At 41.8% G+C, this 288,358-nt stretch overlaps 11 protein-coding genes and 1 long non-coding RNA gene across 22 annotated transcripts in view; 5 read left to right on the top strand and 7 right to left on the bottom strand.

Annotated features, from left to right (window-relative positions):
- Positions 1–23,869: 23,869 nt before the first annotated feature.
- Positions 23,870–42,475, top strand: LOC138981085 (esterase OVCA2-like). Of its 3 annotated transcripts, none has more exons than XM_070353917.1 (8): positions 23,870–24,005; positions 30,258–30,280; positions 34,415–34,485; positions 35,528–35,602; positions 36,014–36,132; positions 37,760–37,841; positions 41,069–41,203; positions 42,286–42,475. In XM_070353917.1, the coding sequence occupies exons 1-8, from the start codon at positions 23,973–23,975 to the stop codon at positions 42,432–42,434; spliced, it is 687 nt and encodes a 228-aa protein (XP_070210018.1). In that variant the 5' UTR covers positions 23,870–23,972; the 3' UTR covers positions 42,435–42,475. The 3 variants fall into 3 exon arrangements, with proteins under 3 accessions (XP_070210018.1, XP_070210017.1, XP_070210019.1); XM_070353916.1 differs by having other exon boundaries at positions 23,881–24,005; positions 30,258–30,341; XM_070353918.1 differs by lacking the exon at positions 34,415–34,485 and having other exon boundaries at positions 23,881–24,005.
- A 5,186-nt stretch (positions 42,476–47,661) lies between these two features.
- Positions 47,662–58,793, bottom strand: LOC138981084 (sex-determining protein fem-1-like). 3 transcript variants are annotated; one of them, XM_070353915.1, is made up of 9 exons: positions 58,633–58,793; positions 57,492–57,641; positions 56,620–56,690; positions 56,215–56,319; positions 55,389–55,440; positions 53,043–53,156; positions 51,574–51,675; positions 50,883–50,945; positions 47,662–48,198 (listed from the first exon to the last, which is right to left on the bottom strand). In XM_070353915.1, exons 1-9 carry the CDS (start codon positions 58,661–58,663, stop codon positions 48,029–48,031), a joined length of 858 nt encoding a protein of 285 aa, XP_070210016.1. In that variant the 5' UTR covers positions 58,664–58,793; the 3' UTR covers positions 47,662–48,028. The 3 variants fall into 3 exon arrangements, with proteins under 3 accessions (XP_070210016.1, XP_070210014.1, XP_070210015.1); XM_070353913.1 differs by lacking the exon at positions 58,633–58,793 and adding an exon at positions 58,023–58,203; XM_070353914.1 differs by lacking the exons at positions 50,883–50,945; positions 58,633–58,793 and adding an exon at positions 58,023–58,212.
- A 6,152-nt stretch (positions 58,794–64,945) lies between these two features.
- Positions 64,946–78,329, bottom strand: LOC138981088 (N(G),N(G)-dimethylarginine dimethylaminohydrolase 1-like). Of its 2 annotated transcripts, none has more exons than XM_070353920.1 (6): positions 77,909–78,329; positions 74,653–75,223; positions 73,945–74,044; positions 72,266–72,459; positions 70,426–70,557; positions 64,946–69,217 (listed from the first exon to the last, which is right to left on the bottom strand). In XM_070353920.1, the coding sequence occupies exons 2-6, from the start codon at positions 75,043–75,045 to the stop codon at positions 69,110–69,112; spliced, it is 927 nt and encodes a 308-aa protein (XP_070210021.1). In that variant the 5' UTR covers positions 75,046–75,223; positions 77,909–78,329; the 3' UTR covers positions 64,946–69,109. The 2 variants fall into 2 exon arrangements, with proteins under 2 accessions (XP_070210021.1, XP_070210023.1); XM_070353922.1 differs by lacking the exon at positions 77,909–78,329 and adding an exon at positions 76,490–76,699.
- A 1,542-nt stretch (positions 78,330–79,871) lies between these two features.
- LOC138981083 (HEAT repeat-containing protein 4-like) lies at positions 79,872–108,703 on the top strand. Of its 2 annotated transcripts, XM_070353911.1 has the most exons (17): positions 79,872–80,442; positions 82,205–82,860; positions 83,139–83,278; positions 84,564–84,599; positions 88,687–88,830; positions 89,536–89,756; positions 91,007–91,121; positions 92,066–92,268; positions 92,601–92,714; positions 93,132–93,326; positions 95,033–95,137; positions 98,724–98,907; positions 99,187–99,372; positions 100,201–100,390; positions 103,423–103,618; positions 104,924–105,022; positions 105,680–108,703. In XM_070353911.1, exons 1-17 carry the CDS (start codon positions 80,146–80,148, stop codon positions 106,823–106,825), a joined length of 4,227 nt encoding a protein of 1,408 aa, XP_070210012.1. In that variant the 5' UTR covers positions 79,872–80,145; the 3' UTR covers positions 106,826–108,703. The 2 variants fall into 2 exon arrangements, with proteins under 2 accessions (XP_070210012.1, XP_070210013.1); XM_070353912.1 differs by lacking the exon at positions 104,924–105,022 and having other exon boundaries at positions 79,873–80,442.
- Positions 108,704–115,305: 6,602 nt separating this feature from the next.
- LOC138981082 (dual specificity protein phosphatase 19-like) lies at positions 115,306–126,190 on the bottom strand. Its single transcript, XM_070353910.1, has 3 exons — positions 126,048–126,190; positions 124,817–125,406; positions 115,306–122,431 (listed from the first exon to the last, which is right to left on the bottom strand). The coding sequence occupies exons 2-3, from the start codon at positions 125,298–125,300 to the stop codon at positions 122,028–122,030; spliced, it is 888 nt and encodes a 295-aa protein (XP_070210011.1). The 5' UTR covers positions 125,301–125,406; positions 126,048–126,190; the 3' UTR covers positions 115,306–122,027.
- A 15-nt stretch (positions 126,191–126,205) lies between these two features.
- Positions 126,206–142,329, top strand: LOC138981081 (F-box/LRR-repeat protein 18-like). Of its 2 annotated transcripts, XM_070353907.1 has the most exons (13): positions 126,207–126,398; positions 129,260–129,596; positions 130,394–130,543; positions 131,148–131,405; positions 131,805–131,963; positions 133,353–133,518; positions 133,688–133,839; positions 134,775–134,926; positions 135,541–135,629; positions 136,822–136,975; positions 139,168–139,303; positions 140,677–140,759; positions 142,055–142,329. In XM_070353907.1, the coding sequence occupies exons 1-13, from the start codon at positions 126,241–126,243 to the stop codon at positions 142,215–142,217; spliced, it is 2,157 nt and encodes a 718-aa protein (XP_070210008.1). In that variant the 5' UTR covers positions 126,207–126,240; the 3' UTR covers positions 142,218–142,329. The 2 variants fall into 2 exon arrangements, with proteins under 2 accessions (XP_070210010.1, XP_070210008.1); XM_070353909.1 differs by lacking the exon at positions 139,168–139,303 and having other exon boundaries at positions 126,206–126,398; positions 142,055–142,194.
- A 1,117-nt stretch (positions 142,330–143,446) lies between these two features.
- LOC138981079 (nicotinamide/nicotinic acid mononucleotide adenylyltransferase 3-like) lies at positions 143,447–213,552 on the bottom strand. Of its 2 annotated transcripts, none has more exons than XM_070353905.1 (10): positions 213,393–213,552; positions 208,427–208,515; positions 206,398–206,465; positions 197,239–197,384; positions 181,639–181,763; positions 179,850–179,951; positions 163,923–163,981; positions 159,709–159,804; positions 152,383–152,629; positions 143,447–145,988 (listed from the first exon to the last, which is right to left on the bottom strand). In XM_070353905.1, the coding sequence occupies exons 1-10, from the start codon at positions 213,499–213,501 to the stop codon at positions 145,947–145,949; spliced, it is 1,083 nt and encodes a 360-aa protein (XP_070210006.1). In that variant the 5' UTR covers positions 213,502–213,552; the 3' UTR covers positions 143,447–145,946. The 2 variants fall into 2 exon arrangements, with proteins under 2 accessions (XP_070210006.1, XP_070210007.1); XM_070353906.1 differs by lacking the exon at positions 152,383–152,629 and adding an exon at positions 207,155–207,181 and having other exon boundaries at positions 213,393–213,551.
- LOC138981080 (uncharacterized) lies at positions 168,856–171,980 on the top strand. Its single transcript, XR_011460550.1, has 3 exons — positions 168,856–169,355; positions 170,267–170,386; positions 171,723–171,980. It is a non-coding gene; the product is annotated as an uncharacterized lncRNA (long non-coding RNA).
- A 5,164-nt stretch (positions 213,553–218,716) lies between the features above and the next one.
- Positions 218,717–259,730, bottom strand: LOC138981077 (nucleolar protein 14-like). The gene is made up of 21 exons (XM_070353904.1): positions 259,444–259,730; positions 258,861–258,995; positions 245,885–246,026; positions 245,259–245,371; positions 244,718–244,810; positions 244,009–244,098; positions 243,198–243,266; positions 242,544–242,626; positions 241,795–242,134; positions 241,118–241,172; positions 238,884–239,014; positions 232,044–232,268; positions 231,419–231,520; positions 225,301–225,363; positions 224,854–224,944; positions 224,534–224,603; positions 224,177–224,257; positions 222,720–222,864; positions 221,022–221,143; positions 220,148–220,303; positions 218,717–218,863 (listed from the first exon to the last, which is right to left on the bottom strand). Exons 1-21 carry the CDS (start codon positions 259,633–259,635, stop codon positions 218,746–218,748), a joined length of 2,616 nt encoding a protein of 871 aa, XP_070210005.1. The 5' UTR covers positions 259,636–259,730; the 3' UTR covers positions 218,717–218,745.
- A 4,222-nt stretch (positions 259,731–263,952) lies between these two features.
- On the bottom strand, positions 263,953–269,004 carry LOC138981076 (E3 ubiquitin-protein ligase TM129-like). The gene is made up of 5 exons (XM_070353903.1): positions 268,701–269,004; positions 267,432–267,695; positions 266,646–266,853; positions 265,817–265,976; positions 263,953–265,417 (listed from the first exon to the last, which is right to left on the bottom strand). Exons 1-5 carry the CDS (start codon positions 268,912–268,914, stop codon positions 265,133–265,135), a joined length of 1,131 nt encoding a protein of 376 aa, XP_070210004.1. The 5' UTR covers positions 268,915–269,004; the 3' UTR covers positions 263,953–265,132.
- A 470-nt stretch (positions 269,005–269,474) lies between these two features.
- Positions 269,475–282,396, top strand: LOC138981075 (histone-lysine N-trimethyltransferase SMYD5-like). 2 transcript variants are annotated; one of them, XM_070353901.1, is made up of 12 exons: positions 269,475–269,589; positions 273,364–273,612; positions 274,579–274,700; positions 275,234–275,303; positions 275,530–275,634; positions 276,187–276,249; positions 276,853–276,923; positions 279,018–279,124; positions 279,794–279,850; positions 280,325–280,419; positions 281,889–281,959; positions 282,210–282,396. In XM_070353901.1, exons 1-12 carry the CDS (start codon positions 269,536–269,538, stop codon positions 282,325–282,327), a joined length of 1,182 nt encoding a protein of 393 aa, XP_070210002.1. In that variant the 5' UTR covers positions 269,475–269,535; the 3' UTR covers positions 282,328–282,396. The 2 variants fall into 2 exon arrangements, with proteins under 2 accessions (XP_070210002.1, XP_070210003.1); XM_070353902.1 differs by lacking the exon at positions 275,530–275,634.
- A 279-nt stretch (positions 282,397–282,675) lies between these two features.
- Positions 282,676–288,358, bottom strand: part of LOC138983265 (uncharacterized) — a 9,596-nt gene continuing 3,913 nt past the window's right edge. For both annotated transcript variants that reach the window (XM_070356693.1, XM_070356694.1), the window contains exon 3: positions 282,676–282,789. In XM_070356693.1, coding sequence (XP_070212794.1) covers positions 282,782–282,789 — 8 coding nt within the window. In that variant the 3' untranslated portion in view covers positions 282,676–282,781. The remainder of the gene's footprint in view (positions 282,790–288,358) is intronic.

The raw sequence follows: 288,358 nt of genomic DNA, 5'->3' as shown, positions 1-288,358 counted from the left end.
CACTGATTGATAGACTACTGCCTCCCCCCGACAATTAATGATTAAACTGAGATGAAGACAGTGTCTCCGTTTCAAAATGGTCGTAAAAAAAGTGCCCGGATGCCCGACTTTCAGCGACGACAAAGAGAAGACTCCGCGTACTCAATCAGTGCGAGATAAAGACAGCAAAGTGAGTTATATAAGCGGCAGGGCACGGTTAAGCCTTCATAACAAGGTAACGGAATAAAAATGAAAATATCATCGATCAACGCCTGTTAAACTTTGTGCTGCGGAAGGGCTTCAAACGTTGTTGTTCGTCCACCCTTCCCATGGGTTATTATGGCTCCGACCGCAGTGATCCCGTTGTTGGAAAAGTCGAAATGTGACGAACTTGTCGCACTGGAAAGGTTTCAATAAAAACGGCGCTGGGCAATATCCCTGCTTCCCCTCAGTGTTAACTACATGCATTTTATGGCTTTTGTGTTACTGGAAAAAGGCGAACGGCCTCTTTGATCTGTGAACACTTCTGCCTTGCAAGGTGACGCAGAGACTGAGAGCCGTGACCTCATTATTGATGCACACTGCATACTACTCCGTCACGAGTGACGACGGTCGGAAGGCAAAACAAGCCCAGCCCCTCTCCCTCAGTTATAAAATTAGCACTGAATCATGGACACAAGTCTTTCTTCTGTTTATTTTTCAAATACTATCACAACCAGGTTACACTGGTAAAAAAAACCCACCTAATATTCAAAAGCGAATGTGTGCGGGCATGCCTCCTTTTTACGGTTCGGGCATTTTGCCCATCACCAAGTAGGGGAAGGATGGCGAAGGCGGTGGGGTGGCCTTAGCTTAAAACAAAAAATCATCGAAATCAAATGGAACACAAGCGCTTGTCCGCGTACATGTACAACCGAGGTTTACTGGTGTGTCCAATGTCAGCCGCGCCTCTCAGCAACGTGTGATGGAAAGGGAACAAACAATGTTATGTGCGTCACACACATGCATTTCAAATGCACTGATATGTCTACAAAAGCACTGATTTTATCTCTAAAGGGCTGATAATCGCAGGCGAATTATATATATGCAGTAAAAAAAAATTTTGAACTTCTCTTCGAAATTTGTCCATGTCCATTGTCAAGCAAGTGGAGGGCACACTACCATCTACATGTATCTAACATTTCTCCTAAATCACACCATCTGGTGAAACTGCCTGTTGTGTTGACCACTTTGCTGATTTGAGCATCCTCTTATCTTATCTCCACTGATCTTATCTCCAAAAGTGCCGGTAAGTGCAGGCGAAGATATACATTCAATACAAAGCTTTGAACTTCATTCCGGACTAACCGGTAAGATAACGCCAATTGTTCCACGTTGTCGATCAACTTGAATGCCCGAAATGAAACCATCTGGCGCTACCGTGTGTCGTGTATATCAATCTGATCAGCGAACGACAAGAAGAATCTCATCACTTTCAGCATCCATTTTCTTATCTTAGCTGATCTTAAAGGCACAGTAAGCCTCCCGTAAACCATCACAGATACTGTCAGGCTTTTACACACAGTACAAACACCCTTCCATTTGAACGAGCGAGCAATTTTTAAAGAATTAATTTTGCGCCGATTGCTCAGAGACAATCGGACCGTGGTGCGTTTTGGCGCTAGACCTAACTTTTAAAATCTAAATAATAAATTGACAGCTTGTTACACAAACATTCTTAAATCATAAAAGAATTCTTTTTTCATCAAGACAAGATCAGTACAATTCGAAGTTTTGAAAGTTTGAAAAAAGAAAAGACCGTGGTCGTGGTTCTCGTAGCAGACGACGGTTTATCAGTCAAAAGCCATCGCTAGAGTTCTTGTGAACCACAGCCGTTTGTTTCGTGCATAGTCAGAGGTACATAATAACGTGCTATTGCAGATAAGCTCACATCGAGTCGCATTCAAATTACTAACTGACGACTACATTGTGAAAAAGGGAAACTGGATCACACGGGTTCACGATGGCTCAGGGGTAAGATAAACCACGCAAAAATAAATTCTTTGAAAATTGCTCGCTCTTTACGGAGGGCACCTAGGATGTTCTCAAGCGGTGAGTGTTTAAATGAAAGGGTGTTTGTACTGTGTGTAAAAGCCGGACAGTATCTGTGATGGTTTACGGGAGGCTTACTGTGCCTTTAACTCCAAACGAAAGTCCTGATAATGGTGGGGGTTTTCCAAAGCTTGAAGCGATGTGAAGAAATATAGTAGCATCTCTAATCCAGAAAAAAACGGATGCAAAATTCGCCTAAAGAATAAAAGGGAAATCGATGCCGGCTCTATACAAAAACACTTCGTGAAACAGACTACCAAAATGGCAATCTATTGGAACAATATCTTTCTCGTTCACTCGGCAACACTTCTGCTAGACCACAATGGCTTCAATCGGTTTCAAAAGAAACATTAACCCACACACGCGATTGTTCTGCAAGAAAACAATTGATGAGAAAATGTATTTCTTTTTCTTAGTACTACTTTCACTGTCGGTTAACGACCTCAAAGACCTTGTTTAAACGTAACTGTGCCAACACAATGTTCTGTTTTCAAAGTAATATCACTGGTTCATCACTCAGCATTTTTTTCTCAGATTTTAGCCATCGGTAACACATTGTAAAAATTATAATAAAATACATGAACACGAAAATAGAATAAACAGAAATGGGGTAAAAAGCCTCAAAATGTTTGACGTTTTATTGTTCAAAATTCCTTTTAATGAACAAAACCACTCCGGAAGTCAGGGAACGGGTCAACTGGGAACGATCAATATCAATACTTGTCACCTTCCTGTTTTTAACTCCAACAGCGAACGAAGCAGACTCCTTGACTTTCGCGAGTCCAATTGTTTTCACGGGAAGTACTGTGCCTTGAACGATCACTCGAACACGATTCTTTAATAGATAAGGCACTTTGATGACGCCTCTGAGACAATCAATGTCTTCAACTGGTTCTTGATTGTCTCAGAGGCGTCATAAAAGTGGCGCAGTGGTTAGCGCATCGCACGAATGCGATTGTGAGGGTGTCCAGGTGTCTGACCAACACTGGTTGACTCAGAAAGCGCAAAATATAAGTCTGGCGGCGGAACGAAGTTGAGGGGTGGATGTTGCAGTGAGTGCTGGGACGGGGCGGCGTGAGAGCATACTGGGAGAAGGAACAAGCGTCGGGACAAGCAAGAGAAGAGAGGATGAAAACAATAAAAAGAGAAACAAAATATTTTTTTAAAAATATTTAAAAATAGCATTAACCCCTTCACTGCCACAGTATAACAGCATTTTGGTATTGCCAGGGCAAAATTTCGCTTTCTTCGGTAGGTTCACTAATCTGTTCACTGCTCGATCATTTATTGAGATATCTCTTAGATCTTTGGCATGTGTTTTGCTTATACCGTTGGCTATTATAGGATAACATGATCATTGGACTTTGTGATTGTTATAGTAAAAATTGATATAATGACCATTTTTGTCAAAAAGTACAGTTTCCGGACTTACACACACACACACATTGCAGCACGTAAAACCACATAAAACACTGCTAAAACTGGTGTCAAACATCAGGTACTCACATTACAGCCCATAAAAGTATTCTTCTGTGTGGTAATCCATAAATCACTTCTTGTAGAGCTTCCAGAACACTGTATCGCTTGAAAACAGGTCTACGAGTTGAGGTCCGACTTTCGGCCGCCATTGTGAATGCTATAGATCGGTTCTATATTTATAACACAGTTTTCAACACGTGGTAGTAACTTATCCAAACGGTCTAAGGGAAAGAACTGTGTTTAGAACCCCTACAAGTACTTGGACAGTGGTTACCTCACATTTAGTTTTCAGAAATGTCCTGAAATGTTGTTGACACAAATCCCACGTACGAGATACGGTTATGGGCGTAGGACAAACCGAAAATGACGACGTATTACATACGGGGTGGGCAGTGAAGGGGTTAATAAGTCACCTTTGTGCGCCCTCGACTTAGAGGTAAAAAAAGTCAAACAGGTAAAAATCCACTCGTGCAAAGACACGAGTGTAATGTGGGAGTTTCAGCCCGTGAACGCAGAAGAAGAAGAATAAGTCTGCGTGTGTAAAACAAAAAGAAAAAAAAACCAAGGAGAGATAGCATGAGAACAAAATACCATGCTGAAACTGCGACAAGGCAGAAAATACATGGACAATTCATGGCACAATGTTGCTTTCTTTTTGTCGCATGGTAGTAACCATCCCAACCCCCCTCTTCCCCTCACTCACCCCCCTACCCCTGGTGCGCGTGCGATACAATACCACCCCCCCCCCCCCTGCGCCCCCCTCCCCTCACACACACACACCTCCTCCCACCCCGTCTCCCGACACAGTAGTCTGAACACTTCTGCCCCTCCCCACCTCCATTGCTACCACCCCGTGTAAACCTTCTTTAAGATAGACGCCCACAAATAGTGCTCCTGATTAAACGCCGGGCGTGTAATAAACAAAACAGGTGAGCCAACAACAAGTAATGTAAATGAGCATCTAATCTCCTGCGTCATGGTTCTTGGAACAAATATCTAGGAGCTCTGCTAGCACCCGGGCGAAGCCGGGTCCTGACTACTAGTATATATATATTTATCCTACATACGTGAGAGAGACACTCGTGAGATAATAATCGTCCAAATCACACGTGTGTATATCATGTAAATGAGGTCATGTCAAGCAAGTCTGGCAGGGACCTGTTTTTCCACTGCTTATGATGCCAAAGTCACCGAGACAAACGTCATTATAGAAAATAAAATTGCGCTCGCTAATTACCCTCGATGAATTTTTAGAACTAACACGTCACGCCACACTTTCAGAGTGACGGTTCTGTACTTTGACGAAATAGATTGCACGAGGCTTTAGAAGAGATCGAGGTTCCAAAACAAGCGTCTTCAAGTTAGCTGCCTCGACTGCAAGACTTTTCAGTCAAATACACGTAAGTACAGTATGTAGGATAAACAGAATAGGGGAAGGGCTCCTAATATGGACCGGCTCCTAATATGGACCACCTTCTGTTCTGACAAACTAACGGCGCTAGAGCGCTCAAAAAAGTTGTATTCGCTGTATTCACCCTCTCTGGATAACTTGCACATGTCAAAACAGTTGCAGAAACAGAAATCTCAAAACCGTTAGGCTTTTTCTCTTTTTTTCACTTTTGGCAGCGTTCACTCTAAATTTGCCGCCTAAAACGGACTCGTTTCTGTCCACAGCCAAAGCTTTTATCACACAAAAATTGCTATATATGACAGCTAAAACCGTATTTGTTACATTTTAGCAGTGTTGACCCCGAGTTTCTACTGCAAACAAAAAATAATAGCAAAATCTCAAAGTATGTGCGAGTCCCCTAATATGGACCACCTTCAACAAATCGAAGAAAATAACAGCTAAATTCATTCAAAAGCTTGCTGGAAATAACATATAACTAACCCTCGAGATGACGTTATCAAAAGTAAAAGCCTGGACAGATGTGTGGTGCTGCACATGGCTGCTGAGACGAGAATTGTACTTTTAAGGCACTGACTATCATGCTCGGGGCCCAGTAGCTCAGTTAGGAGCTGCTGAGACGAGAATTGTACTTTTAAGGCACTGACTATCATGCTCGGGGCCCAGTAGCTCAGTTAGGAGCTGCTGAGACGAGGATTGTACTTTTAAGGCACTGATTATCATGCTCGGGGCCCAGTAGCTCAGTTAGGAGAGTACTTGACTTGTGATCCTTGGGTCACGGATTCGAATCCAAGCCTGAACGGACACGGGTCAAATTTATGTGAAGACTCAGAGACGGTATCCATGTCCCAGCTCTGTGTAACCACAGTGGCACGTAAGAGACCTCGGGCATTCTGCCATAAGTGCTGGTGTTTTCACCTAAACACGCAAACACCTGGGTAGTGCGACTCTTGTTGCTTCTAGTTTTCCGCTGGGAGGAAGCGACACGATTGTCTAAGCAATTGGACGATTATGTAATGGAAATAGAAACGAAATAAAATTGAGACACTAAACGTTTAGCTTCAGATTAACACACAGGTTAGTGGGATTGGGCTTCACAACTGAGGGCTAAATAAAACAAAAGCACACACATAAATTTTAAAAAGTACTCACCATGGACTGACTGTCTCTGGAGACGTTGAAGTGGGACGTCTGGCGGTCCCAATCCTCGGGCGAGGAGGAGGTGGCCATCAGGGGTACTTCATCCGTCCACTCGGGGTATCAGTTGGCCAAGGCTTGTAAAGGCAGAGTACTATTCCTCCCAGCTGGACGTTTTCCCTTTCTCTTGATCCTGTCCTCACTTCTGACAAGGACAGTGACTTTTTTCTTCAGACGTTTTTCTTTCTCTCCCCTTCTTGCATGGTTACCACCTTTTTTGACCGTGGATCCAGATCTACTTCACCTTCTCTTCTTTTCCTGATATTTTGATAATTCAACAGACATCTTCTTTCGTGAGTGACGAAGTCATACGCATCAACATCTAGTAGTTTCTTACAACTGTTCTTTGGCTCTTCCGAAGAAGACTCCTGCTGTAGACCTCCTTTTTGTCCCGATCACGTCACGATTGAACCCGGCATCTATTTCTCCCTTTGTCTCTACTCTGTGTCTTCTTCCCAACAGGTCGCACATAGGCTGCCACGGTGTGCGCCCTGGAAAACAAAAATCGACATGTTTCTTTAGATTAGCTGAGTCTCAGACAAGGGGAAGAGAGGATGAGATCGAAAATCCACAACTGTCTTGACAGGAAATAAGTCTGTGCGCAAAGAGCATAATTGTAAAGTTATGATGTTGCGCTATATAAATGCTCATTTACTATTATTATCATTATTATTATTATGTCTGTTCACACAAGCTACAGAAAATCTTGAATTGATTCAGCGCACCAAACACTACTACCTACGATGCGTATCTGACAATACTGACAAGCAGCGATGGTTTGTATCCAGAGCAACAAGACCACGGTTTACGATATGAAGCAAACATAATGATTGAAATAAGAAAAAGAAAGGTTGACAACCAGGTGAGTGAGGCCTCAGTCCATAAAGATGAAACAGAAGAGGATATGCTTCCCTCGGACCGGCAAAAGAACCTTGTCTGTCCACAACCCACCAAACATACCTGTACCGGTTAACATTCCGTTTAATAATTTTTTCGTAACAATATATATTTTTTAAACATATCTCGCCTTCTTTATCATAACTCTCATCTTCTGATTGTTATATTGTTTGTTCATTCTAAAGACAGCTAAAGTCGAGATGCTTGTGAATGTGTTGCATTGCATTTCATTAAACATTCCATTCATTTTTAAGTATCTCTATTTTTGAGTCGTGTTTTGAGGGGGTGACAGGGTGACCCTTTTTTTTTTAAAGTGAGCTAGGGGTCGCACTAATAATAACAACTTTGCAAAATAGCTCACGTGGTCACAGATTACCTACAGACAGGAAGTAGATGATCCGTTGCATGAGAATGTCCCTTTAAACGAAGAATAATTATCTACCGAACGGAAAGGCGATCAAGCTCCCCTGGGGACATAGCTCTCACGTTTGATCATCGGTCCCTGTCTAACCTTCGGCTACTAGTCTGATTACATGCTTCGAGACTATTTCCACGGATGAACTCAATAGGCCACTTCAGCCAAAACCAGAAGGTCGGGAACAGAAATGTCAGATAAAATAAGTTGCTTTTGAGCGAGATGCAAGAGATGCAGTTTGTCAAACGAGCGACTGAATGTACATGTATATCTGTAATCTTTCAAACTTGTAACATACAAGGTGTGTCAACTGATTCCGTTCATACACAGGATGTTTCCGTTCGTACGCAGGATGTTTCCGTTCATACAGCCTCATTTTCGGCACTTGCTTGGAGAAAAAACGTGGCGGTAAGTCGTGTGGGCAGCGCGCTTTTGTGATATTGCAAGAATAAGGTAGCTAATTGGTTGGGCTATGTGTACGATAAGTACCAAGGTGCTAGTAATCCTCATAACACACGCGGGCCGAACGTGGCAGAATTGCCTGATATTTTAACAATTTCTTGTTTTTCTCGCTCTATTATCGAATCTGACCCCTGATTTGCACATGATCACCAAAACCATTGCCTGTTACGACATTTCGCTTGAACAGAAGTTTATAGAAACCCATGGCTTTTGTACAATCACTTGTCTTTTGAAACATGCAGATTCCGTTCATACACCATGTTTCTGTTTGTACAAAAATGCATGTTTCCGTTCGTACGAACAGCGTTTCCGTTCGTACACATTCGTTAGGTCAGAGTGAAACAGGCCCCCACTACAAGTTCTGTGTGTTCCAATGGTCGTCAGATAGCACAAGGTACGAATGCGTGTGATATTGGACCTATGTGAGCCATAAGATGAATTGAATTTGCAAAAAAAAAACAGTTTTGTGTCCGTTCGTACTGATTTTGACGACAAAATGTGTCCGTTCGTACCACTTTCATTAAATTGTTTCCGGTCGTACGCGTTTTATGACGTTCGTGATTTTGGTAGAAAGCTCGAGCAATTAGCATTTTAATACCCCTAATTTGGCTGATGCATTACTCATAATTCATGTTGTTCATGAGTGCAACCAACAACACGCGACTGTGGCTTTCCTGGTGCAATACCATCCCTGTTTAAAATCTTACTGAAGAGCTAACATTTTGATAAGTGTGTCTTCGTCCAGTTTCCTTACAAAATGTAATTTCAAAGATCTGAACTTATGTGAGAGAGAGAGAGAGAGAGAGAGAGAGAGAGAGAGAGAGAGAGAGAGAGAGAGAGAGAGAGAGAGAAGTCGGAAATTTTATTTGTTAGGTCTCCGGCCCATAACAAGACTGGTGACACATAATACAAGCGAACAATGTTTAAAAGAAGCAGAAAAAGCAGAAAAAGCAACATTCTGGACCTGCATCTTGCAACTGTGCATTTTCCAGAGAATCAGTGCGAAATCGTAGAGCTTTGTAAATATACGTTGCTAATTGTCTTACCACTTGGCCATTTGTAGAGGATAGTAATTGGCACATTCTAAACATGGATGGGTTCCGATAATACTTTGAGGCTATTAATTCAACTCTGATCTCATTATATGCGGGAAAAACAAGTAAGGGTGACATACCAAATCTGAAACGTGCTAACATTCTCCTCAAATGAACATTTCTTATCTGATAGAAATAACTACTCATACACAAGGACTGCTTAAATAACAAATAAACATTATAAAACACGTGTGATTCAAGGGAACTATGCCAATCCTGTCTAAAGCAATCGACAAGTCTTTGGCGAAATTCTCTTACAAACGTGGAAATATCACCAACCACTTGTGCTTCCTACACTTCACCAAATCCATACTTGTACAAAACATTACGAACGTTACAATCCCATGTCGTGTAATTTTGACTTTGTATAGACAATGACATATTATACACTTTCTTGGGGTACCTGTTGCCATCCATTCGAGTTAATCGAAGCCAAAACTTCATACACTTTATGTGCGTTACCACAAACAGAGGATAACGTCCTGTTTCACCGAAAACTATATGCCTTGGTGACTTCGAATGGACACCGACAAACTTTTTAATGGCAGACAAATGTACTCTTTCAACAATTTGTTGATCAGCAGAGAGTCCCCAGACCTCCGAACCGTACGTCAAGATCGGTTGTATTTGACTGTCAAACAGTTTAAAAAAAACGTATCAGGAGAATATTCCCAAATACTCCATAGAAGTTTGAGGATAGCTGATACTCCCTTTCTTGCGCGATCAGCAAGGTCGTTTAGAGTGTGGAAAAAAGAGATTCTTGTGGACAAATAAACTCCTAAATATTTATACATGTTTACAACTTTCACTTCACTATCACCAAAGAACCATTTTTCTCGTAATGCCAAATCGCCACCGTTTCTAAACACAACTATGTTCGATTTAGCCATATTTACGACTACCTCAAGCTTCTTTGAGGTGGTCAATAAAACATTTAGCTGGTTTTGCAAACCGATGACACTATCAGAGATTAAAACCACATCATCCGCAAACAACAAAATCAATAATTCGACTAAATCCGGTGACAATTCTTCTTCTTCTTCTTCTGCGTTCGTGGGCTGAAACTCCCACGTACACTCGTGTTTTTGCACGAGTGGAATTTTACGTGTATGACCGTTTTTACCCCGCCATTAAGGCAGCCATACGCCGTTTTCGGAGGAAGCATGCTGGGTATTTTTGTGTTTCTATAACCCACCGAACTCTGACATGGATTACAGGATCTTTTCCGTGCGCACTTGGTCTTGTGCTTGCGTGTACACACGAAGGGGGATAAGCCACTAGCAGGTCTGCACATAAGTTGACCTGGGAGATCGGAAAAATCTCCACACTTAACCCACCAGGCGGCCGCGGCCGGGATTCGAACCCTCGACCTTCCGATTAAGAGGCCGACGTCTTACCACCCCGCCACAGCGCCCGTCCCGGTGACAATTGAATACCGTGTCTTCCATTTGCCATAATGTCTTTCGTTAATTCGGTAATAAACAATGAGAACAAAATCGGTGAGCAGTTTTCACCCTGTTTTAGGCCGACTGGACACATGAATACATCTGAAAGTTCACCTCCTGCTCGAACACACGTTGTCACTGTCGTATACATACTTTTAAGGGCAAAAACAATCTTTCCACACATGCCATTCTGATCCAGTACTTTGCACAGTTTCTCCATGTGAACAGAGTCAAACGCTTTCCGAAAATCTACAAAGGCTGCATACAGTTTTCTATGTCTCAACAACTGTTTCTGTACAATTCCAAAGAGAGACAGAGAGAGACAGAGAGAGACAGAGAGAGAGAGACAGAGAGAGAGAGAGAGACAGAGAGAGAGACAGAGAGAGAGAGAGAGACAGAGAGAGACAGAGAGAGAGAGACAGAGAGAGAGAGACAGACAGAGAGAGAGAGAGAGAGAGAGAGAGAGAGAGAGAGAGAGAGAGGGAGAGAGAGAGAGAGAGTAGTCACCGACAGAGAGGGGAAGGTAAAAGAAATAAAAGATATATATCTTAACTTTTCATTTGGGGTATTTTGCAGGGAATTCCTGTTCGAGTTTATAAACCGAGTCAAGGGTTGAAAGTAGCATGAGTTCAAATCACACTCCAAAACCAAATGAGCAATGCTGAGGTCGGATTGACAGGTGCATTTAATCTCTAAACATTGGTAGTTCTCAGCTTCTGTCCTTTCCTGAGACACCGAAACATTGGTCATTGGCCGCGTTATAAACAGCTCATTGGTTGCAGATTGTTCATATGACACAAATAAATTGTATTCCAAATAATTTGATATTTTATTTGTCAAATTTAGTTTTGAAAATGATGAGTTTTGCATGAGTATTTGTTCGAGCAAGACATAGTTTGTGGCCAATCCGAAATCGGAAATTCTCGTTCTTCCTCTCCTATTAGTTCAGATGTTTCAAAACCCAGACGTTCGCGTTGACGTACACGTTCACATTAATTTGAAAACGTCTTTGAAAACAACTGAAACCAATTTTTTTTTAATCTTCTGACTAGTGTACACACCAATGCTTTGAAAAAGCAGCCATGCTTCGAGAATAAAGGTCCCAAGTCTCACTAGCACATTTCTTCGACGTCAAGTGTAAGTTGAGACGCGCATCATCATGTGAAACCTTTAATTTGTTTTTGTTTTCCCTTGCCTGGGTGGGTAAAGGCGTGTAAAGCTAATATCTTCCGTTTAACTACCGTTGGGAACGTACTGTTTTGCACACACCCTATGCCTCACAATTCCAAGCTACTATTAACCAAACTTGAGCTCAATTGAACCCAGAGTACGAGAGATACACGTCTAATCTGTAGACAGACAAACAAACACACATACAAACAAAGAGACAGAGTGAAACATAAGCCCCTTTATTACATAAAGTCGGCTTAAAAATGTTCAAGACCGCCCGGGACAGTTTTGTTTTAATGTCAAAACCGTTACCGAATGTGATGTCTGCTGCCTGATGATATTCAAGTTTCAACGTAAGACCCTTATTGTGGTTAAATTGTGTCGACGATGTCTAATATTTTCATCCCCGTACCACCTCCCCCCACCCCCATGCTCATTGGAGCTCAATGTTCACCGACGCATTCATACACATTTTCCACAGCGCATTAAAAACTAAAAACCGACAGTTATTTCCGAATATGGACTGTTTCTGATTGTATAGATCTTTCATCTCGTTCCAACGTCATCTATGAATCCCATCATTTCTCCCCCATGCAGAGGCAGAGGCGGAGATGAATCAACCCTTATACTATTACAAGTTAAATATGGATGACCGGCACGGTTGGCCTAGTGGTAAGGCGTCCGCCCCGTGATCGGGAGGTCGTGGATTCGAACCCCGGCCGGGTCATACCTAAGACTTTAAAATTGGCAATCTAGTGGCTGCTCCGCCTGGCGTCTGGCATTATGGGGTTAGTGCTAGGACTGGTTGGTCCGGTGTCAGAATAATGTGACTGGGTGAGACATGAAGTTTGTGTGCTGCGACTTCTGTCTTGTGTGTGGCGCACGTTATATGTCAAAGCAGCACCGCCCTGATATGGCCCTTCGTGGTCGGCTGGGCGTTAAACAAACAAACAAACAAACAAACAAATATGGATGTTGTCCACAGACAGCGACCTGAAACGACCTCATTTCGTTTTGTAATCGACTCACGTTTTTCCAAAGGAGGAAATTGAGATGTCGTTATCAGCGTCTGTTACTGGAGATCGTTCTTACAGCGGCGTCCGAGTTGAGACGGAAGTGTCCCATCTATCTGGGTTGATAATCGGGGATTAATGTAGAATTGTATCCTCTTAGTCAGGTTTGAGGCACAAAGTGTACGAGGAAAAAACATTCTCTCTCAAGGGTGGAAGTAAAATGTCTGCCAGACTCAACAAATAGATTAGGCAGCCCATGATCACTGTTGTGATTGTAGTTGAAGTTTTATCGGATTTGTTGTTGGCTATGTTGTTGAAGACGTATAATTATGTTCTCGAATTTAAGTTGATGTTGTTGTTGTCGTCGTCGTAGATGAAATCAAGGTTGTAACGTGTCAAATCAATCGTGTTCCACCTACAGTTTATCAGTGTAAAGCTGTTGTTGTTGACATTGTAGTTGTTCTTGGTTTTCGAGTTGTTGTCTGTGTTATTGTCGTCGTTGTAGTTGTTACCCAGTCGGATAAAAACTCAAGCCTGAGTCTTTTTATATTTAGTCAAGTTTTGACTAAATATTTTAACATCGAGGGGGAATCGAAACGAGGGTCGTGGTGTATGTGCGTGTGTGCGTGTGTGCGTGTGTGTGTGTGTGTGTGTGTGTAGAGCGATTCAGACTAAACTACTGGACCGATCTTTATGAAATTTGACATGAGAGTTCCTGGGTATGAAATCCCCATACGTTTTTTTTCATTTTCTTGATAAATGTCTTTGATGACGTCATATCCGGCTTTTCGTGAAAGTTGAGGCGGCACTGTCACGCCCTCATTTTTCAACCAAATTGGTTGAAATTTTGGTCAAGTAATCTTCGACGAAGCCCGGACTTCGGTATTGCATTTCAGCTTGGTGGCTTAAAAATTAATTAATGACTTTGGTCATTAAAAATTTGAAAATTGTAAAAAAAAAATAAAAATTTATAAAACGATCCAAATTTACGTTTATCTTATTCTCCATCATTTGCTGATTCCAAAAACATATAAATATGTTATATTCGGATTAAAAACAAGCTCTGAAAATTAAATATATAAAAATTATTATCAAAATTAAATTGTCCAAATCAATTTAAAAACACCTTCATCTTATTCCTTGTCGGTTCCTGATTCCAAAAACATATAGATATGATATGTTTGGATTAAAAACACGCTCAGAAAGTTAAAACAAAGAGAGGTACAGAAAAGCGTGCTATCCTTCTTAGCGCAACTACTACCCCGCTCTTCTTGTCAATTTCACTGCCTTTGCCATGAGCGGTGGACTGACGATGCTACGAGTATACGGTCTTGCTGAAAAATGGCATTGCGTTCAGTTTCATTCTGTGAGTTCGACAGCTACTTGACTAAATATTGTATTTTCGCCTTACGCGACTTGTTTTTTTTGCAACTCCGAACATTCGGCAGCAGCACAATCTCTCGGCATGATGTCGGGAGCACGCGCGCATCCACAGCTGCAGCAAAGACGCACACCGAGCGTTGCTACTTTCACTTCTGGCGACGTCACAGCCAAGGGCTTGCCGCCGCGGGGAATTTGAAGGCTCGCGTAGCAGACGAATTTGGTCGCTTTTTGAGCATGCATTTTGTGTTAAATTAGACTGATGCAACACAAAACCTGAGATTTACTGATCGGATTTTGCATCTGTAGATGCTTACCTATATATCATTAAATCAACCCCAACTGCTTTATCTGACCTTAAAAAGAGCCTGTTATGGTCCTTTAAACTTAAGCTGCGGGCGAAGTTGTTTGTTTGTTTGTTGCTATTTTACGTTTGCAAACAAGTTAAACGGCAATTTTCCGAACATTTGAATGAACCAACAACGTGTAGAGAATAGCAATACCCAGGAACAAAGGAAAATATGATTTACAAACAAAGTTTGAAAACAAAATCTACAAACAATAGTGTGTGTGTGTGTGTGTGTGTGTGTGTGTGTGTGTGTGTGTGTGTGTGTGTGTGTGTGTGTGTGTGTGTGTGCGTACGTGCGTGCGTGAGTCCGTGCGCGCGTGTGCGTGCGTGTATGTGTTACATCCCAGCCTCAACCCTTTCACAATGGCACATTCATGGCACTGTTTCAGTCAATCAGCTGCCTTGCGGCAACATTACTGATTGTTTTGAATGCAGCAGCTGCAACGACCCACCCGTTTCATTTCGCTGGCGATGAACAACACAAAACACACACAAACAAGGAAAACAAGCATATTACATAAACAATAATTATGGAAGTCTCAAGGCACAACCTGGTCTGGTTTTAAACTGGGGATCACAGTCACGCCACCGCAGGCCTGTTCCCGTGGTGAAAAAAGAGTAGGTTACCGCAGCGGGCGCATTGTGCATAAATATAAACTTTTATGTCGCTTTTATGTCGTCGCTTGTGCCTTAGCGCATGAAACGACTGCAACTGAGAGAGAGAGATATTGAGAATGCGAGAGAGAAAGAGAGACAGACAGAGACAGAGAGAGAGAGAGACCCAGAGAGAGAGAGAGACTCAGAGAGAGAGAGAGACTCAGAGAGAGAGAGACTCAGAGAGAGAGAGACTCACAGAGAGAGAGAACGAGACTCACAGAGAGAGAGAGAGAGAGAGAGAGAGAGAGAGAGACTCTGAGAGAGAGAGAGAGAGAGACTCTGAGAGAGAGAGAGAGAGACTCTGAGAGAGAGAGGGAGAATGAGAGAGACTGAGGGAGAGAGAGAGAGAGAACGAGACTCGGATAACGAGACTCGGATAGAGAGACTCAGAGAGACTCTGAGAGAGAGAGAGACTGGGAGAGACTCAGAGAGAGAGACTCAGCGAAAGAGAGAGAGACTGAGAGAAAACGGAATACGGAAAACACGCCGGACAAATAGCTACAGGGTGTTTTGCAGTCATAACACAAAAGCTACGGTCCTCATGAAGTAGGTCTACAAATATCAAATAGGAAAAAGAGGAATATATGAGGTACATGTTAGACACCCACTTTAGTTACATGTATCATGCATTTTAGGAAGCTGTTTCTATACCTACTACCCTTCTTCGTGTTATGAGGACCGTAGCTGTAATGTTATGACTACTAAACACGCTGCAGCTATTTCAGTATCCGGCGTGGAAAACGGAAAGTTTATTGGAATTAGTCTAAGGGCCCCTTCAAATGAGAATGAGAGAGAGAGAGAGAGAGAGAGAGAGAGAGAGAGAGAGAGAGAGAGAGAATGAGAAAGAGAGAGAATGAGAGAGACAGAGAGAGAGAGAGAGAGACAGAGAGAGAGAGAGAGAGAGAGAGAGAGAGAGAGAGAGAGAGAGAGAGAGAGAGAGAGAGAGAGAGAGAGAGGGAGAGAGAGAGAATAGCGCAGAAGCTGCACAAACAAGTATGGTGACCCACTTCCTTACTGAGGCGTAACGCATACATATTACCAGTGAAGTGTTTTCTGTCAGCATTGGTGGGATTTGACGAACCGTGTCAAACGTGGTATGAACCACACGTACCACAGGCACAGGCGTATATATGTTACAGTAAATTCTCGAAACTAGGAAATTTGCGAAATCCCTGAACATTTCAGTAAATTTCCTGTTTCACTCAGGGATTTCACAAATTTGAAATTTCCTAAAAATTCTAGGAAATTTGCGAATTTCCTGAAATGAGCATGCCATTTTTTCACAAATTTACTGAACAGTGAAAAACGTTTCAGTAAATTTGTAAAATTCTTTAAAAAAATTAAACAAGTCGCGTAAGGCGAAAATACAACATTTAGTCAAGCTGTCGAACTCACAGAATGAAAAAGAACGCAATGCAATTTTTCAGCAAGACCGTATACTCGTAGCATCGTAAGTCCACCGCTCGTGGCAAAGGCAGTGAAATTGACAAGAAGAGCGGGGTAGTAGTTGCGCTGAGAAGGATAGCACGCTTTTCTGTACCTCTCTTCGTTTTAACTTTCTGAGCGTGTTTTTAATCCAAACATATCATAACTATATGTTTTTGGAATCAGGAACCGACAAGGAATAAGATGAAAGTGTTTTTAAATTGATTTCGAAAATTTAATTTTGATCATAATTTTTATATTTTTAATTTTCAGAGCTTGTTTTTAATCCAAATATAACATATTTATGTTTTTGGAATCAGAAAATGATGAAGAATAAGATGAACGTAAATTTGGATCGTTTTATATAAAAAAAAAAAATTTCATTTTCATTTCATTTCATTTCATTTTCATTACTTTATTGTCCCATCGCTGGGAAATTCGGGTCGCTTCCTCCCAGTGGAAAGCTAGCAGCAACGGAGTCGCGCTACCCAGGTGTCTGCGTGTTTAGGTGTATTCAGCCACCAGTGCACTTATGGCAGAATGACCAAGGTCTTTTACGTGCCATTGTGATGACACGGGGGTGGGACATGGCTTCCGTCTCTCGGTCTGCACATAATGTTGACCCGTGTCCGTCCCGGCCCGAATTCGAACCTGCGACCTTCCGATCACAAGTCCAGTGCTCTACCAACTGAGCTTCAGATTTTTAATGACCAAAGTCATTAATTAATTTTTAAGCCACCAAGCTGAAATGCAATACCGAAGTCCGGCCTTCGTCGAAGATTGCTTGGCCAAAATTTCAATCAATTTGATTGAAAAATGAGGGTGTGACTGTGCCGCCTCAACTTTTACAAAAAGCCGGATATGACGTCATCAAAGGTATTTATCGAAAAAAAAGGTCCGGGGATATCATTCCCAGGAACTCTCATGTAAAATTTCATAAAGATCGGTCCAGTAGTTTGGTCTGAATCGCTCTACACACACACACGCACAGACAGACAGACACACACACACACTGACACACACACACACACACACATACACCACGACCCTCGTCTCGATTCCCCCTCTATGTTAAAACATTTAGTCAAAACTTGACTAAATGTAAAAAAGAGTCCGTTTTCTTTATTTTATTATATTTTACATTTGTGATTATGATAGATTTGCTGTTTGAAAAAAAAAATTTGATTTGAGCCGAACATCTTCAATTTTTGGGTCCGACACACTACCAACCCGCCACGCCAGCCACATGAATGGAAAGTGAAAAGAAATCATAAGAAGTTTGTGGTGTTGCAACCCCGCAGAAACACACATACACACACATAGTGGCGTGCGCGCACATACACGGATAAGGCCCGGCGCTCACCTTTGTATTGCGGCATGCATGGCTGGCGCTGGTGTCCCCGTCGCTGTGTGACAGTAATACCCCGGTCACACAGAGACGCCGCTTCTACTCCGTTGTAAAATTGTCGGAGAGCGTGGCCAATCGTGGGCCAAACGTGGGAGGATCTCCATGAGCGTGGTTTGGTCGGGGTGGGATCTGCTAGGTCGCGAACCTGCACGCTCTCCCTACGCTTATTTTGAACTGCACAAAACAAGCGTAGCCGGGTCTGGGCGCAGTACAGTCGTGATGTAGATTTTTGTTATGGCCCCCGGTCACACAGCGCTGCGTCCTTACCACGACCATGCCGATCACTCCGATCTGAAAAAGTTATCAAGTCGGGGCTCGCCGTCAAAATCCAGCACATGGCGAATAACAAAAAAACTACATCACGACTGTACTGCGCCCAGACCCGGCTACGCTTGTTTTGTGCAGTTCAAAATAAGCGTATAGAGAGCGTGCAGCTTCGTGACCTAGCAGATCCCACCCCGACCAAACCACGCTCATGGAGATCCTGCGATTGGCCACGCTCTCGGACACTTTTCCGTCGTAGCAGAAGCGGCGTCTATATTATGTGACTAGGGTATGAGTGCCATGTGCTGGGTTTTGACGGCGATATGCCCCGATTTGATAACTTTTTCAGATCGGCGTGATCGTGGTAAGGACGCAGCGCTGTGTGACCGGGCCCTAACCCAGAGAGCTATGCAAGGGTGCATCTGAGAACATTTTCCAAACACTGAAAATGGGGTCCGTGGCGCACAGGGGCAACCAACGCCTTTCACGTCCCGACAACTTGATTCATAGTTTCAAATGGACGTTAAATGGAAGCAGCGAGGCATTCTGTAAAAGCCTACTGTTAAAGTTTGCGAATCAATCAACAACAAAAAATCATAATTCTAAGATATATATATTTATCCCATGACCTGCCTCTTAATTTGTCTCTGTTAGCTGTAGAGGGGATTATTCTGGATAATCCATCACAACCATATGGATTATCCTTCACAACCGAGTCTCGATCTCACCTGTCATTGGTCATTGTCTTTGATCTCAGAGCACATTTGAATAATTTAGAGGTCATCTGCATATTTATCGTTAACTCGGGGACTACTTTTTTCAGCAAAACGATTGAGATATTCTGCAGTATAAAAGTCGAACTGACGTTTGGCTAACGATCTACAAACATTATCATTGAAGAAATAAAGAAAACAACAAAGAATGTACATAGGCTAATCTGTTTGGGTGAATAGAGCTGAGTGAAGATTATGAGGTGTCCGACGCGATTATCTGCCTGGCCAGTTAAGACTTCGAAGCACGTTTCCTTATCTCTTTGGGGTAGGCCGATACCTTGGGTAGGAGGGACAGGCCCGGGGAGCCTGCAGGTGTTGTTATGTAATATGCCGCCTGACTGACCTCTGGTCTAGTGGGGAGGTTTCAAGGAGGTGTCATTTCTTTTGATACGGGTGGTTGAAGGCGTGCCGTCTGGGACTGTGAGGTCCTTGTCTATTTAACCCCTCCCCCCCCCCCACTTTCTTGTCATTAGCAAATAAAACGTGATATCATCCTAGAAGGTTGTGTTACTAATAGTTACTAGGATTATGATTGGATGTCTGTCTTCTTCTCAAGCTAAAGTTGGTTTTACTTTGGACATGCCATGTGTGAAAGAGAACTTTGAGACACAGAGAGAATGGACATGTTTTGTAGTTTGCTCCACTAACTGAGGAGATGTAGTCAACTTGGTATGTTGTGGCTTGTGGCTTCGGTTGGGTCGGCGGAGAGGAGGTGGGAAGAGAGACGCAGGAATAAAGTACGCCTTGCCAGTATTTGCTGCTGTTGTTACATTTGTGATGGACAAGATAGAGAGAAATTAAGACGTGTATGTGTCCATGCAAGTCAGAGTTAGTCCAGAGAGAGTCCTCAACACATCAAACAGAAACATGATCAGCTATTCAATGTGTATGTGTCCATGCAAGTCAGAGTTAGTCCAGAGAGAGTCCTTAACACATCAAACAGAAACACGATCAGCTATTCAATGTGTATGTGTCCATGCAAGTCAGAGTTAGTCCAGAGAGAGTCCTCAACACATCAAAGAGAAACATAATCAGCTATTTACTTTGTATGTGTCCATGCAAGTCAGAGTTAGTCCACAGAGAGTCCTCAACACATCAAAGAGAAACATAATCAGCTATTTAATTTGTATGTGTCCATGCAAGTCAGAGTCAGTCCAGAGAGAGTCCTTAACACATCAAAGAGAAACATAATCAGCTATTTAATGTGTATGTGTCCATGCAAGTCAGAGTCAGTCCAGAGAGAGTCCTTAACACATCAAAGAGAAACATGATCAGCTATTCAATCAGAGTTTTCTGAACCTTCCACAAATGGCTGAAAGAAAATATAGATCTGTTTAACGGAACCTTCCACAAATGGCTGAAAGAAAAGATCTGTTTAACGGAACCTTCCACAAATGGCTGAAAGAAAAGATCTGTTTAACGGAACCTTCCACAAATGGCTGAAAGAAAAGATCTGTTTAACGGAACCTTCCACAAATGGCTGAAAGAAAAGATCTGTTTAACGGAACCTTCCACAAATGGCTGAAAGAAAAGATCTGTTTAACGGAACCTTCCACAAATGGCTGAAAGAAAAGATCTGTTAAACGGAACCTTCCAAAAATGGCTGAAAGAAAAGATCTGTTTAACGGAACCTTTCACTAATGGCTGAAAGAAAAGATCTGTTTAACGGAACCTTCCACAAATGGCTGAAAGAAAAGATCTGTTTAACGGAACCTTCCACAAATGGCTGAAAGAAAAGATCTGTTTAACGGAACCTTCCACAAATGGCTGAAAGAAAAGATCTGTTTAACGGAACCTTCTACATATATGCACAACCACTATTTCCGAACATCGTATACTCAGGAAGGCCTCCAAAGAAGCATTGATGATGAATCAAACTCAACCTGACCTAGGACTGTAGGAGAGGAAGGTCCTTCACAAAGGTTTATAACGCTGTGCAGTGAACTCCGAAAAGAAACTGCAACGTCGACTCCCCTTCCAACCCCCAGGAACTTAAACCACAAAAATTGCTACATGCAACATCACCACGATGTACAAAGCAGGGTGGACCATCCAGGTAGCACAGGAGATGAGGAACTACAACATCTCTCTCCTTGGACTGTGTGAGGCAAGCTGGCTACAGGCACCAAGGCAGGCGACGAACATCTGGAGAGATGCAGCATGCTGCTAAACTCTTGACACACAGAGGAGGGTGCCCACACAGCCCACACCCTGATTGTGTGGCCCGCATATATATATTCATGCTAAAATAAAACTGAACGTCGACACATGGCATGCTCAAGAACTCACATGTAATGCATATATTTGAAGTTCAACTTTTTATGTTCACCCCAGAGAACTGTGTGCCGGGTTGGCTTATTGGTAGAGAGCCCACTGACCCGGCGGTCACAGGTTCGAATCGCGTAACTGGCAAGAATGTGCATACCTTTAAAAAAAAAATCCAACCTCTTTATTTTTTTAACTCGTTATTCTTGTATTTTATTCAGCTGTCCCACAATCCCGTTTTCTATTTTTATTCCGGAATACCCCACTTCCATTTGTAGAGAAGGTCAAAGGGCATATATGTATCACCTTGGTCGACTGAAGGTAATGGTGGTTGGGGGCTTGTAAGTTCATTTGCTTGTGATATATATCAGGTAGATGTACTCCGTAAATTTGCATAGGAACAGATCTGCAAGATCTGGCAAAGTGTTCTCGTCTTCGAAATTCAGCCAAGTGTAGGTTATTATTGTCCATTCTATACGGAAAATTGCAGGCGATCAGTCTAAAAATCAGTATTGACGGTATATATATATGATAAGGCAAATTTACTTCATGATGCATCCGGGGATCCGCTTTTTTCAAGTTTAGTGGGAGTTTGTACCATGAGTTTTCAGGCCCCAGTGCGTGTAGTACGCAGGGATGCACAGTTTGAGGAGCCTGCTACGTTCAACAAGAGAAAACATGTGATTTCAGAACACAATCACAATTTCGTAAAGAGCTGACGGTAGGTTGCATTAAACATGATAAGCTTGAACAAAAATTACTAACACTGAAGCCAATGGGGACTCAACATTCAACCAAATCTTCAGGGAAAAAAGAAATTCTGTCTTTGTCATGTAAAGGAAGGACAACAGAAACAAGTTGTGTGAAGCAAAATTTATACATTTAGTCAAGCTGTCAAAACTTACAGAATTATACTGAACGCATAGCATTTCACGAAAAAAAGATTATCCGTTTGTTTGTTTCGTTCATGGGCTGAAACTCCCACGGCTTTTACGTGTATGACCGTTTTTACCCCGTCATTCAGGCAGCCATACGCCGCTTTCAGTGGAAGCATGCTGGGTATTTTCGTATTTCTATAACCCACCGAACTCTGACATGGATTACAGGATCTTTTTCGTGCGCACTTGGTCTTGTGCTTGCGTGTACACACGGGGGTGTTCGGACACCGAGGAGAGTCTGCACACAAAGTTGACTCTGAGAAATAAATCTCTCGCCGAACGTGGGAACGAACTCACGCTGACAGCGGCCAACTGGATACAAATCCAGCGCGCTACCGACTGAGCTACATCCCCGCCCTAGATTATCCGTGACCAAGACAAAAAGCGCTGACATTCACGCAAAACGTAGCGGCCCTCATTTGCTTAAAATGACAACAAACCAGATGTGTGTTTCTTTTAGGCGAGACTTGCTCGCGGCGATCGCTCGAAGAGCTCGGCCTAGGTTGAGAGATCAAGAGTGCATGTGGAAAGTTTTGATGGCAAGCTACGCAAGAACCAAACACCATTTGAGATTTTTAATGACCAAATTCATTGATTCATTATCAAGCTTACACGCTGAAATGCATTTTCAAAGTCCGGGCTTCGTCGAAGTTTGCTTGACCGAAGTTTCAATCAATTTGATCAACAAATGAGGGCGTGACAGTCCGTGCCACCTCAATCTCGATGACACCACAACACACCTGAGAACAGCCAACGCCTTCTCCACGGCAATTGGCAAATCAGGGGCGTTCTGAGTACTAGTATCTGTTTTTTAACCCTGTTTTTAAAATAACTCCCACAGTTGTGATGATGGCAAAAATTGGCCCCTGCAACTTATTGACTCCAGATGCCAGAACTTTCACAAAAAGCCCGACATAACCTCATCAAACATTTATCGAAAAAAAGGTCTGGGGATATTATAGTATTTATACCCAGGAACTCTCATGTGAAATTTAATGAAGATCGGAAGTTTTCTCGGACTCGCTCTACACACACAGTCTATGTTAAAACATTTAGTCAGAACTTGACTAAATGTATAAAAGGTCATAAGTACAAGTTAGTGGAAAGAAAGGTGTATTATATTCACACACACACACACACAATGATACAGTACATTCTCTCATTCTCTCTCTTTCTCTCTAACCTATCTGCGTCTCTAGGGTGCATGTAGCATGAATCAGGCATGACTTCTCACAGGCATGACTTCTTACAGGCATGTCCAATACTTCATTTTGAAGTTATATTTAGTTAGTTTAGATGGTCTTTTCAGGGGTGTTCGGAGTTTTCGGGGGTTTTCGGAGAAAATAAGTACCCTCTCCACATCACTGCAAACACACAAACATGACAACACAAGCTCCTTTTCGTTCCAAAATAAAGTAAAGACTTACCGTCAGGTATGAACACAAGCTCGCGTGATACGTAACTGTTACTCCAACACGACACATCAGACATAATAGTGTCCTACCCCCCGAGTCAACAAACACGGTCCTTGGTCCCAATGTGAATGTTCCTTGCACACAGTACCCGTTCTGATTTTTCTCTCAGAAAACAACGACTACTTTGACTTTGGTTTTAGCACAGCGTAGTCATTTTACAAAACTAAAACAGCGAATTGACGTCAATACATGAATCGGCCTACAAAATGGGTCCAAACAGTTACGCATCAACGAACTCAGGAAAAACAAGCCACCTTGAGTCAAGACTAGTGAAACTTAGTACTCTCCCTTGAACGGTGTCGTCTATTAACCCAAACATCTGAGGCTGTAAATCTGACACGCTCTGTACGTTGTTTCATGTGCGCAGGCGAACAGACGTGTGTGAGGTATGGCGGAATCAAATCTCCAGAATCAGCTAAAGGTATTGACACCTGAACGGACAATCTGTTTAATCTGTCTCTCTGATTAGGCGCACTATTATCCATGTGTGCGCGTAAGTGTACAAACGCGCGGTGTGTATCAGTGACAATCACTGTATGTGTGTCACTGTGTGTGTGTGTGTGTGTCCCCTGTCTTTTGTGTGTAAGGGGGCATTATCATTCCTTATCATTATGCTGACTAAGTGACTGACATTAAGTGTTTTCGTCCAGAGTGATAGTGATATATACAAACTATAAAGAATATGATGGGAAATGTGCAAAAGACTGGCATTATGGGCCTGTGACTGAGCCCGGCCCGACTAAACTACGCGCCAGCACGCGCTAGCACGCGCCAGCACGCGCTACCTTGAACCATAGCACTTATATACTTTATTTTTATATTTCTAGTTAGTTCATCGTCCATTCTCACATAATACAAAATTTCAAACTTCAATGATGAAAAATACGGAAGTTATGACGAGTTTAAGGAGAGCTGATGCACTAAGTACTCTCAAATCCGACGATTTCCGCCATTGACTAAACAGCAAGCTACCACTTTGAAGTAGACGCTACCCGGTGATCCATAACACTTACATAATTTATTTTTATAGTCTATATAGTTAATTGTCCATTCTTACATAATACAAAATTTCAAGCTTGAGTGTTGAACATTTCAGTAGTTATGACGGGGTTTAAGCGAGCTAATGCGCTACTCTCAAATCCGACAAAATCCGGCAGTGACTAAAACTGCGCGCTACCAATTTTAAGTGGACGCTACTGAGATTCATAGCTGTTATATAATTTATCTGTATGTTTCTAGTCATTCCATCGTCAGTTCTTACATTATACAAAATTTCAAACTTCAGTGATAAAATTTACGATAGCTAAGACGCGTTATAGGAGAGCTATCCTAAGGCCGTGGCTCCATGTCCGACAATGTCGGATACGGAGTCATTCGTTCCAACACAGTCAGTCGGATGCGGAGCCAGTCATTCCTCTGTGTGTGTGTGTGTGTGTGTGTGTGTGTGTGTGTGTGTGTGTGTGTGTGTGTGTGTGTGTGTGTGTGTGTGTGAACGCTACCCGTTTGGCTGCTTATTCTGATTCGCAGCTAACCCCCCTGGGACCGTTCCCCTACCCGCTCGGTTGGGGATGGAAGCCCCGACGATACACCCCATGTCACCCATAGTGGACACGAGGTGCAAATGAGCATATCGCCATGTTCCGAGTTAAGCATGTCAAAGTTAAAATTAAATGACATTCTGCACTTTGCAGCACAGAACAATAGACATGTTCATTACTTCACAGGGCAAAGAAACAACATACTTTTCAGCATGTATTTATTTGGACAAACTTGAAGTCTTGCGTCCTCGGCACAGGATGAACAAGCCCTTTTAAGCCGAATGTTGTTGATATGCTACCGTTCTAGTAAAATTAATTAAAAAAATGATTAAAAAATAAATTAAAATAAGTTGTATAGCATGACAAAACAATCAAAAAGTGCAGGAACAGTTGTTTGTTTGTTAGCAAGCTTTACTTCCCTTTATCTTGGTGTAGATGTAAAGAAGAGTGACTAGGATACGATTTCGATGAGTTGCAGGTTAAAAATCCTCTTTGTGAGGACGGCACTTACATACAGTGCATCGTTCGATGAAGGGTTAAGAACGAGACGTACAAAGAAACCCACGAAGATAACACCGAAGACATACACACAGTCGGCACAGTAGGCTAGACCAGAAGAGAGAGAGGAGATGTGTTTGTGTGTGTGTGTGGGGGGGGGGGGGGGGTGGGGTGGGGTGTGGTTGTTGTTATTTGTGAGAGATGGTGAAAGAATAAAGTAACATAAATGATACAGGTCAAGACAGTGCCTGCTTCAAAGTGGTTGTGCATTTGGTATGCATTAATGTATGTATTCAGTCAATCAGTGTCGAAGTTTTGTCATAACTTCCGTAATTTTCATCATTGAAAATTGACATTTTGTATTATGTGAGAATGGACGATGATCTAACAAGAAATATAAAAATAAAGTATATAAGTGCTATGGATCACACACACACACACACACACACAGAGGAATGACTGGCTCCGCATCCGACTGACTGTGTTGGCGAACGAATGACTCCGTATCCGACATTGTTTTTTTATCACCGAAGTTTGAAATTTTGTATAATGTAAGAACTGACGATGGAATGACTAGAAACATACAGATAAATCATATAACAGCTATGAATCTCAGTAGCGTCCACTTAAAATTGGTAGCGCGCAGTTTTAGTCACTGCCGGATTTGAGAGTAGCGCATTAGCTCGCTTAAAACCCGTCATAACTACTGAAATGTTCAACACTCAAGCTTGAAATTTTGTATTATGTAAGAATGGACAATTAACTATATAGACTATAAAAATAAATTATGTAAGTGTTATGGATCACCGGGTAGCGTCTACTTCAAAGTGGCAGCTTGCTGTTTAGTCAATGGCGGAAATCGTCGGATTTGAGAGTAGTGCATTAGCTCTCCTTAACCTTTGCCGGATGCCGCTTTTGACTACACACTCCCGACGATGCGGGTTTGTCTGAACCCATACATTTGAAAGAGGGTTTTTACCGTTTATTCCTCTAACGACGATGCGGGTTTGTCTGAACCCATACATTTGAAAGAGGGTTTTTACCGTTTATTTCTCTAACGACGGGGTGGGTTCAGGGAAACCCACAGCGCTACTTCAGTGGGTGCATCGAGTTTCTCCCTTCACCGACCTCTTGCAGGGGAGGGAGAGGGGGAGGGAGAGACTGAGAGAGACTGAGAGACTGAGAGAGACTGAGAGACTAAGAAAGAGAGAGAGAGAGAGACTAAGAAAGAGAGAGAGAGAGAGACTAAGAAAGAGAGAGAGAGAGACTAAGAAAGAGAGAGAGAGACTAAGAGAGAGAGAGAGAGAGACTAAAAAAGAGAGAGAGACTAAGAAAGAGAGAGAGAGACTAAGAAAGAGAGAGAGAGTTTAAGAAAGAGAGAGAGAGACTAAGAAAGAGAGAGAGAGAGACTAAGAAAGAGAGAGAGAGAGAGAGAGACTAAGAAAGAGAGAGAGAGACTAATAAAGAGAGAGAGAGACTAAGAAAGAGAGAGAGACTAAGAAAGAGAGAGAGAGAGACTAAGAAAGAGAGAGAGAGACTAAGAAAGAGAGAGAGAGACTAAGAAAGAGAGAGAGACTGAGAGAGAGACTAAGAAAGAGAGAGAGACTAAGAAAGAGAGAGAGAGACTAAGAAAGAGAGAGAGACTAAGAAAGAGAGAGAGAGACTAAGAAAGAGAGAGAGACTAAGAAAGAGAGAGAGAGAGACTAAGAAAGATAGAGAGAGAGAGACAAATAAAGAGAGAGAGAGAGACTAAGAAAGAGAGAGAGAGACTAAGAGAGAGAACGAACGAACGAACGAACGAACCAACTTTATTTTTCGAGGGTAATGGAGTAGATACAGCAAAGATCTTTTTTCATCCAGCCCTCGCCCAAGAGGGAATTAACTAACCAGTGCATAATATTAAAGCAGAAGAAGAAGCAAAGCAAAAACATAAAAACATGGTTATTAAATCAGACAAAGAGGAAAAAAAAAGAAAAAAAAATGTTCATAGCATACATGGTCATTGGTAATGGTATACATTAAAACACACACTTTGACACACACGGTCACATGCACACAGACACACACAGACATACATGCACATACAGACACACACGCACACAGACACACGCACACACACATACACACACACACACACACACACACACACGCACGCACGCACGCACACACACACACACACACACACACACACACACACACACACACACACACACACACACACATGTACACATTGTACACATAATCATAAAAAATAAAAATAAACTTAACTGAAATGAAATGATTATACTAGTAGATCTTCATGTACTTATCAAACAGCAGTACCTGATCGAGGCATTAAGTGCCACACGACGATGAAAGCATATACAAAAAAGTATGTCTTCTAAAACTGGCAACAGAAAGTGGCTGTCTGAGAGAGACTGGTAAACCATTCCACAGAAATGGACCTGAATATGCCAGACTAGTTTTATACAAGTCAATTCTAGGGAGGGGAACATTTAGTTTCTTCGTGCGGCTTGATGAAGTCTCAGTTAATAATATTCTTTTAGTTAAATAGTCTGGTACACGTCCAAGAACTATTTTATGCATAAACCTTGCCTTGTTAAACGCTAGTCTGGATGAAAGTGGAAGAATTTCAGCTTTTTTGTAGTCATGATTAGAGAGGGTGCTGTTTTTCAGCAGAACAACTTTTACTCCGCGTCTGTGCAAAGATTTTAGGGGTCTTAAAGCTGCATCACTTGCAGAATCCCAAAGGGTTGATGCATAGTCTATTCCAGACTGCACATGCGCTTGAAAAAATGTTCTGCGCGCATCAAAATTTAGAAAATGTTTAATCTTTGCAGACTGATGAACTTTTTTTGCTGTAGATTTACATAAGTTACTTACATGAGGGCCCCATGTTAGATTGTTGTCAATAGAGAGAGAGAGAGAGACTAAGAAAGAGAGAGAGAGTGACTAAGAAAGAGAGAGAGAGACTAAGAAAGAGAGAGACAAAGAAAGAGAGAGAGAGACTAAGAAAGAGAGAGAGAGAGAGAGACCAAGAAAGATAGAGAGAGAGAGAGAGACTAAGAAAGAGAGAGAGAGAGAGACTAAGAAAGAGAGAGAGAGAGAGAGACTAAGAAAGAAAGAGAGAGACTAAGAAAGAGAGAGAGACCAAGAAAGAGAGAGAAAGAGAGACTAAGAAAGAGAGAGAGACTAAGAGAGAGAGAGAGAGAGACTAAGAAAGAGAGAGAGAGAGACTAGAGAGAGAGAGAGAGAGAGAGAGAGACTAAGAAAGAGAGAGAGAGAGACAAAGAAAGAGAGAGAGAAACTAAGAAAGAGAGAGAGAGGGAGACTAAGAAAGAGAGAGAGAGAGAGACTAAGAAAGAGAAAGAGACTAAGAAAGAGAGAGAGAGACTAAGAAAGAGAGAGAGAGACTAAGAAAGAGAGAGAGAGAGACTAAGAAAGAGAGAGAGAGACTAAGAAAGAGAGAGAGAGACTAGTAAGAAAGAGAGAGAGAGAGAGACTAAGAAAGAGCTAGAGAGAGAGAGAGAGACTAAGAAAGAGAGAGAGAGACAAAGAGAGAGAGAGAGACTAAGAAAGAGAGAGAGAGAGAGACTAAGAAAGAGAGAGAAAGACTAAGAAAGAGAGAGAGAGAGAGACTAAGAAAGAGAGACAGAGAGAGAGACTAAGAGAGAGAGACTAAGAGAGAGAGACAGAGAGACAGAGACAGAGAGACAGAGACAGACAGTCAGATAGACAGACAGTCAGATACACGGATAGACAGATAGACGGATAGACAGACAGACAAACAGACAGAGCAACTGACAACAGACAGACAGACAGAGAGACAGACAGTCTCTTGGAGACAAACAGGCAGACAGACACTGTTCCGCCGCTTTGGTAATTATGGGTGTAGCAGAACCCGCGCCGTCGGCAGAGGGATAGTTACAATCACTACTACTCTTTAAAAGTATGGGTTTGTGTGAACCCGCGCCATCGGTAGTGTTTATGTAAATTATCATAATCAATTAATTTTAATGTTTTGTCATGTACACACTAAAAATTTGCAGACAGAGAGCAAATTAGGTGTGTGAGAGATACTTAAAATTTCAAAACGATACCTTTAATGGTTCCAGAGTTACAATGATTTTAGTGTGTCTCTGGGTACAGGTGAACCCAGGAAGCACGGCAAAGGTTAAACTCGTCATAACTTCCGTATTTTTCATCATTGAAGTTTGAAATTTTGTATTATGTGAGAATGGACGATGAACTAACTAGAAATATAAAAATAAAGTATATAAGTGCTATGGTTCAAGGTAGCGCGTGCTGGCGCGTGCTAGCGTGTGCTGGCGCGTAGTTTAGTCGGACCCACTGAGCCTGTGTATGTGTCATTACAAACGTGCATGTATGTGTAGGCCTGTATGTGTGTGTTTGCACGCGTGTGTATGTGTGTAAGCCTGTGTGTGTAGCCTCTGTGTGTGTGTAGGCGTGTGTGAGTGTGTGTAGGCTTGTATATATTATATATGTGTGTGTGTTTATATAGCTGTGTCTGTGTCCATGTCTGTGTGTACAACTACACCTGTGTGTGTGTGTGTGTGTGTTTGTTCTCCAGAGTTCAGCATCATGTTTTAAATGGTATGTTTCATCTTTTCACCCAGATACTCTGCATTCATGGATACAGGTGAGGACAACTGCAATGTCTTGGGGTTGTTATGCGGACAAAACCAACGGACACAAGAAGGGTGAGGTGCAACGGTTTATTCGGTGACCACATGGCAGGCTCTCTGTACGGAAGTATCAGTGCGCATGACTGATCCAAACATTGAACCTCGATAGTACATAGGTACCGTAGATACAATGAACTGGTCAAAGGGAGACAACAGAATGCTAGTCACATGTGTGCTTTCCTGTTTAAGAAGCATATATAATATATGTTATGGACTCGAATATATGTAAGCTTGAGGGCTGCTTAATGACAATATGTATACTCCACTATATATGGGACATTTCTCAGCTATACTGATACAAAATGTACTTTAGAATGAGGTACACACACTGACACACAGACATATACACACACACACACACACAAACACACACATACACACACGCACACTGGGTGAATGTCTGATCAGTCAGTACCTGATGAGAACATTTCTGGAAAATCGACTCACTTGGCACATGCACAGAAGTTGTTTTATAATGCAAAATTGTGTTACTTGCTGAAGGTGTAGAAATAAACAAAACTTGTATCAGGATTTTTAAAACAACCCTCAGATAATATATGTTTTGTACATTTTTACATTTAGTCAAGTTTTGACTAAATGTTTTAACGTAGAGGGGGGAATCGAGACGAGGGTCGTGGTGTATGTGCGTGCGTGTGTGTGTGTGTGTGTGTGTCTGTCTGTCTGTCTGTCTGTCTGTGTGTGTGTGTAGAGCGATTCAGACTAAACTACTGGACCGATCTTTATGAAATTTGACATGAGAGTTCCTGGGTATGAAATCCCCGAACGTTTTTTTCATTTTTTTGATAAATGTCTTTGATGACGTCATATCCGGCTTTTCGTGAAAGTTGAGGTGGCACTGTCACGCCCTCATTTTTCAACCAAATTGGTTGAAATTTTGGTCAAGTAATCTTCGACGAAGCCCGGACGTCGGTATTGCATTTCAGCTTGGTGGCTTAAAAATTAATTAATGACTTTGGTCATTAAAAATCTGAAAATTGTAAAAAAAAAATATAAATTTATAAAACGATCCAAATTTACGTTCATCTTATTCTCCATCATTTTCTGATACCAAAAACATATAAATATGTTATATTTGGATTAAAAACAAGCTCTGAAAATTAAAAATATAAAAATTATTATCAATTTTTTTTTCCTCCAAATCAATTTAAAAACACTTTCATCTTATTCCTTGTCGGTTCCTGATTCCAAAAACATATAGATATGATATGTTTGGATTAACAACACGCTCAGAAAGTTAAAACAAAGAGCTATCCTTCTTAGCGCAACTACTACCCTGCTCTTCTTGTCAATTTCACTGCCTTTGCCATGAGCGGTGGACTGACGATGCTACGAGTATACGGTCTTGCTGAAAAATGGCATTGCGTTCAGTTTCATTCTGTGAGTTCGACAGCTACTTGACTAAATGTTGTATTTTCGCCTTACGCGACTTGTTCATGATTTTAACTGCTCAACTGTCATCAGTAAGATGTCATTCTCAGACACTGGCAAAAGTTACATTGTAAAAGTGACCGGCATGCACTCTTAACCTTGGCCAGTCGTCGTGGGTCCAAGTGGACCCAGAAGGGTGTTTAATTGCAAATATCTCTTAAACCAGTTGGAATTTTTTAAAGAGCTTTTAAGAATGCCTCAGACACCTAAAAAGCTCATGTCCTAAAAGATAATTAAATTTCAGCGAGAAGTAATTAAACAAGAAGAGCAAACGCTCGATCGAGTCACTTTCGCAGTTCTGAATATTATATGAGGCATCAGATGGACAGGAAGAAATTGCTATTCACAACACAATGAGTCACGTTCACATAAAATTTGAGCCCGGTCACTTTTATAGTTTCCGAGAAAAGCCCAACGTTAAGTTGTGTGTTGCCGAACAGAAAAGGCTAGTTATCTCCCTTGTTTTTCTGATAACGTTCGTAAAAGGCTACAGATGTAAATACTTTGATGTAAAGAATAATCCTACAAAGTTTCAATCACATCCGATGAACTTTGTCAAAGATATAAAATGTCTAATTTTTCCTTTGACGCTGACCTGTGACCTTGAAAAAGGTCAAAGGTCAACAAAACCATCGTTAAAGTGTAGAGGTCATTGGAGGTCACGACTAAACAAAATATGAGCCCGATCGCTTTGATAGTTTCCGAGAAAAGTCCAACGTTAAGGTGGTGTCTACGGCCGGCCGGCCGGCCGGACAGACTAACACTGACCGATTACATAGAGTCACTTTTTCTCAAGTGACTCAAAAAAACAAAGGTCAAATTTAGACTACACACGGAAGACATCGTGGGGCCGTGCGGACCCATGTTTCTCAAACTGAAGGAACTTACATAAAAACTAGGGAGAGAAGTCACAAACCTTCAGGTATTGGCTCTAAACATCATTTTCTACGATCTGTTTAATTTTGGAGTTAATAAGCAAGTCGCGTGGAGCGAAATTAATACATAACAATGTGGGTCCACACGGTCCCATGATGTCTACAGAAGGGTAATCACGTTTTTCCCTTTTTGAGAAGCTTAATTAGTAATAATTAAATTAATAATTTAATTTAATGACTTCTCTCGGAAATTTAACCAAGGCGTCTACGGAAGGGGATGCACGTTTTTGCTTCTTTGGAAAGCATGGGTCTACGGAAGGGTATGCATATTTTTCCTTCTTTGAGAAGCATGGGTCCGCACGGCCCTACGATGTCTTCCGTGTGTAGTCGATAACCCGGTCAGGCGAAGGTTAAATATCTTCTTTCTTTTTACATTTAGTCAAGTTTTGACTAAATGTTTTAAAGGCATACTAACGCACTCCCGTGTTTACAAAGTGTAGTTTGCCCACAATCGATGTCAAACGCACCATAAGACCATATAATGACGATACGTCACCATGCGCGGACCATAATACATGCATTACAGCTTGTTCTAGCCTCTGAAAAAGTGAGGATGTCAACAAAGCCGCAGTGTTCTCTCCCTTGCATCAACGTTACATGTGTTGCCAAATCTATAAATAGGACGATCCAGATCAAAATGAAAATTCAAATATCTCAACATTTAAGGGGTCCTAGACCACAATATTTTGCAGGGAACTTAATTTAGTCTGTCTCCAGCTGTTGGTAAAGCAATTAGCGTGTATAGTCATCGAGTACATATGGCTTTAACATAGAGGGGGGAATCGAGACGAGGGTCGTGGTGTGTGTGTGTGTGTGTGTGTCTGTCTGTCTGTGTGTGTGTGTGTGTAGAGCGATTCAGACTAAACTACTGGGCCGATCTTTATGAAATTTGACATGAGAGTTCCTGGGTATGATATCCTCAGACGGTTTTTTTCATTTTTTTGATAAATGTCTTTGATGACGTCATATCCGGCTTTTCGTGAAAGTTGAGGCGGCACTGTCACGCCCTCATTTTTCAACCAAATTGGTTGAAATTTTGGTCAAGTAATCTTCGACGAAGCCCGGACTTCGGTATTGCATTTCAGCTTGGTGGCTTAAAAATTAATTGATGACTTTGGTCATTAAAAATCTGAAAATTGTAAAAAAAATATTTTTTTTATAAAACGATCCAAATTTACGTTCAGCTTATTCTCCATCATTTGCTGATTCCAAAAACATATAAATATGTTATATTTGGATTAACAACAAGCTCTGAAAATTAAATATATAAAAATTATTATCAAATTTTTTTTTTCGAAATCAATTTAAAAACACTTTCATCTTATTCCTTGTCGGTTCCTGATTCCAAAAACATATAGATATGATATGTTTGGATTAAAAACACGCTCAGAAAGTTAAAACGAAGAGAGGTACAGAAAAGCGTGCTATCCTTCTCAGCGCAACGAATACCCCGCTCTTCTTGTCAATTCCACTGGCACTGCCTTTGCCACGGGCGGTGGAGTGACGATGCTACGAGTATACGGTCTTGCTGCGTTGCGTTGCGTTCAGTTTCATTCTGTGAGTTCGACAGCTACTTGACTAAATGTTGTATTTTCGCCTTACGCGACTTGTTTGTTTTACATACATTGACACTGCTATTGTTTTCAACTATCATTTTAGACAGAAATGTTTTTATTTTATTTAAAAAGGGAAATTCTTTTGCAGACAGAACGCTCAAGCTTTCAGAGAGAAAACTGGAGCTTTCCGGAAGATCCTGAAGAAAAAGGCAGAGCTAGGTATGGCAACAGCTTGCTCTGAAAACTTCCTTCCAGGATCTCTGATTTCCCGCAAGCACAAATATATTTTAAGACATCTTTAAACATATTTCAATTTGATGTTTACCCCCCGCGGGTTAGGGGGAAGAATTTACCCGATGCTCCCCAGCATGTCGTAAGAGGCGACTAACGGATTCTGTTTCTCCTTTTACCCTTGTTAAGTGTTTCTTGTATAGAATATAGTCAATGTTTGTAAAGATTTTAGTCAAGCAGTATGTAAGAAATGTTAAGTCCTTTGTACTGGAAACTTGCATTCTCCCAGTAAGGTCATATATTGTACTAGCCGTTGCAAGCCCCTGGAGCAATTTTTTTATTAGTGCTTTTGTGAACAAGAAACAATTAACAGGTGGCTCTATCCCATCCCCCCCCTTTCCCCGTCGCGATATAACCTTGAACGGTTGAAAACGACGTTAAACACCAAGTAAAGAAAGAAATTTGATGTTTAGGACTAGTAACATAGCAATGGAATACAAGACTTTGTTCTTGATCTTCCTGTCTATTTCCGTACATACACCAATAGCCAATTATTTTTAAATTTGTTTTTATAGACTAAGATTTGCTCAGAAATATTATTTGTATGTTTTGTTTCTTCATAATTGCTTGTGGCTGTTCTCTTCAAAGTAACTTCATCTCTGCCAAATTTCATATTTATATGAATAGTTTTTCTGTGACTGGCCGGTACTGGATAATACTAACAAGTAGATCCCACTACTCTTGAAAATAAAGAGCTCTCTCTCTCTCTCTCTCTCTCTCTCTCTCTCTCTCTCTCTCTCTCTCTCTCTCTCTCTCTGTCTCTCTCTTGCATGTGAGCTTGTGTGCACCCACACGCACCACTACTATAAAAATAATAAAAGCTCTTTCCCCCTATGTATGTCTCTTTTTTTTTTTTTTAATCATTTGTGCTTTGGAAAAATTAAGGCACAGATTCAGAGACCCAAATAAAATTATGATAGAGTTGTCTATTTTACACCTGAGTAATATGTTATTTTGTGTTTGAAATCAGAGTTCATCTCAGCACCTAACAGAGTCCCACCATTGGAAACCACAGGAGAAGATGCAGAACTTGCAAATGAAGGCGGTGAATATTTTCTCTCTTTTTTCTTTTTAAAAAAATGTTGTTAGTATATTTTAACATTTCTTCAGTCGTTATTGACAAAGCATGATATGTATTTGTATCTTTGTCTCTGCTTTCTTATCATTATGTGAAAAAAGACTTCTTTTAATGTTTATCAGAGCTTGATTATAGAAAGAACAAACAGTGGTCCCTCTGTTTTAAAGCCTCTAAAATATGTATAAAATATGTGGACATAAGTAAAAGGAAAAAGTTCAAATAGGTACGTTAACAGACTTGTCGAGGTAATCTGAGAAAACAAGGTGTACATGTATCATAAGAGGAAGTCATTGAAATAGGCAAATCTACTTGTATTTTGATCTGCAATTCTTGTGAGATGTTTGACAATACATGTATTCTTTGTTTCTGTATGTGTAGACTCCATGGGCTGGTGGTTCTCGAGGCAAGATGACTGTTACCATGCACAAGAGTTGTCAGACTGCTGTAAGGGTTATGACCAGTCGCTTAAGCTTGTTCAGGAGACTATCAAAGAAAAGGTACGCTTACTTATTGACATTTGAGATGACTCTCATTCCGAGTTATGTTGTGCAGTGTAGGTATATTCTTTGACCATCCAGACAATTGTAAAATTTCTAGCTTATCTGAAAATCCATACTTCTTTGCTAAATATTTCTGATCTGGCTGTCACAAACAACTAGATTATGTATTGTGGGACTAACATGACTACTGCATTATCTATATCATTTTCATTGTCATATCATGGACTTCTTGCCGGCACGGTTGGCCTAGTGGTCAGGCGTCCGCCCCGTGATCGGGAGGTCGTGGGTTCGAACCCCGGCCGGGTCATACCTAAGACTTTAAAATTGGCAATCTAGTGGCTGCTCCGCCTGGCGTCTGGCATTATGGGGTTAGTGCTAGGACTGGTTGGTCCGGTGTCAGAATAATGTGACTGGGTGAGACATGAAGCCTGTGCCAGACCTGTTTACCCTTACGATTTTGGCGTAATTTATTACGATTTTCTGCAAAAAATACGCCATTCCGCTATCCGTGTCAAGACTACGATTTTCATAAATAAAAAATGTTAAAAAAAATAAAATAAAAAATTTTTTTTTTATTTTTTTTTAATTATTTTTTTTTAATCAATTCACATGTTTGGCATTGTTTTTTTCAATGGTAAAATGGGGTGAAAAAGCACAGGACTGACCAGAGATCATGTCTGTCCGACGAGACGCTGGAGAGCCTTATTCTAGTGGTGAAGTCTCGCCCTCACTCATTCGGCAAGCGCAAGTACAGTAGAGAAGCGCTTGACACACTGAAAAAGGCCTACTACGAGCAAAAGAAAAAGAATCAGTGATGCATGTGCTTTTGATGGGATCTTCTTTGAAATTATGATGACTACAAAAACTGACTGATGTGTTTTGTTTGTAAATGATGGATATATGTGCATGATTGCGTTTCGCAGACACAGTTGTCATGTGCCGCGGCGTTGTAATTGGCGACGAATGCTGGATGATTACTATTTTTGTGCCAGGATTACTATTTTTGGGGCTGAGCATTACTCCAAAACACTTATGGGGGTAAACAGGTCTGCTGTGCTGCGACTTCTGTCTTGTGTGTGGCGCACGTTATATGTCAAAGCAGCACCGCCCTGATATGGCCCTTCGTGGTCGGCTGGGCGTTAAGCAAACAAACAAACAAATCATGGACTTCTTGAATTGCTTTTGCATTTTGTTTCTCTCTGTCACTTGAATACATGTATAATATATATCATAATGTTCTTTTATATGATAGAAATAACAACACTGTCAGTCTTCAAACTCCCACATAACAAAATTGTGACAGGATTCACGTGAAAACAAAACCTCTTTCACCAAACCTATTCTATGGTGGAATTAAAACAAGGGAAGTAATTTCAGCAATCTTTGTTTTTCAACTCCTGTTTTGAGTGTTGTTAACGCGATTCCATTATAAATTCCGTTTTGCCGTTTTTTGTGTGAAGTGGGTTGCTCTTGCTAAATTTCAGCATTAATTTTTTTTAACGCATTTTCATGCATCTTTATTCATTATTATGACCATGACTTTGAGTAAGAAGCTGGCAAAATGACAGTTGAGTGAAGGTTCTCCTTCTCTTGCGAGTCAAATAGGAACACTTGTTTATTTCAGGGTCCATTTGATGGTGTGTTAGGCTTCAGCCAAGGTGCTGCCATGGTCTCATTGCTCTTAGGAGTTCAAGAGCAACAGTCAGGTGCAATTTACACACTCTCAATCAATTTTTACTTGAGTGATATGCAGTTTTCAAATTTTAAGTCTGGATTGCGCCCATAGATGGTGAAATGCAAACTCTGTCTGTCTCTTTCTCTCTTGTTCTCTCTCTCTCTCTCTCTCTCTCTCTCTCTCTCTCTCTCTCTCTCTCTCTCTCTTTCTGTGTGACGCTGTGTATAATATGCTAGTGCTGCTGCATATGCGCGGAAGATACAAATCTTCATTCTTGGAAAAAATCTTTCTAAGCAGCTCCCAGTGTTCATGGTTTTATTTTGTTGAGCATGCAGTCATGACAAGTAGGCCAAATATATATTTTAAACCAAATTAACCTTTGCCGGATGCCGCTTTTGACTACACACTCCCGACGATGCGGGTTTGTCTGAACCCATACATTTGAAAGAGGGTTTTTACCGTTTATTCCTCTAACGACGATGCGGGTTTGTCTGAACCCATACATTTGAAAGAGGGTTTTTATCGTTTATTTCTCTAACGACGGGGTGGGTTCAGGGAAACCCACAGCGCTACTTCAGTGGTTGCATCGAGTTTCTCCCTTCACCGACCTCTTGCAGGGGAGGGAGAGAGGGAGGGAGAGGGGGAGGGAGAGACTGAGAGAGACTGAGAGACTAAGAAAGAGAGAGAGAGAGAGAGAGAGACTAAGAAAGAGAGAGAGAGAGACTAAGAAAGAGAGAGAGAGAGAGACTAAGAAAGAGAGAGAGAGACTAAGAAAGAGAGAGAGAGAGAGAGACTAAGAAAGAGAGAGAGAGTCTAAGAAAGAGAGTGAGAGACTAAGAAAGAGAGAGAGAGAGACTAAGAAAGAGAGAGAGGGAGACTAAGAAAGAGAGAGAGAGAGACTAAGAAAGAGAGAGAGACTAAGACAGAGAGAGAGAGAGAGACTAAGAAAGAGAGAGAGACTAAGAAAGAGAGAGAGACTAAGAAAGAGAGAGAGACTAAGAAAGAGAGAGAGACTAAGAAAGAGAGAGAGAGAGACTAAGAAAGAGAGAGAGAGAGATACTAAGAAAGAGAGAGAGAGAGACTAAGAAAGATAGAGAGAGAGAGACAAATAAAGAGAGAGAGAGAGACAAATAAAGAGAGAGAGAGACTAAGAAAGAGAGAGAGAGAGAGAGAGAGACTAAGAAATAGAGAGAGAGAGACTAAGAAAGAGAGAGAGAGAGAGACTAAGAAAGAGAGAGAGGGAGACTAAGAAAGAGAGAGAGACTAAGAAAGAGAGAGAGAGAGAGACAAAGAAAGAGAGAGAGAGACTAAGAAAGAGAGAGAGAGACTAAGAAAGAGAGAGAGAGACTAAGAAAGAGAGAGACTAAGAAAGAGAGAGAGAGAGAGACTAAAAAAGAGAGAGAGAGACTAAGAAAGAGAGAGAGAGACTAAGAGAGAGAAAGAGAGACTAAGAAAGAGAGAGAGACTAAGAGAGAGAGAGAGAGAGAGAGTAAGAAAGAGAGAGAGAGAGACTAAGAGAGAGAGAGAGAGAAACTAAGAGAGAGAGAGAGAGAGAGAGAGACTAAGAAAGAGAGAGACTAAAAAAGAGAGAGAGAGACTAAAAAAGAGAGAGAGAGACTAAGAAAGAGAGAGAGAGAGAGACTAAGGGAGAGAAAGAGAGACTAAGAAAGAGAGACTAAAAGAGAGAGAGACTAAGAAAGAGAGAGAGACTAAGAGAGAGAGAGAGAGAGACTAATAAAGAGAGAGAGAGACTAAGAAAGAAAGAGAGACTAAGAAAGAGAGAGAGAGAGAGACTAAGAAAGAGAGAGAGAGAGACTAAGAAAGAGAGAGAGAGAGAGAGAGAGACTAAGAAAGAGAGAGAGAGAGACTAAGAAAGAGCTAGAGAGAGAGAGAGACTAAGAAAGAGAGAGAGAGAGACTAAGAAAGAGAGAGAGAGACTAAGAAAGAGAGAGAGACTAAAAAAGAGAGAGAGAGACTAAGAAAGAGAGAGAGAGAGAGACTAAGAAAGAGAGAGAGAAAGAGAGACTAAGAAAGAGAGAGAGACTAAGAGAGAGAGAGACTAAGAAAGAGAGAGAGAGAGACTAAGAGAGAGAGAGAGAGACTAAGAAAGAGAGAGAGAGAGACTAAGAAAGAGAGAGAGAGAGACTAAGAAAGAGAGACAGAGAGAGAGACTAAGAAAGAGAGAGAGAGAGACTAAGGGAGAGAAAGAGAGACTAAGAAAGAGAGAGAGAGAGACTAAGAAAGAGAGAGAGAGAGAGAGAGACTAAGAAAGAGAGACAGAGAGAGAGACTAAGAGAGAGAGACAGAGAGAGAGACTAAGGGAGAGAGACAGAGAGAGAGAGACAGACAGACAGACAGACAGAGACAGAGTGAGACAGAGACAGAGAACGAACGAACGAACGAACGAACTTTATTACTCAAGGATGGAGATTTTAGGCTCACGCCTAGTCTTACAATCTGTCCCTGCTAAACTAAGACATAAAGATAAAGACAATAAAAGGACAATTGTCAATCGCAATCATACAGTATTACTAACTACAACATTACCTATACGACTACATAATGCATAATAGAACATTGAAATGTACATGTATGTCAAGATAATACAAAGGAAAAGAAAATTCGACTCGCACACACACGCGCGCCGCATGCCTGCAGAGAGACAGAGACAGACAGTCAGATAGACAGAGAGACGGATAGACGGATAGACAGACAGACAGACAGACAGAGCAACTGACAACAGACATACAGACAGAGAGATACGGACAGACAAACAGAGAGACAGACAGTCTCTTGGAGACAAACAGGCAGACAGACACTGTTCCGCCGCTTTGGTAATTATGGGTGTAGCAGAACCCGCGCCGTCGGCAGAGGGATAGTTACAATCACTACTACTCTTTAAAAGTATGGGTATGTGTGAACCCGCGCCATCGGTAGTGTTTATGTAAATTATCATAATCAATTAATTCTGATGTTTTGTCATGTACACACTAAAAATTTGCAGACAGAGAGCAAATTAGGTGTGTGAGAGATACTTAAAATTTCAAAACGATACCTTTAATGGTTCCAGAGTTACAATGATTTTAGTGTGTCTCTGGGTACAGGTGAACCCAGGAAGCACGGCAAAGGTTAAGGGCTTTGTAATGATCGCACAGTTATTTTTGTTCAATTCTGAGGACAGCAAAAAATTGTGCTACTTTTAATAACTTTATTCACAACTCCCCTGAAGCTACAATGTTTTCGATATTTCAATTACAGAAAAGTGGTTTGACTTTGCTATCCTGGTGGCCGGGTTCAAAAGCAGGTCATCTCCTCATGATGTGCTGTACTCCAAGAAAATCTCTATACCAACGCTACATGTCTTTGGAGATACAGACAAAGTGATACCAAAAGGTAAATAAAAGAAAGTATATTAATTTGAAATTTTGCCCTGAAACTTTGTGATGAGGGTGAGGGCAGAGAACAGTGTTTCAGACCTAAAGAGAAAATGCACACATACACACACACACACACACACACACATTAATATATAGTTGCAGTGAATGCCCATATAATTATCTGTGTGTGCTGTTTGCTTGTTCGTTTCTCTTTAGCCTTGTGTCTAAGTTTAATTCATTTTCAGGGATGGCCTAATCACCTGCCCTATCACCAGGGGCAAGTACCCCCAAAAAAACTGCTGGTCTAGAAGTAACCGTCTGGTAGCTCGCACGGCTGGCCAGTAAAAATTATGGCTAAATGCCAAACGACTTTTGGTTGTACTATCCAGTTTCAAAGCCATATAAATACTCCACATGCAGAAAATTCTGTCGTCTGCAAAAACAGTGCCATGTTCTAGTGACTCGAGAAAGAGGATCCTATCTTGGATGCGCTCGGCATTTCAACACACTGCTGCCGGCCTGTTTCTACTTTTGCTACTGATTCCAAACCCGCATAATTTATATCAGTCATAAATAACTCACATAAAAGGCAACAAGAATTGTTTGGAACAGCATTGCTCAAGTTGGAAAATATCAACTCATGCAAAACATAGATTGTTCACATTTTGCATGCAAAACATAGATTGTTCACATTTTGCACCCTTCCTCAAAAAAAGTGCTAAAAAGCCCTGCAAGATGCCAGATTGGGATGCCTATTCATCACTGACCGGCCACTGCCCAGGTGTTGATCGTATCACAGCTTTTTGTGTGTATATATATAAATAAATCTGACAGTCATTCATACTATTACTAACAGTAATTTTTTGCTGTGGTATGTATTTACGAGGCCAGTAAAATTTCTTGCGAGCTTTATGTAGTGACTTTCTTGAAGTGACTTAAAGAGTATGATTTTTTAGATTTGGTCATCTCTGATTTTGTTGGTGTTGCTGCAGTCATATAAGTCTCTACAGTGTTGTTTCAGTTTGTGTGTTGTTGTTTTTTAAACTCCAAGGTGAAACAGACTTAGCGTTAATTCCGGGTTGGAAATACTTGTTTCAGAAATGAGCGAAGATCTGCTTCAGTACTTTGAAGATCCTGTGGTTGTTCAGCATCCGGGGGGTCACTTTGTCCCGGCAGCTGGACCACAGAAGAAAGTGTACCTGGAGTTTTTTGACAAGATGTTGAAAAAGAAAGCTCAAGTGTCTTGACCATGATTATTTTTGTAGCTAAACTGCAAGTACAAATCTTCAGGTTCACCATCGCCTAACAGGCTTGAGGTGACGTGCTCTGCGTGTTTTGGTTAATTATAGTGTCAATTAACCTTGATCGCTTTTTATGTTGTGATTTTTGTCTTCGTCATGTTGAGACCTACAGAGTGGTACCAGTTTTGGCATCTTTGGATGCTGGGCTGGAGAGATATCTCCATGTTTCTGATCGGACTATCCCTTCTCTCTACACTGCTGTCAACTAAGGATTCGCTCACGGCTATCGTCAACACGGCTGATACTAAGCAAGAGTACAAGCGCACCGCTCCGGTGCACAGTGTTGTGACTACAGCTGTGCGACCTTGTGTCAAGTACAGCCGAGCAGAACTCCTGTGTTTACAGGGAAAGCCTGTGTATATGTCCCCGGGATTTTCACAACATCTGTCAGATTTACAACTTCTACGCACCCCACCCTGTCCTTTTCAGCGAAAAAAAGGTAAACGTCGCCCGTACCGCGGTGGTCGCCGCAAACAACGAGGTAAGACTATTCCAGTGGTTATCTCCCCTGTCGTGGACACACCAACACTGTCTGACCGCCCAACTCGCGGTGTGATCACAAGCAACCTCGTTCAAGTGCATACCTCTTCCATTGTTCCTTTATCGTACTCTCACAACCACCCTGGCATAAACGCTTTCCATGTAAATGCTCGTTCCTGCAGGCCGAAAACACACATCATTCGTGACCTAATTATTGACGATCACATTGATCTTGCAATTATCACGGAGTCTTGGCTGTGCGAGAAAGGTGATGAGGCTACTATCAAAGACATGACCCCTTCCACTCATACGACTCAGTCCTTTCCTAGAACGGACAGAAGAGGGGGCGGGATATGTATCATTCACGCCACTCACCTTACCAACAACCTGTTTTTCAAGCGACTACAGTTTCTCTCTTTCGAAGCTGTTGAAATGCACTACTCCCATCAACAGTCATCTTTGTTTTTTGTATGCATCTACCGTCCTCCCCCCAGCAAAAAGAACGGTTTGAAAGACACGGATTTCTTGAACGAACTCCCAGACCTTCTTGAAATGTACCACACAAAGAAACACTTGTTTGTTGGTGATTTTAATTGTCACTTCGACGCACAGGCAAACAGTTCAGTGAACCGAGTAAAGACATTTCTGAAGGACTATAGTCTTGTTCAGCTGATCAATGAACCCACACATACAGATGGTCACACTCTTGACTGGCTTGTTGTGCGTGAGGCCGACAATCCAACAAGCTCATTTTCTGTGAGAGACTGTCAGATATCCGACCACTCAGCTCTTTTCTTCAACATCAGCATTCAGAAGCCCAAGCCTGCAGTAAGAACGGTCACGTCACGAAACCTGAAGAAGATGAACGTGGACAAGTTCAGGGAAGACGTGAGGGTGTTTGCTGCCTCCACTGCTGCCGACACGCCAGACACAGACCTCTTGATGGTCTTCAACACCTGTCTACGTCAGCTGATGGACAGCCACGCCCCCCTTGTCACCAGGCAAGTCACTGATCGTCCCTCAGCCCCATGGATGTCCGAAGATATAAAGGACCACAAACGGCTCGTACGCAAGTGGGAGAGGTTATGGAGAACGTCAGGCCTGACAGTTCACCGTCAGATTTATCGTCAACAGCTTGACGACATCAAAGCTCTCCACACCAGTGCCAAGCAGGAATACTATACATCCCGCCTCGCTGAGTGCAAAGACACCAAGGCTCTGTTTTCTGTAACAGATGAGCTATTCGCGAAGAAGAAAGCCACTGCCCTCCCTAAATTGATTCCCCCATCAGAACTCCCCGAGACTTTCAGCAATTTCTTTGACCAGAAGATCTCTGACATTCGCAAAGGTCTCGACTCATCCAAAACACAAATGTCCTTCGCCGCATTTTCAGGGACCCCCCTTACACGGTTTAGCCCTGTTTCTGAGAAGTTTGTTTTTGAACTTATTTCAAAATGTGCTCCAAAATCCTGCACACTTGACCCCATTCCCACGTCACTCATGAAAACTTGCCTGGATTTCCTTGTTCCTGTTGTAACGAGAATCTTAAACCTTTCTCTTCAGTCTGGGTCTGTGCCTGCACAGTTTAAAGAGGCAGTCATAACACCACTTCTAAAAAAGCCAGGCCTTGACACGGAGTGCTTAAAGAACTATAGACCCATTTCAAACTTACCCTTTCTGACCAAGCTGTTAGAAAAGTGTGTGCTAGCGCAGCTCCAAGAACATCTGCTGAGTAATGATCTTTTGGACGTCCATCAGTCCGCATACAAGAAAAATCATAGCACAGAAACCGCTCTTCTTTACGTAACTGACAAGCTGCTGACCAGTGCTGACAACAAGGAAGTGTCTGTGCTCGCACTCTTGGACCTCTCGGCGGCATTTGACACCATCGACCACGACGTCCTCCTAAAGAGACTACAGTTCACGTTTGGAATTGCCGACAAAGCCTTCCAGTGGTTCGTGTCATATCTCTCTGAACGCTTTCAAAGAGTACAAATAGGTCAAAAAGAATCATCCCCTGTTCCCCTGAAGCATGGAGTACCTCAGGGCTCTGTTCTAGGCCCGGTTCTGTTTACACTATATACACAGGACCTATCTGACGTCATCTCGAGGCATGGCTGCGAACACCACAAGTATGCCGACGACACCCAAATAGAGGATTCTGCTCCCCCCAGTGATTTTCCAAAAGTGGTTAAAAACACTGAGCGCTGCATTGAGTCAGTTAAAGACTGGATGATAGACAATAAACTCAAGCTGAATGACTCAAAAACTGAGGTGATGCTGTCAGGCTCAAGGCATGCTTTAAATCAGATTGACTGTACTTCCCTGACAATAGGCGACACTCAGATTGTTTCCCAAACCGCTGTTAAGGACCTAGGCGTGTACCTGGACTCTGCTCTGACAATGCAAAAACACATTAGTTTTGTTTGTAAATGTGCCTTTTTTGAGTTGCGCAAGATTTCCTCTGTCAGATCATTCCTGACACTCCAAGCCACTGTTCAACTTGTCTCCTCTCTGATCCTGAGTCGACTTGACTACTGCAACTCATTGCTTGCCGGCCTCCCCACTGAAGAACTTGATCGCTTACAGAGAGTCCAGAACAGTGCTGCAAGGCTCATTCTGCAGAAGTCTAAGAAAGACCATGTCACTCCCCTACTTACCACCCTTCACTGGCTTCCTATGAAGTACAGAATCGAGTACAAGCTCGCCCTGTTAGGGTACCGCTGTTTTGAGAAATCACTCCCCCCCTATTTGTCCCATTCCCTCAGTATCTACGAGCCATCCCGTTCTCTCAGATCCTCCTCTGAAAAACTCCTTCGCATCCCCAAAACCAGGACCAAGACCTTTGGTGAAAGAACCTTTAGGTACCAGATTCCGACCGTCTGGAACTCGCTTCCAAGTTCTATCCGTGACTCCAGCAGCCTTTCCTCCTTCAAAACCCAACTCAAAACATACCTGTTTCGTAAAGCCTTTGCTTAGCCTGAGTAGACTCTCCACAACTCTATTCTGTTTTGGAACTCTCTACCCTGTATGTGCTTTATGGTCTCTTTGTCAATGGTATCTTTGTGTGTGCGCGTGCGTGCGTGCGTGTGTGCGTGTGTGTGTGTGTGTGTGTGTGTGTGTGTGTGTGTGTGTGTACTTTTAACATTGTACGCTAAGTTTTGCTTAGTGCTTGGGTTCTTGGTGTTATGTCTCAGTTAAATGTATGCTTTGTATGCTTGTTGATTTGTGCTAGTTTATTCTATAATGAATTTGTAAAGCGCCTGGAGCCAATTGATGGGACTCGCGCTATAGAAAAGTTATTTATTATTATTATTATTATTATTGAAAGGTATTTATGCAGAGAAAAAACAACAGTTTGGGAGTTTGAACAAAATGTGTGTACGATAATCACCACTCTCACATTTGTTTGTCCCGGGGGCCCAAGAGGAACAGATTTATTTAGGGCCTTTTAAATAATACAAGTATCAAACTGTGCATAAAAAATAGTGTCAATTTGAATTATTAAAAAGTTATTTATTGACAGAGCTATAGATCCGAGATGTACAGCTCTGAAAACAAGGGGCTGAACATTCACCAAAAACAAATGAGGATGTCCCAGTTGAGAGTGGCGTAAAACTATTTGCCGATGTGCAAGTGTCGGGGTGTTTTGATATCCACTTTGTCGTTTTCTCTCTTTGTGTTACTGTGTTGTTGTTGTTATTATGTCACTATATAGTACTCAGTTATGCTCTTGCTGGTAAATAAAAGGCTATGGCTTTACAAAATGGGCGGTTTCAAAAGACTTTGTGTGTGCTGTATATCTGGTTTGCCGAACTTGAGCTGAAGCTTTTTCTGGGAATAATTGAGAAAGCTACAGTATGGAGTGTTCCGTTTGCATTGCACATCACATTTCTATTTTTGAAGCAGCAAATGCCCTTGGAAGATCACCAGGAAAGTTAATGAGTTGTCTCTCTTTGGCTCAGTGAAGGGCATTTACTGATTTAGATATCAAGTTCACTTTATGAAGTGCACTGTTCATAATCATTTTAAAGAGAGATAGCAGAACTGCTTGATTTTATTGTTGCTTGCACTTAGCTGCGTTTTGCATGGCAGATTTCAAACTTGAACAGAGTATGAATTGGATCATGCAGTGAAAATCGGACAAAACTTTTGTACTTCAAAATCCTTGGTCTTTTGCTATTCCTTCTTCTTTTTAATTGAGGGAACGTGTTGTTTGGATGAAGATTCAACCTCAATGACAATGTGATTGATAACAATGTGAAATTATGCTTTGAAATATTCAAAAAAGAACAATGTTTGGACTGAATATCAAACAAACAGGAAATGTTATGTTCGAGTAATAACAACACACGTTTATTGTGTTACATTGGAGTAAAAACATCACAGTTTCATTTTAAATGTGCAACCAGTGCTTGTTGATAATTTTATAGGAGAAATACAAATGAAAATATATGTTTTCTACTAGAGAAACTGCACTAGCATCACAATCAGAGAGGTTTAAAACACATCAATATAAGAACTCTGAATTTACTCCTCAACTATTAAACCGAACAGGGAAAGAAATCACAGTTATTTAAAGTGAACGTTATTACTATCAACACAGAACTAGAAAACACAGCACCCTCTCTCTCTCTCTCTCTCTCTCTCTCTCTCTCTCTCTCTCTCTCTCTCTCTCTCTCTCTCTCTCTCTCTCTCTCTCTCTCTCTCTCTCTCTCTCTCTCTCTCTTTACCATTGCACTTTTTTGTTAAAGTACCGTAATTAGTGTAACTCTAGATCTTCCAAATAAATTCAGTTCCGGACATGTTCAAAACTTATAAGAGGAAAACAAAAACTCTAGAACATTCTACTAGTACTACATGTACTGTCATTGTCAATGGAAAAACAACACAGAAACAAACTTTGAGAATTTTCCTCACCATCCATTTTCGACATGAACATGAAGCGCTTATACTATTGCCAGAACACCCAAAAACAAAGTGGTCGCAAGATCAGTGTGTTTCCTAGCATACCAGAACAGTACAGTGCACACCTAGCATCCAATTCCATACTCCGTCTTCTATGTGAACACATTTCTAAGTTTGGTACGCCTGGAAGAAACAAGCATAAGTTTGCGCTGCGGACTCTGAAGACCCATCTTGATGTGCAATGGTGTGTGTGGCTCCACCACATCCCATACGTATGGATTTGGAACCTTCAGCTTCAGCAAACTGGCTGCCTCAATGTGTCCTGAAACCAAGGTCCTCATATATACAGTGTCACAGTTGGAACAAGCTTTGCTGGTAAGTAGCATATTGCCATTTGCAATCAACACCTAGCTAGTAACTAAGGTGGGCCCCCCCATCCCCGTTTAAGGAGCTCCACCCCCCCTTTTAAGCGCTTTTGTTAATTCTTTGTTAAGATTTTTGTGTTGATACGTTCTACAAATTGACCTCCATTTCAAGACTCCTTCACTTTCAAGACCTCATTTTCTCAGAAAGTTTGAAGTCTTAAAAAGGGGGTTCCCCTGCACATAAATTATAGAAAGTTTGAAGTCTTAAAAAGGGGGTTCCCCTGCACATAAATTATAGAAAGTTTGAAGTCTTAAAAAGGGGGTTCCCCTGCACATAAATTATAGAAAGTTTGAAGTCTTAAAAAGGGGGTTCCCCTGCACATAAATTATAGAAAGTTTGAAGTCTTAAAAAGGGGGTTCCCCTGCACATAAATTATAGAAAGACGTGTATCATTCCTTGCATGCACAAACTGCTTACCACAAAGCACATCCAGTGCCCAAACAATTGACTGAATCAATTAATAATAATAATAATAATAATAAATGAGCATTTATATAGCGCAACAGCATAACTTTACAATTATGCTCTTTGCGCTTGACACATTTAAAATTAAAACACAGTTATACAAGCATTTACATCTAGATTCATAGTCAGCAACGCTTAATTAAAAGCATTCACCATCAAACATACATTACAAAAGATTCTTCCACTAACTAAGTAATAAAAATTTGAATAAAATAGGTAGTGAAAACAAGGAAATACCAGCTGAATACAACATGTTATCAACAATACTGAAAACAGCCCTAGATGTTTATATACATTATCACCAAAACAACAAATGCACTACATGTAGCCTACTGATGGACTGAGAAAACAAAATCAGGGGTTGTATTTCTTGAAGAGGTGCGTTTTAAGTGCTCGTTTGAATGCTTGGGGTGACTGAGAGTGGCGGATGTGAAAGGGGAGAGAATTCCATTGTGTGGGTGCGCAGAAAGTAAAAGTGCGTTGTCCATAGGTTTTGGTTTTGGTGTGTGGAATGGTGAGGATGCGACAGTCAGAAGAGGCACGGAGTTGTCTTGCTGGAGAATAGACGGTGAGGAGTTCAGAGAAGTAAGCAGGAGACGAGCCAGAAAAGAAGTTAAAGCAGAGGGTGGACAGTTTGTAGTCAATGCGGGCTTGAATAGGTAACCAGTGCAGTGTGTGAAGAAGTGGTGTTGCGTGATCTCGTTTTCGTGCTTTCAGAATGAGGCGTGCTGCCGAGTTTTGGACTTTTTGTAGTTTATGCAGGAGGTAGTCTACAGAGGACAGCCAGAGAGAAGAGAGTTGCAGTAGTCAAGTTTAGAAAGAACAAAGGCACAGACAAGAGTGTTAGTTGTTTGAGAGGAGAGTGTGTGGCGAATGGTGCTGATCTTACGAAGCTCAAAATAAGCTGCTCTACAGACTAAAGATATATGTTTGTTAAGGGTCATGTCAGATGAAAGGGTGAATCCAAGGTTTCTAGCTGATGGTGAGAAAAGAATGTCGGTGTTGCCTATTTGAACAGAAACAGGTTGGGGAGAGGGAAATGTAGTGTTCTTCTTTTTGCACAGTAAGACTTCAGTCTTATCATCATTCAGCTTAAGTTTGTTATCGACCATCCAAGATTTAACATCCGTGATGCATGTCTGAATGGTCTGAATTGGATATTTTATGAGCTATTGTACAACACAAGCAAAAACATGCAGAAACAAAGAACAACAGATCAAATGAACAAGCAAATGATTGAACATACATCGGCTGAACGCACGACTAACAAAATACATGTATGCCAGTGATGTAATAATAATCGACTCTGAAAATCTCTCTCTCTCTCTCGCTCTCGCTTTATGAATTACACAAATATGTTCTTTATTATATGTATTATGTGGAATTTATGTTGCGATTTTCCATCATCATCATCAACATCATCATCATTATCATCATCACTTGATCATCATCATCATCATTTACACCATATAATCATTATTAGCATTAGTGTAAACGTTGATATCGTGTGAATTTTACCGTCGATCACTTTACATGTGTAACCTCAATTAACATGTTGTATGTTTCGCTTTCGATTTGTATGTTGCTTACTTTGTTATTTTGTTGTTTATGTTTATTTGCTTGTTTGCTTACTTGTCGATTGTTTGCTGGTTCGTTCGTTTACTTTGTTTATTTGTCATGTTGCTTTACTTGTTTATCATTTATTAGACATTTGCATTAGAAGTAAGGACCGGTTGTAAGAAAAGGCGTCGCCTTAAACCTCTATCCTTGAAAAATAAAGTTCCATCATCATCATCATCATCATCATCACTCTCTCTCTCTCTCTCTCTCTCTCTCTCTCTCTCTCTCTCTCTCTCTCTCTCTCTCTCTCTCTCTCTCTCTCTCTCTCTCTCTCTCTCTCTCTCTGTCTCTCTCTCTGTCTCTCTCTCTCTCTCATGTGTGTGTGTGTGTGTGTGCATATCTAAGAATGCATGCATGCGCATGTCTGTGTAACATGTGTGGGAGTGTTTCAGCAGTTATGTGTCAGGTTTTTTCTCTCGTTTATTTCGTGTTTCGTTAGAGATGTGAAAAGAATCAAAGCAGAAAAGAAACGGATTTTTCATTATAACTTTTTACCTGCACAAACTGCGCTGTCAATGGGAAAAACACCAGCGTTGTTGGCGATATAGGGATCAGCGCCTAAATTTAAAAATACATGTATGTCATGTTAGTATTTTGGATGGAAAATAGCTCCCCCCCCCCCCCCCCCCCCCCCCTCTCTTTCTCTCTTCTGTGCACGGGTGATACTGTTTTTACTGTAAAGCATTTACTGAGCATCAAATGGATGTCACACATATATATGCAGCTTTCTAACCTAGCTAATATGACCCTATCATAACCATATCACTACCGGCACGGTTGGCCTAGTGGTAAGGCGTCCGCCCCGTGATCGGGAGGTCGTGGGTTCGAACCCCGGCCGGGTCATACCTAAGACTTTAAAATTGGCAATCTAGTGGCTGCTCCGCCTGGCGTCTGGCATTATGGGGTTAGTGCTAGGACTGGTTGGTCCGGTGTCAGAATAATGTGACTGGGTGAGACGTGAAGCCTGTGCTGCGACTTCTGTCTTGTGTGTGGCGCACGTTATATGTCAAAGCAGCACCGCCCTGATATGGCCCTTTGTGGTCGGCTGGGCATTAAGCAAACAAACAAACAAACCATATCACTGTCAGGCAACATGTTGGTTTTCTGGATTTGTTGTTGTTATCACCCCGCCCCTTATGAATGGGTAAAACTTGCCCAAATAAGGCAACCCGTTTTGTGTTCTTACCTTCAAGTAACAAATACTGGATGACTCTGATGTTCCCCATGCTGGCAGCCCTATGTAATGGAGTGTATCCTCGTCTGTTCTGCTTGTTAACGTTGCAGCCTGAAACAAAACAAAAAATAGATTGTCGATCAGAGCATAAAATTGCTATGAACTTCGATCAACTGATAAAATAATTATGGGCTATTTAGGAGCTGATTAGAATCTTGGAGGGATGTAATAGGGGTAAGGGCCGGGATCAGTCGCTCCTTCGGTTTAATGAGTTGAGACGACATGTTCAATTTAAATTAATAGAAAAATAAAGCTTCATTTTACACCGACCAGTACAAAGTACACGCACATGTATGCATGTATCCCGACTCCGATTCAACCTCTCTCCATCATGGCTATAATGTGTTCCATCTAGGCATACTAGCTTTTTTTATTTACATGATTTAGTGCAAATATTTCACCTCCATCAATCAATCAATCAATATGAGGCTTATATCGCGCGTATTCCGTGGGTACAGTTCTAAGCGCAGGGATTTATTTTATTTTTTTAATTATATATTCAAGGCGCAGGGATTTATTTATGCCGTGTGAGATGGATTTTTTTTTACACAATACATCACGCATTCACATCAGCCAGCAGATCGCAGCCATTTCGGCGCATATCCTACTTTTTCACGGCCTATTATTCCAAGTCACACGGGTATTTTGGTGGACATTTTTAAATCTTTGCCTATACAATTTTGCCAGGAAAGACCCTTTTGTCAATCGTGGGATCTTTAACATGCACACCCTAATGTAGTGTACATGAAGGGACCTCGGTTTTTCGTCTCATCCGAAAGACTAGCACTTGAACCCACCACCTAGGTTAGGAAAGGGGGGAGAAAATTGCTAACGCCCTGACCCAGGGTCGAACTCGCAACCTCTCGCTTCCGAGCGCAAGTGCGTTACCACTCGGCCACCCATCTGAGTTCTGATTATCATCCATGGCTAAAATGTACGTATCTAGGCATAATGGTTTTTTTATGATCTATAGTTTTAAGTCTCACCAATGGATGATTGAGTAAACAACCGTTTCAGTAAAAAGTTGTTATCTCTCTCTCTCCCCTCTCAGTCGATCACTTGATATTTGTTTGCTTATCGTAGTACTTTACGATAAGTCGTTTTGTGTTCAGAATCATGTAACTTCTTTGTAGCTGTCTTCCACCGCTGGCGCCTGACCGACTACCCCGCCGGCCGCGCCTCCCTCATGGTCCTTCAATCTCTCTCTCTCTCTCTCTCTCTCTCTCTCTCTCTCTCTCTCTCTCTCTCTCTCTCTCTCTCTCTCTCTCTCTCTCTCTCTCTCTCTCTCTCTCTCTCTCTCTCTCTCTCTCTCTCTCATCCGACCCTTTCACATTCAGTCCCCACAACCTATCACCCTCCTTAAACACAGAATTATCATCAAGTATCATTTTCAGCCCGAGACAACCGTCAACACATTCCTGCTTTGATGAGAGATCGAAGGGCATCAGTGCTGGGCTCAGCAGAGTGCAGAACAGCGTAGGTGGCCAGATACAAGGCTGAGTCCCCCTCTCTTGTTTCTGTATGCACGTTGGCTCCTGTTTTTAAACAGACACAAGAAATAAGACCTGTATGCACGCACGTGCACACCCGGAAGAGCACGACACTCAAACACACGTGTGTACATGTAGAGGAAGGTTCCTAATATGGACCACTTTTTGTTTCTTGCTGATAACAATACAATACAATACAATACAATACAATAAACTTTATTAATCTCTAAAAGAGAAATTGCATTGCTGAGCTTTTGTGTCCGTAATAAAACATACATAAAACATTCAAAAATAAACATTTGTTCTTTGTCATTCATACATTCTTGTGTTCTTATACATTTCTTCAATTCATGCATCATTATTCTATCATAATTATGTACATACATTTATTCTCTTTTAACAGTCTGTCTTCAAACGCATCTCAGAGAGGAAGGCTAGAGATTTGTGTTGTGCCATAGGTAAAATCATGTGCTTGCGCCCTTGCGCCTAATAAGGACCAGTGAAGAGGCCTTCACGAATCACTGTAAAAAAAAACCTATACCCCCTATACTTCTAAGAATCTTTTGTAATGTATGTTTGATGGTATATGCTTTTAATTAAGCGTTGTTGACTATGAATGTAGATGTAAATGCTTGTATAACTGTGTTTTAATTTTAAATGTGTCAAGCGCAAAGAGCATAATTGTAAAGTTATGATGTTGCGCTATATAAATGCTCATTTATTATTATATTATTATTATTATTATTACTTCAAAACAACAGGATACAACTTAGTGTGCAAGTCAGACTAATTTAAATATGCTTTAGATTTATCTGTTTCGGGTTGATGAGAACGTTATTTGAAGCACAACAGGAAACAGAAGCTTATCAAAAACAGAGTGAAAATAAATTCAATGAAGACTATTTGATATGATTATATTTTTTAAATCTAGAGGGCTAGTTATACGTTATTTTCAGCAAGCTTCTTAATGAATTAATGAAAATAGCCTTTAGCTTTTATTTTCTTCGATTTGTTGAAGGTGGTCCATATTAGGTAACACACACGTACTTTGCGATTTTGCTATTATTTTTTTTTTTGCAGTAGAAACTTGTGGTCGACACTGCTAAAATATAACAAATACAGTCTTAGCTGTCATATAAGGCAATTTTTGTGTGATAACAGCTTTGTCTGTGGACAGAAACGAGTCCGTTTTAGGCGTAAATTTAGAGTGAACGTTGCCAAAAGCAAAAATGAGAAAAAGCCTAATGGTTTTGAGGTTTGTGTTTCTGTAACTGTTTTGACATGTGCAAGTTATCCAGAGAGGGTGAATACAGCGAATGAAATTGTTTTGAGCGTTCTAGCGCCGTAAGTTTGTCAGAACATAAGGTGATCCATATTAGGCAGTGGTCCATATTAGGCAAGTCTTTCCCAAATCAAGCGGGGGAGGGGGTAAGGCGGTGCTGTGGCTCACCTTCGATCTTAAGCTCCATCATCCTGTGCTTACCCCCCGCGGGTTAGGGGGAGTCCCATATTGGTTGGGACGAGAAAGAATTTACCCGATGCTCCCCAGAAGAGGCGACTAACGGATTCTGTTTCTCCTTTTACCCTTGTTAAGTGTTTCTTGTATAGAATATAGTCAATTTTTGTAAAGATTTTAGTCAAGCAGTATGTAAGAAATGTTAGGTCGAGTCCTTTGTACTGGAAACTTGCATTCTCCCAGTAAGGTAAATATTGTACTACGTTGCAAGCCCCTGGAGCAAATTTTTGATTAGTGCTTTTGTGAACAAGAAACAATTGACAAGTGGCTCTATCCCATCTCCCCCCTTCCCCCGTCGCGATATAACCTTCGTGGTTGAAAACGACGTAAAACACCAAATAAAGAAAGAATCCTGTGCTTCAGTTTTTTTTTAGTTTCCCTCGTGGTATGGGGTCGGCCTGCTATTGCGCGGGGCCGCTATTGCGCGGGGCCGCTATTGCGCGAATCTTTAGGTTAGGGTTAGGGTTAGGGTTAGATTCGTGCAATAGCGGCCCCGCGCAATAGCGGCCCAGCCCCCGTGGTATTACTCATACAGGTCTACAAGGCGTGGCTGGACTTTCTTTGTCTTTTTAAGATTGTTTTCCTTCTTCCACACAAAAGACATTCCACACCCACCCACCCCCCCCCCCCCCCCCCCCCCCTTTCCCACACACCCCCAAACAAACACAGAAAGGGACGGGGGGTAGCGCCCCAACGGCACCCCCGGTTCCACCGCCCTTGTCGATAGTATTCAATCCCTGATTCAGCTCATGAATACTAACCCGCCTTCAACATGTGCTCGATAAGGTTCGGCACACCACTCAGGCAAGCACACTGGAAAAAAAAGAAGAATTAATTAAACGATCTCAGTTTCCGAATGACGAAACATTATTATCTAAGTTAGCGATGATAGTACTGACCTGTTCTGACGCGATTTTAGCAGTGTGTATGAGAAAATCAATCACGACTTATCACTTGTAGTATTTCATTTATACACTGTTTTTAATAGTTAAAAGAGAATCGAACAAGCCATTCAAATAATAGAGGGTTTCGAGAGCTTTGATGCACCAGTCACACAATCACATGCACACTGAGAGAAGAGATCAATGAACATGTTGAATGACATAATCATCTGAAAGCAGATCTCGAGGTGAATAGTTCTCAGTCACTTGTGTCTGAAAGGGATATTGGCAATACCAGCCGTAGTTATGTTCCAAACATTAAAAAAATATGGCTGAAAAACGTATGGCTTACGATATACGCTACCACATGACATTTGTACTCTTTTCTTTTTAAGTCCAGTGAGATTCGAACAAGCTCAGATATCAAGCAGCAGTTTGAATGAAAAAGACTACGGACATAACAACAGCATGGGGAGACATTTTATGAGAAGTATTAGGTTACCTGAGATTGCGGATTCGATGATTATTTTCCTAGCCACAGAAAATTATCTTTCAACATTTCTCTGCCTGCGCAATCTTAATATTCTTAAAGTTTACTCCGCCTTTCAAAAGCGTTTAAGAACACACACAGATGTTTCTCTCACACTTCAGAACTAAACACTTTCAGTCTTCGAAATCCTGTTACTCACAGCCTCTGTTTACTTACCAAGAAGAACGTGAGTCCCGAAGGCGACACTTTTTCATTGAAATCGAGTTCCCGTTTCTTCAGCTGTTCAATGATCGTCTCAGTGCAGCCTGGAAGGTATGCTTTCTAAATATGGAAAGGCAAGAAGGAAATAAACATGACCCATCAAACAAATCTACCATTTCCAAAACAAACCTTTCTAAACCTCACCTCCCTGGACTGGGGAAATGGTCTTACGCCGAGAATTCCTTCCTTCAACCTTCACATTCAATGTGACAACTGTTTTACGTTGTATGAAGATGTGTGCGTGCATCGGGCTCCGATTGTTTATATGTCAGTGTGTGTGTGTGTTCGTGTTCGTGTGTGTGTTTGTCCGTCCGTCTGAACAAACATCCGTGCATTGCGCGTGTGTGGTGTCTGCTTTACCTTCATGAGTTGTAGCAGTTTTTGTTTCGAAATGTTGCTGTCCGCTTCGTTTCGTCTTGTAATTCTTCTGCCTGTGAACACAGACAGGCATACAGATACGAATGCTTGTAAAAGCTAATAGTAACTATATATGTACGATAAACTCCACCACACAAACGCATAGCAAATTCCACATACTACTCTTCAGTTTTGTGAAAGTTTACTTCGTTGGTACTGAAATCCAAGCATGCATGTTTCAGACTGTGCCTTGGTAGATAAGATTACATTATCCTGAAGTTTATTTAGTAAGGGAATGTGGACCGAGTTTTTGTTTCATCATGTGCTGATCCGATAATTCGAATGTTTTCTGGTGAAGAAGAAGTGTATAACAGAGTTACAATGTTATTTTCTCAGAACAGGAGGTGCATGTTCATGTTAGGAACAGGTCCAAATAATAATAATGGGCCCTTCATCTATATTTGAAATGCTACATGCTCTGCAGCTCACGAAGGTCTAAAACAAGAAATAGTAAGAGGAAGGACAGCGTCCACGAAGAACAACCTGTAACGATCAAATCGGTATTATTAATTAAACAGGACATGAAAGAAACACGCACACACACACACACACACACACACACACACACACACACACACACACACACACACACACAGAGTGAGAGCCTGAGAGAGAGACAATGACAATTGAATTCTTTATTTTATGAGGGTTACAGAATAAGCATAGGTATGCTTTTTTTGCATCTGGTCCTCGCCCTAAAGAGGGACTTATCTACTATTAAAACTACAACTAAAAACTCAATACATTAATACATAAAAAAAGTTTTAGCCAGAGAGAGAGCGAGAGCATATAGACTGACTGTCTTGTTGACTTACAAATACTCCAAAAACCCGTTGCAGTAAGAAAGCACACAGCTCCAGCAGCCACAAAAACTGAAAGTTCCTTGACGTTGGCCAACTTCGCTACATCAAACACCTCCGACAGTTCGATCGCAGTGACCTTTTCTTTGACTAATGATACAGCATCTTCAAACAAATAAGAAATAACTTGGTGTTAAATAAAAGCACGTGAATGACTGCAGTGGCAACTGACATGTCTCCGTGCTACAGCACAGAAACAGATAATTTTACTGGTACTTGCATAGGCCTACTCAGAGATCATAGAGAAATTACATGAAACTACAACACACAATGTTACAAATTGATTCTGTCAGCAGATTGTGTAAATTCATTTTTATCAGACATAAGAGTTCCCTCTGCCATACTAGCTGATTACTGAACCTGACCGTGTGAAAAGAAATCGGTGCCAGACGTGACACTGATACCGTATACATTGGTACTATATATATATACTATCGAACGAAGACATGTATTACATTGATAGTAGATCGAGTATCTATACTTTACCTTGATAGCTTATCAAAGAACTTGTATTCACAAAATGCTGCAAGATTTCAAAGGTAGAGGCGCTAAAGCTAGAAACCGTAACATTTGCAAAGGGTGACATTGCTGCAGCAGACGACACCGTTTTGTGTCGCCTACATCATCAATGAAATAAATATTGCTGCAAAGTTTACAGTTACCACATTTTCCTGCCTTACACTTCCTTTTGTTCATTAATCATCATTTCAAGACTGAACATTTAATAGCGTTTTGTTTACATATGAAGATATTCATACTAGTAATTATGAATTTTGAAAATGTTGTAAGCGATTTTCAAAGTATTTCGCGGAATCTTTTTTGGATAAGTGCTTGCACAGGCACTTGTTTCTAATCGATGTATCGTGCTACAGTCTCTCACATCGATATCATGATATATACAGAGGAATTCGTCCTGATTCTCTACTGAGTCACTCTTTCAGTAGCGCATTACGCATGTATTATGCGGAGCTCGGTAACACTAGACCGCAAAGCCATCGGGGTTCTTTAGCCGTGTTGGATCCTCGATGACTGAGGACGTTTTTCGATCGCGATCGCACCCATAGATCCTGTTTAGCTACAATATCTCTGGTCGTACCATATTCTGTCATATATCCATCCACTTTCATCTTGATAGACTTGTCTGCCGGTCAGCCTGGAAAGTTATAAAAACATGCGAACAATTCAGAGACCATCCCACCGCTGAACAATGTTCTCTCTCTCTCTTTCTCTCTCTCTCTCTCCGTTTAGTTATGCACTTTATTTCCAGGATGTTGTGCAATACGAATAAATGCGAATAATTACGTGCATATATACTTTAATGTGTGGCATCTCGGTTTGCATTCGCGCACCGGCAGTGCGTGTCTCACGTCACTGTTTGTGTGTGCGTACCTGTTTGTCAGTCTGGCTGTCTGTAGGCTACAGTGTACTGTACTGGATGTGTAGCCTATGTCTGTGAGCCAAGTTGTGTGTAAGGGGGACGGGGTTGGGTGGGTCGACAGACAGACAGACAGACAGACAGACAGACTGAATCAATGACTCATACCATCATCAGACAGCAAGCAGCTCAAATAGTAACAGGCCCATCTCTATAAACCTAAACGGCGGTTACCGACCGCATAACGCTTGAAGTGTGTACGCAGAGCGGGAATCGGCAAAAAGACTGCACTTCACATTAGCTTAGCCAACAAAAGACTTAAAAGGAACGACATATTAGCTCCCGTCAAGTACCTTCTTCACACAAAAGATATCCTTGGTCCGATTCTGCCTTTATACATTTAGGCCTAGCCTACTGTACGCTCAGTGCATCGTATAGTGCATTGGCATGCGTCTCTATCCCGTTAAATTGATTTAAATGAGGGCTTGGCAAACATCAGCTTGTCCGGACATCGACACGCCAAGTAGTTTTGTTCAAATAAATTTGAGATGGTGGCATGTGAAATGGGTGTTCTCGTCGTTTGAGATGCTGACTTGCGTTCATTTTTCTCTCTCCTTTTTTTGTGATGAGGGTGCATGCATACGGAAAGATAAAACTGAACTTGCCCCACTTTTTGTTAAACACTTATTCTAACATACTTTCCCTGACCTTGAACTTTTAACTTTTTCAGGCTACAGTTTCACACATAATTATGAGCGTGAACGTAGGCCTGTACACTTTTACCTGTGGTATTTTTTTCGCTCGGTCAGTACCCATTTTCTTCCTAGTTGAGAAAGATTAAAGGCACATTCTTTGTGAACAGTTCGGTTCACCGTCTCAGATCTGGCCGCCATGCTTTTATAGGATGATATTAAGACAACTTGCGTGGTCACATACAAAAAATGAACAGCCTAGACTGATGCTCTGTCTGCAGAGGGGGAATCCGTTTTTTATGAATTAAGTTTGTAAATGCAACCAGTGGCTTTAAAGAAAGTCATTAAAACAAATCCCTCTGTGCACAGTGAGCCATCCAGACTGTTGGTGTATGGTGTGTGACAATGGCCACTGGAGTGGAGGGCTGGTCTTATCCCTGCTGTTGGTGTATGGTGTGTGACAATGGCCACTGGAGGGCTGGTCTTATCCCTGCTGTTGGTGTATGGTATGTGACAATGGCCACTGGAGGGCTGGTCTTATCCCTGCTGTTGGTGTATGGTATGTGACAATGGCCACTCAAGTGGAGGGCTGGTCTTATCCCTGCTGTTGGTGTATGGTATGTGACAATGGCCACTGGAGGGCTGGTCTTATCCCTGCTGTTGGTGTATGGTATGTGACAATGGCCACTGGAGGGCTGGTCTTATCCCTGCTGTTGGTGTATGATATGTGACAATGGCCACTGGAGGGCTGGTCTTATCCCTGCTGTTGGTGTATGGTATGTGACAATTGCCACTCAAGTGGAGGGCTGGTCTTATCCTTGCTGTTGGTGTATGGTATGTGACAATGGCCACTGGAGGGCTGGTCTTATCCCTGCTGTTGGTGTATGGTATGTGACAATGGCCACTGGAGGGCTGGTCTTATCCCTGATGTTGGTGTATGGTGTGTGACAATGGCCACTGGAGGGCTGGTCTTATCCCTGATGTTGGTGTATGGTATGTGACAATGGCCACTCTAGTGGAGGGCTGGTCTTATCCCTGCTGTTGGTGTATGGTATGTGACAATGGCCACTGGAGGGCTGGTCTTATCCCTGCTGTTGGTGTATGGTATGTGACAATGGCCACTCAAGTGGAGGGCTGGTCTTATCCCTGCTGTTGGTGTATGGTATGTGACAATGGCCACTGGAGGGCTGGTCTTGTTCCTGCTGTTGGTGTATGGTATGTGACAATGGCCACTGGAGGGCTGGTCTTATCCCTGCTGTTGGTGTATGGTATGTGACAATGGCCACTGGAGGGCTGGTCTTATCCCTGCTGTTGGTGTATGGTATGTGACAATGGCCACTGGAGGGCTGGTCTTATCCCTGCTGTTGGTGTATGGCATGTGACAATGGCCACTGGAGGGCTGGTCTTATCCCTGCTGTTGGTGTATGGTATGTGACAATGGCCACTCAAGTGGAGGGCTGGTCTTATCCCTGCTGTTGGTGTATGGTATGTGACAATGGCCACTCAAGTGGAGGGCTGGTCTTATCCCTGCTGTTGGTGTATGGTATGTGACAATGGCCACTCAAGTGGAGGGCTGGTCTTGTCCCTGCTGTTGGTACAATACAATACAATACAATACAATACAATAACTTTATTAATCTCTAAAAGAGAAATTACATTGCTGAGCGTTTGTGTCCGTAATAATAACATACATAAAACATTCAAAATAAACATTTGTTCTTTGTCCTGAGAAAATATAGTACATTGGTTATCACATAAGAAAGTATATTAAAAATAAATTAACATGCTGGTGTATGGTATGTGACAATGGCCACTCAAGTGGAGGGCTGGTCTTATCCCTGCTGTTGGTGTATGGTATGTGACAATGGCCACTCAAGTGGAGGGCTGGTCTTGTCCCTGCTGTTGGTGTATGGTATGTGACAATGGCCACTGGAGGGCTGGTCTTATCCCTGCTGTTGGTGTATGGCATGTGACAATGGCCACTGGAGGGCTGGTCTTATCCCTGCTGTTGGTGTATGGTACGGCATAAAAGCGCTTTGAACTTCGGATAAGGCGCTATATAAATAAAGAGAATTAAAAAAAAAATTAATTAATTATGTGACAATGGCCACTCAAGTGGAGGGCTGGTCTTATCCCTGCTGTTGGTGTATGGTATGTGACAATGGCCACTCAAGTGGAGGGCTGGTCTTGTCCCTGCTGTTGGTGTATGGTATGTGACAATGGCCACTGGAGGGCTGGTCTTATCCCTGCTGTTGGTGTATGGTATGTGACAATGGCCACTGGAGGGCTGGTCTTATCCCTGATGTTGGTGTATGGTGTGTGACAATGGCCACTGGAGGGCTGAGGTCTTATCCCTGATGTTGGTGTATGGTATGTGACAATGGCCACTCTAGTGGAGGGCTGGTCTTATCCCTGCTGTTGGTGTATGGTATGTGACAATGGCCACTGGAGGGCTGGTCTTATCCCTGCTGTTGGTGTATGGTATGTGACAATGGCCACTCAAGTGGAGGGCTGGTCTTATCCCTGCTGTTGGTGTATGGTATGTGACAATGGCCACTCAAGTGGAGGGCTGGTCTTGTCCCTGCTGTTGGTGTATGGTATGTGACAATGGCCACTCAAGTGGAGGGCTGGTCTTATCCCTGCTGTTGGTGTATGGTATGTGACAATGGCCACTCAAGTGGAGGGCTGGTCTTGTCCCTGCTGTTGGTGTATGGTATGTGACAATGGCCACTCAAGTGGAGGGCTGGTCTTGTCCCTGCTGTTGGTGTATGGTATGTGACAATGGCCACTCAAGTGGAGGGCTGGTCTTGTCCCTGCTGTTGGTGTATGGTATGTGACAATGGCCACTCAAGTGGAGGGCTGGTCTTGTCCCTGCTGTTGGTGTATGGTATGTGACAATGGCCACTCAAGTGGAGGGCTGGTCTTGTCCCTGCTGTTGGTGTATGGTATGTGACAATGGCCACTCAAGTGGAGGGCTGGTCTTGTCCCTATGACTGGCCACATCTGAGATGGTGACCCCAACTGTTCCTTCGTGGAGTGTGCCTTTCATTTCTTCTTTAAGCTTCCCCCCCCCCCCCCCCGCCCTTTTGGTTCGTTCTTCACACACAGTAAAATATGCTTCAGAAACTTGTGACATTTTACAATGTAAGCTCTTCCTCACTGGATCAAGTTGAGCTCAGTGTTTTCCAAACATGCCTTTTATAAATGCACCACCTTACATGACATTTTCACATCTGTTTACATCAAAGCTCTTGAGGCACTTCACTGATGGTACAGTTCTCCTGTCTTCAGCAAGCATCAAGAGTACGAGTGCTTCAGACATTGCCTAGAGTACATACCCACGGGTAGGAACTCCCACGTTGGGTACGCCCATTGATTCCGTTGTGGACTTTCCACACTAGGCTATTCCTGTGGCGGCAACGTGAGAATATTTTAGCGTCAAGTTCGGGGAAACTGTCTCAGTTATGTGGAGTTTTTTTTTAACGGTGACTTAAACCTTAACCCGTTCCTAACCCTGAATCTTTTTTTACAAACCCGCCTAACGCTAACCCATGTAAGGAACTTAGGAACTGACCAAGTACGTGCTATTGGTCGTTTATGTTGTGTTCAGACTTATATAAAATATCTATAGAAGCTTACACGGTTTTCTGTGTCAAGGGCAAGTGATTAGCGTACGTGCGTGTGTGTGTGTGTGTGTGTTTGAATGTGTGTTGTGTGTGTGTGTGTGTGTGTGCGTGTGTGTGTGTGTGCGTGTGCGTGTGCACGCGCGCGCGTCTGTCTGTTTCTGTGCCTACACTGAGCACACTTTCTTTCCTCTGCTTCACATCCCAGCCAAAAACCCGAGTTGAGACTCAGTGAACACATATTTCCATACATAAAATTTTGTTTGTAAAGGGATGGGATTGGAATAACAACGACGATGATCATTTGGCAATGACGAAAAGCAAAGAACCTCAAGATTGATAATAAGGAAGAGGAGAAAATAGATTTTTCTGCAGCAGTTTAGATGTATTTCTCAAGCATCTACATTTGCGTGTGACCCCTTCTTTCACTTTACAACAAAAGAAGCTGAATGCTCGTCCATATTTTGATGTAGGCTACTTGCACATACTTGAAACATTATATTTAACCTTGAACACACCTGCACAGCATTTCAAAAATTCACAGACATTACTTTTATTTCCAGTGCGTGGGAAAATCGCCCACCCATCCTAGTCGCCTATATATCCTCCACATGCATTTAATCTATTCCCACAGCCAACCTGACCTGTATAAAAAATAGCACTTTTATATGTTTTTTTTTTATGGTTGTGGAACACGCATCTATGTAACTTGTACATATGTCCATACAGACAATCGTCAGATTGTTTCGAAGTAAGAGGTGTTTTGAGACTCCCAAAGTACCACACAAGAAATATGGACATGAATACACCTTAAAATTCTAATTTCTGTGTCTCTATTTTGTGGCTTACAACTTTTGTCATTTTAACTACATGTACTGTATACTTGAAAAAAAAAGATTGATTGACTCACAGCAGGCAATTCTTATCTGCAGGGGTCAGTACTTGTAGTAAATAGTAAGAGCTTAATCACTGTACTTTTTGGCATGACATTTATTATACTGTTAGTGTTACAAGATATATCTTTACTGTCCATGTTGTTATATTCCCAAGTCAGTCATTGTTACAGTGCTAAGCCAAGGGGAGCCAGTCCCTTTGAGACGTGCTCTTTGATTTATTGTTTGACGGGCGCAGTGGCGTGGTGGTAAGACGTCGGCCTCCTAATCGGGAGGTCGTGAGTTCGAATCCCGATCGCTGCCGCCTGGTGGGTTAAGAGTGGAGATTTTTCCGATCTCCCAGGTCAACTTATGTGCAGACCTGGTAGTGACTTAACCCCCTTCGTGTGTACACGCAAGCACAAGACCAAGTGCGCACCGAAAAGATCCTGTAATCCATGTCGGAGTTCGGTGGGTTATGGAAACACGAAAATACCCAGCATGCCTACCCAACGAAAGCGGAGTGAGCTGATTATGCTCTCAGAGTATAGTGTGGGGAACCCAAATGGGCAAACGAGCTCACACGTAACCAGACAATTCTGGAACGCTGAAGAAGAAGAAGAAGATTTATTGTTTGTTTGCTTCAGTTGTTCACTGCCAACTAGCTGTTATTAATATTTATCACACAAAAAAAGACAAGAACATGTTGAAATCTCAGAAATTATACAAATCTTAGTTTTAAGGCCTGATACAATAACTATGAATGTTTAGAGAGACCAACTTTAAGTTGGTAGATTAATAGACTAGAATAACACACACACACACATGCACATACACACACAACATGTAATTTAGACTAGCACCACTCTATGTAGTAGTTTTATTTACTGAATGTCATAAAACTGCACAAAACAACAGAGAAGAAAGTCACACTCATAAGGATATAAATGAGAGTCTTACTCAAAATTGTTGTACTAATGATTTAAGAAATCACATTTAAGAAATCGCTTGAGTCCTATCTCATTGGCAGGACTCAGGCTGTGCTTGTCGATGGCCAGATGTCTGCTCCAGCCCCACTTTCTTTCGGCGTTCCTCAAGGTTCAGTACTCGGTCCCATCCTTTTCATCATGTACACTAAGCCCCTCTCCACACTGATTCAAAACCATTCTGTTTTAAATCAGTCTTTTGCTGATGACACCCAGCTGTATAAACCCATGCAGTCCCCCTGCAGAGACACATTCCGCCATCCAGACCATTCAGACATGCATCACTGATGTTAAATCTTGGATGGTCGATAACAAACTCAAGCTGAATGATGATAAGACTGAAGTCTTACTGTGCAAAAAGAAGAACACTGCATTTCCCTCTCCCCAACCTGTTTCTGTTCAAATAGGCAATACCGACATTCTTTTCTCACTATCAGCTAGAAACCTTGGATTCACCCTTTCATCTGACATGACCCTTAACAAACATATATCTTTAGTCTGTAGAGCAGCTTATTTTGAGCTTCGTAAGATCAGCACCATTCGCCACACACTCTCCTCTCAAACACCTAACACTCTTGTCTGTGCCTTTGTTCTTTCTAAACTTGACTACTGCAACTCTCTTCTCTCTGGCTGTCCTCTGTACCTCCTGCATAAATTACAAAAAGTCCAAAACTCAGCAGCACGCCTCATTCTCAAAGCACGAAAACGAGATCACGCAACACCACTTCTTCACACACTGCACTGGTTACCTATTCAAGCCCGCATTGACTACAAACTGTCCACCCTCTGCTTTAACTTCTTTTCTGGCTCGTCTCCTGCTTACTTCTCTGAACTCCTCACCGTCTATTCTCCAGCAAGACAACTCCGTGCCTCTTCTGACTGTCGCATCCTTACCATTCCACACACCAAAACCAAAACATACGGACAACGCACTTTTACTTTCTGCGCATCCACACAGTGGAATTCTCTCCCCTTTCACATCCGCCACTCTCAGTCACACCAAGCATTCAAACGAGCACTTAAAACGCACCTCTTGAAGAAATACAACCCCTGATTTTGTTTTCTCAGTCCATCAGTAGGCTACATGTAGTGTATTTGTTGTTTTAGTGATAATGTATATATAACAACTAGGACTGTTTTCAGCATTGTTGATAACATGTTCTGTTCAGCTGGTATTTTCCTTGTTTTTTACTACCTATTTTATTCATGTTTTTATTACTCAGTTAGTGGAAGAATCTTTTGCAATGTATGTTTGATGGTGTATGCTTTTAATTAAGCGTTGTTGACTATGAATGTAGATGTAAATGCTTGTATAACTGTGTTTTAATTTTAAATGTGTCAAGCGCAAAGAGCATAATTGTAAAGTTATGATGTTGCGCTATATAAATGCTCATTTATTATTATTATCATTATTATTTTCCAGAATAAGAGATGTAAAAAAAGCCTTGTATGTGCTCATACTTTCCAAATGCAAACTGTACTTAAACAAGTATAATGAAATTACTGTAGCTCAGTATTCAAGATATGTGAAAGGTAACTTTGAACAAGCCAAATAATTACACTCCATGACTTCTGAAGTGCAAACAAAATCAAAAGTTTCATAAACTATGATATAATCCAGAAAGTAACCCAAACTAGCAGATAATGTTTAGGAGCATAAAAGTATTAACAAACATTAACTATGCATAACAGTTTTCAGCGAGAACAGGAGGCCAAAAAAACCCAACAGGGTCTTTGAAAACTAAATTGTGACCCTCCACCACGAAATGAGTCGCATGTCACCTCGCGCGGTTCTGCGCTAGGCTTAATGTAAGTCCGGGGAGTGTCTGGTAACAGTGTGAGGGTCACCTTAGTCACAGGCTTATAACTCAAACAGTTTTCGCTCTTTTCTAAAACGGTTTTCACCACTGGATAGAGCATAAACAACTCTTAAGGAAAATGTAAAAATATGAAAATCATGCAAAGGTGACATGCGACTCATTCCGTGGTGGAGGGTCACAATTATCTACTTCAGGCTGTCAGAGACTTACAATAGCTTTCTTCCATGTATATATAATGTACCCATGATTCCTATAACAAACATTGTACATTATAATTTTGAGATACATATTCCAATAAATCTTAAGCAAATCTTCCTGAATTCTAAAATCTTTGTTCACATGTACAATTCAATATTTATTCTAATGGCTATTACGAATTGTTCCATACACTTAGCAACCAAAGTATATATTGACGTCGTCACCGAATTTTGGCATAACTCATTTGAAACAGCTTATCAGCAGAAAGCCCAAACTGATTACATCATTATGAAATAGTGTTTACATTTGTACGTGGTATGGATAGAAAAATAAAAGCTAGAATGTTAAATCATGTGTTGTGCAGTTTATTTGAGAGAATATTTCTCATGGACCAAGAGAATGATTTACTTAGCACAATAACATCAAAATCGCCAAGAATCGAGTTACTCCAAAATTCCAGGACGACGACGATATAAAAACACACACTACCACTAATGCATGTGCACAAAACTTAATGGTCATGCATCCCGCCCCCAAACCCAACATTTGCTCTCTTTCTCTCTCCTAAAATTCTACCTCTCAAACACACATCAATCAACCTATTTAATCCATCAAATGAGCAGGAATCTAAAGAAAGAAAGGTTACTTTCAAAACAGAATAAAAATCACAATATTTTAACTATCTTACAAAAAACAAGAATGATAGGTAGGAAAAAGGTAGCAGAAGAAGTCAGTTGAATAGAGGATAAAGCGTCATAGAGACAGCAAGATGTATAAGAAGAATTTGTAACAAATGCTTAAAATTAATGGTAGTACATGTACATGTATCATTACTGACTAAAACCACAGAATTGTACATTGCAGATACAAACTGAGGATCTGGTTTAAAATCCATTCAAACATTTTTTTTTCTCATACAGGCAATATATCAACAACAATATCAGCCAGTCATATTAAACGCAAACCAGAAGTAACAAGTCGCGTAAAGCGAAAATACAATATTTAGTCAAGTAGCTGTCGAACTCACAGAATGAAACTGAACGCAATGCCATTTTTCAGCAAGACCGTATACTCGTAGCATCGTCAGTCCACCGCTCATGGCAAAGGCAGTGAAATTGACAAGAAGAGCGGGGTAGTAGTTGCGCTAAGAAGGATAGCACGCTTTTCTGTACCTCTCTTCGTTTTAACTTTCTGAGCGTGTTTTTAATCCAAACATATCATATCTATATGTTTTTGGAATCAGGAACCGACAAGGAATAAAATGAAAGTGTTTTTAAATTGATTTGGACAATTTAATTTTGATAATAATTTTTATATATTTAATTTTCAGAGCTTGTTTTTAATCCGAATATAACATATTTATATGTTTTTGGAATCAGCAAATAATGGAGAATAAGATAAACGTAAATTTGGATCGTTTTATACATTTTTATTTTTTTTTACAATTTTCAGATTTTTAATGACCAAAGTCATCAATTAATTTTTAAGCCACCAAGCTGAAATGCAATACCGAAGTCCGGGCTTCGTCGAAGATTACTTGACCAAAATTTCAACCAATTTGGTTGAAAAATGAGGGCGTGACAGTGCCGCCTCAACTTTCACGAAAAGCCGGATATGACGTCATCAAAGACATTTATCAAAAAAATGAAAAAAACGTTCGGGGATTTCATACCCAGGAACTCTCATGTCAAATTTCATAAAGATCGGTCCAGTAGTTTAGTCTGAATCGCTCTACACACACACACACACACACACACACACAGACACACAGACACACGCACATACACCACGACCCTCGTTTCGATTCCCCCTCGATGTTAAAATATTTAGTCAAAACTTGACTAAATATAAAAACATACACGTATACATGTACCTAAACACTATTTTTCCTCTGTAAATTTATACATTTTCAATCAAAAGTCACTGTTTGCTAATTTGTTTCAACACTTGGTTTTTTCCTTCTTTTTTTTTACATTATAACAAAAGGCACAGGTTCTGCCATAAAAGTTATGGCACCTGAAGAAGTAAAGAGCAGCAAGACAAGCACCCATCTGCTTTGTAGAATTCACCAAACTCTACTGGGATTGTAGGAATCTGTAGTTCTGTAGTTAGCACCTGAAATCAAGCAGGGACGCTCAATGCACACATCCACCCTCAACAAATGCAAGCAATTCAAAGCATTCTTGCTGTGTTTATGCAATCAAACCAGCTGTCCTGGCAATTATGACCCCCTACCCATTGCTAACACCATACAAGATCTACGACAATTAGTTTTTTCCCCCCTATAATTCACCTTTCCACATCAACCCTCTTTCTTTAAAGATCACTTTTAGTTGGGGCGGGGATGTAGTTCAGTCGGTAGCGCGCTGGATTTGTATCCAGTTGGCCGCTGTCAGCGTGAGTTCGTCCCCATGTTCGGTGAGAGATTTATTTCTCAGAGTCAACTTTGTGTGCAGACTCTCCTCGGTGTCCGAACACCCCCCGTGTGTACACGCAAGCACAAGACCAAGTGCGCACGAAAAAGATCCTGTAATCCATGTCAGAGTTCGGTGGGTTATAGAAACACGAAAATACCCAGCATGTTTCCTCCGAAAGCGGCGTATGGCTGCCTAAATGGCGGGGTAAAAACGGTCATACACGTAAAAGCCGTGGGAGTTTCAGCCCATGAACGAACAAACAAACAAACAAACCCTTGGCTGGTCGCTACAGACAGGTTTGACTCTACAACTATTTCTGTCATTCTGAAAGTCAAACCAAACTGAACCCAAACAAACGGAAGATGCACCCAATCATTCAGAGACAAATACACATTTGTATGCACTTTCCACTCCTTGCATCACATCACATTCACGCTGCTGCTGATACTGTTCTCAGTTACTTATTTCCTGCAAGAAATAAACACAGCCTGAAGTGTCACTGCATTGGGGGAACAAATCTGGTATTAAGGCCAAGAAAAAAAGGGAAATGTTTCCAGTTCCCCGACCGACCCTATTTTTAACTCCCGATCCTATAACTTTTTAAGAACCTTCAAAAAATAATAATTAAACATAACAAAACTTGATTTTGCAGACTTTCCAAGGAAAGTTACTTTTCTCTGACATCCAGGGGACAAAGATCGCACAATTTCTGGCCCCCAAAAAGCCTCATGCACCTGTGTAAATAAAAAAAATTAAAAAAATGTTTTTAAAAAAATTAAAAAATTAAAATAATTACCTAACCTAAGGACCTTTATTTTGTTGGCCTTGTCGTCAGAAACATTTACTTTATTTTTGGGGGCCTAATGTAGAAAAGTTCCGCTTCAAGCATTAAAAAAGAGTTCTCACCTTAAAATCTGAAGATCCGATTTCACTTTCCGGTTTGATCAGCGCATTCCCATTTATGAACACAACATTTGCAGACTGATCGTGTGAGAGTTGAATGTATTTGTACTGCCCTTTCGCTTTGGACTTCAGGAGCTGTAGGATAAAAAATACTAGAACAAATACATTTCAGTAAAGTGTCGAACCGTTCTCTCTCTCTCCCCCTCTCTCTACCCCTCTTTATCTTTCTCTCTCTCTTTCACACACATGCACATGCAAATATACATGCATACACACATGCATACACATACACACACACACAAACACACAGGACAAAATCAGTCACTTGTCCTTTTGTGAACACTTTCAGCATGGCATAAAAACATCCACACAAACCAGCAAAAAACACAGCAGGCTGTTTCTTAGTCTAGAATTTTTGAGTAAACTGACTGTAATTGTACAGTGGAACCCCCCTTTTAAGACCCCTCAATTTAAAACTCCCTCCTTTTTAAGACCTTGTTTTTTCAGACTGTCTGTTCAGAACCTCTGTAAAATTACCCCCATTTTAAGACTCCCTCCTTTTTAAGACCTTGTCTTTTCAGACTTTCTGTTCATAACCTCTGTAAAATTACCCCCAATTTAAAACTCCCTCCTTTTTAAGACCTTGTTTTTTCAGACTTTCTGTTCATAACCTCTGTAAAATTACCCCCAATCTAAAACTCCCTCCTTTTTAAGACCTTGTTTTTTCAGACTTTCTGTTCATAACCTCTGTAAAATTACCCCCAATCTAAAACTCCCTCCTTTTTAAGACCTTGTTTTTTCAGACTTTCTGTTCATAACCTCTGTAAAATTACCCCCAATCTAAAACTCCCTCCTTTTTAAGACCTTGTTTTTTCAGACTGTCTGTTCATAACCTCTGTAAAATGACCCCCAATCTAAGACTCCCTCTTTTTTAATTTTAAGACCTGATTTTTCTCAGATTTTTGGAGGTCTCAAAATGGGGGTTCCACTGTACTAATAAGAACTGTTTGTTCAGCAAAACGTTCACCACAGGTTCCCCTACTGCATACTATTGTGCCAATGTACGCACATCACGTCGAAGTTAGCCTATGGGGTAGAGGATTAACAAAAAGATACCTGACAGATGGATGTAGAAAAAAGACCAGAATATAACAGCGCAACTCAGAGTCTCAGTGTCCCTGTTTTGCCCTCTGTGGGTGATTATACAGACCACAAAAAACAGGTCTTAAAAGTAAGGAAATCTTAAAATGGGGGTTAATTTACAGATGTTGTAAACAGAAAATCTGCACAAGGTTTTACAAGGGGAGCAGTCTTAAAGCTGGTAGTCTTAATTAAAGCTGGTAGTCTTAAAGCTGGTAGTCTTTAGTCTTAAAGCTGGTAGTCTTAAAGCTGGTAGTCTTAAAATCGGGATCTGGATAGACGGGCGCAGTGGCGGGGTGGTAAGACGTCGGCCTCTTAATCGGAAGGTCGTGAGTTTGAATCCCGGCCACGGCCGCCTGGTGGGTTAAGGGTGGAGATTTTTCCGATCTCTCAGGTCAACTTATGTGCAGACCTGCTAGTGCCTTATCCCCCTTCGTGTGTACACGCAAGCACAAGACCAAGTGCGCACGGAAAAGATCCTGTAATCCATGTCAGAGTTCGGTGGGTTATAGAAACACGAAAAATGCCCAGCATGCTTCCCTCGAAATCGGCGTATGCTGCCAGAATGGCGGGGCAAAAACGGTCATACACGTAAAAACCCACTCATGCCAAAAAACATGAGTGAACGTGGGGGTTCCAGCCCATAAACGAAAAAGAAGAAGGATATGGATAGTAAAAGTACATGTACTTTATTTCTCAGTACCTTCAAAACTTCCTGGCTTGGTTCACTGCCTCCAACAGTGATAACACCCTCACGCGCCAGGGTTGCCACACTCTTTAAGTGCAGCATGCCACAAATGGGGATTGAGGTGACAGGAAACTCTGGAAAGACTCGCTGCAGGCTCTCTGTCGCTGCTCTGTTGCTGCGTTCACTCTCACCAACCAGGATTTCTTGACCTACCAAAAATTAAAAATTAAAAAATAATTGACTTCTATGATAGAGGCCTCAACAAGCGGACCAGAAAAATCTGGATAAACTGCATTTTTGCTTGTAAATTATGTGTTGTAAAATTCACAACTCAAACCAATTTTATCCGCACTACCCCTGTACAAACAGGTACTTACATTTTCCCCTGAAACTGGAGTTTGATTTACCTTTTGAATTAAGTCTCATCAAAATAACACTCATGGTTTAAAAAGTAGGCAACCAAGTACATGTACATAATAAAATGAATCATATTTCAGAATGTGTGTTTAAGTCACACTCCTTCCTGTGAAGAGTGAGTTTGTCATCTCTTTTAACATCCTAACTGCTTCCTGTGAAGGGTGAGAAGTTCTTTCTTTCTTTATTTGGTGTTTAACGTCGTTTTCAACCACGAAGGTTATATCGCGACGGGCAAAGGGGGGAGATGGGATAGAGCCACTTGTCAATTGTTTCTTGTTCACAAAAGCACTAATCAAAAATTTGCTCCAGGGGCTTGCAACGTAGTACTATGTATTACCTTACTGGGAGAATGCAAGTTTCCAGTACAAAGGACTTAACATTTCTTACATACTGCTTGACTAAAATCTTTACAAAAATTGACTATATTCTATACAAGAAACACTTAACAAGGGTAAAAAGAGAAACAGAATCCGTACAGTCGCCTCTTACGACATGCTGGGGAGCATCGGGTAAATTCTTCCCCCTAACCCGCGGGGGGTGGGTGAGAAGTTCTTTGATGAATTAATTTCATAGATTGCCACTAAATTAAGAAATGTACTCATAAAATATTGCCACTTTGCACAGAAAGCAGCCAGGCTGTTGATATTTAGTATAGACAGGGACCTGTATTAGATCTAATATAGGTCTATGGTATAGATTTAGTATAGACAGGGACCTGTATTAGATCTAATATAGGTCTATGGTATAGATTTAGTATAGACAGAGACCTGTATTAGATCTAATATAGGTCTATGGTATAGATTTCCAACTGGAGGTAAGGTCTTTTCCCATGTAACAGCCTCGCCACATATGAGATGGTGAGTCGAATGGCTTACAGTTACACCAGAAGCACTGCATGTGCCTTTGGAAAATGTACAGTTGAACCTGTCTAAAATGACCACCCAAGGGACTGATCAAAAGTTGACGTTAAAGACATAGGTGGTCAATATGTCTGTGAATTATTTATGGAATCTGGGGTCCTTCGGAGAAGTCGTAGTGGGCAAGTGGTCACTTTCAAGGGCAGGTACGACTGTATAACAATAAAGCATAATAATAGTCTCATCCCCTGTACGACTGTATAACAATAAAGCATAATAATAGTCTCATCCCCTGTACGACTGTATAACAATAAAGCATAATAATAGTCTCATCCCCTGTACGACTGTATAACAATAAAGCATAATAATAGTCTCATCCCCTATCAGAAAAAGATATAAGAAGCAAAAAGTGGTGTTGACCTGTAAAAATGATGTCACCACCATCCAGCATAGCAGAGGGATCATCAAGCTCCTGCGTCTTGATGCCAAGATTTTCAAGGGCCTCTTTTATTGCTTGTACCTTCATTAAAATAAAGACTGATTGGTAATGAATGGGAGTTACACATACAAGTGAAAAAGTGTCACATACATACTGTGGAATCCAGTGCATAACTTTCAGAATTAAGTTCTTACTTGCTTAACCTTTTCAGGTGTTTCATCTTACCTTTTCTAATGCAGAATGGTTTGTATTGTTATTATGAATGAGACTGCTGTCTTGACTAAGAAACATCTGCCAACAGGATCAGATGAAAATGAACATTTTCATTTTTCATTATAGAATTGGATTTTTTTATTTTTTTTTAGGTGTACCATTTATAATAAACTCGAACTCATTTTCTGGGGGAAGAGCTACATGAACATGCAGCTACAATGCAGTTGAACCAATCCTTTCAGAACCTCAATTTCAGCCTTTCTCCTTTTTATAAGTCCCTGTTTTCTCATAATTTCCATTTATAATTGTTGTAAATTTATCTCCATATTTAAACACACTCTTGTGGGTTTTTTTTTACTCCAAAACTTTTAGTAATCTTCAAATACGGTTTTATTCATATTTACATTACAGTTACTTTCTGGGGCTTAAGGAAAATATAAATATGTATGCAACTTGTAAACATTATTATCAGTCACCTCTCCTCTTCGACTTGGGTGGCCGGGGCGTGTGAGACACGCCTTTTGTCCGATAACCAGGGCAGCATCCTCCACAAATAAACAGTCTGGGTAGCGTTCATCTGCTGGGAGTGTTATCACCTTCAGCCCACACCTTTTCAAAACGTCAATGTAGTTCTTCATCTGCTCAAGGGCGCGCGACAACACTATTTGCTCAGATGTGTCCATCTTGAGTGAATGCTCCACAAAACTCTTGGGGATTCCTCGCGTGATGGCGTGAGTATAGTTAAACAGAGACCGTGTTGATGTAGCATAACTGAGTGTTTTGGAATGCACTGTCGCACTGGAGAAATGCTTCAATGATAAGCCCAAAGGTCCAGATGCTGTGATTCTCAAAAGCTGTAGCACATGCATCTTGTTGCTTTGAATGTGTTTGAATCTTCTTAAAGGTTTTTTTTTCTCAGACGCAGACACTATCTAAGCTTGACCTATGGCAGTGGATAGGTTCACACACTGAAGTACATTATCACAGGTTTGGTTCAACGAGATACACTACGTTTTTTGTGCACTTCAGGTTTTTAGAGGTGTTCTCCTGCAAAAGAACAAATGTTCAAATCAGCATGATCATACTTCTGTGTGGCATTTAGGTTAATTTTCACCTTTGACACCCCCCCCCCTCCCCCCCCCCCAAAAAAAAAAAAAATCCCAACAGATGAAAAAAACAAAACCTGTGCTGATCTCTGAACAGAGAAGAGCAAATAAAAATAACTTAAATATATTGACAACAGGGGCGGACGAGGGGGGGGGGCACAGGGGGCACGTGCCCCCCCCCCAAAAAATAATAAATTGGAAAGCTGATTCTATGACCATTTCTAAGTTCAAATGGCACCAGATGGCACCATTTTGCTTCTTTGGGCCAAAATTTTTTCCGGGGGGGCATGCCCCCGGACCCCCCTAGCAAATTCGGGCGCTTCGCGCCCATCACATTCACTTTCGATTCAAAGTGCCCCCCCCTTACAAAGCAACTGATCCGCCCCTGGACAAATTATGCAAACAAGCAATTAAACAAAGGAAAGCTATGCAATGTTACACATATATATATATAGTAGACAGCAGATTTGTTAACCGCTGGATTGAAAAATAAGCACCAGAACACCATTAACATATATGTTAGGTTAATGAGAAAAATAAAATGGCAAACAAAACTCAGGTGATGTTTCCCATGCCCAGTGTATTATAAGTAGTGTTGTTGGACCTGCATTGCAAATAAGCATACGTAAGGTGTTCTTAGAGTCCTTGGACACAAGCTCCTGGCAATGCCTCATGATATTTACGAAGACGTATGCATACTGCAATCTTTCATCGGCAATTGACACATATTTTCAAGTATCTCAAAGTTTCCTCTGCAAAGAAAACAGCTCTTAAAGAACACTAACCGTCTATGTTTACTTGCCTGTCATGGAGCTAAAAAAAAGGGAGTTTACAACAATGATGAATAACCATCTCTGAAAGGATTTTTATGTTTCTCACACCTATTGCATATTGTGGGAAGTTTTGGGGAAGAACGCTCCTTCCAAAACTTGACTTGACTTGATCAGTGGTTGAGGCCTGAGAGGGTTAACCTTTGTTCACCGTTTCAATAGAACTGCAAAAATAGCTGGATCAAAAGGGGGCAATGAATGATCGATCGAACGGCGGTAAAAAATAACGGAGTGGCTAACGGCACGATATCGGATATAAAGCAAATTCGAGGGCTTAGATACTAGCGAAACGATATCGTACGCGAAGCAACTGTGAGAGCTTGGATGCTAGCTACCTTCAAGTATGTGCACGGCATGTACGAAGCGGACAGACCCACCTTGAGCCCATCAGCAGTAGAGATACTAGAGGCCACTCTCTGAAACTCGGCAAAGAACACTGTAGACTGAATGTACGAAGCAATTACTTCTCCCAGCGAGTAGTGAACACCTGGAACAGTTTGCCTGAAGAGGCAGTAACAGCGCCATCAGTCAACAGCTTTAAGACCAGGATAGACAATTTCTGGCGCCACAGTACTTCTATACAACCCTACCTGCCTCGTTTAGATTGTAGAACAGCCCGCCACGCATGCTACAGTCTATTAATAGGACCTATGTAAAGGCTACCTACCTCATAGTAAACTTCAAGTTCAAGTTCAAGTTCAAGTGTGTGTGTGTGTGTAAGATCTGCGGATCAATAACACCAGCAAAAACAATAATTGACCTCTAAACAATAAAATACACACCCATCATATTAGCATTGAGAATTATCCGAATGCGGATATGGGAGCTAGATCTTCCTGTTACAGGGGCGGCGGAGCGTCAAAATCATTGGGGGGGGGGGGGGGGGGGCCAGGGTTTTTATGATTTTTTTCAGTTGCCAGGAAAAAGTTGATGGGGGGGGGGGGCTGGAGTAATACGGACAATGTTGTCAGCCGGGTATGGAAACTTTTCGGCCCTTAAAGTCTGACAATGTTGATGAGCAGGGGAGCTAGGGTGTACCGTGTAAACTTTACATATTTTTTTTTAGGCAATATATAGAGTTATGTACGAGTATATAGAGTTAGAGCCCACTTTTTACTGGGGGTATAATAATAATAATAATAATAATAATAATAATGTTATCTTATAGCGGGATAAACCAGAGTTTTAAGGCTACGGTCTCACCCAGCTTTACAAATCCGCACACACACAAAATAATAAATAAACTAAAATATATACATATATATATATATATATATATATATATATAACTTATAACAGATATAAAAATCAAACATACACATATCGCGGGATTCACCAAGACACCATGTGAAGTACGTCATACATGACGCCATAATTATTGTTACTAAAGTGACGTGACCGCTGAGGATGTATGACGTACACTACACTCTTCGAGTGCCTGGTTATCGATCGTAGGATACAAGTTCAAGCTTATTCAGTCTCATCATTCAGTTTTGTTAAAACTTTAGCCTTCCTGTAGCCAAGTTTGTTCGTGTCGTTAGCATATTTGCTGGTTGAAGACCAAGCGAAACGATATCGTGCCGCTAGCATATTTGCTTGTTGAAGACCAAGCCAAACGATATCGTGCCGTTAGCAGCCTAACCAAACGATATCGTGCCGCTAGCATATTTGCTAGCTAAACGATATCGTGCCGTTAGCAGCGGCCAAAAAATAACTAGTCTATGTCACTGTACACAACACATGCTCAAGCGTAAGTTATTTCTCTTTTTTAATAAAGATGCATGGTAATAACCTACCACAATGTCAATGTTCTCAAAAGACAGCTACATCCTGAGAAACTGAATCCTGTGCTGAAACTCACACTGACCCGTTACAAACATTGCACCTTGTTCACTTAACTTGACTGTTCAAGTGACGATAAAATACGATGACTGGAGATTTTTATACCTCCAGTCAACTATGCCACACGTCCTGCCAATGCTGGGAAACAGCACTGTAAGTGTACTCGAGCCACTTCAGTAGCAGACGATGCGTCTTGACACACATATACTTGACTCCCAAAAAAACCCAAAACATTTAAAAAAAACACACATCTAAAATGACTAAATCTAACTTCAAATTGAAGTTTTTGACATGTATATTAGAAGTCATGCCTGATTCATGCTATTTGCACCCTTATTTTTGTGTTTTGAGCCGGATTTTTGACAAAGTAGTGGCAGCCGAGTACCTTTGACGGGTCTGACTAATTACTACGCGACCGCACGCAACCACACGCGACCTTGCACTACCTTGCGCGACCTCAAACTGAAGGATGTACATGTAATATTTTCCCCGAGTACGCTAGTACTTGGGCTCAGCAGTGTGTGTGTGTGTCTTTCTCCACTTAACAGCTTATTGCTGGGAAACTACTGGGCGCAGTTCGTTCAAAAGTTGATACACTAACTTGATAATAGGTCCGATTGATCGTATTAAAACTTCATAATGTTACCTGGGACCTAAATGCGAAATAAACCACAAAAACGACTTGGCGGTGGGACAAATTCAGACGGAGCAACAGCCAGCCATTGAGCTGATAGAACAGCCAAACGCGTCACACAGTGACGAAAATTATAGCGTCGTAAAAAGCATGCGTATCGCATGCGAGACGATTTGCCAGGCTTTGCGCGTTGTGTGTTTGAATAATTTGATTTTTTGTGTACCCCATTTTCTACCAAGCGTTGGTTGCTCGGTCACGACTGCGGTGGTTTAGAGGTCGCGATTTTGCGTTTTGATTCTTTTCATATTAATTTGTATTTTTTCTTATGGTTTCCTTTGTTTACATATGTTTCAGTCTTTTACCTTCACTTTACATTAAAGAATTTGGTAAAACTACCTGGGGCGTGATAAATGCAAGAATCCGCGAGCCAGGACAGTAAAAAAACTTCGTGGGCCACCAGTTCACCAGTTATCAAGAGGGTCGGCAGTATATTTTTCACTGTGATCAAATAAAAGAGAAAGGCCAGTCACCACGCACATCCTCGGCTCGCATGCAATGTAGTTATATAGCAAAGGGAATGCCTGTAATTCACACAGAGCAATCATGACTTGGTCTTAAACGTGCACAAGACAAAACTTTCATACTGGGGGAGCGAGCCAGTCTGAAGAGTACTCTGGTCCAGCGCGAGCGTTTTTTATTATATATATATAGTATCTTCACAACATTATCTGACTTTATACCAAGTTTTAAGTCAAAGAAATTAAAAATAAGCATCGTGCTTCAGCGTCCGACCATGTTCGCATTGATTTAAGAACGCAGGCTCAATGCGAACATGGTCGGACGCAGATATCCGATGCTTGCACTTTTGCTCGCTAGCTCTTCGAAAATACATCATAACTTCCTTATGATTTTATATCTCTAATTTAAAACTTAGTACAAAGTATGATAATGTTGTGAAGATACTATATATATATGAGGTTGATCTTAAATCAATGCGAACATGGTCGGACGCTGAACCACGATGATTTCACTTTCGCTCGATAGCTCGTCGCAAAATACATTATAACTCCTTTATTTTTAATTTCTTTGACTTAAAACTTGGTATAAAGTTATATAATGTTGTGAAGATACTATATATATAAAATATTACATGTATATACTTTAGTTTGAGGGTCGCGCAAGGTCGCGTGTGGTCGCGTGCGGTCGCGTAGTAATTAGTCAGACCGCCTTTGACCTATGCGAAAAGTTGTGGAGATTACCGCCCCTGACTTGCATGGTGGCGTTGTACGCCTAGCAACTTAATGCGACAAAATGGCCGTTCACGAGAAGGCTGACTGAGGGATTTACGAATCATATCTGTTGCTGCATGCAACGAATGTACACAGATAACCTGAATAGATTTTGTTCGTTTGAAAAATAAACGTTGGATTTCACAGTAATTTGTCATTGTCGTCACCAAACTGTGACAGTGGCTGCTTTGAAGAAGAGTAAGAATGAGGAAGATGTGCTGTGTTATTGACTGAAAAGAATTTTGAAAACTAGTTACTTGCAGTTAAAATGGTGGCTAAAGGAAAGGAACAACAGCCAATGTCGCGGCAAGTTTCAAACATGCAAACTCTCTTCCCATGTGCATCAGGGGTGACCATGCCTCTACTAGGTGCACAAGGTGCAGAGATGCGTAAACACCTGCGCAAACCTGCAACAACTAAACTAGCTTTGAAACCAGCCCCAGTGGATGACACACCTGTGGAGAAACGGTACCTGAAGAAAATCAGCACTGACATAAAGTTTGACGAAGATGTGGTCAAGGACAGATGTTTCTTCATGATGCCTTATGACAGCAAGTATCTGTTGGTAGGTACATTTACTTTTTTCACCTAGCATTAGCTAACCCTATTTCTTTTAGACAATCAGTGTTGTTCCGAGCCTCATACCACAATAGGTTAATTGGACCAGGATTGAATGTATGTGTGACAATGTGTACTCTCCCGTCACCAAAGTTATTTTAAAGCAAAACGCTGGGGTGTTTTCATGAGCAGGCGGCTAGCTATGACAGCGAGCCTAAACAGCCTGTCAGTCAGCCGCTGCGGGCGGTGGGTTCCCTAGTTCAGTTTGGAGATCATATGGTTTTTGATTGGTTGACTGTTTGAATGAGTGTGCACGCGCGAGAGGCAGAATGATAGCGTGAGCTTGATGAGTACCCGGTGTGTTTTCGAAGTGTTAGGACGTGTCAATGAGCGTATCTTGGATTGTGATGTTCCAGTTGTAGTTGAACGATGTTTGTGTTTCTGTTATAATCAAGGCAAGGAGTGTAGTTTGGGCCATTATAACCGTATTTTGGCGAAGGATTGATTCGAGGATTGTTGAAGGGACTGTGTGTGTGAGAGAAACGTTTAGAGTTGGTTGTACATCAGCGAAGTAACTTTCGACCAGGATCGTGTTTCAAGTTCCGACGAGTTGTGTGCGACTGTATATTGAGGAAAGAACTACAACTGCTTCTGGTATATATTAAAATAAAAGTCACGTTACTACAACCCCTGACTTGGCGTCTCTATGTGAATGCTTCCTGACCTAGCACCCCGCACCCATCCTTCTCCACCTCTCACCCCACCACATATGTATAGGTTTTCTTCTTCTTCTTCTGCGTTCGTGGGCTGAAACTCCCACGTACACTCGTGTTTTTTGCACGAGTGGAATTTTACGTGTATGACCGTTTTTTACCCCGCCATTTAGGCAGCCATACGCCGTTTTCGGAGGAAGCATGCTGGGTATTTTCGTGTTTCTATAACCCACCGAACTCTGACATGGATTACAGGATCTTTTTCGTGCGCACTTGGTCTTGTGCTTGCGTGTACACACGGGGGTGTTTGGACACTGAGGAGAGTCTGCACACAAAGTTGACTCTGAGAAATAAATCTCTCGCCGAACGTGGGGACAAACTCATGCTGACAGCGGCCAACTGGATACAAATCCAGCGCGCTACCGACTGAGCTACATCCCCGCCCATGTATAGGTCTAAATGTCCTGTCACATTTAGTGAGAAAGTTGATGGTCATAAGACTTCCTACATGTCAAAACTTTCTGAACGTTGACCGGCCAGGGGTCAGAACAATGCGTCAGATCAAAAAAAGTGTGGGATAGTGACCAAAGACCAAGGCCTGGGATCAACACTGGACGATGATTGAACTTTAACAGTATAACTAGCCAAACCAGTATCCATTTTGTTTTTTTGGCGTTAACGTTTGTTAATTGTTAAAAGTCTGTTTGATATATTTACTCCTGATCCAAATTAGCTTGACTTGTTTGCATATATATTTATATGCTTCATAAGGTGTTACATTAAATTTGAATGAAATTGTGACATGTTGGTTTACCAAAACATACTGCAGTTTAAAATGTGTTTTGTAGTGAAGTTTGATGATTTCCAAAAACTTAAGTAAATAGTACTTTTCAAGTTTTATTTCTCATTTTAATTAATTTTGTATTTTCAGACTCAGAGTAAACTTACCAGAGCAGAGAAAATATATAGCCCATGACATAGAGTATACTTTTACCCTCTTATTTTTACCTCAAGTTGTGATAAGTTAACCCAAATTAGGGACCTTTCTTTTTTCAGGAAGTCTTAGATCCCAGTGATCTTGTAGCTCCACGCAAGCAGGCTCAAAAGCCAGTTGGTCGCCACAATGCTCATGGAAAAGACCTGAGGCATATGCCATGTGGGCTGAAGCTGACCAAACCCCCTTCCTTAACACCCATGAAGAAAAGGATAGCCAGGAAAGCCTTTGCCATGAGTGTTCAGGCACAAGGAGACACTTATTCAAGCAGCTCACAGTTAGACCTAAGCAAGCAAGAGGAAAAATCTTCAGAGGTCTTTCTGACTGAAGTGGTGGACACAGCCAGCAAAGGGGCTAAGCGGCCAGAAACACTTCAGGAACTGCAACAGAAGCTGAAAACCTTGAAGGAGAAAGCTGAGGCTGAAAAAGAAGTGCAGCAGCGCCCCAGATCTGCCAGGTTTAAAGCAGAAAAGCCGAGAAAGGAATGGGATGCCTACCTGATGTCGCAGCTGTCAGAGTTCACAGCCACATGGATTGTCCATGAACGCATTCCACAGTCCAGGCAACAGGAGGAACTACAGAAGACCCTGGAGAGCTGGTATGGCAAACCCCATCATACCGACCTGGTGCAGGAAGATGAGAGCGAGGAAGACGACGATTTTGACCCGCTGAAAAAGGACGAGAAAGTCAAACCAAAATGGAAAAAAGCTGAATCATCGTAAGTGTCTGCAACATGTGCTCCCCCCCCCCCCCCCACCCACCTCTCTCTCGTACTCTCTCTTTATCTCTCTCACTCTTTCTTTCTCTCCCTCTAGCTCTCTCTGTAGAAAAAATAACCGTTCAGTAGTCAAATAGCCAATACATACACACTTAATGAATGCCCAACCATGCTGTCACCTTTTGTGCCTGTGGCCAGACAGGAGTGGATTGTTACAGTAATAAAATCTGTGTTTACGAATGTAATATGCTCTGATGTCCAAAGTATATGTGTTTCAGTTTGCTGCAGAGGGTGTATAAAACCACAGGTAAAAAGGGAGAAGCCTTGGACCCATATTCAGATGATAACAAGGCTCCTTTTTATCGTCAACCGGCTGGCATTCGTAAGCAGAAAAAGTGCTATGAAAAGGAAGAAGCAGGTATTGACTTCATTACATTTATGTTTTTATTTGAATTAGGTATGTCAGGAACTCGTTTCTGTCAACAAAATGACAAAAAGAAGGCAAACAAATGTTCACTTGGTTTATTAATATCTGTACTTCTTCTTCTTCTTTGTCGTTCGCTCAGACAGCAACTCCGGAGGCCTCTGTACTTCTATCTTGCACATTGTACTTGGTAATGGCTGCATGAGTCTGAGAGGATCAAACAATTAATGCACACTCTGTTCAAAGGATGCACACACACACACACACACACACACACACACACACACACACACACACACATATAACAGTTTCACAGTTATAACTTTCATTTGAATCACACAAATGAAGAAAGATAAACATGCGCAATATGTACAGAAATAACCCCAGGATTTGCACAATTGATAAGCACACAAAGGAACACAGAACACTTACATGGGAAGAATATTCTAACCTTGCCATGTGCTGTCATTGCACACATTGTTATTGAGTTAATGATGAACCTTGTCACCGGTTTTTGTTCTTCTATGCTGATATATTGATGTACTAATAAATCTAATAAAATCTGGTAGATCTCCTTGCCAAAGGAAGTTATAAATACCACTCTTATAGTAAGTGCTAATAACGATCTAGTGAGACGTCACGTTGCTACAGATGCATCTTGTGACTGCGGATTCCCGTCCGAATCCGTAAAACACTTCATATTCGATTGTCCAAATTATTGCGAAGCACGTCAAGAAACTATACATACCCTCCCTAATCACATAATTCACCTCCCCCACCTTCTAAACGGAGACAGACAGTATTCTTTAGATTTGAACAGGAACATTTTTTCCAGCGTACACTCGTTCATTGAACGTTCAGGCCGCTTTGGGCAAACCAGAATAAATGCTCTACAAGCCAAACAACAACTTTAACTTCTGCACATCTCCTACCCATCCCTCTTCTTTTATTCATCTTCTTTCCCCCCCCCCCCCCCCCCCCCCCCTTGCTTTTACTGTCTTTCTTTATAATCATTATGCAACGTTTATTACGTTATTAATAGATTTGGTTTATTGAGACAAATTGTTCAGCCGTTACTGCCTTATATGTTGTACTGTCATGCAGGAACACCACTATAAGCTTCTAGCTTGTTGCTGTTTCTGTAAACTTTGTATACATGTCATGATTGTAACCTTTGTTAAAATAAACTTATGTTTAAAAAAAATTAAAATTAAAAAAAGTGCTATTGTGATGAATTATGTTTCATACTGATGTAAATATTCATTCATTATTTTGTCAGAAGTCAAGCAGAAAGGAGCAGAGGAATCTGACTGCAGTAAGTTTCTTCTTTTTGTTCCTTTTGAATTAGAAAGTAGATAATTTCAGCATGTCTTTGCTTTTGAGACTGTGCCAAAAGGTCAGGTGTCATGTCTACTGTCCCGAATGACACACGATTGCTGACATTTCACCATTGCCAACAGAATAAACAAATAAGAAATAGGTAGAAAATGAATGTGAAAACTGACTTTAATTGTTGATCAGTATTTTCTATACCACTAACAAATAATCTACTTGCACATAGCTGTTTGGCAAATGTATGTTGCATGGGACACACTGACATGAAAGTGGAAGATGTTTTTCCCTCTAGAGAAACTACATATCAAGTTACACTTTTTGTGCTCTTCCATTCCAGTTGGCAATCAATTGTTAACGCATGTTATTAGAAAAAATAGAACGAAAACAGATTAGATAGAATGAAAAATGTACTGGTGATGTCATTTGGGACATACTGACATGAAAACGTCACCTTTTGGCACAGTCTCTTTTATGTATTTTCTGCTTTCACGTGTTTCCTTCAAAATTCTACTCAGTTGAGGCTTGGCTTTTTTGTTGGTGTAGAATTTTGTATGTTTCCATAAACATTGTCTTTTTGAGTGCATTTTGTTCATGTTCATTTTCATTGTGAATGTAACATTGTTTTCTGATCAGAAATGAGTGAGTACACTGTAGGTGTAACACAATTATGTTCTATATGTTACCTTTACAGTGTTAGGCTACTGCTTTCACGTACAGAATTATTGTTTACTAAATATATATCGGGTGTTGGTTAAAAAAATCTGCAAATATTACGTCTATCTTTTTATGCTTTTATTACGTTAGTATGTATGCTTCTACTTCTTCAGTTTGTACAGGTTTTCCTTTTTAAGTTGTTCTTGTGTGAGTTAGTGTTTTTTTCAATTCTTATGGTTGTTTAGGCTTTGTCGTAATTAACTTGCTCTCATACATTAGCTGTGTGGTTACTTCCGTACTGTCTCAAGCTGACCTCAAAACAAGTCTTACATCTGTCTTTTTTCTTCAGACGTACTTAATATTTATATGAGTATAAGGCAAGATGGTGCTAGGAATCTGTCAGTGTGTCCAAAAAGTGTTACACAAACACACACACACACACACAAAAGATGGTGCTAGGCTCCTCAAAAGAATGTTTGATCAGATCTAGAGCAGCATAGCCATAGTCATTATCAAAAAAGTAGGGTCGGTTGGTCAGTAGTTTTTTTAAAGTTTTTTTATCACGCACAGTATTTTGTGGTTATTAACTGTCAAATGTCCCATTGTCTGTGAACCTTTTCTGTCAGTTCGGTGGATAAAGATTCAGGGTCAGCATAAAAAAGGGTTTGTTAGATAACCTTGATATATAACATTTTCTGCTTAGGCAAAAGAGAAGTCATGTGACCATGACATGTATACATGTGGGAATTTCTTAATTGCCATAGAAGAAGTGATATTCTAATGTTTTCTAGCTCTTTAAACATTTGAAAATTAACTGGGATAGTGCTGATAATGTGGTATGTGGCATAAACCCTACATCCAACACATGGCATACATATAAGTTACAGCTCCGTCCATCCATGGTATCGCGTGATATTTTTTGTCGAGACTGGGTCAATGAATATGATGACGGTGACGTCATTATAATCTTTCACCCCGTCGAGACAAAAAATATCACGCGATACCAGGGATGGACGGAGCTGCAAAGTATATATGGCATGACCAAAGTAAGGAGAATTTGTCAAGGGATGTGGAAACAAAGCATGGAAAATTCCCCATGGGCAATCAACCCAAGCCTAGAAGTTGTAGAACTCTATTTTGTTTCAGTCTTGGCAAGGCCAGTTTTGGCCGGAAAAGACATCATGAATTCATTCACCCTGCCGAGACAAAATGCCGATTCCATGGATGAAAACGTATATATCCCGTGACGCATCAAAGCTAAATTTTGCTTTGAAATGTTTTCACAATGTATAGATAATTTATAACGGCATAATCGTCATCACAAGACAGGAAAAACGCATACTTTGTTTGTCGTCTGCTACAAATCTAGTCTTGTTGGTTGACGGAGTGAATAGAAGCTTCAATCATACCTTCATCAACCGGAATAAATGCTCAGTCCGCTGTCATTTCGCAACTGAACATTGTTTTTTTTCTTTAACTTTTTGGTTAACATTGAAACGGCAACCCAAAAGAGTGTTTCAGCTGTTTCAAGACACAGGCTCAGCTACTTCTTTTGAGTTGCTTTTCAGTCTAAAATGACACCGGAAGCGAAAACATTGTCGCTCATACTGTCACAAAAAGACGTCATGACAAAGTTATACGCAAAACAAAAGAGACTTTGACGTCATTTACTTTTGTTCGGACTTTTCCGTCTGTTCCTAGCTTGTCAGTGAAGACTTGACGTGAGTAAGCTTACCCAAAACGTCTTTTAGTTCTCTGTTCGCATTGCAGCTGTGAAATAATCAGTCTTGTGTCTCGGTCGTGTAGGTACAGAGTTTGCTTCTGCAATCGTTTTGTTTGTGTTGATGACGGCTTCGTAAGACAAATCAGCGAATCTATCGTGTGGAAGACATTTCTGTACAAAGCACCGAACCCAACAGGAGGCTGTATTGATGCGAATGCAATTTTCTGAAAAAATAAACTGCATATGTGGTTAATTTCATCCGTTTAATGCTTGTCGAAACGAGCCATAAGACTTTAGAATAAAAGATTTCACGCATAGCTTGGCAATCTGATCACAGATGAGGTCGCAGTTTGTAGGTTGAATCTATGAATCGGCCAGAGATAGATCTGCATTTCGCTGGATATTTTCTCACTAGAATAACAGAGACAAAGAAGGGAAGTCATGCTATACAAAGGTATACACTTGTTATGTGAGGTTATTCCTTTTTGTCTTTACTGTATGTGCCAAACGCTATAGACATGCTTTAGGCTTTTGTGTAGTTCTTAGGAATGTAATTGTGTGTCATAGTGCTTGAACTATGGTGTGTGTGTGTGTGTGTGTGTGTGTGTTTGGATTGAGGGGGATTGAGAGAGAACAAGCAGAACAGAGAAAGATAATTATGTGTAATGATTGTTAATTATACCAAGAAATGACTCAACGTCCATACATGCATGATATATTTAAGGTGTAATCTGCACTTACACATTTCTAATTTTTTGTTTGTTTGTTCGTTCATGGGCTGAAACTCCCACGGCTTTTACGTGTATGACCGTTTTTACCCCGCCATTTAGGCAGCCATACGGCGCTTTCGGAGGAAGCGTCATGCTGGTTATTTTCGTGTTTCTATAACCCACCGAACTCTGACATGGATTACAGGATCTTTTTCGTGCGCACTTGGTCTTGTGCTTGCGTGTACACACGGGGGTGTTCGGACACCGAGGAGAGTCTGCACACAAAGTTGACTCTGAGAAATAAATCTCTCGCCGAACACCGACTGAGCTACATCCCCGCCCACACATTTCTAATGATACAGGCGAACCTGTCCTGGAGGACCACCCAAGGGACAAACCAAACGTGGTTGTTATAGACAGTTGGTCTCCCTTCTATGAAAGATGTATTTATATACAGTTGACAAGGATCCTTAGGGGAGGTTGTCATGTGCAAATGGTTGTAAGAGAAAGGTCATTTACCAGAGCAGGGTTGACTGTAAACATGTACATATGTGACAGGGAGACTACCGTCGCCCTTCACAGCAGACTCTGCAGAGTTGTTCGCCTTTGAAGTAGGCAACACCTGTGGATTGTAGAGTTCTGTGATGGGGTCTGGCGGCTTTTGTCTCTCTGTATGTTCATGGATTCCTTTGTGAATGCATAACAGTTTTTATAGGGCCGCTCTAAAATTCTCAATCCTGTTTGATTGGACTTCGCCTCCAAAGGTGATTGTGGTGTTTCGGCACTCGGTTACATGTACATATATCCTGAGTTTGTATATTTTCAACTTGCCATGCTTATAGCTGTATTACATTCACATTTCCTTTTATTTTATGCGCAGAATCTACATAAGAAAGTGTTCTTTGTATCTCTCAGTGTTTGTTATTTTGCACATTTTCTCCAAGTAGGCTACATGTCTTTCTTGTCATTTTTTGTGCAAGGTGGCGTAAATGCAACAGCTCATCACATCAAAGTGAGGATCGTCAAGACTCCAAAGCCACCAACGCTTCGAGATTTTGTCGCCCCTGGGGTAGGGTCCACGCTGTATGAGACAGACAATCAGTATGAACAAGAACTTTTGGCAGGTAGGTCTACTGTGCATTTAGTATTGTAGTCTGCACCATTATAGTTGTTGGTGTGAAAGGTTAGGGTAGACAGACAGATGGATGATATGATAAGAATCCTGGGCTTAATTTCTGGTGGTAAATAAGATAATATTGACAGAAGTGTATTTGTGGATCAGTTGCAGCTCCACATTGATACTGTATTTTGTGTCTGAAGAAATGTCAGACCAGTTTTTGTTAGATCTATTTTGTGTGAATAAGTGTCTGAAGAAATGTCAGACCAGTTTTTGTTAGATCTATTTTGTGTGAATAAGTGTCTGAAGAAATGTCAGACCAGTTTTTGTTAGATCTATTTTGTGTGAATAAGTGTCTGAAGAAATGTCAGACCAGTTTTTGTTAGATCTATTTTGCCTGTCTGTTAACACTTTCTACCCCACCTATGTTGACCAAGTTTTGTTTAGTCAAGACCAGCTGTGCTGCAGCAGGTCACTCTGAATTGTAGTGACCGTGTAGTAGCTGTGTATCAACACGCTGGAATGCAGGCGTTAGATTGACGTTACAGGAAGTGACTGAAGCTAACAGTCTGAGCATATATATGCTTACCTGGTCAGGTAGAGCCATATGAGTGGGTACGGATATATCCGTACCTGGGAGACAATGAGTTAAGATAATGCCGGTTTACAAAATGCCTGGTGTGAACACTAATTATTTTCTTTGCCCGTGCAGGGGTACCACAATCACACCCGTGCCAAGCTGACCAGGTGTTGGTAATGGCCAGTGACCACAAGTACAAGAAGGTGCTGCGGAAGGATTATCCGGAATGTGCCGAGCGGTGGTACCCACCCACTGAAGGAGAAAAGGAGAAGAACTTTGACAGCGTCAGCGTGCAATCCATCAAGTGTGAGCGTGGCGCCAAGAGATGGCAAAAGCTGCCCGAGCTGTATGATGTAGGTTGTTTTCTGTTGTAATGTCATTATAAACTTTTAAGATATTCTAACTTTAGGTGTACAACACAGTTTACGCTGAGCATTTTTAATTCATTGTAAGTTTATTAACGGAAAGGGGAGACGAGAGAGGGTATACAAGAAAGATAGTTAGTGTGTGTGTGTGTGTGTGTGTGCGGACGAGCCTGCGTGCTTGTGCGTGTGTAAATGTGGGTGTCTGTATCCATGAGTGATTGCAAAGAATGTTATGGATCTTTTTAGTGGAATTTTAAACTGTTAGTGATTGTCAGATTGAGATGTTATTTATGTTTTAAACCGCCTGACACTGCAAGGCAATTTTCCTTGTTTTTTTTATAAGGACAGTAAAATCTTTGAATCTTGAGTCTTGAGTCTTGAGTCTTGTTGTTCTGCAGTGGTACCTTTGATGAAAGGACATGCACCCCTGTGGCCGAGGTCTTGTCGGCAACGTAGCGGCTTTACGCATATGCGCAGAGCCTACGGACACCGTAAGATGAAAACGTGGTGGGCATGACGCGAGCGTAGCGAAACTTGCGCCGCTACGTTCACTGTAAAGTTACGACAGCTCCCCCCCCTGTCGTAAACATTTGCGCAGCACGCGTGTGGCGAAAAAACATGGCGGGCAGCACGTTATTTTTTCGGATGCTTTTGCGGCGGAACTTCAGCCGTCAACGGATGTTGCTGAACAGATTCTCATTGCTTTGCTTCTTTTTTTCCAGCAAGGTGTGGATTTCAACTTCACTAAAATGTCCGCCGCAGTGCTTTGGAGCTCCAGCTTCGACAACGTGATAAAGAACAAAACGAATACTATATTACGTAATCAAACACAACATCATGACGTAAAGTACACAAAAAGAAAGAATTCTCTGTATCGCCGAGACTAATAGACTTCCTTGAGGCTTTTGACGTCACTAGTTAGACGCGACTTCACGGGATATACTCCTTCTCTAAAAATTGTACAACTTTGCGCACAGCGTTAGCTCCTTACGTATTTCGTTACTCCGCAAACGACTAAGCAAGCGTCATGACCACCAAGTTACGCATTTGCAGAGCTACGGAATACGTAGGCTTTACGTGTTCGTAACTCCATGCGTAACCTAACTTATTTGCGCAACCGACAAGACCTCGGCCACAGGTAAATTTTTATTTGAGGTCGACAAAATGTTTTGGACACAAAATTGTGGTTGATGTAAATTAGTCATTTGAGCTTGACAATATGTTTTGGACACTTTCAGGACACTTTCGAGGCACTGAAGGTTGTACCACCAGGCTACGAACCAGATTATAAACCTCCAAGTGATGCCGCGGCCAACAGACAAGTCAAACAGAACAGCACGCTGACAAAAATTTGTGAGATGCTCATTGATATGATTTTTTCCTGGGTTAAATTAGTATTTTCCAGTGTGTTGTTGGGGGGGGGGGGGGGCTGGGGGTGATGGCAATTGTGTGTGTGTGTATGTTTGGTCTCTATAAGCAGTATGTTTTTGTGTGTGTGTGTGTGTGTTTGTCTGTGTGTCTGTTTGTCTGTCTTTCTTTCTGTGTGTATGTGTCGATGCATATATATATATTCTTGCACATTCACATGTGCTCTTCAGTACTGAGAATAATAATAATAATACGAATATTTATAACGCGCACATATCTCACCAACAGGCGACTCAAGGCGCACATACACTCATTCACACACACGGAGACTTAAAGTCACCAACACACACACACCATCAACCATTAAAATATGTACAGTTATTCAGGGTGGGATGGGGTGGGCAGTGTAGAATGCATGGATTATGTGGAAAAAAGGAATGTCTTGAGTGCAGATTTGAATTATTCGAGGGACTGTTGTTGACGGAGGGGGAGAGGTAGTGTGTTCCATTGGCTAGGTGCTTGGAAAGAAAATGAGCGTTGACCTGCTGTTTTGAGTTTGGTGTGGGGGATGTTGAGCTTGAGGGAGTCGGCAGATGATCTGAGTGCTCGTGAAGGGACATAGCGAGAGAGAGAGAGTCGGAGAGATAGGCATGGGCGAGACCATGGAGGCATTTGTAGGTGAGAGTGTTGATTTTGTATGTGGTAATGTTTTGTTCCACAGAAACTTAAGTTAAGCCCCATTTTAACATCCCCTCAATATAAGACTTCACTCCTTTTAAGACCCTAGCTGCTTTCTCAGAGTTTATGTGTTCATTTTCTAACATCTGGAAATGTTCCTCCCTTTTACATTTGAGACCTGAATTTCCTCAGATTTTGTTTCGGTCTTTTAAGGGGGTACCATTGTATCTGCTTTCACTGATCACTTGTAGTGCACGAGTGGAGATCGAAGTGGAATCTCAGTGGCCAGTACGCAGATGCAACATTTGATGACATCATCAGAGACATGGCGGATATCCAGCCCCATGTTCGAATGAAGGCCATCGCAACGGCTGGGAAGGCAGCTGAGTATAAGCCCCCGTCAGGTCTAGGCATTAAGATTGGAAGTCAACTGAAGGTGGATGACCCTGTATCTGTAAGTTCTCAACTGAAAATATCATGTTTTTGTGTGTGTGTGGGGGGGGGGGGGGGGAGAGGGAGAGTGGGGGTGGTGTGCGTGTGTGTGTGTGTGTTGTGCATACTTGACTTTATTCAGTTGCTATAGAAGGGTGTGTCAGTGTTGAAATGTTTGAAAGGCACAGTTATTTGTCATTGTGCTGTGGGAAAAAGATTTCAAACAGAAAGTACCACATTTTCTCTGCTTCTCCTGGCCTCCCACCTCCACTCCAGCCCTCATTATTTTCTCAAAGACAAGAAACAACAAATGCATCAGTTAACGACCGGTATGCATAACCTCACTCTCTGCAGAGTGTACCTGAGCGTGTTTACGTGGCACTGGACTGTCTGCTTGGAGACTCTAATGCTGAAGTTCGCAGGGCGGCTGCTATAACCCTCTATGCCTTGGAGCGTCCAACAGAGAAGGTAAATTTTGCATGTGATCTAGCTTGTCATGTTCATTATCATTGTTTCCTTTGTGTATTTCAGTAGCTTCTTCTTCATTCTTTTACTTCTGTGAGGTGACATTTTGAAAAATGATAGAGTTGTAGGCAGCATTTAAAAGTAAAACTTATCACGTTCTAAATGAAACAAAGTTTGAGAAGACGTCATGATGCAAATCATGCAATAATGGCGCCAGTTAAACATTCTGTTGTTTCTCCTGCATGTCTCCCCTAAACCATGAATTTAGATAACGAAGTTTGTCTCAGTGACTAATTACCTCATTTCAGCAGGAACAATTATCTTGTAAGGTCACCGCTAGGCTCAGTGAATTTATCAGGATCGTATAAGACATGAAAGGAGAGTTCCACTGTAATTGTGGATTTGTCTTGACCCTGGCAGGCAAAGACGATCCTGCGCGACGCGCTGCAGTCAGAGACCTCGTCAGAGCGTTGGGCTGCAGCACAGTGCCTGGCCCACTTCGGGGTGTGTGACTCTCAGGTGGTGGATGAGATCATCAGGCAGATGCTGAATTCCGAAGAACCCATCAAGCATGAACAGGGCATCGCTCTGCTGTCCAAAGTTAGCAACAGCACGGTGAGTACAGCCAAAAATGGGTCAATGGCCAATATATATGTGCTGTCCAAAGTTAGCAACAGCACGGTGAGTACAGCCAAACATGGGTCAATGGCCAATATATATGTGCTGTCCAAAGTTAGCAACAGCACGGTGAGTCACAGCCAAACATGGGTCAATGGCTAATATATATGTGCTGTCCAAAGTTAGCAACAGCACGGTGAGTCACAGCCAAACATGGGTCAATTCATGTGCTGTCCAAAGTTAGCAACAGCACGGTGAGTCACAGCCAAACATGGGTCAATGGCTAATATATATGTGCTGTCCAAAGTGAGCAACAGCACGGTGAGTCACAGCCAAACATGGGTCAATGGCCAATATATATGTGGTGTCCAAAGTGAGCAACAGCACGGTGAGTCACAGCCAAAAATGGGTCAATGGCTAATATATATGTGCTGTCCAAAGTTAGCAACAGCACGGTGAGTCACAGCCAAAAATGGGTCAATGGCCAATATATATGTGCTGTCCAAAGTTAGCAACAGCACGGTGAGTCACAGCCAAAAATGGGTCAATGGCCAATATATATGTGCTGTCCAAAGTTAGCAACAGCACGGTGAGTCACAGCCAAAAATGGGTCAATGGCCAATATATATGTGCTGTCCAAAGTGAGCAACAGCACGGTGAGTACAGCCAAACATGGGTCAATGGCCAATATATATGTGCTGTCCAAAGTGAGCAACAGCACGGTGAGTACAGCCAAAAATGGGTCAATGGCCAATATATATGTGCTGTCCAAAGTTAGCAACAGCACGGTGAGTCACAGCCAAACATGGGTCAATGGCTAATATATATGTGCTGTCCAAAGTTAGCAACAGCACGGTGAGTCACAGCCAAACATGGGTCAATGGCTAATATATATGTGCTGTCCAAAGTTAGCAACAGCACGGTGAGTCACAGCCAAACATGGGTCAATGGCTAATATGTGCTTTATGATCTTTTCCCCGACTCACAAGTGGTGGAGTCTGACTGGGCAGATCCTTGCCTTGAGGAGCCCATACACAGCATCAAGATGCTGTACACAATTGGTCTGGCTAGTGTAGATCTTCTGTTTGATCATATCCTGGATTCTTCAGGTTGTCAAGAACTGACTCATTGCTCTGCTGTGCCAAATCAGCAAGTTCAGCACAATGGGTTCTGCCAACCATTGGTTAGTGGCTAGTGAAGATCTGCTACGTTATATGGTCATTATCCTCGACTCTCAGGTGGTGGGTGAGACAAATCAAGCAGTCCCTAGCTTGTGAAGAACCCATCAAACACAAGCAGGTCATTGCTGATTCTCTGCTGTCCAAGATCAGCACAAAGACTTGCATGGTTAACGGCTAAAGTGGATCTGCTATTGTATCTTATCCTCGACTCTCAGATGGTGGGTAAGATCATCAGGCAGATGCTAGCTTCTGAAAACCCCATCTAGCATGAACAGGGCATTGCTCTGCTGTCCAAAATTAGCAACTAATGCAGTGAGTACTGCCCAAGAAGGGTCAAATGGCTAATGTAGAATTGGTGAAGAACTGATAGATTATGCACCATTTTTACTCTCAATTTTGGTGCATTCACACTTGATTTGCATATCAAAAGAAATCATGCATTAATATGTACATTGCCTTTGCTCCAAATGTTTTCATGCATCTGTGGAACAAAACAAAACTGACCCAGCTCTCTCTTCACAGACGTTGGTGCACTGCTTGGTAGCAGAACAACTGAACAGCAGCAGTTGGCGCTACAGAGTTATAGCTTGCAAGATTCTGCCAGCACTCTACGGAAACATTAACAAGGTGAGCATACACAGTGAACAAATTCAGTATTGACATACCAGAAAATCTGATTTATCAGAGAAACCCTGGCCTAGCAAATGTTTGGCACCACCAGAGTTGACAGAATGTTGGAGACTTTTCACTCAGTACATAGCTTCCAGAACTTTTTGATACAGTGATACCTGCAATCAAAGGAGACCCACCGTACCACGACCCACCGTACCACGACCCACCGTACCACGACCCACCGTACCACGACCCACCGTACCACGACCCACCGTACCACGACCCACCGTACCAACCAAAAGTGTCCCCACATTGCAGGTGTCCTTTCATGAGAAGTTAATTTGAGACAGGTTAGACAACCAAAGGTGTCCTTTGTTGTTAGATGTCCTCTCATCAGAGGCACACCACATGGCAGGAAAAGCTGTACAGTGGTAATTGTGATGAAAGGACACCCATAAGACAGATGAAGGTGCCCATACATTGCCAGTGTTGTTTTATGACTGGTTAACAGTGGTAATTGTGATGAAAGGACACCCATAAGACAGATGAAGCCCATACCTTGCCAGTGTTGTTTTATGACTGGTTAACAGTGGTAATTGTGATGAAAGGACACCCGGCCCGCATAAGACAGATGAAGGTGCCCATACATTGCCAGTGTTGTTTTATGACTGGTTAACAGTGGTAATTGTGATGAAAGGACACCCAAAAGACAGATGAAGCCCATACATTGCCAGTGTTGTTTTATGACTGGTTAACAGTGGTAATTGTGATGAAAGGACACCCATAAGACAGATGAAGGTGCCCATACATTGCCAGTGTTGTTTTATGACTGGTTAACAGTGGTAATTGTGATGAAAGGACACCCATAAGACAGATGAAGGTGCCCATACATTGCCAGTGTTGTTTTATGACTGGTTAACAGTGGTAATTGTGATGAAAGGACACCCAAAAGACAGATGAAGCCCATACCTTGCCAGTGTTGTTTTATGACTGGTTAACAGTGGTAATTGTGATGAAAGGACACCCATAAGACAGATGAAGGTGCCCATACATTGCCAGTGTTGTTTTATGACTGGTTAACAGTGGTAATTGTGATGAAAGGACACCCATAAGACAGATGAAGGTGCCCATACATTGCCAGTGTTGTTTTATGACTGGTTAACAGTGGTAATTGTGATGAAAGGACACCCATAAGACAGATGAAGGTGCCCATACATTGCCAGTGTTGTTTTATGACTGGTTAACAGTGGTAATTGTGATGAAAGGCCACCCATAAGACAGATGAAGCCCATACCTTGCCAGTGTTGTTGTATGACTGGTTAACAGTGGTAATTGTGATGAAAGGACACCCATAAGACAGATGAAGCCCATACCTTGCGAGTGTTGTTTTATGACTGGTTAACAGTGGTAATTGTGATGAAAGGCCACCCATAAGACAGATGAAGCCCATACCTTGCGAGTGTTGTTTTATGACTGGTTAACAGTGGTAATTGTGATGAAAGGACACCCATAAGACAGATGAAGCCCATACCTTGCGAGTGTTGTTGTATGACTGGTTAACAGTGGTAATTGTGATGAAAGGACACCCATAAGACAGATGAAGGTGCCCATACATTGCCAGTGTTGTTGTATGACTGGTTAACAGTGGTAATTGTGATGAAAGGACAACCATAAGACAGATGAAGCCCATACCTTGCCAGTGTTGTTTTATGACTGGTTAACAGTGGTAATTGTGATGAAAGGACAACCATAAGACAGATGAAGCCCATACCTTGCCAGTGTTGTTGTATGACTGGTTAACAGTGGTAATTGTGATGAAAGGACAACCATAAGACAGATGAAGCCCATACATTGCCAGTGTTGTTGTATGACTGGTTAACAGTGGTAATTGTGATGAAAGGACAACCATAAGACAGATGAAGGTGCCCATACATTGCCAGTGTTGTTTTATGACTGGTTAACAGTGGTAATTGTGATGAAAGGACAACCATAAGACAGATGAAGCCCATACCTTGCCAGTGTTGTTGTATGACTGGTTAACAGTGGTAATTGTGATGAAAGGACACCCATAAGACAGATGAAGGTGCCCATACATTGCCAGTGTTGTTTTATGACTGGTTAACAGTGGTAATTGTGATGAAAGGACACCCATAAGACAGATGAAGGTGCCCATACATTGCCAGTGTTGTTGTATGACTGGTTAACAGTGGTAATTGTGATGAAAGGACACCCATAAGACAGATGAAGGTGCCCATACATTGCCAGTGTTGTTGTATGACTGGTTAACAGTGGTAATTGTGATGAAAGGACACCCATAAGACAGATGAAGGTGCCCATACATTGCGAGTGTTGTTGTATGACTGGTTAACAGGGGAACCCCCCCCCTCTCCATTTAAGACATCCCCCTTTTAAGACCTAAGCATCTTTGATTTTCTATTCATAGCCTCTGTAAATTTAAGGGGGGGGGGGGGGGGGGGGTTCCGCTGTTCTTTTGTCAAGATAATACACAAAAGGTCAATTAAAAGTGTTCAGTGAAACCTCCCTTTCAAGATCCAAATAATGACTCCCCCCCCCCCCCCCCCCCCCCCCCCGTCCCCAAGACAATAGCTTTTTACATTTAGTCAAGTTTTGACTTAATGTTTTAACATAGAGGGGGGAATCGAGACGAGGGTCGTGGTGAATGTGTGTGTGTGTGTGTGTGTAGAGCGATTCAAAGTAAACTACTGGACCGATCTTTATGAAATTTTTCATGAGAGTTCCTGGGTATGATATCCCCAGACATTTTTTTCATTTTTTCGATAAATGTCTTTGATGACGTCATATCCGGCTTTTTGTAAAAGTTGAGGCGGCACTGTCACACCCTCATTTTTCAATCAAATTGATTGAAATTTTGGCCAAGCAATCTTCAACAAAGGCCGGACTTTGGTATTGCATTTCAGCTTGGAGGCTTAAAAATTAATTAATGATTTTGGTCATTAAAAATCTGAAAATTGTAATTAAATTTTTTTTTTTTTAAACGATCCAAAATTACATTTATCGTATTCTTCATCATTTTCTGATTCCAAAAACATATACATATGTTATATTCGGATTAAAAACAAGCTCTGAAAATTAAAAATAATGATTAAATTAAATTTCCGAAATCGATTTAAAAACAATTTTATCTTATTCCTTGTCCGTTCCTGATTCCAAAAACATATATAGATATGATATGTTTGGATTAAAAACACATTCAGAGAGTTAAAAAGAATAGAGATATAGAAAAGCGTGCTATCTTCCTCAGCGCAACCTCTACCATGCTTTTCTGGATTGTTAATTTCACTGCCTTTGCCACGAGCGGTGGACAGACTATGCTACGAGTGTACGGTCTTACGGAAAAAATGCAATGCGTTCAGTTTCATTCTGTGAGTTCGACTGAGCTTGACTAAATGTTGTATTTTCGCCTTACGCGACTTGTTGAGATTGTCTTGGATCATTAGGTAAGTTTACCTCCATTCTAAGACTGAAAAATGAGTGAACGTGGGAGTTTCAGCCTATGTACAAAGAAGAAGAAGAATAAACAAACAAATGTGAAGCATTTTTGACAATGAACTGTGTGCAGGATATAACCCATAAGCTCACAGAGCTGATGTGGCACGACTGGCACACAGAGGTACGGCGTGCAGCTGCCCAATGCTTGGGCAAGACTTCACATGGCCGTGACGTGCACGATGACGTCAGGCGCTGCATTGTCTATGGCAATGAGCGTACCAAGCTGGAAGCTATCAGTCGTCTTGGGCAACTTGGTATGTTTAAAATTGTTGGACAAAAAAATGGGTGGATATTGTACCAAGACATATGTACACAATTTTAAAAAAATCTGTATACATGACGTTCAGCTTTTGGCTGTATTAACTGCTGGAGTTGTGTCCCTTTTTCTCTTCTTTCCATGATTCCTTCTTGACTAGTCGTGCGCACACACACACACACACACAAAACACACACACACACACACAAAACACACACACACATGTTCTCTCTGTCGCTCTCCAACAGTTGTACAAGAACAATTTTTTCACCCACAGGTATCATGACAGCCAAACTGCTGCCGTCATTCCTGCAGTGTTTTGATGACCAGTACGTGTCCATTCGCTCCGAGTGCTGCATTACCTGCGGCAATCTGCAGATCAAAGAGGAACAGATTCAGAACAAGCTCGTCCACCTTGCAACCTTTGACCCCATCTGGAAGGTCAAGGCTCTGGCTATTCAGGGTATGATACTTTGTTCATGTGTGTGTGTGTGTATGTGTTTGTTCATGTGTGTGTGTGTGTGTATGTGTGTGTGTGTGTGATTTTGTGTGTGTGTGTGCATGAGTGTCTTCAGCTAAAGAAGTTGAAAATACAGTTTTACCTGATTCGTACTCAGAAGGACAGATCAGATGCTGCGATATATATTTCACAGCTCTAGGCAAGATCACTGGTAATAACAACGGCAGTGAAGACATTCTCGCTGTGGAACCTGAGGTATGAGACGAGGGAGTCTAGGCACACAGTAAAAGCACCGCATTATTCATCCCATTGTGTACAACTTTGGGCAGGCTCGGTGTTTCAAGGAGTGCCTGCTGTGGGCCATGAGATACGAGGGTTACATATAAGGGAACATTTTGCCATGGACCCTGAGGGGGACCCGGTTAGCTCAGTTGGTAGAGCACTGGACTTGTGATCCTAAGGTCCCAGGTTTGACTCCGAGCCGGGTCGGACACGGGTCAACTTAATTTATGTGCAGACCCAGAGACGGTAGCCATGTCCCACCCCCGTGTCACCACAGTGGCACGTAAAAGCCCTCAGTCATTCTGCCATAAGTGCAGATAGCTGATACCACCTAAACACACATACACTTGTGTATCTCATCAAAAGCGATAAAGGCGTAAAACTCGAATTACCATATAACCCATATCTAGTCCTTGAAGAGGCGAAATATTTAGCCGGTAGGACATGAAGCATTCTCTATTTTTGGACCCTGAGATGTGAGACAAGAAACAGTGAATCTCGGCACACAGAAAAGCACAGCATTAATAACCACGTGTGTATACTTTGCAGCGCTGGGCAGGACTGGTGTTGTGACGGAGTCTATCAAGGAGTGCCTGCTGTGGGCCATGAGATACGAGGAGAAAGCGGGAGTCAGGGCGGAGGCCTGCCACTCGCTGATGGCGCTGGACATAATGGACGATGATGTCATCTCCATCCTGCAAGAGCGCCTCCTGGTGGAGACCAGCCAGCTTGTGCGAGAGTGAGTCATCACAATAGACGATTTTTGGAAATAACTCTGTCGGGTTTGTATGAGTTGTGGAAGAGTGACTGCCCTTGCTTCCGACACACCCCTCGCTAGTGATTGGCCCCTCCAATGTTTGTCAGAGGACACACCCCTCGCTAGTGATTGGCCCCTCCAATGTTTGTCAGAGGACACACCCCTTGCTAGTGATTGGCCCCTCCAATGTTTGTCAGAGGACACACCCCTCGCTAGTGATTGGTCCCTCCAATGTTTGTCAGAGGACACACCCCTTGCTAGTGATTGGCCCCTCCGATGTTTGTCAGAGGACACACCCCTTGCTAGTGATTGGCCCCTCCAATGTTTGTCAGAGGACACACCCCTTGCTAGTGATTGGCCCCTCCAATGTTTGTCAGAGGACACACCCCTTGCTAGTGATTGGTCCCTCCAATGTTTGTCCTGGTGTTTTGGACACACCCCTTGCTAGTGATTGGTCCCTCCAATGTTTGTCAGAGGACACACCCCTCGCTAGTGATTGGTCCCTCCAATGTTTGTCAGAGGACACACCCCTTGCTAGTGATTGGCCCCTCCAATGTTTGTCAGAGGACACACCCCTCGCTAGTGATTGGTCCCTCCAATGTTTGTCAGAGGACACACCCCTTGCTAGTGATTGGCCCCTCCAATGTTTGTCAGAGGACACACCACTCGCTAGTGATTGGTCCCTCCAATGTTTGTCAGAGGACACACCCCTCGCTAGTGATTAGCCCCTCCAATGTTTGTCAGAGGACACACCCCTGACTAGTGATGTTGGCCCCTCCAATGTTTGTCAGAGGACACACCCCTCGCTGGTGATTGGCCCCTCCAATGTTTGTCAGAGGACACACCCCTCGCTGGTGATAGGCCCCTCCAATGTTTGTCAGAGAACATACCCCTTGCTAGTGATTGGCCCCTCCAATGTTTGTCAGAGGACACACCCCTTGCTAGTGATTGGCCCCTCCAATGAGAGGACACACCCCTCGCTAGTGATTGGCCCCTCCAATGTTTGTCAGAGGACACACCCCTCGCTAGTGATTGGCCCCTCCAATGTTTGTCAGAGGACACACCCCTCGCTAGTGATTGGCCCCTCCAATGTTTGTCAGAGAACACACCCCTCGCTAGTGATTGGTCCCTCCAATGTTTGTCAGAGGACACACCCCTCGCCAGTGATTGGCCCCTCCAATGTTTGTCAGAGGTTTGGCAAGGGAGGGTATATTCATTCCTCCACAACCCATACACACCCGATAGAGTTATTTTTAGAATTCGTCTATTTTCTCTCTAACTCTCAATTCATGTTAAGTCAAAACATTTATTTTGATCAGTCCTATAAGGGTACGTGAAAATTCACAATAACAAGGGGAACTACATGTCCTTTCTCACATACAGTACTTTCTTTGTCATCGCGCTAGTTCTGCTTTACAGTAAAGTATAGTAAAGATTTGTCGGTTTTGGACATCAGGGCTGCAGAAGAAAAAAAAATTAAAATAAGTCAAGAAGGTTTAGTGGGGGGCATTTTTACAATGAGATGGTGCATATTTTCAGCAGATAGTATAGCTCTGTACGTAGTTATATGTACATGCACTTACAGCCTGAGTGTTTTTAGCCTAACGGTGACAACACTGTCAAATTTGCTGCACAATGGTACCGGCCATGTGAGGCCCCCTCCAATGAGAGGACACGTACTCCCAAGAAAGGACACCTTCTGTTGTTCCTTTGTCTATAAAAAAAAACCCACCTAATATATACCTGTCACGAGAGGCCAGCTGCAATGTACGGCCTTTTTTGGCAGGTCCCAAGGGTGTCCTTTCGTTGCAGGTCCCAAGGGTGTCCTTTCGTTGCAGGTCCCAAGGGTGTCCTTTCGTTGCAGGTCCCAAGGGTGTCCTTTCGTTGCAGGTCCCAAGGGTGTCCTTTCGTTGCAGGTCCCAAGGGTGTCCTTTCGTTGCAGGTCCCAAGGGTGTCCTTTCGTTGCAGGTACCACTGTTCTTGCCTAGGAACTTCCAAAATATTGGGCTGTTTGCCAGAACTGAAAACAAGTCGCGTAAGGCGAAAATACAACATTTAGTCAAGTAGCTGTCGAACTCACAGAATGAAACTGAACGCAATGCAACGCAGCAAGACCGTATACTCGTAGCATCGTCAGTCCACCGCTCATGGCAAAGGCAGTGAAATTGACAAGAAGAGCGGGGTAGTAGTTGCGCTGAGAAGGATAGCATGCTTTTCTGTACCTCTCTTTGTTTTAACTTTCTGAGCGTGTTTTCAATCCAAACATATCATATCTATATGTTTTTGGAATCAGGAACCGACAAGGAATAAGATGAAAGTGTTTTTAAATTGATTTCAAAAATTTAATTTTGATCATAATTTTTATGTTTTTAATTTTCAGAGCTTGTTTTTAATCCAAATATAACATATTTATATGTTTTTGGAATGAGAAAATGATGGAGAATAAGATGAACGTAAATTTGGATCGTTTTATAAAAAAAATAATATTTTTACAATTTTCAGATTTTTAATGACCAAAGTCATTAATTAATTTTTAAGCCACCAAGCTGAAATGCAATACCGAAGTCCGGGCTTTGTCGAACATTACTTGACCAAAATTTCAACCAATTTGGTTGAAAAATGAGAGCGTGACAGTGCCGCCTCAACTTTCACGAAAAGCCGGATATGACGTCATCAAAGACATTTATCAAAAAAATGATAAAAACGTCTGAGGATATCATACCCAGGAACTCTCATGTCAAATTTCATAAAGATCGGTCCAGTAGTTTAGTCTGAATCGCTCTACACACACACACAGATAGACAGACACACACACATACACCACGACCCTCGTCTCGATTCCCCCCTCTATGTTAAAACATTTAGTCAAAACTTGACTAAATGTAAAAGCGAACATTGCGGCAGACTCTCTGCAACCTCGCAGCAACCCAGTTGCCGCAACCTCGCTTTAGACTAGTCTACCACTAGGTTGCGGTGAGGGCTTTCAGCAAATGCAATGCGTCTTTTTTTCTCAGTGAAATGGTGGAAGCCCTGCAGATAGTGGGCCTGAGCGCCACAGAGGACATGGACATGGTGGCTCAGATCAAGGGTGAGGTGCGGAAGCTGTGTAAGAGGGACGTCATCGCCTCCCAGATCGTCCTCAGCGAAGCTGATGAAATGCGCCAGCAGAATCTCAGCAACATGATCTACCAAACCCGGGAAGAATTGGAGGTAAGTGTGTTTGTAACAATTGCTTGATACTGAATATGTGCCACCTGGTGAGGCAGTCGAGGTTCTGTAATTAAGCTGCAGTAGAGCCCTGTTGAATTTTTTTTGCGAAGAAAATGATTTTTTACGCCCTTGCGGCAGAGCAATGAGGGGCATCAAAAAGTGTTCTGCTTTGAGCACTGAGCTGTTTATAGAGAGCTCTCTTTGACAGGGTGTGGTTGCTATGCTTTCTGTTATGGAAGCCATGCACGCACTTATTGCGGCTGTAGCCGGCCGGTTTATGGCCGAGGGGATCCAGTAATGATGTGCATACGTGAACCTCAGCAAATGTTTGAAGGTGTTTTTTTAAGATATTATTGTTTTATATTTTAGAGGGTTATTAATTTAGTTAAAACTCACCTGGGGGGGGGGGGGGGGGGTAAATTAGGGTATCCAACAAATTAGGTGGTGAATTACAGTGTACTTGCCATTGTTATCTTTTTTCCATTTTTTTTGGACCCCCTAATTTACCCCCCCCCCCTCCCCCCAAGACCTTGCTTCCCAGAATGTTCTGTTCATAACCTCTGTAAATTTACTTCTCCATTGTAGGAGCTTCCTCTTTTGTTAGACCTCTTCAAATTTGCTCAGTCATTTTTAGTTGGTCTTAAGCCTGTCCTTTATTGGGCAGAGTCGATTACATGAAGTATACTTCGCAAAGTCGATTACATGAAGGATACTTCACAAAGTCGATTACATGAAGTATACTTCGTAAAGTCGATTACATGAAGTATTACTTCGCATAGTCGATTACATGAAGGATACTTCACAAAGTCAATTACATGAAGGATACTTCACAAAGTCGATTACATGAAGGATACTTCGCAAAGTCGATTACATGAAGTATACTTCGTAAAGTCGATTACATGAAGTATACTTCGCAAAGTCGATTACATGAAGGATACTTCACAAAGTCGATTACATGTAGGATACTTCGCAGAGCTGGCCGCACGAAACTTTAGCACTGAGTTTTTGGAAAAAATACTTGGCGAAGTCTTAACGAAGTCGACTTTGGGCTCAATTAAGGACCGATTTTAAGAGTCCAGCTGCACTGTACTAAGTAACATTTTAAGAGTCCAGCTGCACTGTACTAAGTAATATTTCAAGAGTCCAGCTGCACTGTACTAAGTAACATTTTAAGAGTCCAGCTGCACTGTACTAAGTAACATTTTAAGAGTCCAGCTGCACTGTACTAAGTAACATTTTAAGAGTCCAGCTGCACTGTACTAAGTAACATTTTCATTGTGAGAACTTTTATTTTGTTGCATCTAGCGAATGTGGCCCAAGCGGAACAAGTTTTTCAAGATGGAAAATGGCGAGGAGTATGAATTCTATTTAAATTATCAGAGCGCAAAAGAGAAGGCTGCAGAGGTACCAGTTATAAAAACCCTGTTTGTTGTTAACTGCATGGTGACCAACTTGCTGCAATGTTCTGAGTTTTGCGAGAAAACCAGTTCCTTGGAACTTTTATTTTGTGAAATTCCATTTTTAGAAGTTCTGTTTAATACATGTTTTGTTCTTCAGGAGTTAATAATTTTCAATGCTTGGGCTTTAAGTTGTTTGTATTTTTCAGTTTAAAGGAGATAGGTTTGAATGTTCTAATTTGTTGCTTGAATTTTTTTTTCTTGTAACGTTTGGTTCAGCTATTGATCACTTTTGAGACATATATTTTGTTATTCTTTTTATCTGCCTTTCTATTCAGCTCACATAGCAATATATCTTGATTTCATAGTGCAGGCTAAAATATTATAAAGCAATAACTTCTTTAAAGATGTGTCATGGCTTTGGCCTTTTATAATGAGGGAACAAATAGACACAGTCACACACACACACACACACACACACACACACACACACACACACACACACACACACCAGACGGAACAAAGCAAAACCATGTTCTCATTGATTCTGAAGTAGCACGTGCCAGGACTCATCTAAACTTCTATTTTTGTATGTAGGTGGGTGGGAAACAAACCACTTTCTGTCGTTTACAACCATTTAACGAAACCCTCGTCTTTCTTTCAGGAAAAACAGGATGAGCGCAAAGAGACAGCCCGTGAGCGCCTCAAATCTCCGACATGTGCCAGTGAGAAGGCCACACCCCAAGCATCACCAGAGTCACCGTCCAAGGAGCAGGAAGAGGACGAACATTCTGCTGGGTCACTTGACACTTCTCCGGAGCCTTTCAGCCGCGAAGGAACCATGTTCACACCCTCTGCCGACAAAGAACTAGAGGCCATCTTGAACCGGGATGATTCCCAAAGCCAGCCTTCTGGAGAATCTAGCATGAAGTCTCGACCCGTAACTGGTGAGACCAGCACCTCTGGAACGCACACATCACCGGAAACAGCAAGCCAAAATTCTAAGCCGTCTCTCCCCGAGGAGTATATACAGGAGATGGACAGGCAGCTTGGTTCCGCCACAGGCCAGGAGTCCTTCAACCTCAACTTGGGATTGACCCCTGCTCGGTCTCGACTAGGTCTGACCCCGTCAGCCTCGGTGATTGATATGAAAGGATCGGTACTCAGCCTCACTGGACGTCGCACGGTCATCAGCGAGGAGACCATCCTCGAGCGGGAGAAGCTTAACGAGCACATCAGCGCCACCTATGCTGGTCTGAGTGAACGCTACACAGGGATTGCTGACGACCTGGTCAGTCTGGACGGCGGTCTGAACTTGGGTGTCCCTGGTTCCTCCTCCAACTACTTGACCGTCCCAGGGGAGGAGCTTCCTGCACCGCCAGCCGCTCAACCTACGGAGCAAAGCCGGCAGATTGCCGCCGAGTCTGTCGATGGTTCTGAATCCGTTGAAGTAGACGCCTACACTTTAGACACCAGCTCCAATGATGTTAGCAAAGAAGAGGCAGAGCAGGGTGTGGAAGAAGATGGCCATGTGGTTATTTCAGTTGAAGTTTCTTCCTCCGAACACATCTCCGACCAGTCTGAGCTGGTGGAGGATTCTGAGGGATCTGACTCCCAGTCGTACGCAAGTTATTCAACCACATATCCATCCGCAGTGGCAGAGGACATCGCTCAGCATCTTCTTGAAGGTGAGAGCACAGAAGGCAACGTAGACCTCTCCACCATTGATGACAGCACACTCTACACTGGTGGTGCGTCTCAGTACGCCATCTCTGCCAGGTCAGGGAGTGCTGACTCTTCCTTGGACTGAACAGCGTTACTTCCAACCAAAAAAGGACACATATTGTTGAAAGAATCATTTATGAGGTCTGTGATATACCGATTTCAAACAGCATTTGTGTGAAAAAATACATATTTTTGATTGACAGTGGTAAACAATACTGCGTTTGTGTGAACAGATTTTGTTTATTTTTAAATCATGTCTTCGATACACTGATTTCACAGTATATGTGTGAACAGAATCACTTTTTCATGACAATGATATACCAATTTCAAACAGCATTTGTGTGGTTGCGCTTTATCTAAAAATGACACCTTAAGTTCATGTATACACCAGTGGTCAGCATTACATTTACGTCTGTGATACAAACGGAATTTTGACGGGACTGTTTTGGCATTCTTAACTTGGCTCTAATGGATATATTCTAATTATTCCCCCCTCTGCTTCTTTACCTCTGTAAACTTGTACAGCTAGTTATTTTTTGATAAACACCCAGCAACCAAACAAATAACGAGCCAGCAACAGCCTGAATCCTCGATAGCGCAATGGGTTGAGAAGCTGTTCTGTGTCGGAACTACTTTTGCGACTAAAAAGTTCCGAACGCTCTAATGTACGAAGTATACATCTCTGGAGCAAACAATACAAACATACCGCATTTAAATTAACAACTACAGGCTTGAACACATGAATCTCCATATAATATCCATGAGTTCCGTTGTTTTCTGAATCTAGATCTGCCGTGCACAAACGTTCAACACAAGCAAATTCCCAAGGCAAGTAACTCTCATACTTTGTCTACCGACAAGAGTAGTTCCCCTTTCAAATTTCTTTTCACTCCGTTTCTTCGACAACAGATTGCAATCCGATGGTCAGTTTTCAACAATATTTCATTTTATAAACAGATCACACGCAACCAAATGCACACATCTCATCAATTTAAAGAACATAAAGCGGTTTCATACACTATTTTCCCCAGAAAACTGAACTTCATACAGTTTTTAGCGTTGGAACACGGGTGCAAAAGTTCGTCTGCTAGTCCCATTTGACGAAAGAACATTATCCTAAGCGATACCAAAACATGAACAGAACACACAATATCTGCCTTTACCGCCACAGCAGAATAACAACATATCTGTTTACTTGATTTTTAGTCCAAAACAGGGAAACTGACAAGAAGTATTAACAGAATGGAATAATTTGCACAGAACTATACAACCGCGCATTGATCGATCGCCTTGCGCAGGTTGACTGGTTGAGTGAATTGGATTCGATCAAACTTTCGCATTAAACTCCTCTTTTCTTTGAATAACTGAAGAAAGGAGGAATAAAAAGGTTACACACCTCGTCTCAGTGATTATTACAAATAATGGTCTCAGCTCGCTGAAGCTCGCATTTTTCATGATCCGCTAACTTCGACCATTATTTTTAATAATCACTGAGACTCGGCATGTAACCTCTACGTATGTCAGACCAGGAAAACAGAACTCATTTGTGTAAATCTACAGACCAAACAAAAAGAAGATGAAAATATGAGCATTTTTTTGTTGCTAAAAAAAAGTGTCCATATAAGTAGCATTGTTCTGCACTGTTTATTTTAAGGGCAGAGGTGGCACGGAATTTTAGCAAACATTTGTTCAAAAACGTGTTTTGGGTTTTTGTTTTTTTCAGGTACTTTGAACATCATAGAATCACTGTGTGTTGTTTATTTTGTCAATTTCATCGTTTATTTTGCAATAAAGTGGTGATTTTCACAGTATGTGTACATGTGTGAGTGCTGCAAGTGTGAGAAATTGCTGAACAATCTATGTTTTCAAGTCCTTGCAACAACCACGATTCCCCGAATAAGCTTGGCAGTAACACATCGAACGGTTGAGCGGGAATTCCCGTTTTCTGTGAACGTTAAAAATAGACATGAACAGTCCGTTATTTCCGTACAACGGCCGGATCGCGCATCAACTTTTTCAGACAGTAATATGAATATTCATGAGAACAACCTCTAACCTTTGAGAAACTTCTCTGGTTGGTCGTTGTCAATGACCACAGTGACGCGCATGCGCAAACTGCCTTATCCGTTGTAAACACAGTGTCGATTCAACGCAGCTTCTTCTTCTTCTTCTTCTTCGGCGTTCCAGGATAAAGCAAGCAGCAATGTCTACTCCGAAATTCGCAAGGATTTTCCCAACGCATTCTTCCCGCAAAAGGAAGAATCAGCTTTCAGATGCTCGAACAACGAGGAAGGAAAAACCAGCAGGCGACGAGAACGCGCCTGAAGTTGGCAGAGCAGAGACAGTTGTTTTGAGAGATAGTGGTGACGCGTATGTTTCGAATCGACTCGGAGTCGAACCTCGGCCAGTTTTGGGCGATGTAAACCGTAATCAGCCTCAAATCGAAGGTATTTCTGCTTCGGCGACGAAACTGAGGAGATTTAGTGGTGCAGGCATCGACCCGAATGCTCAACCACCAGCCGAGCTAAATCGCCGTTCGTGGTGTTTTGCCGAGTGCAGTCAGTTGAACTCGCTTCTCTCTGATGTGAAGTGCCCGGAGTGCGAGGCAGGACATGTGACAATTCGAGTTGGTGACTCGATGGGCTTGTCCCAAGAACTAGTGCTGTGTTGCGACAGCTGCCAGTATTCACGCACAGAGTATTCGTCGCCAAGAGAAAACAACCTCAACCACAGACAAAATGTTCCCTTTGAAGTGAACACAGAGATTGTGCTATACTCTCATGAGATAGGTAAGGGCTACTCCAGTGTGGACAAACTGTGCACAGTCTTTGGAATGCCAGCGATGAACAAGAGTTCCTATCATCGCATAGACAAACGAGTCAATGCCAGCATTGTGGAAGCTACAGATGCCACACTTAACGAAACAGTGGAGTTTGTGAGGGAAGCCTACAGGGAAACATTTCCTCAAGGCAGAGTGAATGCTGTGAATGATGATGGTGAGGAGGACAATGCTTGGGAAGATGATGATGGCATTCTCTGGGTGGATGTTGCCTTTGACGGTACATGGCACAAGAGAGGATTTTCCTCACACTATGGAGTTGGCGTTGTTGTTGATGTTCTGACTGGGTATGTGCTGGACTTCTGTGTGAAATCCACATACTGTCACACATGTGCGATGAACAAAGAAAAACTAGAGGGGATGACCGCTGCTGAGCAACTACAGTGGAAGCAGCTTCACCAGCCTGACTGCAGCATTAACCATGAGGGATCTGCCAAGTCTATGGAGAGGGATGCAGCCTTGGAGTTGTGGGGAAGGTAAGAATACTGTTCTGATAGCCTATACACTCTTCCCTATATCCTTTATTTTCAAATACAGAATAAGACAACATGAATAAGGTTGCGCTAAAAAGTAAAATTTATTTAAAATTGTATAAAGCATGGTACATTGTGGGTGTTTGTTTTTGTTTACAAAGAAAGATGAAGACCAACAAAACACAACACAGAAGCACATATTTTTGCAACAAAACACTGTCCACAAACCCTTCACAAATACATTTTCTTTTGTTGAAAAATCATTAAATGTTCACAATGTCCTAAAGGATCAGGCTGGGAAATTTTTATTGAATCTGCAAATTTCAGAGGAAACCTGATAAACTTTTCTATTGAAAAGAAAAAGTGTCCCAAACAAGTTGGGATCAAACTCATTGTCACCGTGTGTGTGTGTGTGTGTGTGTGTGTGTGTGTGTGTGTGTGTGTGTGTGTGAGAGAGAGGGAGAGAGATGTGTGTATGTATATATTCTAACAAGTACAAGTTAAATGTTCACCCTCTATGAAAAAATCACTTTATACAGACTTAGTACACAAGCAATGTAAATTGGCACACTTTCCAGTAATAATAATACATGTATGTATTTTCTGCTAGGAGAGGGCTCCTGATACTCTTCACTAAAGTAATATCCAAAATCATTTTCATTCGTGGGTCTGCGTCTGTATCTCACCAGGACCTTGTTGGCCCATGAACCCCAGTCTTTTTCATATTTTTTTTCAAAACAGTAGTTATCCAGCCAGTACTTTACACTAAGTTTTTAGAATTTTTCTATGCTGCAGGTCTGTTGAGCGTCACAACCTCAGGTACAGAACCATGCTGTCGGACGGAGATTCCACAGCGTTCAATGCTCTGGCTGCAGCTCAGCCCTACGGTCCCACACGTCCAATCACCAAGCTAGAATGCACCAACCACCTCCCCAAGAGAATGGGCACAGCTCTCCGCAAGGCATCAAAGGATGGAAGGCTTGGTGGAAGAGGGGAGGGGCGACTAACCAAGGAAAAGTGTCAACGCTTGCAAAACTACTTCCGTAGCGCGATTCTCAACAACCTTGAAGATCAGCGAGCCATGGAGCAGGCGATCTGGGCCACTTTTTTCCATGTGACTTCAACTGACGAGGACCCTCACCACGACAGATGTCCAGCCGGGCCAGCCTCATGGTGCTTTTTTCAAAGAGCCAGGGCAGAAGGGCAACCACCACCTCCACACGCAGGGCACAACGGCACCGCCTTGTCCAGGGAAGTCTCGCATGCTGTTCTGCCCATCTACAGGAGAATGACAAATCCCATTCTTCTCAAGCGCGTGGCCCATGGCAAGACCCAGAACAGCAACGAGTCTCTCCACAATGTCATGTGGGGACACTGCCCCAAAGAAGTCTTTGTTGGGAAAGACCGGGTGGAAGCAGCCACCGCTGAGGCTGTTGCAAAGTTCAACAGAGGCAACTTTGCACTGGCACAGGTCATGGACCACATGAGCTTGCCAATTACTGAGCTTACTCATTCTGCTTTGGCCAATAAAGACAAGGTGAGGGTCCAGAAGGCGGAGAGAGCAACAGATGTGGCCGCTGTAGCAGCTCGTAGGGCAAGATGTGCTGGTCGTCAACGTCAGCTGGAGCAGCGAGAAGACCAGGAGGGGGAGGTGTACGGTGCTGGACTGATGGGGGATGGAGGGGAATAAGTACCAACATCATTTGAAGAAGACTCGGAACAATACGTGGACACACCCAGACTCTTTTTTCAGCAATGTGTCTTCATAATGTGTAGAGAAACACTTCACAAACTTTCAAATGCAATTTTCTCTGAATATGGGTTTTCAAGGACGGTATCAACGCGGGAAATGATATTTCGTCAGAACTACTTGTGGTAGAGTTATAATTTTTCTTTTACAGGAGTAAGATTTGATTTTGCTAGACTCTTACAGAGCGGTTTTTGTAAAACCCATCAAAATTTTTTTTTAGAGAATATAATATAAGCCTGATTGGGTATTTTGGGGGCAAAAATTTATATCTCTCAATTTATGCTGCTGAATTCGAACTGGGGTAATTTGGTCAAAATGGCTCTGTATAAGTCTGAAACTGATATCTGGGAGTAATTTTCACTGCATTTGAAGCCTGTAGCTTCAAAAATGTCTTTTGAATTTCATGGGGCGTGGTGTGTAATTTTCGTATTTTTTGGAAGAAATTGGTATTTTTTTATGAAAATATTACTTGCTTGGTCAAAAACTGGGCATGCAGGTGCTTTTTCATGCTTTCTTTCTATAAAGTACCCCTAAACTTCAAAGAAAACTTACAAATATTCAGATTTCATTTTTCGTGCCACCTCTCCCCTTAACTGTCTGGTGAGCTCCTGCCTCACATTTCATATTTATGTACAAGAAATTTTCAAAAATCTCGAGAAAGATTCAAAATGAAGTTCAATTTGGTTTGTTGTTATGTGCATGCATTGATCAGTCAATGACTTAACAAAATCAATGACTGTGCCAATTACAGAAGACCCCCCCCCCCCCCCCCCAACCTCCCAACAACTGTTAATATAGCATGACTTCCCTTCTTTGTCTCTGTTATTCTAGTGAGAAAATATCCCGCGATATTTCTCCGTAGGCCTAAAGTTCGCCCATGACCTAGGACAATAACTTGCGCAGCCGCAGAAACAAGAACAAGTCGCGTAAGGCGAAAATACAATATTTAGTCAAGTAGCTGTCGAACTCACAGAATGAAACTGAACGCAACGCAACGCAGCAAGACCGTATACTCGTAGCATCGTCACTCCACCGCCCGTGGCAAAGGCAGTGCCCGTGGAATTGACAAGAAGAGCGGGGTATTCGTTGCGCTAAGAAGGATAGCACGCTTTTCTGTACCTCTCTTCGTTTTAACTTTCTGAGCGTGTTTTTAATCCAAACATATCATATCTATATATTTTTGGAATCAGGAACCGACAAGGAATAAGATGAAAGTGTTTTTGAATTGATTTCGAAAAAAAAATTTTGATAATAATTTTTATATATTTAATTTTTAGAGCTTGTTTTTAATCCGAATATAACATATTTATATGTTTTTGGAATCAACAAATGATGGAGAATAAGATAAACGTAAATTTGGATCGTTTTATAAATTTTTATTTTTTTTTACAATTTTCAGATTTTTAATGACCAAAGTCATTAATTAATTTTTAAGCCACCAAGCTGAAATGCAATACCGAACCCCGGGCTTCGTCGAAGATTACTTGACCAAAATTTCAACCAATTTGGTTGAAAAATGAGGGCGTGACAGTGCCGCCTCAACTTTCACGAAAAGCCGGATATGACGTCATCAAAGACATTTATCAAAAAAATTAAAAAAACGTTCGGGGATTTCATACCCAGGAACTCTCATGTCAAATTTCATAAAGATCGGTCCAGTAGTTTAGTCTGAATCGCTCTACACACACACACACACACACACAGACACACACACACAACACGCACATACACCACGACCCTCGTCTCGATTCCCCCCTCTATGTTAAAACATTTAGTCAAAACTTGACTAAATGTAAAAAGGAAATCTTTTATGAAAATGGTGACGTTTGACTGGAAGCCAAGCCAATTTGACCTCTTGATTCCGACCATGAACCCGCTGTTGATAATCTGGAAGGTCGTACCAGAGATACAGATCTATCCCTGGTCGTGCCGATTCATAGATTCAACCTACAAACTGCGACCTCGTCTGTGTTCAGATCGTCAAGCAATGCGCGGAATGTTTTATTCTAAAGCCTTATGGCTCGTTTCGACAAGCATTAAACGGATGAAATTAACCACATACAGTTAATTTCTTCAGCAAACTGCAAACGCAGTTGGGTTGGGTGTTTTGTACAGAAATTTCTTCCACACGATAGATTCGCTGATTTGTCTCACGAAGCCCAACACGAACACAGCGATTGCAGAAGCAAACTCTGTACCTACACGACTGAGACACAAGACTGATAATTTCACAGCTGCACTGCCAACAAAGAACAAAGACGTTTTGGGTACTCACGCGGCCTTATCAAGTTTGACCCACGGACCAGCCATTTTTTCGACGGCCGGAGTCCACCGAACCAAAAACAAATGACGTCAAAGTCTCTTTCGTTTTGCGTGTCATGACGTCTTTTTATGACTGAGGAACAAGTCACTCGAAAGTATAAGTAGCTAAAAGTCGTGTGTTGTTGAAACAGCTGAAACACTCTTTTGGGTTGCCGTTTCAATGTTTAACCAAACAGTGAAAAAAAGAAACAATGTTCAGTGGCGAAATGACAGCGGATTGAGCATTTATTCCGGTTGATGAAGGTACATGTCAACCAACAAGACTAGATTTGTAGCAGACGACAAACAAACAAAGTATGTAGTACAGGTCTGTCTTGTGATGATCCGATGATTATGTCGTTATAAAATATCTGTACGTTGTGAAGACAATTCAAAACAAAATTATTTAGTTTTAATGCGTCACGGGATATATACGTTAGACCTCGCGTGGTATTTCTTCTCGACAAGGTGAATGAATACATGATGTCTTTTCCAGAACTGGGCAAAACTGGCCTTGCCAAGACTGACACAAAATATAGTTCTACAACTTCTAGGCTTGCGTTGATTATTCTGCCCATGGTGAATTTCCCATGCTTTGTTTCCACGTCCCATGACAAATTCTCCTTACTTTGGTCATGCCGTTACAGGTCCGATTCATCCATGGCATAGCGTTATATTTTGTCTCGACGGGGTGAAAGAATATAATGACGTCACTCTCGGCAGAGCCTCGACAAAATATCACACGATACCATGGATGGACGGAGCTGTAACTTATACGTACATATTTTAATATGTGTTATATTATGGTCCAGACAACTTAAATTCGTTTGTTGTTATGTTCACGCATTGAACAGTCAATCACAGAATAAATGCAATGACTGTGCCGATAACAGAATACTTCCTGCCCCCCCCCCCCCCCTACCTCCCAATAATTGTTATTGCATATTATTTAGAATTTGTGTTATAATATGATGTGTTGAGAAGTGTATTTTGTCACAGTATTATCAGTAAAGACTGTATGAAACTGAGAGTATTTTTGTGCATATTGTGAAGATCATGAAGAGACAGTTTAATCAAATTTCACTAAAAGGTACCAATTACCAACAATTACCAAGTATGAGAATGATTTTATTACTCAACTGCACACATATATGCCACACATCTGTCGCTCTCAGTAAAAAGAAGACGAGATACACAGAATCTGAAGCTAATCTGAAGCACTTAGAAAAGAAGATATGCAAATTAAATATACCGTATTTTCCGGGTTACAAGGCGCTACAGCGCATAAGGCGCACCCCCTTCTTATAAAAAAAATTGTAATCCAGTCACCCATTGGGCGCAGGGGGCCGATAGGGCGCACCAAAATTGAAAAAGCATACCGGTAACAAACGGTCGAAGAATGAAAATAAGCCGCACATCAAAGGAAGAATACAGAGTGGAAATATGTGTGCTCTGTGTGTGTGGCGAGATCAAAGGCAGGTCCATTGTGATAGCTGGGTTGCCTTGTTTATAGACACTGACCTTCTTCCCAGGGGTCAATGACCCAGTTTTAGCTATAAGAGGTGGTTCCCCTGTCATATCTGAGAGAGGAAACACTTCCTGCACCGGGGTCAGTGACTGAGTTTAACCTATGGGGCGGTCTCTTTGATGTCTTGAGAGGAAACTTGGCCAGGGTAGTACCTAGTAGCTGAAACATGCATTATCACAAGTTGTTTGACTGGTACTCAGGCGGTCTCTTTGATTTTTTTCGTATTTCATACACGGATTAGGCGCTTTGTTATACGCAGGGGTCAAACTTGAGGAAAAAAGTCGCGCCTTATGACCCGGAAAATACGGTACTCAGTAGTGCTTCATTTTTATTTTGTCGTCATCATCATGCCTTGAGGTGTATGCATACAAACATTATTTATTAAGGAGATTTCTATAGCGCATAACTAAAAGCACTATGCGCAACATTAATGCATATGTACAGCTATACTTTTCTTATACTCTACATGAAACAACATACACACATACCAGCAACCAGACCTGGGAACCCATACAATATCGCCGTATTTTGTACGCATGATTGTCTAGAATACGATCAGTGCGGTCAGAGAAAAAAAAATACGAGAAGAAAAATTCCTAGACTAATCTCATGCGCATCCCAAAGCTGATCCAGTATTTTGAGACATGAATAGTTTTTGTCAGTAAACATTGAAAGAAGCATGTGTTTTAAATGTATTGGTAAGCTTAATTAACAATGCGACGGATGTGTGTGAAGCATGTTTTATAATCATGGATGTTCAAATGCTGTGTGGAGTACGCTTATTTTTCTGAAAATACACCAAGTTTGTTTGAGAATACTCCAAATGCAAAACAGGGGTTCCCAGGTCTGAGCAACTGTTAACATCAGCACTGAAGTACAAATGTATCTTCAGTGAAAGCCAAAAAAAGAATAGAATCAAAGTAGTGGAATACTAAGACAGTAGGTGTACAATCAGAGTCTTTTATTCAGCTAGAACGCCCACATCTGCCTAAACAGTAAATTGATGAAAAGAACTCTGCATAAATGTCATGAAAAGAACTTCATAACTTCAGAAGCAAGAAGTATAATTGCTTCTGAAGTTATATTCATTTATTTTTTTAAATGACAAAATGAAATGAAAATAACTTCAGAAGCAAGAAGTATAATTCTTATGTTTTGTTTATTTTGATGCAACAAGGCAGACTTTTATTACTTTTATATATCCTGCACTGAAGGCAGAGAAAAAACAAACTTTACTTGTAATGACATACTGACCTGTGAGTTGGCTTAACTAATTGCTATCACCAACTGTGTTGGCTTAAACTAGACACTGGCTGTTGTAATAGGCTTCTCAACAAGCCTTACGAAACATGCAGAGGATAAGTGAAAAAAGTTGATACTGTTCAAAATCAGACAAATCTGCATCGCCATGGAGACTCGGTGGCTCCGTCTTTTTCAAGTCTTCTAAATGCTGTTTAATTTAAACACCCTGAATGGTTTGAACATCAAGAAAGCCATCAGGAATTAATTTCTTTGCTCAGAAATTCCCGATTTCCAGAAGGGAACTCTCACCCTTGCTACAATCAGGGCAACAAGAGAAGTTTGATATCAACCCTGGGCACTGCATGCTTCTTGTAGAAACATGAGACAAGCATGAACATGTAGTGTACAATCATTATTTACATCAAGACTTAATTGACAACACATTGCACTTTCATGGAGTTTTTTTTAACACCACATTTTCACTGAAAACCTTGATACGTAGTGTTCATGCTAAATATGTGCAAAATATCAAATGTGTCAGGTTCTAATTGCTTTGACAGAAGAAAATATCTAATTGTGTTTTATCTGAAGTTGCACATTGTAGATTTGACTTCAAAACTGCCATTTTAAAATAGCAATAGGTACTGGGTTTTTTTGTTTTGCAAACAGTATTTTTGTCACTTGCACAGAATTCAAATTCTGTTATTGTCACGTGACATAGCAAAATTGCCATTATCGACAACAAATTCAGCAGCAACAAAGATAACACTTGTTGCACAGAAATGCCAAACTGTTCATAGAGTTTGTTCCGGCATGACTGCCCACAGAAGATGTTAAGCAGGAACTTGAGGATACATGTATCCAGAAACCTTTGTTTGAGACCTACATTTCACAGTCAACCATTTATTTTGGGTGGGGATGGGTGTGTGTTTGTGTTCTGGAATACTCTACTTATTGTTCTTCCAGAATTTTCTTCAGAAAATTTGGGCTGCTATCCCTGGGGGTAGCCGTAAACACGGGGGATAACCGCGGTTATAAGCGAGGCAGAAGGAGTACGTGGGGCCTGACACGATTGAAGGCACGTTTTGTCAGTTTTTTTGGATTTGTTTGATTTACGTCAGGCTTTAAGGTAAGCTACCGATTCAGCAATGCCTTAATTTGTTGATCGATGCATAAAATGCCATAGAGCGGTTCATATTTGCCCGTAAATTACCCTCAAAGCTGAACATGTCGGCGATCGAACGCCGGAAATGGCTGTTCGATGGGTTTCGGAAGTAGAAATGTGCTTTATTTCACAAAATCAGCTCGTATATAACATCGGTTTGGGATTCTAATGGACGATGGAATCATTGAAGATGCAAAGAAGTGCTATTTCGGGGGGTAGAATATATCGACCGACCCTGTAGACGAGAGGCGGTCAAATGTGAGAGATGAGCGTACGCGGGGCTGCCGACCGCGAATGGGACAGCAGAAGCACGTGGGAACGAAATGTCAGAAAAGCGTTGAGTTGTGCAATAAAATGGTTCGGTGCATCATACGCGGGGCTGCCGACCGCAAATGGGACAGCAGATTCGTAATTTGTTTTCATCAGTAACATAGTCTTTTGTTATAAAATGTTTTGTTTTAATCAAATCAATCATTGGAACTCTCTCTCTCTCTCTTTCAAACTGTTTGCCACACGGATCGCCCCTATGCTCTTGTATGGTTCAGAGCTATGGGGATATGGAAAGTATGACTCTGTGGAAAGGGTCCACCTGTTTGCGTGTAAAAAGTTTCTGAAAGTGACAATTCGAACTCCAAACAACATTGTGTATGGTGAATTGGGAAGACATCCGCTGTATATTAACTCTGCAGTCAGATGTGTGAAATACTGGTTTACACTGCTGAAGCAACCTGATTCAAGATATTCCAAGATTGCATATAAAGCTTTATGTAATTTGGCATCGAAGGGCCACACAAATTGGGTCTCACATACATGTGCAGTCTTTTATGTTGTAATGGTTTTGCTGCTGTGTGGATGTACGGAAAGGTTGGGAATGAGAAGTGTTTCTTACAAGAGTTTAAAAGACGTTTACAAGATTGTTTTTGTCAAGAATGGTTCTCCTTTTTAGAATGCAGTGAACGTTTTGACATTTATAATTGTTACAAAACATGCTTGGAAAAAGAGAAATACATTGAATTAATCGAAGATATTAAGTACAGACAATACGTGCCTTCAATCGTGTCAGGCCCCGCGTACACCCTCTGCCCCGCTTATGACCGGTTATCCCCCGTGTGTAAAGGGAGTGTGTAAAGGGAGTGTGTAAAGGGAGTGTGTAAAGGGAGTGTGTAAAGGGAGTGTGTAAAGGGCGTGTGTAAAGGGAGTGTGTAAAGGGAGTGTGTAAAGGGAGTGTGTAAAGGGAGTGTGTAAAGGGAGTGTGTAAAGGGAGTGTGTAAAGGGAGTGTGTAAAGGGAGTGTGTAAAGGGAGTGTGTAAAGGGAGTGTGTAAAGGGTGTGTGTAAAGGGAGTGTGTAAAGGGAGTGTGTAAAGGGAGTGTGTAAAGGGAGTGTGTAAAGGGAGTGTGTAAAGGGAGTGTGTAAAGGGAGTGTGTAAAGGGAGTGTGTAAAGGGAGTGTGTAAAGGGAGTGTGTAAAGGGAGTGTGTAAAGGGAGTGTGTAAAGGGAGTGTGTAAAGGGAGTGTGTAAAGGGAGTGTGTAAAGGGTGTGTGTAAAGGGTGTGTGTAAAGGGAGTGTGTAAAGGGCGTGTGTAAAGGGAGTGTGTAAAGGGAGTGTGTAAAGGGAGTGTGTAAAGGGAGTGTGTAAAGGGAGTGTGTAAAGGGCGTGTGTAAAGGGAGTCACGCTACCCAGGTTTGATTTTTCCTTCATCATTGTTGTTATATTTTCCAAGCCCAGAGACTTTCACTGTGAGGTTGGGATCTTTATCCTGCGCATGCTCGCACACTGTAGTGTTTGGTCACCTGAAAGAGACTGTACAAAGTTGACTCTTGGAAATAAATTCCTCACCTAAGTTGGATTCAAACCAAGCCGGAAACGACAAACTGGGTAAAAGCTGGTCCGCTAAAGACTGAAGCTAGACCGCTAAAGACTGAAGCTAGTCTGCTAAAGACTAAAGCTAGTCCGCTGCCAACCTGCCTCCGCAAAAGAAGCCTTTACATGATGGTGGCACAGTAAGTTCATTTAATGGTATGCTAGTGTCACACGTGCATGTACACTAGTTGCATTGAAATTTTAGAAGAAACATTTTTATTTACAAACTCTAGTCACAATCTCATCTTGATAAAACAATGTAACCATGATGAATAACAACAGCAAGATGTTCTCACTTAAGTTGCCTCCACTTTGAAATCTGCTGGAATTCTTACCCACCAAGGAGGACAAGAAATGCGTTTTATTTAATTTTAGGTATGGCTATCAATTGGTTCTGATCTCATTTTCTATGCAGCACTCACATTGTCAACTGCAGCTCCATGACTAAATTTTTCAGAACATCAAAGGTATCCCTTACCAATCTTACTTTGCGATACTATTACTACTACACACACACGTACACACACCCGCACAAAAAGAGACCTCGGTAGTCCTGGCCTTCACAGCTAGCTGTGATCTAGAATTTTCATATTTTTTTCTGAGCATTCAGACGACACAAATGCATGTCGTAGATAAATAAGAATACTTGTGATGTTCTTCCTTAGCACGCCCTGAGGTGAATCTCTGTGGAGACTGAAGTCTTGCCAAAGCTGCCCTGGATAATAGATTCAACTCAAGTCAAGGGCCTGTAAAGCCATTGCATGATGACCTTGCAGAGTGCATTTTATAAAGTTTCACAAGACAGAGATCAAACTCAGCTGGACTTGCGAGCGTGTAATAGACCATGTTGGGAAATAACGCTGTCGTGTTTGTATGGGTTGTGGAAAAGTGAATACCCTTGACCTTGCTTTTCCTCTCAGTGAGTCAAGCAAGCCACACCTGCTCCTTGTCCACGTGTTTCAGACACACCCCTTGCTAGTGACTGGCCCCTGGATTGTTTGACTCACTAAAAGCAAGCCACACCTGCTCCTTGTCCACGTGTTTCAGACACCCCCTTTGCTAGTGACTGGCCCCTGGATTGTTTGACTCACTAAAAGCAAGCCACACCTGCTCCTTGTCCACGTGTTTCAGACACCCCCTTTGCTAGTGACTGGCCCCTGGATTGTTTGACTCACTAAAAGCAAGCCACACCTACTCCTTGTCCACGTGTTACAGACACACCCTTTGCTAGTGACTGGCCCCTGGATTGTTTGACTCACTAAAAGCAAGCCACACCTACTCCTTGTCCACGTGTTTCAGACACCCCCTTTGCTAGTGACTGGCCCCTGGATTGTTTGACTCACTAAAAGCAAGCCACACCTGCTCCTTGTCCACGTGTTTCAGACACACCCTTTGCTAGTGACTGGCCCCTGGATTGTTTGACTCACTAAAAGCAAGCCACACCTACTCCTTGTCCACGTGTTTCAGACACACCCTTTGCTAGTGACTGGCCCCTGGATTGTTTGACTCACTAAAAGCAAGCCACACCTGCTCCTTGTCCACATGTTTCAGACACACCCTTTGCTAGTGACTGGCCCCGGGATTGTTTGACTCACTAAAAGCAAGCCACACCTACTCCTTGTCCACGTGTTACAGACACACCCTTTGCTAGTGACTGGCCCCTGGATTGTTTGACTCACTAAAAGCAAGCCACACCTACTCCTTGTCCACGTGTTTCAGACACACCCTTTGCTAGTGACTGGCCCCGGGATTGTTTGACTCACTAAAAGCAAGGGTATTCACTCTCTCACAACCCATACAAAACCTACCAAATTATTTCCAGAATTTGTCTATTGTCAAGCCATTGCACAATGACCTTGCAAAGTGCATAAAGTTTCTAGACAATACTGAGGGCACCCCCTAGCAATGAGACATGGTCAGTTGTCTCTGTGTCAACTATCTACAACTGACCAGGTTTATTCTTGTCAAGGTTTGTGATGCATACAGCAGCCTAGATGTCCCCAGCGATAAAACTCAGCTGGATTCGATTCCCAGGCTATCTTCAACGCCTAGGTGTCCCCAGCGATAAAACTCAGCTGGATTCGATTCCCAGGCTATCTTCAACGCCTAGGTGTCCCCAGCGATAAAACTCAGCTGGATTCGATTCCCAGGCTATCTTCAAAAGTCTTCAGCTGAATCATGAACCCCGGGTTGGGGAACGAAGACGGGCGCTTGGAGCGGAGGAAGGTGAAGGCGTCATTGAGGGACATGTCCTTCGTTTTCATGAGGTGAGCCAGCACTATGGTGGCAGAGCGCGAGATGCCAGCGTTGCAATGAACCAGCACACAGCCTTTGGAGTCCAAGGCTTCGTCAATGAAGTCCAGGGCTTTAGGGATGTCCTTGTAGATGGGGTACTCCGGCAGGTCGCGCAGGTCCATGGAGAGGTACTTGAACTTTTCCGGGTAGAGATTCTGCACATGGGAGGCCACGTTGAGGATGTGAGTCACGTGGTATTGCTCCAGCAGTTCCAGGTTGTGCGCCACATCTTGAGAACCTGCACACACAAAAACACGGAATACAAGGTCTTAAACCTTCATTGACAGAATGAAGACACACAAAAACACGGAATACAAGGTCTAACAACCTTCACTGACAGAATGCAAAGACACACAAAAACACGGAATACAAGGTCTAACAACCTTCACTGACAGAATGCAAAGACACACAAAAACACGGAATACAAGGTCTAACAACCTTCATTAACAGAATGAAAAAACACACAAAAACATGGAATACAAGGTCTAACAACCTTCATTAACAGAATGAAAAAACACACAAAAACATGGAATACAAGGTCTAACAACCTTCATTGACAGAATGCAAAGACACACAAAAACAGACACAAGCACACAGACATAATTATGTTGCTTTTGCAAAATTATTTCAGCAAAACATGTCCTCTTTGCATGGAGAGCAGCCAAGCAGCTTTTTGTATGTGATCAAGTGAAGGGAGGGCCTTACGCCATGGAGAGCAGCCAAGCAGTTTTTTGTATGTGATCAAGTGAAGGGAGGGCCTTACGCCATGGAGAGCAGCCAAGCAGTTTTTTGTATGTGATCAAGTGAAGGGAGGGCCTTACGCCATGGAGAGCAGCCAAGCAGTTTTTTGTATGTGATCAAGTGAAGGGAGGGCCTTACGCCATGACAAGCCTGGCCGGATATGTGATGGTGAGCCGACCTATTTTCACGAGAAGGAATGCCTTTAAAGGTGGTCATCTACATTTTTGCTTTTTTTCAATAATCTTATGGTTAGATTTCGCTTAAAAAGTTATGTCAGATGATGAATGAACCATGGGGAAAAAAGTTATAGAAAAAAAAATATATATGTAAAAAAAGATTTTATTTTTGGGTAGCGTGACACACGCTTCCAATATTTTGTTTTCTGTTTGCTGAGAATATGTGCTTAGCCTAAAAATACTGACCAATCAAATTCATGTCACTATGCATATAGCCACACCCAAACAAGTGCAGCAACAGTTTGACACTGGAGCGCTGTCCACGCTTTTTTTTAAACGCACGAAATGCACAGGATTTGAGTGGAGTTTTGCGCTTGGCATTTTCCAAATAAGGATATCCTACTATGAGTACTACGCTGGAATACTACAATGAATTTTCAAACGGCTACACTGGCTTCGTCTTTCCTGATCGAAAGGGGGTGTATTGTTGACATTTGTAGATAATAGACTCTGCATTTTAATGGTCAAATGGCGATTTCGGTATAAAAATGTAGACAAGGACCTTTAAAAAAATTTTTTTTAAATAGATAGCCAACATACTAGTACTTCCTAAATACTCTGATTTGTTTAGCCTTTCCACCAGAATGTTTGACAATTCATTTAATGGTAACAAATAAAGGGAAACAATCCTGATTATTCTTGATCTTCATTATCTTCCCTTCACTGTTCTAGAATTCTATATGTTACGTAACAATGATATCGATGGTTAATGTTGGGTCACAAGGTTAATTGTTGCGCATGCATTGTTGTTGAGAAACGGACACCTTGTCAACCAGCCGTCCTAAAGCTTGTTACTGTTAGAAGATGTTTTCTTTCAATAGAGAAACCTTTCAAATGATCATTCGCCTGGCCTGTGCTATGATGTGAGAATGTCCACACACACATACGATAACACACCAGAAACAATCATTTTCTCTGGCCTTTCAAACTTCATACAAAGCCGGGTGGCTCAGTGGTAGAGCCCGGTAGCTCAGTGGGTAGAGCCCGGTAGCTCAGTGGGTAGAGCCCGGCAGCTCAGTGGGTAGAGCCCGGTAGCTCAGTGGGTAGAGCCCGGTAGCTCAGTGGGTAGAGCCCGGTAGCTCAGTTGGCCGAGTACTGGACTTGTGATCCTAAGGTCACAGGTTTGAATTTCGACAGAGACGGACACGGGTCAACTTTATGTGCAGACTCAGAGACGGTATCCATGTCCCACCCCCGTGTCACCACAGTGGCACGTAAAAGACCTCGGTCATACTGCCGTGACGAAGAATACGATGCAATCAATGTTAACTCTGCTTTTAATCACAATTTCAACGAGCAAACTCATTATTTAATTTTTAACCGTCCAAGCTGAAATGCAATACTAAAGTCCGGGCTTCGTTGAAGATTACTTGACCAAAATATCAACAAATTTGGTTGAAGAACGAGAGCCTGACAGTGCTGCCTCAACTTTTACAAAAAGCCAGATATGACGTCATTAAAGACATTTATCAAAAAAATGAAAAATACGTTTGGGGATATCATACGTGTACCCAGGAACTCTCATGTAAAGTTTCATGAAGATCGGTTCAGTAGTTTCTCTGAATTGTTCTATATATATACACACACACACCCTCACACACACAGACTAAAAACTTGACTAAATGTAAAAAGAGAAAAATACACACCAATGATCAAGCCAGGTAGAACTTCTCCAACCTGTAGGTCCTCCATTAAGCCTTGACAGAACCCCAAGCTGCCGAAACTGACCGACTTTGTTATCGTTCGCCCCTCGTCATCCTTCCCTTCCACCACCTGTCTCCCATCTGGCATGGTCACCACAGTGTCCGTTTTTCTCAGCGAAGATTTGTTAAACCCAGTCAGCTGTGCTGACAGGCCAGGGGGGGAAGTGCGCCCGTCTGAAGACTTGTCTGGTATTCGGAGAGGGGGAGGGCCTGACAGATTGAGAGGGGGCGGGCATTTGTCCTGGTAGCTTGGGTGTACAGGTTTGTCCCCGTCGGACAAATTGAGTGGGGGAGGGCATTTGTTCTGATAGCTTGGGTGCGACGCTTTGGGACTATCTGACGAACGAAGCGGAGCCGGGCACTTGTCTTTGTAGCTTGGGTGAGGGGTTTTCTCTGCTGCCCCCTGCTGCTTATCATCTTCTGCCATTGTTCTCGGATAGATTCACTGCAGCTCCTGGTAAGATTAGGTTCAGTGGCGAGATGTACTGTGAAACTGAAAAGACCGCAGCATAGTGGACTGGGACGACTGTTGCCTGCAATGACAGGAATTTGGACAGACCTATCACAAAGTTTTCATAACTTCTCTCTCTCTCTCGATCTCTCTCTCTCTCTCTCTCTCTCTCTCTCTCTCTCTCTCTCTATCAATACTGTTATCGTAATTTTGTATATATGTCTGCATTGATGTATCTGTTATCCACTTTTGAGAAAAATATGCAGTTTTGAGTCTACTGAATGTAAAAATGATTCAATGTTTTTGCTTTTGTTCACACCCCTTCACTAGGGGCAATGGCCTATGTGAATAAACCATCCGAATCCGAATCTCTCTCTATCTCTCTCTCTCTCTGCCTATCTAAATGAGTCAACTGCTCACAGGACATCTGAGTCTGGTCTCCCAGTCAGTCATGATATATTAAGATTGATGGTGATACACTCAAATCTCACTTGTAACGCCTTGCTGAAGTGGTTGATAAGTACACGTGCTGGTATAAATGACATGCACAAACTATCTTCGAAAGATAGCAGCGTTCATGGACTGACAAATTTCAGCGGAACTCCATACAGTACACAAAAACTCGGCATGAAACCGCCTGCATGACCAAATCAATACAACTTTAAGCATGTTAAATGTGAGACAAATTGAAATGCAACACCAAAAAACAAAGACAGCGCTAACCTTTTATAATCCGATGTTGCTAATATCTTTGATCGTTGCTGCACAAAACACGAATTCTGCACAGACTTGCAAACGAGTCGTGGACACAAACACATCAGTCAACAAAACACAGCCATAACTCGGAAGTGCAGTGCACTCTGACGAAATCCGCCAGTTCTCCAGAGTTATGCCCCTGTAACATGCAGTCCCCATAATGTCGTCTACTAGTGCAGAAGTGTACAACCCTTTTGACAAATTGCCCGACGACATTTTACTAAAGATCTTTCATGATTTGACTGATTTTGATCTTTCTGCTATTCGCAAGGTCAACAAGCGGTTTGAATCGGTCGCGAAGGACCGAGAACTTGTAAAGTAAGGATAGCATCACATCATACCATTTGGCTTCTTTTCCTCTTGGGGTATCCGAAAATATCATACCTCTATTACTAGTCTTACTCTTACTCTTACTACATGACATATTGGAATACATATATCTTACCTTAGTACATGACATATTGGAATACATATATCTTACTACATATTAGAATACAGGTAATCTTAAACTTTAGTGTGTTAAATTCAGAATCCAGTGGCATTCTTTACTAATTTTTTTTATTCAAGTCCCTGTAATCAAGCCAAAGATGTTAACATTTGTCGTGAAATTAATTAAGGGATTGAGCCCCAAACTTAAGCATAATGAATTAATTTGGTTGTTTCATCGGCGAAAATGACGTGCGTTGTCAACCTCTCATTGACATCATTGACACAATAGAGTTGCCTCTCCTGTCCGCCCACACGGATAATTCCTTCTTTGACGCATGTAATTTGTAAACGAAATGCAACTGTACAGTTCATCGGAGTTCATTTCTTGACTTCAAAGGGATCTAAAATGACTTGTTATGATTACAAGTGCAGAGGCTTAAATGCCTCTGAATTACGAGCTATGAATTTGACCGAAAACTCAGTGCTTATAAAGCTTCATGCGGCCAGCCTCGTGAAGTATACTTCACACAGTCGATTTTGCGCAGTTAAGGACAGGCTAAAGCCTCATTTGCAGCCCCAACTTATCCTTAGCGGATGATGACTTTATTCGGTTATTTCACGGAAAAACAGAAATGCCGTGGCAAAATGTTTTTGTTTTTTTCGTGGAATAACTGAAGTTTTGTCATCATCCACCGCAGCATTGTTTTTTTTCAAAGCAAAACTTTTTCTGCAGAATAATGTTAAGAGCTTTTCCCGCTGCATTTTTTGCTTTCACTTTATCTTCGGAATAATTTATAACAGTTTTTCCGCGGCAAAACTAAGGCTCAGACAAAGAAGTGTTCCTGTCTAATTCTTTCTCCCGCCCAAAATGGCTTGATCCAGTTGAGCTTGTGGACCAATCACAAAGCGCGTGATCATTCACCTTGATGAGTGCAGATGTGGCACCTGACTCATTGAGCCGGCGTGCGCTATTTTTGAACAATGTACTTCTAGTACTGTCTGACAAATGATGACCCCTGACCCCTCATGATCTATTTAAATAAGTAATCTGTTCTCGCATCAAGGACAGCAACTGCTCAACTGTGACTTAGAACTGTGAACATTCGGTGACGAAGGAAAATCTGTTGGCGCTGTGTTCTGGTTGAACTAACGAGTCAATTGCAATGCCCTTAGGCTCGGGGACCGGTGCTCATGATGAGTTGTTCATCAAAATGTTTTTGAAAGTTCAGTTCAAAGAACTAAGATTTTTTGGAGAAAGGTTCATGGAGATCAGTTTTAAACTCAGTAATATATCTCGGCAACAGCACGATCATTTGCGATTGACAGACCATAGGGAGAGAGATGATGTTGTCAGGTGTCAGCTCTGTCGAAGAAACTCAACCGAAAAAAAGTTGTTTTTGTTTAGTTTGTTCCCATGTTAAATGATTAATGTACTGCATCATAGTTTACTTGATAAATGTTTTTTAAGTTCAATAATGTTTTTAATCTTGGATTGATGCATACACATGACACACTGCATGAACATGACACACTGCATGAACATGACACATTGCATACACATGACACACTGCATACACATGACACACTGCATGAACATGACACACTGCATACACATGACACACTGCATGAACATGACACACTGCATACACATGACACACTGCATGAACATGAATGAAACTAAATGCTGTGACTTTTGCATTGGCACCACATGTATTGAACAGTTCATCCTCAAAGCTTAATAGAGAATACAAATTTTAAAGAAATGATAAAGGGAGTTGATTGAATTTGTTTTCACACTATTACATGTTCATCCGTACTTTATATTTGGTTCAAAAACTGTCAGCACAAGAATTTCCACTCATGTGCAGTGAGTTATTTATGTATTTATTTTGTTGTTTTTGCAAAGTACGAGTATATATAGTTTGATAGCCAAATCTGCCTTTAAACGAAAGCTTGAAAGTGCAAGAAAAGACACATCACAAAGGGTAGATGAGAACTAGCTCAGTAGTCCTATATAAACAAAAGAACAAGCATTTTAGTTGGTGTAAATATGACTGCTAGAACTTAATCAAATATTGAAATGAACGCATGGCATGGTTGAAATAAAAAGCTCCACACATTTTGTTCACTGACTGGTCTGAATAGCAAAGCTGCTGAAGTAATGACATGACACTGACAGGAAAATTGCTTTCGTCTCTCTGTGTTTGTCACGTTGCCAGTTTGATTGCAGACTGGGCGGACGATTTGGCCATCCCTGCTAAAATGGCGGCTATAGTTGGAATTCCAACAAAGCACAGCTCGATTTTCGGAACAGCGCCAATGACGAGATGGGTCGCAACAGTAGCACATGCAGTTGTGTCCCTTGACCTCTGATGTCTCGGGCATGTAGATATCTCTACAATAAAGCAAGATTTCTTCTGAAATTTAGGAAATTGGTACAGTTTTGTCAAAGCTAAATGCTACTTATCCTGCTAGAGTAGACTCAATGGGCGGTAGATGTACACAGTACTCGAACAACGTTAGATGCCTGGAATAAATCATAAAAGTGTGAATATTGTTTTCCTTTACTAAATAGCGATGCAAGTGATCTGTACGAGTCATAAAATGCTGTTTAAAGCCATTCCTAGTGTGAGTGTGTGTTTTTAGGTGAAAAGCTTAAATCGTTCTGCATGTTAACCTGTGAGATGGATTGGGGGGGAAAACACCTACAAATTGCAATCTTTGGACAAATTGTTTTTTTTTGTCTGCAGAAACGTTTCCTTCACTGGCTGCTACCAGGCTTCCACCAGCCTGACAGTGAACTACCTGCAGCCAATCAAGTCGCGCATCGAGTCCCTCAACCTCAACTACTGCTACTGGCTGTCGTCGCAATGCTGCGACACCATTGCAAGGTGCGCCAACCTGGTCAGCCTCCACCTTCTTCACATCAGCATGTCCGCCAAGCGACTGGTGGCTCTGCTGGCGTCCTTGAAAAAGCTCGAGAGGGTGTCCGTCACTGTGAAAAACGTGCGAGAGTTTCAGACGCTGCTGGACAAAAATCCGGAAGCACAGGAGACGATGCGTGGGGTAAAAGTTTTGACCATACAGGTGAGCGGTTGGAGTAAAAGTTTTGACCATTTAGGTGAGTGGTGGGTGCATGTAAAGTTGATAAATGTGTGGAATATGATTGAGTTGTCTTTAGTGTGAAAAAATTGAAAACTTTTATTAAAAATTACTTCTCATTCATGAGAGTTCAGCGAAACTTTTGATGAACTTCTTTGGAAAGATGGACATGCAATGTTTATACATTTGCATAATTCTGTGAATGTGAAATTTGTAGCAAAACATTCAACAACAATCGAGACTGCAGTTTGCAGCCCTACCCAATACAAAGCAAAACACTTGAATTGCCTGCAAATTAGTCATTGAACGCAGACAGACAAAAGTAGGAAAAATCTGAAACAGATTGACTGCTAGCATAATAACAAAGGTGATGATGAAAACATTGTTTAAATCAAAATGTTCTGGAGGTAGGGAGCTGTGTTAAAAAAATAGTCAAAGATATGACCTATTTTGACCATCTTTAACACTTTGTACCCCACCTATGTTGACCAAGGTTTTTTTTAGCCGAGACCAGCTGTGCTGCAGCAGGTCACTCAGAATTGTAGTAACTGTGTATCAACACGCTGGAATGCAGGCGTTAGATGGACGTTACAGGAAGCGACTGAAGCTAACTGTCTGAGCTGATATATATCCGTACCTGGTCAGATAGAGACATATGAGTGGGTATAGATATATCCTACCTGGGAGACAATGAGTTAAATCAAAATGTTCTGGAGGTAGGGAGCTGTGATGAGAAAAAAGTCAAAGATATTACCTATTTTGACCATCTTTAACTTTGACAGGTGAAGAACCAGCCTGTCCACGCCCAGATGATGACCATGCACTTTCTGGCGGTCACCAGTTTCTTTGAGTACTGCCATTCCCTGGAAGAGTTTCACGTCCAAGGCTTGTTTTGCACCAAGGGAATTCCACCTTATGTTGTCAACCCACAGGTATTTATTGGTAGGCTGTTGTGTTGCAATTTATATTGTTGTTGTTGTTGGTGGTGGTGGTGGTGGTGGCGGTGGTGATGATTGATGATGATGATGGATGATTGATGATGATGATTGATGATGATGATGATGATGATGATGATGATTCTTCACATTTGTATGCTACATGATAAAAAAGGTGGTTGCATTCATGCGTGTCATAAGAATCAGCTAGTACATGCGGTCACCTTGTTGATATGTTTGGTGGTGATTGTCAATGAGGAAGAACAGTTCTCTACCTTTATCTAATTCACTACACATGAACAAGTCTTCTGGTGGTCAGTTGTTTTGTTTAATGTATTGTGTCATCTTTTGCAAACCGATTTGTTTAAAATTCAGTTGAAATATTTGTGTGTGCAAGTTGGCATACAATTCTTTTTGTGCCACTTGTCTCTCTCTCTCTCTCTCTCTCTCTCTCTCTCTCTCTCTCTCTCTCTCTCTCTCTCTCTCTCTCTCTCTCTCTCTCTCTCTCTCTCTTCTCTCTGTCTTATGTGCAGGTACACACACACCCTTTTCTTTTCATTTCCAATTTTTTTCATACCTTGATCACGCATCTCTTTTCCAGATCAAGAAGCTACAGAACTTGAAGAACATACACACCATGAGTGTCAGCGATGCTATAGACCCATTTGCTCGCATGTTCTTCTTTGGGGCACTCTTGGAGGTCTGCAGGCTACCGGAATTGCAGTTTCGAACACTGCTTCAACCTCTGGTAGTCCACGAGCATCTGCAGCGAAAGGGTGATTTTGTTGCGTGCATGAAACGCATTGAGCATTTGGAAAACTTGGACATCTCTCAGACTAATGCTACCATTCCCAATGAGGTTAGGAGCTAAATGTTTGCTCTCTGCTTTGTTTGGTATGATGGTTGGCTTGTGTGCTTTGTTTGTGTGTTGCGTGTTTGTTTGTTTTTTACTATTTCTGGTTGCAGCAATTTTGCTTCCTTGTTTTGTCATTTACTGCATATTTTATGTGGTATGTGTGTACACATGAGGGTGGTTTTTGTGTTCACATATGATGCATCATATTTTATTTTTTGCAATATTCATTTCAGGACAGGATTTGTAGCTTTCCCATGTTTTTAAGATTCATTTGTTAACCGTTATAGATATGATCTTGGAAATTGTTGTAGTCCACAACACAGTGACTGATCCTGAACAAAGATGGCGCTTTAGAGTAATACAAATATTTGTATGCTGCAAGTTTCCACACTGCATTCACAGGTGTACCAGCTAGAGAGAGCAGTTCACCTGCAATACCTGAACGTGGCAGACAACTCCCTGATTGACAGTCAAAGTCTTCACACACTGGCTGACAACTGTCATCACCTCATTAGCATCAACCTCAGGGATTGCCATCACCTGCACTTCAAACGACCTGAGGTGAGGTTCTTTTTCAGCATGGTGTGTGTGTTTGGGGGAGTGCTGGTAAAGTCCTTTAGTTGTTGTGGGTTTTTAATGCACTATCCTTTCAAAGCAGTGGTTGGAGTTTAGCTCTGTGGCATTACACTGTAACAAGGCTTGATGCCCTGGGCACCCAACATGCAGCTGGAAGACCTTGCTTCTTCGGTTTGTAACCTCAGTAAATTAACCTCCATTTTTTTAGGGGCGCTATCTTCAAGTGGCTCAGATGTTGGCCTTCCATGTGGGTGGTTCGGTGTTCAAATCCCAGCAGCGTCTGGTGGGTTAAGATTTGTTTTGGATCTTTCAGGTCAACTTATGTGCAGACCTGCTAGTGCCTTACACCCCTTCATATGTACATTCAACTTATGTGCAGACCTGCTAGTGCCTTATACCCCTTCATATGTACATTCAACTTATGTGCAGACCTGCTAGTGCCTTATACCCCTTCATATGTACATTCAACTTATGTGCAGACCTGCTAGTGCCTTATACCCCTTCATATGTACATTCAACTTATGTGCAGACCTGCTAGTGCCTTATACCCCTTCATATGTACATTCAACTTATGTGCAGACCTGCTAGTGCCTTATACCCCTTCATATGTACATTCAACTTATGTGCAGACCTGCTAGTGCCTTATACCCCTTCATATGTACATTCAACTTATGTGCAGACCTGCTAGTGCCTTATACCCCTTCATATGTACATTCAACTTATGTGCAGACCTGCTAGTGCCTTATACCCCTTCATATGTACATTCAACTTATGTGCAGACCTGCTAGTGCCTTATACCCCTTCATATGTACATTCAACTTATGTGCAGACCTGCTAGTGCCTTATGTACATTCAACTTATGTGCAGACCTGCTAGTGCCTTATACCCCTTCATATGTACATTCAACTTATGTGCAGACCTGCTAGTGCCTTATACCCCTTCATATGTACATTCAACTTATGTGCAGACCTGCTGGTGCCTTACACCCCTTCATATGTACATTCAAACACCAGATCAAGCACACAGAGAAGACATTCTGAAATCCATGTAAGACTTTGTTGGGTTATAGAAACAGAAAAATACTCAGCATATATCTCCCGAAATCAGAGTATGACCGTCTAAATAGTGGGCAAAAACGTCCGTACATGTAAAAATCAACTCTTGCAGCACGAGAGTACCTGGGAGCTGCAGCCTATGAACGCAGAAGAGGAAGAAAAATCTTGATTTTAATACTCCCTCCATTTTAAAAACGGATTTTCTGCAAATTTGAGCGGTCTTAAAAGGGGTGTACCACTGTATCATCAGTCATGATCAGTGTGTGATCAGTGTGTGATCAGTGTGTGAAAACCGAAACCCTCTATGTTTTTATCTTAGGTGGATGAGACTGGGCATGAGGCTGTGGACATGAGTGGACTACAGTCACTGGTGGTCAACTGCACCGCACTGCGTCATATCAACTTGAGCGGCGTTCACATCCATTCCAAAGATTTTACCAATACCGGCTACACCAGTCTGTGTCACTTGCTGGCACTCAATACAGGTAGATTGTGTGTGTGTGTGTGTGTGTGTGTGTGTGTGTGTGTGACCGTCTGTAAAGTTGGACCGTGCATGTCATCATACTCCCAAAGTGTGAAATACTTTATGTTTTTTGTTTTTTTTCTTCTTCTGCGTCTCTCTTTCTTTTGACTTGCCAATATTTTCTGTTCCAGAGTGGCGAAGCATCTCCATATCACCCTGCTGCCTGTCCTCAAAATCAACAGACTCTGATCACACGATAAAAAAAGGGAAGAGAACGAAGATAACACATGTTGGCGGTAGCATAGCAAAACGAGCTCGTCTTGGACTTCAGGCACCTGATCTGGTTAGTAATATTGTATGTAATGTAGTTACAGAGTTAGGCTTACTTACGTGCTATGCACCAATCAGTCTATTGTAGTAACAAACTAATAATCCCGAATTTAAGATTCCTCCTTTTCTTCTCTTTCGGCGTTCGACGGTTGTGTCGATTCCTCCTTTTGAGCCAGATTTCTCACATTTTCTGGGCTTAACAGCTGTTCATCTGTAATACAGTATGCCTGTTGTTAGTTGTTTAATTTGTTGCCCCACAGTCTGTGTTACATCTTTGTTCTGTTTTAGATCTGTACGCTTTTATGTGAGTTTTGTTTTATTGTCAGACATTTTATGTGTAACTATGTGTCTATTAGTATTACTTATCTTACGTGCTTTTTTTCATCTTTTTAAAAACAATTTTTCTAGATTATCTTATATAACTATAAGTGGTCGTTGTCTATGAACTGTTTTTAATGCTTGTATGCTATTTCTTACGAGAAAACTTTTTATATGTAAAATGTAACATTATAATGTCTAATGTAAAGCGCCATGAGACTGCCATTTGGCGGTGAACAGCGCTATAAAAGAATGTTTTATTATTATTATTATTATAATTATTATTATTAAATCTAGCTCTTTGTTAAGACTCAATCCCTGTCTTTTACAACCTGATTTTCTTACAAGTTTTGAGTGGTCTTAAGAGAGGGTTCCATTGTAATTACACAACATGTCAGGAGCTCAGGAAACTGTGAGGTGTCAGCATGTCCCCACGTGGAACAGCTAGAGCTTATAGGGGCAGGGTTCCACTCAATTATTGAATTAGTTGTTCAATCTATTCATTACAGAACATGTCAGGAGCTCAGGAAACTGTCAGGTGTCAGCGTGTCCCCACGTGGAACAGCTAGAGCTTATAGGGGCAGGGTTCCACTCAATTATTGAATTAGTTGTTCAATCTATTCATTACAGAACATGTCAGGAGAACAAGAGCTGAGCACAGAGCTGGGGAAACTGGTGTCAGCGTGTCCCCACGTGGAACAGCTAGAGCTTATAGGGGCAGGGTTCCGCCCAGCGTTCAGCAAGCGCTACATCTCAGAGGAAATGAAGCACTTCAGGCCATGGTGAGAACTCTGGATTGCTGAAGGGGGAGGGGGGGGGGGGGGGGGGGGGAAGAGTTGGGGGTTTGTGTGTGTGTGTGTTAAGCAAGAGTCTGCTGTTCCTTTATTGTGTTGGCTGCTTATGGGGAAATGATGGTGATGGTGCTTGTAGCTGCGCGTGTTTGTCTGCCCTTGCTTTGTTGGATCATTTTACGCAGTTAGGTGCTAATAAGAAGCAAAATCCACATTACAACAGTGTATGTTTATATGTGGATTTGTTTGAATCAGATAGGCTATTCGGTTCCTAATAGTTCAGTTCTGCTGTTCGACTAAAACACTAAAAGTAAAACTTTAGAATAAAGAATAATGTAATAATCTGAAACTAATAAAATAAACTCATCAGTATTGAGACTTACACGGTGAGCTGTAGAAATGTTGTTCTTTCTCTTTTCTTATATATTTTCATTGCATTGTTGATGAAATTGTATCACTCACCTCCTGATGTTATTTCTGTGTTCTGTGAGACATGAAAATGTACCCACTTCCCCTGCTTTCATGGTTGTTTCTTTGTAGATAAAATCCAATAAATAAATGGTATAATAATGTTAATCATTTAGTGTTGTTCTGTTTGTTTTCAGTTCCGATGCCACTTCTGTGGACGAGGAAGACATTTTGTGTGTTCGCCACTGGAAGAAGCTACGGTACCTTCAGCTGTCTGCTGTTCCTGGTCAGTGCTGACCCATGCATTCTTGCTTTTGTGTTGCATGTCTGCGCTCTCAGATGCACACTCGTGTTACTTTCCTCGACAAATGTGGGGGCAATATAAATCAGCCATACTCGATGGGAAAAAAAGGGACTCATGGCTCACACTCTTACCTTCCTTGCTCTTCCCACACCCCTACTCTTCTCTCTCTCTCTCTCTCTCTCTCTCTCTCTCTCTCTCTCTCTCTCTCTCTCTCTCTCTCTCTCTCTCTCTCTCTCTCTCTCTCTCTTCTCACCCCAACATAACTCAATGTAAACCCCCCAAAACAAGATAGGCTCATGGATGAAACGTTTGATAAAATTAAAATCATTCTAAAGAACCTTGACCTACGCTTTGGAAAGAACACTCTGATTCATTCTGTATATATTTTGTCTGAGAACTCTTCCTTTCAATGTCACCTGTTCAGCATATGTCAGTGACACTGTTGGCTGGCAGAGGCTAGCTAAGCCTGCATCAGTGATCATCGCCAGCAAGTGAACGATATGCGATAGGTAGTGTTCAACAGTAAATGATGATCAGTAATTTCAGTGAGTTTCTGCGATCTGATCAATGACAGAGTCTGTTTCAATGTTAGACCAATGAATAGAATGCACTCTGAAAATACTCTGTCTGGTTTCTACGGGTCGTGAAAGAGTGAATATTGAACTCTTGCTTTTAGTGAGGCAAGCTTTCTGCACTTGCTCCTTGTCCATGTGTTTCAGACACGCTAACACCCCCTCATGGCTGTTCCCAGGGATTCATTTCTGCCTCCTTAGCTGCAGGCAGGCTGATTTTTATTTTTGTATAGCACCCATCCTTTCCCTCACAGCAGCGCCATAACACAGTAGCAGCAGCCTCGCTCAGTGCCATACACCAGCATTTGGATATAACAAGCAAGCAAGCTAGTAGCCAAATGATACCCTCTGTCTTGGCTATTTTTAACTCGCACTAAAATGCAAGCCTGGAACAGCCGTGCCCTTGGGTCTATAATGTCACATAGATAAGTTTGACTCACTAAAAGCAAGCCAGGAACAGCCGTGCCCTTGGGTCTATAATGTCACATAGATAAGTTTGACTCACTAAAAGCAAGAGTAGTCACTCTTTACAACCCATACAAACACCACAGAGTTGTTTCTATTACACTTGCTGATTGTAGCCACAACTCGTGTTTCTACAGGTATCAACAGTGGAGGGTGTTTGGTGGCCATCGCCAGAGGCTGTCTCAGGTTGGAGCGGCTGCTGGTTGCTCACCTTGGTCTGAGCCCCATGAGCTCGTACCAGGACAAGCTGCTGCTGGCTCTGCCTCTGGCACACAACTTGAAGGACTTGCGGTAAGATATGTGATTTAGTTCAAAGAGCTGGGTAATGATTCTGTGAATTGATTAGGGTCTTTGGTTGAATTGATTAGGGTCTTTGGTTGAATTGATTAGGGTCTTTGGTTGAATTTAAAATCTCTTCTTCTTCATCCATGGGCTGAAACTCTCACGCTCACTCATGTTTTTGCACGAGTCGGTTTTTACGTGTATAACCGTTTTTACCCTACAATTCAGACAGCCATACGCCGCTTTCGGGGGAAGCGTGCTGGGTACTTTTCTGTTTCTATAACCCACCGAACTCTGACATGGATTACAGGATCTTTTCCGTGCGCATTTTGTCTTGTGCTTGCGTGTACACACGAAGGGGGTTAAGGCACTAGCAGATCTGCACATAAGTTGACCTGGGAGATCGGAAAAATCTCCACCCTTAATCCACCAGGCGGCCGCGGCCGGGATTTGAACTCATAACCTTCCAATTAAGAGGCCGATGTCTTATGCACTAGGCCACACCGCCCGTCAATAAATAGATCTTTGTTGATGGTAAAAACGATAAATGGATAAGTAAATGAGCAAATGCAATATATTGGAGGTGGTATATCTTCTACAGGCACTGCCTCAGGCATTCAACTTGAAGGACTTACATGTGGGTTTTTTTCCTAAACGGCCAGCATTGAATCTGTGAATCAGCTGAGGCTGCTAGTTAAACTGTAGGGCTCCTACTTTTCTGTGAATTTAGGGATTTCCAAAAGGAGAAAATGAGAAACCTGATCTGCGTCTGATAATTGTGTCAGATTGAACCATTTTAAATGTCAATAACATTTCAGTTGGGGGTTTTCTTTAGTGGGAGCCCTGAAATAATGAAAACATGAATTAATAACAGGCATGGGAATGGCTGAATAAAAAGTCAGCTGAAAACAGGAGAGGGACCCAAAAACAGGTCCTCCCCCGAAAAAATGTTTTTTACAGATCAAAATCTACGCAATCTGAGGGGTATTTGGGACAAAGTTTAGCATTTAATTTCACATAAATATGCAGGTGTTTTAGCTGTAACTTTAAGTTTTAAAAATTCTGAACAAAGGATTGTACACACTTTATGACTTTCTTGCAAACATTCACTGACTGCTCTCACTCTCAATCATACTTGTCAAACCCACGAGGAAACATGTGATAGGATCCAGCTCATCTTTAACTTTCTCTTATTCCAGGTATTGAATCAAAGGGAATGAATAATACAATGATAAAAAAACCAAAAAAACACTTTTCGTTAGTAGATGCTCGCTGAGGGCAATGAAACCACGATTGCTGTACACAATTTCTCTGTCACAAAGGGTGCATCTTGCTTGACCGGGCGTGTCGACTTTTCGTATGTGTTCACCGATCCGCTCTTGCTTGTCACCAACTTTAACCTCTTTGGAAACCCAATCCCATTTCCACTGGTTAACCACACCTTTTTCGTCATAATCCTGGCCGCGTCGAACAATATTCGATACCGAAGACATGAAGTTTTCTTTCAAATCGAACACAAGAGACGCGTCTTTGTCTCGGACAAGTAAACCACATGCAGCGGATGTTGCGCGAACGTCTGTTTCATATAACGTGGGACAGCCAAGACTACAAAAGCTGAAGTCAACCGTCAGTTCCGGATAGTGGCTTGTGCCATTTGAAGACACCCGACCGTTTGAGAATAAAAACCTCATAATTATACGATTTTTGAGGGAATTTTTTTTCCCCCGCTGAATTTATTTTTTTTCCCCGCTGAAACTCCTCACAAAAACTGCTGAAATTAGCGGATCCGCGGACCATTCCCATGCCTGTAATAAGTGCCACAATAATACAGGTTCATGAATTTTAAAGACAGAAACATTATTTTTCTTTACAAAAAAAATGAATAAAGATTTGTCCCACAAACAGGCCAAAACAACCACCATTGAAAAAAGAGGTGTGTACCTGATTAGTACATAAGAATTGCTTGGTCTGTCTGTATTTATACTGTCGAACAGAGAAAGAGAAAGACACCAAAGAGAGATTGATTGAGTTATCTTAATTCGCAAGGATAAAGATATTAGTCTTATGATCTATCCCTGCTAAAACTACAACATAAATGGAATACACAAGTAAGGCACAGCGTAGAATGAATGACCAAACAATAGAGAGAGGCTGCTAGTTAGTCAGATTGTTGTCTTCACAGAAAAGAAATGCATTTTCAGGATTGAGCAGATCCACATCCAAGTGAAGGACAGTTTCTGGTCAGCTCTGAGCAGGATGAATTGCTTGGAAAGAGTCTGTGTCCTGTCCAAGAGTGCTGCCTTCACACAGATTTCAGTGGAGCAGTTTGTTCAAAAGGTATGCAGCGGAACCTCCCGGCCTTTTAAGGCCTCCACAAATCTGAGAAAATTAGGTCTTAACAAAGGAGGAAGCCTTAAAATAGATGTAAATTTACAGAGGTTATCAACAAAAAAAGCTGTAAAAGCAAGGTCTTAATAAGGGAGAAGTCTTATAAGGGGAGTTGTACTGTATATTTATTCTCTTCCTAGCCTTTCAAAGGTTACGCCATCATTTTTGTTAAACTCATTGTCAAGTCTTGCCAGGCATGGGAATTGAAAATTGTAAAAAAAGGCTGAAAATTTATAACTGAAGACGCAAAGCGTCAAGTAGACGGCGCAAAGCGCCTAGCCTTACTAGGGGGGTCCGGGGGCATGCCCCCCCAGAAAAAAATTCTCCAAAGAACCCAGATGGTGCAATCTGGTGTCATCTGAGCTCCAAGTTTGCCATTAAATTCTGTTTTTAGAATCAGAGTTTTTAGTACCAATTTTTGCTTTTTTGAAGAAAAAAAATATATACATGTATTATATGGTTTAAATTTGTTAAAAAATTGATCTGTTGAGACAAACAGGAAAATGTAACTTGTAACACAATCTGTGCAATCTGGTTTACTTTCAAACATAAAAGTTCAAGTAACTGAGGCGGGCGGTAGCAGTGCGTGAACAAAGTACGGAAAGTTTTCGCGGGCTTTTGCGCAAAGGCAAAAGTAACCGGTGCTTTTTTTGTGTGCCTCCCCCCTTTATTTTTTCGGCGGAACAAAAAAAAATTCGGCGCAAATCCGCCGTTCGGCGGACAATTCCCATGCCTGCTTGCTGATTAATTGTTGTATCACCTCTGGGAGCTACTTGTAAGACATGATTATTTTTTATTGTCCACACAATCAAAATGATTCATGGACAAGCGTTACATTGTGAGTTTTGGAATGAAACGGACAACGTCTTGGGGTTGGGAGACTACCAGACAGACTGTGCATTGTTTTCTGTAAGGTAAACAACAAAATCTGTGATTGTATTGTGCTTAGCAAAAATAGGGGTAGTTAAGAATTTAGGTTACTAAAGAATGGTCGTGAATTTTGTTTCTCAGTTTGTTCTCATTATTTTTGTCTTTGTTTGTCTGAAGAAAAAGTCAGTGCCCAATAGCTGGAAAAAGGGTCATTTGGGTTCATGTAAAGACGTGTTGTTTGCCCAGTGGAACAGTTAATACAGGGTTTATACGGGTAATGAAGTGTTACTTACAAATGTTCTACCATTTAAAGCAGCCTGAATTGATTCATAACGGACGATAGCAAACCAACCTACTGTAAAGTTCTAGCTGGAATCTTACCATCGTCTCTGTTTAAACATTTTTTTAGATGATGAAGAATGCCTCGCAACCATTTTCTCTCTCTCTCCCAGATGCCGTCGCTGGTTGTCCTTCAGCTGTACATGAGCAACACGTTGAAAGACTGTAACCAGTTACAGACCAGCCTTGTCAGAGCGTGAGTATGCTTGCTTGTGTGTTGGCTAGTACATGTGTGTGTGTGTGTGTGTGTGTGTGTGTGTGTGTGTGTGTGTGTGTGTGTGTGTGTGTGGAGAGGGGGGCTTTTATGATCCAACATGCAGTGAATGCATCTTCATTGAATGGAAATTGCGTACACCCCTCTCTCTGTCCTTGTTGAGAAGAGAAAGATTTTCCCACCCCAGTCTAAACTTTGCCAACAAATTTTGCACGCTAAGAAAAGCATTAAAACGCAATTCATTGGCTCACGTAAGTGTAGCCTATGCGATGCTAACTTTTGTCTGTCTGTGCATGCGTGCGTGCGTGCGTATGTATGTCTGTGGTAGAAACTTTAACATTTGACTGAACACCGAAATACTAATTTTACCTGGTTATTATTCAAGCAACAGCTTCAAAGTATTGAGACAATGATCAACATTTCGTCGGCCAAAAAATCGTGACTTTGCATGCTAAGCAAAAAATGGTTGAGGCAATAGCCAATAGGTGCCAAAGTTTCAGGCAGATCCGAGTGCTGGTTTACATTTGCTGAAGACGGGAACGCGCAAGAAAAATAATCGATCACTGTCCTTAGTACTGTGTACAGTAGCCGTGGAGATTTACAGTCCTTGGCCTGTGCTTACTTGGCTGTGGTTATTTTTACCCAGAGCACTATGCTCCGTGTGATGCGCAGCAAAGAAAGCACAGGCCAAGGACAGTAAATCTCAACAGCTAGTGTACACAGTGCCAAGGACGGTGATCGATAATTTTTCTTGCGCGTTCCCATCTCCAGCAAATGTAAACCAGCACTTGAAACTTTGCCTCAACCAAAAAGTAAGGTGCATAAAACAAAATGCTCTGAACAGGAAATTGAATGGCCTTTCCAATGGTAGTCAGAAGTGATTGGTTTGCGCATATTCAGATTTTTTGCAGATTTTAAAATACGGGGCTATGGTTTTTGTCAGGTCGATTTTAGGGGTGACTTGGTTTGACAGGCTGTCATGGGATGCCTATACAAAGTACCATCAATCGGACAAATGATACGAACAGCTGACATATTTTCCTTTTCCAGCATATAAAGTTCAACTAAAATGAATTGCGTTTTAATGCTTTCCTCAGCGTGCAAAATTTGTTGGCCAAGTTGACATCCATGCTCCCAGTCTTACCCCAAGTCACCTCTCTCTTGGTGTGGAGGGACTGAATAGAATATGATGCATTGGTGCATTTGTTTGTCTCTTTCTGTTGATCTTTGACTTATCAAAGACGGTCGTCATAGCAAACGTTCACCTCTTATTGCAGGCACATAGAGCAGCGTCCTGCACTGAGTGTGTGCGTCTTCCCGCTGCTGAACCGCATGCATCATCCTCTGCTGTCCATACCCGAGTTTCACATCGAGAGCCTGACCATTCTCTCCTCCACAGTTGCCATGAAGCCCCCTAGTTGGGGTGATGCTTACTCTTGATAAAGGGGCGTCTGAGAGAGAGAGAGAGAGAGTCTCAGAGAGAGAGAGTCTCAGAGAGAGAGAGAGAGAGAGAGAGAGAGAGAGAGAGAGAGAGAGAGAGAGAGAGAGAAGAGAGAGAGAGAGAGAGAGAGAGAGAGAGAGAGAGAGAGAGAGAGAGAGAGAGAGAGAGAGAGAGAGAGAGAGAGAGAGAGAGAGAGAGAGAGAGAGAGAGAGAGAGAGAGAGAGAGAGAGAGAGAGAGAGAGAGAGAGAGAGAGAGAGAGAGAGAGAGAGAGAGAGAGAGAGAGAGAGAGAGAGAGAGAGAGAGAGAGAGAGAGAGAGAGAGAGAGAGAGAGAGAGAGAGAGAGAGAGAGAGAGAGAGAGAGAGAGAGAGAGAGAGAGAGAGAGAGAGAGGTTGGATGTTGATCTATGCAAGTATGTGTGTGTGTGATTTGATCTGTGAAAGTGTTTGCGGGTCAGTTGATGTTTGTGTGTGTGTGTGTGTTTGAAGGTAACCCTGGAAACAACATTAGTACTGAGTAACAGTAGTTGCAGTACATTTCCCAAGCTGTTGGCAGTGAATTTCTAAATTTACATGTAAACACAAGTTTTTTGTTTGTTTTTTGTATCACTCTAAGATAATTTCTTGTTTAATTAAGAAGTCTAGTACTAGTCTTCTATACAGCTGAATAATTATCTGTGCATTTTGTTTCAGTTGGCACAATTACTAAACAAAGCATTTTATGACCCTATCATACACTTTTTCTCAGCCCAAACTGACTAATTTTATGATGTCATTTACTTTTGTCTAGATGACTATGTGAATGTCAATTTCACTCTTAGTTTTTCTTTTTTTTCAGAGAAGGGAGTTTGACCAAATGTAAAGGTCAAATACAACACAATACATGTCATTCCATTTTCACAGAAAGTTTGAACTTCTCTTTCTCATTAGCTTTTCCTATTACGTACGGTAATACTAATAGCGCACAAAAATCTATAATCTGAAACTCTGAAAGCACATCCAGAATGTTGATGTCCACTGCTTGGGAAATGCACTACAGTGGAACGCCTCACCTAAGACCCCCCCCCCCCCCAAAAAAAAAAAAACCTTGAAAAAGTGGGTCTAAGAAAGGAGGGAGTGGTGTGAGTGTTTCTGTTCATTTGTCAGCCTATTATTACCTTGTTTTGTTGAACAACACAGTTGAATAAAACTTACTGCAGTTGTTGTCTTTGTTTTATATGTTTATTGTAATACAGCCACAATTTATTAAGGTATATGTCTCATACAGAAACAGATGTAATTAAATTTAACAACTGTCAAATTTGTAATGGACCTATTTACAATAACCATTCATTTAAGCACTATCTTCTAAACGATAAATGTAGTTAAAGGATGAATTATTAATTGACAAAAAGAAGGGACTCTGTGACAACAAACATAACTCAAAACATAAGGATGCTATTGCACAAACATATTGATCTCTACAATCTTCCCTGAAATGGGCGCAACAGAATAAATAAGCTCTTAGACAATATAATGACCAGTTCATCAGACATGAGTCTGTGGATTTCAGAATAGTCAATAGAAGACAATAATTTGTCACAAGTTAAAGTAATACCATACACCTCATCACTATTGAGTTTCAACTGGGGGAAGATACACATGTAAACACATACATCTAATCAATGTTGAGTGTCATCTAGGGCCATACATTGTTTAAATGCCTGTACTAAAATCTAGTTTCAGTCCGACACATTCTCAACAATGTAGGATCAAAGCAATTAATGTCTCACAGAACTGAATGAACTTACAGGAGCTATTATGTTCTTCTTATCTTAGCTATACTTCTTGTTTTGTGCTTGCAATAAGTCTTTCTTTCTTTCTTTATTTGGTGTTTAACGTCGTTTTCAACCGTTCAAGGTTATATCGTGACGGGGAAAGGGGGGGAGATGGGATAGAGCCACTTGTTAATTGTTTCTTGTTCACAAAATTACTAATCAAAAAATTGCTCCAGGGGCTGGCAACGCAGCACAACACATCACCTCACCGGGAGAACGCAAGCCTCCAGCACAAAGGACCTAACATTTCTTACACACTGCCTGACCAAAATCTTTACAAACATTGACTATATTCTATACAAGAAACACTTAACAAGGGTAAAAGGAGAAACAGAATCCGTTAGTCGCCTCTTATGACATGCTGGGGAGCATCGGGTAAATTCTTCCCCCTAACCCGCGGGGGGGATTGCAATAAGTCGAGACTTATTGAGAAGGTATGATTTAATAACAATTTGCTATTGTATGAAAGCTGAATTACTGTTTCCTTTGTAAATCATTTGAGGAAGCGGTGTTTTTGCTGCGTTCAAACAAGCAGTGTTTATAATCTTAAAGGCACAGTGCAGCTCACAGCCTTCGTTTTGCGTTTTTGCTGCAGCTGAGTGCATTTACAGTTCAAACATCCTCCTTTGGTAGTGAAACACACCCAAATCTACCCAACGACGACATCTGTGAAGCTCGACAGTTTCTTGTTCACGCGAGTGCATAAATTAACCTAGTTATTACGTGGTGTTTGGTCGGAGTTCGATTCAACTGAGTGATTCCGGCCTCCATTTTGTTTTACACAAACTCATGATGACGTCTGACATGGTTTGCTAGTGACGTGTCTTTTTGTGCATGATGTGGTGATCTACCTGATCTAAATTTAGATCCAAAAATAGGTCAAGACCAGCCGGGTCCGAGTACGAAATTAATTCGTAAAAAAATTGCAGTTCTTGACTCTTTGGGTGCAAGTTAATGAAACTTGATAGTTCTTCTAACGGATAGCTGCCTGAGGTATGACTAAAAGCCCCAGGGGCTACGTGCACCTGGATTTGACAAGTTCAGTACCTTTAAAAGCTTCAACTTAAATGTGTTTAATTGTCAGTGAATATTAATTTAGCAGCATGTACCTATGTCACTTATGAATTTACCTTCATTAGATAAGCAAGTTATTTGATGAGCCAAAAGGCTTCTGTGTACATGTACTTCACACAAGCATAAAAACAAGATCAACGACACACAGTGTCTGAGAGAGCAAGCGTACAATGTACATGCAAGTTTCAAACTAAATCAACGTCAACATAATTCATAGTTTCGTTCATTTTCTTCGGCTTCACATATAAATCTTTAACAGTGGAGGGAAACTGGGTGCAAAAAGGTACAAGCCATTATGCATGAGAAAAAATCATAACTTTTCATAGGAAACAATAACAAGGATTCATTAACAATATCAACCAAATAGAGGTAAGGCAAAATGGGAGAACTTTGAAGTTGACTGCATGATTAACAAATGTAAAGCTTAGCACACTTTTTGGACAAGCAAACTGAGAAGCTTAAGATTTACAGTGTGTTGTATGCATGTGCTGATGTACGGAAAGACATACATGTACATGTGTGTATTAACACTTGTGTACAGGAGTGTTTCATAGCAAAACATAAATCTTACTACTTTAATGAAGAATAATGCAAACTTTGCACAAGTATCAGAAGGAAGTCAAACAGCAACACCTTCTACACGTCTCATCACAGATTTCAGATTAACGGATCCAATATTTACACAGCGTTCGCACATAATGTTCAAAGCATGAATGTAAAAAAAATGTCCATGAAATAATGTCCACATTTCATCACGATGATAATATTATTCTAAGAAAGGTAAGAGAGAATTCCTACCTCCTGTGTCCTAGATCCTTACAGATTTGGATGCCTGCGCTCTAATCCTGGACTTTGCTTGTCTGGAAAACCCTGAGATTGTACTGCAAATGACAACAAATAGATTTCTGTGGGTGGCGGAACAGCACACATCTGATTATTCGGTCAAATATTTAGCTTAAAGATACTTTTTTGTGTGTGCAAAACCACAGGAGCTTGTGTGCAAAACATTGTGAACACCACCAAAGACCTGTGTCCAGGCTTGCCCATGGAACTTATACACACACCAACAGCCTGCTTCCTTTCTTCTTCTGTGTTCATGGGCTGCAACTCCCACATACACTTGTGTTTTTGTATGTGCGGTTTTTTCTTTTACGCGTATGACCGTTTTACCCTACCATTTAGGCAGCCATACTCCTATTTAGGGGGATGTGTGCTGGGTGTTTTTATAACCCACTGAACTCTGACATGGATTATGGGACCTTTACCATGGTGCTTGGTCTTGTTCTTCTGTGTACACACCAAGGGGGATAAGTCACTACGAGGGCTAGGGGTCTTCTGAAAGTACTTCGACTCCAAGCTCCTGGCAATGCCTCATGATATATACAATGACGAATGCATACTGCAATCTTTCATCGTCGATGTCACAAAATGTCATGTATCTCGAAGTTTCCTCTGCATAAAAATGCTCTCCAAGTGTCATTAAAGAGAGTGTAAGGCTTATTGGAAGGTTTTTACAGGCGATAGGGACTTGGGGTCTATCAATCTTACACCGGGCAATATACATCAATCAGCCGTTTGGATGTTTCTAAACGGCTCCACCCCCATCAACTATTTATCATCTCGAAACACTGGCAAAAAGAAGTTTTTGTTTTTTTTAAATGAAGGACATATTGCCCCATTTCTACCAGGGGAGCAGCGTACAGTTACCTGAGAGCGGTACATGCATCATTACCTGTCCATGGTGTTTAAAGCCAAACATCATGGTAGTGGAGGGTAGATGCTACACCATGGCAATGTTCAATTTTCCACAGCTTCAAAATCAATCGAATTTCTGACAGCTTAGGGTGCCTGCCTGATGTTCCGTTCACTATATTTTTCGGAATTGACCCCTTACATTTTCCTGTTTTACATGTAAAGGAAAAGCTCCGAGGAACCCGTTACGAGAGCCTGGATGCTGCTGTCCGAGAGTTAGCGAGGGTCATAGAGGGTATCCACAAAAACACTCGCGCTGACGTGTTTGAAAGGTATTTTTACAGTTTGTTAAAGTGTATCGCAGCTCTTGAAGGATCATTCGAGAAAATGGCGTGATCAAATTAACGATGAGCTGTGCGATAATATGAGATTCTAAGGACTTTTAGAACAGCTTACGTAGCAGGTCTGCACATAAGTTGACCCGGGAGATCGGGAAAAAAAATCTCCACCCTTAACCCACTAGATGCGTCCGGGATTCGATACCCGAACCTTCCACATGGAAAGCTGATGTCTTAACCACTGGGCCACTGTGCCCGTCATAGTATGGCACATGGCAGATCAGCAAAACAATTCCCATCCTACACAGGAAGCAGCCAGGCTGTAGTTGTGTGGTATGTGTCCAAGTGGACAGCTGACTGGGCAACTCGGTGTTCATCATCCAACATGGCACGTGAAAACAGTAACTTTAAACATTCTCCATCCTACACAGGAAGCAGCCAGGCTGTAGTTGTGTGGTATGTGTCCAAGTGGACAGCTGACTGGGCAACTCGGTGTTGACATCATCCAAACATGGCACGTGAAAACAGTAACTTTAAACATTCTCCATCCTCATCCAAGCGTGATTTTAAAATGTTGTGCCTGTTGTCTGCTGGGAACCTTTTTTAAAAATTAATTTCCGCAGCATTAAATTTCAGCAGTAAGGTGTGTGCATTTTTACAAACACTTCAAAATATCATCAACCCCCTTCACTTAATTCCTACTGTCTAATCTGTAACTAAAACATTATGATACCTGAATGTTGATGATGGTGAAGGATAATTATAACTCGTGTGTGAATCTTCTGGCATTATTTTGCCATGCTCATGAAGGGATTGTCTCACCCGTAAAGCAGGTTTGAAATATCAGAGCAATTTAAAATGCATCTGAATATCAGCAGCTGGAAGTAACACTGATGATTAATGAGGTAACTTAGTTTTGATCAACATTTGTGCAAAGTAAAACAAGAACAAAACAGTTCCAGGTAAAAACATGCTGCTTATCGTTGCAAATTTTAGAACTTAAATGCTGAATGACTAAAAGCAACAGAGATCAGTGTACAAAAAAAGTTACAAAATGTCATAACTGAAAAGGTGAATTTGTTTAACATAAAAGACATGAAAGCACCACCAACAATGGAATGCAGAATAACCCCTGAATCCTTGGGGCGCTATTCAATTAAATTTATAGATGCTATTCCTACAGTCTGCTTTTAATCTCTTAAGTGCAGCTCTATTTAAAATAAAATATGCTATGTATAAAGCAAGAACATCTAAATAAACAAGTGAAAGCGCAGCAAGCAACAGCTACAGGTATCCTCCTTTGTTGCAGAAATGTTGGCAAAAACAAAGTGGCAGAACTTTAAAATTTAACAAATAATTTAGTATGTAAAGTTCTACAGTGCATGCGTGAGCTTTATAATGCCGACATCAGTTTAAAGCAAAGCAAGCATATTTCATTTAAAATCAAAATCAGCAGAAAAGCTGATAATTAAAAAGAAAACAAAGTATTGAATATCAGCACATTTCTCAAAAAGATACTCAAACAAGAAGCTTTTTGAATTTTTATATATATACATTGTATATATATATCAGATGAACAACTTGGTCGTGCACATGCATACAACTTGCCTGATATAAAACAAAAGGTAACAAAACTGAACACATGCTTTGGTCCAATCATTATGCAAATCTCCAGAGACACAAATTCATCCCTGCATTCAACGGATAACAGATCACAGTTTTTGCAGGTTGTGAGCCCGCATAAACTATCGCTTCATTGGCAGCTCCATTTCTACGTGTTATCTGATACATGTACTGTTTTTGTGTAGAAGCCGGCTAAACCCGGCAGCTGCTATAAAGAAAGTAAACGATCATTTGATAGCCTTTTCTGCTATAACGCAGTGCCCAGCAAATGATGCAACAGATCATGCACATATAGACATTTTAAAATGTCAAGAAAAACAGCTCTCCCTTTTCATTTTATACAGTCAGCAGGAGAGCCACTAGATGTTAACACTGCACTTCCGAATACAGAAAGATTACTGAAAATGTTGCAGAGCAGTCGATCATCATTGTGCTGTTTTGATTTGAGGTCATGATAATGCTAGAACCTGTTCGAACAGAAAGTTAGCACCAAAACTAGAACAGCAAAGTACTCCAAGTACTGAACCAAACTGTCACTCTTGTGATGAATTCTTAGCATCAAAATTGTGCATGCCGAGTTTCGCTATAAATGCAGCTCAGCTTTGATTTTCAAAACACAATGCAACTAAGACTTTTACTGATAATTCAAACGTTCTAACACCAACAAGGAATAAATCAGTTGTAAATTGCTAAACCATAACACCAGTCACAGTGGGATATAATAAGCTATTGTGAGAACAACAACCTCCGGCAGTGATAGAAAAAAATAACAAGTGAAAAAGAAAAAAGTTTGATTGGCAATTTGGATATTTTGACACATGTTTGGCAGTAAACAGAACCTTCCAGCACCATAGGTTTTTCGTCCAAATACAGTTTTCTTTGGAAGATTTTTCACGGGCAAAAGACTAGTGTCATGATCATTTGGGATAAAGGTGTCATCTGACAAATCATCATATGCTCCCTCCTTTTTTATCCCGTTTGTTGAGGTCTAAGTTTCACCATAACTTGACGTGATTGGTTGGCGTGATATACAGACCCAATTTGGAAAATGGCTAGCATGATCACTGAACATTTAATAAAAAGATACTCTCCATCGAAGGATACCTCCACTCTAACTTGATTGGCATCCATTTCATGAGATGATCGACAGCTGTCAGTCACAAACTCCTTCTCCCGTCCATAATCAGCATGTGACTGCTGATTATTCTTCCAGCATCAATATGTAATTGGGTTATCATTACAAATCTTTGCCAGTAACTTATCTTCAGATTTGCCGGATCAAGATTCACAGTACATGTATTGTACAATGCATTTATCAGATTCTGCTTCAGAAAGTCAGTAAAACCGCCCCTCCAAACTGATAATTGTGATTCCCACGCCCTGACTGAAGATCGATAAAATCAATAAAGAATCCCTCTGCCTGCTTCTCTTATCTGGTGCAAGGGGAAATGGAAAAAAGCAAGGAGGGAGGAAGATTTAGACGGGAGTTCAAGGTGTGGGAGAGGGGCAGCAGTTAACAAGTTAATAAATCTGGGATGGAGAGGACAGCCTTATCTCTAACAGCTCTGGGCTATCCTGAACCCTTTTAAAGCCTAGGCCAAGCAAGTTGTTTTTAAAGCTCTGCGATTGCAACTTTAGGAAATTCAGCATATAAACTCATCATGTCAGATATGCATCTCAAGTAATTGTGTAGGCATTACTTCCCCAGTAGTCAGTCAGACTTTAGAAGATGGAACGTACTGCATGTGGCATGTTGATCCAGTTCTAGAAAACTGGCTTGAGGTTCAACGGGATGAACCCGAAGATGTCTGAGCACTGGAAGACCTTTATGTAGTCTAAAGAACAGAGTTATCCACTGAAAATGGTTCATGTGTAGAATAAGGTTTAAATGCTAAAAATATAGTTAAGACCTAAGTTCATACCAGTCTCGTGTTTAATTTGATTAATTATGATCAAGTTTTAAGACATTCATCAAAGAGTTCCAATGCAGCCTCAGGAATGTAGGGTACCTTTTTTAAGTACAGACGCAAATACATGTACGAGTACCTGGTAATTACTTACTGAGTTATCATTAAAACAAATAACAAATCAAACTTTTTATTCGCCAAGAATTTCTGTCAATAATTTCTAAATCATTCACAATTCAATGTACTTAAAAGCAAACCAAAAATGGCTGAGACCTTGGCAGTTTAGCCACTTCAGTGTAACCAGTATGAAAGTGGTATCTGTTTCATAAACAGACCTGAATTTCTTGAATCTCCATATCCGCTGAAGTAAAGCTGTGGTTTATTTTTTTTTTATTATTCTCTTTATTTATATAGCGCCTTATCCGAAGTTCAAAGCGCTTTATGCTTTTATACCTATATAATTGTCAAAGCTGGTTTTGACTAGCCCAAAAATAAAAGCCCTTCAACTCGGGCTTTTAAGATTATATACAATTTCATGTTTGTTATTGTTGAGGAAATTCCTCCGAAAGCGGCGTATGGCTGCCTTAATGGCGGGGTAAAAACGGTCATACACGTAAAATTCCACTCGTGCAAAAAACACGAGTGTACGTGGGAGTTTCAGCCCACGAACGCAGAAGAAGAAGAAGATTGTTGAGGAAATTATGAGAGTTTGGACATCAACTAAGTGTGTCAGAAGGGGGATTGGGAGAGAGGGGGCAGAAGGGGAAGATTTACTTGCTGGAGAGGATTTGCGACTTGGCACCACTAAGGGCCAGCACACTATTGATCCATCTAACCCACTGAAAAAAAAGCAACGGAAAAAGTCCTCAGCAGTCTAGGTAAAAGCATAAAGCAACACAAGAGTCCACGCTGTCTGCCGAGGTAATCTCCTTTCCACCGAGATTTGATGGCTTCTGAGGTAACTAACGCGCCATTTTGATTGATTCTCTGTCAGTCCAGCACCAAGACTGAAAGTTCCATCTCCGGTCCCTAAATACCATCACCAAGCATTCTCTCACACTCGGACAGTTCCCCCTTGGTAGAGGAAATACCATCACCAAGCATTCTCTCACACTCGGACAGTTCCCCCTTGGTAGAGGAAATGTGGCCAACACAAAAGTATTTCCCTGAAACTTATTTTAAGGCAGTCCTTCCCGTGTAAATGATTCAGCGCACATCATCCTCTAACCAGGCTTTTATGTGTGACAAGACCTTTCTCCAATTGGACATACATTGTGTATTAGCAACAATCAACAGCATGGTGCGGAAAGGGAATGTTTTGATGGTGTCCATCTACAAAATCAACTCATAACAAAATTGCCACTCTGCACATAGAACAACCAGGATGTTGATTAATGTTTGGTATGTGTCCCAGTCTAGGGATGGACTTGTCCTGTATAAAAGTATCAACACATCTGAGACCGAGAACTGAACTGTTTTCATGGGAAGGACAGTGCCTTTAAATTAAGAAATAAAACATTAAGCAGACCTGGTGAAACAAGCTTGATCTCCAGTGCGACAAGATCTGCTACTACTACAAGTAAAATGACGACGGTTTCACAGTTCTACATATATACACTCGTACTCATATTTCCCCGAAGCCTCACACAAGCAAAAAACATACAAAGCAGCACCTTAGCTCACACACAAGTCTCCGGAGTATACACAACCCGTACATTTTTTACCCGCCGCACCAAGGACCCTATGTCGGTCATGCAGGCCACAGTTCTATTGCTGGGCGAAGATCTGCAGTCCGCAGACAGACTCGATGGTGAAGCGTCCATGGAACGAGAGCTGCGAGACCCCGCCGACGACCTGAGAACCACGTTGATCTCGCCCGAGGACGAGCTTGTCATGTCTTCCTCCGTTTCCGGAGAGAGGATTTCACTGTTCGGGGAGGGCATCATGTGGTTGATGTACTTACTGCGACCAAGCCAATTCCCAGCAAAGCAACAATCCAAAGCAGCAGGGAGAGAAAGAGAGAATGTTTGAAACCTCTGTGGAAAAAGCGTAGAACGTGTGAGTTAACTACAGATGGTGAGGCGACATGAAGGACCCCCACTCAAGATACTGTCTTTGGCGTTTAAGTAATGCATCCTATTCAGCACTACAAATCTGCCCAGGCTTCTATGTGGGCTTTAGGGTTAGGATTAGGGTTAGGGTTAGGGTTAGATTCGCGCAATAGCGGACCCGCGCAATAGCGGCCCAGCCCCCTGACATCATCCTTTACACTTTAACATACACCAAGCTGCTTTCTATACAGAGTCAGAATTTGTTTATGAATCAGTTTCTTGGGATCGAGACACCAATACCAATTTGCAAAATTAATTCATCAAAAAATTCAACTGTACAGGAAACAGCCAGGCTGTGTTGATTTTAGGCATGACATGTTCCAGTGGAAGGATGCTTTTCTCACATGAAATAGATTTATGATGGTGATGACCGCGTACACAAGACGGACTGTTAAATGGAAATAATTAAGATTATAGTCCTGTTGATTATAGTCCTATTGATAATAGTCCTATTGATTATAGTCCTATTTTGAAGTAAGTCTACTGTGCACATTTCACTAGGAAGAACAGATTTTTTTCATCAATGGATATTTGTTTTCGATACAATCATGTTGTAAAGTTGAACATTAATAAAAATTAAGGCGATGGCATCTTTAATTTGCTCAAAAAAATTCTCTGTAGAGTGAGGCTCTTAAATTTTGCAGAACCTCTAATACAATACAATACAATACAATAACTTTATTAATCTCTAAAAGAGAAATTACATTGCTGAGCGTTTGTGTCCGTAATAATAACATACATAAAACATTCAAAATAAACATTTGTTCTTTGTCCTGAGAAAATATAGCACATTGGTTATGAGAAAGTATATTAAAAATAAATTAACATGCATTCACCATCAACAATGCACAAAAGAAAGTCAGCACCTTGCCGGTTATCACAAATTGTCTAAGAGAGTAGAATGCAAAACAAAATCAACAATACTGAAACAATACAGAACACTAACCCCGTGCATCAGAGCAACAACACCAGCATCTACCGCCCCACCTGAGAATTGAAGATGTGAATTGCAGATGGAATGAACGAATTTCTGTAGCGTGTGGATCTTGCAGTTGGTTGTCTGAATCTGTTGCTCCTGTCTGTCCGTCTACTGTCAAATTCCGGTCTGAGTGGGTGCGAGTCGTCAGCCAAAATCTTCTGTACCTTGTCAGTCAGTCGTCGTTCATGTGTTGATGTGAAATTGTCCTGCTTCCTCCCAACCACCCCACTTGCTTTCCTGATGAATTTATCTAATCTATCCCTGTCTTGCTTGTTGATGTTGCCACCCCAACACACGGAGCCAAAGTACAACACACTATTGCACGTTGAAGTGTAAAACATCTGAAGGATTTCTTAATGTCTGATGTTAAAAGACCTGAGTTTTCTCAAAAAGTACAGGCGAGAGTGGAGTTTCTTCACAAGGGCATCAGAGTTTGGTTTCCATGTCAACTTATTGTCTATAATCACCCCCAAATACTTATACTGCTCTACCTTCTCTACGACCTCCCCCTTGATCACTATCTCCCTGTGTACATGTTCCCCCCTCCTGTTGTCCATTATCATTTCCTTTGTCTTCCCCACATTAAGCTCTAAATAGTTGTTTTCACACCACCCCACAAACCTATCTACCTCCTGCCTGTAGTCAGAGGGTTCCTTTTCATTCATTATCTGAATGTAGTATTTAATTGTCTGTCCACTTAAAATACCACTCTGTTGATGTATTTGTTCCTTTTCTGTTCATTATCGCATTATTATTTGTCTGTCGACTTCAAAAACCACCAGGTTTTGTAAAAGTATTTGTTTTGTCTGAATAACTGTCTATGATTTAACATTTCAATAAATTACCTTTCCTGGTTTTTTGTTTTACTCTCTTGCTCTTCAGTTTATATACTGCTGCTGTCACCAGAATTACAGCCAATTGTAAAAATACCTCAGCTGTGAACAAAATGACTGCTTAGAGTTACTTCAAATAAATCATCACAGCATTTTGACTTTCTGCTCCCTTTAATTACCATGATCTTTACGTTTCAGTTGAAAGTAACACAGTACTACTGATGCAATCAAAGCAACTGTTCAAAGCAAAATTAATCGTGTTCAAATACTTTTCAATACAAGATATTTCTGAATCATACTCAAATAATGTAGAATACAAACGACTGTGATCTGCACCAAGAAAATGAATGTTGAAATGTGTACAGAAGAGAAAACAAAGGCAATAACAGTTACAAACGTAGATCATTTATTTTTTCAACAAAATATTATTTCTTCAACAAAATATTGTTTCATCTGATAACGAAAAACAAGCAAAAAGCTCCCTCTCTCTCCCAGTCCCACACACACACACACACCCGTCACTAACATGTCACCAACAAGCAAACAGTCCAGTTCTACACTATAAACGGCAAAAGTTAGGGACCGCCCTTGAAAAAACCAGCTGACTTCATCTGTGCCAAACTAATTGTTCCTAAGTTTATAAAACCAAATGGCTGTCAGGCCGTACACACCAGTGGATGAGCAATACTGTGTTAGCAGGAAACTGCTCGGGATCCACGGAGGCCTGGCTAGGGCACGAGACAGAAACTGCCAAACTGCAAAAAGTGGACCATTTTTATGCTGGCGCGTGGGCAAGCCTGGGCGGGAAAGATGAAAAATCCGTTATGCACGTGCAGGGGGGATGTGTTGAGAGTGAACTGTTGTCACCAGTTAGGCTTTCTGGCCCCGCGATTTTCCGCTAGCCACCATCTTCTCACTATGCCTCCCAGACGAAAGGTGACCACCTTCAACAAAGCCCGGGCCATCGCATGGCTGCAAGACGGCGTAAGCAAGCGAGAAGTGGGCAGACGACTTGGAGTGTCCCATTCTGTCGTGGTCAGGCTGTATCAGAAGTTCCAGGCCACCAACAGCGTTCTGGAGAGGCCCAGGTCAGGACGGCCTGGTTTTTTCAAGGGCGGTCCCTAACTTTTGCCGTTCAGACTATATAACATTTAAAGAAGCTAGTGGTAGGACAACAAACGGGGCTCCACTACATGTAGACAGCAAAAAACGAGTGAGGAGAGAAAAATGGCTAGGATTGCGGTACATGTATCACTGGGTTAAAACGGAAACAAAAACAATTAACACAATCACACATTATGTCAACAACACCAATAATGGAAAATACATTACTGCAAATAAAATGTGCAGCTTCTCAGATCTGCCTTAACATGAATTAACATCAGTTCAATGGATCCCACATACTTGCACACTTTCAACATTACTTTCTCAAAGGGGCTTCCTGTGCTTCTCATCGTTTTGAAATCCAGGGGTACCTGTGATGAAAGGGCACCTTTGGGAGAAACCAAGAGTCCCTACATTGCAGATGGCTTGCCATGACAGGTACTCCATCTTTGTAAAGACAATCGATAAAGGGGATACAGGTGTTTTCCTTTCTTGGGTGGGGTCAGAGTGGTCAGGGTGGTCAGAGTGGTCAGAGTGGTCTCATGTCACAGGTACCACTGCATGTACCCCAAAAGTTATGATTGTCTCTGCATGCGTTGCAACAACTCCCACATCAGGATAATCTTCACCTTGTAAATTTAGTTTCTAGAAATCCTGGCCACCATCTTGAGATTGATGAAGCAGCAGCCCCTGACTAAGCTACGTCGTCATGTTTTCAAGAAAATTGTTCAGTTTATTTTGTTAAATTTTATTTCTTGTCTGTCCGTTTACTTGAAAGACCACTGGGCAAAGTTGTAGTGAATGTTTTGTTCTGTCAACGATGAACATTCCATAAATGAACCATTGTTATTCTTTGACCACACCTGCTTCCCGAAAACACAGCTTAATCATGAGGCATGTATACTGCAGGCACTAAAAGCTTTAATTCTGTTCAGATTCACAATGCAATGAGAGAATAAAGCACAATGAACAACTCATATCATTATTTCTTAGAAGAGCGTATGACTACGACATAAGGGTTAACAGAAATGTATGAACAGAAATGACACAAATGAAAATTCATGCAAAATTCATCATGACTGGTTCTGCCACGAAGGAGTAAAAAAAAAAATCATACTAAAAATAGCACCTCATCAACAAAAATATCAAATTACGTGGAGAGTTCTGAGCTCAACAGCTCTTCTATACCTTAAACACAATTACAAAATAATCAGGATACAAAAAAATGAAGCAACACAAACAAAACTGATAATAAAGACAACACGCTCTGGGTAAAAATAAAAACCGCATGATTCGTATTCAAATGAAAAATCACTGGACAGGCTTCTTGAACCAAGAAACGAGTCTCCATGGCAACTGCTAAAATACTATTATCAAGACATCTTTAAGGCAATGCGCAGCAGTAAAATTAAACTTGGAGAATACATGGAATAATCTAGTTTTCTGGGTAGTTATTGAAGAGACTTATTAAAATAAACGAAAATAAATGTGAATACTAATGGGCACAGACTGTCATTGCTATGGAAACACAAGCCATATTTAATTTCTAGGAAACGGTTTTACAGCAACATCATACATCAAAAATGCATAATATTTGGCACAAAAATACACATGACTTATATCTACAATCATATAGAACGACATTTTGACTAAAGACTACAGTAGAATTGAAAATAATTTTTGTAATAAGGATTAATGAATTTCTAACCACATATTCATTAATCCTTATTTCAAAAATTAATTTAAATTCAACAGTAGTCTTTTGTCAAAATATCGTTCTATATGATTGTAGATATAAGTCACGTGTACCTTTGTGCCAAATATTATGCATTTCTAATATATGATGTTGCAGTCTATGTCTATTAGTATTCACAAATTTTTCATTTCTTTTTATAAGTCACTTCATTACCTACCCAAACAAGAAGGGCAAAGCCCATACGACTCACATGCTTTACACATTTTTCCTACCAAAATACATGTGACTTTGACCCAAGGTCAAGGTCATCCAAGGTCATGCAACACAAAGCTGTTAATTCAAGACATAGGAAGTACAATGGTGCTTATTGGCTCTTTCTACCATGAGATATGGTCACTTTTAGTGGTTCACTACCTTATTTTGGTCACATTTTATAAGGGTCAAAGTGACCTTGACCATATGTGACCAAATGTGTCTCATGATGAAAGCATAACATGTGCCCCACATAATTTTTAAGTTTGAAACAGTTATCTTCCATAGTTCAGGGTCAAGGTCACTTCAAAATATGTATACAATCCAACTTTGAAGAGCTCCTGTGACCTTGACCTTGAAGCAAGGTAAACCAAACTGGTATCAAAAGATGGGGCTTACTTTGCCCTATATATCATATATAGGTGAGGTATTCAATCTCAAAGACTTCAGAGAAAATGGGAAAAATGTGAAAAATAGCTGTTTTTTAGGCAACATTTATGGCCCCTGCGACCTTGACCTTGAAGCAAGGTCAAGATGCTATGTATGTTTTTTGGGGCCTTGTCATCATACACCATCTTGCCAAATTTGGTACTGATAGACTGAATAGTGTCCAAGAAATATCCAACGTTAAAGTTTTCCGGACGGACGGACGTCCGGACGGACGTCCGGACGGACGGACGGACGGACGGACGGACGACTCGGGTGAGTACATAGACTCACTTTTGCTTCGCATGTGAGTCAAAAACTAAGTTATTCCATGTATTCTCCAAGTTTAATTTTGGTAATTTTAGTGCCTCACATTGCCTTAATGCTGATGCGGTGTACTGATGATAAATAGTTTCAGTAACGCCTCAATTTTCATAACCTGAGATGGTAGCAGGAAATTCAAAGTGAACTCATCGCCTGAATGCACCTGTGATGAATTTTCCTAGTTTAAATGACTGTTCTTGATTACAAAACCTCTACACCAGCCTGGCATTCTTCAGGAATATCTATTCTTTTAACCTAACGTTATCCTGCACAATAGCTGTATCTTATTCAGTTATGATGCAAAACTGTTGAACAAATTTCTTCAAGCTTTTTTTATTGATTGATTATTTTCTGCAACAATTCTAATTTTTCTGACCTGATTTGTGAGTGATATCTGTTTATACACAGTCAACAGTACATAATTATCATTTCTTATAAAATAACCTCTTCATCCCAGGGCTGCATGAGACGATTCAAACCTGCATCATTTTGATACTGATAAGTATACACCTCCCCCGAAAGCAGGTATGACAGCCTAAATGGCGGGGTAAAAACAGTCATACACATAAAAACCGTGTGAGTTTAAGCCCATCAACAAAACAGAGAAAAAGATACTGATAAGTATACAACAATTATTTCTCATAAAAATGATCTCTTGATCTCAGTGCTACAAACAAGATTCAGACCTGTATCACTTTGATGCTGATAAGCATACGATTATTATTCCTCATAAAATGATCAATCTCTTGATCTCAGTGCTACATAACATTAACAAGATTCAGACCTGTATCACTTTGATGCTGATAAGCATACGATTATTATTCCTCATAAAATGATCGATCTCTTGATCTCAGTGCTACATAACATTAACAAGATTCAGACCTGTATCACTTTGATACTGATAAGCATACGATTATTATTCCTCATAAAATGATCGATCTCTTGATCTCAGTGCTACATAACATTAACAAGATTCAGACCTGTATCACTTTGATGCTGATAAGCATACGATTATTATTCCTCATAAAATGATCGATCTCTTGATCTCAGTGCTACATAACATTAACAAGATTCAGACCTGTATCACTTTGATACTGATAAGCATACGATTATTATTCCTCATAAAATGATCTCTTGATCCAAGTGCTGCATGACAAAATTCCAACCTGTACCACTTTGAAACTGACAAGGCACTTAAAGATCCTTTTACTGCAAATCTCTGGGTTAAGGCACACCAATGACACAGATCTGACAACATCCAAGGCAAGAACAATTAACACACATTCCAGGGACAGCAAGGCACTTGGTTCCCTTACTTGTCGGGAACTCCGTAAAGTCTTTGCTCACGAATGTAGTCTATCACAGGATCCGGTAACAAGTACTTGACGCTCTCCCCTCGCCCCAACGCTCGCCTGTGGGTTGAAAAGAAACGCAAAAAAAAGTTATATAAATGATTAAAATAGATTAAATAAAACAGAATCTTCATCAAATGAGGCAGAGCGCTATATCAGAGTGCTTACATATTTTATATCAGAGTGCTTACATATTTTATATCAGAGTGCTTACATATTTTATATCAGAGTGCTTACATATTTTATATCAGAGTGCTTACATATTTTATATCAGAGTGCTTACATATTTTATATCAGAGTGCTTACATATTTGTTGTTCTTGGATGCATGCTTTTTTTTATCATGTCTTTACAGCAGTCCCTCTCATGAACGGACACCCTTGGGCCATAGCAAAACTGTCCGTACATTGCAGGTGTCCGGTCACGGGAGGGGTGACCACACCACCCCCTCCCCCATACACTCACACAGAGACACACAAACAACAGGATTGAGTCTATGCTAATCACTTCTTGTGGCTACTAAACAATAAACTCCTAATACTTCTTTAAACGTTCTGTAAAAATGATTTGTATAAAAAGTGTTGAAAAGAAGAGATAAAATAAATCCTCAAGGCAGTGAACACACTCACCATGCACTGACATACGAAAGCACCCACACAAACACAGCACAGAGGAGCGTGTGCAGATGCTTTGCAAGAATAAGCTTGAAACCTAGTTTGAATAAATAGCAGCAGATAGAGCTGCATGTCATAATCATGTAATTTATTTTCATCTTGTCTGGCTTTATTGACTGCATGCCGATCATGTGGCATGGCAGTGACTTTTCACTCTTCAGTCGGAAATACACTGTACATAACACAGCTCCCACTCTCCTTCACTAATGCCTACCCCAAGCCGTGACAACTGATGCTTGGAAATTGTGTGGAAGAGTACACCTCTCTATTTCTCTCCAATGCTCTTCCTGCTGACATGCAGTGACACCGGACACCCCACAGAGTTTAGCCAGCTACCCCTCCACCCCCCCCCCCCCACCCCCCCGCCCGCCTCCCTCTCTCTCTCACTCCCTTCAGCCATGTACTGTTGGGCTGTGGCCAGAGAGGTCAGCTCCAACTGTTCACTCAGAGCAAAACCAGTTGACTGTGTCGTAACTTTTGACACAGCAAGACAACTGAAGGGTTCACAGATTAGGCCACCGACTCACTGGTCAAGGCTGAGGGGAAACAAGAGTATCTTGTCAATGAAAGAGGTTACACACAGACACACGATGCTGAGAACTGCATGTGGCCGGTTTTTCACTCTCTTTCGCTCAGGACCTTCATCGACTGTGGTTTCTGTTGTTTACGTCCAACAGACAAGAATAAAGAGCACAGTGCAGTTTCATGTTGGCATCTTCGCATACATGTACTCCACTCCTGACCAAAACTACCCCCCCCCCCCCCCCTCCTGATGGGTACAGGTGCACTCAAGTTACCAGTGACTGTCGTCACGCCATTGCGGCTGTGATCTTTGCACCAAGAGCCGGACTGCTCTGTTATCGATTTTGTTGTGGTGAAAATTTGACGATGGTCTGTCCGTACATTGGAGGTATGACCTGCTGTTGGGACCGAAAATGAGTGTCCGTGTCCACGTTTTGCAGGTGTCCGTTTAAGGGGGGGCAAATATAGAAGGAAAACACTCCGTGCCGAGCAAATGTGTCCGTACATGTCAGGTGTCCGCTCACGCCGGGGGCCGTACATTGCAGGGACTGCTGTACTTTCATGTCCGCTCCATTGTTGTTAAAGTATTTTCGTTGCGTGTTTGCGTTCGTATAAATACCGACTCAGCCGCAAGGCCTTAGAAATTATGTATAAGTCATTTGTGCTTCCCCATCTGGATTATTCAGATGTTGTATGGGACAATTGCAATGCAATGCTGGCAGCTGAAATGGAGAAGTTGCACCTTGATGCCATAAGAACAATAATCGGGGCTGTCCGAGGCACGAGCCATCAAAAGCTGTATGTCGAATCAGGTTTTATAACATTACAAGAGCGGCGTAGAAGACATAAATTGATTTTATATTGTAAATTAGTAAATGGTATGGTGCCAGCTTATTTGCTTGGTTATCTTCCACCTCTCATTTCGGCACTGAATCCCTATCACTGACGTAAACCATTTGATAGACAAATTTCACGCTGCAGAACTGAGTTGTAATTGTATAAGTTACATTCCTATTTCCCTTCTTCTTCAGTCTTATGGAATGAACTTCCTGACAGTGTAAAACAAACAAGTTCTGTTGGTTCTTTTAAAAGATTTTTGTCTAGAGATGACCCTGTTACTCCCCCGTTCTATTACTCAAATGATCGAACAGCTGAAATTATCCATTGCAAATTAAGATTAGAGATTATTGATTTAAATGGAGATTTGTTCAAGAGGCATTTAACAAATGACACTTCGTGCAGGTGCGGTTTTCATTTCCAACATTGCAAACACTTTTTATTTGATTGTCCATTATATGAGAATGTCAGAGCGACCACTATCAAGACTTTGCCTGATTATAATGATATTTCTGTTTTCTGTGTTATGTACGGCAACAGCAACAAGTCAATCAATCAATCAATCAATCAATGAGTCTTATATCGCGCATATTCCGTGGGTACAGTTCTAGGCGCTCTGCAGTGATGCCGTGTGAGATGAAATTTTATACGGCCAGTAGATTGCAGCCATTTCAGCGCATATTTACCTTTCACGGCCTATTATTCCAAGTCACACGGGTATAGGTAGACAATTATTAACTGTGCCTAAGCAATTTTGCCAGGAAAGACCCTTTTGTCAATCGTGGGATCTTTAACGTGCACACCCAATGTAGTGTACACGGGGGGAGGTTCGGACACCGAAGAGAGTCTGCACACAAAGTTGACTCTGTGAAATAAATTTCCGCCGAACCTGGGATCGAACTCACGCTGACAGCGGCCAACTGAAAACAAATCCAGCGCGCTACCAACTGAGCTATACCCCCGCCCCAAGTCACTCACTGAAAACAAAGCGATGTTTTATCAGATTCAGAGATTTATTTTAGACAGTAAATGTTTTGGTTAAGATTGAATGAATTGTTATCTTTTTTGTTAGAAACTGCATTGTTATGTATAGTGGATGCACTCTCTCTCTCTCTCTCTCTCTCTCTCTCTCTCTCTCTCTCTCTCTCTCTCTCTCTCTCTCTCTCTCTCTCTCTCTCTCTCTCTCTCTCTCTCTCTCTCTCTCTCTCTCTCTCTCTCTCTCTCTCTCTCTCTCTCTCTCTCTCTCTCTCTCTCTCTCTCTCTCTCTCTCTCTATTTACATAAGTAATACATTTTGTGTGCTGTTGTTGTTGTTGTTGAAGTACTACTTTTGTTCTCGTTATTCTTGTTATTGTTGTTTTGATTGGTTTGAATTAAGAATTTACAATATCGTCCGCCAATTCATTATTTTGTCTCTAAGAGCAGCACATGTATAAGTTTATCTTGTGCTCCTTCGTCAAAACATAATTTTTTCATGGCTTTGTAAATTTGTATTTGAAAATAAAACCAAGATGGTGCGAAATTTGTCTAGATGTCTCGGCGGAGCTGTACTGAACTAAAATACTAAATGCTTCCGGACTTTTTAGAGTTGAAGATCCTGTATTAAAGTTGTAGTCTGCCTTTTCAAAGGTACAAATGTAAAATAAAAAGCTTAGTTTTCTATCTAAGAATTGAAACTGATCTGTAAATGTATCCGACTATAAATCTTATATATCCAATATTCTACAGAATTCCAGCCTCATCAAGGTTAAGTAAGGTTCTTCCTCATTTTGCTATATCCTCCAACAAAGTAAAGTCCCTCAACGTTAGCCGGGATGTTATTGCCTGCAGCAATAGTCTCCTGTCCGCCTAGCCGACCTTCCCCTTGACCCTGCTTGTGACCTCGATGTTTGATGCCCCCGCAAGGGGCACGGTACTCTCTAAGCACCCAAAACCTCAAAGAGAGATAACTGGCGGAAACCTTCCTATTGTAGTCTCCTGTCCGCCCAGCCGACCTTCCCCTTGACCCTGCTTGTGACCTCAATGTTTGATGCCCCCGCAAGGGGCACGGTACTCTGTAAGCACCCAAAACCTCAAAAAGATAACTGGCGGAAACCTTCCTATTAATGAACACTTCACATGCACCAAGAAAGCAAAAATATGATTACCTCACTTTCGTAGCACTGATTTCATTTGTCATCCACTCTGTGACTATAAGAATGTTTTCCTGCAATACAAGGAAGGGCACATCAACACAGTCTCATACACATGACATGACAGGAAAAGAGAGAGAGAAAAAGAGAGAGAGAGATAGAGTGAGGGGGGAGGGGGAAGAGAGAAAGACAGAATGAGGGGGGAGGGGGAAGAGAGAGAGAGAGAGATAGAGTGAGGGGGGAGGGGGAAGAGAGAAAGACAGAATGAGGGGGGAGGGGAAGAGAGAGATAGAGTTAGGGGGGAGGGGGAAGAGAGAGAGAAAAGGGAGGGAGAGAGAGCAAATCAAATCAAATTTATTTTTACGAACATGGCATAGCAAACAAACAAGCTTTTTGCATTTACCACCCCTCGCCCGGAGAGGGTCATGACATATATATCCCATGACCTCCCTTCTTTGTCTCTGTAAATGTACTCTAGGTATATTTCTTGTATTTCCATTGTTCTCTTGTTACATCTATGATGTAACTATTGCACTCTTATAAAACATAAAATAGAGGATAAATAAGGGTGTACGAAATGCATCATAGCTGGCTCTACTTTCTGTCGTCCTTGACATTCCAAAATGCACATGTACCTATAGACCGGATGTGCAAGGGGTAACCACGCTTTTGATAACTTGCGCGAGAGTGTTCAGTGTTATAGCTGAGTTTTAGTCTCGACTTGCCGAGACTATCATCGTAGCGTCATAGATTTCATGACGTCTGTCGTCCATCGCGTCATATTAAGGGGACGTAATCTGTTATGTTTCCTTCTATTCGCTGTTCTATTTCTCTCTTGTGATCAACATGACAAGCCGTATGTGTTTGAGTGTGTGTGCTCGTGCTCTCAACTAAAACAAAAGTCAAACTAGCAATCGTTAAAAACCCAGTTCGTTCGACCAGCGCTGCTATGTTCAGACTTTGCTCATGTGAAGTTACAGCGTGCCCGGTACACACGCCCTTATCGGTACATCATGGACTATACGAGTGTTCTCTGGACAAGCTGTTTAATGCATTTTGCGAGTATTTCTAGCTCTTTTGCGGTGCAGTAGGCCCTATAGACGATGAAGGTGTCCAAGATCTCAGGAGATGCGTGTGTAACCACTAGGTATTCAGTCAAATCCGTGTAAGAGGCTTTCAACTGACGGGGACAACCAAGCCACCATTATGCACCGACTTGACATAGATCAACAGACGTGCCTTTAGAACAAGGTATGTGCAGAGGTGCCTCATCTGAACAGACAACTAAAGCTTGATGTTTCCGTCACACTTTGTCTTTTAGATCTTCATGGGATATACAGGTTACAACACTCGTGATTTTGTATATGGCTTGTATTTCAGTCAAGACCCAGCGGGAATATCAAAGGGACTCACTCGCCAAAGGCTCGTGAGTCCATTGATATTCATCCGCTGGGTCTTGACTGAAATACAAGCCATATAAAAAACCCACTCGTGTTGTAACCTCTCTCTCTATATATATATATAGAGAGAGAGAGAGAGAGAGAAAGAAAGAGAGAGAGAGAGAGAGAGAGAGAGAGAGAGAGAGAGAGAGAGAGAGAGAGAGAGAGATGAAGAGGGAAGATGGAGAGACAAAAAAAGTACAACAGAAAGAGACGAGACTGAGAGACAGGGTGTGAGAAAGAGAGAAAAGGTGTCATAGATACTAGTGAAATATCTAAACAAAGAGGATCTGCTTGTAAGTGAAGTTCTAAAGCCCATTAAATTACATATTACTTCCCCAAATCTCATAAATAGCAATTTACTTCCGTTAAGTGCTTAAACGTTGAACACGCTTCCCTGGTAACACAAGGGAAGCCACTCCCCTAAAGAAAAATCACATAAACAGTCACTAGACCACGTGATACCTCAGGGTAGGCTCCCCTTATCGCCACGTGACACGCGGCCGCCATCTTCAATTTACTTCTCTTCCAACGCCTGAGCTGCTCAGACGTGTTGGTTCACGCTCCGGCCTTTTGTGGCCGTTTCAGCTTTTTTGAAGCTGAGTTGTTCCCTGGTTTTCTCTACGTTCGGGTGAGACCTTTCTATTTCGTATTGTGGCTAGCGTTTTCTGTTGTAGAAATTGTTTGATACAACTTTTTCGGCCAACATGTCTGACAAAGAACATAAGAAACGTGCGTCTGCATCAGCGAGTTCAGATTCTTCTTCTAAGCGGTCAGCTAAGAAAACGAAAGCCAATCCTACTGTTCTTGTTACGGACCCTCTCAATGATACTTCATTTAGTGTTGTTATTGATCCTCCTGCTGAGTCTCTTGTTGATTCTGCCGCTCCTGGACTTAGCGTTAATCCGGCAGACAAAGCTCCGTTAGACAAGGAGCAAATGATGGAGATTTTTCATTCCTTTGCTGGTCAGCTTAAAGACATTTTTGCTGAGGAAAGGAGAGCGGCTAGTCGTGTTACGTCCATTCTTCCTTCTAGGGTTGGTGGTGTGCAATCTTTGGCGAAATTGTGTACACCTTCAGCTACCGTTACGTCGGCCGACGTCTCGGTTGAGTCTCCGTCTTCCGGTCGGTACGAGTGGCCATGCTCGTTTCCGGAACTGGCTTCAGGTGTCCCTCACCTTCAAGGTATGTCTGGTCAGGCACAGGAAGTCAGCTGTCGTTCCGCGACAGTGGGTGACCATCGTGTCTTACAAGAGCGTCCAATAGCGGGTACACCTTCCTTTCTTGCGGACGTCTCTTGTGCCACCCCTCTGGGGGTGCGTCGCGAGCGTATACTACATAACGCTTCGTCGATAGCACAGGCATCTTCCGGTCCGCTTGAGGAACCGGAAGAGGACATTGGCCAGATGTCTCGAGAGGCGGTCACTTCCGGTGATCGACCTCGCTCGGTTCCGGTTACCGCTGCCAGTAATACTGAGTGTACTGAACGCGGTTTCTTACCGGAAGGAAGCGCTTTTGCGCAGGACTCTTCGTCTGTTTACGGAAGTACTAATTCCGAACAGGATGAGGAAGTTTTCCGTTTACCGGCAAGGTTTATCCAGGCTCTTGCGCTTGCAGCAGAGGTGACCTCACGGTATTTTCCGGAGGGAGTGGTCGCAGGTGTAGACGCTTCTGCTCCTCCTAAATCAGCGGTTGACGATTTTTTAACCATCGCAACCTGTCGCCTCGGGGTTTCGTTTCTCAGAATCTCCCTTGGTGGCTTATGAAATGGCGAAAGTTTTGGCTACTCACCCACCTCTGGGTAGTAACATTCCTCTTCGACCAGTGCCACTTCTGGTGGCGCATGGACCGGTTCCCCCTTCAGTGGATTCATGGCTGGCCACAGAGCAGCAGGCTTCTGTGTTTCGTCATGCCACACACAGGAAGTTAGTGTTGAAACATTCCAATCGCGGGTTGATTCAAACTTTTGCCCTACCTCGGGCTCCACTTCCGGTGACTCCAGCTGTTGACTTCCTGCGTTTTGAGCAGTTCAAGAAGGATAAAGCATTTCCTTACACTGAATCTTCTCTTCTGGGGTTAGAGGAAACAGGCAGATCTGCACTGGAACTTGCATCCCTCTCGGATACGCTGCTGCGTTCATTGACGCGGGCGCTTACTTCTTCCCTAGAACCTTTTGAGTTCAGGCAAGATGCAAGCGAACAGGATGTGGCGGCCCTTTTGTCGGCATTGGCTAAAGTTTCGGCGCAACAAATGGCCTCATCAGCACGGCTCTACGCTCATGCAGTTTTTACTCGAAGGGATAACTTCCTCTCCGAGTCTAGACTGCAGGATCGGCGAACTATTGACTCTTTGCGCACATCTCCCTTCACAGAGGAGGCGCTCTTTGGTCCTTTGGCTCTTGATGCTCTTCACAAAGAGACCCAAGAGGCAAAGGATTTGGAGTTTGCCAGATACAATCAACGCTCCGCTAGTCATACCAAACCATCCAGCTCTGCTACCTACATGGCCCCTGCGGTTAAAGGTAGCTTTAAGCAAAACTCTGGTTCCTCTCGAGGTCGTGGAAGGGGTGCTTCTTCTAGCAACAAGAAGCCTTCCTTTGGCAAGTCTCGGGGGTCTGGGCGAAAGCCCAACCCCCAATGATTCCCCCCCGATCTGATTATCTCTGCAGCCTCCATTCCCGTGATGGTGGGCGGTCCGTCTCGGGCGATCGAATTTTGGATGCAGAACGTATCCAACAATTGGATCGTAGGGATAGTCAGATCGGGGTTCCGGCTTCTCTGGAAAGAGGAAAAGGCTCCTCTTACCAGAGTTCTCCCTCACTTTTCTTTTCCGGCCAACAAGGAATCAGTCATGGTCATAGATGCCGAGATTCTGGCCCTTTTACGGAAGCAAGCGGTGGAGGTAGTATTAGATCATTCCTCCCCCGGCTTTTACAACCGGATTTTCGTGGTACCCAAGGCCTCAGGGGGGTGGCGCCCAGTTCTGGACCTTTCCTCCCTGAACGCCTACCTAAGGGACATACGCTTTACCATGGAAACACCAGCTACGGTCAGGGACGCCCTTCGCCCGGGCGATTGGGTCACCTCCATCGACCTCTCAGACGCGTATTTTCATCTTCTCATACATCCTTGCGACAGGAAGTGGTTGAGGTTTCGGTGGAGAAACAAGGCATACCAGTTTCGGGCCCTGCCCTTTGGCCTATCCCTAGCGCCATGGATCTTCACAATGGTTGTCCGACAGATTTGTGCTCTTATCCGGCAGAAGGGGGTACGTCTTCGGGCGTACCTCGACGATTGGCTGATTCTGCATCAGGATCGAGGTCTTTGCCTTTCTCACACTCATGTAGTCCTGCGTCTCGCATTGGATATGGGATTTGCAGTCAATCAGACCAAGTCGGATCTCACTCCCGCTCAGGAGTTTTCTTACCTGGGTATGAGATTCGACACAGTAGCCTGGACCGTTCGGCCCTCTCTCAAGAGAGTGGACAAACTCCAAGACTTAATCAGAAATCTGTAGTGGAATGCATGAATGGAGACTATCAAGCTAGTTGGGAACTAAATCCAAAGTTCGAAACTATCGCTCTAGTGCGCAATGCATGGCACGATATTTTCAAATGTTCCGACCTAAGTTGGTGACTAACTTGCCCAAATTTAGTCCTCCTCCGAGGAGGACCAAATTCCTTAGTTTCGAACTATTGCAAAAACACAAATGGCGGCCGCCATGACAGTCTTTGATTTTGCTGTACAAAAAAATCAAATATTCGGCAGTCCGACGCATGAACCAAAGAATGATGTCGACAAAGAAGTTGAAACATTGATTGCGCTTTGGAGGGGGTTCAAATACAAGTCGTGAAGTGACCGGCACAGCTGATTTGGGACACGATCTACCTTGAGTCGGGAGATTTGCTATGAACATTGACTAAATTTCCACTTTTTACATCAGCGACTGTACAAATTTGGCTTGTACATCTTCCTGTCGCTGATTTTAATCGGTTTGGATCATCCAACAGGTAAGAGCAAGATTCATCCGTTGTGTGCGTGTAGTTTGTGTGTCCCACGGTATGTGTGTTCGTTTGTGCGCCTCGGTGTGTGAGTGTGTGTCAGATTATATTGCAATAATACATTTGTTAGAAAGTGAGAGCAAGGGTAGATCTAGATCTATGGGCCAGGCAGTACTGTCTGAGTGTCTCCGAAACCGTGTTCAGTGTCATAGGAAAATAGGCCTACGAGCCATTGTGTAGTGGTGACGATGAAAGATACAGTTGTTGTTTTTCTGACAGTGACATTGACAATGAACGATCGTTAATGCATCAATGATTATGCACAGCAGCATCGGTTTCTTCGGAACTGTGCACTGTTGACTGAATTTCTCACGGTGGAGCAATGAACAGTAGACACTAAAACAAAGCTAATCTAATGCATTGAAGCATCGCTGTAGATCTATCTCATTCAACTAACAATATAATGCAGTGAATGGCAAATCTATCTCTGAATGAACTGTTGTGTATCCTTATTTGCTGTAAATGTCCTGGCTCACACTGCACTCCCAACATTAGAAGTATGTTTTCTAAGCTGAATGCATGTATAATTTGATATAGTAAGTGTGTAAAGCCAAGAGTAACACTAAACTGGCCCAAAACAATTTTTGTGTGTATACAAATGAAGAAAGAAACTGACTTCACTTGAATCACTGCCACTGAAAGTGTGTCTATTGTGTATTTTAAGAAGGGTTATTCAACAATGACTTATTTTTCTGTTTAAATACTTGATATTTACTCTGCATGAACAGAGTCAGAGGTAAATGCTGCTGTATAAACTATGATTGTGAAAGAGGGGATAAAAGAATCAATGAGCGAGTGGTTTAATTATAATACAGTTATTATTTATTGTTAATTAATTATTTTATGGTGTGTTTTTTCAGGCCTCCTAAGAAACCAGAGATGATGTGTGATGAAGTGTTCATACAGCTCTTGCATTCAATATGGATTCTGGAGAGGATTCAGACTGAGTGGACATGCTGCTTTACAGACTACCATGAAGAGTAAGTCACACATTTCTGTACCACTACCAAGTACCTGCTTGAGCCTATTAAATCGTTATTGTAAAATTGATTTATGATATGTAAATTGGCACTGGTGATAGTAGTTTGAAGCTGTGTAGATGTTTTTGGCAGACTTTTGTACGTTGTGTTGTAAAGAGATCTGCGTTTCACATTAGATGCACTTACAATCTAGATAGATACATTCAGCTATGTCAACACTTGTTACATCTGAATCTGAGAGTAGTGGCAGGAGATGCAAGTTTATTGACACAAAAACATTACGGCTTTGTATAAAATAAATTCTTACATCTGTATGTATCCTTGCATAGTACAATTTGTACTATTTATAGAAAATGGTACATAAAGCTTGGTTTTAGTTCTCTTTCTCTTCTCAAATCCTTTGCCACTATTCTTAAAGTAAATTACACAGTGTGAATGAACTAATGCAACACAGGAAAGTAAAACAAAATTGCAAGATAAAATGAAATCATTACTAATTTACTGGAATTATTTTAAAGGCACATACAGTTATTCTTCCCTTGGCTCACCATCCTAGATCTTGCCAGGCTTTTACATGGAATAAGAATGAATCTGTTCACTCGGATACTTCTACATTCAACACCCTGGCTTCTTCCTGCTCAGAGTTAGATTCTGTTGTGGAAACCACTCTCAGATTAACAAAAATGTTACTTCTTTACTTCTGCGAGTGACTTTTGAGAAATTCGTTCATAAACAAAATTCAACTATGCACATGAAGCAGTCACTGACTGTCAGCGTGTCAATATTTTATGTGTCTGGGTGAAGTTATGTTCTTATCCCATGTACAACTGGCCAGATCTGAAATGGCCAAAATCAATGGGATCAACACACATCCCCAGAATCTTCATCACTGGAAAATGTGGTGGGTTGAATGTATTTTAATAAAAAAAAGTGCTTTGGATCCTGAAAGTTCTGTTTTGGACTGAAATCGAGACACATTTCCCAATGAAACTCAAACTGTATAGTGTTGATGCTGAAGAGCGAAAGTGTGTGGGTTGAGGGCACACTTGTTTTTGACTAAAAATCGAGAAACATTTCTGCCGAGCACAAAGTTCATACACGCACAGATTTTTTTAATAGTTTAGATTACAATATCACACACACCATCCCCGATCCCAATGGTCATGTGAAGAGCAAGTGCTTCCTCACACCCCCCCCCCCCCCCATACACACACACACACACACTGCTCAACACGTACACACCTTCTCCCCCCAACACACACCCTCCCCTCGCTAACCAAAACCCATCCCCGTGAATACTGAAGGTGCTCAGTTATATGTTTTCTTTATTTTTCAGGAAGGACCGCTACATTAAGGGAAGGCTGTTTCCACCTTGGTTCCTGGGTTCGCTGGGGACGATGATAAAATTCAGAGTACCATCACAATTCTGTGCTTTTCCATCTGATTCGGCTGAGAATGCTTGCAGAGGTTTCTACACTACCCGTCATAAAAAGTAGGCAGATGCGTTTGAGGGCAGATCTTACTGATGAGGCTGTTAATTGAAAAACCAAGTATATGACTGAAAAGGCCATTAATTTCCCTACTTTATTCAGAAACAAAATTGGGTTTTTATGACGTAGTGTCTATGCAGTGAAACCTGCAACACAGACACCCCCCCCCCACCCCCCCCCCCCCCCCCCCACAAATCAAATTCACAAAATCAAGCTTCCCGTGTTAAAATCAACAACACAAATCAGAACAACTAAACCGAAACATGTTTTGCATGTCATTAGACAGAACGATCAAATCTTTATCCTAAACAGTCCGTTTTGTTCACATATATCTTGTCTAACATGAACGCTATGGCATGCTGAGCGTGTAGTTGTCAATCCTCTCAGTTTTTGAAGTCGTTTTAGCGGGTAATGAGACCAAAAATGGTACATTTCAGAACTCCTCAACGCATTGTCTTAAAACTGTCAGTGATTTGTGCTAACACACGTCGTTAAGTACAAAAATGAGACCAAAAAATGGTACATTTCAGTAAATCCTCAACGCATTGTCTTAAAACTTGTCAGTGATTTGGGCTAACACATGTCGTTAAGTACACACGGAATCTCAAGTCATGTGAGATATTAGTTCTGCTGTTGCGCGACATGCCAGAACGAATTTTAAAAATAAAAATGTACCCTGTCCAATGAACTGAATTTGTAAAAAAAAATTAGCATGCATTAAGAAAAATAAAAGCTTCAATTTACCTTTAATTTCATACATTTTCAACTATGACTGTTCACAGCGCACTTGTACGCACACACACATTCTTGGAAAATGCTCTTTCAAGAGCCATGATCAGTTAAGCGTGTCAGCCGTGAGCTTTTCTAGGCGTAGGCCTACATTTGCGCTCAGCGCTCTGAATGAGGCAAAATATTAATGTTCGCGTTGAAATCCTCATACCGCCAATGTCTGATAAAATATGTACATGAAATTTAATTGTGTGGCGCATCTGTTATTGTTCTTGAAGATAACAACAAATTAATTGTTTTTCAATGAGTCAGCGAAGACCTACCATCAATTTAAGAACTCTTTCTGGCATGTCAATTAACAGCAGACTAATGTCTCAAATGACTTTAAAATCCGTATGAACTTTCCCACATGTGTTACTACTGTTAGCACAAATCACCGCAACGTTGAAGGCAATGCGTTGAGGAGTTACGAAAACGTACCGGTTTTTGTCTCATTACCCACTAAAACTGCCTTTTACAGCTTCTCAGAGGAATGACACCTACACAAATCAACATGCCTTAATGTCAGTGTTTGACCAGATATGTGAACAAAACTGACTGATTTGGATGCAGATTTGATTGTTTTTTCTATTGACGTGCAGAAGATGTTTTGTTTTGGCAGTTCTGATTTTTTGTCAATTTTAACGCGGGAACATTGATTTTGCGAATTTGATTTTGCAGGGTGTCTGTGTTGTATGTTCCACTGTATAAACACTATGTCATATAAACCCAATCTGCTTTCTGAATAGGTTTGGGGAATGAATGGCTTTTTTCAGTCATATACAGGATAAACCAAAAAAATGTAACACTAAAACAATGCTAATAACTTCTACATCTGTTGACCGAATCACTTTATTTTTAAGGTACATAAACCGCAGCCAGTGCATGACCCTTCCACAAAGTGGACATTTTGTAGATCAAATGTAACTGGTCAAATGGTCTGACTTTTGTCAAAAAATAAATTCCAAATTTGGCGGTCGATTCACTAAAACGAAGTTTGACTATGAACGGTATCAATACTTACTTAATTTAAACCCTCCAGACTTTTAGCTTTTATATTATCTGAATGTCCGAGTATACACCCCCTAGATCATCGGTGACCTGAAGAAAGCAGTTATATACTCATAGACAGACGCGTGTGAAGCATGTTTAAATGTGGAGTACGCTCATTTAAAAAAAAAATACACCAAGTTTATTTGAGAATACTCCAAGTCCAAAACAGGGATTCCCAGGTCTGAATGTTGATTAAGGTATACTTTTGTGATTCGAATTGCCCCGAATGTTACAATCTTGAGCGCTTAGATCGGGCAAGTTTGGCTACCGCTCAATTTTAAAACCCGTACCGTTGAGTCGATCCCCAAAATTGGGAACTTAATTTAAAATTGCACAAAAGTCAGCCTATTTGATCTTCAAAATTGTCACTTTGTAGAAGGGTCATGCATAGGCTGAAGTTTATGTCCACAAATGTAGGTTATTAACTTGTTGTGGGTTGCATTGTTTTTGGGTCAACCTGTATTTGGTTTTTTTAATAAACGGCCTCATCATAAAGATTTGCCCTCAAACGGATCTGCCTACTTTTTATGACGAGTATTATAGTTGGCTCAGTGGCTAAAGAAACATTCTACAGGATGAATAAACAAACAAACAAATCTCATGATTCTCTGTGTTTTAATGTGTGTGTGTGTGTGTGTTTTGGGGAGTTTGTTTTGGTTTTTAGTGAGAGGATGGCTGGTGGTTTGGATGGGGTGAAAAGCTGAGTGACACTGTGATTGTGGATAATTAAATTGTTGTTGCTGCTGTCAATTTCAAGGCACCGTTCTTCTTGCAAACGCCAAGTTTGGCTTGCTATTTTATATCTGCATGGGCTCTTACATGAGGTTAGGCCATCTATACACTTTGATACATACCAAACATTTACATTCTGACTGGGTCATGTGCAAAGTTGGAATGTTTGAATGAATACATTTTGCGGATTGATGCCAGTAGAAGTTAAACAAATTAATTGATCAAACATTCCAACACTTCAAAGTAAACACACGTGTTTTTGACAGCTGGTATATGTTAAAGTGGAGGGATGGTTTTATTCCACGTGAAGCCTGCATGCCACATCTGAGACGTTGAGCGAAATCGTTTACACAAAATATGCAATCATTGTTTATCATCATTTAAATTAAAACGTTCATACACAATGACACAACAAATGTTGTCGGAAACTCAAAAGAACACATGAAAGAATAAAAGATGATCAATGCAGCAAAACGCGCCACTTGTACAGAGTGGGTTACAATTTCATTCTTTGTTTAATTTAGCCTTCACATTTCCCTTATCATATCTTATATTTTAACATCGTTCTGTTCTTGTCAGCTTGAAATGTTTGCAGTTTTTACTCACGAAACAGGTTAGTCTTCTGAAGTCAGTGCAACATCAAAGCTAAAATTTCACACATGAGATGCATTTTGATGATCAGCTCTACCATACCGAAGCAATTGGCGCAGATTAATTTTCAAATGATGTTCAAGCAACAGCTAGCTTCCTTATAGACAGAGTGTCTAAGTTACAAAATATAGTCATCTCAGTATCCAACTTCATTACCTCTGTTTCTTTGCTTGCTTAGAAGAACTTCTCAGAGTGTTTGCGGCATTCATCAAACAAGATCATACACATTAAAATATTGTCACTTCCTACTCATTGAATAATGTATTCATTGTATCTAATTATTCATGTTAAAGACCAGCACAAAATTGCAATCATATAAATATGTCACTGACATAAAGTATTCTACCCGATCTGGAAAAAAGGAAGAAAATCATAAGTGCATGATTCAAATCACTGATGATGTCTTGTAATTCGGTAGTGTTTCCAGTTTTTCCGGTTTTATGGTCGTTTAACTCTCCATCGGTGAACCATGCAATTATTTCTCTTCAACGATTACTCGGTCTCTACTGACAACTCTAAACTCCACAAAACACGACTTTTTTTCAGTTCAGAAATGTCAGTTTCGCTCCCATAAATTGAAACACAAACTTAAATACATCCATACATCATTGTCTGTTACAAAGTTCCAGCTTTGCTTTAAAATGCACAATCAGTATGAGGGACACGGACTTTTCCCCAGTACATACCGACTGAGCCATCACTCAAATCTTCGACGACACTGACTCAGCCTATATGCTGCGTACATCTCCCCGGTCGGGCAGTTTTAACTCTCGTAATGTGCGGAAGAACTGAGAGAAACATTTGCGTTCTGCCTATGTTTGTCTTGTTTGCTCGCCAAAATAATATTGCATCGATCAACCACTCAAGTTCGCACTGTTACCATGCTCCCAATCCCATGCTGGTTTGTTTACCACTTTCGAAGGTGAAGAGTTCACTGCGCCTGCGCAGTGACGGGGATTCCCCGTGACGTCACTTGAAAGTTATGACCTACTCTTTTTGTTGGTAACTTAGTAGTCTCGACCAAGTTCGCTCTCATGCATTGCAGACTGACTAAATCTGTAGTTACAAACTGCGTAGTTCGAACCTACGTTTAGTTGCTAACTATAATAGTCTCCATTCATGCATTCCACTACTGAACAAGCAGCACAGTGCTCCTATGAGGATTCTGGCGTCCGTGTTAGGACAAATGGAATCAATGTCCAAACTTGTACCGCTGGGACGAGTGTTCAAGCGTCCTTTTCAGTCAGCTCTAGCAGCGGCTTGCGATCCGGCCTCTCAAGGCTGGGAGGTGTCTGTTCCCCTTCGGGACTGGTTTCGTCGCACAACCAATCAATGGTTGCAGACGGAATGGATTTTGCAGGGCGTTCCGATTGTCCTTCCGTCCTACAGTGCAGAGCTTTGCACAGATGCCTCCATGGTGGGATGGGGTGCTCATTTGGAACAGCACACGGCCTCAGGCCTCTGGGATGCTGTCCAAATGAAATCCCACATCAACAGACTCGAACTCGAAGCTGTGGCGCAGGGCCTTCTGGCTTTTCTGTCTCATCTGCAAGACAAGCATGTGCGTGTCCTGACGGACAACACCACGGTTGCGGCTTATATCAACAACCAGGGCGGAGTTCGCTCTCCCTCCCTGTCGCTGAGAGCGTGTCAGATTCTGACCTGGTGCCAACAACAGCGGATCGTTCTGTCCGCGAAACATCTTCCGGGACGGTTGAACGTTGTGGCAGACGCTCTCAGCCGGTCTTCCCGTGTGATTCACACGGAGTGGACTATCACGCATCACGCACTCCAGCGGCTTTGGGTCCATTTCGACAAGCCACAGATCGATCTGTTCGCGACACGGTTTTCAAAGAGACTTCCTCTCTTCGTTTCCCCGTGTCCGGATCCAGAGGCAATGGCAGTGAACGCCATGGAACTGGATTGGTCGGGCCTGGTTGCGTACGCGTTTCCTCCACCATCCCTGCTCGGGAAAGTGTTACGAAAAGTGGAGATGGAGCGGCCCTCTCTGGTGTTAGTAGCTCCTTTGTGGACAAGCCAACACTGGTATCCGGACCTACTGCGCCTGTCTCGAGGCTCTCCCGTCCCTCTCAATCTAGTAAAGGGAGAGCTTCTACAACCAAGAACAGGCATTCCTCACGGAAATCCGCAGTCTCTGCGTCTTCACGGGTGGATGTTGTGAGAAATTCTCTTCTGCACGCAGGTGCTTCAGACATCACTGTTTCGTTGATTCAAAAAGCTCACAGAGCTTCCACAAGTTCGGTTTATACCTCACACTGGAAAGCTTGGAATACTTGGTGTCAGTTAAACAACGTCAACCCAGTAGCGCCTAGGTCCATGCAAGTCGCTAATCATTTGGCTTGGTTGTCTTCACAAGGTTGTTCTGCCTCCTCCCTTAAGGTTAGAAGATCAGCTATATCTTCAACATTACGACAATTAGGGCATGTTATCAATCTTGGCGGTCCAATAGCTTCAGTGCTGAAAGGCGCCTCGATTGCAGATATTAAAACCAAACAACCAGTACCGGCTTGGGATCTCTTTCTTGTCCTTGAATTTTTGAGATCGTCAGACTTTGAGCCTTTGCATGCGGCAAGCTTACAAAATCTAACCCGCAAGACATTAATGTTACTGTTGTTAGCTACGGCCAGACGCGGTAGCGAGGTACATTCTTTATCTGGCCTGCAGAAAGACATTTCGTTTCAAGCAGACGGTTCCGTCTCGCTTAATTTTCGACCAGATTTTCTGGCAAAAAATCAGAGGCCAGATCAGCAATCACCAGTGATCACAGTTATGCCACTGTCTAATATCTTAGCTCCAAACGATCCAGATCTTATGAACTGTCCGGTTCGTGCGCTAACGACTTACTTATCTCGTACAAGCCCCATTCGGGCTAGTAGTCAGAAGCTGTTATTCATCTCCACGAACACAACTAGACACAAAGACATTGCCAAAGTCACTTTAGCAAAATGGGCTTCCACTCTCATTAGACAAGCCTATGTGTGGTGGCAGCAGAATGATGGTGGACGGTCTTCTCAGTTCATCCTTCCTCTCTCCTCGGCGAGGACTCATGAGACCCGTGCTTGGGCCTCATCTCTCGCTGTCCTCAAATCCAGGCGTCTATCTGAGGTCTTGGGCGCCGCTTACTGGAGATCAGAAGACGTCTTCCTGAATTACTATTTGAGGGACGTCGCTGCCACTCGTCCTGATGGATGCAATGTCCTACCTGCGGTCGTGGTTGCCGGGCAGGCTCTACCCAGAAATTAGGGTGAGTTATCTGTCTGCTTATATTCATGTTTTATGATCCCACCTCCTTAAGTAGCAATCTGCTATTTATGAGATTTGGGGAAGTAATATGTAATTTAATCAAAAATTTTAGTGTAAATTTTCATTTGATTAATATACTTACCCAAATCTCATATCAAATGCCCTCCCACCTACCCCGCTTTCAGACTTGCTCAGGCTTGTCAAGAAGTGAATTGAAGATGGCGGCCGCGTGTCACGTGGCGATAAGGGGAGCCTACCCTGAGGTATCACGTGGTCTAGTGACTGTTTATGTGATTTTTCTTTAGGGGAGTGGCTTCCCTTGTGTTACCAGGGAAGCGTGTTCAACGTTTAAGCACTTAACGGAAGTAAATTGCTATTTATGAGATTTGGGTAAGTATATTAATCAAATGAAAATTTACACTAAAATTTTTGATTATTCCCCCCTCTGCTTCTTTACCTCTGTAAACTTGTAGGGGTAGTTATTTTTCGATAATGACCCAGCAACCAAACAAATAACGACCCAGCAACAGCCTGAATCCTCGATAGTGCAATAGGTTGAGAAGTTGTTCCGTTTCGGTGCTACTTTTTGCGACTGAAAAGTTCCGAACGCTCTAACGTACGAAGTATACATCTCTGGAGCAAACAATACAAACATACCGCATTTAAATTAACAACTACAGGCCTGAACACATGAATCTTCATATAAAATCCATGAGTTCGGTTGTTTTCTGAATCTAGATTTGCCGTGCTCAAACGTTCATCACAAGCAATTTCCCGCAAGGCAAGTAACTCATACTTTGTCTAGCGACAAGAGTAGTTCCCCTTCTTTTCACTCAGTTTCTTCGACAACAGACTGCAATCCGACGGTCAGTTTTCAACAATATTTCATTTAATAAACAGATCACACGCAACCAAATGCACACATCTCATCAATTTAAACAACATAAAGCGGTTTCATACACTATTTTCCCCAGAAAACTGAACTTCATACAGTTTTTAACGTTGGAACACGGGTGCAAAAGTTCGTCTGCTAGTCCCATTTGACGAAAGAACATTATCCTAAGCGATACCAAAACATATATAGAACACACAATATCTGCCTTTGCCGCCACAGCAGAATAACAGCATATCTGTGTACTTGATTTTAGTCCAAAATAGGAAAACTGACAAGAAGTGTTAACAGAATGGAATGATTTGCACGGAACTATACAACCGCGCATTAATCGATCGCCTGCGCAGGTTGACTGGTTGAGTGAATAGGATTCGATCAAACTTTCGCAAAAAACCTCCTCTTTTCTTTGAATAACTGAAGAAAGGAGGAATAAAGAGGTTACACACCTCGTCTCAGTGATTATAAAAAATAATGGTCTCAGTTCGCGGTCATGAAAAAGCGTGTAACCTCTACTTCTTCGCTCTTTTCCTGTGATCAAAATGACACTCATGCACAAACAGTATTTTAGTTTGCAAATTTTATATTGCACAAATGTGTTTGTCCTTAAACTCACCTGGAATTTTGTTAACATGTCAGATTCGTAGATGAACTTCTGAGGGTTGGTACCAGCCCTTGTGATGCAAACTAACCCATGCTTCCCCACTATTGTCTCTATCTGCAGAAAGATAGGAAAATCTGATGCACATCAAAAATGAGTGTGAAACATCTGTTCTCACATCTTTCAAAATTCACACATCTGTAATTTACTCTGTACAAATGTAGTTTGGATATGCATTACAGTGCTGTGTAAATCTGGACAACAAACACACAAGATCTGCATACTGATGATGAAACAGCAATAATTAAAACAATGAAAAATTCAATTCTGAACCTTTATACAAAAATACAAAAAATCTATTCAGAAAAAGTCTGTAAGTTTATTTTTTAAAAGAGTTTCTAACTCTCTAACTCGATCCTTTCATTAGTGGGTGAAAAATAACTAGTAATAATCAAGTCTTGGAAAAAATGGTGATTGATTAATTAGAGGAAGAAGAGATCTGATGGTAGTGGTCAACTAGCAGGAACGTCTTTTGGATGCGTGTCTTGAACTTTAAGGAAATGTACAGACCTTTTGAACGGAAAATCTAATGCAGCGATCAAGGTCTTTAAACTTAAAGAGGGAAAGTCTTAAATTGTGAGTGGTGTGTGTGTGTTAGTGGTGTGTGGTGTGAGTGGTGTGAGTGGTGTGTGTGTGTGTGTGAGTGGTGTGTGGTGTAAGTGGTGTGAGTGTGTGTGTGTGTGTGATGCAGACAGTATAAGATGTTTGGTGGCTTGTTGACAGACCAGCTTTTTTGTTGGTCCAAGGGGACCATATCGTCTTTTGTTTCATCTTTATCGACCAAGGCCGAAGGCCGCGGTTGATAAATATGAGACAAAAGGCGATATGCTCCCCGAGGACCAACAACAAAATGCTGGTCTGACGACAAGCCACCAAACATCGTTTGTGTCATCATTTCGGTTGTGCAACAAAATGCACAATAACCCACAGGGAGACGAATTTTTAGAATCCAACTCCGGGCCACAAAGCATCGTCACAGTAGCTCGAGATAACACGTTCAACCTTGTATGTGACGTCAAACGTAGCTTGTTGGCGCTTTTCTTCCAGTCTGAAAATGTACAGAGCTGCGATCATACGTGTGAGTTCAGTAAGTGTTGAGCATATTTCTTTTCTTTTTAAGTGTTTATGACTTTTCGTTGTGGATTTTGCCATTACAGAGATAAGTTGCAAATTGACCATGAGTCGCCGCGGTAATTATCAACATTGATTGGGTCTTTGAGAGTGAATGCTTACAATCGTTGTCCTCGGAAACACAAATCCAAAGCCGCGATGGTTCCACACATCAAACAATCAGCCTTATTGGCTTTTACTTTGACAATCCACGTTTCACCTGAAAGCTCAAACCCATTCACCACCTCGATTTATTGCACGGGGAACATGAGATTTATTTCCCAGGTGTTTGTGAATGAAAACTCGTGAAAATGATGACAATAATGGTTTATTCATTAGGCCAATTGCCCCTTATGAAAGGGTGTGAACAGTGCAAATTACATGCAATGTTAACTTTTTGCTCACACCAATATGGCAATATGGCCCAATGAATAAACCATCTGTGTGTGAGAGAGAGAGAAAGAGAGAGAGGCGGATGGTGGGGGAGTGTGTTGTGTCAGAAAGAGAGGGAGAGAGTGACTGTGAAGTGAAAATGTGCATGCATGCATATGTGGGGAGAACAATATAACATTAAGTTAGCAGGCAGACACTGACTCCAGGAACTATTTTCATTCGAGCACAGAAACACACATACATCTTCATCAGACCACAGGCCTGGCGTTCCAAATGACTCCAACAGGTCAGCTCCACACAGCAGCTTCAGTACAGGTGGTTCTTCCGACCCGGCAACTATCCTGGGTGCTGAGTTGTCCACTTCATCTGAAACAAAGGCAAACTAATTTGTCAAGTAAATCTTTAATTGTCAAACAAAAAGAAAGGTTAGTAATAGTAACTGGAACGTTTAATGGTACACCAAAGGAGACACTGACTAGTGTGTCATCCAGTGGTCTTTCAAGTGGAGAGACAAACGAATAATAATGAGAAAAGGAATACAAAATTAATTTAAAGCCCAGCTAAAGCCGTCCTTGCTTCTTCCAACTCAAGACAGCTTGAGTCAGATTTGCAGGGATTCTAGCTGTCTAATGAGTCAGATTTGCGGGGACTCTAGCTGTCTTGAGTCAGATTTGTGGGGACTCTAGCTGTCTTGAGTCAGATTTGCAGAGACTCTAGCTGTCTTGAGTCAGATTTGCGGGGACTCCAGCTGTCTTGAGTCAGATTTGTGGGGACTCTAGCTGTCTTGAGTCAGATTTGCGGGGACTCTAGCTGTCTTGAGTCAGATTTGCGGGGACTCTAGCTGTCTTGAGTCAGATTTACGGGGACTCTAGCTGTCTCGAGTCAGATTTGCGGGGACTCCAGCTGTCTTGAGTCAGATTTGCGGGGACTCTAGCTGTCTTGAGTCAGATTTGCAGGGATTCTAGCTGTCTAATGAGTCAGATTTGCGGGGACTCTAGCTGTCTTGAGTCAGATTTGTGGGGACTCTAGCTGTCTTGAGTCAGATTTGCAGAGACTCTAGCTGATCCTGCAAATCTGACTCAAAACAACAGCATGGGTGCATGCATGTGGGGTATGAAAACTCGGTTTGAAAAGTTTTTAGAGCCAGATCAATACCATGTGATTACTTTTAATCTGCCTTAAGTCAGACCCGAAAGTTTACTTTATGTTTTTTCAGCAATCCTCTTCCAGAGCGCTTCTGGCTTCAGGTACCGCTACATGCACCCATGCCACAGAAGGAAAAGTTAAAGGGCAAATGTATACTTTCCTTGTGCAGTTTCATGTTATAGTTCACTTCAGTTTTTTCACATGCTTGTGTATTTCTTGTTAACAAGTGCAACAATCTACTTCTTCGCTAGGTATTCAATTCATTCCTAAATAGACTAGTTTAGGCAACAGAGTCAGAGAGTCATGATCAATAAATGATCAGCTTTGGAGCAATTGTGATATAACAGTGTCACTATCTATTTACCCATCTGTTCATCAATAACTCAATCAACAATGCATCAACCATTCATACCAAGCGCTCAGTATCTTATACAGTGCATAAGACCTTGAACTAAAGGGAAATCTACTGATGTTATGAATGGAAAATCTAATTCAGACAGGTCTTAAAAAAGTATGGAGAGATTTAGTCTCAAGTGGTGAACACTCACTGTGTATGTGTGCGTGTGTGTTTGTATGTGTGTAGACGTGCGTGTGTGAATGTGTGTTTGTATGTGTGTAGACGTGCGTGTGTGCATGTGTGTTTGTATGTGTGTAGACGTGCGTGTGTGCATGTGTGTTTGTATGTGTGTAGACGTGTGTGTGTGCATGTGTGTTTGTATGTGTGTAGACGTGTGTGTGTGCGTTTGTATGTGTGTAGACGTGCATGTGTGCATGTGAGTGAGAGAGAAAGATAGAGAAAGAGAGAGTAAAAATACTAACATGTGAGGTTGTGTGTGTGTGTGTGTGTGTGTGTGTGTGTGCGCGTGTGTGCGCATGCACATGTGTGTGTGTGCATCTTAATAAAGGGAGGTTCCACTGTAATGGTGTCATGCCTGACAGATAATCTATCATGAGAATGGCTATTTCAAGCAGGCACCACACAATTCAATTCATACTTCACAGCCTTCACAGCCAAGCCCCTTCCTCAATGCGCACACACACACACACACACACACACACACACACACACACACACAAAGACACCTCGATATCAATATCTTTCACGCACATATCTGAAGTGCAGAGCAGTAAAAACGCAGAGGTAGCAGTGCGTGATGCTATCAATACATAGTTGCCCACAAGGAGGTGTGAAATGTGATGTGGCCCGAGCTATGCCTGGCTGTGCAGTGATGACCTTTAGATGGACCAGTATAATGGAACCTCCCTTTTAAAGACCTTCACAAATCTGAGAAAATGAGATCTTGAAAAGGATGGTCGAGTCTTAAAATGGAGGTAAATTTACAAAGCTAATGAACAGAAAATGAGATCTTGAAAAGGATGGTCGAGTCTTAAAATGGAGGTAAATTTACAAAGCTAATGAACAGAAAATGAGATCTTGAAAAGGATGGTCGAGTCTTAAAATGGAGGTAAATTTACAAAGCTAATGAACAGAAAATGAGATCTTGAAAAGGATGGTCGAGTCTTAAAATGGAGGTAAATTTACAAAGCTAATGAACAGAAAATGAGATCTTGAAAAGGATGGTCGAGTCTTAAAATGGAGGTAAATTTACAAAGCTAATGAACAGAAAATGAGATCTTGAAAAGGATGGTCGAGTCTTAAAATGGAGGTAAATTTACAAAGCTAATGAACAGAAAATGAGATCTTGAAAAGGATGGTCGAGTCTTAAAATGGAGGTAAATTTACAAAGCTAATGAACAGAAAACAAGAGGCGAAGCCTTCAAGGCTCACGTAAGAAATCGACAAACAGTAACACAAACTCAATCACTCCGTCACACATACACACACACACACACACACACACACACACACACACACACACACACACACACACACACACACACACAGTAAGCATAGGTGAAACTATGCAAGAAAGCGAGACCCTGGATCTGCCAAGAAGTCTCGGCCCGCTCACAATAACAATGACCGAGACTTTCAGTAATTCCTTTGCGTGACGTCTAACCCTCTTACGTCATACTGTGACGTCTTCAAATAGTTTCTATCACACACGTCGAACACTTTTGACCGAGACTGACTGACGTAATCCATAGACTCGGAAATGTTAAAGTTTCTACCACAGACATACACACATACATACATACGCACGCACGCACGCACGCACGCACAGACAGACAAAGTTTATCATCGCATAGGCTACACTTACGTGAGCCAATGAGATCTTGAAAAGGATGGTCGAGTCTAAAAATGGAGGTAAATTTACAAAGCTAATGAACAGAAAATGTGAAAAAGCAAGTTCCTAAAATGGAGGAAGTCTTAAGAAGGGGGTTCCACTGTAGCGACAATCGCTCCACACATCATCACCCTGCCAGCATCACACTTAGTCTAAAGTAAACTCCTTTGGTCAATGTAGTATGGTAGATGGCAATGTAATCTCATTAACAAGTTCACCCCACCAAGTAATGTAATCTCATTACAGTAAACTGAGGAAAGAGGATTACGCAGTTTATTATTGTCCGAATTGTCTTCTCCTCTTTGCAGTTACTATCGGCAACTTAGCTAGTCAGTACAGGATACTTACCTAGTGACTTCAGTTAGTTAAAGAAGACAGGCTTTGTTCAGTTGCTCAAATTTTTCAAGAGTATGACCGGGGCCCGGTAGCTCAGTTGGTAGAGCACTGGACTTGTGATCGGAAGGTCGCAGGTTCGAATTCGGGCAGGGACGGACACGGGTCAACTTTATGTGCAGACCCAGAGACGGAAGCCATGTCCCACCCCCGTGTCATCACAATGGCACGTAAAAGACCTTGGTCATTCTGCCATAAGTGCAGGTGGCTGAATACACCTAAACACGCAGACACCTGGGTAGCGCGACTCCGTTGCTGCTAGCTTTCCACTGGGAGGAAGCGACCCGAATTTCCCAGCGATGGGACAATAAAGTAATGAAAATGAAAAATGAAATGAAATGAAAAATGAACGCATGCCAACATCTGTGATATATATTCTGCTGTTAGAAATGATCAGTGCCAGTACAAATCATATTAATACTGTACATATTACCCGCAATTGACAGTTTATAAAAAATTATAGAGTGAACTTGAACCTTCCTATGAATAGATACAGCACCACATACTTGACACTTGAATAAAAAAGAAAAAGAAAACAAAGTCGCGCAAGGCGAAAATACAACATTTAGTCAAGCTCAGTCGAACTCACAGAATGAAACTGAACGCATTGCATTTTTTCTGCAAAACCGTACACTCGTAGCATCGTCTGTACACCGCTCGTGGCAAAGGCAGTAAAATTAACAATCCAGAAAAGCGCGGTAGCGGTTGCGCTGAGGAGGATAGCACGCTTTTCTATTCTTTTTAACTCTCTGAACGTGTTTTTAATCCAAACATATCATATCTATATGTTTTTGAAATCAAGAACAGACAAGGAATAAGATGAAATTGTTTTTAAATTGATTTCGGAAACTTAATTTTAATCATAATTTTTCTATTTTTAATTTTCAGAATATCCGAATATAACATATTTATATGTTTTTGGAATCATAAAATGATGAAGAATAAGATGAACGTAATTTTGGATCGTTTTATGAAAATGAAATGTTAATTACAATTTTCCGATTTTTAATGACCAAAAGTCATCAATACATTTTTAAGCCTTCAAGCTGAAATGCAATACCAAAGTCCGGCCTTCGTCGAAGATTGCTTGGCCAAGATTTCAGTCGAAGATTGCTTGGCCAAAATTTCGATCAATTTGATTGAAAAATGAGAGTGTGACAGTGCCGCTTCAACTTTTACAAAATGCCGGATATGACGTCATCAGACATTTATCGAAAAAAATGAAAAAACATTCTGGGGATATCATACCCAGGAACTCTCATGAAAAAGTTCATAAAGATCGGTCCAGTAGTTTACTCTGAATCGCTCTACACACACACACACACACACACACACACACACACACACACACACACACACACACACACACACACACACACCACAACCCTTGTCTCGATTCCCCCCTCTATGTTAAAACATTTAGTCAAAACTTGACTAAATGTAAAAAGAAGCACTCCGCCAAAAGGAAAATGCAGAAATTATAATGCCTAAAATTGTATATCATTTTATTCAAAATTCCCACAGTACCAAAGCATTCAACTTACAGTGTAATCACCATGAGGAATAAATCTGGAGAGAACAATTTTAGCCCCTCTAAGCTGATTTTGCTGCACACTATTGCAGTTGATTGCCCTCTTTTACGGTCTGTGAAGGCTTCCCTGGTAATTAGCCGCCAAGCCAACTGGCTGCGTTCCCCGGGCCCTTTCTTCAAAAAAAGGCCAGCGGAATAAAATCAATTCTTGGCCAAAGCAATCAGTTTCACAAGGGATGGACTGTCACATTCTCTGCAATTCATCTGACAGGTTCGTGGGTTTTTTATTTGATGAAAACGACTCAGTTCTTATCTAATAATACTAGAGAACTTTCCATTGATGTTTTTTGGTCCTAAGAACTGGTAACAGCTCCTGATGCTGGCAATATGGCAGATAAGCTGCTGCTGCTGGCAAAAATCACATCACAAGCCAAATCCTCTTTGAAAAATGACATGACAAGCCAAATCCTCTTTTAAAAATGACATGACAAACCAAATCCTCTTTGAAAAATGACATGACAAGCCAAATCCTCTTTGAAAAATGACATGACAAGCCAAATCCTCTTTGAAAATTGACATGACAAGCCAAATCCTCTTTGAAAAATGACATGACAAGCCAAATCCTCTTTGAAAAATGACATGACAAGCCAAATCCTCTTTGAAAAATCACATGACAAGCCAAATCCTCTTTGAAAAATCACATCACAAGCCAAATCCTCTTTGAAAAATGCAACAGTAAGTCCTTACTATTCATGTTTCACACTTCAATTCTTGTCTCAACAACAACAACAAAAAAAGAGATGTGGGTCATAAAAAAAAAGATTTTGTTCCCACTAATCCAGCAAGAAAAATCCATTAAAATCTCTCCAAAGTAATGTGGACGTCAAATACAAAATTCCTTCACTGATGCGTTTTAATCCCATGTTAAAAGAACAGACAGAAAGAAAAGACCACTCATGTTGTTAGCTTAAAACTCAACAATACATGACCCAACTTTCACAGAACTTGAATACAATGTAATAATAAAGAAAATAGCATTTTAAGATCTTTCTATTTTTTAAAGGTCACAGCAGTATTAACATGTTATAGTTGTGCAGAGGCGGTTCACTGAACACAACACCACTAGTGACAGTGTGGTATAAGGTAGCACAGTGAATGACTCTTACAGCATGTTTGCCGGAGGAAGGAACCAGAAAGTCTGTGATTACAAAACAAAGTTGCCCTAGTTTCGGATGGAACATTCTCAATACACCCTACTTAACTGGACTGTTAGTTGAAGTACAGTACCCGGCAAAAGAAACGCAACTCATTCGCGCCCACTGTTGCAATTGATTTTTCGTCCTTTTCAAATTGTCGTAAAATATGAACCAGATAAGGTACATAAAAAAGGAAGACAGATTTGTGGAGGATATTTTACTGGCTGTACGATTGGTGCATACTATTTAATCGATTTCTGTTTTTACCTTTTCATAAACTGTGTTAAACAGAGTAGAGGTCAAGTGAGTCGTGATTTCAAGCAAACATGTCACTTCGACACGCTACAAAATTCGTAAAAATGCATGTTTTTCAACCAGGTAAAGAAAGTTGAGGAGGAAATTCATCTCTCAATATGATCATTTAAATTGAATTATTTGCCAAAGCGTAACATAATTACAAAAATGAATATAAATCACTTAGACAGGTAGTGTACAGCAGAACCCCCCCTCGCCCTTTTAACTCCTCAAACATTCTGAGAAATTCTGGTCCTAAAAGGGAAGGAGCCTCAAACATGGAGGACAAGTTTCACAGTTTATATGGAGGACAAGTTTCACAGTTTATATGGAGGACAAGTTTCACAGTTTATATGGAGGACAAGTTTCACAGTTTATATGGAGGACAAGTTTCACAGTTTATATGGAGGACAAGTTTCACAGTTTATATGGAGGACAAGTTTCACAGTTTATATGGAGGACAAGTTTCACAGTTTATATGGAGGACAAGTTTCACAGTTTATATGGAGGACAAGTTTCACAGTTTATATGGAGGACAAGTTTCACAGTTTATATGGAGGACAAGTTTCACAGTTTATATGGAGGACAAGTTTCACAGTTTATATGGAGGACAAGTTTCACAGTTTATATGGAGGACAAGTTTCACAGTTTATATGGAGGACAAGTTTCACAGTTTATATGGAGGACAAGTTTCACAGTTTATATGGAGGACAAGTTTCACAGTTTATATGGAGGACAAGTTTCACAGTTTATATGGAGGACAAGTTTCACAGTTTATATGGAGGACAAGTTTCACAGTTTATATGGAGGACAAGTTTCACAGTTTATATGGAGGACAAGTTTCACAGTTTATATGGAGGACAAGTTTCACAGTTTATATGGAGGACAAGTTTCACAGTTTATATGGAGGACAAGTTTCACTGTTTATATGGAGGACAAGTTTCACAGTTTATATGGAGGACAAGTTTCACAGTTTATGAACAGAAAATCTAAACTATCCAGGTCATAAAGAAGGAAGTCTTCAATTTGGAGGGGGTGGATGAAAGTTGTGCAACCCCCCCCCCCCCCCCCCTGGCTTAAGCATGTACCTCCCAAACGCTTTTTTATTTTTATTTTTTGGTGGGGGAGGGATCTGGATCATCATGAAATCCGAGAAGAAATCGTACCTCTCACCCCCTCAAGACATTTTTCTTCAACGATTTTTGTGGTGAAAAGTATGAGTCCTTACAATATCTCAATTCTTCTTCATGGCCTATACAGCTTAATGCTGTCGAATTTACCTTTTTCGTTCAAGGAGAGGCTTCCTTTCCCTCCAGAAACATCAAAAAACGTTCAGCTTCAAGGGGGCAAAGCCCCCTTGCAACCCCCACCAAGGGGGCTTCGCCCCCTGGACCCCCATCTGTCACCCCCCCACCCCCCCCTATAGTACTTACCTAGTCCGGCCCTGCTTCTATATCTGTACTGACATTGCTACATTAACTGACCTGATCGATGGAGAGATGGAGAGATGGAGAGATGGAGAGATGCCGGATTAATGCTCAGGCACTCAAAATCCTTTATTTGCCCTCTTAAAACACTAGCTGTCACTTTTTCAAAACTGAACACAAAATACTGTACTAATACACAAAAAGAATGTCCCCTCCCCCACCATTTTAAATATGCCATTCAATACATCATCATCATTTGATTGGTTGAAGATTTCCTTTTTGCCAACATTTTAGGTCATGAGCAACTTTTGCCCAAGTTTCACTTTAAATTCAAGTTAAGTCACAGAAAATCTATTTGTAGTACAACTGTACTCCCTCGTCTTCTAATGCAAGAAGACAATGCTCTCCTCAAATCACCATCCATCAGGCAAAGCCTTCACGAGTAGGCGGGTGTTTCTTCCACAGGTTCCAAATTGGCTGCCTTGCACTTTCCTTTTTTGAAGATGGCTTTATTGATTTTATTCTGTTCATGTCTACAACAGAGCCTAGCTATTTCACTCACACAAATTGAAGCCGTCTGAAATTCTGAGAGAGCAAAAACATGTAAATGGGTAAATGCCCCATCTCTGGGTTAAAATGTTCTCCCAGAGAGAAAAAGAGAGAGAGAGAGAGAGAGAGAGAGAGAGAGAGAGAGAGAGAGAGAGAGAGAGAGAGAGAGAGAGAGAGAGAGAGAGAGAGAGAGAGATATAATGTTCCTAGCTTTTCTGTCTGTCAATGAGGTCTGTAAATGTATCTCCATTTTAAGACTCACCCTTTTTAAGACCGTTTTATTGACATTTTCTAAGGTCTCAAAAGGAGAATACCACTGTATCCTTTTATTCATGAGTGCTCCTCCTAAACCAGACTGCTCGCAAGTAAACAAGGGAAGGTTTTCACCATATGCTACTGGCCCAGCTGCAAACGGCCTGCTCATGCTAAATTCGAGCACCGGACTTGGGCATAGAACTGTATCAATGGAGTGATTTAGCCTTCACATCGTTTACCAGAATGTGCACAGCAGCTTAGGAAGCCTGCCCATTCAACCAGCTTATCTGTCAGTCCATCTGAATGTGCCTCAGGAAGCCTTCCCATTCAACCAGCTTATCTGTCAGTCCATCTGAATGTGCCTCAGGAAGACGGCCCATTCAACCAGCTCATCTGTCAGTCCATCTGAATGTGCCTCAGGAAGACTGCCCATTCAACCAGCTTATCTGTCAGTCCATCTGAATGTGCCTCAGGAAGCCTGCCCATTCAACCAGCTTATCTGTCAGTCCATCTGAATGTGTCTCAGGAAGACTGCCCATTCAACCAGCTTATCTGTCAGTCCATCTGAATGTGCCTCAGGAAGACTGCCCATTCAACCAGCTTATCTGTCAGTCCATCTGAATGTGCCTCAGGAAGACTGCCCATTCAACCAGCTTATCTGTCAGTCCATCTGAATGTGCCTCAGGAAGCCTGCCCATTCAACCAGCTTATCTGTCAGTCCATCTGAATGTGCCTCAGGAAGCCTGCCCATTCAACCAGCTTATCTGTCAGTCCATCTGAATGTGCCTCAGGAAGACTGCCCATTCAACCAGCTTATCTGTCAGTCCATCTGAATGTGCCTCAGGAAGACTGCCCATTCAACCAGCTTATCTGTCAGTCCATCTGAATGTGCCTCAGGAAGACTGCCCATTCAACCAGCTTATCTGTCAGTCCATCTGAATGTGCCTCAGGAAGACTGCCCATTCAACCAGCTTATCTGTCAGTCGATCCATCTGAATGTGCCACAGGCAGGGATGTTGCTACAAATTCATACCTATAGGACAAATGTCCGGAGTTCTTCAGCATCAATAGGACATTTGACCGCTTTCAGAAAGTGTAATAGGACATTATGAATTTGCGCCAAACAGCTTATAACACATTCCATGGAATTGTTCCAAAGTCATGCGCCCACACACACATGCACACACACACACCCATGCGCGCGCGCTGTAGAACACACACATAATATACTAAATACATCAACACAGTGTGCGTATAATGTTGTATTTGTTTAGTTTCAAAGAAACCACAAAAAAGAAACCAACATGAACAACTTCAGAGCTCGTACTTTGATTAAATACTGCATGATTTGGATAAAAGTTGACAAACAAAATGATCGGTTTGATCTACTGCTGATCTTTTGCAGGCTTTAGTTTTTTTTCAGCGGCATAATTCAGTGCTTCATCTCGTATCGAAAACAAAAGCAGACTACAAATTTAGTCAGTTGGAGTTGTCTCCCGTACTCCTGTAGCATGCACTGATCTAAAAAGAATCCACTATTTTTAGATCAGTGCGCTGCACCGAGACGGTTATACCCAAACGGCGCATACCGCAAACGGTTCGGGAATTCCCGACAAAAGAAAAGATCCGCACGGGGCACTGACAACTTCAGTGTCAGCTGAACACGAGAGCGTTCGGTCTTTTAGAAGATTTGTATCTTGAAATGAAAATTAACGAATATCGCGCTGTCCGAAGGTATGGAGTACATATCGGACAATGACCACGCTCAGGCTAAAACGATAGGACATCTGACCGACATGCGGCAATGTGAATCGGACATTTGGGGATTTTCATCGTTATATGTCCGATGTCCGACGCCTAACGACATCCCTGCACAGGAAGACTTATACCCCCCTGTTTAGACCCCCAATTTAAGACCTCCTCCCGTGTAAGACCTTACTTTTTCAGCTTTTCTGTCTATAACCTCTGTAAAGTAACCTCCATTTAGAGACTCCCTCCATTTAAAGACTCCCTCCATCAGCTAGACAGCCAAATAAAATCACCGTCTCAAAGAGGCTGCAAGGGGGGGGGGGGGGGATGAGTGAGTGGACAGAAATCATTTGTAGCTTGGGGGCTAATCCAGTAGCGATGACCCGATCAATACTGGACCCAGCCCAGCCCGTGACCCAGACACAGACGCAGGGAAGCAACAGTCGACACCACACCAGCGTCTGATGGCTTTTATGTACCCTGGGGTGTACCTTACTGTTGGTTTTCCTGCTTAAGTTCAACTGCGCAAATGCTGACTTTCAATGACAGACAGAGCAGAAATCCAATTGCCATGCAGATTTGTTTTCAATACTTGTATGGATTTGTCAATGTTTGTGCAATATTTTGATCTGATAGAATTTCTGCAATATTTATGACTCTCTTTGGTGCTAACACATTATTCAAAGCCTGAGATCACAGTGACCGCCCTGGAGAAGTCTTTGATACAGACGTTTCTTACTGATCCATGCAAGTGTCAGTGGGTGACAGAATTGGAACGGCAAAATCGCACACATATCATACTGCCCTTCAAGAAATATACCAAAATGTACACACAGAAAAACAGATACATGTACACAGACAAACACGAACATAGACACGCAGAGTTTTGTTTAAATTTATTTTTTTAGGTAAACCCTAGCTAGATTTGAATTGTTTTCTTTCCTTTTTGCCACCTTTTTGCCACCTTCATAGAAGATGACTTTGATTTCAAAAGGTTTTACACAGCATAGAAATCTGCAACATTTCATTCTGTTGGTTGCTATATAAATGAACCTCCAGTGTGAAAGGATATCTATAAATACACCTCTAGTGTGAAAGGATTTATATAAATAAACCTCCAGTGTGAGAGGATATCTATAAATAAACCTCCAGTGTGAGAGGATATCTATAAATAAACCTCCAGTGTGAGAGGATATCTATTCAAGCGAGTGGCACTTTCAATGTTTCATCCATCTCTGAAAAATGGCAAATGTTCCCAAAAGACACTGTCAGATTTTTCCAATCATTCAACAGATTCTAAACAGCAAAGCACACCCACAAGCACAGCTTGTAAAGGTAAATTTCCCCAAGGACTCTGGGCGCTAACAGAAGGCATTGATCCCGAGCATCACCTCAGTATGGTAGCTGTCTTCACTTAGCGGTGCTTAGTCTAATAGTGTTTACTGATCAAGTAATGCAGCCTTCCTTCTGCAAACAGAGAATGAAGGCTAGAGAGAGACTTAACAAAAGAGAAAAGATGGACTTTAGAAGATAGATTATTACTCGCATAGCGATTGGTCAGAACCAATCACATGAAACATGAAAAAAAGTCCAAACCAGGCAAGCATGTACAACCTTTAGTTGTGTCTAGTTTTGTGAACAAGAAATTATGCATTGTAGAGCATGTAAAGGAATACTTGAAAAGAACACAGTCCCTGAGGGAAGGGAGAGAACTTTTCATTGCATATGTGAAGCCACATAAACACATCTCCCGTGACACTATTTCCAGGTGGATCAAGATTGTCCTTGAACTATCAGGCATTGATATCACTAAGTTTTCTGCTCATAGCACCAGAACTGCAGTTGCATCTGCCGCTTTCAGCAGAGATGTGCCTCTGGAATCTATTATGAATGCTGCTGGTTGGGCAAGAAAGAGCACTTTCAGCAAATTGTATTGCAAACCTGTAGTGTCTCAGAAGAGTGTGAGCCAATCTGTTTTGGACAATTTTGTAACCAAAGTTGAATAAATCTTGAATCAGTAATGCTGATTAACTTTGTGTTTATGCTCTTGACCTCCTCTCTGAATTCTCATGTGATTGGTTCCGACCAATCGCTATGCGAGTAATAATTGATAAATTAAACGAGACTACCTAGGTGAAATTTAATTTGAATTATTAGGAGTATAGTGATGGGAAGGAGCAATCACATGCCCTCCCATCATGGGTCCTTTTGGTTCCATGATACCCACCCAAGGTAGTCTCATGTTTCAGGAGGTCAATCGCGTCTAAATACTGGCTGGTTTCTCGCGCATTGCATCTCATGTGATTGCTCCTTCCCATCACTATACTCCTAATAATTCAAATTAAACTTCACCTAGGTAGTCTCGTTTAATTTATCAATTGTGCTGGCTGGGTGGGAAGAGTCAAAAAATAGAATTCTGGATGAATGAAAAGTGTCAAACTGGTGGTAGCTTAAATAACAAAAAGAGACTGGCAGAGGGCAGAAAAGCATTTGAACAGAAATTCCCATTTGAATAGACCAGAAGTATAACACAATTTGAAGTAAACCGTAAATGTTGACTACAAAATCACCCAATGGCCTGCAACTACAAAGTTGAATTACAAAATCATTCAACGGTCCCAACCTACGAAGATATATTACAAAATCATTCCTTGGCTCCAAACCTACAAAGATGGACTACAAAATCAGTCAATGACCTGCACCCACACAGATAAATTACCAAACCATTCCAGGACACACATCATCAACACCGGGGTGCCCAATTTAATGGAAGCACGCACTTTCATGCCCTTCCAACTTCCCGCCTACTCCGGGTTGTATCAGGTCTGGACCAGCATGGAAATCAGAATCAGATCAATAAATCATTTCCCGTTTCATTCCTGGACAAAACTGTGGGGTAGAAACCATCTGTCAGGTGGGTATCTGTGGGGTAGAAACCATCTGTCAGGCACCACTGTTCACCAAAATTGATGGCATAGTCCAGTCCTTAGATAGCGTGTTCTCAGGTGGAAATAATTTCCATTCAACCACATAATTGGTCCAGATGAATTAATCAGTTTTAAACGGCTTCTCTTGTCACTCCAATCTCCTGTTTCTTTCTGTCTACAGAAAACCACGCTCGGTCTCCCTGTTTCTATTTTTGTGAAGTACACATGTACTTGAAAGTCCCTACCCTACCACCCCACCACTCACATACACCAACATTTATGTCCAAAATATGTTATTTTTCGTTTTAATCAGTCACTAAAAAACACCCCCCAAAAAAACAATAAACCAACAATTCTTCACAAGAAGCACTCTTCCCATTATTTCTGTTATCTTTTGTTCCTGTAATAAGTGCAACACTGTGCTCTGGATTTCACCAGTTTTAAAATGAACATAAAGCTATACTCACTGGGCACACATGCAGCATGCAACACCAATCACCCATCTGTACAGTGCAAACTGCCGGGGTGGGAGAATACCAAGGCACTAAAACACGCTCTCCTCCATCAGTCTCGCACATTCGGTAGATTAACAGCACGCCAGAGGCCATTTTATACACGTTACTTCATCATCCCACGAGGATTTTTCTACTTTTGTTTTCCATTATCTGCCACAACACCTGTCATTATTCACTGACCACCATCTCTTATTCCAGTTCATTAACAGAGAAGGAATCAATAGCTCCCTGCATGCTGGTGGCTAACACCTTCGGAGACAGCGCTTGGAATGTGGAGGCTTAAACCTTTTATAGATATTTAGCTTTGGTTCTTTAATTTACTTCAGACAATTACTGATCTTATTCCTCCTCTCTCTTTCTCTCTCTATCTCTCTCTCACTCTCTCTTTCTCAGACATACACAGACAGACAGACAGAAACACACACACACATACACACAGACACACACACACACACACACACACAACTTGCTTCATCCAGATGCTTCTGCCAACAACAGCAACCATAATTTCTCAGACGAAAAATCAGTTTCCTGTGAGTTATGTTGAAGCCAAACAACGCAGCAAATCAATGGCCATTGCTCAAAGATGGATAATCAATGATCTATTGGAGAGCGCTTGGAATGAACCTCAACCCCTTTCAGTCTGATACAAAATGGACAGGAAATGTTTTAGATAACAGCAAATGTATCTGATGTGAATTACAGTGAAACAATATTGTGACAGTAACAACTGATAGGAAATTGGTGTCACTTCAGGGGAGATTGAGGGGAGAGGCAGGGCAGATTATGCAGTGATGCACACACACATGCATGCGTGGAAAAAGCGATATCAGTGCCTGTTGGGGGTGAGGGCGGTGGTTGTCTGTGTTGGTGCCACTGCTACACAGCTAACGTAAGAAAAAACATTCTATTCAAAATATGCCCACATACAGATCTCAAAGTCAGTCAGTATACTTTTGGAACATACACAAAATCTCTCTCTCTCTCTCTCTCTCTCTCTCTCTCTCTCTAAAAAAGCAGACCACTGCTTAATCTACTACCCTCGTTAAATAAAGAATTGTCATTGTTATTCTCTCTCTCTCTCTCTCTCTCTCTCTCTCTCTCTCTCTCTCTCTCTCTCTCTCTCTCTCTCTCTCTCTCTCTCTCTCTCTCTCTCTCTCTCTCTCTCTCTCTCTCTCTCTCTCTCTCTCTCTCTCTCTCTCTCTCTCTCTCTCTCTCTCTCTCTCTCTCTCTCTCTCTCTCTCTCTCTCTCTCTCTCTCTCTCTCTCTCTCTCTCTCTCTCTCTCTCTGAGTGTGTTCGTCCCAAGGACAGATTGTAAGAAAAGGCCCAGCCTTAAATCTCAATCCTTGTAAAATAAAGTTCAGTTCAGATCAGTTCTCCCCCTCTCTCATAACAAGGGATTAAAAAAAAATACTTCAAGGAGGTGGTTCTTTTTTGGCCATACTGTAATAGAATTACTCCCCCTCCCATCCCCCACCAAACAAAACAAAAAGAGAAAATAGAAAACACACAACACCAACTGCAACAGAATAATCATATAAACCCCGTCACACAACTGCACCTAAGACACCCACACTCAAAACACACATTTAACCCACATCGTACGCACCTTCATTCGTCTTTGTCTTCTTTCGGCGCTTGGTGGGAGTGGGATGGATGTTTGCGTTGTAGCGACTATCCAACGCTTCTCGGTGATGAGTTAACACTTTCTCCGTCTCCAGCCACTGACTCTGTTCCGATTCCCATGTGTCCAGTCTGCGTGACAGAGCAGTGAAAATGAAAGCTTCAATTAATTAGAAAACTAATGCGTCACCATCCCATTCCCTGGGGATATTAAGTACTGTTGGCTTAACAATTCAACATCCTGCTGTGTGTGATGGACGTTAAAACGGGGGCCCGGTAGCTCAGATGGTAGAGCACTGGACTTGTGATCGGAAGGTCGCAGGTTCAAATTCGGGCCGGGACGGACACGGGTCAACTTTATGTGCAGACCCAGAGACGGAAGCCATGTCCCACCCCCGTGTCATCACAATGGCACGTAAAAGACCTTGGTCATTCTGCCATAAGTGCAGGTGGCTGAATACACCTAAACACGCAGACACCTGGGTAGCGCGACTCCGTTGCTGCTAGCTTTCCACTGGGAGGAAGCGACCCGAATTTCCCAGCGATGGGACAATAAAGTAATGAAAATGAAATGAAACCCAGTGAAATGTCAGAGAAACTACAGTGGAACTCCCCTTTTACAACCTTCACAAATCCACGAAAATCAGGTCTTAAATGGTTGGGATGGAGTGTTAAAATGGGGAGAGATTTATAGATGCTATTCTAATATTCTAATATGAGGCTTATATCGCGCGTATTCCGTGGGTACAGTTCTAAGCGCAGGGATTTTTATTTTTTTTATTTTTTTTTATTTTTGTGCAATTTATATCGCGCACATATTCAAGGCGCAGGGATTTATTTATGCCATGTGAGATGGAATTTTTTTACACAATACATCAAGCATTCACACCGGTCAGCAGATCGCAGCCATTTCGGCGCATATCCTACTTTTCACGGCCTATTATTCCAAGTCACACGGGTATTTTGGTGGACATTTTTATCTATGCCAATACAATTTTGCCAGGAAAGACCCTTTTGTCAATCGTGGGATCTTTAACGTGCACACCCCAATGTAGTGTACACGAAGGGACCTCGGTTTTTCGTCTCATCCGAAAGACTAGCACTTGAACCCACCACCTAGGTTAGGAAAGGGGGGAGAAAATTGCTAACGCCCTGACCCAGGGTTGAACTCGCAACCTCTCGCTTCGGAGCGCAAGTGCGTTACCACTCGGCCACCCAGCCCAGTCTATGATTATGAACAAAACATTTGAGAAAGGAGGGTCTTAAAAAGGAGGAAGTCTTAAATTGGGGGGTCTTAAAAAGGGGGTTCCTCTGTACATTGTGAGTCTGACGCTGAAAACAAAACACCCTAACAAAAAAAAGTAATTTTCTCTCTCTTACAGATTTGTAGGAGTGAAAAGCTATTCCTGCTACCATGTCAAATATCAGAGGTATTCTTTAGAGAAAGTGGGATGCTGAAAATATATAACAGGCTAGAAAAAAGAGTCATTTTCTCTCTCTCTAAAGCCTGTCCTACACAGCTGTGCCGAATATCCTTACGGCCAAAAAAGAGACGAATGGACAGGAAAAAACAGAGAAAAATCGAAGGCTTACGAATCCTTGCGAATGTCATACGAATGCTTGCGAATGTCTACCGATCATTGCGATTGTATACGAATCCATATACGGATATATTACGAATGTTGCGAGTGGCCTTGCGAGTATGCAATTCGCATTGTTCGTAATGTTGCTCTTACACTCTGGCGAATTGCCCTTGCGAATAGAATTCGCCAATAACTCGCAATGATCGGGACATGGTCGCAAGACATTCGTAAATGTTCTTAACCATTCTCCACCATTCGTCTCTTTTTACGAACATTAGCAACATGCTCCGAATATTCGCAAGGAAGTCATATTCTGAATGTTTCGCAACGTACTCGTAAGTATTCGCAAACCATTCGTAATCATCGTAAAGGTATGCGTAGCGCTCGCAAGCATTCGTAAGGATTTTATTCGTGCACATTTTGCCAACATCTTGCGAATGGTTGCGAATTCATTACGAATTTCTCAGGAATGTTTTGACCATTTCTTCCCAATTCATAAGAATGTTGCGAAAGCCTTACGAATGCTTGCGAGTGACTGCAATTGCTTGCGAATGTTTTAAAAACAGTAAGAATATCTTAACAACGTCTTGCAACTAAACGGCGATTTTGATGCGTATGTATTCTCAATGATCGGAACACATTCGCAAGCACTCGCAACCATTCGTAAGACATTCGCAAGGATTGGTAAGGCTTCCAATTTTCTATATTATTCATGTCCATGTGTCTATTTTTTTTGCCGAATACAACATGTTCATATTCGCAAGGATATTCGGCACAATGTAAAGACAGGCATAACGAATGGTTGCGAATGGCTTGCTAGCGCCACGAATACATTGCGATGATTACAAATGTCTTGCGAGTACTAACGAGTACGTTGCGAAAAAAATAGCAATATGACTTCCTTGCGAATATTAGGAGCAAGTTGCTATGTTCAAAACAAGAGACGAATTGTAAGGAATAGTTAAGAACATTTACGAAAGTCTTGCGACCATGTCCCGATCATTGTGAATTATTGGAAAATGCTATTCGCAAGGGCAATTGAGCACAGTGTAAGAGTAGCTTTACAGATGTGTGGGAGTGTCACACCAGGTGGTATCATTTTGAGAAAGTGTGGTGCTAAATATGACATGATAAATGTTCACTCCTCGCAGATGTTAGGGAGTGTCACACCATTACTACTATTACCACTGTTAATTACAGATGTTAGGGAGTGTCACACCATTACTACTATTACCACTGTTAATTACAGATGTTAGGGAGTGTCACACCATTACTACTATTACCACTGTTAATTACAGATGTTAGGGAGTGTCACACCATTACTACTATTACCACTGTTAATTACAGATGTTAGGGAGTGTCACACCATTACTACTATTACCACTGTTAATTACAGATGTTAGGGAGTGTCACACCATTACTACTATTACCACTGTTAATTAAAGGATTGTCTTTCCATTTAAAAAAAAAGTATGACATTAAGGTGCTGTTTTTCTATACAAGAGCAAGGTGTCTTTTCATTTGGTTGTAATACTCTTATGGAGTTGATATTTCTATCCACCAGCCAAACAAATAAAGAGCAAAGTATCTAATTTCTCACTACTTATTTTGTTGTAAGCAAACAGATCAATCAATAATTCATTCATCTCATTCATTCTAAATGTCACCTGATAGCATGTATACACTAGGTGAACATTCATGTCCTTTGTCCACCAGTTTGGCAAAAAGAAAATGAGATATAATGAACAAATTCTTTTAGTGTCAGTTCTAGATAGCAGGATAATTATGTGCAGCCCTTTTTTTTCTTCTCGGGGGGGGGGGGGGGGGGGTTGTTCAGTGAGGTTGGGGATGTGGTAACATTCTTTTAATGGGAAAAAATGTTTTGTGTGTACATTGTACTTTTCATTTTCAAAATATTCAAGATATAAAACTAAAAGAGTCCTATCTGCACGACTGCATGTTTGTTCGCTCATTTGTTTTGGGAGGGATACTTAATTCATTCCCTGTCATCAGCAGTTGTACAATAGCAGTTATGTAAATCATATCATCTTTACATTGTAGATATTTAATAAAAAGGAAAACAAAGCTTAAAGCAGTTAATCAACAAGAAGAACAACATCAGTAAAATATCCACTACAACATCAGCAACAACCTACACACACATACTTTTATCTTTTATAATTTTCTCAAAATCAGAATCAAAATCTCTCAGCGAGTGGGCTCTTTAAGCCCAAAGTAAGTTGTAGTTAAGCGTCAGATAATACTCAAACTATGAGCAAAAAACATCCCTAATGACCACCTTCTAATGATGGGACACAGTCAGTGATGATTTAGCCTGGCAGCAGTTAATGTCAGGTATTGTGAGCGTGTTGTTAAGTGGCCGCTACCGCATTGATCGCTCATGGTGCGCAAATATCCCATATTGATTTTTTCCCCCAGACCACTTTCCCTGACTACACTTCCACCCCATTGTTATGTCTGGTCCCACCACACTTAATTTGACTCCTGCCACACTTAAAATATGCCAAGATGCCCATTCACCTAAGAACTTTTTCAGAAAGTGTAGGAGTCTGATCAACAAGTGGGACTGACTTGATGCAAGCAATGCAACATGTGATGCAAGCAATGCAACAAGTGATGCAAGCAATGCAACAAGTGATGCAAGCAATGCAACAAGTGGTACAAACATGATGTGCAAACATGTGACTGCAGTTATTCACAGACAGAAAACGCAACAACTTATAAAAGAGTTTGTTTTTCCAGTCTTTAGACTTTGTGTGAGTTTAGAGGGAGCGGTTAGCGACAATAAACTCTATTTAAACGAGACAGATATGCGGGAAAGGGGGGGGGGGGGTGTAGAGGTAATGCAGGGGGAAGTGATAGCAAGTCCCGTGGGAACGAATGCGGGGAATGGAAGAGGGTTGGAGGGCAGGGGGTAGGTGATGAGTGAAGGAGAGCCATCTGGAATGAAACAATGGTAACCGATAAGGGGGAGTCCGAGAGAGAGCGAGTACCGAAGTCATTAGTAGCAGCGCGGCGGCCAGCAAGCAAGTTCGGCGACTTTTTCAGTCCTGCAAACCATGGAGTTCAATTTTACTTCTTGGGCAAAAAATCTGCCCCAACCTGTAATTGAGGTTCTGGAAAAAGAGGAGTTCACAAGCCTCAGTGCCTTGAAATATGCAGGAGAAAAGGACCTGGAAAGCCTTAAGTTAAAACGAGGCCACATAGTGGAATTAAAAGCGGCAGTGGCAGACCTGCAACAGAAGTACGGGGGAGGGCCGTTGCGTGCTGCCGACCAAGTGGCACCGCTCCAGGGTCTTCTTGGCAACATGGCCATACAGTCTGCTTCACCAGGTGAGACTTATTTACGAATTGTTGACTTCGTACCGGCTTCTATGGCGGTGGAGGAAGAGGTGACGCTCGGGGGAGGTGTCACGCTCAAGCTGGCCAACAAACCAAAGTTGGAGAAAGTATCCCCCTGCCACTGGATCGTGGCAAATGCTAAAATAATGGCAAAACTCATGAACACCGTGGACTTCGACCACGAAGCTTACCTCGGGTATACAGAGATGGTGGGCGAGCTCGGCGCAAGATTCTCCTGGCAGTCGGTGCTCCTTTATGATGATGAGTACAGGAAGCGCCAGTCTACCAGCGGGTTTGCTTGGGGAACCCCCAACCCCCACCTGTCCACAGTGATTCTCCGTGAGCGTGCCCAACAAGTTCCTGGCAACAAAAGCGGCAAGGCCACGACGGGAAGCGGCGGTATTCGACGACCTGTGGGACCCAGTGGGAAGGAGGTGTGCCTGCAGTACACAAACAAAGGCACATGCCTCTACGGGTCCCGCTGCAGGTTCGAACACGTGTGTGACACGTGTGGAAAGGAGCACCCCGGCAAAGACCACCAGGCGACAGCAAACACCAATGCCTAGGATACAGCGCAGCGAACTGACAACACAACGGTAGGCCCCACCTATTCCAGCCCGTTCCCTCAATTAGATCCTCATAACTGTGCGTTTTTAGGAAATCATGCATCTATTAGTGCAAAATCTCAAATGTGGCACTCAGTGCTAGAGGGCGATTGTGACAGAGAATTTTTGTTAGACGGTATACAGCACGGTTTTCGTGTAACAGAAAAACATAAAACATGTGTGTTAGCGGCAGAACAAAGCAATCATAAATCAGCGTACGATCATCGTGACGTGGTAGAACAAGAACTGTTAGATCAAATAGCGAAAGGAAATTATATAATGGCAAGTAAGAGGCCAACGGTGGTAAGCGCACTCGCCGCGATCCCCAAAGAAGATGGTAGCGTTAGGCTAATTCATGACGCCAGCAAACCAACAGGTAGGGCAATGAACGATTACTCCGTCCCTGAGTCGGTGAAGTTTCAAACAGTCTCTGATGCGTGCGCCTTAGCGAAGACAGATTATTGGTGTGCCAAAGTCGACTTGCAGTCCGCATATCGCTCAGTGTGCATCAGTCCGGATGATTATTGTGTAACGGGACTCAAGTGGCATTTCAAAGGAAAAAAGACACCGACTTATTTGTTTGACAGTCGACTTCCATTTGGTAGCAATGTTGGACCGTCACATTTCCATAGACTTTCACAGGCGATTCGCAGGTGCATGGCCAGGAGAGGCATGCCTGGTGTGTTAGCATATATAGATGATTTTCTTTTAGTAGCAGCAACAAAAGAGGAGTGCAACGACATGTTATTCTCTTTAATTAGATTATTGAGGGAACTAGGCTTCAACATTAGCTGGAAGAAGGTGGTGGGGCCCACCCAACGTATCACATTTCTTGGAGTCGACATCGACACGCGGAACAACACTCTGTCACTTGGAAGTGACAAACTGCAGCAACTGCGGCGGCGACTACTGCAATTTCAAGGAAAGAAGCGCGCGACAAAAACTCAGCTTCAAAGCATCGCGGGTTCTCTTAATTGGGCCTGTCAAGCTGTCAGAGGAGGAAAATTCTTTCTGCGGCGGATACTGGACACAATCAAACCCCTACAGCAGCAGCGGCACAAAGCAAAGCTTTCTAGCGAATTCCAGAAAGATGTGCAATGGTGGCTTTCTTTTATGCATGTATTTAATGGAACAGTGTATTATTTCCACAATGCAAAACAGCATGTCCATGTGGACGCTTGTAATATTGCAGCAGGTGCCTTTTGGCAAGGCGACTGGCAGTACACCTACTTTGAAAAAGACATGCCGGCAGCGAATGATTTACACATAAACTTTAAAGAAGTATGTGCTGTGTTACAAGCTGTGACACGATGGGCACCGATGTGGTGCGGACAAGAAGTGATTGTGCATACTGATAGTACTGTGACAAAAGCGATTATCAATAAGGGCAGATCTACTAATCAGTATGTCAACAGCTTACTTCGGAAAATGGCATGGGAATGTGCTAAAGTAAACTGTAGCATTGCGGCGGTGCATGTGGCCGGTTGTGTAAACATTATGGCTGACACTATTTCACGTCTTCACGAGCCCAGGCGGCGCGAAGAATTAGTGCGGCTGTTGACTTTCTGGCACCGGGGGAGACCCCCCAACGTGAACCTGTGTGACCATATGTCTGACCAAGCCCTTGTGTTCCTTCTTTCCAGGTCAGGAATCCCGCTTGGGCGCTCAGCTGACAGCAGAGGTATTGGATTACAGGGCAAGCGCCTTCTCTGATAACACCAAGAAGACATATCGCACTCACCTCACCTCGTATTTACGCTTCTGTGCGGAGATGGACATAATGCCAGTGCCTGTGAACGAGCAGACTGTTGCGCAATACGCAGCGTACTTAGCCAGACGCTTAAAACCGTCGTCCATTAAACAGTACATAAACATTATTCGCATCCTTCATCTGGAAAGTGGTTTGCCGCACCCCTTTAAAGACTCGTGGTATGTACAGACCACTCTTAAAGGCATTGAGAAATCTAAAGGGTGTGCTGTAAACAAGAAAACCCCAATCACTCCTGAACTACTACATATTATCAAGCGCCAGCTGAATTTTCTTTGTAAAGAAGACATTGTGTTTTGGGCGGCGTGTTTGGTGCTTTTCTTCGGAGTTCTCCGAAAATCAAACTTGTTCCAGGACAACGGGAATTTTGATCCCGATAAGCAGCTTACACGAGATCGCGTGGTGATTTTGGGGACGGACAGTGTGTCAATAACTTTTCAATGGAGTAAGACAATTCAGCGTAAAGAACGCTCCGTGGAAATAAAGCTTCTTTCTTGCTTCACATTTTGGGCATTATTCTTGAGAAAAAATAAAAACAATTATTTATTTTAAAACTTTCTTCTCATCAGCTGACAACTTAGGACTTACTTTCAGTTAGAATAATTGGCTTTGTTTTAAATGCTAGCTCAACCCAAGATTCTACCTGGATAAAAAAACATTAAACAAGGTGAAGAAGAAACAAGTCGCGTAAGGCGAAAATACAACATTTAGTCAAGCTCTGTCGAACTCACAGAATGAAACTGAACGCATTGCATTTTTTCCGCAAGACCGTACACTCGTGGCATCGTCTGTCCACCGCTCGTGGCAAAGGCAGTGAAATTAACAATCCAGAAAAGCGCGGTAGCGGTTGCGCTGAGGAGGATAGCACGCTTTTCTATATCTCTATTCTTTTTAACTCTCTGAACGTGTTTTCAATCCAAACATATCATATCTATATGTTTTTGGAATCAGGAACAGACAAGGAATAAGATGAAATTGTTTTTAAATTGATTTCGGAAATTTAATTTTAATCATAATTTTTATATTTTTTAATTTTCTGAGCTTGTTTTTAATCCGAATATAACATATCTATATGTTTTTGGAATTAGAACATGATGAAAAATACAATAAACGTAATTTTGGATCGTTTTATAAAAAAAATTTGTTAATTACAATTTTCAGATTTTTAATGACCAAAGTCATTAATTAATTTGTAAGCCTCCAAGCTGAAATGCAATCCCAATGTCCGGCCTTCGTCAAAGATTGCTTGGCCAAAATTTCAATCAATTTGATTGAAAAATGAGGGTGTGACAGTGCCGCCTCAACTTTTACAAAAAGCCGGATATGACGTCATCAAAGACATTTATCCAAAAAATGAAAAAAACGTCTGGGGATATCATACCCAGGAACTTTCATGAAAAATTTCATAAAGATCAGTCCAGTAGTTTAGTCTGAATCGCTCTACACACACACACACACACACACACACACACACACCACTCGTCTCGATTCCCCTCTCTATGTTAAAACATTTTGTCAAAAATTGACTAAATGTAAAAAATGAAACAAACAGCAAAAGCACACACCTCAATCTAACACCTCACACATTTCTTTGTGAAAAACAATCCTGCATCCAAAGAATGAAAGCCACGCAAGAACACAAAGATCTTACAAATGCTGGTAATGACAGACACTGTGATAAAAGCAGTAATTAATCTTTAGTTTGAAAACCTAGCTGTACACTTTCTGTGTGAATTGCTCTCCCAAACTATTAAAAACGTTTTCTTCAGGTAGGTAATAAAAGGACCACACACACACAAAAGAGAAAAAAAAGTGCTGAGACCAACCTTATCCAATCTGATGTTTTGATAGCTTGTTTTATCATGTGTGTTCTGTGTTTTGCTGGAGCAAGGTCCTGTGACAAAAAAACCATGATGATAATGCATTCACATTTAATGAAATTAGCATACCAAAAGAAAAAAGGTTGGGGGGGCAAGAAAAGACGGACAGATGAGAAAAAGAGAGTAGGGTAACCAGACTTATTGATCCATATAAGAAGATACAGACATGTAGAACTAGAAGTCACGTACTAACCCTGACTGAGAAGGATATAGTTTAAGGAAAACTTCCTGAGCTAAACCTGCTGCACAGGAAATGAATCTACGCAGTGAACAGGATGACATCCTTATTCCTAAAACTAAAGAAACAGGAAAACCAGCTCCCTCTACCTTTATGAGTGTAATAGCTATACACTTTTGCTGAATGTGGAATCTCTGTGTAATTCGGTTAGAGCAATCATTATTAACCATACAAAAGATGGTTGCATGTTTTTAGGGTTAACTAATTTACTACAAATATGCTAACAGCACAAAATGTCCATGACATCCTAAAAGAATTATGTTGAGGTTGTTTGTTTTATTCTAATTCTGTTCTGTACTCTACGCACTGCTCTATTAAAAAAAAGTAATTACAGAATTGTTTCAAGTGAACAAAGAACGCAGAAGGAAAAAGCATAAGAACCTTTTTGTCAGTAAAGAGTACATGTACTTGCATACTCATGCAGAACATAATAAGAACAGTAACACTAACAGTAACAGTACTGACCGATCCCAAAGGATTCATTGTAATCGCCTAGAACAAAGTGGTAGAAGATGACAATGAGAATTCATTAACCTAAGAGTAAGACTAAACTGATATGATTATATGGTACAACAAGAGGCGAAGCCTTCAAGGCTCACGTAAGAAATCGACAAACAGTAACACAAACTCAATCACTCCGTCACACATACACACACACACACACACACACACACACACAGTAAGCATAGGTGACACTGTGCAAGAAAGCGAGACACTAGATCTAGATCTAGCCTACTTAAGCCTGTCCTTAATTGAGCCCGTAGTCGACTACACGAAGCTTCGCAAAGTCTTAATACCAAAAACCCGCAGCTACGGCGTGGTACTTTGACCCCAACATCGCTTCTCAAGTTTTGACATGCGAAGCTTCGCCGTAGCTCGCAACGAAGTTTTTTGTTTTTTTGTAAGAAGAGTGCTTTTTGATTCAAGATGGACGACGAAATCAGACTCAATACCATAGTGAAGAATGCACTTATCGACTTTGGTCGATATCGACTAACCTCCTACCTGTATTATTTCATACTGCGATGCATTGACATGTCGAATGAAACTCGAAATCCCAGCGCTCACGCCAACTGGTTCCGGCCGTGCTCAGTCAACGAAATAGAACACATACAATTAACTTACGTCATCATCAAGTACGTAAAGTACAATTTGTGACGTAAAGTACTCAGAAAGAAGCAGACCACGCGCTGGTCGAGACTACGTGCATGCGCTTTCTGACTAATAAGATTTGAGACGCCAAGACATGAAAAGATAACTCTTTTTTCCGCCATAGTGCCTTCCAACTAGTCTCGGCCCGCTCAAAATAATGAGCCAAAATGACCGAGACTTTCAGTAATTCCTTCGCATGACGTCTAACCCTCTTACGCCATAATGTGACGTCTTCAAATGACGAAATGTTTAAGTTTCTACCACAGACATACACACGCACACACGCACAGACAGACAAAGTTACGATCGCATAGGCTACACTTACGTGAGCCAATAAAGATGTCAGATTGATTTTTTAAAGATGTGAAAATACATGTACTAGAAAGAAATTTACCAACCAGTCAGGTCTATCACTTAATAAACATTTTTGGCTGCTAGATATTATTATAATCAACAAATTCTTACAATGATGCACCAATTTTGGATGCTGATTCTTGTTACTATTTGACATAAACATGCAAATTTTGTACAGTTGTGCAAGATCCTGGTAGATTTTGTAATTGCATATATGAAATCTAAATTTACCTTTTTCTTGTAGTGGTCGCTGACAGGAGATATAATACCTTCTATGACATGGAATCTGCCAGTCTTGTTTAATGCATCTCGTCCAAGCTCTGAAAAAAGGTCAAAATAAGCATGATACGTACTTGTACTTGATACCAGACACGCTCTCACTTTTCCTTCATGCCTGTCTCACACAGTCCCGAATATCCTTGCGATTATGAAAATATTCAGCAAAAAAAGATAAGCATGGACAAGAAAAATATTGAAAATTTGAAGCCTTAAGAATCCTTGCGAATATCTTAGGAATGATTGTGAGTGCTTATGAATTTCCGAAGATCATTGCTGATGCATACGAATTTCTTACGAATGTTGCGAGTGGCCTTGCGAGTGCTTGCAAACACCTTACGAATGAAGCGATTGTGTAACGGAATGCTATTAAAGCTCTTGCGACAGCGCCTTTTCGTCAATTACAGTCGAACCCACTTAAAACGAACACGCTAGTTACGAATTTTGACTTATAACGAATTAGTTTTAAGTTCCCAACTGAATACCTCTTTCTTCATGCTTAAAAAAAATGCTTAAAACGAATTCTTTATAACGAATTTACGCTTATAACGAGCACTTTTTGGATTCCCAAGCATGCATAATGTCTGTAATTTACTCACGCTTATGACGAAATCTTTAAACTCGTCCCGAGATCGACATATCATGGGAATTTGAGAAGTTTGAATACACGTGTGTCAAAGTCTTCCCTTGCGTCGACTGCTTGAACCATTGCTCAACCGATCACTGAATAAAGTTAAACTGATTACACTGTACTCACAAAACAATTTCAAATTTAGAATCAAAGTGATTGATAGCTCAGACACTGAACATGAATGACTGACTGACGTTTATTTCCTTCGCGAATACCAAAAACGAAACATCGAACGGAAGCCATTTCCAAAAAATATAGATGCCAGAGTGGTTTCCCTTGGACAAGGGAAACCACACTCTCAACGTTTGCGTTCGCCGGTTCGCGATAGTTTATCAGTCAGTCAGTGCTTTCGATTTGGATTTGAACATCATGTTGCAACAAAACAAAACAAAAACTAAATTGGCCAAGGTTTGCTACCCGTCGCCAAGGTAAGTGATTCCGGACAAATGATAGGAACACCGCGAATGTGGACAGTGTCAGTGTGTGCGCGTGTGTGTGACCAAAAACGTAACAACTGGATGAAACATCTGTGTGCTCACTCTCACTCAAACTCAACAATCATCACTCAACATGAGACACACATGAACATGTACCTGAATATGTCACTTTATTGTCTAAACGTGAAGCAGCATGAAAGTTGCGAAAGAAACAAATTGAAACACCATAAAATGTACAAGACTTAAAAAAAAAAATAAAAAAAAATCGATCAATTTTCTTAATACGAATTTTGGTTAAGACGAACTTTTTTTCCGATCCCCAGTGATTCGTCTTAAGCGAGTTCGACTGTACTCTCCAGCCGCCAGACAGTGCACATCATTTATGACTTAAGTTATTACTTTCCACTGTAGTGTTTATTTCTCATTATCATGCCAAGAGGCGTCAAGAGGGGAGGGAAGTCCCCTACCTCTCAACAACAAGACAAGATGGTGCTTCGTCCGAGGAGTCCAAGAAGTCTGCTCCTCCCTAGAAGGCTTCCTCCTAGAAGGCTGCTGCATCAAAGAAGTCTGCTCGCGTTTCCAAGAAGTCTTCGAATGCTCCATAAAGGGGAGAGCGGGCATTTTATACCATTTTGGGCTACCCTAGCGACACCATCCGGCCAAATGAGTAATATTCGCATCAAAATCGCCATTTAGTTGCAAGACATTTGCAAGATATTCTTAATGTTTGTAAGGCGTTCTCAAGCAATCGCAGTCACTCGCAATGGTCCAAACATTCTTTAGAAACTCGTAAGCCATTCGCATTATTTGTAAGGAATTCGCAACCATTCGCAAGATGTTCACATAATTCCTAAGACCAAGACCTAACGAATGGTTGCGAATGCCTTGCGAGTGCTACGAATACATTGCGGTTATTACGAATGTAACGGAGTGCCGAAACACCACAATCACCTTTGGAGGCGAAGTCCAATCAAACAGGATTGAGAATTTTAGAGCTTATTTCTAAGCCCTATAAAAACTGTTATGCATTCGCAAAGGAATCCATGAACATACAGAGAGACAAAAGCCGCCAGACCCCATCACAAACAGAACTATACAATCCACAGGTGTTGCCTACTTCAAAGGCGAACAACTCTGCAGAGTCTGCTGTGAAGGGCGACGGTAGTCTCCCTGTCACAGGAATGGCTTGCAAATACTAACGAGTGTGTTGCCAAAAGTGAAGAATATGCCTTCCTTGAGAGTTTTAGGAGCATGTTGCTAATGTTCGCAACAACAGACGAATGGTGGCGAGTGCTTATAAGAACATTTGCAAATGTTTTGCGACCATATCCCGATGATTGCGATTTATTGGCGAGTTCTACTTGCACTGTGTGAGAGCAGCATATCATATTTATGATTTTTCTTCTTCTCTGAAAGATGCAGTGCCTAAGTCACAGCATGGAGAGCAAAGATTTGTGACTCAGTTTGTCTAAATTACGATATAAACGGCCAGGAGCTTCCCTGTACTATCTCAAAGATGCCTACACATACCTTTAGTGTTGCCAACCAAACAAAACTTCATGCGGTTTGTCAGTTCGCATCTCCCGCCAAATAGTAATTAACATTTCCCGCGAACACTTCCTGAGGCTAAAGGTTGTGTGCGGTATGCCAAAATGGACCCACATACCATCTCTTACAATTTTCTTACGTCATCACACACAATGTCTTGACATAAAGTACTCAAAACAGACAGAATTCTCCCTCTCGCCAAGACTAATAGACTTCCATGTAGGCTTTTGGCGTAGTTTACATGCGGGTCTTGATGTGAGCCTGGCCAAGGGCGACTAAGACCTGCCCGGTGGCAGTCAAAAATTAATTCATTAAAAAGTTGCAGTTTTGGACTCCTTGCATGGAAGTCAATGAAACTTGGTATTTTTTCAAACCGATAGCTACCTGAGGCATGACTGAAAGCCCCAGGGGCTCCATGCACCTGGAGTTGACAGGTCCAGTAACTTTAAAAGGTGGTCGTCAACATTTTTGCTTTTGTTTTCAATAATCTTATGGTTAGATTTCGCTAAAAGGTTATGTCAGATGATGAATGAACCATGGGGAAAAAATGTATATAAAAAAATATATATATGTAAAAAAAGTTTTTATTTCTGAGATGTGTTAGTAACACTTCCAATGTTTTGATTTCCATGTGCTGAGAGCATGTACTTTGACTATAGATATTGACCAATCAAATTCATGTCACTATGCTGACAACCACACCCACACAATCACAGCAACAGTTTGACACTGGGTATTGAAGCGCTGTCCACAATTTCTTTGTTAAAATGCACAAAATGCATGGTATTCGAGAGGAGTTTTGCCCTCGGCATTTGCTAAATAAGGATATCCTACTACGTTGCATTACTATAATGAATTTTCAATCGGCTACCCTGGCTTCGTCCCCTGATTGAAGGGGGGTGTATTTTTGATATGTGTAGGGAATAGACACAGTGTTACAATGGTCAAATGCTGTTTTCTGTATAAAAATGTAGACAAGGACCTTTGATATGATTTTTGTATTCTGATTTTATTTTAAAGGACACAACTCTCAGTTTAAATACAAATGCTAAAGAGACAATGACAAAAGGTGCCGTTTTCATGTCAGTATGTCCCAAATGACATCACCAGTACATTTTTCATTCTATCTAATCTGTTTTCGTTCTATTTTTTCTAATAACATGCGTTAACAATTGATTGCCAACTGGAATGGAAGAGCACAAAAAGTGTAACTTGATATGCAGTTTCTCTAGAGGGAAAAACATCTTCCACTTTCATGTCAGTGTGTCCCATGCAACATACATTTGCCAAACAGCTATGTGTAAGTAGATTATTTGTTAGTGGTAACTGGTATAGAAAATACTGATCAACAATCAAAGTCAGTTTTCACATTCATTTTCTACCTATTTCTTATTTGTTTATTCTTTTGGCAATGGTGAAATGTCAGCAATCGTGTGTCATTCGGGACAGTAGACATGACACCTGACCTTTTGTCACTGTCTCTAAAAGAATTCAAAGTAACTTGAGCCCTTTGTACAAATACAGACATGCACCACATAATTTGCATAATATGTACATGCATGTATTTATTTTCTACCATGCTGCCATCATACCCACTGTTTTCAGAACAATCACAAAATCATTGCAGATGTTCTATGAAAAAAGAAGTCTTGTGATCATTACCCAAAACCTTAACTGTTGCTTAACATTTTTACAGGACACGAAAGATTATAATGTTTCTTTCAACAATTTTGTCACTACCCTTGTCCAAAAGGCCATAGAAATGAATTTTTAGAATTGCTTTTCCTGTGGATATAATTATATATATATGAAATTGTTATGTGTATTCCGAAAATCTTCTAAGATTCTAACACAAAAATAGCCAGTACCTTTGTTTTCTTAACACATCGGAGAAAATGGCAGGCGTAAGAGTAAAAACAAAAGAGAAAAAAAATTTCTTCTTCGTCGATATTGAAAAAAAAAAGGCTCATATATTGTCAACAAAAGTGAAACTGAAAGTACATCTAGCACTAGCAGACGACGGATTAGGCCTACTTGTTGATTCCAAGTTTTCCCCGAAACCCACATGACCAAAGGAAACGAAACCGACAGACTTTGGTGGATCATTTGAATCAGTCTGAACATATTTCAAACAAGGTCAGTGACAAATCGAAAATAACTTTTTCTCATAATGTATTCCCGGATTTCTACTTTCGCAATCATGATTCATGTTTTTTCATGATCTGAAACATCAGCATAATGAAAAACCGACCACAACACAAAAGCAACCGGTTTACAAAATTGAAAGGCAGAAAATGTGACTTACCAAACATCCGCATGTGCATGTTGGTAACAGGATTGAACGATCCACATGCTATCAACACCACTTTCGGCGTTGTTGCCATGTTGCGCTTCAAGTTGTGAAGACTGAACATCTTGCCGGATGGCGAGCGGGTTTTGATCTCGCAGTCACGTGACCTAAGGTTTCCTTGAAGCGAATTTTTCAGTTGTGAGCATTATCTTTATACGGTTCGGTGTGTTTCGTATTTTCATGACAAAAATCATCATGTGTATCATTTTGTAAAGATTTATGTTAAAAATGTAATAGTTTGAGAAAGGTTGTGTGTGTGTGTGTCCTTGGTAGCTCAGTGTTGCAGAAAGGTACTGGTCAGGGGAAGTAAGTTTCCCAAATAAAACAGAAGTTGCCGTCCTTACAGGGAGTGCTCTGTGTTTCTTATGATCAGAAAAGGGAGAACTTCATATTTGCAGGAAACAAACTTTTTTTCATTTTGAAGCCTAATAGGCAGCCTCTGAAGTTTGAAACATACTTACATTCATAATTTGTTAAAAGCACTATTATGTAAGATACCTACCATCATGCCTCCCTGCATCCTTAATTTTTTTTCTGTTCCCTGTTCATTGACCCCGTCATGTGGTTGTACATTTCACAATGTTACTTAAATTATAATTGCGAAGTTGTAAAAACCTCATGATACATATTTCATAACCTTGTCTTTTATGGAGAACAATTATGATTACACACATACATCCCACACACAAACGACCAAACAAGTGGCGCTGACACACACATTATAATTCAATACGTTTATTCTCCTTCTTTGCTAAAGTTTATTTTTCAACTCACTTTACATCACAGCATTAAAACAAAATGTTATGCTGATATACATGTACCTTTCATAGTAAGCATACACACACATACACACAATTTAATGTGCTCACACACACACAAACACACATAGGTAGGCACACTCTTGTACACACACACTTACAATTGTAAACAAACACACACGCAAACACACATAGGTAGGTACACATTTCCACACACCCACACAGAATTGTAAACACACACACACACTATTTCTTCTCTCTCATGCACACACACACACTATTACTTCTCTCTCATCCACACAGACACACACTATTACTTCTCTCTCATCCACACACACACTATTTCTTCTCTCTCATCCACACAGACACACTATTTTTTCTCTCTCATCCACACACACACTATTTCTTCTCTCTCATCCACACACACACTATTTCTTCTCTCTCATCCACACAGACACACTATTTCTTCTCTCTCATCCACACACACACTATTTCTTCTCTCTCATCCACACAGACACACACACTATTTCTTCTCTCTCATCCACACAGACACACACACACTATTTCTTCTCTCTCATGCACACAGACACACACACTATTTCTTCTCTCTCATGCACACAGACACACACACTATTTCTTCTCTCATCCACACACACACACTATTTCTTCTCTCTCATGCACACAGACACACACACTATTTCTTCTCTCTCATCCACACAGACACACAGACACTATTTCTTCTCTCTCATCCACACAGACACACACACTATTTCTTCTCTCTCATCCACACACACACACAGACACTATTTCTTCTCTCTCATCCACACAGACACACACACTATTTCTTCTCTCTCATGCACACAGACACACACACTATTTCTTCTCTCTCATGCACACAGACACTATTTCTTCTCTCTCATCCACACAGACACACACACTATTTCTTCTCTCTCATCCACACAGACACACTATTTCTTCTCTCTCATCCACACAGACACACACACTATTTCTTCTCTCTCATGCACACAGACACTATTTCTTCTCTCTCATCCACACAGACACACACACTATTTCTTCTCTCTCATCCACACAGACACACTATTTCTTCTCTCTCATCCACACACACTATTTCTTCTCTCTCATCCACACAGACACTATTTCTTCTCTCTCATGCACACAGACACACACACTATTTCTTCTCTCTCATGCACACAGACACACACACTATTTCTTCTCTCTCATCCACACAGACACACACACACTATTTCTTCTCTCTCATCCACACACACACTATTTCTTCTCTCTCATGCACACAGACACGCACACTATTTCTTCTCTCTCATCCACACAGACACACACACTATTTCTTCTCTCTCATGCACACACACACACACTATTTCTTCTCTCTCGTGCACACAGACACACACACTATTTCTTCTCTCTCATCCACACAGACACACACACTATTTCTTCTCTCTCATCCACACAGACACACACACTATTTCTTCTCTCTCATCCACACAGACACACACACTATTTCTTCTCTCTCATCCACACAGACACACACACTATTTCTTCTCTCTCATGCACACAGACACACACTATTTCTTCTCTCTCATCCACACAGACACACACACTATTTCTTCTCTCTCATGCACACAGACACACACTATTTCTTCTCTCTCATCCACACACACACACTATTTCTTCTCTCTCATCCACACAGACACACACTATTACTTCTCTCTCATGCACACAGACACACACACTATTTCTTCTCTCTCATCCACACACACACACTATTTCTTCTCTCTCATCCACACACACACACTATTTCTTCTCTCTCATGCACACAGACACACACACTATTTCTTCTCTCTCATCCACACAGACACACACACTATTTCTTCTCTCTCATCCACACAGACACACACACTATTTCTTCTCTCTCATCCACACAGACACACACACTATTTCTTCTCTCTCATGCACACAGACACACACACTATTTCTTCTCTCTCATGCACACAGACACACACTATTTCTTCTCTCTCATCCACACAGACACACACTATTTCTTCTCTCTCATGCACACAGACACACACTATTTCTTCTCTCTCATGCACACACACACACTATTACTTCTCTCTCATCCACACACACACACTATTACTTCTCTCTCATGCACACAGACACACACACTATTTCTTCTCTCTCATCCACACACTATTTCTTCTCTCTCATCCACACACACACACTATTTCTTCTCTCTCATGCACACAGACACACACACTATTTCTTCTCTCTCATCCACACAGACACACACACTATTTCTTCTCTCTCATCCACACAGACACACACACTATTTCTTCTCTCTCATCCACACAGACACACACACTATTTCTTCTCTCTCATGCACACAGACACACACTATTTCTTCTCTCTCATCCACACAGACACACACACTATTTCTTCTCTCTCATGCACACAGACACACACTATTTCTTCTCTCTCATCCACACAGACACACACTATTACTTCTCTCTCATACACACACACACTATTTCTTCTCTCTCATCCACACAGACACACTATTTCTTCTCTCTCATGCACACAGACACACACACTATTTCTTCTCTCTCATCCACACAGACACACACTATTACTTCTCTCTCATGCACACAGACACACACACTATTTCTTCTCTCTCATCCACACACACTATTTCTTCTCTCTCATCCACACAGACACACACACTATTTCTTCTCTCTCATCCACACAGACACACACACTATTTCTTCTCTCTCATGCACACAGACACACACACACTATTTCTTCTCTCTCATCCACACAGACACACACACACACTATTTCTTCTCTCTCATCCACACACACACACACTATTTCTTCTCTCTCATGCACACACACACTATTTCTTCTCTCTCATCCACACACACACACACTATTTCTTCTCTCTCATCCACACAGACACACACTATTTCTTCTCTCTCATGCACACAGACACACACACACTATTTCTTCTCTCTCATCCACACACACACACTATTTCTTCTCTCTCATGCACACAGACACACACACACTATTTCTTCTCTCTCATCCACACAGACACACACACACACTATTTCTTCTCTCTCATGCACACAGACACACACACACTATTTCTTCTCTCTCATCCACACAGACACACACACACACTATTTCTTCTCTCTCATGCACACAGACACACACACACTATTTCTTCTCTCTCATCCACACAGACACACACACTATTTCTTCTCTCTCATCCACACACACACACACTATTTCTTCTCTCTCATGCACAGACACACACACTATTTCTTCTCTCTCATCCACACAGACACACACACACTATTTCTTCTCTCTCATCCACACAGACACACACACTATTTCTTCTCTCTCATCCACACAGACACACACACACTATTTCTTCTCTCTCATCCACACAGACACACACACTATTTCTTCTCTCTCATCCACACAGACACACACACTATTTCTTCTCTCTCATCCACACACACACACACTATTTCTTCTCTCTCATCCACACACACACACACTATTTCTTCTCTCTCATCCACACACACACTATTTCTTCTCTCTCATCCACACACACACACACTATTTCTTCTCTCTCATCCACACAGACACACACTATTTCTTCTCTCTCATCCACACACACACTATTTCTTCTCTCTCATCCACACACACACACACTATTTCTTCTCTCTCATCCACACAGACACACACACACACTATTTCTTCTCTCTCATCCACACACACACACACTATTTCTTCTCTCTCATCCACACACACACTATTTCTTCTCTCTCATCCACACAGACACACACTATTTCTTCTCTCTCATCCACACAGACACACACTATTTCTTCTCTCTCATGCACACACACTATTTCTTCTCTCTCATGCACACACACACACACACACTATTACTTCTCTCTCATCCACACACACACACACACTATTTCTTCTCTCTCATCCACACACACACACACACTATTTCTTCTCTCTCATGCACAGACACACACACTATTTCTTCTCTCTCATCCACACAGACACACACACTATTTCTTCTCTCTCATCCACACAGACACACAGACACTATTTCTTCTCTCTCATCCACACAGACACACACACTATTTCTTCTCTCTCATCCACACAGACACACGCACTATTTCTTCTCTCTCATCCACACAGACACACACACACTATTTCTTCTCTCTCATCCACACAGACACACACACTATTTCTTCTCTCTCATCCACACAGACACACACACACTATTTCTTCTCTCTTATGCACACAGACACACACACACTATTTCTTCTCTCTCATCCACACAGACACACACTATTTCTTCTCTCTCATCCACACAGACACACACACACTATTTCTTCTCTCTCATGCACACAGACACGCACACACACTCATCAATCTACAACCAACCAAATCGTCTGAACAAAGGATTCATTCCTTAGGAAGCACACATTTTATTTCGACGCACGGTCCTTCGCACGTTCCTTCTGTTTTTTGATGGCTCTGACTTCCCCTTCCTGTTCAGCAAGATCGGCGTACAGTCTCTTCAGCTTCTTATTCCTGTCTGCGTCCCTGGCAACACAATAAACAGCATGAACATTGGGATGACACAAACACAAATTAACTGTCTGCGTCCCTGGCAACACAATGAACAGCATGAAAATTGGGATGACACAAACACAAATTAACTGTCTGCGTCCCTGGCAACACAATAAACAGCATGAACATGGGGATGACACAAACACAATTTAACTGTCTGCGTCCCTGGCAACACAATAAACAGCAGGAACACGGGGATGACACAAACACAAATTAACTGTCTGCGTCCCTGGCAACACAATAAACAGCATGAACATGGGGATGACACAAACACAAATTAACTGTCTGCGTCCCTGGCAACACAATAAACAGCATGAACATTGGGATGACACAAACACAAATTAACTGTCTGCGTCCCTGTCAACACAATAAACAGCATGAACATTGGGATGACACAAACACAAATTAACTCTCTGCTCTGGGAGAAACACAAATCTTGACAAAAAGGTACATGTAGTGTTGAGTCTCCTTTCAAGACCCCGCATTTTATGACTTCCCCTTTCACCACCCTTGGTTGCAACATGTTACGACTTCCCCTTTCACCACCCTTGGTTGCAACATTTTCTGACTTCCCCTTTCACCACCCTTGGTTGCAACATTTTACGACTTCCCCTTTCACCACCCTTGGTTGCAACATTTTACGACTTCCCCTTTCACCACCCTTGGTTGCAACATTTTACGACTTCCCCTTTCACCACCCTTGGTTGCAACATTTTCTTTTAATACTGTCTGGAAATTTACCTGCATTTTAAGACTCCCTCCCCTGATTTTCTCAGATTTGTTAAGATCTTAAAAGGGGGGTTCCACTGTATCCAAACGACACAATGACAGCCAAAATACACCTGTACCCATCCTTAGAAAATCTTGAAAATGTACATTAAAAACAGTAATGCAATACAAAATCTTTAGCGTCAGCAATGAGCAGGATTCAAACCCAAATGATCCAACAACAACAACAGAAATCCGTATTGTCACAGTGGCCTTTGGTATAAGTCGGTGCAGTGCTGCATTCGTCATTCCAGGGACACAAAAATAACAATAATGAGGATACTTATTATATAGCGCAAATCTTAAAATAGTTCTAAGCGCCTACAAAAAAATAAGACTCATCGGTTTGTGCAGCTTCAGTAAAAGTGGTAAATGTTACAGAATTTGTCATATCCGACAACAATTCTTGAATTCATGCTTAACTTTATCACTCCAAGCACCAAGAACACTAGCCTGTAAGTACAGTATACCAAGAAACAAAGATCTTACTTCTCCATGGTGGCTTTGAGCTGTTGCCTGGCCAGGAACTGGGAGTCTTTGCGGATCTCTCGCATAGCGCCCTTTGTTTCCTTCTTGACCTTGTGTTGCAGTCTCTGCCTCTCCAGCTGTTCCCGTGTGCCCTTCCTCTTCTTCCTTCCATCAAACCTGCAAGCCCACACCACAAGTGAACAATCAGAGAGTAGCAGGGCCGGACCAAGTTCGTTTGAGGGGGGGAGGGGGGGGGGGGTGTTCCAACTGAAGCCGAGAAAATTTTGCATTTGTGAGGTCTGGGAATCAAAATTACACATTTTCAACAGTAACAAAATACTTCAGATATTCATTTACCATAGTGGTTCAGTGGAATAATCCCAAAGACATATATGCCTAGTAAATAAGTCTGACAGGACTCTTTACTTTGAATACTTAAATTCAAGCAAGCAAGCAATGATTACAACATGGAATACAAAGGAGAAGTGGTATGAGAGATGTATGGTGAACAATGACACTATACTTCATAGGGGCGAGCACTCGATGATCTCCCAGTGTGCAGTACAGTCCCTTTCAGAAACATCGGTTCCCCGATAGCGCAGATGATATCTTGTTGCAATCGGTTCTCTGATACTATTAATATTAGTGATAGTGTAGCATGTGACTTGACTTGTGGCCTATGATGATGGACTTATAACAGGGAGGGCAGGCCGTTGTCGACTTGATGTTGTTCATAATTTGAACTAGTTTTAGAAGACCAAATAAAGTAAGGGAGTTGGGGGAAGAGCTTAAAAAGTCCACATATTTTTTTTTCTCTCTCTGAGAGGTACATCGGATGGTCAGGGGGGGGGGGGGGGGTTGTTCCGGAACCCAGGACATAGGATGAAACACTTACACCTCCTCTATCCGGGGTTCGAACATTTTGAGCGGCTGGGGCTTCTTCTTCTCCATGGTGAGAGCTTGCAAGGACCGACAGGCGTCTTTTTCTAGAGTGGCCTTCAGATGTTGAATGCAATCCTGAAAACAAAAACAAGCACAGCCATTAGACATTTGGACGCTTGTCATAGTTCTAATCCAAAAACAAGCACAGCCATTAGACATTTGGACGCTTGTCATAGTTCTAATCCAAAAACAAGCACAGCCATTAGACATTTGGACGCTTGTCATAGTTCTAATCCAAAACCAAGCACAGCCATTAGACATTTGGACGCTTGTCATAGTTCTAATCCAAAAACAAGCACAGCCATTAGACATTTGGACGCTTGTCATAGTTCTAATCCAAAACCAAGCACAGCCATTAGACATTTGGACGCTTGTCATAGTTCTAATCCAAAACCAAGCACAGCCATTAGACATTTGGACGCTTGTCATAGTTCTAATCCAAAAACAAGCACAGCCATTGGACATTTGGATGCTTGTCATAGTTCTAATCCAAAAACAAGCACAGCCATTAGACATTTGGACGCTTGTCATAGTTCTAATCCAAAAACAAGCACAGCCATTAGACATTTGGACGCTTGTCATAGTTCTAATCCAAAAACAAGCACAGCCATTAGACATTTGGACGCTTGTCATAGTTCTAATCCAAAAACAAGCACAGCCATTAGACATTTGGACGCTTGTCATAGTTCTAATCCAAAAACAAGCACAGCCATTAGACATTTGGACGCTTGTCATAGTTCTAATCCAAAAACAAGCACAGCCATTAGACATTTGGACGCTTGTCATAGTTCTAATCCAAAAACAAGAGGCGAAGCCTTCAAGGCTCACGTAAGAAATCGACAAACAGTAACACAAACTCAATCACTCCGTCACACATACACACACACACACAGTAAGCATAGGTGACACTGTGCAAGAAAGCGAGACACTAGATCTAGATCTGTCTGTCTGCATGTAGCTTACTTACAGACACGACTGCCCACTAGTCTCGGCCCGCTCAAAATAACAATGACCGAGACATTCCTTCGCGTGACGTCTAACCCTCTTACGCCATAATGTGACGTCTTCAAATGACGAAATGTTAAAGTTTCTACCACAGACATACACACGCACGCACGCACGCACGCACAACGTAAATTTGTATCGTTTTATAAAAAAGCATTTTTTCTTTTTACAATTTTTAGATTTTTAAATACCAAAGTCATTAATTCATTTTTAAGCCACCAAGCTGAAATGCAATACCGAAGTCCGGGCTTCGTCGAAGATTACTTGACCAAAATTTCAACCAATTTGGTTGAAAAATGAGAGCGTGACAGTGCCGCCTCAACTTTCACGAAAAGCCGGATATGACGTCATAAAAGACATTTATCGAAAAAATGAAAAAAACGTCTGGGGATTTCATACCCAGGCACTCTCATGTCAAATTTCATACAGATCGGTCCAGTAGTTTAGTCTGAATCGCTCTACACACACACACAGACACACAGACATACATACCCTCGTCTCGATTCCCCCCTCTACGTTAAAACATTTAGTCAAAACTTGACTAAATGTAAAAACACCCCCATAGATGTAAAAGCGCGTGGAAGTTGCCACCCACGCAGAAAAAGAACAAGAGGAAGAGGAACCAAAACGAACAAGCAACAAGTACCTGCAGTCCTTGTGGATACTGGTTTGCTGGCAGTTTACCAAGCATGTCCTTGATGGGAGCAAAGATGTGCGCTGCAGCAGGAAGAGGAGAATACAGGTGACTATACTCCTGCAGGAGCTGTACACAGGTGCTGATGCTCGACACTCTGCAACAACCATCATGACATGCACTTAGCACCACAACAAGAATACCATCATGACATGCACTTAGCACCACAACAAGAATACCATCATGACATGCACTTAGCACCACAACAAGAATACCATCATGACATGCACTTAGCACCACAACAAGAATACCATCATGACATGCACTTAGCACCACAACAAGAATACCATCATGACATGCACTTAGCACCACAACAAGAATACCATCATGACATGCACTTAGCACCACAACAAGAATACGATCATGACATGCACTTAGCACCACAACAAGAATACCATCATGACATGCACTTAGCACCACAACAAGAATACTATTGGTGAAGACAGTGAAATCCTCCAGAGGTTTTGTTTGTTTATAACACCTGTAAACTTACCTCAAGTTTGAGACTCCCTCCCTTTTATATTTAAAACGTATTTTCTCAGGTTTTTGGCATTCTGAAAAGCGGGGTTCCATTATGCAAGATTTTCAGTTCCTTCTAACAAAATACAGACACAGTAAATCTGCAGATAAAGTAAGCACCCCCACCACATGGTCCATTCCTTAACGTGGTGTGGTGGTTTGCGTGTCTCGGTGACCCTAAGAGCTATGCCAGCGGGAGTGTAAACTCCTGGCAGGGCTTCCCAAGCTGGACAGGTCGAAAGGTAGAGGCCAGACTAATATGGACCAACCTTGTGCTCACACGGCAGGTCCTAGGGCCATGAGCTAAGGGTGAGGTAACCCTGACAGAAACCTCGAGTGCTGAAGACGTATGTGTTGGGCCGCACGGCGTACTCCAACAAACCACAACACTACGCATCAACTGCCATTATGACACTTGGAGACAGAATTGACAGGACCACTAATTATATCTCAAGATCTGGACTCCAAGTGTGATCGGCGATCGAAAAGAAGAAAGAAGTAAGCACCCAAGACCTAGGTAAGGGCCAGTTACTCATAGTGATGACAGACACTATAAGAACACAGTCTCATATCGATATTTTCAAATTGTTATCACAAAAGCCAGATTTCTAGCATAAGTTACACAAAGTTTCAACATAATCCGAAATGACATGATTTGATGAGCAGGAAGTCATGCACATCCATTCAAATTGAAAATGCTTTGTTTGTTAAGGATTTTGCAGCTGTTGACTTGAGAAGTTATAAATCAGAAGACGCTTTACTGTGTAGGCGTCCTGACAGCGCACTGCTGGATGCTGATGCTTTAATTTATTTGAATCACAATCTTTTCTTTTTCTTCAATCTTCTATTACATCCTGCCCCTGACATTCTTGCTATCTTAGGTTGGTTACCTGAACTCGTCTGTATCAACTTGCTGTTTTTCAACATCGGCAGCCAGCGTCTTGATCACAGACAACACAGTAGTATCCTTTCTGCAAAAAACAGATCACACTATGAATACTTACGTGGATAGCAGTGACATTTCTTCCTGATTTCTATCATTTATATATAATTAAAAAATCTCACATCTACAGAATTATTTGACATATGAACTACCGTTTATAAGAAACAAAATCTGTGATTTTCACACATGAAAATAACATGTCTCAAAATGACAGCAGAAGTTTTAAACCACCAGTGAAGTATGTTGCAAGTGTTCACCTTCAAAAAATACAATGTATCAGTGAAAAGAAACATCCAACACTCACACTTTCTTTTTTACCCTCAGAAGGTTAGTGAAATTCCCAACAGGTTTGAAGGGTGGAAACACCCTCTCCACTGAAAAAAAAGACAAAAATTGTAAATCTTACACACATGGTTCAATACATTGCACATGTTACACAATAATACAAATTGCTACCTTCTGTTCATTTTTGTAACAAGAATACAATTCCCATGAAAAGGGAGTATGGCTGCCCAACTGGTGTCGAAAAAACATGCCATACACATAAAAACCCAGTTGTACAAAAACACAAGTGTATACATGGGAGTCTCAGCCAAAGAACGCAGAAGACTACAACCTTCTTACCTTTCTTTGCATCTTTCGAAGATGCCAAAAACAGGATGCCATGCATAAAGTTGATCACCTCTGGAATGTAGCGTTTGGAAAGCAATACATACTGAAAATAGAAAGATAAACCATATAGCAATAATTCACATCGGCCCAGAAAACATAAAGAATAATAAAACTAAAACAGCAACAACAAAATTCTGAACAGAAAAAAACCATACACACAAACACACACGCACAGAGAGCAAAACTGGAAAGATTGCATGACTTACTTTCAGAATAAAGCATGTTAAGGCAAACTTAATGCCAAACAGAAAGAAACAACTTTGGGGGGAGGTGGAGGGGAGATAACTTTAACTGATCAACTAAATCTAAAGCTGCATCAAAATCTGTACTGCAGGCTCTTTGTTCTGAATTACACAAACGTACGTGAACAAATGGAAACAGTTTTTGAACACTACACACCTCCAAACACAAGGAGCAAAGGTATAATCCTGATGCAATGTCCCGTTCATTTGTCACTGGTGTCTGAAACACAGAAAAAAAATATGGCACTTGTAAAACAGAAACTAAGATTGAACAACAACCCCTTAAACTACTCACTTATCGCCCCCCCCCCCCCCCCCCCCCCCCCGCCTCCGGCGCAAATCAAGAGCACACGATAATCCCAAAGAAATGACACTCCTCTTTCTCTCCCTCTTATTACTTACAGTTATACTCACACACCTGCGCGCGCACACACTCACATACACCTGACACACACGCAATCACTCTCGTGCGCACATACATCACACATAGCCAAGTCATGTATTGATTTGGGCAAATAACGAGGGCAGTTTATTCAAGAGAATACCATCTGACAATGAGAGATATCATTGTGCAGTGATAAGTCCCATAAGTCCACAACAAAAAACAACAAACATTTGGTTACACTAACAACAAACACAAGGAGCCCTCACTCAAAGATTTAAACACCGTGAATAATGATTACATAACATTAACAAGGTTCGAGTCGCTTCATGCACAACCTCACTTCAAGTGAAGGCACAAACAGGCATGCATTTGCCTCAAAATTAAAAACATCATGCAACGGATTGCTAACAAAATACAACGGTGGATGCCGGGGGTGGATGGGGGGTAAGAAATAGTTGGCATATGCCCGCTGCGCCGCGCTGGTAAGGACTGACCACAATGTGTTGCTCTCCCGTTCTTATAGACCCCCGCTGATGCATCACACGTGCAAGCCCCCCGGCAACATGGACATTGCGGCTGGGCTATTCTCCTTGACTTTCACAAGTCCTCCTCTCCCCTCTCTTTCTAATTACGGGCCTAAGTGTTGATATCCTGCTTTACTACCCTCTCTTCCCTACCTGCCAACACTGATCCCTTTAGGCCTACCTCAAGTATCTAACATCCTCCTCCTCCACCCGCGGCTAATCTGTCTCGTTTAAATAGAGTTTATCTGACGCTGTCCGCTCTATCTAAACTCACACTTAAACTACTCACTTATCGCCCCCCCCCCCCCCCCCCCCCCCCGCCTCCGGCGCAAATCAAGAGCACACGATAATCCCAAAGAAATGACACTCCTCTTTCTCTCCCTCTTATTACTTACAGTTATACTCACACACCTGCGCGCGCACACACTCACATACACCTGACACACACGCAATCACTCTCGTGCGCACATACATCACACATAGCCAAGTCATGTATTGATTTGGGCAAATAACGAGGGCAGTTTATTCAAGAGAATACCATCTGACAATGAGAGATATCATTGTGCAGTGATAAGTCCCAAATTAGAGGTACTACTCGTTGTTCAGCCCAACTAAAGACAGTATACTAGGTTAGAGGTGGGAGGTTTAGGATTGTTGTGATGTTATACATGAAGGAGTTGCCTGGGCTACATGTGATCTGTAAGATGATCTTTTGTGGCAGCTGGTCTAAGTAGCCTAAGTACGCGTTGCTTTTCCAATCCCCCATCACCTTGACAATTTCCCCCGGCACACCACAACTCAACGCCCACGCGGCACCACCCCGCCGAAAGCTGTGGCTGGAGAAGTTTCCCCCAGCAACAGCGGTAGTCAAGCGCAGTTTCTTATTAAAGTCTGATCCTTTCATCGGGAAGACCTGCGCCTTGGGGTCCATCGGCCCCAACAAAGGTAACACAGCGGTCACGGCAGACACTGGACACAAGGGATGGAGTGACATTGCCGGGAGCTTAATTTCACCAGAGCGCTCTTTACGCTGAATCGTTTTGCTCCATTGGAGCGTTATTGACATGCCCGTACCCAGAATAACCACCTGGTCTCTTGTGAGCTGCTTACAAGGATCGAAGTTCCCGTTGTCCTGAAACAAGTTCGATCTCCGGAGAACTCCGAAAAAAGCACCAAACACGCAGCCCAGAACACAATATCTTGCCTACACTCAAGGTCCAGCTGGCTTTTTATTATGTGTAGTAATTCAGGGGTGATTGGGGTTTTCTTATCAGTGGCACACCCCTTGCATTTTTCGATGCCCTTAAGTGTTGTCTGGACGTACCACGAGTCCCTGAATGGGTGCGGCACGCCGCTTTCAAGATGAAGAATGCGAATAATGTTGATGTATTGCTTGATGGAGGACGGTTTCAAACCTCGGGCTAGGTACGCTGCGTATTGCGCAACAGTCTGCTCGTTCACAGGCACTGGCATTATGTCCATCTCCCCACAGAAACGTAAATACGAGGTAAGGTGGATGCGGTAAGTCTTCCTAGTGTTATCAGAAAAGGCACTTGCTCTGTAATCCAACACTTTGCCGTCAGTTGCGCCCCTAATGGGGGCTGCTGGTCTGAAAAACAAGAAACAACAGGGCTTGGTCAGACATATGGTCACACAGGTTGATGTCGGGGGGTCTCCCCCGGTGCCAGAATGTCAACAGACGCACTAAGTCTTCGCGCCGTCTGGGCTCATGGAGGCGGGAAATTGTGTCAGCCATGATGTTTACACTACCAGCCACATGTATCGCCGCGATTTTGCAGTTCACTTTTGCACATTCCCACGCCATTTTACGGAGCAGACTGTTCACATACTTATTAGTCGATCTGCCCTTATTAATGATAGCTTTTGCGACAGTACTATCGGTATGAATAATCACTTCTTGTCCGCACCACATCGGAGCCCATCGTGTCACTGCTTGCACCACAGCGCACACTTCTTTATAGTTAATATGTAGCTCCTTTGCTGCCTGCATGTCTTTTTCAAAGATGGTGTACTGCCAGTCACCTTGCCAAAAGGCACCCGCTGCAATATTACATGCATCTACATGAACATGCTGTTTTGCATTGTGAAAATAATATACTGTGCCGTTAAATACATGCATAAAAGAAAGCCACCATTGTACATCCTTATGAAATTCGCCAGATAGTTTCGCTTTGTGTCGCTGCTGCTGAAGGGGTTTAATCGTGTCCAGTATCCGCCGCAGAAAGAATTTTCCTCCTCTGACAGCCTGACAGGCCCAATTAAGGGACCCCGCTATGCTTTGTAGCTGAGTTTTTGTCGCGCGCTTCTTTCCTCGGATCTGGAGGAGTCGCTGCCGCAGTTGCAGCAACTTGTCACTTCCAAGTGACAGGGTGTTGTTTCGCGTGTCGATGTCGACACCGAGAAACGTGATACGTTGAGTAGGCCCCACCACCTTCTTCCAGCTAATGTTGAAACCCAGTTCCCTCAATAATCTAATTAAAGACAGTAACATGTCATTGCACTCTTGTCTGGTAGCTGCTACCAGAAGAAAATCATCAATATACGCTAACACACCTGGCATGCCTTTCCGTGCCATGCATCTGCGAATAGCTTGCGACAGGCGATGGAAGTGTGATGGCCCTACGTTGCTGCCAAAAGGCAGCCGACTGTCAAAGAGATAAGTAGGTTTCTTTTCACCTGTGAAATGCCATTTCAGCCCAGTCATACAATAATCGTCCGGACTGATGCATACTGACCGATAGGCGGACTGCAAGTCTACTTTTGCACACCAATACCCTGTCTTCGCTAGGGCGCACGCGTCAGATACGGTTTGAAATTTAGCTGACTCAGGTATAGAATAGTCGTTCATTGCCCTACCTGTGGGTTTGCTAGCGTCATGGATCAACCTGATGCTGCCATCATCCTTGGGAATCGCAGCGATAGCGCTTACCACAGTTGGTTTTCTACTAGCTACAATGTAATAACCTTTTTCTATCTGATCTAATAGCTCTTTTTCCACAGCTTTATGGTGTTCGTTCGATGACCTATGGTTTGTTTGCTCTACGTCTAGTACGCCTGCCCTACTCTCTTCTGTTACACGGAAACCGTTTCTTATGCCATCTAATAAAAAGGTTTTGTCGTGATCGCCTTCTAGCACCTTGTGCCACATTTGAGATTTAGCATTAATGGAATCACTATTTCCGAGAAATTCGCACTTATTGGAATCTAGCTGAGGGAACGGGCTGTTGAAGGTGGGGCCTACCGTTTTGTCGGCAATTCGTTGCGCTGTGTCCTAGGCTGGGGAGGTGGTAGCTGTCACTTTGTGGTCCTTGCCGGGGTGGCCCATGCCGCAGGTGTCGCAGACGTGGAAAAATCTGCAGCGGGACCCATAGGGACAGTCGCCTTTGTTGGTATACAATAAGCACACTTCCTTCCCGTTGGGTCCCGCTGGTCGCCGGGAACCGCCGCTGGCCGTCGTAGCCTTGCCGCCCTTGTTAACTCGGACGCCATGCTGGAGCCGGTCCCGCAGGATCACCGTGGACAGGTGGGGGTTGGGGGTTCCCCACTTGAATCCGCTGGACGACTGGCGCCTTCTGTACTCGTCGTCGTACAGAAGCACCGACTGCCACAAGTATCTGGCCCCCAGCTCGCCTATCATCTCTGTGTACCGGAGGTAGGCGGTCGAGTCAAACCCGGGCTTCTCAGCACTCAACTTCGCCATGATGCGTGCGTTTGCCACAATCCAGTGGCAGGGGGAGACTTTGTCAAGTTTTGGTCTCTGGTTGAGTTTTAGGATGACACCTCCCCCGAGTGTCACCTCTTCCTCGGCCGCCATCGACCCCGGCACAAAATCCAGAATGGAGAGATAGGAGGTCTCACCTGTTGGCTGCAGTGACAAGCCGCCTAACAGTCCCTGGAGTGGTTCCACGCTTTTTTCCTCAGTCACCCGCTGGGATAGTGGCCCTCCCCCGCTTCGCTTTTGCAGGGCCGCCACTGCTACTCGCAGCGCTACGTAGTGGCCACGCTTGAGACCCAGGCCCTCCAAATCCTGGGCAGTCGCATTTCTCAGCACATTGAGGGTGTTCAACTCCTCATCCTGGAGAACTTTAACCACCGTTAAAGGCAGATCTGTTGCCCACGCTCCAAATTCGAAGTCCATATTGCAGTAAGAAATAGTTGGCATATGCCCGCTGCGCCGCGCTGGTAAGGACTGACCACAATGTGTTGCTCTCCCGTTCTTATAGACCCCCGCTGATGCATCACACGTGCAAGCCCCCCGGCAACATGGACATTGCGGCTGGGCTATTCTCCTTGACTTTCACAAGTCCTCCTCTCCCCTCTCTTTCTAATTACGGGCCTAAGTGTTGATATCCTGCTTTACTACCCTCTCTTCCCTACCTGCCAACACTGATCCCTTTAGGCCTACCTCAAGTATCTAACATCCTCCTCCTCCACCCGCGGCTAATCTGTCTCGTTTAAATAGAGTTTATCTGACGCTGTCCGCTCTATCTAAACTCACACAACAACCCCCACCGCCCCACCCCCCATCTTTGTGTTCTTGTTTTCACTTTCTCTGCTAAGTGTAAAAACAACTAATGTATTCAAATCCAAGACATTACTAACCATTTGAGAATGTGTTGATAGTCATGGGATTGTATGATTATCATTTGAGAATGTGTTGATAGTCATGGGATTGTATGATTATCATTTCTTTGCACTCCCTCCACCCAGCAACCTCCCTTTCCATCAACCGAACAATGCCTCTGTTAAGCAGCTCTCCTAAAACATACTGTGACAATGCCTCTGTTAAGCAGCTCTCCTAAAACATACTGTGACAATGCCTCTGTTAAGCAGCTCTCCTAAAACATACTGTGACAATGCCTCTGTTAAGCAGCTCTCCTAAAACATACTGTGGAACAGGACCAAGTTAGTTAGTTAATCCTCTTTGCTCAGGCTGGACCATAAGGCGTTACAAATCTTCTCTTAAGCGAGCTAGCTGACTGCATTCCAGGTCTTGCCCACAGTTCTTCTCCATTTCCCCAAAGGTCTGCGTCTCTTCTTTCTACCTGGTTGTGCCCATCTGAGGTCAGCTTGTGGATGCCTTACCAGGACTAAAACAGCAAATATAGTACAATGGAACCCCCAATAAGACCCCCCCCCCTCCTCCCCCCCCCAATTTAAACTGTCTCCCTTTCAAGTTTTAATACCCTGTTTTCTGACTTTTTGTTCATAACCTCTCTAATTTAACCCCCATTTTAAGACTCCCTCTATTTTAAGACCTGATTTTCTCAGATTTGTGGAGGTCTTAAAAGGCATGGGGGGGGGGGGGGGGGGGGGGGGGTCCGCTGTATGTTTACTGATCATACCTGGCCCAGCATTGCAGCCATGAAGTGAAAGGCAGGGGTGACAACCGGGTGCTTGAAGTCAGAGGTTGGATACAGCACAGAAATCAGCTTCAGCAGTAGCATCTGAAAAAAGGATAATAGCACAAACTTTAATGAATGATTTCACTGTATGGTGATCATGGGGCAGTTAGAAATACACAAAATAAGTGTGTTAAATGTAAAAAAAAAAAGGTAAAAAATAAATTGATTCTCTTAAAAAAACATATTTTGAAGCTGTTACTGGTTTTCAATCAATATGCAAGAGAAATGGCTTTGAGGTCAGAGCATCTTTCTGCAGTGTCTTTGGTCCTGGGTTTGACACTTTTTAGATCATGAAAAAATATCAACAAGGTCATGGTGGTGGTTAAAAATCCCAAGCTCACTTATCAAAATGCAGGGATAGGGTTAGTACATACAGAGGTGAAAGTTGAGAACGTTCCAAATAATACTAAGAACTGACTTTTTCAAGTTTTGCTTATGATTCTGACACCCCTAACTATTGGAAGAAAAAAAAATTTAAATTAGGAAGCTATCAGGAAATCATTTTTTAATTTAAAAAAAACAACAACACTGATTTTGGGATGGGAGGTTTCATTCCTGCCCTTACCGTGTCCAAGCCCATGTATCTGCCACGACCGCCGCGACGCTGGCAGGTCTGTTGGAACTCGTCATGACGATCCAGAAGAAGCTGAGTAAGGGCGCCGGTGCAAGCCTCAGGGTTGTGATTCATCAGCTGGTGCAGAAGGGGCGTCAGGCTATCAAACAGCTTCACTGGTGGGCCATCTTGTGCCATTGAGTCCAACAGGTATTCAAGCAGCAGTGAAAACAGCAGCTAGAGGGGAGGTAATGAGGGATGGTTTACTTGATTGTTTGATTGTTTCATATTTTTAATCTCTCTCTCTCTCCAGGTTTGTCTTGTGTGTGCGTGTGTGTGTGAAAGAGAGAAAGATTAAAAATATGAAACAAACAGAGAGAGAGTGAGAGAGAACAATATGCTAAATAACAAACTATAAGTAAACTTACCATGGACTTTCAAAAAGATATCATTTACCTTTTCCACAGCGTCCATTCAAAGCATTATCCCAACAGACGTTCATACAGACTTGACATTAAGTTGCAGAACAAATGAAATGGCACACTAGAAACTACACGTTTTTCACATGGAAGCACCAACACACAGAAATGTGTTTTCTAAAATGCAATTTGTTCTCAAACTTCCTGTTAACATTTGTAATTTGCTTTATGCTGTTTACTTTTGTTTGATCTGCAGCTTTGCTAGCTGAAATCGAAAATTTTATTGTAAATTTTCATTTAATAAATATACCTACCCGAATCACATGTAGCAGTTGACTCAGTCTAAAGTGCTAGGTCTGAAAAGGCTACCCGTCTAAGGGGAGCAACCCCAACTAAAAAAGTGTAACGTAGCTATGGTAATGACGACGCACCCAGGGAGTTACCTCCCCTCCTGCGTACTACGTCACTACTGCTACTGACCACGTGACCCCTATCATTCGACTCGAAGAATAAAATCTCCAAATCATAAGCGGGGTAGGTGGGAGGGACTACGATATGTGATTCGGGTAGGTATATTTATTAAATGAAAATTTACAATAAAATTTTCGATTAAATTACATATTCCTACTCCGAATCACATGTAGCAGATTGAAACAACAAGGCGGTGGGAAAGAAAAAGTTCAAACTCACTCTCAAATCCTTGTCAAGAGCTGACCCCCTGCCACCATGGCAGGCAAAGCTCTAGATCCATCCTGGCGAAGAGCCGAGATGTCACGCAGGTAAAAATTCATGAAGACATCCTCGGAACGCCAGTATGCGGTGTGTAGCACCTCCTCCAGTCTTCTTGATCGTAACACGGCCAAGGAGGAAGCCCAAGCTCGCGTCTCGTGAGCCCGAGCTGATTCCAGAGGAAGGACAGGCTGTGTCCCCCCTTCATTGCGGCGGCTCCACTCGTAAGCATGCTTAATGAGCGCCGACACCCACCGGGCCAGAGTCGTCTTAGTAATATCCTTATGTCTCTCCGTATTGAGAGAAATAAACAAAAGCTTTTGAGCTGCGGATCTAAGAGACTGAGCACGGGCAAGGTAGATGTGAAGGGCTCTAACAGGGCAATTTACTAAGTCTGGATCATTCGGAGCCAGAATAGTGGACAACGGCCTGACATGAACCAAAGGAGAAGCTCGCTCGGGAGCCTGGTTTTTCGCAAGAAACTCAGGTCGAAACCGCAAAGTAACGGACCCATCTGATTCAAAGGAAATGTCGTCCGAATTACCGGAAAGAGCGTGGATCTCACTGCCCCTTCGTGCCGATGCTAGCAGCAAAAGGAAAAGGGACTTGCGTGTAAGATTCGCAAAACTGGCATCTCTGAGAGGTTCAAAATCCGCTGAACGCAGAAACTCCATGACCAATAAGAGATCCCACTTAGGAACGGGCGTACGAGACTTGACGTCAGAAAGGGAAGCGCCCTTGATGACTCCAGCGATCACGCCACTAACATCTATAGAGCGACCTATCTGGCGTAGGGTCGCCGAGATGGCCGATCTTCTTACTTTCAACGAGGCAGCAGAAGCTCCCTGAGAGGACATGAAAGCAAGATGGTTCGCCACGTGCATCGTGCGGGGCGCCGTAGCATCCAGCCGATGCTCGTGACACCAGGTAACCCAGGCCCTCCAATGTGACTCATAAACGGACGAGGTAGATGCTCTGTGCGAGCGTCCTACCAGGTCCATGGTCAGATCTGATGCCCCTTTGCGCCTCAGAGAAGACCGCACAACCTCCACGCGTGAAGATTCAGCATCTGAGGCTCTGCGTGGAGGCTGCCGGTGTGAGGCTGTACCAGTTCTCCTCGCGTGAGAGCGAGAGGAATGGGAGGGCCCTGGGCGAGTCTCAGCAGGTCCGGGAACCACGGCTGAGACGGCCAAAGAGGAGCGATCAGCAGGAGGGACGGGCCCTCCTGCTCCGCCTTCCTGAGAACTCGCGTGAGCAACTGGAATGGCGGGAACGCGTAAGCCTCCAGGCCTGACCAGGAAATGTCCATCGCGTTCGTCTCCCACGCCTCGGGATCCGGGAATGGTGAGACGAACACTGGTAGTCTCTTCGAGAACCTGGTGGCAAAAAGGTCCACCTGAGGTTTCTGCACAAGAGACCAGAGACGATCCAGCGCTCCGTGAGTGATGGTCCACTCTGTTTGAAGCACTCTGTCGGAGCGGCTGAGCGCGTCCGCCAGAGTGTTCAAGCTTCCGGGCAGGTACCTGGCCGAAAGCCTGATTTGATGCTCTGAACACCAAATCAGGATCTCGCAGGCCCTGGCCGAAAGCGACGGAGACCGCGACCCTCCCTGCTTGTTGATGTAAGCTGCCACTGTCGTGTTGTCTGTAAACAGACGAACATGCTTGGCCTGAAGGGAGGGCCGGAACTTGTCCAGAGCTAGAGCCACGGCTTCTAGCTCCAGCAAGTTGATGTGCTGCATCCTCTGATCTGCCGACCACAGACCTGACGCAGTCAGCTGGTCTGTGTGAGCCCCCCACCCCACCAAGGACGCGTCCGTGAACAGGTCCAAATCTGGGGCAGGAAGGGCTATCGGCACGCCCCTGCACACCCAGTCCGTGTCCAGCCACGGAAGGGTAGCGGATTGGAACCATCCCTGGAGAGGGATGAGGGCATTCCAATCCACCGTGGGAGAGTCCACGAACGGCTTCAGCGCCAGCTGAAAGGGACGTTTGTGGACCCTCCCCAAGGGGACCAGGAGAGCCATGGACTCCATCTGCCCTAAGATGGAGGCCAAAGTCCGCAGGGAGGCCCTCGGGAGAGGCAAAGTGGAGCGTATGCACGCCTGGAGCTTGTCCACCCTCTTCTGAGAGGGCTGAACAGTCCAAGCCACCGTGTCGAAAGACATTCCCAAGTAGGTGAACGTCTGACACGGTGTCAGCTCCGACTTTGATCGGTTGATCGAGAAGCCAAACATGTTGGCCTCCCGAAGAACCGATTGGGTATCCTGCTCGCACCCCGCCTGACTCTGACTCAGGATGAGCCAATCGTCCAGGTAGGCACGTAGCCGGACACCCCGCGACCTCACCAGCGCGCAGACCTGTCTCACGACCATGGTGAAGACCCAAGGGGCGAGAGACAGGCCAAAAGGAAGGGCGCGAAACTGGTAAACCTGACTTGCCCACCGGAAACGAAGCCATTTCCGGTCGGCTGGATGCATAAGAATGTGGAAGTATGCATCCGTCAGGTCGATGGAAGTCGCCCAATCTCCCGGGCGGAGAGAGTCCCTGACCGACGCTGGCGTCTCCATCTTGAACCTTATCTCCCTCAAAAAGGTATTGAGGAACGACAGGTCCAAGACAGGACGCCATGCCCCTGAGGCTTTGGGGACGGCGAAAAGCCGTCCGTAAAACCCAGGGGAACTGTGGTCGAGGACTTTCTCCACTGCGCCCTTCTGCACCAGGGAGTCTATTTCCGCCCGAAGGACGGAAATGGCTTCCTGCGAGGAGGGAGGCCTGAACGCCGGCGGACGCCTGACCAGAGGAGCCTTGCCATCTTTCCAGAGAAGACGGAAGCCCGACCTCACGACCCCCACGATCCATTGACTCTGTATGGACACGAGCCAATGGGAAAGTGCCCGGGAAGGGCCCCCCGCCATCACCAGAGTGGAGGGCGGGGTGGGGGGGAGATCGGGAGCACTTCATTGGGGGTGAGGCTTGCTTCCAGAGCCGCCTCTCCCCCTGCCGGAAGACGGTCGTCTTCTCGAGCCCCGAGAAGAGGAACGTCCACGACCCTTGTCTGCCGGTTTGGGAGGGCCAGCAACCTTAGCCTGCTTCGGCTGAGAAGGCTGAGACTGCTTGGACTGCTTAAGGCTGTGCAGGGAGAAGTCAGAGAACTGCTGGTCCCTGTTAGCCTGAATTTCCTGTCTTCGGGCATCAAAAACGAGATGCCCAAAGAGGGAACCCTCCAAGACCGGTGAGGCACGCAAAGTGTCCTTGGTCGCCTGATCCGAAAACTGAGAGTGTGACAGGAAGAGATCCCGACGACACATAACAGAGTGCGCATAGTGCACAGCAGAAAGTCTCATCTGTTCTTCATTGACCCTCGCAAGAGCGGCCAACAAAGTGGAGACGTCATCCGCATCCTGATCCTCGCTGAGAGAGAACGGATTCAGCGAATCAGTGAGGGCACGAGAGAGGGCCCGAATGAGAGTCTCAGCAATGGAGGCAAGCTCCAGCTGCTGACGCCCTGCCTCTTCAGAAGCAATCAGCGTGTTCTCAGAAAAGAGCACGCCGTCATCCTTCTTGATAGGCTTGGCCAACAAGGCAAGCATCTCCGGAGGAACTGTCAAAGATGAACGCGGGAGAGCGAACGCATCCAACAAGTTCCTAGGAGACTTCTGCAAGACCAACCGCCTGTGAGACGACAGAGCGAATGCAGAAGCCTGAGAAGGCGAAGCCATCCACTGCTGAGCCAGCTCCGGAACTGAGCCGTGAGGCACGAGCAGCGGAACCGGAAGTGAAGGAATTCCGCTTCCGGAAGGAGATGGCTTGGCCAAAACCTGAGAAAGCTGAAAAGCTATGGATGGAGACTCCAAAAACCGGAAGTATGAGTCATCCTCCTTCCCAGAGCGAAAATCAGCCATCGCGGACGGTGCCGTCGAAGCGGCAGCCGAAGAGACCGAAGCCCCTTCCGCGAAATATCTCGAAGTGACCTCAGCAGCGGCCTCAAGAGCCACTTTGAGTCTCTCCGGATAACCAACACGTGCAGCCTCGCTGGCGACGGACTGAATATCCGAAACATCCGGCGAAGGACCGAAGTCCACGTTGCTGGTAGAAGGGCGGTGAACACCGTAACCGGAAACCGGAAACCCGTCCACTCCAATACCATCCGAACTCATGCCCTGACTAGGGAAAGAGTAAGAGGACGGCATGCCCACAGCCGCCGGAACCGGAACCGCAGTCGAAGCAACAACCGAAGACGGAAGCGCTGACTGCCCCGGCCAGGGCTGAGACACCTGCCCAAAGGGCTGGTGATGCCCCCCCGCGACCGCCATCCGAGAGGAAGCGGAAGCGGAAGAAGCAGCAGATCCGGTCTGAGCCGGAAAAGTATCAGACGCGACCGCGAAAAGCGGAAGCGCAGACACTGTGGACGGCGGCCGGAAGGCCGAATGCCCAGAGGGCCACGTCCGGTCAACCCCGGAAACGACCCCAGCGGGTGCGTACATCGGGGGACCTATGCTTCCGGCGAGTGCCGGAAGCGCAGCAGACGGAACCGGCTGGTCGACTCCGGAAACGACCCCAGCGGGTGCGTACGTCGGAGGACCTACGCTTCCGGCGAGTGCCGGAAGCGTCGAAGCCTGAACCAAATGCCGCCATTGCTCATCGACACGATGGTCTTCCGTGAAGCCAAAGTGAGAACGAACAGGGGTTTGCGGGTCGTGAACCCGCCGAAAAGGGCTGCTTCCCAGCAGGGAGCGTCCAGCGGCCTCACGAGGACCTACGGACCAGCCCAACTTACTTGCGTCGCCAACCACAGCGGTAGAAGGCACAGAAGCAACCGCCTCGGTCAAGGACAGCGTCACAGCCGGAAGCGGAAAGGAAGCCATCGACGGGACAACGGAAGTCGAAGGCTGAGAACGCACCATCTCCTCTCTCACCAACGTGCGAAGCTCGGGAACCAGCGAAGAAAGCAACGATGAAACCAGCGACGTCGAATCTGCAAGCGGCAGAGAAGACGAGCGAGAAACAACAGTACGCGTAGGTTGATTAGACTGCCCCACAACCGGCTGGTCATTTGGGGCAGAAATAGGGACCGTCATAACAGCATTGTTAGCCGCGTCGGAAACAACAACCAAAATAGGCTTAGGGACAGAAGTGGAAGACTTGGGTTTAATTTTCCCTTTCACATCAGCCTTGCCGCGCTTTTTGTCTCCGTCAGACATGCTGACAACAAAATGGCGACAAAAATTCCAAAATGGCTACCACAAAATACGTGACCAACACGTGGCCGAAAATTTCAAGTAGCAACTGAAAAATTACGTTCGATACAAGTAAAGGAACGAGCTCACCAACTACCAGTGCAGCGGGTGAAGAGACGGGTGTGGGTGCCGGTGGGTGTCTAAGCAAACACCAAACAGCGAACTTCCACTAGAGCCAAAAAATTCACGACCTGCTCCCTAGAAAGCTGAAGTGTCGAATGATAGGGGTCACGTGGTCAGTAGCAGTAGTGACGTAGTACGCAGGAGGGGAGGTAACTCCCTGGGTGCGTCGTCATTACCATAGCTACGTTACACTTTTTTAGTTGGGGTTGCTCCCCTTAGACGGGTAGCCTTTTCAGACCTAGCACTTTAGACTGAGTCAACTGCTACATGTGATTCGGAGTAGGAATATGTAATTTAATCAGCTCAGCAGATAGTTCTTTCTTCCGTTTATACAACACAAACCTGTAGCTTCTGTTTGTTGCCCTCAACCAGACTGGGATGGTGGCAAGCGACAAGTCTTTCTACCACTGTCACTTGGTCCCCTTCACTGTACTTGCTCAGCAAGTTCACCAGGCTGTCCAGATCAGCTGGGGCTGGTGTTCATAAAGACAACATCATTGTTAGAATATGTGCACCTGTCTGCCGAGTACTATCCTGCAAGTCTGCTTATTTTTTGTGTGTGTGGTTACAAATACTTCTTCACACCATTTTCATGTGATTATTAATGTTGACAATTGCTTAAACAAAGAATGATCTGTTGAGTGTCTATCAGACTGCCAGCCCTTGTGAAGCCTCAAGTGTAGCAATTTAGATTTGTTTTAATCATTTTCAGTGTAGCAAATGGTGCCTTCTTGTATAGGAATAGACATCTTAAATAAAGTTTCATAAAAATGCAGGTACATAAAATAGCCATTAGAGAGTACTTGCAGTGCCACTTTTCAGATTAGAGAGTATTTGCAGTGCCACTTTTCAGATTAGAGAGTATTTGCAGTGCCACTTTTCAGATTAGAGAGTATTTGCAGTGCCACTTTTCAGATTAGAGAGTATTTGCAGTGCCACTTTTCAGATTAGAGAGTATTTGTAGTGCCACTTTTCAGATTAGAGAGTATTTGCAGTGCCACTTTTCAGATGAGAGAGTATTTGCAATGCCACTTTTCAGATTAGAGAGTATTTGCAGTGCCACTTTTCAGATTAGAGAGTATTTGCAGTGCCACTTTTCAGATTAGAGAGTATTTGCAGTGCCACTTTTCAGATGAGAGTATTTGCAACGCCACTTTTCAGATTAGAGAGTATTTGCAGTGCCACTTTTCAGATCAGAGAGTATTTGCAGTGCCACTTTTCAGATTAGAGAGTATTTGCAGTGCCACTTTTCAGATTAGAGAGTATTTGCAGTGCCACTTTTCAGATTAGAGAGTATATGCAGTGCCACTTTTCAGATTAGAGAGTATATGCAGTGCCACTTTTCAGATTAGAGAGTATTTGCAGTGCCACTTTTCAGATTAGAGAGTATTTGCAGTGCCACTTTTCAGATTAGAGAGTATTTGCAGTGCCACTTTTCAGATGAGAGAGTATTTGCAACGCCACTTTTCAGATTAGAGAGTATTTGCAGTGCCACTTTTCAGATCAGAGAGTATTTGCAGTGCCACTTTTCAGATTAGAGAGTATTTGCAGTGCCACTTTTCAGATTAGATAGTATTTGCAGTGCCACTTTTCAGATTAGAGAGTATTTGCAGTGCCACTTTTCAGATTAGAGAGTATTTGCAGTGCCACTTTTCAGTCAAGACAATGTTTTGAGACCCATTTCGTGACGACCGCTACTCGGAATAGGAAGCAGAAATAAGTTCCAGGACTCAAAACAGAGAGAAATGCTGCATGCTTCAAATTATTTGTTTAACTTTAAGCGTAGCAACCTTAAGATTGGCTTAGCAGTTCTGCAATTGCTCTGAAAATGTTGCATGCTACGCTGAAAGCAAAGCAGTCGGTAGCTCTGGTTAAATCCCACAGCAGTCTGCCTTTTGTTTTTTTAACACATTTGAATGTTCTAATTCTGACAATTAGCACAGAACAGAACCATCTATATAATAATAATAATAATAATAAATAACTTTTCTATAGCGCGAGTCCCATCAATTGGCTCCAGGCGCTTTACAAATTCATTATAGAATAAACTAGCATACAAAGCATACATTTAACTGAGACATAACACCAAGATCCCAAGCACTAAGCAAAACTTAGCGTACAATGTTAAAAGTACACACACACACACACACGCGCACACACACACAAAGATACCATTGACAAATAGACCATAAAGCACATGCAGGGTAGAGAGTTCCAAAACATATATATAGAGTCCGTACATGCTACAGAACTTTACCATTTTTCTTTAATAATTTTCCAGAGGCCATGAAGTAGGAAATGCATTACATGTACAAGTGTTTGAGTCTATTCTTTTTGTTTCATTAACATGTTGCTTTGCCATTCTATGGGTTCATTTTTAATGCAAATGTACTCACTGTAACCCTTGTTGCATTCCCCATAAACAGTGTGTCTGTAAACACCATTCTTGTTTTAGAAAAAAAACATCAAAACTTGGTACTTGGCAATATACATGTGATTTTGCCAAACTTAGAACAATACTTTGGTTTTCTTCTGTTTAAAGCAAATTCATTTGTGAGAAAGCAAAAAGTCCATACCTTCAAACGTGTAAGGAATCTCCTTTTGAGCATCCTCTACAATTTTCTTTTTTTTCTGAAAAAGATATACACAAATACATCGTTACCAAATTTTAATCACCAGCTTACATGTTTTATTAAGGTACACTCCCATCGTAGTTCCAGTCTTATTCACATGGCTTTTTCTTTGTTTATCAACTAATTTGATTTCTTCTTCTTCTTCTTTCACGGGCTGAAACTCCTACGTTCACTCATGTGTTTGCACAAGTGGGTTTTTACGTCTATGACCGTTTTTACCACGCCATTCAGTTATATAACCTACCAAATTCTGACATGGATTACAGAATTGTTTCTGTGCGCACTTGGTCTTATGATTGCATGTACACACAAAGGGAGATAAGGCACTAGCAGGTCTGCACATAAGTTGAGCAGGGAGATTGGAAAAATCTCCACCCTTAACCTACCAGGTGGCCGGGATTTGAACTCACAACCTTCTGATTAGGAGCCTCATGTCTTATCCACAAGGCCATTTTGATTTCAGGTTTCTAATAATACAGTCACCCCACCTCCCACCCCCCCTTAAGAAACCCCAAATTGAAGACTGCTTCCAACAGACCCGATTTTCTCAAATTCGTTGCAGCCTTAAGGGGGGGGGGGGGGGGAGGGGCACAACTGTGGTACAAGCATACTCAAATTACCTCTGGGTCCACAACGGTTGCCTTCAGAATAGATTTTGGCCCACTTTTCTTTTCCTCCATCTTTTTCTTCAGCAGTTCCTCTACCAGCTTCTCTGCTTCTTCTTCATCCTCATCTTCATCTGATTCCAGGTCATCATCATCATCATCATCATCATCATCATCATCATCATCATCATCATCTTCTTCCTCTCCAGCACTATCTTTGTTATCTTCATTATCACTGTCTTCTGCTTTCCCGTCTTCTTTTTTCTCCTCCTCGTCATCACTAGCATCTGATCCTTTGTCGTGTTGGAAAGAGACTTTGTTCGTTTGAGCAGATGGTGTGTAGCCATAGCTGTGCCTGATGAAACAAAGAAGAAAAGAGTCAGAGATGGGCGCATGCAGGTTGGATGTGGTGGGGGTGAGAGTCAGAGATGGGCGCATGCAGGTTGGATGTGGTGGGGGTGAGAGTCAGAGATGGGCGCATGCATGTTGGATGTGGTAGGGGTGGGAGGGGGAAGAGGTGGAAAATAATAGATTAATGTATCTAAACAATCAACATAATGTGAAGCGTTCTCAACTATTATTTACCTTTTTCTTAGTAGTTTGAGTAAATCTCTGAACAAAACTGATTTTTACATCTCAACACATAATTATCTAGTGAATATTTCAACTGGTCTAAGTAAATCAGTGAAACAATGAATTCAACAATCACTTTACTGTCACAGAATAAACCCAAGTGGTTACTTTCCAGGAAAAAAACTTTGTACCCATCATCTAAGCTGTCAGCAGAAATGTGCGTCGGTGCTTCATGTTCTACAAGCTCTCCCTTCATTCGTCTTTTTCTGTCAGCCTAGAAAAAGGAACAACAACAAAAGAGATGATCAGGTTGGCACTTTCACAACAATAACAAAATGACCAACAAAGTGTGCAAAATATTCACATTAATCTCAGACAAACTGTACTAATTGTTCTTCTCTTCTTGGTCACCTGTGGAAAAGCTTCAACAATATGCAGCTAGATTTTCATTGCTACTCTCAGTAAGGCCCTATGCAGAGTAGGGACAAGATCCACACACAAAAAGAAAAACAACCCCAAAGTAGTGTGCACCATCGAGCTACACACATTTTTGTTGTTGTTGTTGTTGTTGCTTCAACTTATTGCTTGTTGTATCATTCTTGCTCCCACAGACAGTAGACACAGACTGATACACATCCCTTCCTTCGAAATACACACAGATATACCTCAGCACTGTTACAAGACTCTAGCGTGCGTTGCATCATCAAGCCACGCACACTACTTTTCTTTTTAAATTTCGCTTCAACTGAGTGGTTGTGATGGCATTTATTTCCTCCACACAGACTGACACACCTCATCCCCCTCCACACCAACATACTGTTACATTTAATCATCAGATCTTTCACCTCCAATTTCTTAAGTCTTTCAGCTTCTTCTTTCGCCAGCTCCTCTTCTGTCTTCAGTCGATCAGATGGCTGAAAATGTGCAAAACAAAAGAAGAAAATCAGTAGGCCTCAATACAGAATAAAATCACACAAAAGCTCCCGCAAATAAACAAGAAATATGTACTACAGTACTTCAATTACTTGCACAAAACAAAAACGAGATTCACAGAATTCCCATAAAAACAGATGCTTGTTGTTTCTCTCACACACCATAAAAAAAAAGCTTTTTGCTCAAGGAAATCATTTTTCTTCTTCTTCTTCTTCGTTCATGGGCTTAGACTCCCACGTTAGTTCACTCATGTTTTAAGCGAGTGGATTTTTACGTGTATGACCGATTTTACCCCGCCATTCAGGCAGCATACGCCGATTTCGGGGGAGGCATGCTGGGTATTTTCATGTTTCTATAACCCACCGAACTCTGACATGGATTACAGGATCTTTTCCGTGCGCACTTGGTCTTGTGCTTGCGTGTACACACGAAGGGGGTTAAGTCACTAGCAGGTCTGCACATAAGTTGACCTGGGAGATCGGAAAAATCTCCACTCTTAACCCACCAGCGACTGGGATTCGATCTCACGACCTCCCGATTAGGACTGAGGCCGACGTCTTACCACTGCGCCCGTCGGAAATCATTTTAAAAACAATGCCCTTGATGAATGTTCTTTGCCCGCCAGAATTTCTTCTCTTCTTCATCCTTTTCTGTAAATAACACCACTATTTCATCACTGTGTCACTAAATCAAAATGAAGAGCAACAGAAATGAGTGACATACCTTTGCCCTGGCTTCAAAGTGCAAGGAGCGCACTTTAATGTCGTAATCATCAGCTTTAGGTTTTTCCTTTGCTTTCTCCTCAGCAGGTTTCTGGAAAATCAATCACATTCAGTGAATCAAATTTTGCACTGTAAACAAAGTGAAACAGTAAGCATATATTATTATCACAAAAATGCAAAAGTTTATAATCACAAGTGACTGTTTCCTTTTGTCTATAACCAAACATTCCATAAGCTTACCTTTCTTGCTACAGTCTTCTTAATTAATAAATTATTGTATTTCAAATCAGATTTTTCATTTTAGTACCAGCTCATAATGGGTAAGAGGATCAAAGATTTCAACATTAATGCGACTGGCTCCAGCCACCGCACTAAATAAATTTTTTCTATGATTTGTATTTCAGCACTTTGACTTTGTTTGTTCTCAATCAATCAATCAATCAATGAATGAGTCTTATATCGCGCATATTCCGTGGGTACAGTTCTAGGCGCTCTGCAGTGATGCCGTGTGAGATGAAATTTTATACGGCCAGTAGATTGCAGCCATTTCGGCGCATATTTACCTTTCACGGCCTATTATTCCAAGTCACACGGGTATAGGTAGACAATTATTAACTGTGCCCAAGCAATTTTGCCAGGAAAGACCCTTTTGTCAATCGTGGGATCTTTAACGTGCACACCCAATGTAGTGTTCTCTCTCTCTCACCCACCTTGGACACCAGTAGATGGTTAAGTTCCTTGAACTGTGCATCCAACTCTTCTGTCAGTTTAAAGACGCTGTCCTTCTCAGACTGTCGCTCGTACTGGGAAAGACAAACAAAAACAAATGACATCAAACTAGAAACGCCCCTGTCAAAAGTTCCAACCAGCAATGACCATACAGATAAGTGCTACACACTCATGAAAGCCTACGTACTAGCCCCGCTACGCCACACCATAACCCCTCCATCCACTGCTTAAATACTGCAAGAATTGAGCAAGCAGTGAAAACAGAGTTCGTGGGTACATTAGTCTAGGTAAGCACATACAATTTCATTTGAAACGACATCATGAAAACACTACGCATCCATTTACACATTAAAAAAATGCATGACGAAAGAAGTGCGAAAAAACCTTAACAGAAAAAGAAGACTTAAATAATGGTCCATACTAACATAAACTAAATCTCATCCAAATAAAAGAGATAAATCTAACTCTTACTCCATCCTAGACCTCTGAACTGTAAGTAGATGGAGATTCCTACAATCACACCTTCTTTTTTCTTGTCTGAGAGATCAGTTCTGCCATCCTTTCCTTCCAGTTGGACTTTTCTGATTCTGGTTTGCGTGTGAGGAACCCGCCAAAATGTTCTTCTGCAACCTGACCTGTTTTAAAAACAACAACAAAAGTAGAGAAAAGATACCAAATGCGCCCAACCAACCCATACCCTCGCCTCCCCAGGAAAGCAATGCTGATTGCCAAAAAGCAGTTATAAAAAATGTTATTTAAAATTACAGAACAAAGATGATAGGCACCACCCAAAATAACCCTGTGTGATGTGTTCATCATCACACTGAAAAAGATACCAAATGCGCCCAACCCCCCCATACCCTCGCCTCCCCAGGAAAGCAATGCTGATTGCCAAAAAGCAGTTATAAAAAATGTTACTTAAAATTACAGAACAAAGATGATAGGCACCACCCAAAATAACCCTGTGTGATGTGTTCATCATCACACTGAATCAATTTCAAATGTTCACTCTTCTTTCATTACGTAACGTCATTAATTCCACGGGGGTAAATCGGGAGATAGCATGATGATAAGTTCATTCATGTGCACAACTCAGCAACAGATGCAATTTGCACGTTAACTTACCAACCAATTACAAGTTAACTTACCACCTAGTCTACCATCTTCATCGGAATCACTGTCGGCCTCAATGTCATCAAACTTCTCAATTTCTGCTAATGACTGTCCGTAATGGGTTAGCTGTTCTTCCTCTCCATCCTCCGCTTGCCTGCCCTTATGCTGGTGCTGAATCTAAAAACAACAAGAAATTCCTTCGAGGTAGGAAAAACACCCCCGTTGGTCAAAGGGAAATAACCATTCTCACTGCCACCAACTGAGAAGGTTATTTCCCTTTGACCATGAATATTTTTCTCTATAAGTCCTTGTAGAATCTTAATCCACCAATAACTCCCTAACCGTGTGTTTGACTGGTCCCAATTTTTGTAAGGACCGTCTCAGGAATGTATAGAACCTGTTCACCAAGTTTGGCGACGATCGGTCCGTTCATTCTTGAGATCTATATGCGAACACAAACACACAAACAAACAAACAAACACATCGACCGAAACCTATACACACCCCTATACCGGGGGTGTAAAAACATATTTATATATACGTAGAGATGAGAAGGCAAAGAAAACAACAAACGAGCTCTGTTTATCCCAATATATCGGCATAAGCGCCTTCCTCAGGGGTATTTATTAGCTTAATTGAGATACAATATATGTATAGGTTACAACACGAGTGGTTTTTTATATGGCTTGTATTTCAGTCAAGACCCAGCGGATGAATATCATCGGGAGACACGAGCCTCTGGCGAGTGGCTCTCGATTGATATTCCCGCTGGGTCTTGACTGAAATACAAGCCATATAAAAAACCACGAGTGTTGTAATCTGTATATCCCATTCTACCATCAAACACAAAGTGTAGACTACTAGCGGCACTGTTGCGATCTGTGCAGGGTAAAACTGTTGCCAGCGAGACTTAGCCCTTTTGCAACCTTAAACTAAGTGACCGTCGCTGAAAAAATAAAACGAATGAGTGCATCGATAAGTACGCGGTAACACTACTTTCAGACCATTTAAAAGCTTTAAAGTGTAACTAAACAAGCAAAAAGGAAAAACATCGTTCAGCAACCTTTACACTTTGATATGAAGAAGGGCCTCATATACTGTCGAACTGCGAAAAAAAAAAAAAATTCTCTCACTCGGACACTGTTTGACGGACATGTGAAGTGCGCGCCAGGAACGACAATCTTCTTAGTTTACCTGATTAATGCCCTTAATTTTTGGTTCTGGTACTTTCAGTTCCGGCTGTTGTCATCAATCTACCAAAATAAAAGATCAAACGGAGTTTTCGATTTTTATTTCATGGTTCAGAAAAATATTGCTTATTTTCTGAAGTCAACCGTTTTAGCGAATCTTTCTTTGATTCTTAAAAGTCATTTCAGATTTTTGAAAAATAGTTAACGGTTAGTAATTACCAATATATCGTAAACAAACATATCGATAGGTTTTGGTAAGAAGACACAAGTGCGATGAATGTGGTACCAGTATTTTTGTGGTAAGTAAGGATGCATTTCTTTGCTGTAAGCACATTTACAATGCACATTTAATCTGTTTAGCAACATAAACGAAAGCATGGTACAGTGCCGCTTGTTTGTGGTCTATCTTTTCGCGGCAGATGCGTAACAATTAGGGTCTCAGTTGGAAAAAGCTGCTCGGAACCAGAGCAGATTTGGCTTGGGTTCTTTGAGTGTGAATGATCGACGAGAGGCTTGACATTTTTAACGAATCATTACTGTAGCCTACTTGAAACCATCATCTGTTTCTGAATTTGTCATCAGTTATGATTGAGCAGTCTCATAGGAATCGTCCATAAAATGTTAAACCGACAAAGGGCAGACGATTCTGAATCACACAGGCTGCTGTACAAAATCAGATCTAAAACGATATTTGAACTGCGACGTCTGCGTAAATGCCCTGTAACAAAATACCTTGTCCTGGTCATGTGTATACACATCAGCTTCTATTGGGAAGATCTGTATTTTATATTAATCACAAATACAAGATTAGAAATAGTTCTGAAGATCGCCTTTGATTTCAGTTTCAGCGGCAAACTAGCAGATCTGTCCAAACCGGCATCGTTTCATGGTTGAAAACTTGAATAATCCCAAATAGATCTGAGTGGGGGTAAGTTGTATAGTATTTCAATTTTTTACGGCAGTTTTATTTAAAGATAGTGTAGTGGATGTCTCTGGTGAAGACTACAGTTATGTGAATTTTTTGTTGTAATATTAAAATGATTGTTCTTTATTTACACAATTGAATAATTTGTATTTATTTGTTTGCAGATGACGACATACTGAGTGCTCCAAGAACATACGCCTGCTGGCATTTTGTGTCTTTTCTGAAGACGTCGAGGCAAGCAGAAGTCACGGTCCTGGCCACACACACACAATGACATGAACAAGAAATGATATTTTTTCATGGGCATATCCAGTATTAAAACTTTATTACCATGCAAACGCAACGATTAGAATTTAGAGAAGGTCATCGGTCACACACACACACACACACTGGGCGGATCCGGAGGGTTCCGGGGTTTCCGGACCACTTAGGAGCCGGCCTTTGTATTCTAAGTGACGATTTTGGAAAGAAGTTGGCTAATTAGTTTGCTCAGGTTGCGCCAGATCGATCACTTGTCCTTGTTGTGATTCAAATTTTTATTCTTAATATATTTACTTTTTTGGAAGGAGTATTACTATTAGGGGATGTTTCTTGGCTCAGATTGATCCATTTTCCTTGTTTTTATCAACATTTGTCGGACCCCCCCCCCCCGCCAAGGAGGTTGAACGCTCCGCGTCTTCAACTAAACGCTTCGCGTCGTCAAATTGTCCCTAAAAGAAATTTGGAAACTCCCCCTTAAAAATGATGTGATCCGCCCCTGCACACACACAAACACACACAAATAGAGAAGTAATAAATGGATACAGTTTTTCTTTATTTAAATTACAATCAGATGTGGTCGAAGATCAGGCACTGTAAACAAAACCTAGCATGATATACCACTTGTGTGATGTTTCGGTCAATATCTTTATTTTCCTTTCAGAAATACATTGGCGTTTTGAATGTCAAGGGAAGTGATACAAATGCTGCAGCGGCCTATCAAGAACACGAAGGCAAACAAGGTAAATACCTACTTCTGACATTAGTTTACTTATTAACTCTTTCTATACTGGCCATTATCTCCCCAGTCTCTCCCCAGAAACTGGCCATTTGCATGGGTTTGCAAAACAATTCTCAAAAATAAACAAAACAAGATGCAGCCTTCAAACTCATAGGTTTTATTGTGAATATATTGCTAAAACATATGCCAAAGTTTGGTTTCATTGTTGTGAAAAAAAATTAAACAATGATGTCCAGAATTTATGGGTATATTTTACGCAATACGAAAAAGGGGGTATGTATTTTGACTTAGAAGCATTTTTTCTTATGAAGGCTCTGTTTGCAACAAAACTGTTTCTGTTTACTTGTATGAAGATTGTGCTTACACAAAAACATAACAAATACCAACTGATTTTCCATTTGGTGGTCATGTAAGCATTGTGAACATGTCCGAAAAATCTGATCACACACCATGTGGTCGACATGCAGACCTGAACGGCCAGTGTATGGTGGCAGAGTTGGAAAATAGGAAAAGTCTTGATGCCAATCCTTCATCAAAAACCGAAGAAAATCGTCATTGTAATAAGTTTGCTTTATTCTAAATCAAACGACTAGGATAGATGACAGACACAACGACAAACACATTCAATTCTATGTAAAACATACACAATGCTCACGTTAACAAGCTGGCCATAACAATGTGCCCATCGTGCATGAAGTGTGGCTTTGGTCGGATCAGTAGCCGTGCTTTGTCTGCGATACTAAACATGAAATTTTGTTAAAGCGACGATTTAGCAATGTTGTTGTTGCTGCTGCTGCTGTCTGTTCTTGTCACGACATCTCGTTTTTTCCCTCCTGATTCTGAGAAGAAGCTGTTTAATTGTGATATCAGGCCTAGGAACCCCTGATTTTCACTTGGAGCATTCTCAAAGAAACTTAGCGTATGTTAAGAAAAATGAGTGTACTCCACACTTTGTCTTTTGTTGTTCGTTGTCGTTGCATGTCTACCGTTCCACAGCCACCTACTATAGCTGATGGGGTCTATGTCGACCAAAAGAATGGGATTCACTGTAGGTCGAGTTCCTGTAGGTGGATTCTCTGTATACCTAAGACTTTAAAATTGGCAATCTTGTATACAGGGAATACCACAGCGTTTTGCTAATATCAATGAAAGTTACGTGATGTTTTTCGATCTTTTTTTGATATTTCTTAGAAATTCGAGTATGGTTTGCAAGTTTTATTGAAAAACTGCACCCTGTGGGATTCCCTGTATACTAGATTGCCAATTTTAAAGTCTTAGGTATACAGGGAATCCACCTACAGGAACTCGACCTACAGAGAATCCCACTCTTTTGGTCGACATAGACCCCATCAACCCTACTATAAGTGCAAGTGTTAAATGACGTATTTCCACAAACGACTGCTTGCAGAGAATCATGTGATGCCAATGACAGGTAAGGACATGTGGTAATACATACTACGTTTTGGAACCAGGGGAAAAGCAGCACAAATTATTTATCAACCAAATTGATTGACTTGTGCACCATGACAAAAGTTTTCTTTGATCCATAAAAGGTCTTTTGCCAGAAAAATTGCTCTGAACATCAAGTACCCTGCAAGTTGTCACACATTTACATTATTGAAATAAAAAGAAAACACACCAGTAACCAGGTTAGGTACGTTAATATCTATAATCAATATCTCGGCACGTTACTGCCTTCTTCGGGATGGTAAGCTGAACATTATTGAACAAAATAATCGGTTTAGATTGTATACTTTGATTCCTGAACGAAGAAGCAGAGGTACTGCATACAACTAGGACTGTAATATCAGCTTTTGCCTGAAACACACACACATACACTTATAAAATTAATGCAATGTCATTGTATGAAGCCAGAACATTCACTAACTTACATAGTTGGTCACACAATTACCCATCACTGAACAATAAATCGAAGTCGGGTGGATTCAATGACTAAAGCAGTAAAGGCTTTGAAAAAACCCTCATCACAAAACATCCCCCCCCCCCCAAAAAAATTTTTAAAAAATAAAAAAATAAATAAATGAAATAAAACAGGTTGTGTATATTATAGCGCAGTAAACACCATGCAGGTACAAGCAAAGATTTGACAATGATTATCCTTGTTTTATATAGCACACATTTTCTAGTTTTAATCTCTCTCTCTCTCTCTCTCTCTCTCTCTCTCTCTCTCTCTCTCTCTCTCTCTCTCTCTCTCTCTCTCTCTCTCTCTCTCTCTCTCTCTCTCTCTCTCTCTCTCTCTCTCTCTCTCTCTCTCTCTCTCTCTCTCTCTCTCTCTCTCTCTCTCTCTCTCTCTCTCTCTCTCTCTCTCTCTCTCTCTCTCTCTCTCTCTCTCTCTCTCTCTCTCTCTCTCTCTCAGGAAAGTAATTTATTGACCTGTGGGTTATTTGCGTTTGTATACACATTGGTGATTCGTAAACTATGTTGAAAGAGATTGTCAAACAATATTATATGGGGTGTCTTAAAATAAATGTATATCAACAAAATCTGTCATTATTATCAGGCACACGGTTTTAACAAAGCTATGTCACGGAATGCAACATAAGTGGCTTAAAAAGTCGTGTTTTTGTGTGTGCAGGATATTCGCTAGGACAGGACCTCAAGCTGAACCAGCACAACAGCGATGCATTCTTCCATGGCTTCCACAAAAGTCTGTCACCTATAGCGAGCATTGCATACAGATAGTCCAAAGAGGGTTAGGGTTACCCTGACCCTCCTTTTTAAAAATTCTTTAGACCAATTATCCCTCTGTTCCCATGTTAAACATGGAATAATTCTGGACAAATGCGAGGACGTTAGCTTTTTTTTATTGACTCACATGCGAAGCAAAAGTGAGTCTATGTACTCACCCGAGTCGTCCGTCTGTCCGTCCGTCCGTCCGGAAAACTTTAACGTTGGATATTTCTTGGACACTATTCAGTCTATCAGTACCAAATTTGGCAAGATGGTGTATGATGACAAGGCCCCAAAAAACATACATAGCATCTTGACCTTGCTTCAAGGTCAAGGTCGCAGGGGCCATAAATGTTGCCTAAAAAAACAGCTATTTTTTACATTTTTCCCATTTTCTCTGAAGTTTTTGAGATTCAATACCTCACCTATATATGATATATAGGGCAAAGTAAGCCCCATCTTTTGATACCAGTTTGGTTTACCTTGCTTCAAGGTCAAGGTCACAGGAGCTCTTCAAAGTTGGATTGTATACATATTTTGAAGTGACCTTGACCCTGAACTATGGAAGATAACTGTTTCAAACTTAAAAATTATGTGGGGCACATGTTATGCTTTCATCATGAGACACATTTGGTCACATATGATCAAGGTCAAGGTCACTTTGACCCTTATGAAATGTGACCAAAATAAGGTAGTGAACCACTAAAAGTGACCATATCTCATGGTAGAAAGAGCCAATAAGCACCATTGTACTTCCTATGTCTTGAATTAACAGCTTTGTGTTGCATGACCTTGGATGACCTTGACCTTGGGTCAAGGTCACATGTATTTTGGTAGGAAAAATGTGTAAAGCCGTTCTTAGTGTATGATGTCATTGCTAGGTTTAGTTATTTGACCTTGACTCTGAAGGTCAAGGTCGTGTCAAGGTCAAGCATGTGAGTCGTATGGGCTTTGCCCTTCTTGTTTTTTTGTTTTTTTTATCATTTTACTTATCATTAAAACTTGTTTAGATTTCGATTCGTAAACCATTTACAGTAATCCTTTGTTTTTTAACTTTGTTCATCTTACCACAGTCACTTCATTGTTTAGATTTATCATTAAATTTGTTACCATTATGCAGGAAAAATGTAGAATAAAACCAGGAGAGCTTTCGGTAGAAGATATTTCCTGTGTCAAAAGTTAATGCTTATTCTGATTGATGGGTGCTCCAAACTAATTTATTTTGACTGCCTTATTCGAATTCATTTCCAAGACAGGGCTGAGAAGTGGAGAAGCTTAGGAGAATATCGTAAAAATTGTCTGGGTGTTTATGCAAAACTTTCGAATATGTCAGATTTTACTTTAGAGATTTTAAATACTGTTAACTGACAGAAATGCTATAACTTCTACACCAATTGACTGGATAACTTCATATTCAGCATACTTAAACTTGATTTTATGCATGTGCAGTTCACAAAGTGGCAAATTTGTAGGTTAAATTATCTAACTTTTGCATCACCAATGACACCAACGCTTTCGTGTCTGAGGATTGCCCTGAACCTAGCTGTAACTGCATGCTTTCTTCAGGTCATCGATAGCCTGGGGGTTGAAGGGGATGTTTTTACATACTCAGACATTCAAAATAATCAAAAAGGTAAAAGCCTGAAGGGTTTAAATTAGGTAAAAATGGCTACCGCTCAATGTCAAAACTCGTTCTGTTTAGTCGACCCCCGAATTTGGAGAAAAAAATTAAAATTGCACAAAAGTCAGACCATTCAATTTACAAAATTGCCACTTACTGGAAAGGCAGAACATAAACTGAAGTTAATGAATACCATATATAAAATAATTGGTTCAACAGATGCAGAAGTAATTTGCATGGTTGTGGGTGTCCTTTTTAGGGGGGTCAACCCTGTAGAAGAGACGATTTTCTTTAATTATCAATCCGTAATATATTGTTTGTTATGCATACAAGATTAACATTGACAAATACTTCAAGACTCCTCATTGATCTTAAGAAATGTTGTGGTTTTTTTTGTTACTGACTGATTCACTTTCTATTCACTTTACTCTACATAAGTCACGACAAGAAAAGCAAGGGAGGTAATTTCTTCGGAAGAGGTAATTCTCTCCCCTCCGAACGATTGTTGTAGTTTGTTTGATTTTGTTCCCTTCTAATAAGTATTATTTAAAATAGATCTTTACATCTTGATGTGAAAGGCGCAGTACCCCCCTCCCCCCAGGATGTTAAATTCTAGGTTGTGTCCATGTAAAATCCTGATCCTAGTCAAGATCCGAGTTGGTTTTTCATGCAACTGTGCCTCTTTATGCCACTCAATTAGACATACTTTGCAATCCATAATTGCACGAAACTAAGTACAGGAAATACGTTGTTGTCGTGTTTTTAATATTACATAATGAAATAAAAAATGTCACAACTGGTTTCTTGTTGGGCTTTCTCTCTCTGTCTGAATCTCATAATTACTTCCTTCTGAGGCCTGAAATGTGTTGCAGGCATTGTTCAGCTTACATTTATTGTTACAATTTTTGTGGATATGTTATTAAGTGTGTCTGTGTTTCTATCATTCGTTATCAGTGTGGTTAAAAAAAAAAGCACACGTCAAAGTAATTTACCCTTCATCATTATCAAAACATGCAGATACAGGTAATAAATATTTGTGATACTTTAAACAAATACAATGTTTGTTTGTTGCGTTTTTTCTTTTTTTCAGAGCAAACACACATCGTATTTGTTCAAACGTGTATATTCTGCACTTTCTAATACCCTGCATGGATCTCCAAATCAAGAATAATGAAAAGTCGTCTAATAGCCCTGCAGCACTCACACGAACATGATAGAAGCTTGCATGCATGCACCCAGGCTCGCTGTCTTCGGCTAAAAGAGCTTACCGTTGGATCTTCGCTCAGACAAATGTAGCTGCCTTGTCCACCTGCTCCTGTCGCATAGATCTGCAATGTGCAACATCATCTTTGATTAATAAGTCTGAGGCACAGACAAACACACACGCGCGCACATTTGCGAGAGAATGCACGTCAGTCTATTCAATCAAACAGTATAAAACCATACCAAAGACGTGGTGGTGGAAACTGGACATTCGCCGTATAACAAAATCAAGAGATTCATTTGTGTGTGTATGTTTAATCAAAAGTTCATCTTGCGCACATTCAGTCTGTATTGTAACAGGACCCATCCCGTAAAAACTTCGAACAGATCTATTAAATTCTGAAATCCTTGACAAGTTTTTTTTCCAATCATCTGTATCTGACCGAAGTAAAAAAATAAAAAAATCAGCCAGTACACGCATCTACCCCCTTACACGACAATACATATGTGGCGAAAAAAGGAATCGAGAGGGGGGGAACAAGGAATAAATTAGATCCAGAAATAATTCCACTTCATCATTCCAAAATTCAAGTGTGAAGTGATCAGATACTGTGGTAAAGATACGTGCTTAGTATCACAACTAAAAATACAAGCCCTAGGGTTTTAAATCAAGGAAACAATTAAAGTTAAGGAAAGATCAACAGAAATGTCGAGAACATGTAAAATATTGTACTTACAATCCGTTTCAGCATGCTCTTCGAATAATAATCTCCCAGTCAGCCTCGTGCTTACGACTTCGACAGGATGTTGCCTCTCACGCTGAGCCAGTACATTTGAAGTGAATTCAAAGGCCAGAGATGCAGTACAAGCACATTAGTTAGATCCAATTCATTTACATTGCTACCTTGCCCAATTTATTCCAGCGTCTGTTGGTAACATCACACATGTGGCAAGCAGTGCTTGTTGCCGACTCTGCTGGGACAGGCAGCAGACGATTTTATTTAGGAACCAAATTCTGATTGGTTAAAACATAAAACCGGAACTCAAAGTACCACTTGTTCTTTGGAAGTATCAAATCAAGAACAGATAAGCAGGTAAATCTGAAATGGGTTCAACACTTTTAAAAAATCGTAGTAAATCAGAAAACACAGTAAACGTTGGAAAAATCGTCCAGTATTGCTTCTACAGGTCTATACTTGGACAAAACATAAAGCAATTCAGTAAAGCTGACACTTCAAAATGTCTGTTTAGTTACACTTTAAGTAAAGGTTCATAAGTTGCAAGAAAGTAATGAAGTCGAATAGAAATTAATTTAGTTGAAGCGCACAATTCTTTTGTTTTGCGTTTCAGGTCGGCAGAACGGGCGAAACGGGTTTGGGACCCATTTGGCTTACTCGATTCAGAATCGATTCCACGTTGTTTTTCTCGAACGTGTGTAATTAGGCTTATTGACAGAGAAGCAAATTTTAGGGAACAAATATGTAGGTTTAGATTTAACCATTTGCTCCCTATTTGAAATGTATCTACGTGATAAACTGTTTTGCGAGTGTGTTTGCATGGATGAACTTAAACTGGTATGGTGTGAGGAAAACGCGACCGACACGTCTGTCACCGCCGATTGATTGCATTTTGAAGGAATATGACTGGATTACGGAAAAATATGTGGACTTACTGCAGAGCCAGGCAAAAGAGTAGACTTGCTCGCAAAACACGTGAAACAGCCGATGTTTGATAGCTGAAGGCGCACACCAAAACACACTACCGACAGATTCTCAAAAGTCGTCTGCTAACGATGCAAGGGGAGGGTACTCGTGTTTTTGTTTTGGTTCGCTAGCATCTGGTTATCTTGTAAGTTGAATGTTCGTTTTTTTCGACCTGCATTGCTTTCATAATGAAAGAAACTTTTGCTTATTGCATCTCATACATCAGATCAGTTCTGAGGTTCATTTTTGCGTGCAACTGATATGGTTTTCTGAGCCGTGCAATACGATTTTAGAACTTCATACAAATGTGTCACATTGTTCGGCGCGAGGTCAAAGGTCGGGAGGAAAGTAGTCCTTTGCCCAAATCGGAATCTGCACTATCATATATTTTTTGGAGTCCATGATGTATTTATTGAGCTATAAAAATACAACATATATACCCATACTGAAGTAACAGAGACAAAGAAGGGAGGTCATGGGATATATATATATATACAGCAGTCCCTCTCATGAACGGACACCCTTGGGCCATAGCAAAACTGTCCGTACATTGCAGGTGTCCGGTCACGGGAGGGGTGACCACACCACCCCCTCCCCCATACACTCACACAGAGACACACAAACAACAGGATTGAGTCTATGCCAATCACTTCTTGTGGCTACTAAACAATAACAATAAACTCCTAATACTTCTTTAAACGTTCTGTAAAAATGATTTGTATGAAAAGTGTTGAAAAGAAGAGATAAAATAAATCCTCAAGGCAGTGAACACACTCACCATGCACTGACATACTTCTTCCTCTTCTTCTTCTTCGTTCATGGACTTAGACTCCCACGTACACTCGTGTTTTTGCACGAGTGGAATTTTACGTGTATGACCGTTTTTACCCCGCCATTTAGGCAGCCATACGCCGCTTTCGGAGGAAGCATGCTGGGTATTTTCGTGTTTCTATAACCCACCGAACTCTGACATGGATTACAGGATCTTTTCCGTGCGCACTTGGTCTTGTGCTTGCGTGTACACACGAAGGGGGATAAGCCACTAGCAGATCTGCACATAAGTTGACCTGGGAGATCGGAAAAATCTCCACACTTAACCCACCAGGCGACAGCGGCCGGGATTCGAACCCTCGACCTTCCGATTAAGAGGCCGACGTCTTACCACCCCGCCACAGCGCCCGTCTGCACTGACATACGAAAGCGGCCACACAAACACAGCACAGAGGAGTGTGTGCAGATGCTTTGCAAGAATAAGCTTGAAAACCAGTTTGAATAAATAGCAGCAGATAGAGCTGCATGTCATAATCATGTAATTTATTTTCTTCTTGTCTGGCTTTATTGACTGCATGCCGATCATGTGGCATGGCAGTGACTTTTCACTCTTCAGTCGAAATACACTGTACATAACACAGCTCCCACTCTCCCTCACTAATGCCTACCCCAAGCCGTGACAACTGATGCTTGGAAATTGTGTGGAAGAGTACACCTCTCTATTTCTCTCCAATGCTCTTCCTGCTGACATGCAGTGACACCGGACACCCCACAGAGTTTAGCCAGCTACCCCTCCACCCCCCTCCCTCCCTCTCTCTCACTCCCTCCAGCCATGTACTGTTTGGGGCTGTGGCCAGAGAGGCCAGCTGCACTGTTCACTCAGAGCAAAACCAGTTGACTGTGTCGTAACTTTTGACAAAGCAAGACAACTGAAGGGTTCACAGATTAGGCAACCGACTCACTGGTCAAGGCTGAGGAGAAACAAGAGTATCTTGTCAATGAAAGAGGTTACACACAGACACACGATGTTGAGAACTGTGGCCGGTTTTTCACTCCTTTTCGCTCAGGACCTTCATCAACTGTGGTTTCTGTTGTTTACGTCCAACAGACAAGAATAAAGAGCACAGTGCAGTTTCATGTTGGCATCTTAGCATGTACTCCACTCCTGCATCTTCGCATGTACTCCTCTCCTGACCAAAACTACCCCCTCCTGATGGGTACACGTGCACTCAAGTTATCAGTGACTGTCATCACGCCATTGCGGCTGTGATCTTTGTACCAAGAGCCGGACTGCTCTGTTATCGATTTTGTTGTGGTGAAAATTTGATGATGGTCTGTCCGTACATTGGAGGTATGACCTGCTGTTGGGACCGAAAATGAGTGTCCGCGTCCACGTTTTGCAGGTGTCCGTTTAAGGGGGGGCAAATATAGAAGGAAAACACTCCGTGCCGAGCAAATGTGTCCGTACATGTCAGGTGTCCGCTCACGCCGGTGGCCGTACATTGCAGGGACTGCTGTATACCTTTACTCTTAACAAATAAAAGTCACTCCCAAATGCAGAGTATCATCCAAATCAAGTTTTCAGGATGACTAATTAGTAAATAGAGCAATATGAATACTTTGTAAGACAACCCAGCTTACAACCTTCATAAAATGTGTGTCTTTTGAATTTGACTCTTCAACAGCATTCATAAACTCAAAGAGGCAGCACAGCATAACTAGATCTATTACTCATGGTACTAGCTGTTTTAAACAAAGATTGTTTTAACAAGCATGTGCTGCACATGCACACATCACTGATTAGTTTGCAAACGATGCTAACAAAAGGAAAAAACATATTCGCCATAAAAAAAATACAACCACACATGTCACACAAAAAACACAGAAGAGCTATCACAGCATGCTACCTTTCTTTCCAAGGCAAATCTCTGCATGGCTTTTTCTTCTTGAGAAAGACTTGAGATCTTTTCTCCCAGTCGCTGGTCTTTGAACACATTGCTCTTTTTGGCTTGTTTCAACTCCACCAGTAACGTCTTGGTACGCTGCAAAACAAATTTTCATTTTCAACTATATTTTGTTCCAAATCTAGATGTAGGCCCATATCTCTACAGTTCATGTGCAATCAATGAATCAAAACAGTCACACATTGCAGATGAACATAGTTTATAAAACAAACGTTCCATGAATAAACAAAACTCCAAATGTTAACGGAATCAATTCATGCTCCCACAACTGTGTTTAAAACAAACAAAAAACAAAAATCACGCTCATAATAATTATTGGCACTTAACATACAGACAGTCAAGCAGATCTGTAATGCATAAGGACAGAGATTAATAGTAATACTAGTTACTAATACTACTATGTCTAATTTAATACTAGGCACAAGCCTCGTCTGACATGTCCTTTACAGACATTGAGACAGACACACGATCTTGTTTCTCGGATCAAGCCCCATACCTACAAATATATCCATGCAATGAGTCAAACCTTTTTGTTGGCTTTGGTTCTTGATTGTCCTGGGTTGCCAACTTGTCCTCGAATATTTTGAGTCCTTCCCAACACATCGTGTTTCTGTTTGTTGATCCGTAGTTCAAACGGATTCAACCTCTTTTCTTTCGCCGATTTCGAGGTCCGTACTTTATCTGCCATGTTCTTTCTGTTCTTCTTTGTTTTCGCCATGTTGTGTTGTTTGTGGTGCGTGATTTAGCTCTTACAAAAGAAGCAGACACTAGCGAGCCTTCGGATAGATGATCTACACATGTGGCTAATGAAACCGGAAGTTTACACAATTACTTCCCTTGAATCAAAATTGTCAATTTACCGGAATGCTTTCTCTGCTAAAAGGGAATTTTGCAAAAACAACACAAAACTATAAGTATTCGATCTATTTGGTCTTTGCACTAGACACTGGCATCCCAACCTCTCACAAGAAAATGTAACTCGAGTGGTCTCTGGCATTTTCATTCAGGATAGCTGCTGTATGAATATAATAATAATAATTCTCTTTATTTATATAGCGCCTTATCCGAAGTTCAAAGCGCTTTTATGCCGTGTGAGATGGAATTTTTTACACAATATATCACGCATTCACATCGACCAGCAAACCTCAAGCCTGTTAGGCGAATGTTCTCCTTTCGCGGCCTTTATTCCAAGTCACACGGGTATTTGATGGACATTTTTATCTATACCTATACAATTTTGCCAGGAAAGACCCTTTTGTCAATCGTGGGATCTTTAACGTGCACACCCCAATATAGTGTACACGAAGGGACCTCGGTTTTTCGTCTCATCCGAAAGACTAGCACTTGAACCCACCATCTAGGTTAGGAAAGGGGGGAGAAAATAGCGGCCCGACCCAGGGCCGAACACGCAACCTATCGATTCCGAGCGCAAGTGCGTTACCACTCGGCCACCCAGTCCAACATGAACATTAATAACAGCGTGTTGTAAAACAGAACAGAAAAACCTTTTAATGTGTGTGTGTTTTTCTAGGCTAATTTCCCCCCAGGACAATTGCACCCCTACAAAAATTGCCCCACACCCAATTTAAAGCCTTCTAGGATAATTAATTGCCTGCTTCCATGTGTGTGTGTGTGTGTGCGCGCGAGTGAGTATTTGCCTTGTCTGTGGCATGCGAGTTTGAATGCGATGGTGACATGATGGGTGGTGATCTCTTTTTCTGTATTGCCTCTTTCTTGTAAGAAAAGAAAAACAAAAAAATGAGTTGAATGAAGAAGAAAAGTAAAAGTAAAATGAAGACAAAGCATAATACAAATTTTGTGAGGAAATGTATGCAGTCAACAAAAGAATGTGCTTGATTATATTCACACTAAAACTGCAAACAAACAAAATCTTCTTTACTACGTTTTATTTGTCTCTTGAAAATAATTGACTTTTTTTCATTTTTATGAACAAAGCAAGTACAGTACATAAAAGCTGATAAAGTATAACAAAAACATCTTTGGGCCAGAAAAAAATTAAATAATGAAATGTACCTCATTAAAAAAATGCAGGCATACCCTGTGCCCTAGCCTAACTTTCCTTGTTTCAATATGGACACACATTTTCATAGAGATCTTAAAAGGGCATGCAGCTCTCTTTCCTTCACATTCAGACTGGCCCTGTCTTTGCAATGGACTCCTCATTTTCCATACCCATTCATTTTCATTTTCACTCTGTTGCACACGCTTCCATAACACTCAAAATCTCATTCAAGATTGCAACTTAAAATAGACAGACACAAGCAAATATAAGCACAGCCATACATATAGACACAGCCATACATATAGACACAGCCATACATATAGACACAGCCATACATATAGACACAGCCATACATATAGACACAGCCATACATATAGACACAGACATACATATAGACACAGCCATACATATAGACACAGCCATACATATAGACACAGACATACATATAGACACAGCCATACATATAGACACAGCCATACATATAGACACAGCCATACATATAGACACAGCCATACATATAGACACAGCCATACATATAGACACAGCCATACATATAGACACAGCCATACATATAGACACAGCCATACATATAGACACAGCCATACATATAGACACAGCCATACATATAGACACAGCCATACATATAGACACAGCCATACATATAGACACAGCCATACATATAGACACAGCCATACATATAGACACAGCCATACATATAGACACAGCCATACATATAGACACAGCCATACATATAGACACAGCCATACATATAGACACAGCCATACATATAGACACAGCCATACATATAGACACAGCCATACATATAGACACAGCCATACATATAGACACAGCCATACATATAGACACAGCCATACATATAGACACAGCCATACATATAGACACAGCCATACATATAGACACAGCCATACATATAGACACAGCCATACATATAGACACAGCCATACATATAGACACAGCCATACATATAGACACAGCCATACATATAGACACAGCCATACATATAGACACAGCCATACATATAGACACAGCCATACATATAGACACAGACATACATATAGACACAGCCATACATATAGACACAGCCATACATATAGACACAGCCATACATATAGACACAGCCATACATATAGACACAGCCATACATATAGACACAGCCATACATATAGACACAGCCATACATATAGACACAGCCATACATATAGACACAGACATACATATAGACACAGCCATACATATAGACACAGCCATACATATAGACACAGCCATACATATAGACACAGCCATACATATAGACACAGCCATACATATAGACACAGCCATACATATAGACACAGCCATACATATAGACACAGCCATACATATAGACACAGCCATACATATAGACACAGCCATACATATAGACACAGCCATACATATAGACACAGCCATACATATAGACACAGCCATACATATAGACACAGCCATACATATAGACACAGCCATACATATAGACACAGCCATACATATAGACACAGCCATACATATAGACACAGCCATACATATAGACACAGCCATACATATAGACACAGCCATACATATAGACACAGCCATACATATAGACACAGCCATACATATAGACACAGCCATACATATAGACACAGCCATACATATAGACACAGCCATACATATAGACACAGCCATACATATAGACACAGCCATACATATAGACACAGCCATACATATAGACACAGCCATACATATAGACACAGCCATACATATAGACACAGCCATACATATAGACACAGCCATACATATAGACACAGCCATACATATAGACACAGCCATACATATAGACACAGCCATACATATAGACACAGCCATACATATAGACACAGCCATACATATAGACACAGCCATACATATAGACACAGCCATACATATAGACACAGCCATACATATAGACACAGCCATACATATAGACACAGCCATACATATAGACACAGCCATACATATAGACACAGCCATACATATAGACACAGCCATACATATAGACACAGCCATACATATAGACACAGCCATACATATAGACACAGCCATACATATAGACACAGCCATACATATAGACACAGCCATACATATAGACACAGCCATACATATAGACACAGCCATACATATAGACACAGCCATACATATAGACACAGCCATACATATAGACACAGCCATACATATAGACACAGCCATACATATAGACACAGCCATACATATAGACACAGCCATACATATAGACACAGCCATACATATAGACACAGCCATACATATAGACACAGCCATACATATAGACACAGCCATACATATAGACACAGCCATACATATAGACACAGCCATACATATAGACACAGCCATACATATAGACACAGCCATACATATAGACACAGCCATACATATAGACACAGCCATACATATAGACACAGCCATACATATAGACACAGCCATACATATAGACACAGCCATACATATAGACACAGCCATACATATAGACACAGCCATACATATAGACACAGCCATACATATAGACACAGCCATACATATAGACACAGCCATACATATAGACACAGCCATACATATAGACACAGCCATACATATAGACACAGCCATACATATAGACACAGCCATACATATAGACACAGCCATACATATAGACACAGCCATACATATAGACACAGCCATACATATAGACACAGCCATACATATAGACACAGCCATACATATAGACACAGCCATACATATAGACACAGCCATACATATAGACACAGCCATACATATAGACACAGCCATACATATAGACACAGCCATACATATAGACACAGCCATACATATAGACACAGCCATACATATAGACACAGCCATACATATAGACACAGCCATACATATAGACACAGCCATACATATAGACACAGCCATACATATAGACACAGCCATACATATAGACACAGCCATACATATAGACACAGCCATACATATAGACACAGCCATACATATAGACACAGCCATACATATAGACACAGCCATACATATAGACACAGCCATACATATAGACACAGCCATACATATAGACACAGCCATACATATAGACACAGCCATACATATAGACACAGACATACATATAGACACAGCCATACATATAGACACAGCCATACATATAGACACAGCCATACATATAGACACAGCCATACATATAGACACAGCCATACATATAGACACAGCCATACATATAGACACAGCCATACATATAGACACAGACATACATATAGACACAGCCATACATATAGACACAGCCATACATATAGACACAGCCATACATATAGACACAGCCATACATATAGACACAGCCATACATATAGACACAGCCATACATATAGACACAGCCATACATATAGACACAGACATACATATAGACACAGACATACATATAGACACAGCCATACATATAGACACAGACATACATATAGACACAGCCATACATATAGACACAGCCATACATATAGACACAGACATACATATAGACACAGCCATACATATAGACACAGCCATACATATAGACACAGCCATACATATAGACACAGCCATACATATAGACACAGCCATACATATAGACACAGCCATACATATAGACACAGACATACATATAGACACAGACATACATATAGACACAGCCATACATATAGACACAGCCATACATATAGACACAGACACACACACACAGCCATACATATAGACACAGCCATACATATAGACACAGCCATACATATAGACACAGCCATACATATAGACACAGCCATACATATAGACACAGCCATACATATAGACACAGCCATACATATAGACACAGCCATACATATAGACACAGCCATACATATAGACACAGCCATACATATAGACACAGCCATACATATAGACACACACACACACACAGAACCTCCATCACTGTTCCTTCAAAATCTTCACTACATCCAGCATATAGACACAGACAGACACACACACAGAACCTCCATCACTGTTCCTTCAAAATCTTCACTACATCCAGCATATAGACACAGACAGACACACACACAGAACCTCCATCACTGTTCCTTCAAAATCTTCACCACATCCAGCATGCAGAACACAGACAGACACACACACAGAACCTCCATCACTGTTCCTTCAAAATCTTCACTACATCCAGCATGCAGAACACAGACCGACAGGTAGGGCACGGGGCCTTGCCACTGAGCCACGTCTCTGGACGTTGCTGGTCCTGCCGAGATGCGAACCATTTCCCCATGCACTCCAAGCACCACATGGGCCGACAAAAACACTGGACACAAGGGGGACCCCCGGCCGGCTCTCCTGCTTCAGGGGGGTTTCCCTCTCTGCAATTTTTCTGTAGTTTGACGTCAGATTCCTTCTGCATACAGCCGATGCATTGTTCCAGCTCCTATAACAGATCAAGTTTATCATTGGAATGTTGTTCTGGGCGCTGACCAACGGTGTTAAATAAGATCTCCACACCCTTGAGCTGTAGTAATATTGCATTGTATGTAACACCTTGTCTGTAATACAATAAAGAAGCGGAATAGATCAGGAAAAGCCTTCAAAGGTTAAAACTTGACAGCTATGTTGTCTTTCTCATGGTAAGTTTGTTTTCACATTGTGTGTCTCACCAACCGTCAATCTATTTAGCCGTCTTTATGCAAAACATAAATAGGCTATTAGGATTCGCTCTGTTTTTTTTACACAAAATAATTAGCAAATAACAAATCTTCCAACAGAGGAAAAACAAAAGATATGATTTCTTACATAACAGTATATAACTATATATTTGAGAAATATTCACCAGATGGGGAGATGGTCTAAACCCTGGATTCTCTGAGACTGTTGAAGAGAAGGCTTCCAGGAACTGGTCACTTAGAGACTGGCGTACCACAATGTGGCGAGCATTCTGAACCTGAGCTTGCAGCTTCCCTCTGAGATCACTGTACTCAAGGGCATTTAACCTACAAAATAAGAAAAAGATGGTTGCCGAATAAGCAGACATAACAATATAAATAGCAAAGACAGATGGATGAACAGGTAGATAAACAGATAAACACACATCACCCAGTCAGATACCTAATCCACATCATTCTTCTTCTTCAGCGTTCCAGAATTTTTCTGGTTACCTGTGAGCTCGTTTGCCCATTTGGGTTCCCCACACTATACTCTGAGACATAGTCAGCTCACTCCGCTTTCGTTGAGTAGGCATGCTGGGTATTTTCGTGTTTTCATAACCCACTGAACTCCGACATGGATTACAGGATCTTTTTGGTGCGCACTTGGTCTTGTGCTTGCGTGTACACACGAAAGGGGTTAAGTCACTAGCAGGTCTGCACATAAGTTGACCTGGGAGATCGAAAAAATCTCCACTCATAACCCACCAGGCGGCAGCGACCGGGATTTGAACTCACGACCTCCCATTTAGGAGGCCGACGTCTTACCACCACGCCACTGCGCCCGTCATTCATGTTATTATCCTCTGAAGACAAACTGCAGCTGTTATATGGCGAGGGGTTTGAATATGGTCTTACACAAAATCTTCTCATTTGGATGCGGGTCGCCTTCTCTGCAAAAAGTGGCCAAGCGAGTTTTAAGAGCGGGTATGCTGAACAATCAACAAAAATATTCACCTTATTTGAAAGTCTTTCAAATGTGGTTCGACTCTGCGTATAGAAATGTTGAGGAACTGGGCTGCTGTGGGGTTCTCGTACGACAACGGGTGTTCTTCAGCTTCTTCCAAAACAAGATTGATGTCATTCTGATGAGCGACATAGAGATAATATGTCGTTGTCTTTAGAATCCATGAATCTGTCACATACAGTCTGCGTCCATGGGCACCTGAAATTGAATGCAAAAAACCCCATAAAATAATCTTATTCATTTGCAACTAACCTCATTAAAAGCACAATATTCATTAATACACATCAGTGTAAAGACAAGCCTTCTTAAAAATAACCTTTCCTTTTTGGGACTTTACGTACACCTCATGCAATGTTGTATTTGTATACTCATAGTCTTATTAAATGAATTGTGCTTGCATTTTATTTCTGTAACTATTGAAATGTGATTTTTAAGAACAAAGTTTTACCATGCCTAATGCCCTAAAAGATAAACAGATGTAAAAAAAGAAAGACAGTCACACATTACGATGATCACAATATCACAACAGACAGCTCTATCTGATCCACTATATTTAATTGTAATGTCTCACTCACACACACAGCTACAATGTAGGTCAAATGACAAGAGCCACAATAATGATACTTGATACAAAAACTAGAGGCACTGTCTGTCAGACAGAAAGAAGAGCTTTAGACATGTCACACAAACACACACACACACACTCTCTTTCTTTCTCTCACACAGTCACACACATGCAAGCACACACACACAAAAACACACACATCCACATTAACCTGAGGCAAACTTATCAATACGACGAAACTCTGTGTTGATGGAAGAAGCAACAGCTCGCCAAGACCCTCCATTGCTGAGTTCTGCAAGCTGGGTAGCAATGGGATGCCTGTCCCATGTGTCCTGATGCCAGTACAGTACCATCAGTCCCAAAGACAATGGGGGTAAGATACACAAGCTCAGCAGCAATTGAAGCGCCATGTTCAGCTCCCACAGTGCAAAAAGGGACAGCTCAGGAGCAAACAGACCTAAGCCTAGGTAGTAACCTGAAACACAGGATATATATATATGGCAATATCACACCAGAGCTACAAGCACATTACCTAGTTAATCATTGGTATCACTATCAGTGTCACACTGGCTGGGACTTATACTATAGTTGATAGCAACAAGATTGGCTTGTCTTTTTAACAATCAAAACTATACATTTACGTGAAATGGAATAATTATCACAATAATTAACTTTTTGTCATAATGGTAAATTAATTGCATGGGTGCATGTTGGATCCAAAGATCTCCTAGAATTTTAGAAAGTACATGTATATTATATATACTAATGTTCCTGCACTCCTAAAATTGCTTCAGACCGCATGCATGCATGGGTACGACACCTGTCAAAAAGCTGGAATTCTGGCTTCCACTTGCATGGTCACATGCACCCCTGTAATTGGTATTAACCTTCACGTTGTGATGGATCAAATGATCTCAACCTTCCAGTTTCACTTTCAGCACAGTATCAGATAGCACTATATTAGCAGTTTAGTTCACCAGGGACCTATATTTCTAATATAGGTCTACAGGGTTTCATTTACTAGTGCGCCCTGCGTGATTGGCGCATTAAATCTGAAAATGTCCTATCACAATTCCCTTTAGTGCGTCAAAGGGCGCATTGAGATAACGTACCACTGCGCCACCAAATGTACACTTTACATCAGATTACACACACACACACACAAACAGAGATAACACGATATAGCGGCTAATTGAGTAATTCTCTGATGGCACCATAATTATATTGCACCATTTTGCATCTTTGGTCAAAACGCGTACAAGCCTCTTTGGCGCTTCTTGCCTTCGACTATGTCCCATCGGAATTTGGTTGAGGGGGACAAACGTCCCATTGCCCTTTTCTCCCAGGCTAAACCCTGGGTCTATGACTATGAGTTCACTAAAGAAACATAATAGAGAGACAAATTGCAGAAAAAGATAATATTAATAATTATATATGTGTTCCAAAATGAATAGGCCAGCCAACACTCCTAAGTGCTTACCTAAAGGCAAAAGGGAATGTATGAACGCAGTAGCTGTGGTCTTCCTGATGTGATATTCAACGAAAGTCATTTCCTCACTTCCCAAGAAGCTCGAAAACATGTTTTGAATAGTGAGCCCAGCCGACACAAACTCTGTTGGTGGGGCAATAAAACACAGACAGAAGAATCCGTACATCAGAGAATAAAACAGATACATGCTGACACCAGGATCCATAATTTATATCTGGATAAATCGATGAAATCACAATTATTTGACGATGTTTTAGTACTGAAAATTATGCGACGTGTTGTTTTGGTGCTCTTGTGAATTAGAGTCTCGTTTGGTCTCCGGTCCTGATGTTCTCAAACAGTAAGTGCGGTAAATGCATAGGCGCCAGAAACCGTATTTTGTAACAAACAGTTAAAGAAAAGTCAGTCTTACATTAGCACTGTTTAATTCTTGTCAGTGGGGCATTTCATTGGCTACAGATTTGTAACAGAGCTTTTCATTGTCGGAGTGTACACAGACTCATCGATCCTGTATACACTCGGATTTTTTTAAGCGACTGATCGAATTGACGATTTTTTCTCTTTGTGAGAAAATGCACTTACCTATGTGGATTATTTTAATCAGGATCTTATTTGCCTGAATATCTGTAACAGTTTTATCAAAATAATTTTCATCAATACCCGTATTTACAAGAACATCTTCTACATAAGACGCACAAATTGAATAGTCTTACAGGAATGAGAGGAGCAGAAGAGAGTCGGAGATAATGAAGTAGTCTTGTTTCACTTTCAGTAATTTGCCCTAATAAGATATCAAGCCTAGGCTTACCGAAACAATCAAAGCAACATGGCGACGTCTGCAGGATCAGGCGTGGAAGTTAGGAGCCTGGAGGCGAAAAAGGTATTATTACAAAGAATCAACAACCAATTTAGCCTGATTACAGTGTCCATATTTTTAGGCTTGTTTCTAAAGCATTTTTACAGTTTCTGTCACAGTCCACAAGGACTTGAGAAGACTTGCACGTGTGTCAAAGTTTAGTTAGGAAGTTTTGGCTGCTCTGACCACAGGCGGAAGGTATCGTTCACCGGACCACTACTTTCATAGTCTTTCTGTAGTAGTGGTCCAGTGAACGATACCTTCCGCCTCTGATCTGACCTCAGACCAAAGAAATATTGTTTGTAGCGTATTTTGTTGTGATATAAGTCAGTTAGTTGTTCTTTTTAAACGTCCCTTAAAGTTAAACCAATAATTATGGTTATCCGGGCCGATGCAATTTTGTTCCTTTGTCAGTTTGCACGGCAGTCTCTATGTTTTACATTTAGGTCTATCAATGAAAAAAGAAGGGTCTAAAAAGATTGTCTTTTCACACTTGTTGCTTCAAATCTTGTTAAAAATCTTGATCTCCTTTAAACACATTTAAAAAAAATTCTTGTCTGGTGTCTGGAATCAATCACTATCATGATTATCTCTCCAATAGGATGGCAGTTATTGAGGTCTAACGAATGACGTCTCACAACGTGCGTGGTCGTCTTTGGCGGTCAAGAAAGCCGCCGCGATCATTGCACAGACGACACTTCTAGACTGCCAATATTTTTTGTGCGCATCACGTGCTCCACATAAATCGGCCGGAAACGAAGCAATTGGGAAACCTGGATACTGAATCTGATTTGTGTAAAAAAAAAAAAAATCATGTTCCTTGGCTAGTAGTACTAGTGGTATTGTAGCGGGAGGACAGTACTAGCCCAGAGATGCAGTAACTAAGTCGCCCCCTCCTGCCCCTTGCTAGCCCCACCCCCTTCCTTGCTGCCAGCCAGAAGCGGTCACTGAGTGTAGACTTTGGGAGAGTATAAAAGGGGTCAGCTGAGCAGGATCCGGAGCAGTGCTGAATAAGTGCTGGCTCAATTTCCCTCTCTCTATCTTTCACTCATAGAGTCAGTGCTGGCTCAATTTCCCTCTCTCTATCTTTCACTCATAGTCATAGAGTCAGTGCTGGCTCAATTTCCCTCTCTCTATCTTTCACTCATGGAGTCAGCGTTGAATTTAAGTGCTCGCTTACTTCCCCTCTCTCTATCTTTCACTCATGGAGTCAGCGCTGGCTCAATTTCCCTCTCTCTATCTTTCACTCATAGTCAGTGCTGAATAAGTGCTTGCTCGCTTTCCTTCTCTCTTTCTCTCTTTCCTACATGCTGCATAAGTGTTGACTCACTATCTCTTTCACCTGTTTGCTCTTGTATATAAAATTCGTTTTGTCCGCCAGTGCTGCAAGTGTTTTGTATTCGTTTGTCCGTTCAGTGGCAGAGCTGCTGACGTGGCTGTCTGTCTGGGTGAAACAGGGCAGAAATGAAATAGTAAAGGACATCGGTAATTAGCTGTAGGTACTAATTAGTTGGGTAGCTAAGGCTAAGTAAGATTCAGGAGTTAGTTGGGTAGCTAAGGCTAAGTAAGCTTCAGGAGTTAGTTGGGTAGCTAAGGCTAAGTAAGATTCAGGAGTTAGTTGGGTAGCTAAGGCTAAGTAAGATTCAGGAGTTAGTTGGGTAGCTAAGGCTAAGTAAGATTCAGGAGTTAGTTGGGTAGCTAAGGCTAAGTAAGATTCAGGAGTTAGTTGGGTAGCTAAGGCTAAGTAAGCTTCAGGAGTTAGTTGGGTAGCTAAGGCTAAGTAAGATTCAGGAGTTAGTTGGGTAGCTAAGGCTAAGTAAGCTTCAGGAGTTAGTTGGGTAGCTAAGGCTAAGTAAGCTTCAGGAGTTAGTTGGGTAGCTAAGGCTAAGTAAGATTCAGGAGTTAGTTGGGTAGCTAAGGCTAAGTAAGCTTCAGGAGTTAGTTGGGTAGCTAAGGCTAAGTAAGCTTCAGGATTGTTGGGATAGTTTGATGCATGGTTTGGTTTGTGTATTGCGTTTTATGTTCGTCATACATAGTGTAAATAAAACCATGTAACTGTTTCCAATGAGTTATAGTTAATACCATTGTGTGTACGGGACGTGTGAGCGTGAACATGCGTGTGTCAGTGACAGAATACAAGAGTGTGAGCTTGCTTTTGTGTTAGGCCTAAAAAAAAAATAGGTGTGGTTACGGTAACCCGACCTACCCTATTTTTAGGGGCCGACCCTATAACTTTTTATTACATTTGTCAAAACAAAAAAAAAACACAAGAAAACGAGTGCAGAAAACGCAATGAAAGCGAAAGCGCCCGAGTCGCACACTTATTTCCCTGTCAAGTAGGTTTAATTTGTACACATTAGAAAAAAAAGTTTAAAAAAAAAAGTGATTGCCTACCTTCCTACCCTATATTTTTTGGCTATGTTACCGTAACCACACCTATTTTTTGGGGGGCCTTATGTGTTGTAACTTCTGTCCTGTACTTTTTTTATGAGTTGTTAAAACTGTACCTAGTAAAGTCAAGCATTCAAAACACACACAGCATTATTCTGGTAACAATCTAGCACACTAAGAAACATTCAGGGTTTCCTCTGAATACCAAGGTTAACAAGTAATGTAACTTACTTTTGTAAGCACATGGATTTGAACACAACGCGAGGCATACTGATTTAGACTATAGTTGTGCAACATTACACAGGGCCAGGGAAAAGTAAGGAAAGTTTCTCTCCTTTGCAATCTTCAGCCTTCTCCTGCGAACATAAATGAGGATACAATAATTAACTCCAGGGCTCCAGTCACAGAATTATAACATATCAGGCATTTGACATTCACTTTCGCTAATGTTAATGTGTGTGAAACACTAATAATAAAAAAGTGAACTTACATTTGTATGGATGCTCATGTAAAACTGAAATTCAGCTCAAATCAGTGATTAGGGGAAAAAAAGAAAATATTTGTTTCCGAAAGACAAGGCCACATTGACTTAAGTTTGATTACTTATCTTTATTTGCTTTGCTTTTATTTTACTTTATTGAAGTTTGATTTTTTATTTACACGCATGCATGTGGATTTCTTTTGGCCAGATGTCATGCGAACTATGTCCCCAGGATGCTGGAGAAGAGTAACTTGGTTCCCAGTCATGTTGGCAAAGTCCAGTTTAGACATAAGACATAAGATAATTTATTGTCCATACAATTAAACAATGGATGGAAAAGTGTGGTTCATCTGCTCCTAAAACAACCAAACAACATGACAACAACCATAAACATAAAAACAATAAAACACACGTAGTAAGAACACCAAAAGTACTCCAGACAGGCACGTCTGTCCACATCCATACTACACACACACACACACACACACGCACACGCACGCACACACTCTTGCACATGAGTCGCTGGTAAGAGATGTAAGCTATGCATTGCACTTCTATCACAATTCTAAAACGTATAAGTAATAAAACTTGTGGCCATAAATAAAAACAAAACATGGGGCATCACAGAGGATTACATACACACAGAAACACACACACACACACACATGAAATTGTGATGAACATTTGTCGGTGGTTAAAGATAAAAACCAATACATTGCACTCTATTTATCATGGCATCGCAGATGATCAAGGTTAACCTATTCGCACACACAAACACACACACACTTGTCACTTTGAAGTACTTTTTTCTTGAAGACCAACACAAAAAAAAGGAAGCTTTTTCAGGTAAACAAGGCGAAATTGCTGACTAGAGAAAGTAAAAAAATGTTTTTTTACCATTTTGATATTTATTGATGTTGTTGCAGGGCAAAGGACTGTATGCCAAGACACATTTTAAGAAAGAGGAGACCATCTTGACAGAGGCACCACTGGTGTGTGCTCAGTTCTCCTGGAATGAGCTGTACAAGTACGAAGCTTGTGAGTTCTGCTTGCGTTCATTAGAGACTGCAGAAGAAATGAGCAGGCGCCTGACCAACAACCCCAGCTTAGTGTTGCCGCATCCAGAATGTTGCGAGGTGGACTCGTCAGTGCACACCTGCTGTCCTCACTGTCAGGTAAGGCAAGAAAAAAATAATTGTTTGTTCACGGTCAAAGGACAACAAAATAAGGGTAGGTTAGGTTGGTTATTTTATTCCATTTTGTAATTTTTATTATTAAGGTCTTTTAACCTCGGCACAAAGGGCTTCTTGTTGGCTTGACCATGTTCAACCTTTGTCCCCTAGGACATATATATATATATATATATATAGATCTGCTAATACATTTTTTTTTTTTATTTAAAAAAATGTGTTTGAAGAGTCAAAACAAACTTAAGGTCAAGAGGAAAAAGTGAGGTCGTTGGGGAACGAAAAACTTATTATTGTTTTTATGTCTAACTCATTTACCTTTAGTGTTAAGAAAACATTGAGATATAGGGGCAGACAGAGTGTTACATGATGTACTTGTAAATAAATGGAATATGTTAGGTTTTAACTTGATCTGCTTCTTGAAAGTTAATGAAACATTCAACAGTAACATGCTGGTAAGCAAAAACACATTGTCTGTTCTAAACTGAAGCGTCTTGAGTTTTTAAGAATGTAAAGTTAGTTTATTTATGAATCCTCCAGTCTGTTTGAAACTTTGTAAATTTCAACCAGTGTAGCAGTTTCCCCTTACATTTATGAAAGCAGATTTTGTAAACTGTAGTTGAAAAACAGGTAAATCACAAGCATTGAAATCAGGCGTGCAAGTCAGGGGCAGATGCTCTTTGAATGTTGGAATATAGCCCCCCCCCCCCCCCCCACTCCCTACTTTTAAGATGAGAAAAGATCTAGGCAAAGAAAAGGGTTTTTTTTAAAAGGAGAGAGTCTTACAGGGAGAGTGTCTTAAAATGGAGGTAAACTTACAAGCATTCTTAACAGATATTCTGACGTTTAAAAGGGGTAGAGCTTTAAAATTAGGAGGTACACTATTAAATTAAAAGGAGGTTCCACTGTACTTGTATGTATACTGCATCGTTTAAATCACATACTTTTTCACAGGTGAAATACTGCAGGGAGGCATGTCGTGTGGCAGCCTGGGATAGGTATCATCGTGTCCTATGCATGGGTGCCTCACGTGATGACTCGAAACATCCTCTAGCCATGCTTCAGGAGGCATGGAGGTATGTGTGTGTTGGTTGTTTGTATGTTTTTTTTTACTGCGTATATAAGAGTGTGTGTTGTGGAAGTGTGTGTGTACAAATTTGGGATTGTGTATAAAATGTATGTCACAGTGTATTGGTCAATATGAGTGAGTTTCTTTTTCAGTCAGTAGGTGAATTTTTTATCTTTGTTTTTGTGTGTTAAAGTAAAACTAAACGGAATGAATGGTAAGGAATAAGTGGCAGCCATGGCATGCATTTGTAAAATTTGCTTTAAAGGCTGGCATCATAGATGTGATGCAGCTTGGTCTGCGTTATATGTAACTTGTTATCAGTATTGGGTGGTCAAGTACATTTAGACAGGGAAGATCAGTTTCAGCATAACACTAATAGTTGTTTCAAATCTTGAAGAAAAAAAACCCCTGAAAAAATAACACACTGAGTATGAAATGTATGAGTCTATAATACTTCCACACAAAAATGTATACAAATAGGTTTTTTTTAAATGGTTGATGTGTTGTGTGTTTGTAATTTCTGTTATTTCTGTTTTGCAGAAACATTCATTATCCCCCGGAGACAGCCAGCATCATGCTCCTCGCCAAAATGGTTGCCATGGTGAGGCAGGTGAGTTAGATATGAAATAGCTTACCTGTGGAATAGTTGTAATAGCTGCAGGTAAAGATTACACTGCATTGAAATGTATTTCCAGCCCCCTTTATTTTCTGGTATTTAGATTAGTTGTAGTTTTAGAGCATACATGAGAGGATGTGTTAAGTAGTACATGTAGTAATGAATTTTCTATCCCAGTACTTCTGTTTTCAATAAGTCTATTGTCTATGTTCTTTTCCAGAATCCTGATCCTAGTGCAGTTTTACAGAAGTTTTCACAGTTCGTGCAGACGACAGTAAATGAAAACGAACAAATTGCACACAAGCTCCTTGGGAAAGAATTTCAGGTAGTTTTCTTCTGTGACACTTTTGTTTCTTTCTAACTTTTTTTTTCTTTTACTCTTTTCCTTTTCTTGTTCTACATTTGAATATTCCTTGAAAAACTGTTAAGACATGATATTTGATAACTTTCATATTTTAGCATCAGTGTAAGGTCGGAGAGAAGAAGTTTCAGACCTGATAGTATGCTTGTCAACTTGTCCTTCAGAAAAAAAGTTTCTGGAACATCTATTCAGAAATACACAAGTGCCAGAGCTTGTGCAAACACACACATATGCACACCCTCCCACATGTGCTCTCTCTCTCTGTCTCTCTCTGTATCAATATATCTTTCTCCCTCTCCCTTTGTTTTTGTGTGTGTTTCTGTCGGTCTGTCTCTCTCGTTTGTTTTGAGTTCTTGTGTAGAGCTCATGTGTAGAGCGAGTAGTTACTCAAAGCCGAGTGGTTCTGCTTTTCCGTTGTTCTTTCGGACAATACAACCATTATGACAAGTATTACAAACAGTATAGATTGGATTCCTGAAATGACTTGTTTGTTTTCATTTTCTTGTCTGTTTTCAGACCCAGCTAGAGCTGTTACAAGGATTAGCAAGAGAAGCGTTGTATCATGATGATGTGCAGCAGGTTTGACGTTTTGTATCAGTATAAAGTGCCAGGTTTGCTGTCAGTATAAAGTGCCAGACTTGCCTTCAGTATAAAGTGCCAGCCTTGCCTTCAGTATAAAGTGCCAGCCTTGCCTTCAGTATAAAGTGCCAGCCTTGCCTTCAGTATAAAGTGCCAGCCTTGCCTTCAGTATAAAGTGCCAGGCTTGCCTTCAGTATAAAGTGCCAGCCTTGCCTTCAGTATAAAGTGCCAGCCTTGCCTTCAGTATAAAGTGCCAGCCTTGCCTTCAGTATAAAGTGCCAGCCTTGCCTTCAATGGCTCTTTCACTTGTTGGTTTAAATTACAAGACTCCACGTCTAATGATGTTTGAAGAAGTCACCATGTTTAATACTCATTCAGTTGCTCATTCACTTGTCAATTTTAATTTAAAGATGTGAAACTTGAATATTTTCAAAGAAGTAATCGTTTGAAATAGTGATTTGATTAATTCCTCTTTGTGAATGTTTTGCAGGACAATTTTCATCATTCATGACATATATATACTTAGCAACCTGGCACTGTGCATTTGCATGTGCATGATGATCAGAATGATATATGTTTTATAACTTTTTGTTTTCTCTTCAGTGGTTCACCCCTGAGGGTTTCAGATCCATCTTTGCACTGATCGGAACCAACGGTCAAGGTATTGGATCAAGGTAAAGATTGTTACTTTATTCCGTCTTGTGGCTCATGCAGAATTGATCAATGCTAGTTCACTTTGTGATGACTCTTACTTATGATGCATTTTAGAATAACATTAGCTATACAGCAGTCCCTGCAATGTACGGCCCCCGGCGTGAGCGGACACCTGACATGTACGGACACATTTGCTCGGCACGGAGTGTTTTCCTTCTATATTTCCCCCCCCTTAAACGGACACCTGCAAAACGTGGACACGGACACTCATTTTCGGTCCCAACAGCAGGTCATACCTCCAATGTACGGACAGACCATCGTCACATTTTCACCACAACAAAATCGATAACAGAGCAGTCCAGCTCTTGGTGCAAAGATCACAGCCGCAATGGCGTGACGACAGTCACTGGTAACTTGAGTGCACCTGTACCCATCAGGAGGGGGGGGGGGGGGGGGGGGTAGTTTTGGTCAGGAGTGGAGTACATGCGAAGATGCCAACATGAAACTGCACTGTGCTCTTTATTCTTGTCTGTTGGACGTAAACAACAGAAACCACAGTCGATGAAGGTCCTGAGCGAAAGAGAGTGAAAAACCGGCCACAGTTCTCAGCATCGTGTGTCTGTGTGTAACCTCTTTCATTGACAAGATACTCAGTCTTGTTTCCCCTCAGCCTTGACCAGTGAGTCGGTTGCCTAATCTGTGAACCCTTCAGTTGTCTTGCTGTGTCAAAAGTTACGACACAGTCAACTGGTTTTGCTCTGAGTGAACAGTTGGAGCTGACCTCTCTGGCCACAGCCCAACAGTACATGGCTGGAGGGAGTGAGAGAGAGAGGGAGGCGGGGGGGGGGGGGGGGTGGAGGGGTAGCTGGCTAAACTCTGTGGGGTGTCCGGTGTCACTGCATGTCAGCAGGAAGAGCATTGGAGAGAAATAGAGAGGTGTACTCTTCCACACAATTTCCAAGCATCAGTTGTCACGGCTTGGGGTAGGCATTAGTGAGGGAGAGTGGGAGCTGTGTTATGTACAGTGTATTTCCGACTGAAGAGTGAAAAGTCACTGCCATGCCACATGATCGGCATGCAGTCAATAAAGCCAGACAAGATGAAAATAAATTACATGATTATGACATGCAGCTCTATCTGCTGCTATTTATTCAAACTGGGTTTCAAACTTATTCTTGCAAAGCATCTGCACACGCTCCTCTGTGCTGCGTTTGTGTGGCTGCTTTCGTATGTCAGTGCATGGTGAGTGTGTTCACTGCCTTGAGGATTTATTTTATCTCTTCTTTTCAACACTTTTCATATAAATCATTTTTACAGAACGTTTAAAGAAGTATTAGGAGTTTATTGTTTAGTAGCCACAAGAAGTGATTAGCATAGACTCAATCCTGTTGTTTGTGTGTCTGTGTGAGTGTATGGGGGAGGGGGTGGTGTGATCACCCCTCCCGTGACCGGACACCTGCAATGTATGGACAGTTTTGCTATGGCCCAAGGGTGTCCGTTCATGAGAGGGACTGCTGTAGAATGAGATTAGCTATAGAATGAGATTAGCTATAGAATGAGATTAGCTATAGAATGAGATTAGCTATAGAATGAGATTAGCTATAGAATGAGATAAGCTATAGAATGAGATTATGATTCAGTCACAATTAGTTGTCATTCATTCCAAAATGTTTTGCTTGAGAAACTGTTCCTGGCAAGTGGTCCTGTGAGCATAACTTGAGAAACTGTTCCTGGCAAGTGGTCCTGTGAGCATAACTTTAGAAATTGTTCCTGGCAAGTGGTCCTGTGAGCATAACTTTAGAAATTGTTCCTGGCAAGTGGTCCTGTGAGCATAACTTTAGAAATTGTTCCTGGCAAGTGGTCCTGTGAGCATAACTTTAGAAATTGTTCCTGGCAAGTGGTCCTGTGAGCATAACTTTAGAAATTGTTCCTGGCAAGTGGTCCTGTGAGCATAACTTTAGAAATTGTTCCTGGCAAGTGGTCCTGTGAGCATAACTTTAGAAAATGTAAAAAAAAAAACCAGACCACCAGTTTTATGCTGCTCTTTATTGGCCTAGAAAGAAAGGGAGATTTTTTAAGATCTAAATTAATATGTGGTATATTGTCTTTTGCAGCTCCATTTCCACTTGGGTGAAGAACTGTGAAAAACTGAGCCAAGGGGAAAAAGAGAAAGAAGAGATGGACAAGTTCATTGATGAAATGTATGAAGAATTAGACAAAGGTGAGAACTAGAAATCATTTGACTGGGACTAACAGTTACAGTACCAACATTTCAAATGAAAAATTAGTATTTAATGTGACTGCAAAACAATTGTTTTACAAATCTTGTACTCTTTACAATAGACAATGTTCAGAAATAAGACTCTGTGGGGTTGTACTGGTTGTGGAGAGTGACGCCGCTGAGAGTGAAGCAAACAATGACACACTGCCAACCAGTCAAGACCAGCAATTGCAGCGAGGTGTGTATGTTATGCAGGGTCCATTTGATATTATTCCCCATCCTTTTTCTTTCAAAACTATGCACATCAGATTCACAATTCGCTGTCGATTGCTTGCAGTTATAGCTGACGTCGCTGCGCACACCCACCCGTTGCGCCAAAGCCAGCAATCTGGATGCTAGCGACGTAACCCACAGATACAGATACAGATAGAGATACATGAGTATGCATATTTTCCCAAACACACGTGACCTCAAGCCAAACTCACCTTATCATATCCACTATGTCCTCACCTCGGCAGCGTTTTATTGTTTGCTTCACTGTCAGGGGCCCGACTCTTCCACAGCGCATGAAATCCTAACATTTATTTCCGTAAAACATATCTGTTGTCAGCCAAGTTTCTAGAGTGTTTCTGTGTGAATTTTGATGTGTTTAATTTCTTTCTTCTTCAGAGGCTGGTGCATTTCTTAACTGTGATGGTTCAGGGCTGTTTGAGCTTCAGAGCACTTGTAAGTTATTTGTTTTTGTTGTTGTTAGATTATGCAAATATTCAGATTTGCTTCAGTTCAGAACAGCCCACTTTGACAGTCCATTATTGGTGTTTTGAATTACGATGTAGGGTGTTTAGTTGTCAGTAAAGCTCTAAATTCTCTTAGTTTTACTTTCACAGTCATGTGTGTGTTCTATCCTTGTTAGTCCTTTCAGGGAGAAATAGATGTGTCTTGTTTCTTGATATTTTGTCCAAAATTATAGTAAGTTTGGAGAGAAGGGTAACCAACATTATTTACATTTTAACCATTCCAAATTTGTCTTGACATTGAGAAGCAGATTACTTTGATTTACAATACACAGGAACCTGGAAAAATGTCTGCATGGTTGGAAGAATGAACAGATAGGAGAATTGAACTTTATAGCTTGTTAGCATTTGACTAGCAGATGTGCTGCAGCTTTATTTGAAGGTTGACTGTAGTGTTTTGTTGTAGGCAACCACAGCTGTACACCCAATGCAGAGATCAACTTTCTTCACGGAGATCACACCCTGACACTGATGGCACTCAAAGACATTGAACCAGATGAAGTGAGTTCAGTATAGTCTTTTACTGTTAAGATGTAGTAATCAAAGAAATAAAATCATCAAAGAATGGTCCAATAGAATGGAGACAGAAATGGGTAGTGACATTCTGTATGACAGCTTGCTTTTCCCAGAGAGAAAGCCACCCTAGTTTCTCTGAAGGCCGTCCTTAACCTTCGCCCGTCTGGGTTATCGACTACACACGGAAGTCATCGTGGGGCCGTGCGTACCCATGCTTCTCATTTCCTTCTTTGAGAAACATGGGTCCGCACGGCCCCACGATGTTTGTAGTCTAAAATATGACTTTTTTTTATTTTTTTATTATTTCTCGCTGAAATTTTAGGATATATGAGCTTTATAGGTGCCTGAGACATTCTTAAAAGCTCATTAAAAAATTCCAACTAGTTTAAGAGATATTTGCAATTAAACGCCCTTCTGGGTCCACACGGACCCGCGACCACCGGCGAAGGTTAAAGCCCGAAGTCTTTTTTCCAAAAATTGAGTGCCATAAGCTTCGTGCAGCAAACTTCGTGCAGCAAGCTTCATGAAATAGACTTCACCAAGTAAACTTCACCAAGTGGACTTCACCAAGTAGACTTCACCAAGTGGACTTCACCAAGTGGACTTCACCAAGTGGACTTCACCAAGTAGACTTCACCAAGTGGACTTCACCAAGTAGACTTCACCAAGTAGACTTCACCAAGTGGACTTCACCAAGTAGACTTCACCAAGTGGACTTCACCAAGTAGACTTCACCAAGTGGACTTCACCAAGTGGACTTCACCAAGTGGACTTCACCAAGTGGACTTCACCAAGTAGACTTCACCAAGTAGACTTCACCAAGTGGACTTCACCAAGTGGACTTCACCAAGTGGACTTCACCAAGCGGACTTCACCAAGCGGACTTCACCAAGCGGACTTCACCAAGCGGACTTCACCAAGTGGACTTTGCCCAATTGTTTGTTTGTTCGTTCTTGGGCTGAAACTCCCACGGCTTTTACGTGTATGACCGTTTTTACCCCGCCATTCAGGCAGCCATACGCCGCTTTCGGAGGAAGCATGCTGGGTATTTTCATGTTTCTATAACCCACCGAACTCTGACATGGATTACAGGATCTTTTCCGTGCGCGCTTGGACTTGTGCTTGCGTGTACACACGGGGGTGTTCGGACACCGAGGAGAGTCTGCACACAAAGTTGACTCTGAGAAATAAGTCTCTCGCCGAACGTGGGGACGAACTCACGCTGACAGCGGCCAACTGGATACAAATCCAGCGCGCTACCGACTGAGCTACACCCCCTCCTGACTTTGCCCAATCAATATCAGGCTGAAGTCAAACCTCAAGCGACTATATGAATAACCTTACCTTCCCTGACCTTATCAAGTTCAAGTTCTTTGCAGCTTTTACAAAGGCTACAGTTTTTGCTTCTAGTAATCTATGCATAACTCGACTGAAAATGTGTCTTTCTGTTGCAGGAGATCTGCATCAGTTATCTGGATGAGTGCAGCCTGGAGAGGAGTCGGCACAGCAGACAAAATATTCTTCGGTACGAAAGAATTTCATGCGCTGAAATCATGAAAACCCTTGTTATTTCTGTAGTTGCGACCTTGCCTGAGGAATCATCCTGGTTGATCTGGTTGTTTGAAAAATTGTATTCTCTGATTTCAATCTCATTGTTGACATTGCCCTGTTCATTGCATCCATACTACATCTTTTCTGTTCAGGAGAACATTATAAAGTTGAAAAAGAGCTGACAGACATGCAGTTGTCCTGATTTTTTTGTTTTGCGTTTGCAGAGAAAACTACCTGTTCAACTGTTCCTGTCAGCTGTGTCTGGAGCAAGCCGATGAGCCTGATGAAACATCAGAAGAAGAAATGAGCGAGGGAGATGAGGAAGATGAAGAAGAGGGGTAGACAGTATACGGCACATTTGTTCTGGCATAATGCAATACATGTCTGTGGTGATTCGCCTCTGAAACAGAGTTTGGTGAAATTTGTTCCTCTGTGTGTGTGTGTGTGTGTGTGTGTGTGTGTGTGTGTGTGTGTGTGTGTGTGTGTGTGTGTATGTGTGTGTGTGTGTGAGAGAGGAAGAGAGAGAGAGAGAGTGGAAGTGAGATAAAGTGTGTGTGTGCGTTTTCAAGCGTTAACAACTGAACAATCCAAAGTTAGAGATTTTTCAACCTTCATTACTAGTGCATTCATTCACATCCTTACAAAGGGGTAAATTCATGTCACACACACACACACACACACACAGAAAAAAACTGGAAGAAACTCTTTATTTTGGCTGTGCCTTGTAAGGTTGACGAAACTCGAAAGTGTTTGTTGTTTGAAAAAGTCCTTACTAAAGTTGCTTGATCCGTTGGTTTTATTTTCCTGGAAAAAGAAGAAGAGAGGTCACATGTCATATTTCTTGAAACAGACAGGAAAAAAAGAAGAGAGGTCACGTGTCATATTTCTTGAAACAGACAGGAAAAAAAGAAGAGAGGTCACGTGTCATATTTCTTGAAACAGACAGGAAAAAAAGAAGATAGGTCACGTGTCATATTTCTTGAAACAGACAGGAAAAAAGAAGAGAGGTCACGTGTCATATTTCTTGAAACAGACAGGAAAAAAAGAAGAGAGGTCACGTGTCATATTTCTTGAAACAGACAGGAAAACAAGAAGCGAAGCCTTCAAGGCTCAGGTAAGAAATCGACAAACAGTAACACAAACTCAATCACTTCGTCACACATACACACACATACACACACAGTAAGCGGCATAGGTGACACTGTGCAAGAAAGCGAGACACTAGATCTAGATCTGAATGGCCGATTTCGAAGAAAAAACTAGTCTCGGCCCGCTCAAAATAACAATGACCCAGACTTTCAGTAATTCCTTCGCGTGACGTCTAACCCTCTTACGTCATAATGTGACGTCTTCAAATGTTGTGACGTCTTCGAATGTTAAAGTTTCTACCACAGACATACATACATACGCACGCACGCACGCACGCACGCACGCACAGACAGACAAAAGTTAGCATCGCATAGGCTACACTTACGTGAGCCAAAAATAAGAGAGGTCACATGTCATATTTCTTGAAACAGACAGGGAAAAAAGCAATAACAATGTAGAAGCACACATCTGTATCTCTCACAACCTACACGAATGTAGGAGGAAACAAGGACTAATAAAGAGTAAAAAATTGAAAGGCAACATGCACCCAGCACACAGACAGAGAGGACACTTTTTGCACGGAAAAGATCCCATATTTCCAACCTACTTTTCTCTCTTAGAAAGGAGCATAATTATTGTATGTTTAAGGCGAAAGAAAAACATTCAGTGTCCAGTTCTCCGATGGACCTGAGCTGTCCCTTCTGACCATAGCCCTCAATTTTTGGATCATTGGAGGGAAGAAAAGGAATTATAGAAAGTTGATGCGCAGACTACTCAGGGGAATGGATAACCTCCCACACCTAGAGGGAACACAACTGGCACGAGTTCCAGCAATGAAAAGCGTTCGTTGACACAAAACACACACAAAAACACACACAAAATCACTTGACTACTAAAAAAAAAAAAATATTGACAATGGAAAAAGTTACCAACCTTCTTACTCTAATTGTGTTGTTTTGTCATCGGACACAAGCAATATACGGTGTGTGTGTGTGTGTGGCCTAATCAAAATTAAAGATGCATTCCTTCCTGTGCATACCATCTCATAAAATCATGGGCTTTCACATGGGATAACATGGAGCATCCTTCTACCTGATACATGGCCCAAATTGTACAGCCTAGCTGTTTGCTATGCAGTGGGACGTTTTATGCTGAAATAAGTTTGTAATTGACACCAATGTCATTCTGCGTAATTTATTCGGCCCAAAATCCCCACCCTGCACACAAAGCTGCCAGGGTGTTGAATTTTGGTATGTATCCACATGGAAGGATACTCTCATTCCATGTAAAATCCTTTACAGATATCGTTTACACAGAGAGGAGGGTGTCTTAAAAATAGTTTTGAAGGATTTGGTTCAGTCACCATTTTAAACAGAAAACGGGTAAAATCAAACAGAATTTATATCGCTGTGATACAGCTGAACCCAAATTAAAAACAAAACAAAAAATAAACTTACACATAAAACAAAACAAAAAATAAACTTACACATATAAACAAAACAATCAAACCTAAAACAAAAAGCGAAAATCAGATCTCGCAAAGGAAGTAGTCTTAAAATGGAGTTACATTTAATAAGCATTCAAATACATGTAGCCTACATGCTTTGTACAAGTGGCCCTCGTCGGTTGAAGGGTAACTCTATTTTTTTTAAATGAAAGAAATTTAACTTTAAAACGTTCATGACGACAGAATTAACTGACATAGTCAATAATGTAAGAAAGTAAAAAAAAAAAAAAGGAATTTTATTACGTCAGTAATACTCATAATTTACTGATATTGATAACTAAGAGAGATAATGGGAGAGAAAGAATGCTGAGCGCTGAATTGTTTTGTGTACTTAGCCCACACATCGAAAAAGACAGATAGACTGCTAACGTTCCAAAATTCAGAATCAAAAAACAAGAACAGCAAGTTATTGGAACGTTTAATTTATGGCAAAACAAAGCTAGTGGTCTTTAAAGTAGCTATAGGGAACGTTTAATTTATGGCAAAACAAAGCTAGTGGTCTTTAAAGTAGCTATAGGGAACGTTTAATTTATGGCAAAACAAACCTAGTGGCCTTTAAAGCAGCTATACAAACACTTATGTTACAGATAATGAACTTAGCTTCCAAAGCGTTGTTAAAGTAGCTATACAAACACTTATGTTACAGATAATCAGCTTAGCTTCGAAAGCGTTGTTAAAGTAGCTATACAAACACTTATGTTACAGATAATGAACTTAGCTTCCAAAGCGTTGTTAATGCTCAGTCACTGGCGAAACTTTACAGATCATTGGGTTGACGTACTTGTGAACGTAATGTTTTGTTTTGTCATAAATTAAACGTTCCAATAACTTACCATTCTTGTTTTATTGGTTGTGTGTGTGTGTGTGTGTGTGTGTGTGTGTGTTTTTGCAACTGATCAGCCCACAGTTCCATCTAGTGTCACGTGCTGTATCTGTGCCTGGTTAGGCCGTGGAAGGATGTCCACTTCACAACGGACAGACGGCCACGAACTTGATGCTCTTGTCAAAAGTGATGGATTAAGATGACCTCTCTAATGAGCGTGTCATTAGCCGAGGACTTGTAGTTAGGCCTCAGGCCAGTTAAACGTCAACTATCGTACCCTTAAATTACAGGTAGCCGGAAACTCGGATTTGACAGCCTGACACGAGGACTCGGAATTGATTACTTTGATTTTTAACCTGACACGTTCTCAAATGTTAAGGGTCACTTCCTGCATTGATAAGATGTAAATATACACATATATGGGCTGGGTGGCCGAGTGGTAACGCACTTGCGCTCGGAAGCAAGAGGTTGCGAGTTCGACCCTGGGTCAGGGCGTTAGCAATTTTCTCCCCCCTTTCCTAACCTAGGTGGTGGGTTCAAGTGCTAGTCTTTCGGATGAGACGAAAAACCGAGGTCCCTTCGTGTACACTACATTGGGGTGTGCACGTTAAAGATCCCACGATTGACAAAAGGGTCTTTCCTGGCAAAATTGTATGGGCATAAATAAAAAAAATGTCCACCAAAATACCCGTGTGACTTGGAATAATAGGCCGTGAAAAGTAGGATATGCGCCGAAATGGCTGCGATCTGCTGGTCGATGTGAATGCGTGATGTATTGTGTAAAAAAAATTCCATCTCACACGGCATAAATAGATCCTTGCGCCTTGAGTCCGAGTAGTCTGGAGATACGTGCGCGATATAAGACTTCATAAATCAAATCAAATTTTAAATCTCTTTAATTGCTTCCCGTCAGATATATAGTGTGAACGTTCCGAACCGCTGTCCTAGTTAGCAATACCGAAGACCGAACTCCCTCTCTCCTTTTATCACGCACACGAGCACGCACAAAAACACGCACACGCACGCACACACACACACACACACACGCACGCACGCACGCACACACACACACACACACACACACACACACTGACACACAAGAACAAACAGTCCTTTCCATGCCCGGAGGGACAGCAGGAATTCCGTCCGTATTAGTCACTGCCCGTCCGTATCAGTCATTGACCGTCCGTCATTGACCGTCCGTATCACTGAGTCATTGACCGTCCGTATCACTGAGTCATTGACCGTCCGCATCAGTCATTGACCGTCCGTATCAGTCATTGACCGTCCGTATTAGTCATTGACCGTCCGTATCAGTCATTGACCGTCCGTATCAGTCATTGACCGTCCGTATCAGTCATTGACCGTCCGTATCAGTCATTGCCCGTCTGTATCAGTCATTGACCGTCCGTATCAGTCATTGCCCGTCCGTATCAGTCATTGACCGTCCGTATCAGTCATTTCCCGTCCGTATCAGTCGTTGCCCGTCCGTATCAGTCATTGACCGTCCGTATCAGTCATTGCCCGTCCGTATCAGTCATTGCCCGTCCGTATCAGTCATTGACCGTCCGCATCAGTCATTGACCGTCCGTATCAGTCTTTGCCCGTCCGTATCAGTCATTGACCGTCCGTATCAGTCATTGACCGTCCGTATTAGTCATTGACCCCGCCCGTATCAGTCACTGACCGTCCGTATCAGTCATTGCCCGTCCGTATCAGTCATTGACCCCGCCCGTATCAGTCACTGACCGTCCGTCATTGACCGTCCGTATCAGTCATTGACCGACTGTGAAGCAGGCAGGCAGTATATTGATATGATCATGTGGGAATGACGATCTTTTCCTGGACATTGCGGAAGAACATTCAGGGAAAGCAGCTGGCAAGATCAAATACTTTGGTTGTGTCACAGTGTGTGTGTGTGTTTGTGTGCGTTGTAAGCGAGAGGGAGGAGGGTGGGGTAAGGATCGATGTGCGTGCGTTCGAGCAAGCGTGTGCTCATGCGTGCATCAAATTAGATGTGTGACCGCATGCATATGTTAACAATAATTTGCCGTTTGTTATGTTATATGTTATATGAAGTCTTATATCGCGCGCGTATCTCCAGACTCGGACTCAAGGCGCAGGGATCTATTTATGCCGTGTGAGATGGAATTTTGTACACAATACATCACGCATTCACATCGACCAGCATATCGCAGCCATTTCGGCGCATATCCTACTTTTCACGGCCTATTATTCCAAGTCACACGGGTATTCTGGTGGACATTTTTATCTATTCCTATACAATTTTGCCAGGAAAGACCCTTTTGTCAATCGTGGGATCTTTAACGTGCACACCCCAATGTAGTGTACACGAAGGGACCTCGGTTTTTCGTCTCATTCGAAAGACTAGCACTTGAACCCACCACCTAGGTTAGGAAAGGGGGGAGAAAATTGCTAACGCCCTGACCCAGGGTCGAACTCGCAACCTCTCGCTTCCGAGCGCAAGTGCGTTACCACTCGGCCACCCAGTCCTCTTTAGAGTGTTTTTATATTTAGTCAAGTTTTGACTAAATATTTTAACATCGAGGGGGAATCGAAACGAGGGTCGTGGTGTATGTGTGTGTGTGTGTGTGTGTGTGTGTGTATGTGTGTGTGTGTGTGCGTGCGTGCGTGCGTGTAGAGCGATTCAGACCAAACTACTGGGCCGATCTTTATGAAATTTTACATGGGAGTTTCTGGGATTGATATCCCCGAACATTTTTCTTCTTTTTTCGATAAATGTCTTTGATGACGTCATATCCGGCTTTTCGTGAAAGTTGAGGCGGCACTGTCACGCTCTCATTTTTCAACCAAATTGGTTGAAATTTTGGTCAAGTAGTCTTCGACGAAGCCCGGACTTCGGTATTGCATTTCAGCGTGATGGCTTAAAAATTAATTAATGACTTTGGTCATTAAAAATCTGAAAATTGTAA

Source organism: Littorina saxatilis, linkage group LG12 (genome assembly GCF_037325665.1).
Source record: "Littorina saxatilis isolate snail1 linkage group LG12, US_GU_Lsax_2.0, whole genome shotgun sequence".
In the NCBI taxonomy this organism is placed as follows: domain Eukaryota; kingdom Metazoa; phylum Mollusca; class Gastropoda; order Littorinimorpha; family Littorinidae; genus Littorina; species Littorina saxatilis.
Note: the sequence above shows the minus strand (reverse complement) of the source record. Positions and strands in the feature narration are given on the sequence as shown.

Coding starts and splice junctions, on each gene's coding strand:
- LOC138981085 (XM_070353916.1), top strand. CDS start 30,271: ATGGATACAGGTGAGGACAACTGCAATGTCTTGGGGTTGTTATGCGGA. Junction 35,603..36,013: donor AGAACTTGCAAATGAAGGCG/GTGAATATTTTC, acceptor CTGTATGTGTAG/ACTCCATGGGCTGGTGGTTC. Junction 37,842..41,068: donor AGTTCAAGAGCAACAGTCAG/GTGCAATTTACA, acceptor TTTCAATTACAG/AAAAGTGGTTTGACTTTGCT.
- LOC138981084 (XM_070353913.1), bottom strand. CDS start 58,122: ATGTCACCCTTTGCAAATGTTACGGTTTCTAGCTTTAGCGCCTCTACC. Junction 50,946..51,573: donor CCAGTATTTGTTACTTGAAG/GTAAGAACACAA, acceptor TTTTAAATTTAG/GCGCTGATCCCTATATCGCC. Junction 48,199..50,882: donor TGACAGCGCAGTTTGTGCAG/GTAAAAAGTTAT, acceptor CCTTGGTTTCAG/GACACATTGAGGCAGCCAGT.
- LOC138981088 (XM_070353920.1), bottom strand. CDS start 75,045: ATGCATGTGCTACAGCTTTTGAGAATCACAGCATCTGGACCTTTGGGC. Junction 74,045..74,652: donor ACCCAAGTCGAAGAGGAGAG/GTGACTGATAAT, acceptor ATTTTAATGAAG/GTACAAGCAATAAAAGAGGC. Junction 69,218..70,425: donor TCGGATCTTCAGATTTTAAG/GTGAGAACTCTT, acceptor GCTTGATTTCAG/GTGCTAACTACAGAACTACA.
- LOC138981083 (XM_070353911.1), top strand. CDS start 80,146: ATGGTGGCTAAAGGAAAGGAACAACAGCCAATGTCGCGGCAAGTTTCA. Junction 98,908..99,186: donor CAGTCGTCTTGGGCAACTTG/GTATGTTTAAAA, acceptor TTTCACCCACAG/GTATCATGACAGCCAAACTG. Junction 100,391..103,422: donor ACCAGCCAGCTTGTGCGAGA/GTGAGTCATCAC, acceptor TTTTTTTCTCAG/TGAAATGGTGGAAGCCCTGC.
- LOC138981082 (XM_070353910.1), bottom strand. CDS start 125,300: ATGGCAGAAGATGATAAGCAGCAGGGGGCAGCAGAGAAAACCCCTCAC. Junction 122,432..124,816: donor TCTACCTGGCTTGATCATTG/GTGTGTATTTTT, acceptor TTGTGTGTGCAG/GTTCTCAAGATGTGGCGCAC.
- LOC138981081 (XM_070353907.1), top strand. CDS start 126,241: ATGTCGTCTACTAGTGCAGAAGTGTACAACCCTTTTGACAAATTGCCC. Junction 131,406..131,804: donor ATGCTACCATTCCCAATGAG/GTTAGGAGCTAA, acceptor CTGCATTCACAG/GTGTACCAGCTAGAGAGAGC. Junction 139,304..140,676: donor TGGAGCAGTTTGTTCAAAAG/GTATGCAGCGGA, acceptor TCTCTCTCCCAG/ATGCCGTCGCTGGTTGTCCT.
- LOC138981079 (XM_070353905.1), bottom strand. CDS start 213,501: ATGTTCAGTCTTCACAACTTGAAGCGCAACATGGCAACAACGCCGAAA. Junction 197,385..206,397: donor AAAACATCAGATTGGATAAG/GTTGGTCTCAGC, acceptor TCTGTCACGCAG/ACTGGACACATGGGAATCGG. Junction 181,764..197,238: donor GAAGACAAAGACGAATGAAG/GTGCGTACGATG, acceptor CCTTTGTTTCAG/ATGAAGTGGACAACTCAGCA.
- LOC138981077 (XM_070353904.1), bottom strand. CDS start 259,635: ATGGCGAAAACAAAGAAGAACAGAAAGAACATGGCAGATAAAGTACGG. Junction 244,099..244,717: donor ACCATCTACTGGTGTCCAAG/GTGGGTGAGAGA, acceptor TTGATTTTCCAG/AAACCTGCTGAGGAGAAAGC. Junction 239,015..241,117: donor GATTCCTTACACGTTTGAAG/GTATGGACTTTT, acceptor TATGAACACCAG/CCCCAGCTGATCTGGACAGC.
- LOC138981076 (XM_070353903.1), bottom strand. CDS start 268,914: ATGGATCCTGGTGTCAGCATGTATCTGTTTTATTCTCTGATGTACGGA. Junction 267,696..268,700: donor ACATTCCCTTTTGCCTTTAG/GTAAGCACTTAG, acceptor CCTGTGTTTCAG/GTTACTACCTAGGCTTAGGT. Junction 265,418..265,816: donor TTAGACCATCTCCCCATCTG/GTGAATATTTCT, acceptor GATCTGTTATAG/GAGCTGGAACAATGCATCGG.
- LOC138981075 (XM_070353901.1), top strand. CDS start 269,536: ATGGCGACGTCTGCAGGATCAGGCGTGGAAGTTAGGAGCCTGGAGGCG. Junction 269,590..273,363: donor GGAGCCTGGAGGCGAAAAAG/GTATTATTACAA, acceptor ATGTTGTTGCAG/GGCAAAGGACTGTATGCCAA. Junction 274,701..275,233: donor ATGCTTCAGGAGGCATGGAG/GTATGTGTGTGT, acceptor TCTGTTTTGCAG/AAACATTCATTATCCCCCGG.